This window comes from Patagioenas fasciata, chromosome 7 (genome assembly GCF_037038585.1).
Source record: "Patagioenas fasciata isolate bPatFas1 chromosome 7, bPatFas1.hap1, whole genome shotgun sequence".
In the NCBI taxonomy this organism is placed as follows: Eukaryota; Metazoa; Chordata; class Aves; order Columbiformes; family Columbidae; genus Patagioenas; species Patagioenas fasciata.
In genome coordinates, this window is record NC_092526.1 from 28,639,023 (window position 1) to 28,927,380 (window position 288,358).

At 37.7% G+C, this 288,358-nt stretch overlaps 1 long non-coding RNA gene across 1 annotated transcript; it reads right to left on the minus strand.

Annotated features, from left to right (window-relative positions):
• Nucleotides 1–28,794: 28,794 nt before the first annotated feature.
• LOC139828367 (uncharacterized) lies at nt 28,795–217,722 on the minus strand. The gene is made up of 3 exons (XR_011739882.1): nt 217,562–217,722; nt 214,644–214,758; nt 28,795–30,823 (listed from the first exon to the last, which is right to left on the minus strand). It is a non-coding gene; the product is annotated as an uncharacterized lncRNA (long non-coding RNA).
• Nucleotides 217,723–288,358: the final 70,636 nt, after the last annotated feature.

Consider the following 288,358-nt stretch of genomic DNA (forward strand, 5'->3'; position numbering starts at 1 on the left):
GCTCGTGAACGTGAAGCTGTCTTTCTTCTCCTCCTGCCACCGACGAAGCCCACAAGGTATGGCCAGAGAAATGAAAAGTGCTCCTTAGGTGACTTTGATTATAAACTGGTAAAGGGAGGAGAAAATTCTCTGAAATCTCAAAGACTTCAATTCAAATGCGCCTGCAGAAGCATCTTTTTATCTATCAAATGCTTCTGGAGTCCAATTAAGCAAAGTACAGAAAGGGATGGAATGGCCCTGAACTAACCTTTGCACAAGATAATGCTCGCACGCCAAGAGCGCAGAAAGCCATGTAAGTTATTTAAACCTATATTTTTTGTCCATTTGCTGTAACAGCTATCGCTGCATGCTGTGTATCAGTGGGCTGACTTGCCAGAGGATGAAGCCTGCTATTAGCCAACGAGTAACATTGTTTCACACCCCTCAGACCTTAAGCAAGGCTTAACTTTCGTTGTGAAATACGGATATATTGGCAACACATACATTTTGGAATATTACTGGAACATCTGGTACACTTCAAAAGTACAGATTCTTTACATTTTGCCACAATGCCAGGTCCTGTAATGAATATTCAGCATTAAGTGTAATTGCTTCGATTCATTGAGTCTGTCCCAGGCTTTAGATATCTGTACATTATTTATGTTTTAAGAACAATACGTACAGATTCTAACAGGTATTGATATACACTGAAGTCCTAAAGCATTGTCATTTCAGACAATCTTTCCAAAGCATCCACATCCTAAACAATGCCTATGCTGGGAAGGACCAAGTTTTAAGCCTGATGTACCCAAGTTCACCTCAATTACAGACAGAATAACTATCAAGTATTTCAGAATATGGAAAACTTGAACACTAAGATGCCTTGAAATTAGTTCAAAACAAACTGAAAATAAGAATTATTTAAAACTAGCAAAATATAATGCCTGGATATAATTCCTTGCGCTAACCGGAAGATTGCATTTACTGACTCTAGGAGGGCAAGTCCTTATGTGGCAGCTAGATTCAGTTTTACCACCAGCGAGCTCATATGGAAACGTCCCTAAAGTCAGACAGCAGTACAGTGAGCTGGTGGTGTTCATCCTCAAAACAACATCACGAGCACAGGCTGTTCAGGCCCTCTCAAATGTTGATTTCCTTTTATTATGAAAGCAAATATTAATACCATCACTCTGAAGAGATATTTAGGTACTTAGAGGTAGGATGAGACACATTTGAATTTTCAGCTCCACATGTTTGATTAAACTCCACAACCCAGGGAGGTATTTCCCTGTAATTTCTGACACAATCTGCTCTAAATACCTGAAAACACATTTGTGTGAAAATACCCACATTTATCATTCTGCGTTTCATTTAATTTTTCAATTGTATATTAAGGACAACAGTGATGTCCTTCATTGCGTGAGGCTTTTGGGCATAGCAGCAGGAAGATCAACAAGAAGGCTGCCAGAAATCCTAGCAGAGGACACAATACAATGATCTTTTAGACCAGAGTGCTGTGTACATTTTCATAATGACAGTATTTTACTTCTGCTGCTATGAAGTGCCTTAGATGGCAATCGCTGGTATCTCTCACCAGACTCTGTCCCACCGGGACATTTCCACCTTAGACAGTAAAGCACTTCAGAGTGAAACTTCATTTTAAAAAGAAGGAAAAAAAACACAAAACAAAATTTGTTTTGTTGAAAATAATATTTTCTCAAAATAAGAAACCAACATGAGTGCTCAGCACCTCACATGGGATTAGGACAGAAGGGTACTTTACCCATTTAATTGTTTACAACATTAAAAAAAATATAATCTATTAGTATTAAGGATTTATGGTTGTGTCCATCACAGTCAGTTTTACCAGGTAGTGTTTTTCTTTGTTTGACCAAGGAGAACCAACTATTGTAACAAGGATTGACCCTGTCAGCACTGCTCAAGGCAGCTAAACATAAGATGTTATCATTGGAAACAAATAGCTGGCCCTTTATTTTTATGGATGGTAGAAGCAGCTTGTTACCATGGCAATGTCGCATTTTCACATTTCAAGGCTACAGTTGAAAGGGGCAAGCAACCTCTAAACTTTACCAGTGATGCTTGTAGGACAAAAGAGAAAGCAAAAATATTGACCTTTTTGTTAAAAAAAAAAAAAAAAAAGCCATTTTGGGGCAAAAATCCTTAGGGTATCATGTGCATGGTTACACTGTTGTGTCACCTCACTCTTATAAGCATACAACTTGGTGTTGATTAGACAGAAATTTTAGTGCTGCTCACGTCATCTGTCTTCATTATCCACAATGTTAAGTGGACATGGGTGAGAAAATTAACATTCTTTTTTTATAATGAATTAATTAGCAGAGGTTTTTACATTTATTTACATACAGATATTTAAAAGCTTCCCTCTGGGAGAAAGGGAAACATTCCCTAGACTGGAATAGCATTTTAGGATGTAAAAAGCAGTATGCATGCATATGGAACATGCACATGAGAAATCCTCATCAGCTTCACAGTCATTTAAGCATCAGGTGAAGCATCCTCCTCTTTAGGAAGGCTCATTTGCCCAATTACAAGAAAGGCCGGAATAAAATGAGGGAAGCATTGCCAAGAATACCAAGGTAGAATACTTCTAGCAAGACCGCTGCTCCAAGTCAGTGTGATGCATTTTGCCAAAAGGATCCTCACCAACTTTCATTGTCTGCTAAACACAAACAGAAATTGGAAGAAAATAGAAAGGTGGACACCTAGGAACATAGACTCATACCTCCTTGTATAGAAAATGTGGAGTAATATCAGTAATTCAACATCATCTCATGAGCAATGTGGTTGAGACTGTTGTTCATGACAAGCAGGCTCAGTCTGTCTGAAATGGAGAAAAATCAGTCTTTTAATTTAGTTTTGTTTTGCAGTATGTGAGCTGGGCAATGGACACTGATGGAAGGGAAAAGCAAGGATGATACAAGGAGAAGTTTTCTCACTATCATCTAGGAATGAGCTTATGCCACAAAGCCTTTTTTCTTCAATATTTCAAAATTTACTAATACTTCAGCCATTTTCCTTGCTCTTACTACATTTCTAGCTAGGATGACATCTTGTGGCATTTACTCCCATAGCTTAGTGCATATATTATGAGAGAAGCATTCCCATCCAACCTTCAGGTGCCACTTTTCTGTTTAACCAAAGGTTCAAAAAAAAACCAACAAAAATTCCTCAGGTAGCTTTTCTCCTTGGTTCCTCTCTTGACACTATATTCAACAGAAACAAAAACCTTCCTGATACAAAAAGTTCTCTTTTTAAAGAAAGCTGGTCCAAGGCAAATAGGACAGCTTGAAATGTTGGCCATGAAACCCTCTTGCATAGTGAATTACCCATCTGCAGGCTTGGAACAGAAACAATGCAGACCTCATATTTGGACTGACATTACCATTTGATGCTCTTCCCAACAAACCATTCATAAAATTCATGGCCACAGCTGATCCCTGTTACTCTGTTCCTTTTCGCACATTTGTCTTGGAAAGTCTGTTCCGCATCTTCGCGAAGCTGTTGGCAGAAGTGCAACGTTTGACCTAGAGCAAGATGAAGGCCCTACGCTCCTGCCCACAGCTATCGTGCAGCAGTGGTCAAATAGTCGATTATACAATTGTTGACAGCACGTTTGATGATTTTCCATTTCTCTTTCATCTCCAAAACGTGCATCCTCAGAAAACAGCCAGCTCTGTAGGTTCGCAATTCGTTCTCATCCTTTTGCAGGACGTGGGAGCTGTGCCACCGCTTTCAGTGAGAACAGAGATGGACCCTGGATGAACCAAAGCTGCCACATTTCTGTGGACTCTAATTTCCAGCTATTCCCTCATTACTTGCCCCCTTGTCCACTCCTACTCCCCCTGATTTTCCTTCCTAGAGACATGGTAAGTGAGCCTTTGACAAAAGGCTAATAATAACAAGGTTGGTCTCATTGATATGTTAAACAAGAGATTGGTTCTTTTTTTGAGGGAAAACATCCAATTAATGGCTGTTTCTCTTCACCACTGAGTAAACAGAAGCTCATGCTTCTCTGTGATATGCTTCTATTCAAAATAGGGTAGGATAGGGAAAATGTAGGAGGATGTTTAAATGTCTTCAGCAAAGGACAACCCAGGTCTCAACTCAGGTTCTAGATGCGTCTCAGCATGCCCATGACATGAGAAAATACCCTGATGGGTGCCCAGGGTACTGAAGTAGTACTCGCCAAACTAATCTTTCTGATGACTCTAGACAGAATATTTTAGTACAGCGACACATTATGTTCCTGTACCCACATCTATTTAATCTAGTTGCTCTTGGGACTGTCACAAATTGATCTTGACTGAAAAGAACTACAAGACCAGAAGTCACATTTGATAATCCATAGCATTCATGTATGGTAGCAGCTGTAATGTCACTAAAGAGTATCACTTGCCTCTCCACTGCTTTCACTCGCTGCATTAGAAAACAGCTTATTTTAAAATATCACACTTTGCCCAACAACTAATCTGAAGCAAAAGAAGGTACCATTGAAATCAAGAAATTTAATTTCTCAACTTTCCTCCGAGCCTAAAATAAATGTATTGTATGATGGACATGGAAGGATAAGTGGGAGATGAGAAGAATGTGTTGGTAGCATTGTTTGATCCACTTTTGAAAAGACAGTTTTGCTACATGTCTGCTGTAGAGAGACGGAGATAAAGGATATTCTCATAAATAAAGTGCTGGAGGCTATTCCATTGTCCTCCTACACAGTACACCTGCTTTTTATCACATGTCCCATCAGATAGTTCTCATGGCTTAGCCTGTTTTACATTTCCATATGTCTTCAGAATACTTTCCTACTACTTAAAAAACAAACAACAGACATAACAAAGCCATCAAGAGTTTTTCTATTTGCTATGTTTTATACATGACAAAAAGAAAAAAATAAAATGCTCAGACCCTTTTTCTTCCACTCAGAGAGCAGCACATTAATTGAGTTTGCCTTTATATCTGCAGAAGAGCGTTTCCATGATGAAAATTCAGATGTCAGGGAGAATTCACTGCTGTATTAGGAAATGAAACATCTGTTAGGGAAGGCTTTGGCAAGGACCTGTGTTCTGTAATTGAAATGCCCAACCTCTAGTGGGTATCTACTCAATAAACATCCTCAGTGCTGGTGAAATTGTTACAGACAGATGTGTCTTAGCTAGTGAGGCCAGCAGCAAGCCTTGCTTCTCTGCATAGAAAAAGAGCTGGCCCTCATACGTTAGTTCACAGGATGAGAACAATGAGGGAGAGACAAGCAAAGACAGCTGTATTTATTCAGAAAGAATGGATGAACCTCATATTCCCCTCCTGAAAACTATTTTCAGGAGGTGTTCATCCCCAATGTGGATATTGGCTTAGCAGCTAGATCAACATCTGGTTTGCAGTTGTGCACAGCTGCTTGAGCTTTATAGAAATCATCTAATGATCAAGATTATAGCATCTTTTTGTTGCAAATATAATTCTCAAATCTAAAATTTTTTTTTTTTCCTCAAAACCCTCTAAAACTACTCCTGCATTTACACAGTCCTAAAATTACATTCAGCCCTTTGAAGGCAACCATGAAGCTGATGTGGGCCCTGGTGAAAATGAGTTTGACATCCCTCCTGTAAAACATTGGTCCATAACTTCTACATTTGATGTTATCATGGAGAAGTTTCCTCTAATTCAGGTAGCTAACTACACTAATTCTGGCTTCCTTGAAATATTTGCACAAACTTTTTTTCTTTTCTATATTATACTTTGTTATTTCAAATAAAAAAAAATTATACCTATCCTATTCTTCCTTTTACAGTAAATGCAGTGTCATGCCAAATAAAGTCTTATTTAAGAATGAACTAGAGTTAGTTATTTGTGCGGAAAACTAAAATCTGCGAAATACTGAATCTCTCATGCAGCAGCAAACACACACAAACTTCAGTACGTTAGAAGGGAAGCTAGCTGTGTTATCCCCAAGAGTAAAAAAGGTGGGCAGCATGGGAATGGCAAAAATAATCCAGTGAGGTAAGAGACAAAAAACTACAAAACTGCTCCACATACAGAAAGGTTTGCACTTGCACGCTGGATGCACCAGAGTTCAGAGATCTGATTCGTGAACACCTGGGGCTAATTCTAACAGTAACATCGCAAATTTAAGGTAAGAAAACGCAAAAATCATGTAGCTATTTCCACACTTGGAAATCTTTCTGTGGTCATTTGCTTGAATGAAATAGAATAAATGTTAACTGACATCAGGAGACTAGTTCTGAGCAAAACTCACCTGTGAAAGGAAACAACACCAGCAGAGCAAGTTATTTTCCATATATATTTTAAAAAGGGAGAGGAACAAAAAAGGGAAAGTCACTTTACATACAAATTCAGTTTTACCATCCTACTTAAAAAGCCCAACAGCAGAATTGGATCATACTTTGTCATCACTGACACTTCAATATCCCTTTATTTATCTGTAATCTCTTTCCCAATTGTGTTCGTTGTGCACAGACAGACAAGAAGAGAAACTTGCTACTACATTGTCAGTATTTAAAGATCTGATTCTAAAGATCTGCTTCCCTTACAAGTGAAGAAGGTTTTTGAGTGCAAGCTACAAGATACATATCAGATTAGAGACCCTATTTGTCACTTTGACACAAAAGTTGTTTCTCAGTGGTTTAATGCTCCTAATACCACCTTCTGCTCAGTTATTTTTTTATATTCACTCAATTATTTAGCTTTACTACTTAACGTGCATTTAATCACATATCACTTTACTATTAGCAATATTACTACAATAAGAATGCTTTGAGTTTCTATGGCACTGTTAACTCCAGAATGTTTTGAAAAACGAATTAACACTCCATGTGAGTCAGATTTGCTGACAAAGCAACTAAACCACAAAGGGCTGAAAAAGAAAAGGAAGAAGATCTGATTTTCTTGATGTGAGCACTGCAATCACGACAGGATTATTCCCACTTCAGGTACGTTATCTTGTCCTGCAGTGCCTGTGAATGCTTTTAATTTACTATCACATTCATGTTGAGGGCAAGGAGGTTTTGCCTTACAATAGAAGAAAAAAAGCACAGAAATACCTTTAACTGATGTTGTTTCACATGCAACTTCACTAGCAGTTCACACGATTTTTTAGATGTTAGATTTTAATAGCCATAGATATCCCTCTGATTTCACTTAAAGGAAGATATGCGAAGTGACCCTGTTAAGCACTTGCCCATCAGGAAGCTGTGACAAGGCAAGTGCCCCTCTACAGCCTAAACCAGAGCTAAGTTCTAAGTCTTAAACTCCTCCTGCTTTGCAAAATCCTTTTACAACCCAGGGCAGGGATTCAAATTCAGGAAGACAGAGAAGCAGCACATTAATGCGTGTTATCAGATACTTTAAAACAGTGTATTTTAGAGCACAAATAAAGGCAGTGAACTGAGGGAGCACACAGACCTTTCACATGTCCAAATAAATTAGACCTTGACTTTCTAACACAGAAGGTGATGTTTGAAGAACTTAGGGATGACAACGTGAGACCACAGAGACTTTAAAATTCAGACCAACTATTTCCTGGCCTTCAGAAATTCTTCGCTTAATGACAGTCTTGGTCTTCTGGTTATTTTGCAGTTAATAATCTTAGTTTTAACTAGTTAGCAGTAGGAAACGGGACTACTCTTCTTTTAACTCTGTGGTATCCACAAAGCTCCATAACTTGAGACTTACAAAATTACATTTGTCTCTGTTCTTTGCCTTTAAGTAAAATAAGCCCTGCAACAATCTATAAATATATTCTTGCTTTTGTGGTGTTCCAACTGACCATTTAAATAACCTTATATAAATGTATAGCTGCATGCATAGCAATTATTTTAATATATAGACACACACTGGGGGAGAACAGGTATAAAGAGATGATTACAATAAGAGGTGTGCTTGGAGGCGAGAACTGTGGGATCTAGACAACATGAATATAAAATTTAAGCATAGGGATAATAGAAAAAATATCAAGACCTACAGAGACATCTTTGTAAATGTCAGTGAACAATCTGACCTTTCGGTATTATCTATCATACATTCACCTGTCTCTGTTTGGGACTGGTATCTCCAATGTCATTTTGCATTGCCTTGCAAATCCTGCAACATCTGCTCAGAAATACTGCACTGGGACGATCCAAGAAATAAGGCAGACAACATCACAGACCACAGGGACAAGAGTCTCTCTTTAAGTGTCCCGAATCCTAAAGACTTCTGTCCTTCTGCATCCAAGATATTGTCTAAGTATTAACCGCAACTGTTTTTCAAGCCTGTGACCGTGGAGTTCCACATACTTTGGATGCAGGCAGAAAAGAACAACTACTCACCATGGTACCTGCAAACTTCAATTTTCTTCACCTGGATACATTGCCTGAACTGACTTTTTTTTTTTTTTTTTTTTTTTTTTTTTTTTGGGTGGGAGGTAAGGAAAGGCTGCTCTCAGCTACTCATCAAAAAAGAAAGAAAAAAATATCACCCCTCTCTTTCTCCCATTTAGATTTAATTTTTCTGAACTGGAGTACACCATGAGAGAAAATGATGGACCGATGGTGATTGTGGGGCAAACATGGGCACCGAATCCTGCCTCTGGTCTCTATCCCTGCACCCATTAAAGCTGCAATCTACAGAAACCAGTGAAGTCCATCATGGAAAGGGCTGCTACATGAGCCTGGCAGCCTGGTCTTTGCTCTTCACCTGATAACTAAAGGAAGGGGATGTGGGAAGAAGACAAAAGGTGGAGAGAAGTTAATGTCATTTTTTGCTTTGGCACTGGAGTTTTATAGTGATTTACTGGATTGTAGGATAAAGCACCAACTGGTGGATGTTTCATAAAGTGGATTTTTTTTTTTTTTTTAATCAGGAGGTTTTTTTAAAGACATATAATTCCAACTCCCCTCCTTTTTAATGGAGGGGAAATAAATATATGACCTTCTGGTACTGATGACTAGAATAGCACATGTGAATACACTGATGATTATCCCAGGTTCCTGCCTAAACAGGAGGCTAATGTTTCCAGAGAAACCCAGTCCAGTTCTCTCAGAGGTGTAAAAACACATTATTTTTGTTTACTGTTTAAAGGAGCAGAGAAAGGTATAAAGGAGAGAGAAGCTGCTAAAGATATAATCAGCTGAAGCTAATCTTGCCTTCGATGTGCGAGTTGCTTAATCAGTGCTCTAAGTGCTTTGTTATTGATGCTGAAGGTGTACTGCTGGTGGAAACTGCTAAATCAGGGTCTTAAGGAACCTACAAGATCTTAATTCCGATTCAGCAATGCATTTAGGTAGGCACTTCGCCAATAAGCCCCCAAAACAAACCTTGTGGAATAGAGACAAAGTGTGGAAGCAGATGTGCGATGCAGCAGAAATATGGCTATCATGCTAACCAGATCTAACAGGGTTGTTTCCCCAGTTCTTGACAAATCACGACTTGGTTTAGAACAAAAACCTTCCTCTGCATACATTAATAGTATCAATACACTGATAATTCACTGATACGTTATATGGAACCAAATATCTACTGCAAGAAACACCCATTTGAGGTATTATTTTAGCATATGTTTGTTTTTCCAGGTGTGTGTTCATTTCGCAAAACAACATTGCAATACTGAAAAGCCCAATAATAGTTGTATTTCCTTCATTTTAAGAAACTCCAGGCTTTTCTTTCTGAAAATAGCTTTAAAAGAAAATGGACAGAAAACCTCTGTAAAAACACAAATGTTCAAAGAGCAGCAGACACAGTAAATGAAGAGGGATAGCAGCCATGGATAGATATCATCCTTTGGCTCATACGGTCTGCTTGGCATCTGTAGCCCTTTCTCCTTTCTGGTTTCCACTAACTTCTTTGCAAAGTTTAGTTTCTTTGCTCACATTTCACTCTCACCACAGTCTGAATATTTTTTACCTGCATTACTAAAAGGTTAAAAAAAATCCCCAACCAAACAAAAAAAATGCCCACCCAAAAAAACCAAAACCAATCAAAAAATCCCCCCCAAACATGCACCCCACAATTCCACTTCATTCAAATGCTCTGAAAATAATAGATCTGAACACTACATATTTTCAGGAATCAGGCTGTCAGAAGAAAGTGAGGAGGGAAATGATGAAACATGTCAACTAATGTACTACCAAATAATAGTTTTGATCAGCTCTGGTCACTGTTATCTTCTTAAGAGCACCATATTTTGACTGATAACTTCTCCTGTTTCCTGCAACAATCTGCAATCAATAGATTACCTGAGAGCAGATGCTCCTGGGATGCTCTGGTCAATACACACATGGAAGGACAGTTTTTTTCTGAGATAAATGTGGAAATCCTGCTGTCTGCACCCACCTGTGTACCTATTTTTTATTCAGAGCTGTTAGGTCTGGGTATTTGGGGAGGGCTATTTATGACACAGAGACACCAATCTTTCTGCATCACCCAGAAAGACCCAACATGGGCTTGGCTTATACCATTTGGAGATAAGCAAACAATTCAGAGAAACTGAAGTGCATTCAAATATATTTAGATTATTTTCCTACTTGTAAAAGCATGAGGGATGCATTCGGTCTTCGAAATTATTTGTGTTATGAAAAGAAATCCCACTCTCCACAGGGATGAAGATGTTCGCTCTCTGTTCATTTTGCACCCTCAATACCAACATTTGGATTAAAAACTATTAGTCATCATCTATCACCATTTTCATTACTTTATGGAAAAGCAATGATAGGTTATGATAAATATTTGAAATCACAAGTACTACAGGCCAGATCCTTCTCTGCTTTTACAACTACCTTCCTCTAAGACTCTGTTAAGAGATCTCCTGTTCTCTTGTGTGGCATGTTTCCATCATGGCTTTGCACAGGCTTGTCTGAGGGACTAAGGATATTTGATTAAATTTCTCCATTAAGTAACAGTTAATTTTTTTTTTTTTTTTCCAAGCAGCTACGTGAGTTTTCCTCTTGGTTCAGACCACATCTCCTCTGTTCCTATGTGTGCAGATCATTTTTGTTACCAATTGCCAGAAGATGTGGTTCTACATCCTCCCAAATGACACAGAAGTGGTTTTGTAAAGAGTTTTCTAAGATTATTAATGGAAACACAGAAGAAGCCACAATAAGTAATTTTGGGGATTTAATCCTGTGTTCTAGCTAAAACATGAATGGCTCAGGAAAGCAGACATGGAAGAGATGATTGTTGCCCATATGCAGTGACCTTACAGCTTTTAAAATCAATAAGTTTAGCCACTGTCACTCTCCTCAGCCCACCCAAGCCAAGGCACATAGCTATTTAGTTTGCACCGACAACCTCCACCATCGCACACTTTGTTCTACGCCACTTCTGGAGCTCCAAAGAGGAAGACAGTGCTCAGGCTCCAGCTCCTGATGGATGTTTCCTACTGGTAATTTGTCAAGTAAAATGAGCAAATTCTTGCTTCCTTGTACCAGCCTGAGGCCACTATCCCTCCCCCCACCCTGGAGATGTCCTCCAGCAGAGCGCGCATCACTGGGTGTTTTGCATGGATCACTGCACCTGCTTTCCTGACCCCCTCCCATTTCTCCCCTCTGCCCCTCCCTTCCCTGCACTGCAAGGCAGAGGAAAGCATCTGCCTTGGGGACAGCTTGGGTACCAACAGAAGCCCCATTCTTGTCTTTCTGGCAAGGAAATTGGGTTTAGGTGCTTCCCTAACACATCATGCATGGGCAGCAGGACGGGGGGAAGGGACACAAGAAGCCAGCAGTTTCTGTCAAGATGTGCCATTTGGGTGCCTGGCTCATCCTAGTCTCAACATAAAGTAAAAACAATTTATCACTAACACAATTTATTTCCTATTTGCATTTTGGGATCTTAAAATAGAGCAGATAAATCACAATGCATGATGGCCCTAGTGATTTCTACTCCCTAATTACACTGATAACTCACTTGATTAGTGCTATGCTTTGTGTAACAGGACTAGCTGGAACACAGAGCATCTTTATTTAGTTCAGAAGGACTCTGGATATGATTACAAGTGCATAAATGTACATTAGTGCACATTAATGCAGCAACTAATCTAGACTGTGGACAGAAACAATATGTATTGTATTTTTCCACCCTGTATGTTTCTGTTTGAAAATTCCTGCCACAACAAGTGCCTCTGAGGTACTTACTTTAATTTTCCTGTTGCAATTTGTAATTACCTTAGATTGATATGTCTGTTTTTCTAAATAAATTGCTTCACTGGCAAAAATATGCCCTCTTTGTAAGTAGATTATATTTGCTGACACACAGCACACTTAACTTCTTCCTCATTGGGAAAGGAACATTTGAACTCCTTGCGGTGAAGGTTTTTTTTTCGTTTGTTTTGTTTTTAAATACATCAAGCATGTTTTCTGTCCAGAAACAGAGCTTCCCTGTAAGTGATGTGGATGGTTCTGACACCTACCTTCTTATTAAGGATATTTGCATTTTAGCGACTTCCACTGGTATCCCTGCATCACTGAGGAGTAGCTTTTGTACACAAAAACTGGCACTCCAGGAAAGAGATGGTTTATATCCGCTTTCTAAAGATACATTTGTTGTGGTTTCTGTTACGACATATGTGCTAACTGCTCACCATGACAAATATTTCCTTTATAATATAAGAAATACAATAATTCAGATTTCCAATGCAATGCTGAAGTCCTTAAGTACCAGGAAATGGAGAAGTTGTTAAGCCCTTTGGTCTGTGATGCCTCCTGGCCCCTCCACAACCCCATAACCAAACAACAATCCAAAGGGCACCTGCCACTGCTCTTCATCGTGATCCTTTCAAGAGAGATGGGAATTAATCCATCAACTTAGGACCTTATTTTGAAAGATAGGCTGATTTCAGTCACTTGCTTCACTTTGTCAGGAGCAGATGCTCTTCCAAATGTAAAGTCTTTGGAAGACATGCCCTGTTCCCCAGGTTCCTTTAACCACTATCTGGTTTTGATAGAAGAGTCACTAGTTGTTTTAAAGCTATTTATTTAAAGACCCTGGAAGTGCTTTCATGTTTGTTCAACTGTACAGAAAGCTCTTGGCTATGCTACCCTGACATGCAGTTACTGAGAGATACCGTTGTGATCCTCTTCAATAGAGTTTTCTACACAAAGATACACGGGTTCAACAATCAGGCAAAAAAGACTGTAAAAAAGAAATACAAATCCCAAGAAAATTACAATATGTACTTAATAGTTTGCTGCCTATACAAAGCACACTGACAAGTTTTTTCTTCCTTTCTCGCTACAGAAGCAATGCACTTACTTTCCTAACACTGACACACAAGCACACACTTAGAAAAACACTCACATTCTCCTTAATTTGGTTTTGGTGAGACACAGTGTGCTACAACTTCTCCGATACATTCTGCTTGTCTCTTGCTAATCAGATTTAATTACAGGCAGCCAAATGGATAATGTCCAGATTTGAGGCATTGCAATTTCCTCTTCTGCTGGGTATTTGACCATGTCAATCTGCAGCCTTCTTGACACTCAGCTGAGTAGTTTCACGAAGGTAAATACCAATACCAAATTACTAGAAGGATGACAAAGACTGTTATTCATGGAAATAACTGAATTGTCTTTAAAACCATGTACCTGGTTATATTGACACTTTGGAGGCTGCAATAGAATCATTTAGGTTGGAAGAGACCCTCAAGGTCATCAAGTCCAACCATAACCTAAGTCTAGCACTAAACCACGTTCCCTAAGAACCTCATCTCTGTGTCTTTTAAACGCCTCCAGGGACAGTGATTCAACCACTTCCCTGGGCAGCCTGTTCCAATGCCTGACAACCCTTTCTGGGAATAAATTTTCATGCTTCAGCATGCTAAGACCAAGATGGAAAAATAAATACTTGGCTTTTGTTTAACTGTAACTAGATAAAAATGTCTCACCTTCTGCCTTCAGAACCGTGTAGTTAGATTAGAGACTATGAAATTGCATAGCTGTTCTGATGGGATGCTACTCTGCAGTATCTATCATTTAGCTTTCAATTTCTTTCCAAGAGTTATGGGTCAATGGCTAGAGTCAAGTATAACCACTTCCTTGTGCTTACAGTAATTACTAACTCCCACTTTATCACAGTGCCTTTCATCTGAAGTATCCCAAAGCATTTTACAAATTCAGCAGCACATGTATGTTGGACCTGATCCAAAGCGCATTAGGGTCAATGAAGTTAATATGCAATGTATTATATGCATGTAAACACTGGAATAAATTGCTTACAATTGCATAATTACAGTTGAGGGCATCCAAACAGCCTTAACTCTGCCCCGCAGTGATGGAAACAATAAATAAAAGAACAATTGGATGAGTCTTCCAAAAGAAGCTGCATTTTTTGCAGTTAATCCAAACTAAGACTGTATCAAAACAATTTAATTGTAATTAATGCGTACTGTTCATAAAGGACTGGGTTTAGGTTAGTGAATGCCTTAGCTGAACATTCCCATTCTTGAGATTTTTACACTTGAACTATCAGCCTGAATTTCCAAGATTGAATACAGTTTATCTGATAAACTTTGAAATAAATTATTAGGGTAGAAGAGATGACAAATACTAGTTCTATTTTAACACCATACTTATCTAACTAGTGATCAAAACAAGCCTATACGCATCAGTATGCCCTCTTGACACTTTTCAGAGCACTGAAAAATGTATATTGCTCCAGGAAGTCCTTAAATTGCAGATTACAGGCAAGAAGGATCATCCTCTGCCTCACATCTTTTTTAATGCTTTTTCCTTAAGTATCCTCAAGTGGCTACTGTTAGAAATAAGACAGAAGTTGGCTGGACATTTCACCTGACCTCATGCAACAACAGTACTTTTAATCACACTCTTTAGAACATAGGCTTTGGGATTTATACCAAGACTTTTAAAGTGTTCAAGCTGGCAAACCTACAGACCCATTTCAGTCATCATCTATGACTTCATATACCCTAACAAAGGCCTAAACTGAAAAACTAAACATTAAGTTACCTTTTTTCTACTCTAGATTGGGGCTGATACTTTAAATGTGGACACCAGTATTCTAAAGTTGCAATAAAAAGCAGTTTTAATTTTGTCATCATGACAGGTTGAAGTCCATCATTATGAACACATATGCTGGTTTGATTTTGGGTCCCCTTCTCTCAACAACATTGTTGGACATTTGCTGGGTAAAAAAGCAACCAAGTATTTTCCCATGCGGGCTTCTGTTTTCCTCAGCACTAGATTGAGAAGAACTGAAGAAAAAGCTGGGAAATAAATGAAGTTTAACAACCAAAGCGCTTGCTTAAATCTGGGGTGGAAGACAAGGGGACAACACTTTAGAACAGCGTGGGTGTTATGATCAGTGTGGGTATCATCTCCCACAGTCAGTATCTGCTCCTAACGTCCTTCCACTAGAACAATGTGGTTCCCATCTTCCTTCCTGGTGATTCTCACAGTGTCCCTCAATTTCCAAGGCAGCAGACTATCCAGCAGAGACACTCAGAACAGGTATAAAACAAAACAAGCAAATGTCATTTCCTCTACTGGAAGGAGTTTGGCTCCGGAAAAGCTTTCCTTCTGCCTGGGACCAGGCTCCCGAGGGACAGCACATTTTTTCTGCCAACTGAAGCACAAACCCATGCTATCTACTGCAGTGTATTTTTTGCGATAACTAGACTTGAAGCATCTACTTACTGCACAGTGACAGCTACGTTTAGCAGTAGCAACTGTCAGCCATTCAGATATCTGTTCCGAAGACATAAAGCATTATATTGTTACAGAACAACGTATTATGACTTTTCAGACAAAATAAATGTTATAGATTCATAGAATCATTTTGGTTGGAAAAGACCTTTAAGATCATTATATCCAACTGTTAACTTTACACTGCCAAGTCCACCTCTAAACCATGTCCCTAAGAACCTCATCTACAGGTCTTTTAAACCCCTCCAGGGATGATGACTCCACCACTGCCCTGGGCAGCCTGTTCCAATGCCTGACAACCCTTCCCAGGAAGAAACTGTTCACAATATACCATCTAAACCTTCCCTGGTGCAACTTCAGGCTGTTTCCTCTTGTCCTGTTGCTTGTTACTTGGGAGAAGAGTCCAACATCCTCCATGCTACAACCTCCTTTCAGGTAGTTGTAGATAGCTATAAGGTCTCCCCTCAGCCTCCTGTTCTCCAGGCTGAACCACCCAGCTGCTCCCCATCATACTTGTGCTCCAAACCCTTCACCAGCTCCATTGCCCTGAAGTGTCAGAGTTTTTCAGTTTTGAATTAAAACTGTTTTCACAACAAACCCACTAACAACACCACTTTCGGTGTCAAAGCAGAAAGCTTAGATGAAACCCTTCCAGTTCAGGTTTTCAATAATATCCTGCATTGCTTTAATAGCTTTATGTTGTCCCATCACTTCTTTACTTTTATAAACTAATAAGCTCGGCCAGCTCAATAGAGAGGATGAAAAGACTCCCTTAACTTCAAACACTACAGAAATTCATATAAACTGTGTGAGGGTGAAAGGGAGAAGAGAAATCTTTTTACCATGAAGACAGTTCAGCAGAGGAACGAGGACCCACACAGGCTGTGCTGTCTGCACACTTGAAAAATTTTCAACATCCGACTGGTTAATGCCCCGAGTAGCCTTGTCTCACAACCACCACTGCTTGGAGGAGGCTGGAGTAGAGGAGAGGTCCCTTTGAACCTGAATTATCCCACTATCCTGTGAACGTAATTAGCTAACATAAACGTTAAACCAAACAACTTCAAAGTTAATATTGGATTATCAAAGTATTTGATAACAAATGCATTTGAGTTGGAAAATTCCCCCTCTGCTTTTCAAGCACAGAAGGCCAAAGACCTGACTGAAACAGTCAACAGTGATGGTACAAGCTCACGTTTTACCACAGTATTACTGCAACTTAGATGCTCACAATATAATTAAAAATCTTTGTAATGCAGATATTAATGAACTACACAACAAGTTAAATAGTTCCTTGCTAAATTTAAAGACTTAGAGTTGTACAGCTACTACCAGAGATACAGTTGACATTAGCAAACCGGATGTTGAGTCCTGAAGGGATCAGGTTTGATGTAATTCAATAACAAAGCACATATAGTGAGAAAAACTTGTGGAAGCGCAGAGGGCACAAAAATTGTTTTAGTAGTAAGATGAAAAGGTGAGTAAGTAAACTGGTGACAGTTCAGTGACCTGGTAAACTGGCAGAAAGCCAAGACTATGCATTTAATCCAGCCATAATGGAAAAAGACACTGGTTGTATCTATAAAATCAGAAAATCTTGGAAAGTCAGAGTATATAAGGATCAGAGTAAAGTTGTTCAAGAGGAGCTGTTAGTTAACATTAAGTTAGCAGAGCTAATGTCATTCTGAGTTGCATACCAAGGGAAATACATTTCTAAATATTGCATCCCAGTTCAGGAACCCATATTTTTAGTAATATGGAAAGTCATAAAAGCCAGTGGCAAAAAAAAGAGATGTGACTGATATTCTAATTACATTACCCAGCCTATTCAATTAATCCAATGTAAATTTTAGAGATAAAATTATAGTGAGTTTACGTTTGCTGTTCCCAAAAGCCACAAAAAAAGAGTTCTTAAAGCAAAACACAGAGCCACGTCCTTCCAGAGATCAGCTAAACAGATTCAGTTCCTGGGAACCATGTTACAAAAAAACATCCAAGTCCCTAGAATGCTCCAAAACCGAACAAAAACCCTGTCATTTTACATTGATGCTCATTCAAATATAATTTTCTAAGAGGCAACTGGTGTAATTCCTAAACATACCGAAAGTGTTTAGGACTCACGACAGTGGTGTACTCACTACTACATGAACCAGCAAGTCTTATATTTAAAACAACAAATATATTACCAGTCTTCCACTGGCTGTCAAGCTCTGCTCTACCTTCCTCCCGCTAGCCTCTACTGTCACCTATTCATGATGCTAAATATCCAAAAACCTCGGAAGCTCTAACCTTGAGTTAACACTGTCACTGTTACTGCAATGGGGCTGCAGACATACAGCACACAGGATGAAAGCGTCAGGGCAAGCGTCTAATTCCTTTTGCCAAAGGCAGAAAAAATTTGGATTGCTTTGAATACTTGGCATTGTGAGCATGCACAAACATGAAAGAGAATAATTAAGATGAACGTTGGCCTGTTAGGTCTTTTTTTAAATGGTGCTAGTCATGAAGGGGAAAAAAAAAGAACCTTAGAAGAAAAAAAATTATTAGAAATGCTAAATCTGGCATTTGGCTTAAAACCCATCTGAGTCACAGTCTAGTGGGAAATACAGACACTCGATCTCTGTCCTTTCTTTTTCCAGTGAACTAAATGTTTTAATATCCCATGTCACCCTTCCTGTCATGCCACTTTTATGCAGTTTTGCTTTTTCTACTCCAGTTATGTCATTATTCCAATTTTAAATCATACTATCATCCCTATCAGAAAACAAACAAACAAACAAACAAAAAAACAAAACAAAACAAAACTATATTTACCGAGTGACTTGTCTTTTGTAAAGGGATTTTGAAAAGATTTGTTTACACCTACCTTCTTTGCTCCATTGTAGCTTAACACAGCTAAGGAGCATGCCTCCTATTTTGTTTCCTATTTTCAATTAATTGAAGCAGCCAGGTGTAAAAAAAGCTTTAGAAAGTGACTGATCTGCAGAATATGTGCTCCATAACAAAAGAAACTTGGTGTGCGTTTGTTTTGTTTGGGCTTGCTTTGTTTGTTTTTGTTTGTTTGTTTTGAGGTTTTGTTGTTTTAAGATGGAGCTGCTCTTTGCCAGTAATGGTCATTACAAACTTTTCAAAACAATACTTTTCTTCTCTGTTTAAATTAAGGAAAATATTAGTAAAAGATACCATACAAGTTATATATCAGGGAGAGCACATAGTACAACACAATTTCTCTTCCAGTTTAGCCAAGATTAGAGTTGAAAAGATATATTTGTCCAAATTCACCTTATTTATTTTTTTTCCAGAAAAAGAACTTCCAGGCCACTGTTAACAATCAAAACCCTGCGGTGCATCCTTTCCTTTTCAGTGGCACTATTGACAACAAAATTAAATATAAACCTAACTTTTTTGCTAAATGGCTACTACCAGAAATCTCCGCAGAACTGGGGTGGAGGAAAATGATGATGACACAATGTATGGACGGGACACATGACAGCATGTTATTTTAGTATTGCGGGAGAAGGAGAGCACCTCCTTGCTAACAGCTGAGCCGAAACAACCCATCCACAAGGACACTGCTTGTTTGCAAGAGACTGCACAGGTTGTTCTACGGAATCATAAAATAGTTTGGGTTTGAACGGACCTCCAGAGCTCATCCAGTGCCACCCCTGCCATGAGCAGGGACATCTTCACCCAGACCAGGTTGCTCAGAACCCCATTCAGCCTGGCCTGTCTCCAGGGATGGAGCATCCACCACCTCTCTGGGCAACCTGGGACAGGGTCTCACCACCCTCACCTATAGAGTTTACTTCTCTCACTTATATAGGAACTGAAAGCTCAATATCTGCATAATGAACCAAATAAGAAAACACTACAGGAAAAAGCCCATCCTAGTTACTTATAAGGAGTAAAATTTTACTGGTACTTGAGACACGTGGTACCAGTCCCCCTTTGCGGGCAGTGGCACGACCCAGCCTTGCCTGTCCTGGCATGCTGGAGGACGGAGATTCATCTTCTGTTCTCTCAGGTATAACACAGGCTGAGCAGTTCAGCAGGTGCTTTTTTGTTCACATTAAAGGCTTGCAAATGGTACTGCTAATTGAATTACAAATTAACTCATTATCAGATACAGTAAGTAATTTCTTTAAATTAAGTGGAGTTTAATTAGAATAGCTGGGAAGAATAACTGAAGCAAAATGGTCCCACCCCCCTCATCAACACCTAAACCTATTAAATTATTCTAATCTGACAGAAATTGATTTGGGATTATCAGGTGCCTTTGTCAAACTAGCACCAAAGTCTTCAAAACCTCAGTGATGCTCCTAATATTAAAACTTAGATATCCAATATCTACAATACTAGAGAATATTCTTAAAAATAGGAAGTTATTTAGCTATTTAGCTATATTTCTTGAATGAATGGGTTTGATCATGCATTTAAGTACTCTGGAAGGTTGAACTTGTTTGTTGTTTCAGCAGATTAAAAATCCCAATAGTAAACTTCCGCTATTATCCTTTGAAACTTTATTATTTATGAAATTCTTATGAGTATCGGAGTGACATTCCCTGATAGCTAATAATTACACTGAGGTTTCTTCAGGTTATACAAATAACAATCATGGTCACCAGTGTGTCTGGAGCAATCAAGGTTATCCATCATACTACAATATTGTGTCTATCTGTAGAACAGAATGAGACAAAAATGCTAAAAACAAAAAACCAAAACAAAACCCCAAACAGCAACAACAACACAACAAAACAAAAAATACAAAAAATCCAAAACCAACCAAATGAAAAAAACAAACAAGTTTTGGGAACAAAGATTTAAATACAGCAATTTTAAAAATCTGTTCCTAAAGGAAGGGAAAAATGGTCAAGCATTATAAATCATTATTAGCAACTGTAACATTAAGGACAAAGACAGTTTAGAAATAATCCATCAACTGATCAAGAATTTTCTTTCTCCTCCCATATGTATAAACAATGCCATGTGAAATTACCCAAAGTATTTTCACTGCTGAAAAATAGTGCATTAAAGTCTCTTCATGTCAGTCACAATAAAACATATCATGATAAATTATATTTTAATTGGAGACTATTAGAAGGAAATTAATTTCATCCACAACCTTCTGTGATAAAGAGAGACACAGGATGCTAGTACAGGCTTGGAAAAAACTCTAACATTCCCGAAAAAAACTGTGATTCAGAACTCCATCTTTTTAGTCCCAGGAAGAGGGTAGGCCTAAGAAATATGTTACAAGTGTGCAAAATTAACACCTCAGCATATCACCTCTCTGGCAACGATCACTAGCCCAAAGGCCTGGGAAGGACAAGGGGCTTGTAACAGGCAGCTCCAATTTCTGTTCAGCAACTGATGCACAGCTGGCAACTAAATTTATGATGGACACGGTCAAAAGCTTATTGGAAGAATGCCATTTAGAGACATTGTGGGTAGATACATTTGTATGTGGATGCCTGAGATGGGAAAGTGAAAGATCCAGATTTTATACACCAAAGCAGATCACGACAGATGAAAAAGTAGTGTGGAGAGAAAAAAAAAAAATCTACTTTAAACTGCCTACTTGAAAAAAAATCTGTTCATTTTCTGAAGTTTTTTTCTTTCAATGTTTATATGTAGATGTAACATTCATGTCTTAGCAGAGTTAAAAGAAAAATTAAAAAAATCCTAGAAAGCACACCTGTGCCAAGAGCTGAATGAAGGCCAGTGGAAGGCTAAATACATCCCTCTCTTGTCTTTAAAAGTTGAAATGGAGAAAGGTGGAAACAAACCAATGCTGGAAGATTTGGCATTTTACACTAAGAAACAGAGGGAGCATGGGTCAAATTATTTATGCGGTGACTCCTGCCCCAACCCACAAAAAACAACCGGACGACCATAATGGCCTTTGAAGAGATCCTGCTGAGCAAAGACAGGTGTTTTAGACATTGATGACAGTTTGTTTTAGAAGTGAACAATGCCATAATTCTATTGAACTTTAGGTTTTGGTCTCCTAAACTCAGGCTCTCAATGGACGCGAAGTTCCAGACGCTGTGCCCCTGTGAGGACTTTCGCACATGTGGCCCCATTTATAAAGTCAGAACTACCTATAGGAAGAGCTGAGCACCCGTTTGGAGAAACTACAGGGAAAGGAAGACAGTTTAGGATTTTTATATCCTCCCGTGTGTCATGCCAGGTTATACCTACTTCATGGAATAACTAATTCAAAAGACACCCAGAAACTGAAAACCATTTAAACCAAATCTTAAGCAGTCATCACAGAGGAAGAAATTTGACTGAAGAGTTGTGACAAATGAAGAAAAGCTTGTTTCTTTCCTTTTTCTCTTAATGCAAATTAAAATGGTATGGAAACCTGACAACTGCCGTGGCTGTATGGACACGGCCATGTCTTGGCAAATCCTCTGTGGCCTCCTTATTGTTATGGCTCTGGAGACATTTGAGGAAGACGTCATTACTCTGACAAACCTGCTTGTTCCCATCCACATCTAAAATGGACGTGTGTTACAATGAAGAACAGAAGGAGAAAATAGATATATCAGAGTCAGAAAGCTGGAGCCCTCACTTCTGGAAAGAACAACAAAGGGAATCAGAAGAGAGCTAAAAATGCTACCTGTAAAGCAATTAAAATTCTCTATCAGTGGTACCATATTAGAAAGCAGACCATTTCCACAGCCATTAAAAGAGGTAACATAAATTAACCAAATGACACACTAAAGAGCTTAAATTTAAAATCTGCTAATCCCTTTAGACTCAGCCTCTAACTATTTTGCAAGAGGAACTGCAGCTCCTTTTGACAGAAACAGTAAATCATCCCCTTTAGCAGCATATCTTACCGCATATAGGCATGTCAGGAACTAAACCTGTCTTGGTCAGTTCAGGACAGTGTTTTAGAGCAGCTTATGATCGTATTTTAGGAGAACTTTTTCCTCATTTAAAAATTCCATCAGTTTTCAAGTTCAATCCAGAGATAAATTTGGCACTTAGAGATATTAGAGGCTTTTTCAATAGATGTTCTGGACATTGTACTGCCTTTCATGTTATTCTAGAGGCTAGTTAAGCTCATTGTTTGAAGTCCAAAAGCTTTTGGAAATTGATGTCTAGGGCTAAGCTTAAATCTTTAAACACTTTTCAAAAGGAAGATTCATTCTGAGAGCCAAACAGCCTTAGCAGTCAGCCTTTTCAACAAGACCTATTTGCAAAGATGGATCTAAAATAAATTACTTTATCTGCCTGTACCAATGAAAGCCATATACAGAAATAAATTCTTAATACATCAATCTGTTGTATTCACAGAAAGTAGCAGTTTCTAATTTGTCTGTACAGCAGCAAGTGAAGCAAAAATCTTAAATTCTTTATCTTGGGGGAGGGAGGGGTAAAAGAAAGAAACTGTCCATGTAAAATACTGAACTCATTTATTTGGACAGTAGATGAGGCAACACTGATACATGTATTGATTTGCTGCTGTACTAATTAACATACTGCTTTCAGTCTTAGAGTTTTCATCAAAAGATTGACCTGTTTAAGACAGTCTTTGGAAAGTCACTTCTCAGAGATGCCACCTTGAAATGGAGGAAAAGCACTATCATTTCTGGTCCTAATCGCTAGTGAGCAAGCCAATTTTATGAAGACTCTTATCCATGTTCTCTGACACTCAGAGTTATGTACAACAATGTAAAAAACTAAAACAAGTTGGATACTTGCTTCTACATACCAAAAATATAATGAAACAGGTTACTAGGCATGGAAAATAATCCTCATTATAAACATGGGGACATCAGATCTGTGTCCTTCATTGGCCATCTCACTCCTCCTATGATTCATCCTTGTGCAACTAGCAAGTTAACAAACAATTCCTTAGCAAGTATTAGAGAGGAAATAAAAAAAAATGGGGTCCCAGAAATTAAGAACACATTTGCATTAAATTCTACCATGCTTAACAAGAAGGTAGCTCATTCGTTTTTCTGAGAGATCTGCTCACTCATAGCCACAACGAACAAATGGAACTCAAACAAAAGGAAGGGAAATGATGTTCTTCGTGTCCTATGGCCTCTCCATGTCTCCTGACATCAAGGAGGCTGTGTTTATTAATATTAGCTTATTTTTTATGACCTTTAGACAAATAGCATCTCAGAAGACAAGAGATAAGTGATTACAGTCCGCATGAGCCCAAAGTCCAGTTTGTTTTCTTAACACGTGGCTTTGCTCAGCAATTACTTAGAAAATTAACTTTTATTCAGAATACCAGCACAGAACCCTGACCTTTGCTCCTTGCTACATGCAGATAATTAGCCCATGAAAACAGTACTTTGGCAACATGAAAGGAAGAAAACAAGATGACTATTAATCTACTCCCTGGAAGGCAGAACACACCATCTCAGTTTATAGCCATAAAAAAAGCTTCTGATACTGTTGCCCTGTTGTCAGCATTAAGTCACAATAGAGGTCTTGCCCTTACAAATGCCTCTATAGAAGCAGGGCTCAGGGCCCAGGGAAAACTTGGAGGACGAGGACAAAGAGCTGTTTTTCCCCTTCCCCCAAGTTTCAAAGGAATAAAGAGGGAAACAAGGATAATAAACACAACAGGCCCTGAGGAACCTGTTGCCCCTAAAGTGATATGAAGCTCAAATACACAGAGGGATTTCCAAATTAGACATCTGCTGAAAACAAATATATCAGAGCTCTTAAACCAGACCCTCTATTTTGTATGTCTCTCTTTTGTATGTTTACTTCAGAGGACCCTATAGAAACCACTTCAGAGCCATGTGTTAAGCTGCACACATTTTAAATTCTAGATAAACATTTTCCACCGAAGTGTGAAGCTGCTATTCACACCCAATACAGTTCAAATTAACTGTGTAAGCTTTTTTCCCTGATGCATTTTAACCATATCCTCAGTATATTAACATTAAAATGAAAACCTTTTGTTACATGCCGAGAAGCCCATTTGTAATTAATTACTTCTCAGTGTTTTTATGCTGGTCTTTCTACGTACGGTTTTACAGTTCCAAGAAATAAAATACACCTTCTTTAATTAAAAAAAAAATATGTATGAAAAGCCTTTTCACTAAAAGTAGCAATACATTGATGTTGTGACAAGATGGACTATAATGGGGTTTAATAAAGTTGCAAGCTCAAGTAGAACAAACACACAAAGATGTTATAAGAAGGAAATTAGGAAAAAAGTGTGTGGTAGGAAAAGAAAAGCACGGGGATGAAACAAAATAATTGCTGCCACACATTGGGATTCTACAGTAACCTGAAATACAGCAACCACGTGAGATCTTATCATCAAATGATCAGTACACTTGTCTTCCATTTAAGCATAGCTACAATGTAATTAAAAAAAAAAATTGCAAGTTTTATATGGAAATAATTCAAGTAATCCACTTGTCCCTCCTCCTGCTAGATTCAGTAGTATTTTCAAGGGAGTGAACTAGAGGGAGATGGAACTACTTTAATAACCATCAAGACTTCTTAAAAAATAAACAGTGCAACTGGTAGAATTTTTTCTGTCCATTTTCCACCAGATTTTACTTTCCAGATAGTAGATGGCAAAGCAGCGGCAAAAATCTCCAGACACTTGAGCATGACAGAGGCTGGTGCAGCCTCTGAATACACTGGTTTATGATGAGAGGTCTGCTGGTACAAGTGGCAGCTCTGGAGCCATGTACATGAAGGTCTCAGTGTCTGCAAAGGAGAAGCTCTGCTTGGTCTACCAAACCTTTAGTGAACGGGTTCAAGTTTGTACCCTGAGATAGACTTAGTTTTACTCACCTCCCCTTTGCATTAACTGTAATCCACAAAATAGGGAACTGTGTCCAGAAGACCAGTTACCACAACCTTTGCAGATGCGCAGATGACCAATTGTCCTCCAGGGAGCAAATCTTCTCAGACTTGTTTGCCTCCATGACACGTATTTCACACTAGAACCCACCAGAATTTTTAGGTAAAGTAGTTCTTCCCCTGCCCCACTGGAGAAATTTTGGTGTTCACCATGTCTATCTACACAATACTCAGCAAACACAACAGCCCTGGTCTGTGAAGATGCTCCACATTCTGCAATACAAAAACTTCCTTTTGTTTGAGGATCAAGGACCGACTCCATGCTACAGCCTCTCCAAAACAGGGAAAGATTCTCAACTTTACCTATGGAAGCTCCTAAGAACACAAGCAGCTGTCTCATTTAAAAGGATTTCCTTTCCTGGCTGGAAGCACAGTTGTTTTTCAGGATATGACTAGGTGAAGACATCAACCACCTGTTTATCTGTCTACCAGACCTATTCCTCAAGTGTAAACGTACTTGTGACCACGACAAAAAGTTCATTTTCCCCTTGTAAGTCCTGTTTGTTTTTCAGCACCAACACAACAGCAGGAAAACCAGATTTGAGATTTCTTTTCTAACAAGGGGAACTGGTTGCTAAGCTGTATTTTGTCACACCTGCACAACTTCCCTGCAAAGGCAGGTGGAAACAGAAGCTGTAATTTGCCCTGCTGTTGCTGATGCATGGGAAGGTGAAAAACCCAGCTGGAGCTACAGCCCCAGTTGAATGCATAAGGATTCCAGGTAGAAAAATAAAAACATCTTTTAACTAACAAATGGCATGTATTTAATCTGAACAGTCACTGTGGCACAATAAATACTGAACCCCAGAAAAAAGAGATTTTTGGGTTTGCTTTTGTTTTTTTTAGAATTAATTTTCAGAGGAGAGCTGCAATTTCTGTAATGAGCATGCATTAAACCCTCAATAAAAAGTTAATTAATAGAATGAGTTTTTTTTTTTTTTTAAACTCAAAATAAGTATTTTGCTGCTGAAAAATCCAGTATGTACAGTAAACATGGTTTAGCAAGAAAGGTCTGTTAAGGGGCTCTATTGGTATAGGTAACGGAGTTCTGTTGGCATAAAACTTAAAACAAATTCAGGTACTCTATGCAGAGATATACAATAAGAAAAAAAAGCATTACATGAAACATCACAAGATCATAAAAAAGCAGAACACATATGCAGAAATAGCACAAAACCCACAAGAACAAGAAAAGGTCAGATGTTTGCTATTAAAACGGATAACTAGAGTGTATTTGCTTCCTCATCTCACATCTCAGCAAGTTTTGGTAGAAGCAGAGTACCAGACAATTTCTTTTCTATCAGTAATTCGAAAGAAAAAAGTTCATAAGGAGCAGGTTTCCTTTTTCTGCTCACACAGATTAAGGAAGAGATTTTGAAACGACATTCAAACACCCGTATATTGGTAGTTTCCAAATTTTTAACTCATCAAAAAGTCATGACAGTGCCCTGAAACAGGAGACAATAAATAAGGATATCAGAGAGGTGACAAAGTACTGAAGAAGGCTCGAAGGAAAACATGTGGTGTGACATAGACACAACCTATATGGAAGGAAACATACAGACCAAAAGAGTCTGTTAGTCACAAGCAGAGAAACATTAGAGGAGGAAGAAATCAAAGAAAAGGGACCACTTTTATCATTAAGTGAGGAGCAATACAGAATAAATCTTAAAAATGAACAACGACAAAAAAATCCTAACCTTTACAGGGCAATCAGTGCTTGTGCTTTGCATCACAAGTAACAGGATTCTTGAAAATAAGGTAGCTTCAATGTTTATGACAGCATCTTTATCAATTCTTCATTCCTGGGGAAAAAAAATCTGTTGGGAACAAAATCTTATTCCCCAAACTATTTTTTTTTAATGACCACAGATCACCAGAAGAAACAAGATAAGCCAACAGCCTACAAACACCATAAACTAAGAGCATGGAAAGACATTTATCTTTATAGCAAACAGAAAACACAACACCCTCACCTCACCTGTAGCTCATGCAGGCCGATTGACTAAAATACCCAAGCCAGACACTGTACAAATAACCAAACACTGACCTGCTACCTGAGACCATATGCTATGCTCAAAAGCTCACATCAAACAGGACCTTCAAAAGAAGATCCAATCATTCCACCCTGACAGAACTCATTCCTTACACCAGAAGCACCATCTTCACCAAAAGCCTATCACACAGGCAGCACAAGATCTTCACTTGCTCCTCTTCCCATTGTCTAAATGTGTGATGCTGCAAACACAGGTGAGCACAAGCAGCAGGACCTCAGCTCAGTCCAGGAGAGGAGACACACTCCCCAGTAAAACAGAAATATCAGTAACTTATTTCAGCCATTTCATAAAGCAAAAAGTTTCTTAGCTGTCCACAGGTGGAGAAGAAGGAGCTCTTCTTTGCTCTTGTCCGCTGTTGTCTTCTTGCACTAAGGAGCAACCAAGCCTTCCAGCTGGGAGGGGCCACCCAGCCCACCTGGACCTCATTTAGAGTCTATCTGGTGCTCATTAGCCCACGGCAGCTAATTACAGCTTTGACGATTGCACAAAGTCAATGGCAAGGGGATGGCAGTATTGGTAACTCAGTTCTGAAAGAAAACTGCTGGCAAAAACTTCAGTGCTCATTTCAGGGTGGGAGAGTGTGGCAGAATGCAAACCCCCCCTCTCTCCCACCCCCCTCCTTCAGTATGGAGGGAGTAGGCACATCTCCCTCTCTCTGCTACTTGAGGCTAACAGTTTCTGTTTTTTGGCTCAGAGCACCCTGGCCAGGGCCATTAGGAGAATCACAGAATCACAGAATTGGCTAGGTTGGCAAAGACCTCAGAGATCATCAAGTCAACCCTTGGTCCAACTTCAGCCCATTTACTAGATCATGGCACTAAGAGCCATGTCCAATCTCAGTTTAAAAACCTCCAGGGACGGTGAGTCCACCACCTCCCTAGGCAGGCCATTCCAATGCCTGATCACTCTTTCCGTAAAGAACTTCTTCCTAATATCCAGCCTAAACTTCCCCTGGCAGAGTTTAAGCCCATGTCCCCTTGTCCTATTGCTGACTGCCTGGGAGAAGAGACCAGTTCCCACCTGACTATAACTTCCCTTCAGGTAGTTATAGAGAGCAATGAGGTCACCTCTAAGCCTCCAAGGTGCCAGTGAGCCGCTGGGCACCTGTGACCAGTGTGGGGGATGTTTGGAGGCTTCCGGGGCACCCCACACACGGTGTGGGGATGCAGAGAAGCTTCTAGAATGCCTACAGTCAGGTCTGATCAGCCAGTATAAAAACGGGACTTTCTTGTCGAGACTGGGCCCATTGTCGCTGGTCTCTTGGAGCTGCGAGCTGAAGATGCTGCTGCCGAGAGCCCCCCTTCCCAGGATGGAGACTCCGCTTGCCTTGCCGCCACGGGTGTGAGTAAAACTTCTCGCAAGATTACGAGTATATTTATGCTTTCCGTGCACCTATGCACGTGTAACTTCCCGTGCTTAATACAAGCACGTATAACTTTATTTCCTCGCACAATCGCGAGTGTATTTTCCTCCATATAAGCACGTGTAGTATTCCGTGCATATTTGCACGTCTAAGTAAATTAACCCTCACAGGATTGTGAGTGTATTATAAATTTACCCTCACACAATCGCGAGCATACACTTTTTGTACTCACTATGAGTACCTATATCTCTTTAAGAATAATCCCGCACCGTGTTCAGGCAAGTGTACACTCCTCTGGGACTCGGGGGAGGTTCCGGCATTGTTTTGGGTGAAGCCACGTGCATGCACTCTGTGGACCTCCTGTTGTACCAGTTGCTGCCCCTTAATAATTTTCCTCAACTGATACCCGAACCTATATTTAAGTCACTTTTGGAGTGCTAAAACCCTGTTTCTCACCAGTTTCATAAAAGTTGGTTTGGACCCTGTTGTCCTTTAAACTAGCCTCGCGGTGCCTCCGTGACAGAGAGGGAAATAATTCTCTCTTTATTTAGCTGTTTTCCTTCCCCTCACTCTTGCTTCTTTCTTTATGGTTCTCCCGTTCTAACTTCCTTCACCTCTTCACCTGCCATTTTTTTTTTTTTTTCCATCGAGCATTCATATAGCCTCAATTTCCTGAAAAGGATAAAACTTAAATGAAAACCTGAAGGTGTATTTTTGACCTTGCTGAAAAATGTACAGTTTATTCTGATAAATTAAAACCCATATGCAGGAACTGTTGATGTTCCACCAGGGAGTATTTTTGCAGTTGCCTTTCACAAAACAGTCACTGAAATAAGTGTCTGCTTAGGAGCTGATGGGAAATTCTTCTTGTTAGTGTGACTTTGCCTATTCAGTGGTTTGCTATCCTCACCTGTTAGAAGAGCATGTACCATAGTGGTGGTATTTTATGAGGTTTGTGGGAGCCTTTGAATGGGGCTTCTTCAGATACATGTTTATTTGAGGTTTCGAATATGTTTAGGTCCTAAAAGAAACATCCTTTCAAACAATATCTTATGCAAATGTTCACATAAAATCATAAGTAAAATAAATTCAAATTCAAAAAATATCTTGTGCTTTGATATTTCTGCATGCTGTTGCTTTTTAAATGCAGGCTTTTTGACTACTCTGCAGAGGAGCTGCCTGCAGCTGATGCGTCACTGAAGTCTTCTTTTGAATACTGGAGTAACAGGAAATTCTGAGGCTGATTTTCAAACAGGCCTACTCAGTCCACAGCCTGGGTGCACAAGAAGCCTTCCCACCAGCATCTTCCCCTCTCCTGATCTCAGCAGTGGGTGTAATTAATTCTCATGTCCTCTCACACATCTTCTTTCTCATTACCAAGATTGTGATTATACTGGAGAGCTTCTTTTCTGGTCTATTAAATGCACATTACATGACAAAAAGGCCTTGAGCATCCCAAATTGTCAGTCCAGCACATTTCAGCTCCCGCTGACACCAGTGGGAGCCTCCTGTATGAAGGAAGCTGAATATCTGGGCAAGGATCTGTGGTGTGGATATGAGGACAATATTGCTTTGAGTCACTGCTAGCATGCAAGCCAGTAGAGAAACATTTTTCTTCGATCTGTTCTTTAGCACCCTGAAGATGAAGCATCTTTACTTTCTCTTCAAGAAACTCACCGTGTGCTGCGCTGGAGAAAAAAAAGTCAGGAATAATTAAAGAAGACATCTGCTGTCCAAACTTCTGACAGAAGCATCTTTGATAAATAATTCATCTTAAAAATCTTGAGAGGTATGAATGAGCTGGCAAACGAGGTGCTCCTCTTCAGCACACAGGTCTTCCTGGGTGACCTCCTGCGGCACCAGCAGCTTATAATATCCTGGAGAAGACACAGAGAGAAAATAGTTGTAACAAATTTGTCAATGGAGCTGTCAAGTTCAGGTGTGTGCTATAATCAGGTACTCGCACACTTCACAGCAGACACTATTATGCAATTCATGAAGTATCAGATAGCTTCCCACAATGAATTCAGGGAAGAAAAAGGGAGAATATCAGACTCAATTCACCAAGCACAACCGAAAAGCAATGTAAGATGTTAATAAGAGTTTGCACTGTGTGTGGCCTTCATGCAGAATTGTGGTGACAAATATCCATGCAGTTACAAACTACATTACACTGCTCAGACCTCGAGGACCATCCTGCCAATTTTCTGTCTATCATTTATTTTTAGATCTGGTGGTGTATATGCTTTGAGTGCTCTTAGCAAAGGTCACATCCAGTGAAGTTTCAGCCACCAAACCATTTTCCACCCTTGGTTTTGAATAGTTTGATTTTAAATATTTTGTTATACTTCTTTTCAGAGGATGTGTCCCTGAGAGGCAGGAGGAGGTCAGGGAGCTGAGTCTTCCAGCAATGTAATTCTTTGGTGTTCTCCAGTATTTACTCTTACACACACCAACTGAAAAATCTGCAGTAAAAAATTTTGCTCTTTTTAACCTGACATCATTCTTCCTGGATCTCTTGTGATTTCTATGCTAGGGATGCCTTGACAAATATCTAAACAAAGACTTTATCCCATCTCACAGTTAACAAGTAACAATGAACGTGCTTAAGCATGAAAAATCATACAGCTAAAATTTTAACGGAACCAATTTTTGTAAATCAGAGCTCTTAACTGTAGAGCAGTTCTGGATCAAATACATGCACGTGAAATACATAATTATATACATATTTACTGCTTTGGACTAGATTAGTCTAGATGAAAATTCATTATAAGAGAGGATGGAAAAGGTACATTGCTGAGGGTACTTGAGATAATCTCAAGTAAAAAAAGTAATTAAAAGAGATGTTGTTCTGCGATGGGCAATGCATTAATGTGGAAGGGAAAAGTGCTCGGTGCTGAAGTGGTGGGGCACTCATGTGGTTTGAATTCGATAAATGCAAAACAGTGGCCGGACAGTTCATCAGGAAAGGTGAGATAGATATTCAGAGAGACATTAGTATGGCCCGCAGCAAGCTACTCCTTTCCTGTACTTTGAGACCCTGAAAAATATTTTTTACAAGTTTTTCTTTCTGTGTGTATGTGGTTTTTTTTTTTTTTAATGTGTTATATGGGTCAGTTATATTAAACTTTGGACATTTTCCAATCTGCTTGCCCACCACAATTTACTTAACATAAATACTGGTTTTTTTTTGTCTGAGTTAACCAGAGATTATCCGACAGACTCTTAAAATGGCAAGCCGACTCTGCCAAAGGAAAGGTCCGCACAGACCATGCCGGATTGTCATCACTTTACTGAGCGGGAAATATTTTTATAACTGATTTTACCTTCCTTCCACTTCTGACAAAAGAAAAATCATGAGTTGAATCATGTTTACCTGAATCCATCCTACAGAAGCAGGAGGAAAGGCGCATGAGATTGCTCACAACCAGATTTGATAGGACCCGTTTTGGATGTTCAAACTGACTTAAAAAAAGGAAGAAAAGAAAAAGAACCCACCCCAAACCTACTCAGTTCTACACAAAAGGTGTTATTGTACATATGAATGTGTCAAAGTAAAGACCCTAAGGGATTTTTTTTTTTTTTTAAACGTGGAAATAGGTGGCACTTAATGGAGACTTTACATTTATATAAATCTTCTTTTGACGGCATGTAGTGCACCTTATCCTTAAAAGTCTAAACACAACTATGCATTTTGATAGAAGACCACAATCCAGTTTCAATTTGCTTTTATTTATTGGCTGACCTGGCCCTAGTCGCATTGCACAAAGATGGGACCCTGCTGTGCCCTCTGCTAAATAGGCAGGTGATTACACACAGTCAATGATCAAAATTAACGTTAAGGAAAAGTTCAAGGCTATTAACAAAGAGGTCAAAAACAATAAGCCTTTTATTGAACACCTTCTAATATTTTGCAGCTTATTTTTTGAATGAGACCAGCTAACCAAACTTATCAGGGAAATATAAAACTCATAATGGGTACCATTTAAATCTTGTCATTTTGCTAACACTTGTCCTTTGAAGAAAAAGATGGCTAAATTTGATTACATAAAATACAAGCAAACTCAGACTTTTGTTTATAAGTTAATCCATAAAAGACCTGAATAAAGAATTTAAAATAACCTTTTAAAGAATGACGTGTCACAGCTTTCCACAAAAATAACTTCTGCAATTTGTGTTCTCCAAACACTGAATCTGTGATTCAGACAGGAAGAAGTCTAATTTTTATGGGCATCTACATCTAGAAATAACAATTTTGAAAAGAAGCAGAAAACTTATTTTCTCCAAATAAATTAAATGAGGAAAGTCCACTTCTCTTATGACCATGATGAGACTGCTTTTATGGAGTTTTATATAATTTTCATGTTTAGTGAAAGAGGATATTCTAAATTAAAACACAATTATTTTCCCAAGAAACATACCCTTCTGCCCTTAGAAGAATGTCCCATAAACTGAAGAGCTGAATGTGGTAGACATCATTGAGCAAATAATTGCTTCCTCCAGAGAATGTCGTATTATGTCTCCTATACAATGCAATACCATTTATTTCATAATGCATTTTCACAGAAATACCTCGCTATTCACAGAAGTTATATAATACTGAAGCATCCTATTGTGGAGTGCTTCAATGAGAAGGAAGCGGTGTAAATGCAAAGGAAAAATTGAGCTAAAAAGGTTTGTGCATTAGTATTGAGGGTACTGGTGTCAAGCAGGGAGTTAGCAGTGAAGAGAAACTTGCCTGTTGTAGACAGCATGAGAAATCTCAACTTTCCTAAAAAATCGTGAAGGCAGAGGGGAGGCAGAGATGTGCAGAGCCGGGTGAGGTGAGGAGAAGAACCACTGCATAGATTGGAAATGGAAGAGGACACAATGCTGGACTGATGGAAGGCTGTAATTAGGACACTAAAAATGGTACAGGGAGACAGCAGAGCACTGTGTAGGATGTGAAAAGTCTTGAAGATGAGGAGTTTGCTTCATAACTAGCAAAATTCAGAATGCAAATAAACGGGTGAGCCTTACAGGACCATGGCGCTTGGGCCTGGTGTGTAGTACTGTTGCTAAAGACTTTACAGTCATGAAGTCCTGTGAGAAAATGCAAGTCTGCCGGAGCCTCCTTTGCAGGCTGGTGGATGCTCACTGAACCCCTGGGCATTGGGAGCACAGAAAGTTCCAAAAATATTTATTTCCATAAGCACCTGGCAATGGTAATTGCAAAGATGCTTCTAGTTCCTGGAGAAAACCAATTTGGGATTCAGGGTGAATATACCTTCCCCTCCCCACCCCACCCCAAACTGAAACAAAAAGCTTTCTGCAAAACCAAAGCTCTGACTTTAGTCTGAACTGCAGAAGCAGAGGCGGTGTTGGGGTTCAGAATCAATTGCAGGAACTAAAGCACAGAATAATGCATTAGCAACTGGGAGGAGCAGGATGTGCAGTTTTATGTCTGACTTTGAACCACGGGACACCCACTGATTCTCCAAAAATGTTCTAAAGACAAATGAACTGTAATAGTACATCAGGCCATGATTGCGTGTTGATGCCATTCCCTGAAGTGATGTGATGACACTGTGGTAGGACCATTAACCCGTCTGTCACTTTCCGCATTTGTCTCAATCAAACTGACAAAAAGATCCTGTAAATGTGACTGTGAGCAACGCAAACCCCATGTTACGGACCTGACATCTAAAAAGGCAGTTGGCATTGAAAAGTGGGACTGACGTGACATAGACATATGTTTGAAAGCAGGACTCTCGCTAGAGGACATTTAAATAAAAGATTTGTCAGTCCTCTCAAGCAATTTGAGATTATTGCTAAGACATCTCAGAGATCACTGTGATTTTTTGACAATCGGCTTGCTCATATTATACAGAACATCACACCAAGCATCAGAAAAAAGTTACACTAAGGTCTCATCTTTCTAAAATAGAGTTATCAGCAGGCATATCTGAAAATACTGCCACTGCACTGACATTTCTAGAAATACTGTTCAGGACTATTACGAACAATGTTTTGGTAATACTATTGCCCACATTTCAGCCAAAATTTCTCTTTCCATTAACTGAAATTCTGGTGGACTGACTGTAAGATTTGGTTGAATATGGTTGTACAGATCAGAACCATCCTTCTCTTTCATATTTATTTATAAACGATAAAAGTCTAATTTCTATATATGTTGTCTCTTTTCTTTAAGATATGATACATCTTTACCATATAACTCAATCTCCAAAGGTACAACAGCTGCTATTATAACATTATCTTCTTTTCATATCTAAATAAAGATATTAATGTCCAATTCTTATGTACAGATTATTGTAGCCCAAGGAAATGATAATTACATTTCCCTCTGCAAATTTTTCTTCTTCTTTCCTTCCTTTTTATTCCTAAGTCATTGAAATACACATGGAATGCAAATTTTTGCTGCCTTTTTAACAGATTTTGGTCTGTTGAAGTGTCATCCATCTTGCAATGTAAATAATAAATAATTACAGATCAGCTTCTGAAAGTGAAGAAAAATAGACAACATTTTCTGGAGCTCAGAAAAAAATCTGCAAAATGTCTGCTAGGACACTGATATTTAGAACCAGTATGTAGAAGTAAACAGTAATAAGAACTAGTATTTAGAAGAGCTGAAGACCAGTGACAGATTTAAGACTGAAAAGAAAATATCATATTGCAATGTCTCTAATAAGCATTGCTCTGCTTTCCGAACATTGTATCACTGATAAAAAGATTAGAGCTGTTAAATTCTAGAATATTTCAGGATAAAAAAAGCCTGCAGCTGTTCCAGAAATACCAACTAGATGCTCAAAATGGAAACTAGAAGTCACAGGCTCCACAAAGATATTAGTTTAGTGACACATTTTGCGCCCAGGCTCTGTCTAATGACCCTCAGGGTCCCACAGCTACCTCACTTCCTGAGGAGAAACAAACAACAAAAAACCACACCCCAAACTAGTATCCATTTTCTTATCACACGTACTGAGTCTGCTTATTATTCCAGAGCCAGCTGGAGCCAGTGGAAGGACACGAACAGGAGAAACCTCCCTCCAGAACTGCCACCAGCCATGGGCCTTCACCAGGGCCCTTGGGGTTGTGCTCTCCAAAGTGCCACCAGAGCAGAAAAAACAAATTGAGGAGAGCTTCTGAAAGATCGCCTGTTATTTCTACTTTTTCTTTTGTTAAAAAAAAAAAAAAAAAAAAGTTTTTACCTCCCCCTACTTGTCTAACAAATAATATGTTCCATCTGCCAAGTCCTCTTTTTTTTTTTTTTTAATGCCTCAATCATCCAGGGATAAAGGAACGACAACTGTATTTATTTTATTTCCCTAAGTGTAATCTCTCTCTACAGCAGATGTGACAATTTACTGCCAAAGTAAGTTCATCACGCAATTAGCGGTGTGAAAGGAAAGCCTATTGTGTGCCATAATGGTTTTTCTCACCATTAGCAGTTAATAATTACTGACACCCGGCTTCAGGGCGGGCTGAGCCCCTCCTGCCCAGGCCCAGGCGCTGCATCCCCGTTTCTTTCCAGCATCAACTGTTCTGCGAACACCAGGGACAAGGGCAGGAGAAGATGTTTCAGAACGAATCCCCATTAAGCCACTGTTGTTTTTTTTTTTTATTATTTTTTTTTTTTTTAATATTTTATTTCTCCCAGCCCCACAGAGCCCCGTTTTCCCGGGTGGGGTGTCTGGATGGGCATCAATCCCCTGAAGGCCCATCAGATATAGGCAGTGATATGTTGGCTGAGCCATTGCTTTATGGTTACAGTAATAACTTCCCTATAAACTTTTATCACATTTTCTAATACCATTTAATAAATATTACTAGCACAATACTAAGCTCAACTTTTTATATAAAACCGCATAAAGTAATAATAAAGATTGTCAAAACTGGACCTTTAAACTACACCACATACTTTCATACCAAATCACATTCTAGTCACTGACCCTGCCTTGTTTTTTTGGAGCTATCAGCATTTCTCATGACAGGTACACTGGGTCCCCGGTGAACAGCTGTCTCTGCTACCATTTCTAACTGTTCTGACTTTAAAAAAAAAAAAAATCTATTTTGATGATGTTTATTTTTTTGAAATGGGAATGAGGGTTGTTTATTTGCTGAGAAATCGCAGAGATTGTTATTTTTCTGGTAGAACTCTTAATAAAACAAAGAACTAAAATAAATCCAACAGAACTCCCAAAAGAGTCAATACATCAGAAATTTATGAAGAGCCAACTAAGAGTATAAAGTTAATGAGCATGTATTGAGGCCTGTTAAACCACCATGTACATGCTTCTCCTCTGGGAGTAAGGCAACTTTCAAACTACATTAACCTAAGAGTGCTTTACCCCAAACAACTCTAGTTTAAAGGCTTTTATTTATGCCCATTGACTTGAGCTGTTTGCATTCACCCGCTCCTCTCTAGGCAAGCCCTGAAGTTGGTCTGCCTCTGCTGCCCTATCAACTTCCATCCAAAGTAGAAATCTTGTTTTTCCAGCCAGAGGGTCACAGTTTTCCCTAAGCCCTAATCAATCACTTATCGCCAGCTCACTCTGCCTGTCATTCACAGCTTGCAATAGGGGACGGGGCAGTCACTCTGGGGAGTGCCCCCATAACGAGGTCCCTCTTCTGTATTCTGCTGTGAAACGGGCTCTCTCCATTCGCTATCGTGAGAAATAAGACACATGATTTTGATATCTAATTCACATGCACAAAGTGGGTGTGCAAAAAGCACATCCCGCCTCTCAGGACATACTGGGGAACTGAATAAAAAAGAAAGCAATAGTGGATTGTTTGATGAGATGGGTTGAGTGACCTGGTTGATGTTGCACGATAGCAGATAAGAACTCTGTATGACTTGGTTTAGAGATGAGTAATATTTATTCAGGATGCACTATTTATATAATGTGAAACTGTTTCTGTAGTTAGATCAGGAGATGGAAGATAGTTTTTTTTAATGCTTGAAAATATACGGGCAGTGTAAACTAGTTGTTGGATACAAAGCGATCTGAATTCACAACAAACAGCTTGTCACAACCATGTAGCTGTCAAATCTCCATTTTGCACCTATCCTAGTCGGATGCATAATTTCCAGACCATGTTTAGCTACATTATGGTCATATATGAACCTCTTTGCTGGTTCTCCTGCCACCTTCCCACACCACTTTGCTCTTTCAGTGCCTTCCCTCCTCTCTGGACTCGCAGCCTCTCTGACTATGTGTCACCTTCTCTTGGAAGTGTTGTTGCAGAGCTCAGTCCTGTCTCTTTCCACTCACACCCTTCCATGAACCTGCAGGTTGACCAAGCACATCTGGGGGGTTTATTTAGCCCTTATACCTCCACCTGGTCCCTGCTGAGGCCCTGAGTTGCCTCACCAGCTGGGAAGAGGCAGCACACAAGCATTGTGGTCCAGATGTGCACAGGCATTTATGCACATCCCAGACCTAAGTCCTCCCTACCAGCAGGGGGGATTAATGCAGCTTAAATCTCCCTTTGAGAACATCTTCTGGACTGCCAAGAGAGATTGCGGTTCATACGAGCTGCTGTATTTGCTGTTGTAATGACAGGATTGTGTGATATCACATGCGACTTATCATTTTCCTCTGATCAAGATAACCATTGTGGCGAGTGGATGTGAGAAAAGAGCCTCCCAAATTCAGCACCCCTTTATTGCAATGCCCAATCTTCTTTTGTGCGCAAACAGGGATTGCAGCTGGTGAGAAGGGAACAGTTAATCCCCTTACTTTGTAGCGGCTCACACCAAATCCACTTTTTTGCCCTATATCACTTCCCATAAGAAGCTACACATAGTTGTCTTCACCAGGTGTCCCTTTGGTCCCTGTGCTTTGCCAAGCTGGGAATATGCCATGTTCACAAAACGGGCTGGAAGACATGGAGCAGGACTGAAGAATAACATTTCGTCATGAAGATTCATTCATCATAGGCTATTTAGGATTTGAAATTAGCAGCAGCTATTCCTCAAAAGATAGATGGCAGAGCTGCAGGAAACAGGATGAAAAGAAATTTGAGAGGTCATCTAATCTACCCCATCTCCAAAGGACCATCTGTGGCACATTTGTCTGACCTGTTCTCAAAAGCCTTCGAAGACAAAGTGCCTGAGACCTAGTTTTTAGAGCAATAATCCCTGGGACATGGAAACATGTCCAGTTTCTTTCATTGGGCAGCCGTGTCCAGCTCCCACCTGTCTTTTCCATGTGCTGCAAAGCAGGATCTGATGGTTTGGGAAACTTGGCTGCTACATTTCTCAACACTGGGCTTTATGAAGTAGTTTCAGCAAAGAATCCCCCTTCAGAGCAAATCCCCTCACACACACAAGCCCTCAGAAGGTTTTTTTTTCCTGGCTCACAAGAGATTCGCTGCTGAGCCTGGAGCGTATTGCATTGTGTGGGAGGATTTCGCCCCATTCTACACTTCCTCATAATTTCTCTGACAGTTTCAATACATCAAATTAGGGATTTCTAGCCAAGCTAGAGGGAAGAAAAAGTGCTAATTTACACTTTTCAGTACAAGGAGTTGTTGGCCAAGAGTTATGTATAAATATCATCTTAAAATATATATATTTTGTAGGTTGTCCCTCACACTAAACCACTAATACCTGTGCAAGGAGCCCTCCAGACCTTTTCCAGCCACTACACACTGTGTTATTATCTGCATATCTCATTCATTCAGGTATTTAAAAACAAAGCTGCAGACACTTTCCACTGATTTTTCTATAAAAGCAAATTTCTGTGTAATGTTTTCAGCCTTCTCACTTTGCAGCACATCAGCTGATGATCAGGTTGCGTTTTGCTACCCTGAACACTAAACCTAATTGTCACTTGGAAAGAAATTCTGTAACACGTTGGGTTTCTCATCAAACTGAATTAGATCATACATGGTGGTTTGTTTCGTTTTAAATGATACTGATTAATAAGAATTCACAATCTGATACCACATCACTTGGCAATAGCAAAGAGTTGCTACATTCTTCTGAAAATGGACTTTAACAGAAGTGAGAAACAGAAGCATTTTTCCCCTTCATTGCTCTGCTTCATTTTTTTCTTTAATTATATATTGATATATATAACAGGCTGCTCAGTACTCTTCACTTTTAAAGAAACAGAATTACTCTCCTTGCAGACTCCCTGATATTAATTGTTTATAATGCATCTATCTAAACGAAACACAGTGATATTTCAGCAAACATTTCATATTACTTCTAGTAGTAAGTGCTCTCAGAAGTTTGTATGAGCTGTTCCCTCACGGCTGAAATAAGCCCACTTCATACTTCTCAATACTGTACTGCCTTGGGACTTGGTGCAGTAGACATACATTTTAAAGTTAAATAAGATTATTTTTTTTATGTAATTGAAGCAAATTTGCTTTGTAATTAATTTCATTTTCAGTTGTCTTTTTTTTTTTTTTTTTTTGGTGTCAATCCAGAATGCTACTTAACTTATATTTACATTTGGAAGCTGAAGTATTAAAGAGCATTACAATACAGTGTGTTTATTTTCTAAGAAAACTAAATTCTTATAATTCATTGGTAATTATGTAAAATGTTTTGTAAGCAATTCCTCTTCTCTCACTTGAGAGGAGTTCCCTGTCTCCTGCATTTTTATCTGTTGACGAAAAGATAATTCATTAATATAGAAATAATATCCATAAACAAGGAACAGATATGTCTCTATCTCTTCTGATTGTGAGTGCTAAATATCATATGAATTCTGTAATATTAAAAGAACAGAATATGTGATGGCTACATTATGCATGAACCTGGTGTAGTTTGCTCCTTCAGACTTTGTCAGCTTACTTGTGCTTTTTCATTCCTTTTACAGCAGAGATCAGAGAGCAAAAGATTCCCTTGGCAGGGGAGCTAAATTGGATAATAATATATTAAGGGTAATAGGAAGAGGGAAGAGAAGAGCGAGGGTTTCACTCAACAGCCTTCAAAGATCGTTAGTGGAAAGTTAACACTGAAATAGCAGTGAGTTCCCATTTCTACAAATTCCAGTTTGCTTCCCCAGTTTTATTTTTTAAGTGCAGCAAACAAGAGAAGAAAATCTCTGGTGTCAATGAATTTATTTCCCTGCCAGGTTCGAATTATTCCCAAGAAAATACTTACTACTATAATATTTTGTTACCTTCAAATGTTCCAAGAAAAGTTTCACTTGAAATAGCAAAAATCCTATTCTGAACAGATGAAATGGAGCCTTTTAATATTTACATCTTCCCCAGTTGTTCCTTCCCTACATCAGGGACAGGATGCGAGATAAACTGCTACCGGTTCCTTTGCTTTTCAGCTCAGGAAAGCATTCTTATTCAGAGCAGCACTTAAGTAAATGATTAAGTGCTTTCTTGAATCAGAACCAAAATTGTCACTCTCTAGGGGACATCTATTTGGCTAGATATATAAACTCTACCTTTTTTTTTTTTCTTCCTTCAGTTCTTCCCGTTTGGTGGTGCTTTGTTTGTTTGTATTGTTTTTGTTGGGTTTTTTGGTTGTTGTTTGTTTTTTTTCCTGTTGCTCCCCTCTGAGATGTCTCAATCTTTTTATTGCCAACTGTCTGGTGAACACATTCCCAGAACCAAATGAATTATGGTCACCACTCTTATATCCACCCACTTCATTTAGAAAGTTGGAGCTATTTTATTTTGCACTTTTATCTGTCTCATTACAAGAACAGTACGGTATGAAGCAGGATCAGGTCTCTCAGCGGTCACCGCTGATGTCAGTGCAGCTCATGCTCCCTCAGACAAACCACCATGACAAGGAGAACACCACCAGAGTGCCCGAAATGTCACCCAGGTGCTCTCGTGAGTGGCGACAGAGACTTCAGAGCCTTTGGTGTGAGAATAAGGAGAATAATAAAGAGGATTTCCTTAGCAGAGTGGCAAAACATCCACCAACTCTCCCTCTCATCACATACATTAACATTATATTCACAGAACCCATTCATTTCTACTGCACAGCTTACACCAAGGGTAGACTTGGACTCTGTGCCTCTAATCCACCACTGGATTCTGTTCTTCTCCACAATTCCAAGCATCCATTTTGGATTTGAGTTAAGATCCTGTGGGCAACAACACCTCTGTTGCACACTCTTTTATTTTTATAAGAACTGAATAAACTTTTTTACCGGAGTGGGTCCTACCACAACCGCCATCTCATAATTTTGTTTTCTAATAATGTTTTACTAATTGGTTTGCAAGGCAACAAAGTGATCTCAGAGGCAGCTTAAAATTAGTGTGAGAAGGTGAAACAGATCTTCGGTCTTATGACTCACCACCTTATAATTATTTAAAAAATCTTGACTTGATCTATGTATTGATATGCAATGCTAAACTTGTGAAAAACATAAAATTTTAGGAGGATGATTTCACATTATATTATTGCTTAATGAAATGACAGAAGCTTCAAATTCAATTAGATAGCTTCCTGCTTTTAGCCAAAAATCAAGTCAGTAAGAGGAACAGCATGACCTTGAAACATCACTTATTGATGCATTGCATCCTCTAAAACTATACAAATTAAACTAATTAGAATATCTTTTCTCCTTAAGGATATGTTGAGATTTGGACAGCTGAAGCAAAGATAACTTCTTTGAGCCTTTTTCTTGGGCATTTAGAGCTCTGGAATTCTGACTTCCAGCATTCAGATAACCTTTCCCAAGCGTGTTCCTCAGCAGGAGTGAGAATCTCAAAAATGTCTAGTATTCAAAAGATACAGTTTACAAAGATACAGCATTAGATCCTTGAAAGAAGGAAATCACCAGGACACTTAACAATTTGGAAAACCCGTCTCAAGCAGGGTATACAACAGATTAACTGTTCATTTTCAACGTGGAACCAGGCTCCACATATGTCATTACCTGCTCTGTTTTTCTGACTGCAGCATTAGAAAGAACAGTGTAATTATAGTACATATATATCTTCAATACCATGGATTATTCACCAGCCTCCAACACACAGCTTCTACAAACAGTATATAGAAATTGTTAAGGATTATATATAAAGATACTAATTACTAACTATGCCTGCTGAGGTCGTATGACAAAACCCCAGTTGCAATCACTCATAAAGGTTTTAGAAAAGGTTTCACCATCCATTATTAGTAGAAGCTGGGTAATTAAACAAAAGCATTAATCCTTGCTGAGAAAAGGAGATGAGGATTCTGCGCTGACTTCCCCACCGAGTGAAAGGTTTGCAGCTCAAACCCGAAGTCATCTATGCAGCAGCAAACCGAAGTCAGTCATGACACAGCACACGAGAATAACCCCAACTACCACTTCAGAAATAATGCCTTTGAAATGAGAAGCGGACACTTCAAATCAATTTGGCCTGTATGAGTAAGTGTCTTTTCAGATAGTAATAGGGTGTCTAGACTCTCATTTCAGCTATGGAAGTTCTGGAGCACGGTGAGTCTGTAAATCTATGTAGTACGCATGCAGACCGCATTCAAAGTTTGATGGACAAAAAAAACCCAAACCAAAACAAAAAAACCGAGACTGAATTGTGTATATTCTTGTTTCAAAAAAAGCCAAAGCATGTATCTGCTATGCATTTCTGCATAGCTAGGGACAGCTTATCATCATATAGCCAATAATAAGCTGGTATGCTCACTGTAATGCATTTAAATGCCTATCCAATAAAAAGCTTCATAGTAGTTTTACGGAGGAACTCAACATTTTTAGTCATGCTTCTGGTTACTTTAAAAATCAGGGAGCATTTCCTCATCAGCTTTGGTGTTCAGACCCTGAACATGTCACCACAGCATGTACCGCGCGTGGACTGGTGTCACGGCTTACGCTGGAAACTTGAGGTGATTACACGTTATGTGAAGAGGGCAAAAGACCAAAAAGTCTGGGTTTGTGTAGGGTCTGAGCCTCCACCTCACCTCCTGCTGTGCTGACACCTCCACCCAAACAAGCCTCCCATGGACTGAAATGGTTGTCTAGACCCTGGGCTCCACAGACCTCCAGCATCTGGAGGTCCCTCTAGCACCCAAAGGCCATGGTGGATATCATAGCTGCAAGTGTGGCCAGCTGGAATAACTCTTTCAAACCAGCAGCAATGTTGTGAGAGGAGCTCATCAGGCAGTGCTGGATCTGAAATGTGAGCAGGAGATTGATAATGTGGTACCATGCACTGTCCCAGCCCTGCCTTGAGGCTGCACAAGGGGAACTTAAGCCTAAGTTCAGCCTGGAGCTGGCTGACACAAAGAACTCAGGAGATGAAGGAGTCCTGACCCTTGTTTCTGCTTGTGTCAGAAACTTCTAAAGAAGTTTGTTACCTGGTAGGAGCTCTCAGCTGCAGCATCACTGAGAGGCTGCCGAGCCTGGTGAACCCTACAGAGCATCATCTGCTCCTGCTGGGCCATGTAGGGTCTAGTGATACTGTAACAGGGCAACTCAGAACCACTGAAACAGACCATGTGTTCCTCAGAGCAATGTTAAAAGGATCAGGAGCACTGGTGGTGGTCTCCTCTACCCTCCCAGTCAAGCCAGTTGGTGCAGTAGATTCTCCAGAGGGAAGCGACAACCATCCAGAGGGACCTGGACAGGCTTGAGGAGCAGGCCTGTGCAAACCTCCTGAAGTTCAGCAAGGCCAAATGCAAGGTCCTGCATTGGAGAAAATCCCCAATATCAGTAAAGATTGTGGGATGAAAAGATTGACACCTTTCGTTTAAATCATAATAAAGAGTGATAAGATCTACCTTTAGTAGGGGCTGCCTAATAAATTACTTGCATGTCACTGAAAAAAAATGCAGCATGAAAGTAAAGAGAGTGGGTCAGAGTAGGATCCATTCATAATGAATAAGAACGGTAAGATTTCCAGTGTTTCTGACTGGAAGCTTTGTCAAAACAGTGATACGCAATTCCTAAGTACAATGATGATACAAAATAGTGTAATAAATTGTATTAGACAAAAAAGTCAGGGTGTTCTGGTTTTAAAATCCAATTTAGGCGAGAGAGTGAGAAAACTGATCTTTCATCTTGAACAACTTGGGGAAAATAAAGTGGATTTTAATTAGGAAAGAAGTATGACGAAATTAAAGCTAAAGAAAGAACAATGCTTTAACAATATGAGCTGAAGAGTGTTCTTTAAAAAAAAAGTTTTTCCACTCTTTTTTTTTTTTTTTTTAATTTATTTGTACATTGACTTAAGGAGCCCACAGTTATTATATAAGAAAGCCATTAAGAGCGTTCACAGTGACAGGCTGCTAAAGGAGGGTGGCAGCCAGACAGACATGCTGGTTTGTGTGTGCACAAATGCATGCCCAGAAAATCACAAATTCACGTAGAGCAAACCTCAGCCTCTTTCCCCAACAGCATTTCTGCTAACACTAGTGCCTTGATCACATAAAAGAAAAAAACCCAGAGAGCAGAAACATTTCTGGCTAGAAAGAAGGAAGACTCCTTGTTGAGATACAGTTCCTCTAATTCTGTGTCACTTCTTCCCCTACCACAAAAATTGTGGACCACAGGTATTGTATACCTGACCATCAGACCTCCTCTTTTTCAGTTTGAATGCTTTCATTAGCCACAAAAGCAGGTTCTCCAATGTCTTAATTCACAAATACTTTAACAAGCCAGGCATAAGGAGAAAGGGAAGGCAGGGGGGACATCGTCTTGGGCTTACCAGGCTGAGACTGTGCAGCCTACTCACTCATCCTTTCCCAATGCTGTGCTCCTCTCTACCTGATAAACTTCGTGGAGGAGATAAGGAAACCAGAGAAATAAATCTCTCCAAAGAGAAGCTGAGCACATCATCTCCAGCAGGTACCAATTCGTGGGTACTCAGACTCTAAACCTAAATATTTGCGGATTTACAAAGCCAGGGGACAAGCTCCTGTTGCATTAAACAGTGTGTCCTGCTCTTTCTCACCATACTCTCTCCAGACGGTATTGATTCAGACAACACCTAATTAGTGCTGACTCTGATTAAATATGGTCTCAAAAAAACCCTTGTGTTTTTCATCTCATGACACAAAGGCAAACTGAAGACTCTCGTGCTTTGTCTTGTAGCAACATAAAAATAGAAAAAAAAATCTGCAAATATTTATGGAAGCTTCATGGTTCTGTGAGAAACAAGCACGAACCTGAAGTAAAGTCCTTACTCATTTGGGCATCTGATACTGTGGAGAGTAGTTTTCAGAAATATATATTAGCTCAGAATTGATTGATTTAGGTTGTTTTAGAGAAAGGTCCTTAAAGCAAGGACTATTTACCCTTAACGCTCCAGAACTGCTTAGTCAAACAACCAAATGGAAGCAAAAGTCACATTTACATTCACATCTACAACTAAAAATATGGAATTACAGCTTCTAACATGTTTTGATTTCTTTAAAACAAAATCAAAGCACACACCAAAAAAACCCATACCAGAGCTAGAAGCGCCTTTTGTCCTGCTTGCATGGATGGAAGCTCCGCACTTAAGCATTTGTTGACTTCAATATTTTACCATGAATGCCTATTGACAAGTAATAGGCATTCTTCTGAGGGCCCAGTCCTATGATCTGCTTTTCTGTTGCCACACTGACAGCATTATATGCATTCTTTAGGGTTTTTTTGTTTTTTTTTTTTTTTTTTTTTTCTGCTAAAATGCAAAGACTTCATGAAACAGGGCTCCCCTGAACACAGCAGTCACTGTCACTTGTAATGTTCTTGCCTGGATGATTTCTGCTATTGAACACAAATGCTGGCCAGAAGAAAAACCTTCCACAAAAATGAAGAACAGCCTCAAAAATGACACCCTCTAGCAGGAATGACAAGTACTCAGCACAGCATCCTGACCTGCTAAGCTGCTGGTGCCACAAGCTCAGCTAGCAGCCTTGCCCACAGTAGCAGCACCAGCATATTTTTGTAGTCAATATTTTATTGTTTTCCCAGTTGAAGCGTATAAATGGTTTTCTGCTTTCTCCCCATTACAAGTCAGCTGGTTTTAATTTGCGCAGTTCTGATTTCCTGTCAGTGATTTGTCATCACAGCTTCAGGATACTTGAGAAACATTAATGAAACACAAAAATGTGCTAATTGGTGAAAATAATAAGCACACTACTTAGAAGGAAGGGAATACATTTATGCTGGTAGCGATGCAGACACCAGTCATCCGTTTAACTTCTTGGTCAAACATTCAGGAAGAGGCTTCACTGCAAACTTGCACAATGTATAGGGTTTATAAGGTACGGCTCAGGGACATTGGTGTACTGAACACAGCCAAAAAACCTGTTGGTTTTGAAGCTTTGCTGAGCCAGCAAATTCTGCTTAAAAGAGGCCTATAAAAAAGATGGGGGACAGACTTTTTAGCAGGGCCTGTTGCGGCATGACAAGAGGAGATGGTTTTAAGCTGAAAGAGTGGAGATTCAGACTGGACATGAGGAAGAAATGTTTTACATTGAGAATGGTGAGATTCTGGCCCAGGTTGCCCAGAGAGGTGGTGGATGCCCCATCCCTGGAGACATCCCAGGCCAGGCTGGACGGGGCTCTGAGCAACCTGGTCTGAGTGAAGATGTCCCTGCTCATGGCAGGGGTGGCACTGGATGAGCTTGGAAGGTTCATTCAACCCAAACTATTTTGTGATGCTACAATCTTTAGTGTATCTCACCACTAGTGCTGCCTTTCCAGTAAAAAAAAACCCTGCACTTATTATGTTCCAGCTGAAAAATATAGCTGGGATTGACTTTAGCTTATACATGGCCCATGAATGAGGTGCAAGTGTTTGCCATGCATGCCCATGACATCAAGAACAACACAAGTTCCAGTATCCTACGTCAGAGTTGATGCTATGAAAGGGAGAACGTTTCAGTAGCTCTGCACGGTGAAGCACCGTTCTTGCTTAAATGCAGCTTAATGTTAAAATAATTGGAGCAGAGAAAGGAAAGGGCTGTAACTGCTACCCAGACAGGCAAGCAGATGGAAAAGGACAGAGCCTCTGTGAGGTCATACAGAGCAGGTAGATGCTTTTTTATAGACTCCTGTTTTCAGGAGAAAAAATATATTTTGCAATATGAATTATGGAATATCCTCTATTTACCATAAAGGAGGACTGGAACCCCTTATCTGCTCTATTAAGTTTCATAGAGGCACCTGTGGCTGGGGTTTTAGATAGGAAATTATTCTTTCAAGCTTCTGTATTCCTCAAGAGATGTCTTAAAAGAAAGGCCTCTGAGTCCCAGGGCTACAGGTCTGATATGTCCACACACATCCATGGCTAGAAGCCAAGCTATTCTAAATAGTAGGTCTACATACCTGAGCCAAAGTCTTTTAAAATTGGACCTCCAAATTGATCGACAACCTCAAGTATACAAACTAATTCCTTATTAGTGTTACTATCAGTACAGCGCTCATAACTTGAGCAGAACAACCTCTACTGCCAGTAGTTGAAATTTTTATCATTTTGAGGCCAGAAGGAACCAATATGTAGGTCTAGTCTTACCTCTTCTGTAACAGAGCTGGCTGAATTTTCCCCAGGAATCCCTCCACCAGGAATGAAAGAAATACAGCAGAATTTGTTTCAGTGCAGCTTGAAAAACTCCTTCAGGAAAACTAAAGCATCCCAGTCCTAGTGATCAATCCAAATCCTGCTCAGATGTCAACTGCTTTCACACAGACCAATCTTTTTCCTGAAAGCCAGTACAGAACCTTGAAATGCGGCAGAACTTGCTAATATAACAAGCATGCATGATGACCAAAGGCAGAATATAGCTACTGGATCACTGGATTTCTCTAACACATATTGATGCAACACATCAATAGGTTATTTTGCACTTTTCCTAATAAAATATTTAGTGTACAAGCAATACAGAAAAAAAAAATAAACTGGACAATAAACTGAGTTGCCAAGAGAAAAGAAAAATACAGGACATGTGCTATATAATTGGCTGCATGTACGTTGTTGCTGTTCCCAGCAATGGAGTTCCACTACCTGCACACAGCAATCCTCCCTCCTCCAGTAATTTAGAACCAAGAGCTTGCTTTATCAATAAATGTTTTATTCATAAGGCCTCCATAACCAAATACTATGGAGAAAATTAAGATGGCAAGACCACAAAACAGCACCTAATCCACTGAGGTCCAAGCTCTGCATATAGAAGCAGGAGGTTGTTTCATAGAGAGAACCTTAATGAGCTTAATCAGACAATGAACTTAAACTTTCTGTCTGCTTCTTCTGTCTTGCCCTGTTGATTCATGCTTTTTGAACGGGTGGATCCACCCTCTCTTCTCTCATCCTATTTCTGAAGGAGCTTCCCAGTATTTCTGCTTCACTGGCAGTTATTCATCTTCCTCAAAACCTCTTCTCCTACATCTCTTCGTTTCCTTCAATCCTACTAATACCCCACCAAAAATATTCTGAATTGTGTGATCATATTTTGCTAAATTTGTATCATTTCAAAAATGCCTTGTAGGAATTATATACATGAAAGTTACCTTTTAAACAAAATACACTTATGGAACATCGCCCTATACTGATTTTTCCTTTTATTTCCTAAGAAAAGTGGTATTGGCGAAAGAAGCAGCCTTTTTTCCATTCCTAATGTGGGTGGTAGAGCTGAAAGAAAATGAGAACTTGACAAATCTGGAAGAAAAAACTTGTTTGTCATCCTGAATGAACACACATGCTACCAGCAGTTATTTTTACCTAGCCCATCATTTTATAGTTAGGAGAGGCTAACGAAATCAACTGAGAATTCTGAGTCTTTTGGGGAGACAGTGGCTGCGTACTATAATGTTCCAATGTGCTGCACCCTACATAACTGACCGTATAATGCAAATTATGCTCTCTTCTATGGCTCTGGCAGAGATAGAAAACCAAGACCTCAAAGCCAACAGAGCATCCCACACCACACACACAGAGTCAGGTCAGGGAGCGTGGCGTTCACACATGGCTTCCTTCTATATCTTTAAAAGTGTCCTAAAAACTCGTGCTGGGTGCTAGCTCTGAAATACTTTGAGGAACCGTTTCTGGGAATACTGTTGTTTCAGTAAATAGCATGAATTGGGCACTGTTATTACCTAAGCCACAGGAAATGGTCCCTTTGCAAAGCTCGGAGCTTAAGCTGGTGCAACTACTTTACACAAAAAAAAGTACTTCTAAGGCTAGGGGTTGCTTACTGAAATGTTTCAAGTCACTGTTTTTATTGTAATGAAGGGTCTCTGTATCAGGGTCCACACACCCATAAACAATAAAGTTATTTTGATACACTGCGCTCTTCAGCTGATGCCAAACATTTGCAGACTACAGATCTAAATTTGACCCACCAGAAAAAAAACAGGAGAGATCAACGTTTTGATTCATACAACTATAGTGACCAGTGGCTAGCACAGCAAGGCAAGTTCGGCAGTGATAAGGATAAAAAGTAGATAAAAAGTAATTCTTCTCTCTTCTCTATCTGCCTGGAGGGAATGAAGACACCTACTTTTGCAGCTCCGATGCTGAAATCCTTTTTGCTTTCATGTGGTTACTGTGAATGTTCTCTGGAGTATTAAATGAGAGGAAAGCATTATGGTTTTTAACTTTGATGCCCCATTAAGATGAATATGTACCTAATGAGCTGAGAAATTACCATCACTGCTTTTTTTGTCCTGCTGCACAAGACTAGCTAATCAGGATGGGGGCATGCTCTTTGTGTTCTTAACCCAACAGCAATGAAAGCTCCAAGATCATACTCAAACATACGTTTAATGCAGCAACAATAAAGGCAATAATAGCTGCTGCTATGAAAAAAAGGACTAAAAGGGCATTTCTTCTTTATTTATTTATTTATTTATTTATTTAAAGAGCTGCAGTAAGTATCCCTTGTAGTTCAGATGGAGTTTGGCATAAAACTTAATGGATAATATTTATAAGCCAGCTGTCCCCATCAAAACTGTCAGCATGTAAATGTCTTAAGACAATCAGCAACAAAAATAAGCATCACCACTGATACCACTGATTATTATGGAGAAAAAAAAAAACAAAAAAAAGACAGTTTTACTTTAATAGCAACAACTGAACTCTATCAAAGCCTTTTAATGCGGTAACTTAATCCCACTGGAATTTGAAGTATGTCCTTGTTTCTCAGGTCAGGTTCCCTAAGAACGAAGCTGCATCTAGTGACACAACATGAGAAGCTAAAGCCAATTATATTCCAGCATTATTGACTAATATTCCCTATCTGTCAAATGGAGTGTAACAAGCCTTATTCATACTGCAATATGCGAGCATGGATATGAAGCTCCATTTCCCCTAAGGGAAATCTTGTAACAAACAGTTGACAGAGCAACACACAATTTTGAAAGTAACAAATTAAAAATCTAATAAATATGATGCAGATAAAGAACATGGGAATTTAGGAGTTTTTTTAATGCCTAAAACAAAATGCAAGTTTGCTTTCCTTTCAGAGATCTCTTAAGGGAAAGGTACTGTAGTATTTCAGTAGTGAAGAGAGCACCACTATGCTGATACCTTGCAGAAGTTCATGTCCTGGGAGGTTTCAGTCCCCTGTTAGCCCCACAAATATTTTATCAGTAAAATCTATTCACATGGTGAAATGCTTGTGGGTCCAAGCCCAGTAACAGCTCTGATGTCCTTGCACAGATGCAAAGCAGCAGTTAGACAGATGCTGAGGAGTTGTAACTCTGGTAGCTACAACGGTACAGGCGTTCTTAACCAAACCTATAGAATGGTTACGCTATGTTCTTGTAAATGAATCCATAGGGAAGTACACACATCCCAACAGAGAGATGTCAGACAGATGTTCCCTCTTCTGCAAACATCCATGTCCCCCCCAGCTCCTGTATTTCAGTCAAGATGTTGCTCTTATCATGTACCGCATTTAGCCTGTGGCAGAGGTGACATCAGAAAAAGCTTCCTAAAATTTCCCTTTAAAAAAAAAAAAAAAAAAAATCTCAGAAGAGCTAATAGCCTTATGGGGAAAATAACAGTAGGAATGATTCATCTCTGTGTTTTTTGATGCCTTTTTTTATTTTCTTCAAAAAAGACGCACTCCAACATTTTGCAGGAGCATTTTCCCTTTGATAAAAATATCACTGCAAAATGTGGTTAAATAATTATATTTTTATCTAGGACTGGGCCACTGAGTCTTCTCTTTCACTCACAGTTATGTTAGCCCTATGATTGTTCTTCAAATTTTGGCCAGCCCCAGTAAGAAACTCAGGTTACAGGACCACCCCACTGCATACATAGTCAATCACAGTACTATAGCAGCAAATAAAAGGAATCCTACAGGAGAATCTGAACAGAGGAAAGTGATTTCTAGAAAGAAAGTATCACACAGAAGGAAGAGGAGAGGAGGAAACAGCATTTTCAGGGTTGTATTTAAACTGTGATTCCCGCTTTGAAGGTGACACCTGGCAAAATCTCACTTTCACACAAGGAATTTGCATCCTGCGTGCACTAAGTCACGTCAGCTGCCTTCACAGGAAAAACTAGGCATGATTATTGCTTAATTATAATGAGATCTGCACAGCCAGAGATCAGCAATAATCATAGAATCACTTTGGTTGCAAAAGACCCTTAAGATCATAGAGTCCAACCATAACCTAGATCTAGCACTATACCATGTCCCTGATGCATCAAAAATGCTAGTTAAGGATTAAAGGGTTATGAATGATTATAAAGGAAAAATAAATTTAAAAAGATAAATAGGAGCATTGGAGATAGCTAAAACATTTACTGAATTTTTGCAGTTGTCTCATCTCTTCTTTTTCTCAATTAATGGAAAAATAGAAAAAAGGGAGAAAACAATGGAAAAAGGAAAGAGAATTCAAAGCTTGAGATTCTACAGTATGTATTAAAAAGCAGTAAGTTTCAAGTGAAAAAAGGCAGAACTTTTACAAAAGTTCATCTCTCCTCCAAGATCACATTATTTGAACTATATCATTTCAGCAAGCATATATTTAAGTTCCAGCATGTGTAGCTGCTGAGGAACGTGCCACAATCACATCCATAATCTGTCTCATGAAGTTATTAGAGTTTTGCTACAGGTGACAGAGGAAAAAAGAGCAAACCTCCATTTTATCCCAATTTACTGGACTACTGGAGAAGGAGAGCAGGAAAAGGGGCACATAATACAGAAAATGAGAAAATAACTGGGAATCTCGAGATAAGTAGTTATAGAGACCATGTCAACCATTTCCAAAACCTTTATTCAAAGTAACTCTACGCTGTACAAATCAAGATTTACTAAAGTCATTCAAGAATGTGAAAGAGGAAATAATAAGCTTTGAAGAAAATGGAATTATTTTATGTTGCCAGTGATACGAATTAGGAAGGCTAGTCTGTTACTATGGGTTTAAGAAAACTTTGTAGTAGTCAGCATTGGGAAATTCAGCAAACTCAATTTAATAAACAGGATAATTTTAATATCCTGCTATGACACGGTGAGTCAGAAGGCATATATTCTATACACCACTTTATAAGGGACATTAGATCAAAAATGCTGCTGCCTGCGCCCGTGTTAATGTGTGATGATGCTGCCAAGTACCTTTGTGAGAGAAGCCTTCGACAGCCAGCAGCACTCTTCTCTCCCCAATGGCTTCCTACAAATCATCTCCTGCACCAGAAGAGTAGAAGCTAAAAAAAATGAACACGTCGGTAATTTCTTTTCGACAGTGATTTGACACCCAGCTGACGGAAGGAGCTAACTGTGTAACCCGGACACCCTAAGTTCTGCTAAAAGAGCTTCTCTCAAAACCCGTGGGGTTATGGATTCCTGCTAACAGCAGCAATAGGATGGATGATAAAATTATGGCAGTGTAGAAATGCTCTCTCAATTAATTTCCCATCATGTTAAGGCCATTATCATTGGATGTCATCTAGTCAAATGGAAAAGAAAAAAACAAACCCAGAAGCCTCCAATACCTTGGAAAGTTTCACTCACTTAGCACATGATATAATTACAGGGTAGAGCAGGCCAGCCTCTTGAAATAGTTTACATTCAAATAAAGCTTTAATGGTATTGATTTAAAGCACTGTCAGGCAGATTTGCTTCAAAAGCATAAGCATGGATGGAAGAAAAAAAGAAACAAGTAGATGGCCCAGAAGGAAAGAGGGCAGTGATTCATCTCCTCGCCCCCCAAAAAAAAGGTTAACTCAAGACTTCTAGATGTCAACAAGAGCTGTTTTTGATCACTTTTCAACACAAAGCTCACAGATCATTGTTTTACAGATCTTTATATTACATCATCTTGTGTAATACAGCTGTTTCTCCAAAGAAGATGCTTCTAACTACAGATTTTCTCAGCTGTTATTTGCAGTTTTTCTGCGGGAAGATGAGAAGCATGGATGGGAAGCAACATAAAGTCTACAGGAGGGCTCTCATATATACACATCAATATAGATACACACTTACAAACATGTGTGAGAGTACGTATGCATTTATGTATGCATATATATTGAAATATATACAAATGCACAGCCGTATATAGTAATTAAATGGAACCTATTCTTATTTTAGCAAAATTCTGACTATCAGAGAGGTTTCACTCTCTTTGCTTCTCAAGCTTGCTGTCTGCTCAGTTTTGTCACCACCTTCCCAACACAAACGCTCCCGTGCATCAGCACAGAGCGAAGATCTTGGCAGCGATGAGTGCGTGTGGTGCAGGGACAGTGCTGGGGGGACAACTGAGGCATGCACAGAAGAAGAGATCACTGGTGTGTGGAAGATACCTTCTGGGTATTGATCGGAAGACATGATTTCCCCTACTATAATTAAGGTACAAAACATACGATTAAGAATGAAAACTCAGCCTAAGAGAAAACATGTGCCAGGAAGAACTGAGTAGAAGAACATTTACAGTAAGACAGGCAGCAGGAAAGTGATGAGCAACAGCCAGCTGGAAGGTTTTAAAACTTTCTTTAACACTGCCAAAGAAAAATCTACATCCATGAACAAGGAAAAGAACAGAATCCTCTGGGTTGTATTTTTGTCTTCTCTGGTTTTGAAAATGTATGGGATATATCTAGGAGGCATTTATATTTATGATGCAATTGCAACAGTCTTCTGGATATGCACATGCAACTGCTCATTGATGCACAAAGCATCCAAGGCAATTCTTATTATAAAGGTCAAAATTCCTCTTAGCTGTAAGAGAAACTGGTATGATCCTCAACCTTCAGGGGAAAACTTAAAGGCTGACAGACATTAAAATATATCACAGGGTGCCTCAGACTATGGTCCCATCACTTGGTTTCAGCTGAATAACATCAAGAGACAACTGCCTCTAGCTATTCATCATCACCCCAGCAGAGCTTACAGCCTACCAGGCTTGTTACTGCTCCCCTTCCATTTCCACACTGTCACAACAATCTAGATGGCATTAATTCTTGAAACAGAAGTTTTTACTAACCCGAAGTACTGTTAGGCAAACAGCTGAAACAGGGCAGGACACAGCTTGGTGATATTCTGAGCATGAGAACGTCTTCTAACGTGGTTTAGAAAACATTAACAAAGACGACTGAACTCTAATTCCAGATTTCATAGCTCTGAATAGAAGCAGGTGGCCAAATGAAAGAATGCCCTTTGGTAATGATTTCTACTCCAAACAAATCACAAATCAAATTCTACATAAAATTGCAAAATAGCTACATTTTTGAACTGGATTTACTTTTTTTTTTTTTTTTTTTTTTTTTACATCAAGCATTACAAGAAACAGCTCTAAGTGCAGCTGGTGTCTCAAGAAACTTCAGGTGGAGAAATGTATTGCTCTGTTTGTACAGATCATCAAGTAGCTTTCAAAACAGGACAAAATACCCGATCTTTTGGAAACATGTCAGCTTGCTTGGGCAGCAGTTGTTGCTGTTAGGGACAGCTCAGCAACACAGGAGATTATTTGCTCTTTCAAGTCCATTTCCACTACCCAAAACGAAGCAAAGTCCCCCAAGTAACTTGACTGACACCCCAAGACTCAGGTCCCTTTGCCCAGCATGGTCATGCCCTGACACTGTCACTGCAGTTGCCTCATTCCACACTCTTTCCCCACCTGAAGGGATTACACAACAGCAGGAAAACAGATATCAACCTTATTCCTTGGGCAGCTTCTTCATTTCAGCTGCCAGCATCTCTAGCAGCGCTGCATTAAGGAGTATCTGTTCTCACTTAAATGGGCTGTTTTACACAGCAAAATGGAGAAATGGAGACTTTATGTCTACATCAGGGGCATCTTCAGCTTTGAAAGCTGTGTAAGTCTTTTAAGCATCTCTGGATGTTAGCCATGTGAAACTGTAACTTCCACCTAGGGCATTTTAATAGTTTCATTTTTAAAAATATAACCTGTAACAGAAAAAGCACCTTTCTTCCTTAAATGAAAGCTATAAGAGCAAAGGCATTCAGGTATAAATGCAACTAGGAATAGTAGGGGTGGAGAATGCCACATTTCCACCCTCAAATCCCCCTCTAGGCTTCATGTCATGCAGAAAGTGAAATGTCATGCAGAAGAACAGTGAAATTTTCACAACAATAGTGGATCTTTACTATGTTTCTTGCCATAGCAATTGATGTTTAATTCCAGTGTTTTGAGAGTTAGCTTACTGAAAAATGCCTACAGCTGCTCTGCATCTACTGCAGTTCAATATCTAGCTAGTTTGGAAATTGACTATGTAGTTAGTTATCTACTTTTTAATCCTAATTAAAAAACACATGCTACTGAACTCACCTCCCTACAAATGACTTATATGTCCCTTTGTTTTGTGAGGCAATTTCAACCACCTCCAGTAGCCTCCATTTTGACTTATATTCTTCCTCTGACTATATAAATTCTGTGAAGGAAAGGATGGCACTGATTTTTCAACTTGAGAGGACTTTGGCTAGAGACAAAGCTGCAATTCAGGTGCTGAAAACTCAGAATGTAACAGAGTCAGAATTTGGTGTCCAAGCCAATGTGCATAACATTATTTAAAGTTAGCCTTCACTGAGTGGTCAGCAATAGCCAAAACAGACAAAACAAGCAAAATAAGAATCAGAATTTAACATTTATTACAGGGGAGATTCTAGTCTACTGACTCCCCACTGTGGACCTGGCAGGTTTGTTCCAACCTTATGAGACAGGTGAGGTACAGAATTATACAAATTGCTTATAGGGTTTGACAAGTCCATTACACCTTTGGTGTCTTTAACCTTCTACTAGTTTATTGTACTGAACTTCTGTCAAAGCAAATATTCCAGAATAATTGCCTGATAATGTTTGCCTGCTGTGGTAATGCTACAGAGGAGACAGTATTCTACTATTTCTCCATCTTGCAGATGACAGTATTTTGTTCAGCTGTAAACAGGAGATGGAGGAGAAAAAATCAGTGAAAGCTGATGCTGACATTTACCCCAAACTAAACCGAGCAAATTTTTTTTAATGATTAATAGCTAAAATCACTTTTAATCTGCAAATTTTCAATTATTGCTTGCTTCTGTATTACAGTCCTAATGGGGAATGGAAACAACAAGTACAAAACAACAGGAGACACTGCCTGTATTTCTGCTTTCACTAGGGACAGAGATTTCTGGAATTTTCCAGTGGCCACTTCCCAATCCTACTTTCTCAGCTTTTTGGAGAAAAGAGGTCCGCACTGCTCTCAGACAGGCCCAATAAGCAATAGCATGTTTATAGGCTCCCTTGATTGCCAAAAGAAACTCAGCAAGAGCCTCAAGCTCACACAGGTATGTGGAAGCAAAAAAGCAACTGAGAACAGTGTTGCCAATTCCTTGTTGCTCCCCACAGAGCTCCCCATAGACAAAAGAAGTGTTTCATTTGTGGAACAGCTGTATTCAATTGCTGCATCTTGCCTTTCACCCTGAGTCCAGATTTGGGTTGTTCCCATCAGCTTGGATGACAATGCTGCCATAAACACAATACGGATATGATAAATACAAAGTCCTGAGTAAGAAAAGAGTAGCAGTAGCTGGTGTGGTTGCAAAGAGCTGCTAGAAAGTGGATCTATGGGAGGGCTGCTTTAAAAGCAAGAGGCATTGGCAGACAGTTATAAAGGGAACTGTCTGCTGCTGCCAATGAATCCCTAATCACCTCAGGTCACTGCCGTGTACTGCAAATTGCTTGTTAAGTTAAAAAGGAGAAAGAACTACTCACTCTCTACAACTGCCTAATTTCTTTAATTAGCAGTAGGCTAACCTGAAGATGCCAAACCTGGGTGCCCCACACACCGAACTTGAGTCCTCATGCTATCTTAAACTATTTTTTCGCTCTAACATCCTGAATAATCAAGTAGGATGAAGTCCAATATGGCTGGACTCAATGATCATGAGGGTCTCTTCCAACCAAAATGATTTTATGATTCTACCCATAAGCCTGCAAACATGCCTTGAATAACATCATAATATATACAACGTACAAAGAATATGAAATATTCTATGTCATGTAAGCATTCATCGTTTAAATACTTAAAATACTAAAAGGTGATGATCATTTCATAGAAAAAAAAAATCAATAAAAATTGGTACCAAATCAAGTATCTTATTTGAAGAACTGCAATAAAATTAAAAAGAGGTGATGGAATATTGCACCCCTAGGTAACTGTCAGCATCTTGGTCAACTGTTTTGTACTGATATTGTCATTCTTGACCAAAGATCTCAAAGGCCTTGGTGCAACAGTTAATCACAGAAACACAGGACTGGGAAGACCAGCATTATATTTTAAGGCAGGGAAGTACTAACGTCCTTGGTATACGAAAGGTAACATTGCACAATAAAGGAAGAGTGAAAATTTAAAACAAACAATCACCACCACCAAACCAAACAAAAACACACACACAGAATATGTAAAAAACCCAAACACCCCCAAAACCAAAAAAACAACCAAAGAAATCTCTAAACCATTCCTCTTCAAACTATGCATATTACATCTAATATACATCACGATGGAATATGTCTTTTTTTACGTTATCTGAACGTGCAGTGGCACTTTCATATCTCTCAGACTGTGCTGCTGCTGAATTCAACTTCGTACATAAAAATCAGAGCCAAAGGCGAACTTCTGTACCTGCCAGTCCTGGGTCTCAAAAACCTTAAATAATCTACCTGATGATGCCAAAGAGCTGTATGGTAAAAAGATTAAATGCAGCAACAAAATATGAAAAAAACATCAGTATTGAATCTTGAAATGCTTCAAGTTACCATAAATCTCCCCAGTTTCTGATTAACAGCCCGGAATCCCCTTCCATGGCTCCAGAGGAAGGGGAGTGGATGTATCAATCTATTATCCATCTGTTTTTGTATTATATTATGCAATACAACACTTATTTTATCCAGGAAGATTCATCACCATTGATGCCATAATAATCACAGCTTAAATTGTATACCAATGAATTTCTACTGCTAGTCTGAACTCAATCTGGTAACTAGAGTCAAATCAGATTTCTTTATCGAAATCTAATCAGGAAATTTCTAATTCTTTCCTAAACAAAACCAGCTTTGTTATAAATTAATAATGAACCTAACCAGTTAGAATACAAATAACCAGTTAAAAATATATATTTATGTCATGCAACTGTGCATGATAAATACAAATAGAGTTTATACTCTGCAAACAAATACACTTCTATATAATAACTATGTGGCTGTGACGATGTGACTGTAAACTTAGTCCTGTTTACACAGGTATAGAATCAGGCCTTGTGCCTGCCATGAGTCCATTTACAAGGATGTAAAAGAATTATAATTGTGCCCATGGTTACACCTTAAGGAGCAGCTAGAGTTCGAATGAGAATGAGCCTAACTCAAACTTTGAGATTTGTTAGACTGTATAAAAGACTCCAACAATCTCTTTGTTATATGGGAACAAGGGGGAAGACATTTTACAGCACCTCAGAGCATTTTTCCACTCCCAGAGGGAGAAGTTTCTGCAATTGTGACGTCCTTCTCTGTTTTAAAGACAAACCTTTGAAGAAGCGACTTCCAGCGGCACACATTTCAGGACTAGAAAGTCCCAGACTTGTGTGCCTTTCATTCATTTGTGGATAAAGACTGTCTGCCTTCGGTTTCTGAAAGGAACCATGGACTGACAACACAGGACTGAACTCTAATCTTTTAAACAGTTTACTTTAAAGAAAAGGCACATGCGTATTTAGAAGAATATTTGTGCCACAACCAGCTTCCACTGCTACAGGAACATATCTGTTCACGTTCAAATCACGCATAATTGGCAGCTTTTGACCATTTTTTTCCAAGAAAAATCCCCCTACTACACACATGGGCTAGGGAGAAAACATCCCATCTGCTGACTGGCTCTGCAGGCATCTGGTGAATATTGTCTTTTCCTGTGCTTAATTAGCTGTAGAAGCTGGCATAGCCAGCAGGATGAAAAATAACGTTAGGGCTCAAAGAAATCCTCCTGTTCTTCTCTTTCAATCACTTTCAATGTAGGCAGCACTACCATACGTGTCCTGCAGCAGTTTTATTATCTAGCTGGAGTATTCTATGTAGAAGTTCAGTGTGGCAAAAGAAGGACAAAATATGTTACTTAATTCAGATGTACAAATACCGTAAAACATCAACGTATCAAGCCTGCACAGAATATCAAGCTCTTTCCAATCAGTTTGAGGTTTCAATAATTTAATCTTTCTCGCTTCAGCGCTGTCGGCACTGATGAGGGCATCAACACTACATTCTTCGAATGGGATTCCTCGTTGGATTGATCTTCCAGGTTAATCTCAAGCAGGCCCGTTGTTGCACTTTACCTTTGAGAAAGAACACGTAGAACTTGAATCCCAAGAGATGAACTTGTTTTCCTGGAGTTTGGTCTCAATAATGGGTGCACACTAAGAGGTGGTCAGAAGTCCTGTGTGCAATTTTGAATTTGGGAGCAGCAGGTGCAACTTCCCGCTGAAATAAGTGGTCTAACGTCAAAAGAAAGAGTATTTTCATGACTCAGAAATAAACTTTCTTCCTTGGTCCACTAAAACCTGGTTTTGGCTGTTGTAAAATCGAGCACAAAAAACAGTTGCTGCAAGTTTTTATCAGGTTTTTATGCTGTGAAACTGGATAATGCTATCAGGTGGGATCTCAGGGTAGGGAAAAAGTGTTTCAAAGCTTTGTTAGTTGAAAAATACATGATCATGTCACTGATGTTGTGATAAAATTTAGATATTCTAAAGATACTTTTCAGATTCTGGGAAACACTCAATGGTCTGGAGACAGGCCAGTGAAATAAAGTGATTTAATCAATAAGTAGTCAGAAAACATCTCAGTGTGGTATTAACAGAGAAGCTTCCAGCATCAGTTACGTCCCTGATTACCAGTGAGCCAGAAAAACCCAGATATCAGGCTGTTTTAGTAGGACTACACACCTCCACTGCCATCTGCCATTCGAATTCTCGGTGAAGACCTAATGCATAGTACGTGTCTATACTTCATACTTGCAAATATCCCGTTACTTAAAGTGATATTTATATCCATGTCTATATTTGCACTGGCATTAATGAGAGATTAAAAAAAAAAATACTGCCAAAATACTGTTTCTTTCTCTCTCTCCCCCGAGCCTAGCCAGCACATAAACATGCTACAAGTCAACCACCACAATGTATTATATTAACTCTGGGGTTCCTCAGAAGATAAGATGCTTCCACTGGAATATGCCCCAGTGTCTGTCCTGGGCCACACAGAGGTCAACAAGATCACTGTTCTCAAAGCATTTCATCTGCTCCCTCCTATGTTGTGTGGACAAAAATCACTGTATAAACTGTGTGAGAGTGAGGGAAGAAGACACAAGAGATTTTTGCTCTATATTTCTGCTTTGTAGTAACATTCCATTCTAAAATGCACAAAAGTTAGCATCATGAATTATTATTTACTGTCCTGATATTTGACTTCCTCCTAGATCACTAAATTAACATTAATAATGTATACACGTGCAGGTGATGTTTTGCCCAAAATGGCACTACTGGCACTATCCTGATGCTTTTGTCTATAAATATGTGTATTTGCAGTACAGTAATTCCATCACTATGTAAAATTATGTCATATTGGGAACAAATAATCTGGATCAGCAGAATCTTCATTTGTTTCGCTGCACTTGTGGATAGAGGGACTTTCTCCCAAGGTAACAATAGTTCAGCGAACAGTCTATTCAAGTCAGAGATATAAATTCATTTTTTCTCTGAGATGGACCAAAGGCTTGAACCTGCTCCTCCATTAACCTACTAAGTGCTCCAGGAACAAGGTTACCCTAAGTGGGTCTGTTTCTGAGCAACATTAGCTTTAACTACAGCTAAAAATAAATATTGTAAATATAATAAAATATTGAATTGTCAAAACCATCCTATTGGTTGCTTTAGAGGAACCATTTCCCATCCCCTTCTCTTTTTTTCAGGCAATGGCAGGATGCCACCACCAAGTTAACTGCACAGCCACATTTCAGTTTTGCTAGTGATAAATGAATTAAGAAAATAATCTTACAGATAAAACAAACTCATAGCTAATACATCTCACCCATAGGTTATATCCAGCGGATATTAATACATTAAGTATTAAAAGGTACTTCCTCTACCTGCAGACCTCACTTGGCCTATCACAGGTCAAATTGTTACTTCTGATTACAACTTCAACTGTAACCTGAAAAAACTAGTGTTGTATTTTCCATGCAGGGTATGGTGCGATTACTTGCCTTCAGTCTACTTTTTTTAATAAGGTAACTATTAAGGACGTAATTACAGTAATTAGAGAGGTTATTTGATGTCTCTCTGTTACAGGGGTTGTTGAGTCTAGACTTTTCTAGCTGAAAGAAAACATTCACTGCTTCCATACAACATACAAAGATCCATGTTCTGGTCAACTTTTTTTTAAATCTATGCACAGCCTGTGTCTGGTTTATAATCTCTCAATTCCTATTAGTCATCTGGGCCCGAACAAGTATTCTGCAGTGTTTTAACATCAAATACAAGACAAAACTGACAACAGGACGGTCAGAACATATTGTTCTTTCCAGAAACTGTCTTATCACACTTGATTTTTTAGTATCACAACAGGGGAATATCATGTTTGCTTGATACAGGGATCATACAAATTGCTACTGAATGTCACAGTTGCAGCTATCTAGAACAACATCACCCAATGTGAGAATGTGTTGTGTTTAGAGAAACATAGCAAATTCCCAAGAATGAAAGAAAAGTGGATGTTAATACTACTCATGAAACATTTAACAGCAAACATAGATACTGATACATGTGGAGGCTGCTCAAATACCATTCCCCTTTTCAGACACACTTCTCAAAAAACAGAACAATTCAACAAAGCATTTAGGCCAAGCTTAAGCTTTCCAAGTGAGGGGTTTGATTACATCCACCTGCAGCAAAGCGCAAGGTTGTGCCAGTGGTGCCCTACCCACTACCATCCTTCCCCTGCCCCACCTGGGGGGACAAAAACTGCTGTTAATCTTAGAGATGAGAGGAAAAGAGCTTTGCAGCAACAGGGTCTTCCAAGATGTTTTAGTGAGAAGGATGCAGTGGAGTATTTAGTATGAAGCTAAGAGACATCAAATAAGCTGGAAGTCCTCCCACATCTCCTAAAAGGACAATAAGCTTTTCTCTCTTGGAGCTTTCTGGCCACTATTAAGATTGCCATCACCGCCGGGTTGCTCCGTTCCTTTGCCCGGTGTCCCACTGCTGCCCAGAAGGTAGATAAAGTCTTAACTGTTGCTCTCTGCAAAAACTCAGTTTGGGAAAATTAATGCCAGTAGCAGGACCACAGGTTTGCTGAGAAGCATCAACATTAATCTAATGAGGTTTCCTGAGAGTTCCCCTTCTAAACAAGTAGTTCTAGACATGTGCCAGGATGTAGACAAGGACTTGTAAATTATTTCCGTCCCTCCCTCCTTAACTGGTCTGTTTAGCTGGTAAATACTATAGCACTGATGATATGACATGGGTTTTTTGTCAGTAGTATTCATAAAACTTTTCAGATTTCAAGCGCATTTCACTTGTAGTCTTCAGGGCTGGAAGCTTGATGTTAAAAATACAAAACCAGAGCAATTTCTGAGGGATTTGCAACAGGGGCTTCTCAGCTCAGCCATTCTGTCTTCCAGGTCAGCCTTTGCCTGGGGCTCTTTTTCACATCTGCCTTTCCAAAGCACGTTTTGACCAGTGCTGTCAGGCTCTCCCTCCTCATCTCATCACAGGGTAACCCAAGGAAAGAATTGCCTTTGTCCAACCTCTCTCCACACCACACGAACACTCAAACCCAGCACACTGAGTTATATCTGCTCAACCACTCTTAATTTATTTTGTAACACAGTGCAAGAAGGATGCATCAACTCTTCTGTTTTCATCAGAAACCTTACAGTCATCTTCGCTCTCTGGAACAGCTTAACTCTCTTGAAGTATTTCTCCTCCCTACACAATCACCCTGTGGTGAGGGGAAAGAAATAGGATATTATAGAGGCTGATCTGTTGCCAGCCCTTATAGGTGAGTATCTTTTCTTCCTCAGAACCTGCCTCTTCAGATCTGCCCTTTTCCAGAGTTTGAAACCACTGAGATGAGCTATGCACGTTTAACCTCAATAAAATTAAGGGCCTCTCTTCTGCCGCAGACAATATTTTCAGTTAAAAAGATACAGAAAAATACATGCTATCAGGGAAAGATTTAATCAAAGTGGAAAAATATAAATTACTTTCTATTTTAGAAGATGGTTCTTGAAAGCTGTCGAATCTAAATTGGTTTTACTTGGCTTTTGACCTTTGCTGCAACAAAGCACCTGCATTGAGAGACCAGTATCTTGTGTACAAGTTAACATGCACCTTCCAAGCACTTCACAATCAACTCTTTGGATCTTCAAGGAAAGGAACAGGCACAAGATACAGAATTACAACACCATGAAGAAAACCCAAACCAGAATTAATGTCTTAGATCTGACAGACTTAATTTAAGGCTAAAAAGAGACTATTCTGTGCTAAGTATTTCTGTACAGCGTAAGAGATTTTTTTCCCCCAGAGAGCTAGGGAAGCTGTTGCGATTGTGCTCTAGAAAACCCAATATGCATAGTGGAAGAAGTCCCCACACTTCATCTAAGTTGCATTATGTTTGATGCCAAGCAATTCCAAACACTCACCACAACTCAAATTGAGTCATGGTAAGGTAGAAAAAAGCACACACACGCACACACAGACAGTGTTTTAATTTTGAGGCTATAAGAGAGACTGTGCTCAGAATATTACGTATTCTGTAGTTTCAATAATTGAGAACATAACATCATTTACACAGGGTGATTTCAGTCTACGTTTGATTAATGATAGAAGATGGATATAAATATAGGTATTTTAATTAAAACCTTTGGCTAGACCTTTAGAAGCAGGCCTCTGACCTCTTTACAGCTGTGAAAATGGTAAATTCAACACATATATATGCGTAGATGTCTATACACATAAATTTTTATATCTATGGCCTAGGTATCGAAGTTCCTAATCTCCTTATACTCGCATGGAAATAAAATATCTTAGAATACTTCAGGTTTCACAGATTTGTCCAAATTCTGATACATTTACTGGGGAAAAAAATGAAATACTCAGAAAAAATAACTCATTTTACTACAGTAACTACAGATGCAGAGAGTCAGATCCTCTAAGCATAAATCAGCATAACTCTATTGAAGATGGTGCTAATGGAAATAGTGATTTATACCAGCTGACGTTCTACCCCATTTCATTTAGAACTGTTTGTGAGGATTTTTAGTGCCATACTCTGTACAGGTTTATTTGCTCAAGCATTCCTACTAATTTTAATTGAACCGGTTCCGTAAAATCAGCAGCCTGTCTCCTTGCTGTATGACTTATGATATAATGACTGTATCATAATGACTTATAATTCCGCAAATATCAAATAACCAAATAAACACTGATTAATAGGAACAGAAGCATCTGTTTAATTTTGGAGCAAGGTATTTGATAGCATATATTACCTGTAGTTTGTAGCTTATATGATAGCACTTCTGTTTATATAAACTTCTGTTAATGTCTAAGAGAGTAATTGGAGTGATTTAGGAAAGCGACTTTAAAAATACAAACATCCACAATTTCTCTTCATTCCTACGTGTTTTCTTCTGAAATGATTCATACCTCCTTTTCTAAACCCATTTAGCTTATCCACATTTCTATAGCAGCGTTGAGTTCTCACAGCTACTTTGCTTCTGAAGCTTTATATTCTTATTTCAGAAAAAGGCTCATTAGCCACACTGAAATAAGAACTTCCTACTCAGAGAGAGACTGTTTCCCAACAGCATCCACAGTTGCTGAGTGATAGTTTAAATCATCTTTTAAATACATACCACTCTTGTTTCTCAGTTGCTTTCTAATTTTAATTGCATTATGCATTTATATTCTTGGGATGTTAGCCTTGAATTGTATGCATGGACCAAAGTAGGAGCACATAGCGAATGCTTATGTTTTTTAGACTTTGACATGGTTAATAAGAAATTAGAATTTAGTTATCAGCTTCAAGCAGCATAGAACTGGCACACTTTCCCTCAAATACCTCCCCAACCCCACTATTCCCACACAAACATCTGAAATTCTTCACACATTTGGTAGAGTTACCTGCTGAATCAGAGAACCCCAGCAGAGCAGCTGACCCGGCTCAGGTTTGTCATATGCAGTTTGGATGGTCAGCACGATTTCACTCAAGATCACAAAATCTGTTGCTCCTCTGAAATTCAGAAGCCTGTTTTCAAGAGGAAGACTTGGCCCTGTTACCAAGGTCTGAGTTTCCAGTGCTTTTTCTCTAAGTTTGGATGCAAACCTTCATCAATGGAAACAGCAAACTTAAACTCCTAAGGGAACTTGATTTTTAAAAATACATTGTTGCAATCACAGCATGCAAGGTTACACAACAGCGCAGTGCTCCGCGGAGCTTAGACCAGACAAAAACCTTCTTCACAATGATCTACAACCAATCTCAGATATTTTCTTCACTATCGTGGCTAGATTTCCTTAATGCTCTTTTCCACATTTACTCCATGTACAAAGCACAACTCTCATTTTGTGTACTGAATACTGAAAATTATTACTCTATTATAAAGTGGGAGGGTCTGAACTGACTACTGAAGCTGATGGAAAGTGTTTTAAGCGCATTATATTTTATCATGTTAATGTCTTGATTACCTCCTGGAATTGCAATTTTAAGTGAGTACATTAGGAGTAAGTGGAGATTTTTAATAAGAAAATATGCTTACAGCTAGAGAGTCACGAAAGATGGCTTCAGCTATTCAGAAAATTAAGATATGTCTCAAAAGTTACAACAAATTTATAAACCCAAACTGACACCTAAATACTATTATTATTTCTTCAACATAACAATACAACAGACTGACTGAAACTCATATGAGCTAAACTAATAGAAGACAGACGTATTTATACACACATGGGGACTTACTTTCAAAATCAATTTTTAAAAGAGTCCCCAAAAGACTTTTCTCCAGTTCATGACTGCTAACCTCAATCTCTTTTCCTTTCTATTAGATCTGGAGTGAGACCAAATGAAACACCCCATTCAATCACTGTTCCCTCTTTTGGGGACCACTCGGATCTACACACCACACTGGCTGCAGCCATGACCCTCAATAGCAGTATATTCTCTCTGTTAAATTCTTATTTCTGGCCTTCCTTGGCAGTCCTTTGGAGACTGAGTTTCTCAAGCAGCTGCTCTTATTGGCTCAGGAGTTGGAATGATAACACCTCATTCCCTCGGAGAGAAAATACATAGTAAAAATTCTAAGACAAACTACAAAATTGTTGTATGTGACATGCTGAATTTCTTTTCACGTCATTTTAACTCTGCTGATATTCTTGAATTATTCTCTTGATGTGTATTAGCAAAAAACAAGACTGTCCACTTACATAATTGGATGATTAATTAATAAGATAGACCAATATTCTGAATTAGGAAGGTGTCCAAATCTGGAGTTGACCTTTTTGGTGACCTGAGCAAGGTCATTCCATTGCTGTCATCTCTTTCCTCCTCCTGCTTTTGTCTGTCTGTCAGCACATGCTGTAAAGTGTTTGTGATAAGGGCTGTCTTCAACCATGCATTTATACAGTGCCTGTCATGCTAGTGTTTCTGCTTTACTTGACATTACAAAAAAAATTGCAAGACTCAAAAAAGTAGAGAAAAGGTACAAAGCTGACCTTTTTGTTGCCTCATCTAGCTTGTGTACAGTACCCTAGACTACACTGCTGTGACTCGCTCATGTGCACAAGCCTTACAATAAAATACCCCAATTTCATACATGCACAAGCCACAGGTTCAAAAACGGCATATTGATCAGGCGGCATTGTAAATGTAATATGACCGAGTGCAGATCAATATACTGCTGCACCTGCTACTACAATGCAGAGTACAGTCAAATCATTAATTTTTGTCTCTTAATAACTGCAGGAGCTTAATTTTATCATTTTAAAGGTGAAGTGTCCAATCTCCAAAGGTTTTGAGCAGACATTTACACCCATCATGAAGGAGCATATTTTACCACATGAGGAAGGCTAGGCTCAGCTCCTGCCCTAACACCTTCCATCCAAGACATGTAGCCCAGATTAATTTCTTCTCAGCATAGTTGCAGACATGATGACACAGGAATGGGATACAGTGCAAAGAGACCAAACCTTGCTCCGAACTGTTCCCTGCTCTTTCTCTGAACATCTCCTCCTGATTTCATCCTCGCCTTCCAAACTTGAGAAAACACAATTCAACTGGATGGGACTCAATGAACTGCATTTCATCTCTTGAGAGCAACAATTCAAACTGAACAAAACCACTTTATGAAATGGAGGAAACAAAAAGCAAAATAGAATCATAACCAAGATAACAAACAAACAAAAAAACCCATACATCACCAACAAAAAAATAATCAAGTATTTCAGTAACACCTACGAAATTTTTTCTGAAGCACAACTGCTAGAACAAGTTTATTCCCCCCCCATGCTGTTACCTCCCTTAAATCTAAGAATATCAAGACCAAGAGTTCACAATCAACTTTCTGACCACCAAGGTCTTATACAGGCTGGATATGAACCCAACTGCATGGGCTGCCAGTGATTCATTCAAAGATCCATGAGCACAGAAACAATAATCTGTAAATATCCTCTCCAATGCAGAAGTCACTGCTTTTATTTAGTTAAAAGTGGCCTCAAGTAATTGTCTTTCCTGTTTTCCTAAACATTCATTTCTGGTGTTTGAACTTCATTTCCAATGTTCTAACTTCAGTAATTGCTGCTTTAATCTTTTGCAGCTTCACATGTTCTTGGTAATGGAGAATAATAAATGTAAATGTAACATTTAGGCCATCAGTAATTTATCCTGGGAGAGCAGTTCAAAGGGAGCATCAGCTTGAAACTATTGGTTCGTTTGTGAAGTTTGAGGCAGGAGACCCAACTGTCATCTGACTTCAAGGAGCCTTTGTACAGGACTAATTATAAAACAAAGCCACTGGACTGGTACTGATTAGTTATTTACATTTTTGGTGAAGTTATCTGCAGTTCTTTTTGATCTCTAATGAGAGGTGACCTCTAAAGCAGGGGTTTGCCTCATTTTCCAGAAGAGCAGCTCAGGAATCATTCAATCACTCATTTAAAATAAATACCAGGGTGATCTTAACACTCCCTAGGGTTGATTCTGAGGTAACAAGAGAAGAAAAACATCTGATTAAGTTCACAAAGCTGGGTCTCCCAGTGACTAAGGGCTTTCTTTAAATATGTCACACAGATGGAAAATGTTTTCTAGTAATATCTGCAGCAAGTCATGACACCCTCTTTTAAATCCTTCATAATTTTTGACACAGAATTAACAGCTGGTTTTAAAGTAAAATATAACCCATGGGGAACGGGAGGAGAGGATGAATCCTGACTCTTCCCTTTCTGACATTCTCAGACCACGAGAGGAAAGGTTCCATTTTAGTCATTTAAATGCTAATATAATTTCATGACCACCTGTCACTCTATAAAATATTTTCCATTGCCTTAATCACATTCTGCTTTTCTCAGCAGAAAATTAGCTGATGCTAAAATACCAAAAGGTTATTAGGAAAGTTTTATTTTCTATGTATAGATCATTTGGTATATACGAGTGATCTACTTAGGGCAATATCTTGATCAAATGCTGATGTATGCAGCAGTCACTTTCAGATACTAGAGAAAACAGTCTGATGTGTTAAAATATTTGCAATAAAAGTGTATCTCTCTCTCTCTCTCTCTAAATTCCAATACTTTCAGTAGAAAATGCCAGGTCCATGAGCTAGAACAACAGTCCTTCAGTCACAGGGTGTAAGATGACTCTGACGCCGCCTTAGCGAAGCTTCTACAGAAATGATGAAACATTCCTATATTTTGGGAAAATGACATACACAAACTGTTTTATCAACCTAATTCTTCTGATTACAAGCACAGTGCATTTTTGGTTGTTTTGATTAGACTCTCTTTCCAAGCAGTTAAGCAGAAAAAAAAAAAAAAAAAAAAAGGAACCTTTACCTGAATTATCTTAGAAGATAACATATAGTTCTTAGTAGTGTAGAAAAACAATGATAAGTATTGCTCTTATTCTGAGCAAAAATAAGGATAAATGCAACCTTAGAATTACAAGCAGAAATTTAGTCATATTCTTCCACTGAGCTCAGCAGTTGGACAGGCCAAATATAATAAAATGCATTAAATAAATGCTGTTAAGTTTATTTTAGAATTGGGACTAACCATATAACGATAACATGGTTAACTTCAATCCGTTGATACATATTAGATGTTACTTTCCTAGTGTATACTAAAACCAAAGTAATATTTAACCTCATATATTAGAATAATCTCAGACGACGTTCTTTCCTGGTAAGACTGAAAAATATAGTTTTAGGATGCTTATCCTCTTCAAATATTCTTCATATAAACATCAGATGAAAATGAGTTTTCTGTTTTCCAGATATATTTTTCTGCAGACATAAGTAACATTAACCAATCCCTGACAGCAGAGCTCCCCGAATTCCTTCTAACTCTACCACTAACCTTAAATGAAGAGCACAGCTGGAGCAGCTATGGCTGCAGCTGCTACAGGCAACATCCTAGCTCGGACTTTGACCTGTAACAAATTGATGATGTGACCTTATTACTCATGCAACAAATTCTAGTGCCTTTTAATTTCAAACCTACTTCATTATGTTTGAGTCAATTATCAATTTCTCACATAAATTTTCAAAAAAAGGCTTTCAGAAGGACTGGATTTTTTTCTAAGCCCATACTCGATTGCTTAGATGCAAATTGTTCACAGATATTCCTGATCAGCCCTGCAGTTTTAACTATAACTGGGTTTTATAAATACACTAAAAATGGCTTGTAAGCTTTCTTTAGAGCTTTTTCTTTATAGTGCAGAGGAACCATGAGCCCACTGTGCTAAAAAATAAGGTAATTTTCCAGGCTCCCTTGGACTTCCATTACCATTGATATGACTCCATTACTATTAGAATAAATCTGAATTTTCCAGTGGGAACTGCCCTATCAAAGCATTGCTAACCAGCTATAACAAAAAATCCTGACTATTCAAGTCAAGCAACTTGGGGGTTTCTTTTGTTGTTTTGTTTTTCCTTTTTTTGACACATTTCAAGTCTTCGATTGCAATAAAATTATTAGAAAAAGTTCATGGTTCAAACTTTTCAAGCAAAAGTGGACTGTGTTCTCAAATAAAGCTGCATGATCCTTGGAACAGAAGCCACACTGGTTTTGGAATTAATATTTGTTTTGAAGACAATCTGACAGCATTTTGACAATCCCTTTAACATGTTTTAGTTTATCATTCTACAATCTCAAAACAAAACGTAAGAAACTCCTGAGTGCTGCAGAATCTTGCCCTTACAGTTTTAGCGAATATTGCAGACAGTTTTATCAGTGTCTTTCACACTACTGGGAAAATAAAAGGCTCATAGTATCTTTTTCATCCATTGTAAACACAACATAAGTTAGGTTTCCTGTGTATATGAGAACTTTGAGATCCTTTGTCAAAGATTCCACACATGTAAGATGTTGTTATACTGTACTTGTAAAACAACAAATTTTCTCAAGTGAGAAGTGTTTTCACTATGTGTAACATCTCAGTATTGAGACGTTCATTCTACTCTGTTATGTACCATTGCCATAGTGCTTCCCATGCTTAGAAATAAAGTGGTACCAACAGAACATGCACATAAATCACTAAGTCATCACAGAGGTAGATATTAAAAATTCAAGTTGTGCCACAGCAATAGAATAGTTATCTCCTATTTATAAAATGCTGGTGCTGCTCTTCTCCCCTGTGTGACTGCTGCAGTGTAACCCCTGGCAATTCTGGACTATAACTGTAATTGTAAATTTTCAGCAATTTCTACAGTATAAATTGAACAGGGTATTATCATGCAGACCACACACACTCATGCTTATATATGTGATGGTGTTGTACATAAAGTATTCATCTCAGAGTTTGATGGCTGCAATATGAAGAAGAACTCTTTTATTCTCTTTGTGCATTATATAGGGGAAAAGAACAAAACCTATTTTATAATAATCTAAAATAACTTTCCCTTCCCTGAAAAAGAAGCTACAGGATGTACTCCAGCTTTTAAGGCTGGGAGCCAGTGCTTGATTGCACCAAGGTGGCTGTCATCTCCCTTTTTAGAGGTATCAAACAGAAAACCCACACCAAAAGAAGCTCAAACTGAATATCTGGAGGTAAACTGTAGCATGATTTCTCCCATATCAAAATGGCAATCTGAGGACAGTACAGTTTTAGCATTTGCATACTAACCAGATGTTAGTATTCATTATTTGGGGAAATTAAAGCAATGTTATTCCAGGAGACCGGGAGACAGTGATCTGAGATGATGAAGAAGATGGAATCAAGGTTCAAAGTGAGGTAGATTCTACCACGACTTAGGGTTAGTTTTACTGAACTATATTTTCCAAGCTAAACCTTTCGTTGAACCTGTGCTGGGAGGTCCAACAGACTCCTAATTGAAGCTGTGAGAAATATTTCCTGATTTGGCAATCAAAATATAATTATTTAAAACAGAGCTCAAAGTTTGAATGATAATGAAAAATAAAGAAGAAAGAAATGAGTATTTGTTTCACATAATCTCCAATGAGGGTTCACATTTTGCTTCCTCAGTGGAGACAGTCGTATCTTTTAATTGATTTGACCGAACATCAGATTTTAATTGATTTGACCGAACATCAGAGAAGTAGCCAAAACTGGAATTTGAGAGCAGAGACTACTCTAAAATACAGAAAATTCCCCAAATCAGCTAAAACAATTGAAGATCAAAGGTCCAACTAGCACAACCTACTGTCTACAACAATATCCAAAAGCAGATACCAAGGGGTAATAAAAAAAAAAAAAAAGCTCACAATACCACCTTTCCTGCAGCATACAAAGATTTTTGGTTCAGGAGCTTCCTTGGTTGAATACAGTTTCTAGGTATTGAGTAATTCTCAAGGGATTTACCTTCCCTGAATCGTTTCTAAACTATGCACACTTCCAGCACTCCTGGGTAACCTTTTGCAGTGGCTTCCTAAACTCAGATGCTTTTTGCAGGAAGAATCATCTTCAGTTGTTCTGAGCTCATATCCCCATTCCCCAGGTTCACCAATGGCTTCATTTCTGTATTGAAAGCGGAAACTGTCCTATCCTGCTTCTCCAAATGGGCTACCATTCTAGAAACTTCTCTCACTTCCCCAGTTGTTTCTTTCCCAGACTGAAAAAAAAGTCTAATCAAGTCATTCTTTAGAAGGCAGCCATACAACCTCATACAACTGATTCACACTTCTGAATGTGCAAAGTGAGAGTAGAGGACAGTTTGCCTATTCTAAATTCCTCAGAAAAACTAGTTTGAGTCATTATACCCTAAGCTGCTTAACTACTGTGAGGCACCCACTTAACAAGCTATCCTTTTACGTGATTCAAAGCACACAGTTCTAATACTTACTGAAACCACAAAGAGAGTGACTCCTACGTAACTCTCAAAACCACAAATATACCATTTGCAATAGCAGAAACGATTTGCAAACTATCCTTGTTTGCTGTATTACCATGTTATGACAAATATCTTTGCTGTTAGATTGCAGAACGCATTTCTGCATTCCACAGAGCTGAGTATTTCTGCACAAAGATCATCAGCCAACAGAGCACCAACATCAGCATGTTCACATGTTTTTGACTCCTGCTCTCACAGGATGTGCCCTCCAACAGGGTAATATTGGCAATATAACACCCAACTCTCGCTTTTGCCTCTGTCCACAATCCCATTGGAACTTCGAACAGTGGAACTGGGCTCTGATCCGCTGTTAGGACCAGCAAAAAGGGGGAAATAAAAACATCAGAACCATGGGTTTTCACTCAAAAGCACTGCTAGAAGGTACACTTGTCCTGTCTTTGTCTACTGCCCTTCTGAGTGATGCGAGCCAATATTGGGGCCTTTGGAACAAATCTATATGTTGACTGTAAGTATTCCAGGTGATGACGTAATTTTCCTTAGCTTCCTAATTTCTTGTTCTGAACTCATAAAAGCTGCCACAAGCAGCTATGTATTCTAAAAAATAGCTTCCACTGGAGGATACCTTGGATTCATTAAAGTATCTGTACAGGACGCTATTAATGCATCACTTTCCTCACATGTGGAATCCCACAATTCCAGCTGTTAACTAAGTCACTATATTCTCAATGTAAGCTACCTTAGCATAACTGACTCCTACTCTTAGCGTGCAAAGAAAGATCAGAGGACAGATTGCCTACTCTAAATTCCTTTGAAAAACTAATTCAAATCATAATATCCTAGACTGCTTCTCTCCTGCGAGGCACTCGCTTAACAATCTATTCTTTTACATAAGTCAAAGAGCAATTCAATTTTAAAATCACAGACCTTGAAATTTTACAACTAGCCCAATTATCATTTTAAAAACTCATGATTTAACCATTAAAGTATACCTAATTAGAAATGTCACATGTGCCTAATTTATATAAATGCTTCTTAAATTACAACAAGATGGGTTAGTTTTCAAGATATAATTATACCTAAAATATAACTTAAAAATTTCAAATACTGAACTTCATCCCTTTAACTGTCCCTTCCTGGGTTGAAGTACCAATTGGCCATACTCTTTTGTCCACCAATGACAGGGTTGAAGTGCAATATCTTGTGATTAATAAGAGATTAAAAGCAAAATGTGTGTAACATGGGAATGAGAAAATATATGCTCTGAAGCATATCCATCCTAAAGGACAAACACTGCCTATCACCATATTCAATGACATTGTCAATATTGTTTTTAATACAAAACAAGGAGGTAAAGAAATATAATTTCAAAGAGACACTGAGGGTAGATCCACAGAAATCTCGGAACATTATGTTTTTATTTGACAGTAAAAGAAGCTGCCTGGCTTTTCTCTGCATTAAGATGACTCAACTGACTACATTGATAGCTTCAGTTTTGTAGGTATTGTTGAATGCTAAAACATATTCAATCATTTTGCTGCCTTCAGAATAACACTTATTACAGATAACATTGGAAAACATTTAATATTTTCATGAACAAAAATGTTAAGATGCCTTCACAATTACTGAGTAATAAAATACCATTTCTTCTGCTTTGGGTGATGATTTTCTTCTTTCATGTAATGAGCTGTCATGATTTTCTTTATTGCTTCTTTTTTACTGAGCAGGAAGTTGCAATCTAGTAGGTACCTAGGCTAGCTTGTCCCCAGAGCAGTATTTGATATGCAAAATATATCTTATTAGCTTTCAATTTGCCACTAGCTTAGTTAGGAGATGCAGCTAAAATTCCTCAGCAGCAGGTAATGCTTCTGCATTATAAAATAGTGTTGTAAGCGATGTGTGAAGAAAAAACATGATGCAAATCCAGCTTCATCAGGTTTTAACCAATTTGCAGTTTGTACCGTTCAGGAAAGGCAGTAGAAATTTACCCCCAACTCAGACACTAAACTGAAAAAGCAAGGAGAGGTTATTATCAGTACATTTAACCTGTGCCAAGGGGTGGAGTGGGAGTCAGTAAGGGGGTGAGTTTATGGTGCATTGTTCCTTTATTCTTTGACAGTAATCAAGAAGGAGAAGGCAAGGATGGCTACTAAAACAATGGTTGAGGCAACAACATAGAGATTCAGAAACTGAGGCATGTTCACTACCTCCCTGAATATGCTACAGGAGCTATTTACCTGCACAACATCTAGTAAAATTCTTGGGAAGGAAAATCAGAGGGAGGGTCAAAGATGCAATTTGAGAAACTGGGGCAAAAAAAGAAGAGATCTTCCAGGGGGTGAACAAGTTTGTAGTACTGCAGAAAAATAAGGGGAAATGAAGCTCAGTACTTAAAAACTCAAAAAGTGCATTTCTTCTGTAAGGTGTAGGCTCATCAATTAGAAGTTGCAGTATAGAGATAAGCATTTCTATTTAGTAAATTACACATAAACACGATGGCTCTCAAAACTGACAAATTGACTCCTGAAATTACTCTGTCAACATTTATGTGATGGACATAGAGGAGTATTCATGCTGCTGTCCTGGACACAAGTTTCTTCTGGAGTTGTGTGTGCAGTTATTGTCACCCTAGACCAGATCAATTCAAATTGGGAAAAATACAGAATGGTCTCCAAGACAAAAAGTGAATGAAGAAGCTGTTTTATGAGAATGGACTAAAAGAGCTTTTCACATTTAGCCAAGCAGAAAGCTGAAAAGGCCACAGTTGCACTTTCTGAATGAATCAAGGGGGTAAACCCAAGGGAACAGGAGGAGTTATCACATCTAAAAAGACAGTGGTAGCGGGGGAACAAATTATTAAAACAGAGCACAAAGAATATGAAGTCAGAAATTAGTGTTAAAGAGCCACCACCAAAGTACAGTTTTGAAAGGGAATATGTTGGCAAAGTTACAGTGGCGGGGGTTCACTGATACAGGAAATAATTTCTGGTTCTAGTTCTTAGAACTTTAAAGGGGGAGATAATAGTTCAGCTGAATTCTTGAGAAATTTCTTGAAAGCATGAATAGATTTTTGCAGGCACCAACAGTCCAGTAATATCCAGAAGATAACAGATTTCGATAATCACATGTTTATCTACCCTCAAAACTAGCAAAATACCACTAAAAGCAACACCAAAAACATCTTTGGGTGTAATCAAGCTCTTGGTCCCACAACCACTGTGGTGTGGATTTCCATGCAGACCCAGTGATGCTGCTTGTTTTTGCAGAATAGAACACCGGATCCGCCCATGCCCGAAGTAACTTGATGCCATCAGTGTCCCACCACCAACATTTCATCAGTTGTCTTGAGGTCAGTGACTATTCCTAGCACACAAAATACTTCCCCAGTCTTTGAGATTATACACAACACACCGACTGGTCAAAGAAATACCTGTTCTGTGTGGCCTAATATATATGCAGGTATATAACCTGCTTTTTGTTTAAATGATGACACAATAAGCAATGATGGTACAATGAAATAATGCCAAATGCTCCATAAAGTCAATAGGCTTGAAAATGGAAAAAAATATTACTGGAGTGAATGACTCTAAGGCATAGTAAATACATTGTTTTTATTAGTTGTTTACAGTTGTGGCAATAACACAAGTGCGCTATAATGTTATATATGTTTATTCGCTGCATGGAAGACGTATCGCCACAAGCTATTTGCAGCTGACAGTCCAAGCAAAACAACATTTGTCATGTGAAATCGCATGTAAAGGGGCTCATCCTCATTAAGTATGCAACAAGGCATGACAACTCAATAAAATATAGGGATGCTCTCAGCAAATGTCAGATTTGTCTGTCTCCTGACTGATTATGATCTGTACTCTTACATGCTCATGCACCTGCACTGGATGTTTTTTTTTATGGTGGCACTGTAAGACTCGTGTTTTGCAGATGATTTGGCTCAGCAGGATAAGACAAGAAGATAAGAAGTACGGTAGTAAGAAGGACCATTGGCTGACCCTATTTTATTTATTCTTCACCACACTACGGGAGAGACATTTACTCCAAAGTACTGTGAATGCATCAGTTATACACAGAAACTCAGAAAACTATAACTAAACAACATGCATCTTTCCACTAACACAACACTATGCTACTTAAGAGGTGCTTTTTAACTTACTTTATAATCTCTAGATGGAGGTGAAGAGTGAATGATTTGTGTGAATTGATTCATTAAGTCAGTGCTAGAACCAGAAGGAAAAGAAGGCAAACCTAATTAATAAGTCACAATTACAATCTCTACACACCAGAAACATAAAAGAAACCTTTAACAGTGTGTGAAGACAGAGGATCTAAATTCTACGCTTGCTACAGTGGGAATACTCTGATAGCCCCATCCTAAAAGAAGGATTCACATATTTGGAGTACTGGACAAAAGTTTTCAAGAAAATATTGATGAAGAATATACAGGTTTTGTTTAGACTGTTGATTTCAGGTAATTCTTCTCTTCAGTCACACAACTGGTTACTGCGATTTAGAATAACTTATGGGTATTTGCAATACCATTGCAGGTCCTACTCTGTTTTCACGTGGGTATCACAACTTCAAGGCATCTTGGGGGACAGACTCAGGGAAAGTAGTTCACACAGATATGGTCTTGGTCCTAAGGAATCCCTATCACATCTGCTCTGAGATTTCCAGATAAAAAGAGAGATGAACTCTGGCCAGATTAACTTTTTACACATGCGTTTCTATTTTTCTGACAGAAATTTCAATTAAAACTAATTTATGACTAAGTAAATTGGGGTTTTCTTTTTTAAACTATTCTATTTTCATTGAACTATCCTGCCTTGCATAAGCAGCACATGTAGCTCACTGTTACTTATAACTTACACCGTTTAACCTTTCATAAGCTCCCTAAGTACCTAGGATACCAAACAGCTAGAAGTCGGGGCTTTGCTATAAAAGTCTGACACCTGGTATTTTGGTGACTACTGTCAAATATTGCTACCCACTGAAAATTTGGCAAAGGACAACAGGTAGTTGGCAATCTTGCCTTTACTTATGAGTTAAGCCACATGCTTGGCCTTGTGGCCATGAAATTGATAACAGCCATTCCTTCATGTTTAGAGTTCCTGTATAACTCCAAGAAGCAAAAAGTTGCACTACAATGGATGTCCTCTCAGGGAGAAATGGTCCCGAGTAATTTTCAGAAACATATAAGCCTGCAGTGTTCAACTCTCTAGACAACAAAGGAGAAAAAAAATACTGAATAATGAGTTCAATGATACAGCATAGCTCTCTTGATCTCAGGGTCTCTATTCATTGGATAAGAATAACAAGAACCAATTTAACAGCAAAAATCCCACTTCACAGTAGTAGGGGAAGAGACTTGGAGAAGCAGGGGAAATATCTTGTTAGAACCTATTGTACCAGATGTATTCTAAAAGCTAATCCTGAAGAGTGTCCAAAAAGAGAGATGTGACAACAAAGGCCTGATTCTAAAATTCAGATGAACAACCTTCACTGTATAAAACAGTCAATATAGATTTGGAGTGATAAAACATTAGTTTTAAAGAATACTTACCAATTTTTGGTCCCTGAATAACCAGTGGAATAATCTTTAAAATAATCACTTTATACAAGTCATTTAGAATGTAAGCTTTGGCTAGAAAACTTTAATTCATTAAGATTTCCAAAGCTTACCAAGATTTTTTTTTTTTGTACTTAAATACTCTTGTGAGATTGAGGTAGCACTCTCACGCCTGGCTGTTAATTATTTTTATTGTGTGTCATACACTTTAAAACCTTTGGATGGTTGGACTCAAGGTACTTTCCAACCTAAACAATTCTACGATTTTCTGGTTCACTTTTCTTTGTAAGGAGATACAGTTGTTAGAACATATTTTTCTACCTCACTGCAATTTTCTTTTAATTATTAACACCGGGAACTCCATGTAATACCCTAGCATTTATTATTTTTCTTTTTGGTATGGAAATTAAATTGTATATGAGATCATGTAAATGCAAATTTTCGAAATAACAGGACTACAATGACTACGCAGAAAGTTGCATTTAGTTAATTATGTAACTGGGAGTATCTTACTGATTTAGAGGTACATTGAAAAGTGTTTCTATACATGTGCTTTTTCCATGGCACAGTGTAATTACCAGTAGCAATAAAAAAACAGGGTTTCTAGCGCTTAGAGAACCTGACAGAGACAACTTGTTAGTCAAAAGTATATTCTCTCCCAATTATTGACATTCACTACAAGTCCAACTGTGAAGATTTCTTCTTTGTACTTTACAGGGATTAAACCTGCCTAGAGTTGCAGCCAGAGTAACACCCCGAAGTGACAAATAACAATTTCTTTCATCAGTAGGCTGGGCACTGATTTTTGTGTGAGGGAACATAAAAATTAGAGTGGTACAGACTGACCTTTCAAAACTGGGTGCTTTTTGCTGGGCTGAGGATAAAACTGCTTTGGAGTCAGTAACAGAGAAATGAGGGAAATGGACGTTTTCCTTTAGTCCAGCATCTTTAACTTTGCAGGATTTTCCGTAAAAGCCAAGACAATGCTTTCTTCTTACCTTAGCAAGGATATAACATCTTTAAGGGCTTAAAATAGATGTTAAATAACAAAATTCTCTAGAAAATTAGACAGGTCAGTAATCAGTCTGTGTTACTCTGTTCAAGCACAGAACAGAGTATGAAGGATACATCTGAATCACACGATTTTTGATGAAATGATTTAATATTCTTCATTTTTATTGTAATATCTTTCAATTAAAGTGGTATATTTCCACAAGGAATTAGAATTATGATATTTGGCTTGTGATCTTAATTTGTAACTCCTTTTTCTGCTTTTCATATTAGCTGACATACTGATGAGTATTACGCATATAAAATTGCATGACATGGATCCTACCATGCCATTACTTTGGCGGAACAGAACTGGTGCCAGCCCTATTACAGCCAGAAGTAAGAAGAAATGGCTTTCACATTTAATTCATAAAACTGGTGTGACAAGCACCTATTTAACCAAGTAGGGTGGCTGCCTGCGGTGTAAAAGCTTTTAAAATAGATAAGCTAAATGTGTCATATTGTATATAGACTGGTGTATAGCTAAAATTGTCTACGATATAGAATTTGCAAAATGCTATACTCCACTGCATCAGAAAATTTGAAAGACCCTTGTAGCTAACACTTAAAATTTGAGCAAATGCTGATATAAGTTCTCCTAACCCTAAGAGCTCAAAAGGCACTGCTGTTCTCAACTCTTCCTGCAGTAAGGACATGGCTTCGCTTTGCCAACACAATAAGAGAAATATAGGTTTAAAAGGCTCTTGTCTTCTGCTATGTCAAGCTGCTCATTTTTGTCTCTATCAAGAAGCTGAGATAATCTGTGATAATTTGATTATTTGTGGTCTTCACTGCAACCACAAGGTGTGAAATGACCATTTTTTGTTTTGTGTTTTTTTTTTTTTTAAAAAAAAGGAAACCTTCAAACAACCTTTTGGTTGTTAACTTTTACCTGCATACATCTGCCATTTCACTAGCTGTCAAATAATTAGGTGCACACACCACTGCCCTGCAATCTCTGCAGAGTTTTAATCTGAATCACTAAGATGCCTGTCCTTCACGCAAAAGACAATCTGAAAGAACATTTTAGTAAGGAGAATTGTCTGATAACACACTAGCTGCCTTCTCTCCTGCTTTTACATCAGCTAATAACTTGCTTAGTCAACAGTCCTTCCCACTATGTTAGCTCCCTGTTTCCACAGTAATTAATGGAGAAGAAGAGAGTAGCAGTTAAGCAAACACCTGTTTGGTAACAGTACATTTATTGGATACTAGTAAAAGATTAGCAACATTCACAGCAATATCTGCACACTCATAACATCTCTCAGAGCAGACAGCTGGGGCTAGAAAGGGAAGACATGAAGCCTCTGTCATCCAACTTTAGCTTTGACCTTGATCACACATGAATAAATTGAAGCTCAGTTTTCAATGCTTTGATTCTTTGGTGGAATCTGCTACTAAAAGATTTGCAATACATAGATAAACTCAACCCACAACAACATAGATGCATTAGATATTAAAATATGAAAATGCTAACTTCTGCATCTTTAAAACTGTGGATTAAATTACTTGATATAGTGGACGAATGTTTTTGGAGAAATCATCGTCCTATTTTCTGAATATCTCTGAACAGTCCGCATTGCAAAATATTAATATACCTGTAGTACACTAACTCCCACTGATAGTTTAGAAAGATGTTGTGATCAATAAAACCTGAAGACATTTTTTAAGACTACACAGTGAGTGTTGATGTTCCCAGGTGTGCCAGGAACAAGTACCAAATCAAGACAGTTAAAGTTCACTGTTTTGTCTTGAGTTAGTGAAAAAGACAACTTCTAATACAGAAAATACAGGTGACTGGAAAGGTAAAGTGTTAATTTCCATCTTTTCTCCATGAATAGGTATAGCTTGTGGAATATTAATGACTGGTGAACTTTTAGTGCTATCCAAGCAGAAACCATGAGGAGACAATAACACCCCAATATTTTGTTCATCTCCTGTAGACCATGTCAGTAGGAGAGGAGGAGGAAAGGAAAACAGGTTACGCAGAATCCAGAAACAGCTTTACATCTAACAGTCAATAATATTGCTGGGGATGCCTAGCAATGCTTAGAAAGGAGAGAAAAAGAAAAAGAAACCCGCAGCTTAGAGGTCGTCATCTAACATGGTTCAAAGGAAATAATACCAAGCTTACTGAAATCTTCCAACACAGGGACACAGTCTCATGGGATAGTGAAGTCTACTGAAAAAAAAAACAAACCAAACCAAAACAAAAACAAAACCAAACCAAAACCAAAAACAATAGAACAGAGAGGGGTGGAGATGAGGAAAACCTAAACTCCATAGGGAGCTGATCAGGGGAATGAAAGAGAATAACAAAATCACAGGCTGTTGCACATTGCTGAGGGATCAGAGATAAAGAAGAAAAAAATGTGCAAAGTGTTCAGTGAGATGCAGAGTGAGAGTCAAGGAAGCAGAGAAATACAGGTGTGAAAGAGGTACCATGAGTTTGTGTGTAAACTGAGGAAAAAAGAAAAGAAAGACCCCCCAAAGGATTAAGGACTGAGACGGTGTTGTTATTGACACAATGAGCAGCAGGCAAGGAGATCTAGTTGGAAGTCTTCAGCATACAGAATAAATTCTTCCATGAATAGTCCCCGAATTGAAGACTATTGCTGTATTCCAATATGTACACACTCTCCTTCATGTAACAGTGCAATTTAATTATCCTTCTTTCAGCATATATTCTATATCTAACTTATGCCTGCCATAGCCTAGAGATCTAAAGACATTTTAATTCCCAGATGGACGCAGTAGGGCAACAGGTTTTTTGTGTCCTGTTCTCCTGTGTGGTCACACCAATGGGAGTTGGAGACCAAGAAACATAACTGCACACTCAGTGCTGTAGAACTCTTAAGAGGCACCAATACGTGTGGTAAACACCTCAGATTGAAAAAAAAATAAAATACAGTTCCCTCCTATAAGAGTTTGGCCTTATGCTTCTATAAGGATAGACAGAAAATTTTTCAACACTGTTTTCTGCCTATAGAATGAAACTACTTTGCTTTCTATCTAAATATTTGTGCATGTGATTGGTGTCTGGTTTCTGATGACATTTTTGTGTTTTCAACAGGAAGGTTAAATGTCCAGCTGTAATGCTACAACGTGTAACATCATTGAGCTGGACGTGCTGTCATAATTCTGGGCAGACTGAAATTTATGAGGCTGCAAATAAGGAACATTTTAACTGCACACCAGTCATTTGCTTACTCAGCAGATAGTTGTGATCTCACAGAAAAAGAGCCGTTACATGCAAAAAACCACATACTCTGTGCTGGATTTGTAAACAAAACAGTTTGAGATCTACAGATGATATTAACCATTCTCAAATATCAAAACTAAAGGAAATTTTTAAAAACCCAAGCGATCAAAGAGTTAAAACAAATTGTGACAGTTCTCTTTTATAAGAGCAGGACAAGCACATTTTTGCAAAAGACCATGTGAGACTCGGTTCACACCACTTGTTTACTAGAGATCAGTCTCAGCAAACTAGAGGAGGCATGAACCTTTTTCCTTCATCAGAACTTTTCTCTATCGGTCAATCTATCAGTTATAGTAAAGAGCCATCAAAATTATAGTGGCTAAAACTCATGTTTCTCATTAATTGAGATCCTGAACTACAGTTGGTGTGAGAAGTGGGACAGACACACCAAGTTAGAAGTAAAGGTGAATGGAGAAGTCCAAGAAATATAAACTCTCCAGAAACACTGAAAGAAATTCAAACAAAGATTTTATACAGAGTCAAATAGAGTTCCTCAAATAAAAGAGGAGACGCCCTCCTTGCCTCCCAGTTTATTTTAATATTGCAATTTAGGCGCACTGACTTTCCTTTGAGCACTCTATGTTTAAAAACATGAGGAAGATCAATCCAGTTATCAGTGAAAACTGAATTATGGGTTACCAGTTGCATAAATTTGTAGTACATTACACTCCTAAATAGAACAGATCCTCTGGATGTTATCTAGTGCACATGAAAAAGGAAGAACAAGGAGATTTAATAGATTTGATTATGCTGAAGCAAACATGTCATTTTAAACCATTTGTTGAATTGCTCATCCAAGGCCAGATGGGAAAGGGGATCAAAGATTCATAACTGAAAAAGATCACTAAACAGCTTAAACTTAGTGCAAGCTATTAAAATGTGAATTAAAACACCCAGAATGAAACTGGACCAGATTGTAAATTTTGAAAACTAAACAACAGAATGTAACATTAGTCTGGGTTACCAAAGAACAGAAACATAGGGTTGCACAGATGAGGGGTAAAAAAAAAAACAAACACAAAACCACACTGGTGAGAAATCTGTATAATGAAACCAGACTGAATTTGGGGCAAGACTAATAGAAAGAAATGAAGACCTAAGAAGTGTCCTGTCTTTGGACACTTGCTGTTGCAAAACAGTTTTGCAAAAGCCTACAAGACCAGCAGAACATTTTAAAAATAAAGAGATATATGCCTGTTCTGCACAGTGAAAAGGACTTTTCCCCACCAGCTCTGAAGCCTACCGGCATATTTCTGCTCCCTGTTCTTCACAGTTTCCAAACCTTTGGTCATGCTGCAGATGCATTCTAGTCTCTTTTCCCCCAACGCAATCTAGAAAAGCCTCTCCTGGCTGAGCTTTGCCTTTGCTGAGAACAACCGAGCTCTCCCTCCAGAAGGGCTGCCAACCCAGAAGCAGGCAAACAGTTGGCGGCCTTCTCAGCTCTGCACTCACATATTTTAAGAAATATAACAGACTGTAACACACAGCAAAGAGTGAACTAATAGGACATGTGCACCATCCACTAAAAAAAGCAAAAAAGGAAGAACAAAATTCCTGGTGAGTTAATATCTGTTGTAAAAATTATGATATTGACTTCTGATCTGCGTACAAAACCAGAACTGAGAATAAGAATTATGACTAGTGTCTGATACTGTGCTTTAAAATACAGCTGAAGGAACTTCAGCTTGAAGACCCCACCAAATAATGCAAATTTATTCTTGTATACTAGAAAACAAGTTTAATTTTAGTTCACAATAACAGCTCCAATGTCTATTATTACAACTTTATTGGAGAATAAAGTTGCTGAATATTTTATTTCAGATATAAAAATCTCTGTTCGCAAGATATAACATACCAGTGGAGATAAAGGCAGATACCATACTCTAATTTGACTGTCAAAAAGGTAAAATATGAGCAGGAGAGAATGATTTTAAAGGTTATTTAAGTCCAGAGTATTCACAGCTTCAGCCTATGGCAAAACAATTGTTAGAAATGGTTGAAAAATGCTTTTAGAGACTTGAAGAATCAATGTCGGATCTCTGTGTGATGTGATTATGAAGGAAGGCACTGTCCTCACAACTAGAGTTGTCAGATGTGAAATCTTGTTTAATAGTAAGTTTAGAATTTGTACTCAAGAATTGGGTGTTTTATTCAACTACGAAACCAGTGAGGCAAACACAGTCTTGAAAATTCCATACATGCAGTACAAAAAAATCAAAACACATATATATCTTGATACACAAACCTTGCAGCCACATGACAATTTGTACACAAGCAACTGCAGAAAAAGGAGTGAAACAGCTATGTTACCACAGCAGTGCCATTCAGACAATTACTAATCAAAGATATGTCTTCAAAAATTAGGAGACATTTTTTTTTCCACTTTTGTGAAATAAAAACCTATGAAATATTCTGAATTGCAAGATGCAAAACAGACCGCTGAAAAGCAAGTACACTGGAAAATATCAAGGGAATGGAGCAATGCAGGACTAACTTGAAAACCCTGACAGCTTTTGATATGGATGTGTATTGTCAGGGGGTTGATTTTTAATTTTTTTTTCCCCTCACGAGAAAGAGAGAATTACAGGCCTTGGAATACAAGGAAGAAATAGAAATATCTATATTTTTCATATAAGTAGAACTTCCAAATGCTCAAGGAGCCTCAATAACTGCTTCTGTTTAGTAGCTAACCTTTTGAGTCCCTCAGTCTGATTGTCCTCTGTTCTTGACCACAAATAAGTAATTTAATTCAGTCTAAGTGTCTTGGTTGATTTGTAGGTGTGATTTCTATGTACTTGGATTTATGTTTCAGGTAGATGTTTGTGGGTTGCCATACCTAACGGTAAGTAACACTCTGGAAGAGAGATAAAGCTCTTGAACCAGGGTTTGCACTGAGCTGTAGCAAAAGAGATCAGGAGGAGGTAGGTCTGGGATTTGCATCCTTCTGCGATTTATCTGTAGCTATCTGCTGTTAAATGGCAGTTCTTATGGTCACGGCTTTCTACAAAAATAACTATGTCTGAACAAGAGTTCATTCTAAATTAAAGGACAATAAGCTAGCTGAAAATGTTTCTTCCTTATTTCTCAGATTTTGGAATTACCTATGCAGTGTGCATTACCAATGAAGCTTATTTCTTGTGCTCTTCTTCCTTAGTGGAGATATAATTTGTAGACAATATGCAATAATGGGGTTTCAAAGATTTTAAAACTTATTTTAATGTTTCTCTTACATTTTCCTAAGTAAGCATGGTTTGGCTATGCGGTGTAGTAATACTTTTTTAATTGCTTCCTAATTTTTAGAAGATTTATAGTTCCTTTTTATTTCTTTGCTAGGACCTTTTCTTCTGTCTTTCTAATAGTTCATTGTTTCCAACTTTAGTCTTCCTGCTTCTTCTCTCCCCTTTTCTCCCTATATTATTTTTTAAATGTTGAAAATGAGGAGAACATTCAGTCAGGACTTAACATGAGACAAAACATCCCAGTCACTTGACCTGAACTCATCCAAAGCCTATTCATTTGCTCAAAATTGCCACAGGGCAGAGGAGAACCTTTTACATAAATGTAGGTCTTCTGAAATGGTTTCCTGCCATACTTAGCTTTACTCACTCAGTATTTTCTGTAAGACTCATAATGAAACCTTTTGAAATGTTTAAGATAATTTTAATTTCCCTAAGCAGGTAAAGCAAGTGTTTTAAGGAATGTTAGTCAAATCATACATCTGAAATTCTTATCATCAGAGCTTATTGATCCAATTAAATGACTCCTAATCAATATGTAAATTAAGAATACTTTCTTAAAGTAAGAGTAATTTTTGCCATATTTTCACATCTTTTGCAACCTATACATTCTGAACAAGATAGTAATCAACAATAGCATTATTCTTTATCAGAGAACCTTGAAATACAATATTTTCTCAATCTATCTCTAATAAGACCCAATCACCCATGGAGTCAGCCAGAACTGCACAGAATGCTACTTGTAATAGTTTACTGCAAGCTTAACTACTCATTCTAGATCCCAACACAGCTTGGAATATATTCCCAGTATCCATGTAACTGACCCGCAGGAGAAGCATGGCCTCTCTAGTTGTTTTATTTCAGAATTTTCCAACCATCACTTCCCAGCTTCCACTATTGTCATCATCACCGTGAGATACAGACCTTTTCAGAATAATCTGAACAACATCTATCTCCAATTCTTCTTCAGAACACCATGTATTAATTTCACATTTTAGCATCTTTTCAGTTTTTAAACAAAGTTTTCATTTAAAAATGTGTGTACTGTCTGGAAGTAAATTACAAGGGTAGAAGAGCATTTTCAAGATGACTGAAAATGAACCTCTCAAGCTGTTCCTTTCTGTACTTCCCAGCTAATTTTGCTGAAGAGGTGGTTAGGATAACTTACTTGAAAAACTTTTTTTTTTTTTTTTTAATTTCAATATAGTTCTCTGTGTGTCCATCATGTTGCACTCAGAGATCTTGGTGAAATTCAGAACTGCACTTACAAACACGACATCTGGTCATGTAACATGTAACAGACAGAATTGTCTATATGTTTACTTATATTTTTAGTAGTTGTTTTACAGTAGGTGCACATTGCACTCAAGCATACAGCAACAGTGCATGTAATTAAAAAAGGAAGTTTAGTTTTGGAGCACATGATCAGGATTCCTATGGGAGGAAACCAAACCAGAAGATGTGCTCCAGCACAAGAGACCAAGCTAGACATCTAACATCTTGGTAGCAGTGCCTCATTTGCTTGGAAATCCAAAGCAGGCTGAGTTTCCTAGTAATTTCCTGAGCCTTCTCTACTAAACCATTGTCTTCCCTTTTGAAAACAAGATTTTAACCTTCTGAGAGCACATCAACAGGCAGCTGCTCCCCAAGAAACACTGCATTTCCATCCAGCATTACTTAGGAGTTTTACTTGCATTTTTTGCAATGTTGTTGAACCTCAGGTGCAGAACAATGCTAGAACAATTTCAGTGTAGAAAACAGGACTAAAAGGGGAAATTTCATTTGCCTATAGCCATCATAAAGTACTATTTCTGCCGCAGTGCTGAAGCACTGTGGCTACAAAGGCAGCAGTAATCCCAAGGCACCATTCCACGACACCTTTGGAAAGCATTTGCTGAAATATCCCATCCCATCAAAGCCAAAATATTTCCATTTTCACAAATCTCTTCACAAAAGGTAATATGAATAAGACTTGCTTGACTTGCAGCAATCCAGGATGACACATGATGCCTTGGATCAGGCAAGGATTTCAACATCTCCCAGAGCTCAAGTCAGTATCTAAGACTCCAGGTCATAATCACACACACACACACTCTCATTTCTCTTGAGCACTGTTCTTCACACAGAAACACTGTCATCTTCAGCAGGCTCTAGAGAGAAGTCAGTTCCATCAAGTAGGGACTGACATCTCAGGAATACCCTAATTATAACAAGGTTTTGCATGTTATATTTAAGAGACATTTCGTATAATCATTTACTAGTTGAGACAATAAAGAGTCTAATTAATAGTTAAATGGCAAGATTTCTGCAATTTGTAATTCCCTAATTGCTATTTTGGATTTCTAACTGAACATCAAAATGTCATCATCTAGTGGCACCAAACACAGAACACTTAAAATGTCAGTGAGCAAAGAAAACGACTTAAAAAAAAAAGGGGTGGGGGTGTTCAGGAAGTACAGATCTGTGACTCAAAATGTACAATACCTGACAGCACAAATTGCATTATGCAGGAACAGCTCTTTTCAGCGTTGTATACTCAAAATTAGAGCCTGCAAACAGCCTATTTCAGAATCACAGTTCTCTGCTACCCCTACTGAGATGTCAGAGAGACTTGGGCTAAATTTGACGACAAGTGTTCCAGGTCCCGTCTGTCAGGTTCTCCTGTGCTTAATGAGCAGCACACTCTTTGATGAAAATACTGTGTAAACAATGAAGCAGCACGTCGAAGAGGTGTAAATGAACTTGTTTCCACAGTATTTTCAGTCATAGTGGGGTTTAAGACTCTTAAGTGAGGCCTGCAAAACCCTGCTGTGTCCTTAGAACATAATTGGCTCCTGAGAGCAACGGTGTATATTAGACACAGTAAAGCAATTTATGAAGGTCTTTCAATAAGCTTTCTATAAATGCAACTCATTCATTTTTACATGAAGCCTGTGGTTCCAGTGGGTGGGCTATAAGAAAGAGTTGCCTAAACCCTTGTGCATTTTGATTTCCTATATGTAACACCATGTCACTGTAGGTATGGTACTCAACTACTTTGGACAAAAGAATATACAAAGATCATAAAAAAATATTTTGTGCATGGACATAGAGTCACCTTCTAAATCTCCATTCCTAAAAATCACCACTCTGGTGGATTTCTGTGGTACACGTGTTTCCAAGCATCAGAGAAGGGAATCTAACAACTATTGGAAAGATTATATATTCGAGAATAATGACAGGTTGATCAACTGTTATAGTAGAGTGCACAGCAACATCCCTCTTGGCTTCAGTAACTTAAGGTATCTAATGAGTTACAGATTTCAAGTTATTTTGCAGCTTTACAGTGGCGGGGTTAGTCCCTGGCTTCCCAGATGAGGTTACAAACAACACAGAAAATAATAGCAATTTGTGATCCAGGCAATATTCATTCCTGTTTCCCCTCATTTTCCCAAAACACCCATGCATACCACCATAACATCAGACCTTCTCAGACAGCCCTATTTACATCAAGTGGCCTAATTTACATTGTTTACTAGGCTGAAGTTGGTTTTAATTGACACTACCATAGAACAAGCTTTTTTTTTTTTTTTTGTTACTATATCTACTTATATAATTCTAGGATAGGAATCACTGAATTTATTATCTGATATGCATAGTGTAGAACATGGTTTTAATGCTGAAGAGGTTCACCACACATTTTGATGAATTGTCCTCAAGATTATTGGGAATAGGTCAATGTACTGGCCAGATTGTTTTTAAAATAGTGTTCAGAAAGAAGCTATAGGAACAAAAAAATGCTTTGGGAAGAACAAAAAAAAAAGAAAGAGTAAATACCACAGATCTATTTCCAGCCAATGTCTTTAGTTAAATTAGCAGAACATTAACAGCAGAACCATGGATAAGTAGCAAAAAGATTAAGTTCTGGAATGACAGACCAGTTGATCAAAATTAACTGAAAAGAAAACAAAATTTTCTCAGGAAATAAACACATCATGAGACTGTGTTACCACTTCAAAGAATACAGATGTTTCTAGTGAGACAATTAGCACAGCTGTTTTCCTGTTCAAATCACTGTTCTTTTCTACAGCGATACGCATTGCAAATGGTCAGAAAGGAATCCCAGGGCATCTGCTCTGCAGCTATTTCTGCTTTGTTTCAGGCTCATCCATAAGCAGGAAATTCAGTCTCATCATAGTCCTTTTCTGTTTGAAAGGATTGGCTTTCACTGTGGGGAAAAATCTCTCTTGTTGAATAAGAACATCCATCATAGTTTAAACAGGATTTCAGGGATGACAGGTACCTTATTTAGATAAGGTGACACATTACTGCTTCCTTTTTCCTCCTTTTTCTCATACAGTAAGATCTATACGGAGAGTAAATTACTCTATCACACCAAGTAAGTATCAAAGTCAAGCTCCATTTTCTGAGTTTCCTATTCTACATCCCCTTGAATTCCTCATGTAGCTGTTTGAAGGACATCTGAAGTGGATTTCTGGTTCTACTGCTCTTAGCATCAAATATTTCTGTTGGCTACACTGAGTGATAAAGCTTACTGAAATCCTTTTTACTAGGAGAAGGTTACTGGCAGGAACTATTGCCACTGAACTGCTGTTATTGGTTGTTAAGAACAGGGACTTAAAAAAAGTGAAGTAGCTATAAATATCAGATATTTCAAATACTTTCTATGTGCCTTCCAGATTGTTTAAAACTGCTTTCTTTAAAACTGAAAAAGATCAATGCACTGAATAAAAATTAAGAAATTAATATTTCTTTGAAGCCATTATTGCCATATCAGAGCATGACAGCCCTTTCTCTGAGCACTGGGATGCAAGGGCCATGTGTGCCTTGACCATGGCATTTTGTTACAAAGTAGGTCAACCAGCTACTGGACTGCCCCCATCTCAAATCCAACACATATTTATAATTTTTCTATTTGAATAGCTATTTTGCAGATGAATGCCTAAACATGACACATTGCCCAGATATTTTTGCTGATTCCAGGAACACAAACTGTTAAATTGGGCCAGTTACATGGCATACATCGTTATGTATGGGAAAGCTGGCAATTAAATGGATCTTGGTGTAAAAGATGGCCTTGCCCAACAGGCTTTACAGACACTGTGTTTGAGATCCTCTGTGCAACTTCACCTCTATTTACTGTAATGGGTATTAGTGTGCAACTCGGTATGCTTGAAAATGTAAACAGGAAAAGCATAGTAACATTAGCTTCACTAAAAACGGACTCAGTATTATATGCATTCATCAAAATATGACGAGTTAAACTCACTGTCCCACTACTAAAAGTAAATTTATTACTCTATGTGAAGGGTGGATTGAAGCAGAAAGACATCTGTTCCATAAAGCTTTGATCAAAGAATCACTCCAGGTCTCTGAAGGTAATTTATGGAGTGGGGACAAGACTGAGAATCAAACACTACCTCAAACAAGGAAGTAGCTGTAGACCAAGCACACCTCTGTAAGTGCCATGCCAGCTTTGAGAAGTTCTACCACACTACTGTGAAGTCCCTATTAATGAAGTCCACAGCACCTTCTTATCTTCAGCAAGCATATATGAAAGTCTTCAGAGCTATGTGCTTTCCACAAAATTCTTCATAGATCCTGTAGGAGCAATTCCTTTCATCTGAGTACAATTTACTCAGAGGACAAGAATCAATTTTTATCAATACTCTGCAAATGGGTACATGGGCTGGAAAGGAAATAACACAGACACATGAAAGATCCAGGTAACCACAAGCTGGAGAAATATTCAGATGAAAAATAAAGGCATCACATCTCATTGGCAGGGCCTGAAATACAGAGGCAGGCAGATCTGAATGCACGTGCCATTATGTTTAAGGAGCAGATACTCATCATGTGCAGGGTAAAAAGTATATGGATCCAAAAAGCCAGGTTGACAGGGAGCACAAGTCAGCAAGTTTCAGAGAAGGGAAGATGAGCTAAGTCACAATTCAGCAACTGAATGAATCCTGACTTCTGATAAAGAATCTGATGGGCTGAGTGAGTCTGCAAGAGCTTAGGGAATGAGCAGAGGTCAGAATCTGTTTTGTTTGTTTTCTGACTGCCAGAATTTTTCTCATATGCCTGTTGTGACCATCCTGCATCCATGTAACCTGTAAGGATGAGTAGTAAGACTGAATATCGAAGGGACTGGGGATGAGGATACATTTGAAGTCATGTTTAAACAGAAGGAAAAGCAGCCAGGTATGAGTCACAGAATCACAGAATGTCAGGGATTGTAAGGAACGTTGAAAGATCATCCAGTCCAATCCCCCTGCCGAAGCAGGAACACCCAGATGAGGTTACACAGGAATGTGTCCAGGTGGGTTTTGAATGTCTCCAGAGTAGGAGACTCCACAACACCCCTGGGCAGCCTGTTCCAGTGCTCTGTTACCCTCACTGAGAAGAACTTTCTTCTTAAATTTAAGTGGAGCCTCTTGTGTTCCAGTTTGCACCCATTAACCCTTGTCCTGTCACTGGTTGTCACTGAGAAGAGCCTCGCTCCATCCTCCTGACACTCACCCTTTACATATTTATAAACATTAATAAGGTCACCCCTCAGTCTCCTCTTTTCCAAGCTAAAGAGCCCCAGCTCCCTCAACCTTTCCTCACACGGGAGATGCTCCACTCCCTTAATCGTCTTTGTTGCCCTACGCTGGACTCTCTCCAGCAGTTCCCTGTCCTTCTTGAACTGAGGAGCCCAGAACTGGACACAATATTCCATGTGTGGTCTCAGCAGGGCAGAGTAGAGAGGAAGGAGAACCTCTCTCGACCTACTGACCACCCCCCTTCTAATACACCCCAGGGTGCCATTGGCCTTCCTCTATATCTGTCACAAATATCTGCACATTTTTTTTTTCCTGCTCATATGGGCATCTCAGGCTTTACTAGACTGGGTCCTAAACCAACCTTGTGTGATTTAGTCTGTGTTTTCTGTACCTATAAAATTAATAACATATGGTATGTCAGGTGAAAACGACAATTACAGACTATGAGCAAGACTGGGAAAGATGACAGTCAGCAGCAAGGGGAACCAAAAGGGTTAAACTCTATAGAAAAGATGAGAAGAATATCAATGGATACAGAAGCCCAAATTTTTCTCAGGAAGCCTTTAGCACATCAATTATAGGTGACAATTACCACCCCTACTCAGTCAGCCAACCTACAGGAATTTCACAAGCTGCCCCCACCTGTGGCACAATAAAAGGATGAAAGAAATAACAGAACAAGCACTGAATTATTTTTGCACCTTGTTGCTGCTGGCCTTCCCTTGCACAGTTTATCATCAGTCCTAACAGAGAAACAGAGGCTGCTGGAAGAATCCTAATTCCAACAAATAATTTAAATTATTATTTTTTTTAAGAAAGTTATTTAACTCATGTTATACTCCCTCCTTCCTAGCTGGAAAGCTTTGAGGGCTGTCTTTAGGACAACTCTAAAATGAACTCTAAGATTTCTCTGTAAATGACCTTTCTATAAATCCAAATCAAGAGCTGAGAGAGTCAATAAATAGTTAAGGAGCCTGTTTTACAGGGCACCTTGTATTTTTTGTTCTCTGAAAATACTCACCAATAAAAGGTTTCAGTTGAGATTTTCAAAGCAGTGTGGGCAAATCCTCTGCACATCTCACATTAATTAACAGCAAGTGTGTGGGTAACTCCCTGTAGTACTTTGATAATGTCAGGCTGGTTGTTTTTTTTTCTATCCATTTAGCATATCCATGCAGAATCAGACCAGGGAAATGTGTATAGCGGTTGTAAACTGCACCTAAAATTAATGCAGTTTTGTTCTAACCTTATGAGCCTCTGTTCAGTTCCAACAGAGGGAATCTGATCAGTTGTGTTGGGCAGATCCAGAAATGTGAAATAAATGTAGTCCATCATCACGGAGATTTGAGCCTAGTCAAGTATCTCATCTAAATAATATTTTTCTGTTTAGAGGACTTGGGGGAAGGACAGGGGAATAAACCTTTCTGTTTACTCTTAGCTTTGGAAAAATCCACTGGGAAGGACTGCACAATTAACATATTAATGAAGGCTGGCCTCAGATGTGATGCCTGAAAGCAATTATGAGCAAATTAAGAATATAAATGCAAGATAAAATAAACTCATGGTTGTTTGGGACATAAGCTGTTCAGCACTGAAACAGAAATATATTTTTTCCCATGTCCTGGGGGAAGGAATCCCATCTTTCTGTGCTTGGAAAAGGCCGCATTTCTAATACTCGCCATATCGACTGCAAAAGACCGATAACACTGTGATAGTTATACTGGTTTGTTCAACTGTTCGCTGGCTGGGACAGAAGAATTTAGACAGCGAAAAGCTGGAAGTGTGAAAAGCCTGAAACTCTGTACTAAGGTAAAGTAGAAAAAATATGTAATTTTGATCACATTGATCTCTGTACATTAACATGATTGAATTGAATCTTCTGGTCATTGATTTTCTGTGTTTGTTTTTTTTTTTTTTTTGTGGATGCCAGTCACAAACATTAGTAACTATTTGCATTCAGTCTTAAATGCATTAACAGTGAGGAAACTGAAATTGGCCTTACAGAAAATAAAATAAAAGTGGGTATAAATGCTTCCAAGTACAAGAAACTCAAATTTTCTTTTCCTCATTAGCACCAAGTGAAGGCTGCAGATGAGCTGGCTAGAAAGCTGAGTTTCCATTCATGGCTGATTTTGTTTTACTCTTCTAAGTTACAGTCCAAATCAGCCCCAAAAACTAACATGAGCTAAATTCCCCAGGCCCCGCAACCACTTAGTGATATTGATGTTCCTGTCAGCTTTCATGACCAGAGCAAAGATGACAATTTCAGTGAGGAGCCATGGGAAATGCTGGCTCTCGGGCTCAGGCAGCTGAAGATTGACCCAAGTCTGAAGCCCTGGCAGGTCCCTCCATCCACGTCCCCCAGGACAACTCGGCTGGAATTCAGGCACTTGGCACCTGGACCAGGGACATCATGAATGAAACATTTGGGGCTCAACAAAATGGCTTTTTTATATGATTTTTTTTTTTTCCCCTGAATATATTCAGCCAGCTCAATTATCTAACAGGAAAACAAAAAAAAAAGCCAAATAACCAGAAAAACCTGGAGGCAGGGAGAGCTCATTTTTGAATGCTTAGACTTCTCTCCATCAACTTTCAACACACATGAATGAAGCCCATCAAACAATGCCACAGGAGCTACATTATTAGAAAACAAAAACAGTTGAAAGTTATTTCCTCACTGTGGAAAACCAAAATATGTTAGAATAAAATTAACTGGCTTAAATATTAACCAAATCGTTAATATTTCCCTGCCTACATGTAGAACATTTGCCTATTCTTATTGGTTTCTGTTGAATATGTCAAATAGCAAGTTAATGAAAGCCTTATTCCTTGATATCAACTTCTAGCTTGTTTGCCCAAAAATAAGACCTATTCCAAAAATAAGCCCTAGCATATTTTTTTCAGGATTTTTGAGGATGTGCAAAATATAAGCCATACTCCAAAAATAAGCCCTAGTTACAGTTCTTAAAAAAAAAAAAAAGGGTCAATTTAAGTACTGTCCAGGGAGCTATACATGTAAAAAAGTAATAAGTTTTGGAGCAAAAATTAATTTAGGACCCCATCTTATTTACGGGTAAACAGGGTAGAACACTCACCAAAAAGATGTGCCTCTAGATTTATGTTTTATTTATTTGTTTTAAACTCCTACAAGCTCACCTACTTTAAAGGCCAGGTAAATGTGGTATCTATTGTCCCTTAATCTATTTTGCCATGTCTAAAGCCACAAGCCCAGAAATTCCTTTCCTGAGCTTTGATCACCTCAGCGTTATTCCTCAAACGAGCCTTTGGAACATCATCAGACGTGACCATCTGTGGAACATGTTCCCAGCAGGATGCTCCTGGTCAGACCCACACCTGCTTGTTAACAAACAACCCTTCGTTGGCTCCAAATCTTATCTTATTACAGTCAACTGAAATCAACACTTTTAGCATCGATTTCTGCCAAGTGAAAGTCTGAGCTTTTCTTTGGCAGAATGTTCCTCCCTAAGATTTTCCACTGGAAGGAAAACCTTTTTTTCAAATACACCTGTTCTTGACACTAGCAAGTCAAATGTATTCTTGTCTATACAGGGTCACTAAAACATCTTTTTTTAACTTACTACATCTTCTTCTATCAGTGGAGATTTCAGCACTCCTCTTCCTGCAGCCATCCAGCCTGTGAATCAGAATTGCCAACAGGGTCTCTGCTCCCTACTGATTTGCTCAAAGATCTCAACAGCCATGAAAAAACCCGCCGATGATGAAGTCATTTTGTATGTAGCTGTAATACAACCTCCTACTGGATGGCTGCCGGGGTGCCTGACAGTGCAACATCAAGGAAGCCAAAGCATATATCTAACTTTGAGATCCATTTGCAGACAGCTCAGTCAAAAAATCTTATTACCTCTGGCAGATTGCAGAACGGTTTGATTCATTTGTTCAGAGTTAATGGCAAATACTGTGTGTATTGCTGTAATATAGAGAAAGGTACAGCTAGGCAGTAGAGAGAAAAGCTGAGTCTTTACTGGGCCAGCCATGGATTTCCAGAGGGAAATGGTCTCTCCTGAGAGAAGCATGGGAACACAGAGGAATGAGCCACACGACTTGCAGTGACACTGCAGAACGAGTTTTGCTCTGGGGAAAGTCAGAAACATGTCAAAGCCTTCCCAAGACACAATAGGAAGACACTTAGCACCCAGGAAACTGTGTCCTTCCCCACAGGGACTCAGATGCATGTGATAGAACTTGCATAACCTTGGCTGAAATGCTTAGGGCCACAAAAATGATCAGAAGGCTGGAACACCTCAGCTATGAGGACAGGCTGAGAGAGCTGGGTTGGTTCAACCTGAAGAAGACTCCGGAGAGACCTTATTGCAGCCTTTCCGTACATAAAAAGGGGCCTGTCAGAAAGATGGGGACAGGCTTTTTAGCAGGGCTTGTTGCGATAGGACAAGGGGTGATGGTTTTAAACTAAATGAGGGGAGATTCAGGCTGGACAGGAGGAAGAAATGTTTTACACTGAGGATGGTGAGACCCTGGCCCAGGCTGCCCAGAGAGGTGGTGAATGCCCCATCCCTGGAGACATCCCAGGCCAGGCTGGATGGGGCTCTGAGCAACCTGGTCTGGGTGAAGATGTCCCTGCTCATGGCAGGGGTGGCACTGGATGAGCTTGGAAGGTCCCTTCCACCTCAAACTATTCTATGATTCAAGGAACCAGCTGTTACGAAGTGGGCAGATATGAACCACCAAAAAAATCAGGTAAAGGTAGAATTTCAGACAGAGATTAAATTGTTGAGATGGGGATAAATCTCAGTTCAAGACAGAAAAACACTGATGTGAAAAGTATAAACTCCTGTAGAAAAAACAGTTGAAGGACAGCAATTTACAGATGCTAAAGATCAGCCCCTTGCAGACAACCACCATTTCTTGGCTAACAACCGCATCAAAGGTGGCAAGCAAATTAATACCTACCTACTAGCTGCCCACTGTGTGTAACAGCCAAAAATGCTTCTTTTTTTTTTTTTTAACTACTACATTGCTTACCTTTGCTCATGGTCAAAGTTGCCTAAAGTGATTCAAAGCCTTAGAAAGTTGCTTGACTAGAAAACAGGGCTAGAGGACTGACTAGCTATGACACAATCAGGAGAGAATGTGTTCATTTTTCAGATTTATTCAATCTGCAGAGCAAATTACCTGGATCTTCTCTATTTATTTGCCATCTTTTAGTTACGGTGTTCAATTTTAGATTTTTAGTTTTATCTGGAGGCATCTGATGTCTTCTGGTTTGTTCCCTTCAAGAAAAGGGAAGCACAATAATTTTACCTTGGGGCTCTGGCAACCTGAAGTTTCTGTTGCACAGCCACAAAGTATTAGACCCCCGCCCTACACCCCCTTTTTAAAAAAAATTAATTTAATTTTGTTTATTTTTGTGCATCATTATGAACACTTAATAATTCTTACAGATCTGTTGCTAATTAGTTTTGTAATCAACCAACAATAAAAGGAAGATACAGTACCTGGATCTGCTAGTATAGAATCCAACTGTCTCAAATCACGTGATTGACTTGCATGTGCACTGGCAGAAATTGTCATGTGAAATTCTGCACATTAGGAGAACAGGATTAGAGCTGTAAGTTTTTCACATTGAAAATGCTCCTACATGTCAAATACATCACTGGAATTGTGAAAGAAAACCAAGAATACATTTGCAGTAGTATATATAAAATATTTATATAAATTGAGCAGAAAAATGGAAATAACCTTAGCAAGCAGGAATAGTCAATGTCTCTATGCAAAGCTTTGTGTTCTCAGACTTTGGAGCTGTGAAAAGTCTGGTTTTCTATGAAATTTTCTGCAATCGTGAATTATAATTGGGCATTATGAGTTACTAGTATCAGCCAACACGGCTTTTATTCCCCTTTTTGCATTAGGTGGAAATGAACAATTGCATGATTTGTTAGCAATTTAAGAACAGTCGGTAAATAATTATGTCTCAGCAGCCTATTGATTGACTCTTTGGGGACATATAGAGAAGAGTTTAGGCCTGGCATCTGTCAGAATGAGCTTTCAACAGGATCAGTGGAAGGCAGTGCCAGCACCTCTATTTCAGAGAAAGCCAAGGGCACGTGACACAACACATCCCTCATGTTCCCTTGCTGTCACCTCCCTCGTGTCAACAATGTGTTCACACAGCAACACGGCCCAGGGAGAACGCACCGTACAACTGACTGTTATTGCAGAACTGCCCCTTAACTTGTTTGTTTTTTTTTCCATGGACAGTATATAAAACTATTTATTGGTTTTCTACCTTAGGCACCTTGGCTTCGTATGTGAAACTGATTTTTTAAAACCACTGCCTCAACCCCAGGTCATCTCATCCCTTCTGTAAGACTTTGTACAGGGATGCACACCTCATCTCCTGTGCAGACAAAGCTTATTTACAAAAAATAAGTCAGAAGAAAAGTTATGAAGAAAAAAAAATGCCTACAAAGGGCCCAAATTTTTCCTAGCACATACCTACAGGATATAGAAGTGCATTGCCATTGATGTAGTTTCAAGCAGCAGTAACTCTGGAGTAGTAGATTAGGACTTAGGGAAAAACTCTTTGCCTGTTGTAAAAAATATACCTATTTTATCAAGAAATGTAATATACTGTCAATCTCTCTTCTACAATTAGTTAAAAGCACTTGAAACACCACCATGCAGAAATCCTGGATGGCAAAATACAATGCCGTGGGTAGTCCTGCTCCTATCAAGTTTTAAGCAAACATCGTATTTGGGAAATCACATGTAGATATAAAGCACAGTCAGCCACAACAGTTGTCACAACAGCTGAGACATCCAAGGGAGGCTCCTAAAAAGAGCTCCTGGGACCATCAGACAGAGAAATTTTGGACTCAGAGTGCCTGAATATCCCCCAGCTTCCCGAAGAAATCTGTCCCCTCCACTATGCAGACAAACAAAGCATTTTAATGACATAGTCATCTACCTCTAGATATTGTCTTCCATTTGAAGTGCCAAATTACTGTAGTACACAAATACAAAATTAGGTAAACTAGTAAGCTTTAGTAGCATTAAACATAACTGTCAAAGAATCACCTAACTGATGCTATCATTTTCTTAACCCTGTGCATTCTTTCCCTAGCACAAATCATTGAGAGGGTAAACTATGTCAGAGGTGTTTGCAGTATCTTTTTTTTTAAAAAAGGAAGTGAAACGTATACTACAGTACTAGACCAAGCAAAAACCCAATTGATTTTGATATGACTTGTATTCAAAACTTCATATAAGGTTAGAGGTACCATCTATTATTTTAAATCCATATTTCAAAAGTCACAGAACACAAAATATATTCCAGTAAACCTGAGCATCCCATGTCTTCTTCAGGGTCATTATTAATTGAAAGGTTCATCACTCAAATTAAAAGAAAAGGTGAAGTACTTAGCTCCTTTAAGGTCAGTTCCAGATTGATTCTGAAGTCTCAGCTCAAGACAGGGAATTCACACACATTTATGTCTTTTTCATCTTAGTCTTTTACACAAAAAATTCCATTGATCTAAATATGATCTAGATGAAAACTATTTCATATTTATGTAAGTAATTGTAATTTGCAACTGGTAGCAATACCTTAAATGGAAAAGTAGAAAGAAAATGGAAAGGATTTTGATGAAAAAGGTGGTTGTGTGAATCACAGCCTTCATGAGAAAGCCAAGGAGATCCAGTGCTGTCCTTAGCTTCTTGCTACAAATGAGACAGCAGAAGATTGTAAGAAAATATGTCCCCAACCCTATCATCTGGGTTTCCTTGCAGTGGTGAAGAAAGCAAACCAGTGCCTTGGGGCATCATTTGTCATGAAATGTTATCCAAAGCAGCATTTCCTGCTTCAGGAGCATCCTCATACAGAGTAAAGGTCTTTAAAAGAATAAATAAAAACCACATTGAGTGGAATGTTTTGAGAAGAAAATTGAACAAAATGCAAAAAATCAGGTCTTGGTCACATTATTTAAAACCTCTTTGAAGCAACCTATAACACAAGCTTGATATTGCTGAAATTGCCAAAGCTAACAAATTGGAAGAGTTGCACAAAAGGACACTCCTGAGATGCAGTTGCTATTCCTTAAATAATTTCTTCCATTATTCCTTAAACTGTTCATGAAGGAGATACCAAATCGTAGCTTCTCAAATGCAGACACATGGGACATATGAGACAGAGTAACTACTCATCATAAAGATACACAAATACTGATAGCACTAATTTTCTGCCTCTTGCATTTGGAGTTGGGGACTTTCTGATTTTTGAAGATGTATTAAGATGTACAATGATAGGGGAAGGAAAAAGCAAAGTTCATTAGTTTACTGGAGCATTTGGTGAAAGGCACAGATGGAGAGGTGCCTCCTGTGATAGAGCGTGAACAACGCTCGGGAAAACAGTGAATTTCTGACAAAAACTCAATTGCCAGTGCCAAGTTCAGTCCTCCTCTATAGCATCCTTCAGAAACTGCAGGTTGCACCAAACTGCCCATCAATCTGAAAGTCATTCCAGATCAGGGTGAAAAGGCAGAAAATGTAATTAAACCACAAGTGACACACTCACTTTTGTTTTCAGTCACGGTCATCTCCAAGCACAAGAGAGATCGCTCTCACGTGGAAAGGCAATGACTTGGCTCTGACAGGTCTGCTTTATCTTTTTCCAAGGTAAAGCTTTTCATGGTGATTTCAGCTTTGAATGTGCGGATTGCTTTGAGAACAGCTTGTTTGAACTGAGTACACCAGAAAACCAGACTGAAAGTTACACCTTTTAATATTTGGGACAAAACAGGGGCTGTGTTCGAGATAGTGTAATTTTTAAAACATAAAGGAAATAGAGAAAATATACCCCACGTAACTATTTATATTGATGTATCAGGTTTATGCATATGTGTGCCAACAAATAAAAGTGCCACCTGAATTTGGGCACAGAATTCAATGAATACTGTACTGACAGTGAAAAAAAAATCAAAGTTGGATCAGAGGTCTAGATTTCACAGAAGACATTTTGCCACCTGGTTTCGCAACCCAGGGAAGAAAGCTTCTGATTGAACTGTCACGCAATGATGAACTCCAGTTCAAATCCAACAAGGCACAGCTTAGCAACTTTCTGTGGTGAAGGAATGAGCTCTGTCTGGTGTCTGACTGAATCCTTAAGCTCCACATTTCTCTTTGAGACTGGCTTTTCTATGCCCTATTCACAACTGAAAAGAAGTAAACCAGCCTTAACTCAAGCTTACCAATATGCCAACTGACAAAAAGCAACTGTGGAGCAAGCGCACGCCTCCTGCTAGCAGTAGGCTTTGATTTCCCCAGGTGCTACTTTAAATCATTGTTTTTCTCTTCATTTGAATTTTGTCAAGAATAAGCAAGGTGAACTTTGATGTCCGCTCACTGATATTGTACTAAAGAATGGGCAGGGAGCTCAAATAAATTAAGTAACTTAAAAAAGCAAACCATTATTGTAGCTCAGCAGCATAATGCAAGAGAGCAAGTCACTTATAGAATTTTGATTGTTTCTTATAATCTAAGCAACATGGAAAACATTAATAATAATGCCTGCTTTATTGTGTTTCCCTTTGATATATTGTCTTTGTACCTGCAACGTTTAAAAAGGATGTTATAAATTGAACAGTTTAGGCTTTCTGTAGCACTTATTTTAGTAGAGAACACAAAAACACAAGTCCGCTGAAGACAAAAGTGGAATGAAATGAGAGACAAGCTTTAAGAATGTAGAACAAAGCAAGAAAGTTTGGGAACTGCTCCTTTAGAAGATATTCCTTGTACTTTATAACTCACTTCAGCTTCTTCATCTCCCATTCAATACTAGAAGGCAAAAAGACACAATACCTCATTTTATCTTGCATTTCCAACTATGTATGGCTAAAAGCATTGGATTCTAATAATGCACATACACAAGGGATGTCAAAATAGCAAATTGTTTACATAATCAGCAACATGCAATTATGTCTGCAAAGAGGAAAGCACATGCCAAACTTGCCTGGAAAATTGCCTTAATTAAGGATACAAAGCAGGTATTTATGCTAACGAATGGGCAGGGAGCTGTGTAACTGGCTGTTTGCAAGTGCAGCTCCCATCCCACCAGCCTACATGCCATTTATGAAGCACAGAGCAAAGAAATGCAACCACGAGCTGCAGAACTCAATTCAGAGAGAGATCCTTGTTAGGAAGAACAATTGGGAACCATGTTAAGGTATCTTCCTTGAGGAAGCATTTTAGAACATTATGGAATAACCCTGTATACGATTATTAGGTGGTGTTAGCTGCAGTGAAGGATGTGCAGAGATAAGCAAAATGATCAATTCTTACTGCTTTTGCTGCACAGAGGTGTGAGAAGTTTCTGCCTCAGGCTTTCAAAGAAATTTCAGATCTGAAGACAGACAACACCCGGGATGAACAAATTGAACCCTGGATTTACTTTACGTTTATTGTCCATATTTTTCTGGCCAGGGTCTGTTTTAGAATTGGATAGCAGTGAATGGGCAAAAATAGAACAAAGAAAATAGAAAGGTTATTAATTGTTTGTCCTGAAGAAATGTCTGTCAGGTGTTGAAGAGGTAAGAAAGCCTGTTAAAAGTAGGTCTGCCAAAACTGAAGTAGAGTTCAGCACAGAACAGTGTAAGGAATATTTATCCCGGAAAAAAAAGAAAGAAAAGAGAGACAGGAAAGACCTAATTAAAAGTGAAGGTCTTGCAGTAAATAAATGATTAGACTTGCTTCAAAAGTGTGTAGAAACATTATTCCCTGAGAAGAATATTAAGTTACGGTATAGGAAAAATCCCTGGTAAAATTGGTGGAAAGAATTTTTTTTTAAATAGTAGCACTGAGTTCTTGCTATTTTATAAGCAGAGCATTAAAACACAGGCATGCCTAATCAGTTACATTAGCATCCCCATGGCTTTTAGGTGACATGCATTAGTTTGGATGCAAAAAATTCCAATAAAACAAAGTTTATTATTTTCATTTTAGGGATCTTTACTCTCTGTACAGTAAGAAAACTCCATCTCTTTCATTTCAGAAATAATTTTACATAAAGACTACAATCTCAATTCAGTATCATATTAAAACACATGAATAAATATGCTGCTGGGAAACAAAATTAAGCCACCACTTAAATATTGTCTAGAATTGCAATTTCCCCAGTCCACTAAGTTGACTTCAAAGCTTTGAACAAGCATTCATTCTGTAGGGTGCCCAACTAAAGTGAGTAGAAACCCTGAGTATTTTGATGTTCACTGTTCAGAAACCTTAAGAGTGACTTGAGAAAAGATGCAGTGAGAGGCTACAAAAATACAATTGAAAGAACACAGAGGAAAAAAAACCCAACAAAATAACACAGATGAATACCTAAGTTAACGTGTAGGCATCTTAAGAAAACAGTTGCAATTAGCTAAGGAAGAGAGAGCAGAGGAACCAAGTTTTTGTTCTATTTTTTTTAAGGTTTGTAATTATATGAAAAGTATAGTTGATATTTAATGAGTTGCAACCAGTTGCATTATTTTAATTAGTTTATGGTGATAAGACTGAATCTAAAGCAGACAGCTGTGAAGATTTGTTATTTTAATTAGCTAAGTAAGCAGACAGGAAAATCGAGAACAGTCCTGATCCACCACAGCAGACTCCGTTCAGCAGGGCCAGGAGGGAAAAGAACCTCAACACATCACAACTTCTGTACTAAAAAAGCAGGTTGCTGGCTGCTTTAGACAGGTAAAACACTCCAGATAAATAACATCCACTTCACAAGAGCAAAGCATTTTTGAGACACCAAAATAATATGCACAACAAAGAACTGCAAAGACCAGAGCTACCAGGCTTATTACAGCACAGTAACTACTTGAACACACTTACAACGTGTGTTATGTACAGATTTATAGCCCTACAGTATAATTATTTATTATAGCTTTAACTGATCTGTTTTGCGGCTTAGGGATAAAATAGGTATTGCTCAGTCAAAAAAGGTTAGGGTTTCTGAGGAATAAATAGGGTTACAGGTAAAAATAACTAGCTTTTACTTCAACACCTCTGAGTATTTCCACACCAGGCACATGGACAGACCAACTAATGAAACAGTTTTGTGTCAAAATTTTCTTAGGCAAAAATACAGTTATTGGTATCATTGGAAACTCAATTAAACATGAAAAAATATTTCCTTTACAATGTCCATCACCTTATCTCTCTTTTCAATAGTATCTGCTGGGAGAAAGACATCTGAATTTATCTTATCCTAAGCATTAACCTCAAAATTTGTTTCCGAGCAGCTGCTGCAGCGGCATTTACAGCTTCAGTGTGCCGATGATGGGCAGAGTGCCCTTCGCATGGGCAGAAGTCTGACCTCTCCCGGTAAACCCAGCTTTGCAATTTGTCCCTCTGTTTGAAAAGAACCAATTATTTCTAAATCGATTCATGTTCTCCACACATATTTTCAATCCTACTTAAAGGTAAGTTATTACTATACACAAATTACAACACAGATTTATGAGTTAATAGTTTACTTGTCTAGCTGGGGAATTTTCCTTTTAGTGCATTATAGATGAACCACAGACAAATTCAGTACTTTCTTGAATTAAGATCATCTAGCCAATCTAGTTCTGAATACATCAAGCAGTGCTGTTCTCTGTGGGGACAACTTAGAATAAAGTGTGCTTTGGTATAAGGAAGAATGTTGAGTACTAGGAGAGACTGAATAGAAATCTATAAAATATGTCAACACCATTAGCAGTACAGTTTGGATTGCTAATCTCCACTCTTTTGCAACAAACTTTTTTATTTTTTTCCTCTACCAAAAAGGTCGTTGGTCCTTCACATGTGTTAGGAAGGATCTCAATGTAAAAATGTTTAGATAAGAATCAACAAAGGCAGACACGAGTCATTCATATACAAGCCAAGGCACGATTAGCTAACTTTTAAGACTGACAGTGGCATACAGACACTCTCCTTCCTGTGAAGTGTTTGCAATGTGTAATTTTAGGTACACAGCTGCCCTGTTATGACATTATGCATCTTCTGTGTCCTTCATCTTCAGAGGTAAAGTAACTTCTGGTGTGGACATCTAATCTTAAATACTTTAATACAGCTGGTTCAAAGAGGTTAGGGGTCTAACCAAAGCCCACAGATGTCAGTGGGGCACACCAAGCAGGTTTTTCTCAGCCATCAGATTGGTAACAGACAACAAATGGGACACTAGTCTCTCACTACTCCACTAACAGTAAATATCAGTAGAAAAATGGAAGCTTAGAAAGTAATTTTTCCTTACCTTGGTATTTCTAAAGTTGACTATTAAAGTTCACGAAATAGAAAGAGCATATTTTCTCCTTAATAAAACACCTTCTGCAGCCTCTAGAGCTTGATGCCACTTCTGTGTCTGTCTTTCATTTTTGAATCTGAGCAGTGCTGGATCCACTTATTGTTGTTAATTGTCCTTCATTAGTTACCTTACAGTTTTGATTGGTTTGACTTTTTACCCTAATTGATTTGCTACTGTAATTGACTTTCTCCTCCACTGATTTGCCTTGTGTGTTTTATCATTTTAAAGTGTAGAAGAAACACAGAATGGAATTAAATTCCCAGTAATTGCTTATTACCATCTTGTTGTGCTTTCATTTCCCTCCCCTAAAACAACTACACATGGCTTCAAGTCTGTGCTGTACCATCTTTTTACCAGTATACATTATGCTTCTGAAATGTTATTGCTGCATGATTTTTCTCCTTTCCTTTTGCTTTTCAGTTCTGACATTTCCAGATCTTACTGTACCTCCTCCATCACTTTCCAGGAGTCCACCCCAAATTAATTAACACTCATAACTCCTTGCTCCATCTCTTCTACTTGGACCATTCTCACTATGGAAGCAACAAGGTTTTCACAGGGTACATAATAATCCACACAATAAAACAACAACAACAAAAAAGCCTGTTTACATCCTCTGCAGCACTAATAGACTGTGGACTCCCACAAAACAACAGAATTTGTCCAAGCACTTGGTGCAATATTTTGATAGGGTGGTGTGGAGTTACCTTTGATCTGTAACCACATACTTTCTGAAATGCTCAGACACAAATAGACTAAAGTCAAATCACATCAGCATGTTTCCCAGATTCCTATGAAAGGAGAGCAAGGGGAATTATTCAATGAGCTGTTCTTAGTCCCATTTCAGCCCCTTCTCTGGATTTTCCGTTAAAATATTTTGTCTCATCCCTGCAATATATCATTCTCTTCCATATTTCCTTGCACAACTGCGTTTCATCCCCCTTCACAGTTTTGTTGCCTCTTTAACACTTTCATTTTCTTTTCCTTCTTTTCCTTCTTTGTTTCCACCTCCAGTTCAGAAGTGTTTCTTTTTCCTGCCTTCTGACTGCTTAATCTGCTCTCTTGTTCTCAGATCTCTTAGTCTCTTCCCAACCACTTTCCTCTTCCTCACCCTTCCTTAGCTGATCTGAGCCTTTTATCTATACTTGTTATAAAACAATTAAATTTTCTTACCTTTTTTTTTTTTAACTAGATAATCTTGTTGCATCCCTCTCCTTTAATTTCCTTCTGTGACTACAGAATTGCTTTATTTTCTACAGAATCGCTTTATTTCCATGAGGTGTAGACTTTAAAACACCTGAAGATGCAGAGGTGTCCTGCTCACAAATCAACTTTAGGGCCTCCCTTCTTTAAGCTCCTCCTACTAAGCTGAATAACTGCTTGGAAAATGGTGCAAAATTTACATATACACTTATACATATTAATATAAAGATAACTAAAACCAAGCTGGGGACAGACACAGATATAGGTTATCTATGAACTGCATATGGAGAGACTGATGGAGCTCAGTATAAGTTAAATTGTGCATGGAGAGAAGGGAGCTCACAGTGAAGAGCTGAAGAAAATACTGATCCAGACTGGACCTGGTCAGAAACATCTCTCTCAAGTTATAAAAATTTCAGTTTCTAAAGAAAATAATCTATTCTGATCTGTGTTGGGACATTCCCAAACTTCTTCAAAAGCTTTTTTCTTTGGAATGGAAGAGTTGGTTTTACTCTTTAATGAACAGAGTTCAAAAGCTCTTCACCAGGGTAATTACTGATTTTACATACTCAGGAGAAATCACCCCTTTGCAGTAGAAGTTAATTTTCACTGTCCTGTTAATATGTGAATGACAACAAGCCTGAGTTGCAGGCAGTTGTTTCTTAGCGAAACTTATTAACTGAGGGAGTTCAACCCATAAGGCCTTCATAACATAATGCAGTTTATTGAAAATGGGACATCTACAAGGAAAGAACCTGAGGGAAATAGATCCTAAAATAAACAAGAAGTGACGATTAGCACATTAGGAATGCACACTGAGTTCCAGACTTCTTATCTATTTCAAAAACACATTTAAACCTAGTCTCCTGTTGTGGAGATGGCCTTCTTCAAGTATATCTCTTTCTAGAAATCTTGGGGCTGGTGAATTGTTCGTACAGTAGACTAAAAATGTTCCTATCTTCCAATTTAAAAACAAACAAAAACCTTGTGAATATTTCCTCCTTAGATTCTGGACTGGTCAAGTCCTAGTACCACTAATTTGATCTAGATCAGTCTGTGCTGCTTTAAGATCCCACAAAAGTATCCAAAAGTGTTCTTTCTTACACTAAGTACCAAATTCTCTTATTGGTTTGCAAAGACTATATTCAGTTCTCCTTACTGAATTTGACACCAGGTTGTAGTAAAAGTCAGTAAGCTTGGACAGCTAACTGAATTAATAAAAAATGAAATTCCATGAAACAGGAAGAATATAACAGAATTTTTTGATTAAATTGTATATAGTTATTTTATGACTAAGTCCACCAATAGTTAATTTTCCCAGTTTCTTAATTAAATTATATGTTTATAATTTTTTAGATAAGTTTTAGAATCTGCTTCTGGCATGCTATATTTTTAGAGTTTCATTACATTGTCCTGCTATATTACAGAACTGTATGTATTATTTGAAAAAACAAAAAAAGACATAATTTATGGAGTGCCTCAATTTTAATTGAATTTTTCCCCCCTTTTTCTTAATTAAAATGCTTGTTAATCAGTTTTCAAAACTAGAACCAAGACATTCTCATAGTATTCATTATGAAACATTTCACTGTATTTATACTCTGGAGTTATGAAAACAGCAAAACTGTAATAAGAAATATACTTCAGTTTGCAGTAAACTGATGCTTTCAGTTAGACGAAATTAAAGTTACTATACAAAAAGTGATAAAATAAAAAATTACTCTGAAGCACGTAGCACCCAGCATAACATATTTGCATCTTAAGCACACTGGAAACAGCATTCGTAGTGGCAGCATAGCAGGTACCTTTGTCGCAATTACGCTGCACAGAATCTGTATTTCCCATGGAAAATTGGGTTTTGGATACTCAACACTTAGTTTGCTTCACAACTAGTCTTCATTTGTTTCACAGTCATCATGGAATCAGGTAACAGTAGCGGGTAAGTCTTTTTAAATTCTTAAACTAGATAATTTTCTCATGAGAAACATGATTTGGGCTACTTTTTCTGCAGAGCCCAAGAATGTTTGCAGATTAATTTTTCATGAGATCTATCCAGGACACTACGGCACACGGTAGATTTTGCTGTAACATGACTAATACAAAGTTCTGTACTAAGCACTCGTTACATCACCGACACCGCGGTTTTCTTTGCTGGCTCATTTGGAACCTGACCCAGAGCGGGATCATTGCAACAGGGATTTCTTCCCATGAAGACTAAAGGACGTAAAATAACATCCTTGTATAGAGATATATATATATAGCCATATCTAGGCACAGATACAAGATCTTAACACTGGTAATCCCTTGTAAAGAGGCAGCAAGGAAAGGGCAGTTGTCTGTGTCTTGGCTTTCAACATTTTACTTGCAGAAACCACCATTAATTGCACAATATTGAGAACAGTATTCTGCAATGGCAGCTTACGACAGTGTCTGTCAAAAGCAAATAGCCAAGAGACTGAAAACCATTAGAGAAACAGCCTAATTAAGAAAAAAAAATTTAAAAAAAGGAAAAAAAAAAAAATCGGTGGAAGACCATACTAAAGGAGCACTATTTGTTTTGTTTAGAGCTCCACACAAAAGGCAGGAACAAAAAGCAGCAGGAGACATTTCTATATAAATCTCTCATTTCAGAATATAGTAAGTTCCCAAATTTCTCCCTCCAATAAACTACCAGTACTTAATTTTGACCCATGTGCATACTGTAAGTAGCTACTGACACTGTGCATGTACTATGGAGTCAGCAAGACTTTGGATCGAAAGAAATCATACTTATAACCTTTCATTTAAACCAAAGGTGTCATCAGTGCCAACCTCTCATGGCCCATCAAGGTTTTCACCTGACCTTGAACATAAAGAAGAATAAACCTTTGAAGAGCAAGTCCAACCTGGAAATGTATAAATCAGTAAATTTGTTACCTAAAGGCAGATAAATGCTTGGGAAATGCCTGACTAATTCTGGTAATATTTACGTTAGGTTATCAAAGTCACATTAATCCTGGGAGGTCATGAGCCTTCTGCCCCATCATTATATCATGATGATTATTATTCATCTGAACTGCAACCCAGCTCATACAATTGCTGTCACGCAAACTGTTAGATATAGAGGGAAAATCTTCTCCAGTGGGAAGTTCTGCTTCATAGCAATATAAAACACAGATATATTGCATTGCTTTGACCCAGATGGGCTTGCTTGCAAGCAAATACTTGACTTTGGGTTCATTTCTTTCTCAATCTCTAATTAAGGAATCCTTCCCTCATCTGCCCCATTACACTTCTTAAAGGAAGTTTCACATTTTGAAGCATTTTGGTTCTTTACTTGTCAGGGATGCTAGAGCAGTATTACATGACTGCTAAAAGTGAAAACTGAATATCTTTTATGCAGATTTTTTTCTACCTGAAGATAATGGCACCAGGCCTGCAGAGACAGCAATCAAACATATCGGGCATGCGATCAAGGCCACTTCACAACACTCATCCTCTCTCACAAATTTCACATTTCCACTCACCCTCTCAATCAATCTGTTGTTATTCTGTTTGCCTTATGTTCTAACTCAACATGTCATCACTGTTCAAAATACATCACTTCTACTCTGGCACACTACTTTTGCCTGTCAGCTGTCACAGAGAACTTGTGACCAATCAGTATTTTGCTTTTTCTGCTAGGGACTGCTTAAAACATCCTTCATTCACTTCCTGAGAGAAAAACTTTGTCTCGTGCCAAACTAAGTCACCACATCACAGTTAACTGGGTGTTCACATGCCATCTATGAGCCTGAATCAGAATTACAGAATATGGTTTGCCAGTGCTAACTGGTGAAAATCAGAGAAGTTTTGTAAGATGTTTACCGAAATTTCATATTATCTAAACACTACCCATATTGACACCCCGGAGTAAAAGAATTTGATAAAAACAGTGTGTTGGTTAACATCCACTGCACCAGTAGCCACCTATTCTGAAACATGAGAACAACAATTGGTGCAAGAAATTGGTAGAATATACTAGATGTGAAATATGTAAAATATATGTCATATATGAACAGAGAAATTGCCATCAGCCTTTATGTTTGGCTATAAAATCATGTAGAATAAAGGGACCCTCCAGAAACTGTCTAGTTTAACCTCTTGGTGAAAGCACGTCCGGTTAGAAGAGATTGCTCAGGGCCTTGTTTATCATATTATCACCAACCAGCAGTCTTCCAGTCTTGCCGGTGTACGCTCTTCTGCCTCAGTAAAGAAAAACTAAGGAATTATTCTGTTCAAATGTAGGGTCTTCTTATGAAGGTTTCAAAGCCCACACAGATGATGCACTGCAAAACTATTATCACAAACCACCTCGATATTAGGAATTCTTGGCACTGTCTCTCTTATACCCAGATTTATCTCCTGATATTATTAACATTTCATATCCTTGCAGAAGGATTGCCAGTGTTACCTTCCTGTAATTCTTTTGCTTACTTGAAAATACAGTCAGCTCTGTCAACCAAGAGCATAAGGGACTGGAACAGTGAGTAATGGCAGGTAATTCATAGACTACCAAGCTGGGTTTCAGCCAACTAAGAAGCTTCCACCTTACGGTCACTGGTCCAGGAAGCTTTATTTGCAGAGGCACAAAAGCACGACTTGGGGCACATCCAGGAAGGCTGGCATCAAATTGAGGCCAACGAGCCCTGTTGAACCTGGGTGAGCTCCATGGAGAGGCCAACTCTCCGTCTCTGCACCACGTTCCCCTCGCTCCTGTTCTGGGAAGGCAGCCCAGACCCACCTGAGCAGGCTCTGCACCATGCCAGGCTTGCTTGGGCAAGCACACAGCCGGCTTCTGGGCCTTGGTTCTATCTGAAAGTCACTTAACCGTATTTGTATCATGTCACACCTGCCAGACCCAGACTGAGTGGTGAGCCAATATAAAAACAATTCGTGTGGCTCTGTCCGTGGCACTGCTCAAACAAGAGGGATGATGTGTCTGCAGAAAACAGTGCTCTGTCTATAATGGTTCATTATACAGCATGTTGAGCTATAAAGCAATACTGAATTTGCAACTCTAAAAAAAAAAAAAACCTAAACATTCTTAGATTACATTACCTGATTACAAACACGACAGCAAAATTTATTCATTTGTCTGAAGTGGGGGTGCCACAAAACATAATATACTCTTCTCTAGTTTCATTAATATTTGTAAAAAGCACAGAAAGATGCTCTGATCTGTCCAAATTAACATCAGCAGTGTTTCCCCTTCTATGTTGATCAAGCACATCGAAACGAAGGCTTATAGTTGACCAACCAAAGGTAATCGATTTTTTTTTTTATTTGCCTATGTCCAATAACCTCGTTTCTTGGAATCAGTTCATCAGTGTGCTGAAAAACAAGCTCTGGTTTCAGGTATTGGAAAGCTTAAACCACTGCTGCTCAACCTTTTAAAGCTGGAAAAAAGCTAGAAATATAAGTATTCTGCATGAAGGGAAAGGAGATAGGAGTGACTGCCCAGCACAGAAGCAGAGACAAAGAGAATTCCATATCAACATTACAATCACTGGCTACAGTCAGAAATTAGTCTTATGTAGTTGTTGATTTTGTTACACTCCCACATCTTCATTAACTTGGCAGTTTTTAATTTGCTGTAGCTAAAACTTACGAGGTGCTTTTAAACATTGAAAAAGGTTAACTTTTAAATAATCAAAATATTAAAATATCTGGACAATTTACCACAGAGTGCAACTGTCACACAGTGGCAATACCTTTCAATACTTGCCTATCACTTTTTGGATAGTTTGCGCTCATCTACCACATACTACACCTGTATTCTAGCAAAGTTATTAACCAAGCCAACTGCTCCTCAGAAATGTCTGCTTTAGGGCATTCAGGTGTATCTGAAATAGAAATGAGATCAGATGATTTAAACAGCTGAAATAATGGCAAACCAGCTTTGCCAGAGAGATACACAAAGTTACAGGAACCCACAGCACTGCAACCTTTCTACATTATTGGCTGTTTCTTGTATAACATCCAAATGTTGTAAAAATGTCTGTAGCTATCACAAGAGAATCACTTTTAGAAGTAATTTTTGGTTTATGCAGGAAATTAGGCTAAGAGCACTGAAAGCCATGGACCAAACTCACCTTCAAAAACTTTGTCAATGATGGGTAGCAGCATACACAGCATCCATCTGTTCGCAGAATCACAGAATGTTAGGGATTGGAAGGGAACTCAAAAGATCATCCAGTCCAATCCCCCTGCCGGAGCAGGAACACCCAAATGAGGTTACACAGGAAGGTGTCCAGGCAGGTCTTGAATGTCTCCAGAGTAGGAGACTCCACAACCTCCCTGGGCAGCCTGTTCCAGTGTCTGTCACCCTCACTGACAAGAAGTTTCTTCTCAAGTTGAAGTGGAACCTCTTGTGTTCCAGTTTGTACCCATTACCCCTTGTCCTGCCATTGGTTGTCACCGAGAAGAGTCTGGCTCCATCCTCGTGACACTCACCCTTTATATATTTGTAAACATTAATAAGGTCACCCCTCAGTCTCCTCTTCTCCAAGCTAAAGAGACCCAGCTCCATCAGCCTTTCCCCACATGGGAGATGCCCCATTCCATCATCTTTGTTGCCCTGTGCTGGACTCTCTCTAGCAGTTCCCTGTCCTAGAAGGTCCAATTTGAGAGCTTCCCTTAGCTCAGGTGTAACAGGAATTTATGCACAATTCAGTTACCAAATTCCGGTGCCAATTATTTGCTTTTTGCGCATGCTGATTAGTTTCATGTCCATCATTCTTTGAACACAGCTATAAGCTGCATTATTTATATAGCCAATAAGGGCAGCCTCAAAGCTTAATTTTTCCAGGTTGTTATTTTTATGTCTCTAACAATTTCTAGCAAAAAATCTGTTTGATTTACATAAACTATGTGAACTTCTCTCTCTTAACTTACATAGGCTTTCCAGCTACTTTTCACTGATGAATTGCAAGGTTTCTCTAATTAGCAAGGAGCTAAGGTGCCTTCACGCGTCAGTCATGAACAACATGGAACTACTTTGCTATTGATAGTTATGGACTTCTGGGGATCCTCTTGCAGCAGGCTTAGTATGATACAGATGCAAAAGTTAAATTACGTATTGATGCTTTTTTTGTCATAGACTTTTTTACATAAATATAGATTCCAGAAAGCAACTAGTTAACCAACAGGATAGAATGGCACAGTATTCCAATTCGAAAGTGTTTATTATGAGCTGGTAATTTAAAAAATACCGGATAAAATTCAGCTACTTAATCAGTACTTAGTCTAAGCAACTTCATACCCAGCAGTGAAATACTCCAGTGAAACTGTACATGTTCTTACAGCGGGAACACTAAGATGTTCTGAATAACAGAGCATATTATCACATAGGATCTGATAAGTTTAAGTATCAGCAATTTTAACAGAATCCTTTAATTGCCCCAAATAAAAAATGTTCCTTTGTCAGAGGAGGATGAGAATGGTCAATAGCTCACAGTCTTATCTTCCTCTTGATCCCTTTGGTCTTTTTTGTTTAGATAAATTGGAAACCTAAAAATGACAATTACTCAGCACTTGTGGGATAAAAATATACGTGAATCTAGGCAATTCCAGCGGATTTCTTATACTTGAATAGAACCTTTGAATCAACAATTCTAAACACACTAGCATTTGCAAAGTTGTAGAGATTAATTCACATGGCTGTGAATTCATTTATTCCGTACTGATTTGACTATATTGATTATTCTGATTCCTTCTTAACTGGCTTAACTTCGGATGTCATTTTTAGGTTACGAGCTTACCATACACCTCTCATCTGATTAAATCACAACTATGAATCAATTCTCTGCCATGCAACTGAAATTTCAGATATGGCTTCACTTAACTTTATATGAGCTTGTTTAGCTTTTCCCATCACAGACAGTTTCAATGACTGTGTATTAATTCTACAGGCTTGTAAACGGGAAGAGTATTTTAATTTTACTGATTTTAATAGCGAGGCTCATGGGTAAATCTCACTCAGCATCGCATAAAGGATGCATTTGATAACTTACAAGATTTTTCCCATTTTCACAAGTTTCTCAGCTTCTTTTTGGAATGAAATCCCTGCAAACTGAGTCAAGTTTCTCATCCTTATGCTGTTTACATTATTTTCTTCCTCCAGCAGTAGAGGGCAGAAGGACTCACCTCCACAGTACTGGCTCCAGCCCTATAGTGGGACAAGCAGGGACAGCCAGGGAAGCTTTACTAGGCTGGGAGGGGGTGTCCATCACTAGGAAAAACATGGGCCTGCTAACAGCAAACAGTTTCTCTGACTTCTCTTCATGCCTGCCTGCCTACCCTAACACTGCTCCATTAATGGCTAATCACACACACGAAGTCATTAACGTCAGCACAAGCCGTCCTTTTGCGAGTAGAGGTAGAAGGTGCTAGTGAAGGGTCTAGAGATGAACCACGAACGTCTGTGGCACTCAGTCTCGGGCAGAGACCTTCTGCAAGAGCCCAGGCATTCTCACATCAGGACCACTTCACCAGCAGTTGGATCACTGTGCAAGTGAAACTTCACAAAACTGTGTTTGGTCAAAGAAATATACAGGCAATCTTGCCATCAATGAGTTTATAAACCGGTAGATACTTGATTAGACATGAATGGAAGAACAATGTAGTGGCTTCCGATAATGTTCATATTTACCCCCTTGAATTCTTGCTTTCTATTCCACCATTTTTGTTTCATACTACACAGGAAGAAGAAGAAACATATTTTTGGATGTAAACAATTAAAAAATATTTTTGACACAGAAAGGAACAGCCTTTGTAAAATAGTCCCACGGCTACAGAAAATAAGGACCCTGTTGTAAAAACAGATGCTATAGGCAAATAGTTTTGTAAGCTATGCTGTAGCTGCAGCTCCATCCAGGATAAATGTAAGTCTTCAGAAGCTCATACACATGGTATGAATTTTGGGGTTGTCATATACAGGGACAGGAGTTGGATTCAATGATCCTTATGGGTCCCTTCCAACTCAGGACATTCTACAATTATGATTCTATGAAATGTCTTAAAGACCAGCTCTCTCTTTTTCCAAAGTCCCAATCACAGGTTTTAAACATTTCTAATGTATATGAAATGTGAACGTTTTTTGTAAAACGTTTTGTTGAGTATTCAGTAAAGATGATGATGGCTATGCAAAGCAGCGCAGGATGAAGTGCTTTCATTTTTATGTAAAATTTCCATAAGCAGGAAACACTCATGTCTAAGTGATTAGTTACTACATAAGTGATACTTTTTCTTTACTTGAGAAAGAGAAATCAAACAGAAACTCAAGGTTAAACATTATACACCTGCATATATTGCTGTTCTTGACTGTGAATAATTCAGTCAAGTCTTCTCACCTCTCACTATATTCTCCATTTCTAGAGAATCTTGGAGGAGACTCTTCCTATGGTGATATCACAACACAATCTCAAAGGTACAAGCATTTTTTATACAATGCTCAATAAATAACATTGATCTTTTACAATTAAGGTCTACATTTGTTTCAAAGTAGCACTGAAACTTTATAGAGGAGGAAACAAGAGTCCATTGTCTTCTGTTAATAAAGACTCAGATTTTTCTTCTCTTTTATAACACAAGTCTTTCTATTTTGCTGTAACTCTCGGGTTTTATGTAGTTCCCTGCATACTCATTATGGAAATAAGTGCTTTAGTATTTGTTTTAAGAAGAGTACAAAAGCAGTTACAGAAAGGTAGAGATATATTACAAGATTTCTTACCTAGCCCATGTAATATTCAAAAATCACAAGTTTTAGTATCTCTACTGAACTTGATAAAACCCATCAACTTTGTTGTAGTGATTCCAGATTTTATCTTCTTCCGAAACATCATCACTTACAGCTTCTGTTCTTATAAATGTCTCTGTGCTGACAACCTGTGTACTGATCTAGACTGGACTGACAGCAGGAGAGGGTGTACACGTGTTGACAGAGGGGTTTGAGTGTCTGTAGCTTCTACATCTTCATACCAGCTACCTCAAATGCATTCACAGCCATCTCAGACATAATTGCAACACAATGTCATCATTTACTTGGAGTTTCTTTATAGGTACAGAGCTCTAGTCTGATCAATGCAGTGAAATATTTCAATAAACTTGCAATGCATACTTTTTTATTACTAATATTAAATCCAATTTACTATTTTCACAAGCTATCTGGTGCTGTAATTACATACACTGGGAATTTTTCTAAGTAGGGGTTACTGCTTTTTAAGAATATAGATTGTTAGTCAGAACACAAAATTCTGCTGTGATACTACAGAGCTACTGTATTTATTTTTTTGCTTTGGGAAAACTGTACAACTCCTAATGCTGCTGACTTCAGTACACTTGTTATCATGAAGTCATACATACATAATTCTTAAAAAAAACCTACTGTATCTTAAATGGTATGACTCTTCTCTGCAAACACACCTTTTTCTGTTTCCTTTATGACCTCAGTCTACCCTGACAGGTCTGAATTCAGTAGGTGTTGGTGGACTAGTTGGGATCAATGGCAGTTTTAATTTTTTTTAACAGGCAGGAACCTCCCCCCAGCATTGAAGACAACAGTGGAGGCACAGCATATTTATCAGGCTCTTGTTCATTCTTTCTGCCCCTGTCATGCAGAGCCAGGCTCAGTGCTGCATGTGACATGACAGGGAAGTGAGACTGATCCCGAGTTATATAAATTCTGGTAGGGACAGTCCCCACTGTCACCAACACCACCTTACCCTAACTCCAGGCTGCAACTTATGCCTTAGCACACCCCAAACTCCAAGGGTAAAGGCTACACAGGGAATAATTCTCATAGTTGTCCATTCTTTCCTTTGGCAAGCTCCTTCACCCCTGTTCCCACCAGGTGTCCTGGATTTCTCATTCTCAGAGTTCTAACCTTAATCTTGACTTTAAACCCAAGTTAAAAGCAAGTCCTAGGGCAAGAGCACAACCACATGGCCTAACTAACTAATGCCAAGGGAGTGAATTCCTCCAGGCACCCTCAAATCACTTTGCCCTCCCCCTTAAACAACACTTAGGACACAACTAAGCTATCAGCTTTCTCTTTCTTGGAACCATAACAGATACCAAGATATTTTTATGTGTAGGAGTTCTGGTGTGAAACCAAGCAGGTTTTGTGAGGCATTGGAACAGGCTGCCCAGGGCAGTGGTGGAGTCACCATCCATGGAGCGGTTTAAAAGGTGTTTAGACAAGGTTCTTAGGGACAGAGTTTAGTGCTAGAGTCGGATGTCCTCCACAATACGGTTTTGCTAACTCAGAGTAAATGGTGTCCTCGAGATAATGCTATTCATATTTGAGGTGCTGAGCTCTAGAGAAAAAATTAAATCTGTCAGTCTTCCTATTTTCACTAGACTATGTCTATATTCCACATGAAAAATAAACAGAGCTGGAAAAAAGGTGTCATATTACCACATATTTATGATTTGCAACAACCTCTTAATGAGTTGACTGTGTTTTCTCTTGTACTTGACAGCCTTACACTGTGCTACAGAGCATGTGAGTGTGTTTTTACCATTAGATAATCTTCAAGAGCTGCTTTTTGCTTAGTTTGTTGAAGGTAGTGCTTTGTACGCCTCTGCTGGGAATGCTGAGCTGGCTGCTGCATACAGAGCTAAGAGGTCTAGAGATTGGCTTCCTTCCTTTTAATTATCCTCTCACATGTAAAGGAGACTGTTTTATCTTGCAGAGCACAAGGGTCATATAAATAGTCTTTAGTACAGGAAAGAGCTAGACAGTTTCATGGTTATAATTTAGAATCTAGTTCCATTTCAGTTATTTAGTCTTGAAGCCAAATGAAGCAGAAAAATGTGATTTTTTTGTGACATTATGGCTTCCAAAAATATTGTTTTGATCTTATTCAAATTCTCCATCTTGATAAGCCAGAAATATTTTGTTGAGGCTAGCTTTTTTATAAAAGTGAAAATGAAACATGCCAGCAATTTCTCAAACACAATTTGAAGGAAATAAGGCCACATGTTTGTTTTTTTTTTTTTTGAAAGCTACCCTAACAAAAACTGAGCCACCAAAAAATTGAATTAAAAAATTAAAAGTTTTAATGTTCACCTAATGTTAGTATCTTCATTTATACACAAAATATCAGAGTATTTGAACATAATGATGATTTATCCTTCATTTTTTAGATTACGTTCACTTGATGAATTTCAGTATGTAGATATAATACAGACTTTAAGTCACTTAAGTGAGCATACTGTGACATTCTGATTAAAAGATTAGCACTGTGCCATCTCAGCAGAACACATTTTAAATGGATTATGGACTGACTACTGGACAGACATCAAAATGGGGTAAGTTACTATTCACAGAAATATGGGGATTTCTTAACCCACAGAACTGAAAAATTGAACAAGTTCTCATAGTCAAAGACCTACACACAATTCTTGTTGCTCTGCATTTTGCAACAGTGGGATTTGCAATGATACATGAATATATTGGCTTCTAGCTCTCATTAAAAACAGACAGGCAGATCTTAATACAAGACACAATCTCCATGAAACACCAGGACGATGATTCTGGTTTAACAGGCACCTCTGGGGTTATTTACAAGTGAGGGACAACATCACCACCTTATGAAAACCATCATTACAAGAGAATAAATTATCTGAGCTGCATTAACTTCTAGGCAGCAACATTTACTGCATCTATGGGCTGAGAGGTCCAGAAATGATTCCCAACTTGGTTCCACTATAACTTCGAACAGCAGGGAGACCCTGAGCACAACCACAGCTGTGTCAGATGTTCCCATGTGCCCCGCTGGCAAATGGAGGTGAAAATATGTCTGAAGAGTCACAAGTCAATTAACCCTCTGGAGGGATAGGGTTACAAGACAGATGCTTTTAAAGAGTTGATGCACAGGTGCCAGCAAAAACTTTGACACACCATCATACTGGTGGTGTCTCACAATGCAGTAGTACTGTCCCAGCCAACAGAAACCACCAGAGATCTTAAAGCCTCCCCTCATGAGTTTTGAGAGGGCTGGGAAAAGAAACCTTAGTGTAGTCATACTTACGAACGTCAGTTTGTTAAGGGCTTGCCTTAAAGCAGACTCAAAGAGGAGGGTTAGGAGAGAGATGAAGCAGCAGTCATTGCTACCCTGCTTTCCCCAAAATAAGACCTACCCTGAAAATAAGCTCTAGCTTGATTTTTCAGGATGCTCAAAATATAAACCCTAGTTACAGTTAATAAAAAAGTCAATATAAATAGTGTCCAGGCAGTTGGGCATGTAAAAATGTAAAATTAACTGGCAATAGAATACAGCAGGACAGAGGTGAGAGACGTAACAGAATGTGATGACATGACTATATCTGAATAAATGTTGATTTTTTTGTTCAAGAATGTAGATTATTGTTCATGGAAAAATAAGACATCCCCTGAAAATAAGCCCTGATGTGACTTTTGGAACAAAAATTATTATAAGACCACGTCGTTTTTTTTTTTTTTTTTTTTTTTTGGGAAATGGGGGACAAATGTAGATCTACTTCTGTCACTTCTACATACATGTACCATCAGGTTAATAAACATGCAATAAAACAACATGACAATTCATCTTGGGAAATTCCCACCTTTGGTACTATTTTTATTTTCCATCATTACTCTTGCTGTTTCTGTAGCACAAAGTCACTTTCTAAGAACACCTCTGCAAAACCATCATGATTCTTTGGCTTCTAAATCCTCCCAACCAAGTCTGATTTATCTCAGCACTACTTATCAAACCTCAGACATAAATGACATGAGGAATTACAGAATTTACAACTGCTGTTGGCTAGGAAAAAAAAATCCACAACAAAAACAAAACATCCACAGGATTCACTTCTTAGGTTACAATAGCTCATGAAGGCAAAATTATTAGAACAAATCTCACACAAAATAACAAAATATTTAGTCTGTTGTCTCACAGTGCAAAGTGACCTATGTTTGATCATGCAGTTGTCTAATGAATCAATCAAAATCAACCTTTCAGTCCAGGCAGTGGAGAGCACAATAAACAAAATTGCAAACCAAACTGTTCTATTGATTTTTGTTAATCTAATCAGTCCCATCTTAGCACCAACCTCTCATTAGATCCTTACCCCCCCCAACTCCAATGACAACTGAGGCTGTTGCTGTATTGATAGTATTCTCATTAAACCTCTTAGCATATCTGGAAATTCAAGGGCTGGGATAAGGCACCTGCTTCAGTTAACAAGTATTTCCTTCCATGTAAACTGAAAACTAGCTCTTTATTACATCAGAAAAATAGCGGTCACATTACTCATAACAAGGCAGAAGTGCAAAAAGAAAGGCAATAGATGGATGATTTAATAACCATTATGAACCTTGATTTTTTAAGTGTGCAGGCAGCTGCACTACCCCTTGAGTAATGCTCTCATCCACAAGAAATTTAGGCAATTTGACATATTTTCTTCTTCTCACCCAAAAGGAAAACCCCTTGGCCTTGGTTTACCTTCTGGAGGATCTTTTCTCATTGTTATCAGGACTGTAAAGACATTCACTTCCTTGTTTAGTTACCTAATATTTGGTGATGTGTGAACTCCCATATGTCATTCAGTACAAAGGGTCAAGAGGAAAATCAGAGCATCCTCCAAGAACAAACCTGAAGGAAAGTTTTCAGGTAAAAAGAGTTTTAAATTTTAAGAAACCAAACAGACCAACGAAAAAACCCCACAAACAAACAACCACACAACAACAAAATTGCACTGTACTACAACAAAGAAGGTGAGTTCCACAATCCATACAAGTTCTGGCTGCCTTGCATGAAAAATCTATTCTAACCATTTGGTTTTGCATGTTATGAGCTGCATACACAATTAAAGCTTAAGATTTTTTATCATAGAAAATGAGTGGCCAGATTTTTACCAGCAATATAAAAATAATGTGACATTTGTTTTAGAATGCTAGTAAAAAATTTGTGATCAAATGCAAGGTGTTTTATGGAAGCTTCCTTTATCATTATCTATCCTTTTCAGTCAAAACAGAGCTAATATTGGACATCTGGGAGAAAGGGTCCTTTTGCAGGCTTTGCTTCATGAGCAGAACGTGGCAAATAACAGAGAATATTTTAAGTTTTTCCCCTTTGTGGTCAGAAATAAAAAGTGTAATAAAAATGTTAAAAAGGGCTAATGAGTCCCAAGCAGCAAGATGTTCATCTTTCAAAGACATTTATGGACTGCAATTATCTAATTACTGTTAATAGGCTGAGCGGGATGAGGCAGTATTGTGGGTGTAGGAGGGCATGGCATCGTGCTGCACATTTGGTACTTATCTTGACACTACTGGGTATAATAATTCACTGCTGGCTCCCAAATATCGACAATTTACCTGCAAAGTTTTTGGCAGAGTTTGCAGTTTTTGTCTGTGGTATAAAAACTATTGCTGATTGTTCATGCTCTATGTGTGCTAAACCGGGAAGGTTTACTGGATTCCTCTCATACTGATGAAATGTAGATGAATCCATAGAATTTGTGGTTTTACTAGCTTTTCTACACAGTTAGACATCTCTCTAAAAGAACAGCACACTACGATCTTGAAGTAACAACAGCTTCACAGCAACTAGTTTTTGCATCCTGAATCCCAGGCACATAGCAAAAGGCTACCTCTAATGTCATTAGCCAAAACAGACCATCCAATCCCATCCTCAAGGCCTAATCATTACAAAAAATAGGAATTTTGGCACTTGGTGGTGCCACTTGATGTCTTTGTAAACAAAAACCCGAGTATGTCTAGGACAGTGCTGAACAAAAGTCATCTCCACCTCCACAGTAAGGATGATGGCACTTCTGTGCCTCAAGGATTAATCCCTTTAAAAGCAGTTTAATGGGGATGAGATGATCAGAAAAGGATCAGTTATGCACAATAACACTGTCTTTGATACTCACTTTTGTGCCAGTACACTTTGTACAGTTCTGACTATTAAAATCTGATCCAAGCCCCATTCAATATGAAGAGCAAAATTGTGCGCTTAGCTAATTTTCACTCTGACCTGGCAGAACTTGAAATAAGTGACTGTATAATGCAGAGGACTGCGGAGTCAGGCTTTTGTTCCCCAGAAGTGAAACACCAGGTAGTAACTCACAATGCTAGACAACCAGAATACATGAATAATATCTCAGTCTTTGGTCAAATGCTTTCCTTCTCTGAGAAAACTGGACATAAAGATTTTCAAATTTTTGGTGCATAAGAAAACAAATGGAGGCAGCACTATCTGGCACACATCATTACCTGGTCACCTGCACGAGCAAGGCAAAAACTGAGCCTAATCGCCTGCCTTTGTCTTCTAAAACACAGTCCAGGCTCCTGAACACATTATCTACCACCCAGAAATCAATGTTTCATTAAACAGACACTTCTGTCTGTTAAGACCTGCTGCTCCGACAGGTATGTTGTGACAGTGTAAACCACACAGTGAAATCTCTGGCACTAGAAGATTAAGACATGCAAGAGTTTGAAGAAAAGACCATATCAGTTGAATCAGGGATGGATAAACACACCATTGCTGCCTGCCCCTTGCAGCCCAAATAATTGAGGTGCTAAAGCATTGGCTATGAGATGTTGGCTATACTGGATAACGTGCATTGGCTTCCTCAAAACCAGGTACATCCGGTCAATTAGCAAAATGCTGTCAAGGGTGAATCAAGGCCCTTTTTGTAAGAAGATAGCAAGGTGTCCTTCAGCACAGGGAACTCAATAAGGTGCAGGTGACCTTGAAGTAGTAAGAAGGGTAATCTGAATACAGAAAAAAAAAATACTGCTATCCACATAGATCTCACATGGTAGTTGTGAGAATAGCCAATGCTTTTAATTCTGTTTAATTTCCCCAAACTGGGATGAAGTAACATTTGGAAGATCATTTCCATATAACTACAAAAAAAAAAACCAACCCAACAACCTTAAAATGTGTGTTTGTCAGCTTAATTTGTGATCAAAAAGTTTTTTTCATTTACAAAGAAAGCTGTCATAGTAGCCAAGTTCTTAGCAAATGGATTGGTTTTTAAGTGATAGGAAAAATGTAATGAAGTTGGTTAAGGTACAAGCTTACAGAACAAGGAGAGTAATAAAGATTGAGATCAGGAGAGGCATTTTTTTTGTCTTGAATTACTCTAGAGCAAGATGCTTGTAATGAGACAGAAGAGGCCTCTTGAACTTTGAAAATACAGATCTTTGTTGAAAATGTATGAAAATGATTGGCCATTAAGTTGTCTCCTTACCATGGTCTACTAGAGCTCAAAATAGATGCATAATACTAGAACACATAACTATTTCCTTCACTTTCTATGTACTAGATTTATATTTCTGCTCATTTCTGCCTCTGAAAGCTTCCAGAGCCAAGACACTGTTAGAACATCTTCTCAAATACTGAGATTGCAAGATTAATTCAAGACTAAAGTCTTATTTTGTACTAAAAAATGTAGCAGAGAGAAAAGCCATGTGACAGCATAAAAATCTGTGTCAACCATTAGTAGTGTATTTTGGACATTTTGCTTTATATCATCCTTGCTCTAACAATATCACTATTACTGCACTATTTCATGCCATATTACCCAAACAAAATGCTACACCCAAAATAGTAGCTCTCATATTTTGTTCTGTAACTTTTTTTTTTTCCCAAAAAGTTCTGTTAAGGCTGGCTATGCTTCCTGGGAAAGAGAAATTCCCATAGGCAACTGAAACAGAGACAGCTAAACAAGCTGTTATGAGTCTCAGCAGTGCTTATCACAACTTCAAAATGCACAGACATTCAAACTGTCCACACACTTTGGGGTTGACTAAACAATTTGGAGTTTTCCATAACCAGTAGAAGCCATTTTAATACCTGTAACAGCACCAAGCCAGAAGAAAAATACATTTACTGAGGCACAGCCTCTTTTAGTGAAGAATCGGAATAGCAAGTGACTTTTTTTCTCAGCAACAATATAAAAATAAAACCTCCACTGTTATTTAGACACAAGAACAACTGTAAAAGCAGTCTAGGTAACACTTAAATTAATGTTCCTGACTTTCACTATCAGTCTGGCACCATACTAACCCAGTGTTCTATACTGAAGAGCACAACATGCAATTGAAAGCACTACAGAGCCAAACTATTGTACTTTGTTTATGTCTTCTAAAAGGCCTAGCCTGAATTTTTCAACAAATTGGACACTAGTTCTCATTCTCTGCACCAATCCAAACAAATCTGTGAGAACTTCATGCTTTCTACTCCATTATTTTTTTCTATCTAAATGTTTACAACAGATTTATCACAATAGTTTCTAAGTATCTATGACTAATTTTGTAGCCAGCACTATAGGATGATCAACAACACATTCTCTTAATTTTAAATCTGATTATCCAGCAAGAATAATTTTCTCCTTAAATGTTACCCACAAAGAAATTTAAAAGTAGGAATTAATATGGTCTTGAATTAATTTCCATCACCAACCAGATGGCCTAATTACTGGCACTGAAAGAGCCAAGAAGGAAGAGTCCTTGTACCAGATTCAAAAGACTATAGCATATAGCATCCCTTATTTATTTTTTAAGTCTTAGTGGAACCCAGAGTATCAAATTATGTAGAGAAAGTTCACTTAAAATTACAATATTTTTTCTTCTCTCTCCCAAACTACAATTTCATTTAATCAAAAATTCATTTTCAAAATTAGCTGCTTTTTCCAGTGCAAGTTTTAAGTAGACTACTAATGAAAAAAGGTAATGTAATGTAAACATCACTCCAGTGCTCTTTTCTTTTTGTGATCCACAATGTTATGCAGATGCTTATGAACTTCACATCTTGATATCCTGTGAAGCCTGCAGGTATTCTTCATATTTTATAGATCTGAAGAGTCAACTTACATGGTGGGTTTTTGTTGTTATTTTGTTTGGTTTTCCTTTATTTGTTGTAAAATTAAATAAGCTTTTAAATTTAAAAAAAGTTTGATTTTTAAGTGAGAAATAAGGATTTCTGATGTATTTGCTCACAGCCTTCCGTGCTCTGTGTAGCCTAGTCAAATCCGTAACTGAACCTTCCAGTTAAAACCAAAATTGATGCACAATCTTTCATGAGTAGCACTGCAAGACTTCAGTTTATGTAAAAGTACAATATTAAAAATGTAAATTAAAAATATTACCTGCAATGTGATCTTTTTCACCTAATGGCTTTAAAAATCAACAGTATTTGTTTTAATATCTTTGATTTTCCAGCATGTTAAAGCACAGCAGCACAAAAGTATTCTGACTGGTTTTACTAATTTACAACAGCACTGCCTGAATTTCAGTGAATAGACTAATCCAGATTAGAATAAGGTCACCTCCTCTACCTTTTCTTCTTACTTCTTAATAATTTTGCTCTTTCTGACTGACCAAATCTTACCAAGAGTATGTGGGATGGTGACTGGCTGCTCAATGGCTGAAATAATGTAACTGCTCTGACCAGAGTTGTCGTTTTCCCTCTGTAAAGCAAAAACACTTTCTGTCTCAGCTTGTGGATCTTTACTTCTGGATAATATCCCTCAGTGTACTGGGAGGTTTGATTAACATGTGAAGCTTTTTGAGATTCTTTACCAAAGGCAGCAGTGCAGAGTAGTGTTTTCCAAATTGCATTGCAGGTGGAAGCTCATAAGATTTGCTATAAAGCTCCTTTGATCATCAAAAGCAACAGTTCCCACTGGCTTTAGTCGATTTTCTTGTAGCCCTGAATGAGCACAATCCCATTTATTAACATCCATTGTTAATGGCATAATCATTTTTCTCTCTGGCTAGTGATTTTCTCTGATTCTTTTCTGATATGCCCTATAGTAGGAACATTTTTGCAGAGATAAAATACATTACCTTCCCAAATAAAAACATTAAAAGGACGTACTCATTTATGACCATAACTTGTGAGCAAATGTTTCATAATTCGGAGGTCATTTGCATTTGGATTAATCTCCAAAAGCTCAGTTGAACCTTCCTGCACTCACAAAGCTGCACACAGTTTTCCTATTCTGAAACAGTCTATGGTTCTATACGTTTCACTTCGTGGTTTATCCTATTCAGAGGTAGCAGATATTACTTAAATTTTCCAAAGTGAAGAAGCTCTGAGTGTTTCAGGGATCTATACAATTATATTCAACACAGTTAAATGTTTCCCCTCAAGTATCCCCAGAGGCAGTGAGCTAAAAGCATCGCCGACACTCAGCAGCTTTCTATTTCTCAGGACCAACATTGTGTTACTCAGACTAACTATTGATTCAACTACTGAGAGTAAGGACGGTAATGTAGATAAAAAAAAATCACCTGAACTACTGGGTGCAAAGTGTAGTGACCAGCAGCACAAATTCCAGCTGGAGGGTAGTCACTGGTGTTGTGTCCCAGGAGATGATATCGAAGCCAAATTAACATCTCCACTAATGATACGGAGGATAGGATAGCATGTACTCTCAGAAGATTTGCAGAAACATAATTTAGAGACGTTCTTAATACAGTGGATGATTGAGGTGCTATTCAGAGGGACCTCAACAGAAATTGGCAGGCAAGAATGTCATGAAGTTCAAAAGGAAATGCAAATCCCTGCATCTGGGAAGGAATAACCCTGTGCAGCAGTACAGGCTGGAAACTAATCATCTTGAAAACAGCTTTGTAGAAAAAGACCTGGAGGTCCTGGTGGTCAGCAAGCCAATGATGAGCCAGTGATACATCCCTGTCACAAAGAAGGTCAAAAGCAGCCTGGTCTGCGTTGCAGAGCATTACCAACAGGTCAAGGGTGGTGATTGCTCCCCTCTGCCTTCGTGAGACACATCTGGAGTGCTGTGTCCCATGCTGAGCTTCCCAGTTCAGATTGGATATTAGGAAAAAATTCTTCCCAGAAAGGGTTGTGAAGCAGTGGAACAGGCTGCCCAGTCATCATCCCTGAAAGGGTTATGAAGTGTTTAGACAAGGTTTTTAGAGATATGGTTTAGTGCTAGAGTTAGATTATGGTTGGAGTCGATGATCTTGATGGTCTTTTCCAACCGAAGTGATTCTATGAGAGAGACATGGATATGTGCTGCAGTGAGCCCAGCAAAGCGCCACAAAGATGAAGGAATCTGAGCATCTGACATATGAAGGGTGGCCAAGAAAGCCAAGACTGATCAGCCTGGAGAAGATATGGCTCAGTGGAGAGCTCAATAATGTGTATAAAAACATAAGAGAGTAAATACAACAGAACCAGACTCTTCTCAGTGGTATCCAATGACAGAAAAAGCAGCAACTGGCACACGTAAAAATACAAGATGTTCCATTCAAACAATAAGAAAAAAAACTACTTCCCATAAGTGTGGTGGAGTAATGGTGCAGTTTATCCATAGAGGTGCTGGAGTCCACATACTGGGGACATTCAAAACCCAACCGGACAAAGTTCTGAGGTCTAGCTGACCATGCTTGAACTAGGGGCTGATCCAGATCATCTCCAGGGGTCCCTGCACATCTCAAACATTCTGTGAATCTGGGACACAATTTGTTTTGGTTTGCATCACATGATATTAACAAACACAGTAGTTCCTTTTGTTGGAACACGTTTATTTTAAAAGCTTGAGATTAAAGCTACCTATATTTTAATCTCTAAATCATAGATTTCTTTGCAAAATACAAGAAACTAAAGATTAGAAGGTCTCTGCAGTAAAGCATATGGACATGCACACAGACATTAGAGTTTTTGCTACTAAATTTTACTGTGAAATGGCACTGCCTGGTTAAAGGCAAAACGAATTTACTATATCTGAATGCTAAAGAATAAGGAAAATAAAAAAGAAAAAAACCCAACAAACAATAAGAAAGCCAAGCGTGTTTTCTTCTCCCTTCACTTTGTGTTCTTTTCCCATAAAAATGTTAATCCGTGCACTCATTTTGTGTTCATAATTCCATCCCTCTCTCTCCTCTAGTTTTTTATCTGTTTTCTTTCCTGAAAAATCTTCTTTAGGACCTACCTAGGCTGACGGGTGAGAAGCAAATCAGCAAACTTTCTCTCTGAGCTCTGGTATTCACTTTAGTTAATTGAAATCTTTCAGCTCTAATGAATCCACTTTCATGTCTCAAACTAGCTAGGAGAAAGCCACAAAAGCATCTTTGTACAATAGAAAGAGCTAAATGTTAGGTCTGACAGGATTTGAAATGAACTTTTCTTTTAAAAAAAGAAAAAGCCTGTAAAGAAGTTTAAAGTAGCCTCCAAGTATCAATGTGTCATGTTACTTAGTATGGCATGAGTGCTTACTATTACTTCACATGAATACATGGCCTTGGAGAGACGGAATAATTCATTTATTGTGCTGGGGAGTGGCAGCTAAACCTCAGGCTCCCAGTGGCAATAGATAGATTTTCACCACAGTAATATTCTTCTGTCACAGACAAAGGCAGCTTTCTACTTTATTGCAAGATTCTCTGTATTTGTAGTAATTTCTATGAACATCTACGTACAAATTTCCAAAGGTTCTCATAGAACTTCATCCTTGGTGCATCGGCATTTTAAGCAGAACACCTTCTAAGCTGGATATGGCTGCTCTGGTCTGTCTCCAGATGGAGCTCTGCAAGTTGAGGATATCCACAATAAAAAGAGGTAGAAAATTGCCATGGTAAAATTCAAACTTACACTTCCTTACTTCCAATTCCTACCTGACCAAAATTTTCTGGGGAAGAGAATGGAACCTTTGCTCAAATAAAAATAAATAATTTTTTAAAAAGTTGTGCTCTTCTGCCAAATTAATGACAGTGAACATTGGTCAAGTGGACAGAAACTTAGGATAGTAACAACAGTTTAACTATAGTTAACTATAGTTAACATTGTTAATTAAATACCTTTCCTCAGCTGTGGCAAACAGCGTTATTTACTTTTTTCCCCACTAAATACTGTTACTGTGAACAGTCTGGTACTTAGACTTCTGCATATAAGATCTTTTCAAACTGTGACTTTCTTCTTATCACTTTGCTACCAACTATTAAAATTCTGGGCTGCCACAATATCTTGAAGTTTCTGTCCCAGGGTTCCTATGATTGTATAAGTCTTAGGTTTCTCTTTAGAATTAGAAATTTAGTTGCATAGAAAAGTTTGAGAAATTACCTTTAAAAAAAAATCTCAAAGGACAATTACAAAAATGTGTCATAAAGGAATTTCTGTAAAATCAGCATTTTTAAGCAAGTCTCAGCATTTATAATGTCTGGCTTCAACAATATTGCTTAGCTGTACAGTGTAAGAAAATTGTGTTTTTCTAGAAGCAGCTCAATAGTTCACGTTTCAACACACATTTTAATTATTAACTAACATGGTTTGGGAACATAGGTCACGTAAGTTTGTCATTTTACTTTTAACAAAACCAACATATACAAGGTGCTAAGATACCTAATATAAAAATAAAGGCTTAGCCCTACAAAGTAATTATTTCACCAAGTTTTTGCCTGAAGCAGCAAAAATCTGTTTCTTTCCTTGTGTTACTATTGCATGTGTCTACCCACCCTCCTTTAAAGAATGCAAGATTCCCTTCTTATCTACACTATCAGTTTACAGAATATGAAGAAAGTGGACAACTTTAGACTTGGGTGATGTCACGGATGAGGTCACAGCCAAGCCAGGTTAGCTCACTACAGCTCTCCCTGGAGTGCTGTGTTTCTATCAGCACTGATTCAAAAGACAAAAGAAGGGAGGGGAAAAGAATTAACATTCTTCTGTTAATTAGAAAAAAAAAAATAGTCATTTGCCAGTTCTCCACTATAAACAAAATAAATGCACTTGCCACTGAACTTTGCAGACCTGTAAATTATTAATAATTTGAACCTATGGCTCACAGTGCCACTAGAGCTGATTATAACGAATTTTAAGAAAGTCAAATATCATTGTTTCCATGTAGAGAAAGAGAAGCACCAGCAGAAGTTAAGCAACTTGCCCATGCAATAGGATGTTATAAACAGAGGTCAGAATAATGTGGCTTATAAATGTTTGGGAAAAAAAAGGCACTTCACACTACAACTTTTCTGGAGGCATTAATTATCCTCAACTCGTTAGTAAGACTTTTTCTTGTTTCATGCCATTAACATTTTCAAATGGCTACAGCAAGCTTCAAGAAATGCAGTAGTAGTAACCAGCAAAATAATCTCCAGTTTAAGCTGATTTATTTCCCAGACTAACATCTCCTACTATAGGACATAGAGCAGAGCAATAGTGATTTCTGTTCATAACAAACGTTTCAGTGATTTCTTTATAAAGGGATGTTTTGATACCTGTCCCCCCACCTCTGGTTTTCCCTTCTCTATTTTTAACTCAGTATCCGTAGACCACACGGTAACTTTTATGAGAGAAAAAACAAAACAAAAAACCCCAGGATATTATTGAAATTGATGGAAGAGATGTACGTGTGAAGGGAGAACACCATCTACAATAAGATGTTTTAAGCAATAATTTTGTAAAAATTTACTTTTTCCTATGACAACTACAACTCCATACTTTGGGCAGAAGTTTGTCCTCATCAGACAGTAGTAAACACAAAGATTTATTTTTTTTTTAAGAAGCAAAATTTTACAGATTAAGCTCACTAAGAGGAAAAACTGTATTTGTAACTTGCACTTGAGTAACATCAAGTGGCCTTTTAATACACATTTGCTCAGAAAAGACTGTTTTAAAAGTAAATGTTCCACAACATGCAAGGATGCACTTTGAAAGCTAATGTACACGTATTCATGGCAAAACCTTGGATGACTACATGCCATAAGCAACTCCTAATGATACATAGAGCTTTTTCCTTTTAGATTACTGGTCAAATCAGGTGACTGCCAGAACATGTATAAGGATTACCAAAGATTTTGGGGTTTTTCCCGTACTGGAGAAACGAGTAACAGTTTTCTGACACCGCTAATAGCATTTTAGTTCACTTTCTGCAATCTTTATGAATGCAGAATGTCAACCAGCTTGCTGAATGAAGGGTTCTGGTTTCTGAAGCTTTCCAGTACTATGTAAGAAAAAAATTGCCAAAAACTTAAAAAAAAATTCCTGGTCTTGTGTGTGCCTGTCTTTAGGAAGTGTAATGTAAGCTGGAGCAATGCAAGAGTTCAGGCTCTTACTAGCATTACGCCGATCAGATTCAAATCAAATTTTCTGTAGAACTGCATACCTAAAAATAAAAAAGCCAATGCAAATTAAAGATACCCTATGAAAAGGAGATACTCATTTCATTAGCAGATAGCCATAAACATGAGCTACATTTACAGCTAAAGGTGTATTTCATTTTAACAGCTATAATAAGTTAAAAATATAAATATCAGCATTTTATAAGAAAGCTCATAAGAAAGCTCATAAGAAAGCATTGCCTCTGAACATCCCATCTCTTGCTCTACCTGCCACAACATTCATTGAGCTTCAAACAAAATAGCATTTCTGTCTACAGAAGGGGCCTCTTATCAAGGTCCTACTTATCATAGCATGTTTGTACGAGGTCTGCAGTCAGAAGTACAGTGGCAAGTCACTGATTTCTACTAGTGTTTCCTTTTTCATTTGTTTGTTTAAGCATACAACTCAAAATTGAGTTCTTCCCTGTCCTATACCATGCCCTAGGCAGATGAGGTCCATCTGTCAGACTCAAAGACACCTGCAATCTGCAAGTATATTTGAGCCCAAAAGAGGTCAAGGCTCAGGAGCAGAGAACTTCTCACAAAGGGAATGTGGCTCTGTGTTTGCAGACCGAGTTGAGGAAAAGTTCTCGTGTCAAAGATTTGTGCTGCAGCCCTGGTGGGAAATAAGCCAAACTAACGAGGAGAAATATTGAAAGATATTCCATTCTCCAGGCTCTCTTGTACATCCAGTTTTCTCTGTTTCAGCCTATTAGTCTTTATTCGGTGTCTCCTGCAGCGGCCTTTGTCAGCACATGAATAATTAATGTTAATAGTCTCATCAGCGTCAGGGCATAGTGCAAGACTCATTGAGTAAATGTTGGTTGGGCTTGGCCTGCCTCATGATGAAGTCTTTTCTTTCACATATGAGATCCCAGAGAAGAAAAGCTGTGCTCTGCTTCTTCGATGTTCCTTGAACATATAAATCTAATAACTGCAAGAATTATGTGTAGTATCTTGTGGTATATAAATGTGGGCAGATTCTCTATTAAATATGAATATTCAGTGAATACCTAACACTGACTGAATGCAATAGTTGGTTTTATTTTAATTTACCCTCTTTAAACCCGTCCATAAGATTTTTGTTGCTGTTGTTATAACAACACATGGTGTCATAATATTGTGGTTATGTTACGCTGGCCAGTGGTTACTTCATCAATTTTAAATAGCAAAACCAGTGGAACTGTTTGGATCATTAAGTATTTTGACACATTCCCCAAACTGGCTTATCCACTGAAGATGCGAGCACCGAACAGATGAGTTAGGAGAACCATAAATCCATTATGGTCGACTACTACTGATAATACTAATATACTAATAAAGCTCTCAGTTTTGTAATCTGTTCTTGAATTCATAATAGAAAACTAGAGTTTCAATGGATTTTCTCCTTTCAGTTGTGACTGTAAATGAGGAACAAAGTAATCACCAAACCCTACTTTTGATAAACAGATGAGTAAGTTAGGTTGCAAGAGGTCAATACTGCTAGTAAAAGATGAGTGAGATGAACCTGGTTTCACAGCAAGATTTCCTCTGAAGTGAAAACACAATTATAGTTAACTGTGACACCCAAAGTTCTGTCTAGGATGCCCCATTTGTGAAAATGTAACAAATTGTTACATATTAAGTTGACTAAAATACTATATTATTCCAAAAATTGTAGATTACACCTGTCTATCTTATTAGAAAAATCTAAAAGATGACAAAGTGAACAGTTAGGAGTTTCACTGACTCTGACATACATAAAGTAACCCCCCAAAAAATAAATCTCTACTTAGACCTGTCAAGAATTACACATGCCAAGAAACAGCAAATCCACACTTGACCACAAACAAATTGCCAAGCCTCTAGAATTTGAAAATGGAAGTCAATTAAAAAACAAGAAGTTTCAGAAGACATGAAGCAAATGTAATAATCATATATTTGTGAAATACACTTAATGTAATACTATTGTGTCCTCATCATTTCGTTTAGCATAAGCATAACATGACCTCTACGTATCACAAACCCATTAAAAATTCTTGAAAAAAATTGTTTGCTTTAAAAGGAATCTGTACTATTGGTGAAGCTTTTCAAGCACAGGTACATTCTTCACTGTTGAGCAGAACAAAAAAACCTCTAAAGTAGATTTGAAACTGGTCTAAACTCAGAGCAAAATACCAAACCAATCTAACCAGATGGCTATCAACTGTAGTAAAAAAAGCAAATTCAGCAAAACCGGAGGAAATAGTGCATTAGCACATTTTTTGCATTAAAATGGAACCTGCCTTGCAACACCACACAAACAGACCAAGTGTGCAATTCAAGCTGCTCCTCGTCAGGTTCTCTGTTTTAACTTTTACAGTGTGGTACGATTCAGTTATGAACAATCTGCTGTTCAACTTCACAACTATTTCACTGGTTTGAAATGCTTCTTTTCTCCAACCCACTGCATAAGTAAAAACGGCCCATTACGCAACACTCCATACATCTTGGTGACTTGTCTGTTATGCTTTGATTGGGTAAATGTGAATTGGCTTAAAGGAAAAAAAATTAAGAGGCAGACCAGGAAATATATTGAAATTCACTCTGCCTGCTTAGTATATAATAAATGATAAAAGCATTAGCTTTAAGAAGATAATTAGTTGCACAGTCCACAACAGTGAATATTTACGAGGGATACTTAAAAGAATTTCTTGGAGTGAGGGAAAATAATAAATTTTAATGAAGACAAGTGTGATATTTGGGGTGATACAATTAAAAGCCAACATATAGCGTGTTTAGCAAATTAAAAACCTACTAGATTTGATGTATAAAATACACACTTGTTTTAGCAGAATTTTGTCATTTTGAAAACTATGCATCCACATCTACTTTTAATTAAAAGTCTAAATGTGTTTTTATTAAGTTGAACAAGGACCTATGGCATCAAAAATGTAGATGTTAAAAATAGGAAACAATTTATGATATAGTCTAAATGAACAGCAGTTTAGAAATAAACTCAAGCCTTATTCAGATATCCAGAAACAAACAAACAAACAAAAATCCCACACAATCTAATGATCCCATTAAACAGAAGGCAACATAAAAAGTTCGAACAAAGGAATTTCCAAATTGATGGCCAGCAGGTTGTTGTTTGTTGTGGACTGGGCCATGAAGATGAAGTGGGTAATATTAGAACAGAGAACGTTGAAACAGCCCCAGTCCTATATCATCCTTTCTGGTTTTCCATGGCAGCCAAGTGCACCATACAATAAAGCCTTTAAAATACCCGATGGTTTTCACAGCCCACCACAGCCCAAAGCAGCTTAGCAATCAAACTTTATTTCCGTTCCATTTCCCCACAATACAAAGCAAGAGCCAGGCTGTCAGAGTTTCCCTGTTAGAAGGGAATTTTCCTATGAAATCCCATCTATTTAGATAAACAGAAAAAGTGACATAGTGGCACAAAGAGAAGAAAAACTACGTTAATTGGGTATATGGAAAAATCTCCAATCTGAGTGAGAACTGGAAGACTTTATCTCAGTTCAAGTGCCAAAATATATTGTAGAGTATTCAAACACAACATGCTGACTAGTCCAGGAAGGTCTAGTAGGAAGAAAGTAGGAAGTAGGAAGAAAGAACAGAGGAGGCAGTAGCACAGTTAAACCCATTCAGAGGAGACAGATAACAGGAACAGCAACAGGAAGGTATAATAAAAAGAAAAATATTGTAGCATCCTAATCACTAAAGGTGTAAATCTCTTGCCTGCACCCTGTTAGAATACTTCCAGAATTCTAGCACAAACTTCTGCAACACTGGCATAAACATTGCTGTTTCCCCCCTACATTCATCTGCTACTTTGGACGTGCTGCCTTATTTCTGTAAATCCCCCTGTACATGCTCCAGTCTCACCGATATATGGTCATTTCAAGTAAAATCTCTAGTCTCACTCAGTTTAACAAGGTTATCATAGTCTTAAAATCCCGTGTAATAGTTTTGCATAGAAGGGAAAGCAGTTCCAAGTCAGGCATGCAGTGGCAGAAGCAGTTTACCTGAAACCATAGGATTTTTCCATAAGAGAAGTAAATAAATAAGTCAAGCAATGCTGATACAAGAATTCCTCCTTTCTGTAATATAAGCAAAATGCTTCAAACTCCATGTAACAGCACTGCTGCTGTGACTTATACATGGTGATATTTTTCATAAACTACCCATTGTGTCTGCATGGATGATGCTAAACCCTGTATGCTATTTTTTTGGAAAGCAGATTGCATTTAACCTACCAGATTAACAACACTTATAAATAAGTAGAAATCTAAAATTTAGGGTTAACAGAAGACCAGCTGGTATCCTACTGTGAAGTTGAAGGTGCAGCATGTACTGACAGAGACTGGTGATAGGTTGCTGAATCATTTTTCATTTACTTTATGGATGCTTTCAAGCCTGGGGAGCTTGCAAGCTATGATGCAGCTATCTCTGTCCGAGTGTTATCTCACCCTCATAACAGTAATCAGTAATTAAAGTTTAATATGCAGCATCGCTACTATCTGCAACTCTCAAGGGGCCACTAAAAGGAAATTAGCAAAGAATGATGCAAGTTTGCTAGAAGGATTTGATAGCCAACTCTAATTTCATCAGCTTTGATCGGGAAATTGAAAAGGCACCTCTGGGGGCACTAGCCATGTGTTTTCTGAAAGTTTCTCATTTAATTAAACAAGGCACATGGCAGATTTTGAATCTACCCAATGGAAAGCCCTGCAATTGCCACGGATTTGTCCTGCAGAAGCTGCCTGCTGCATTCGGATAACCCAAACTTCCCAGCACGTGACACTGTCGCACAAAGCTGAGCGGAAGAAGAGCAGACTGACAACTGAAATTATATGCTGATGAGATGCCAAGAGAAGATTGCTTCTAATGCTATGCCAGGCCAGTCACTGAACAAGTTAAAGCCCTTTTAGATGAAAAAAAAAGAATTAGGTTGTAGCACCTTGGGTTTTTTGTGCACTTTTTTTTTTTTTTTAAGATTATTTTAAAGGTTCAAGTGTTTTGAAAGGCTGTGGTCTTACAGAAAGCTCCTAAGTTTCAAGAATACTTTACCAGCTCTTTGAGTTCTCACCAAGCTCAAGCGATGCCAGTTTCTTACCTGTCTTATTTACCCCTTGTACTGCTATTTCTCTTGATGCAAACCAAGCAATACCAGCAAATTAGCTCTGTACCCTGCTAAGGCCTCCTCTTCCCATGTTTTCTAGTTCTATCATTTTGCAGTGTACTGTCCAAAGGGAATATTTCTACATCCTGGGTAGAGAACATTTACTATTCACAGGACATTTTCTGATCTGGCTAGCAAGAGCAGAAAAAGGCTTGTTTAGCCTGTTTTACACTTCCTTTTCTTCTAGCTCAGCCTCTGTTACTGATGACTCTCTACTGCGCATGACTGAAAGTGGCTATTTTAGTAGCAAAATTTCTCTACATGCAATTTAAAAATCAGCCTTTTTCCATGACATGAAATGGATGCGCCATAGGGTCCTTAGGTTGGAATCTATTTCATAGACTGTTCTTTTCTACAAATAAAAGCTTTAGATTTCTAGATTCCTGTTCCCTGCTACTCTCAGGAAAGAATGAAATCCAGTTCTATTGCAGTCATATTCTTTTCAAACATTTAACAGTACTTGGAATACAGAGGAAGAAACTGAAATAATAATAATAAAAAAAAAGTAGCACAAATTAAAGACAAAGAACTGATTCCTAAAGTCCAACAATTCAGCAAACGTTTCTCTATCCTGCAGCAGGTTCTGGAAAATAAACATTACTGTTGGAGGCCAGATTACCCTGTTTCCCCCAAAATAAGACCTATCCTGAAAACAAGCCCTAGCATGATTTTTCAGAATTCTTGAGAATACTCAAAATATAAGCCCTACTCCAAAAATAAGCCCTAGTTATAGTTATTTTAAAAAGTCAATTTAAAAAGTGTCCAGGCAGCTATACAAGTAGAAAAGGCATCTTTTGGAGTAAAAATTCACAGAATCACAGAATGTTAGGAAATGGAAGGGACCTCAAAAGATCATCTAGTCCAATCCCCCCGCCGGAGCAGGAACACCTAGATGAAGTTACACAGGAAGTTGTCCAGGCGGGTTTGAATGTCTCCAGAGTAGGAAACTCCACAATCTCCCTGGGAAGGCTGTTCCCTGTCCTTCTGGAACTGAGGGGCCCAGAACTGGAAACAATATTCCAGATGTTGTCTTACCAGGGCAGAGTAGAGAGGAAGGAGAACCTCTCTTGACCTACTAATCACCCCCCTTCTAATACACCCCAGGATGCCATTTGCTTTCCTGGCCACAAGGGCACAGAGCTGGCTCATGGTCATCCTGTTGTCTACCAGGACCCCCAGGTCCCTTTCCCCTACACTGCTCTCTAACAGGTCATTCCCCAACTTATACTGGAACTTGGGGTTGTTCCTGCCCAGATGCAAGACTCTACACTTTCCCATTAAATTTTCCCCTGCCCAACTCTCCAGCCTGTCCAGGTCTTGCTGGATGGCAGCACAGCCTTCTGACATGTCAGCCACTCCTCCCAGCTTGGTGTCATCAGCAAACTTGCTGATAGTACACCCTATTCCCTCATCCAAATCATTGATGGATATATTGAATAATACTCGTCCCAGTACTGACCCCTGAGGCACTCCACTAGATACAGACCTCCAACTGGACTCCACCCCATTGACCACGACTCTCTGGCTTCTTTTCTTCAACCAGTTTGCAGTCCACCTCACTACCCGGTCATCCAGACCTCACACTCTCAGTTTAGCTGTAAGGATGCTGTGGGAGACTGTGTCAAATACCTTACTCAAGTCAAGGTAGACTACGTCCACTGCCCTGCCATCATCCATCCATCCATCTTGTTATGTCCTCATAAAAGTCAATGAGGTTGGTCAAGCACAACTTCCCCTTGGTGAAGCCATGTTGACCACCTCTAATGACCCTCTTATCCCTGATATGCCTTGAGATGGCACCAAGGATAAGTCGTTCCATCAGTTTCCCAGGGATGGAGGTGAGGCTGACTGGTCTATAGTTACCCGGGTCCTCCTTCTTGCTCTTTTTGAAGACTGAAATGACATTTGCTTTCCTCCAGTCCTCAGGCACTTTTCCCATTTCCCAAGTTTTAGCAAAGTTGATGGAGAGTGATCCAGCAATGACCTCAGCCAACTGAAATTAATATAGGACCCTGTCTAATTTTCAGGAAAACAGGGTAGCAGCTAAAGGATTACCTGGTTTGGAAAGGAGTTTGTACTTGTGATGCTGCCCCTTGGCTATGAAAATCCAGTTGCTGGTTTTGTATCAAAACTTCCCTCTCTCAAGCAGTTTGAAGAAGGAAGTTTCAGGTGTCAGCTGCTAATCTAAGCAAATCAATGTCATTTTGATTAGTGCTCTGTGAATTTGAGGAAAAATTGCCAGGTTAGCAAATTCACTTTTCTCTTGGAAGTTCCCATATGTACAAGCTTATGTAAGCTTAACTGAAGTCAACAAATTGCAGCTTCTTTTTTAAAAGAATTTAAACAGCTTTTATTGGAGTCCAATTAATGAATATAGTCACCAGGGTAAGTTTTCCTAAAAATCAATGGAAGGCAGAGGGCCTTATGCCATTCTTTGTTTATAGTGAGGAAAAGCAAACAACAGTCCAGAGAGAAAGCCTCATTTTTCTTTGGCACATACAGATTCTAATGAATATAGCAGTTTTAATTCTAATGGGGTCACTAATTTTCATTTAAAAAAGGTTTATGCCGACATCTATAATCTTAAGTGTCCAAGAGAAGTAGTGGTAGAAGGATAAATTTATTTATTTTTAAGATAAATAAGTAAATAAAGATAAATGCCTGCTGTTTTACTTTTCTTTGTTCTGGTAAATGCTTCACCTTTTCAAATGTATTCTGACTTTAATACAGTTTGATTTGAAGGAGAGGAGAGGAAAGATTAATGTCAGATTTTTCCACTGGCTGAGGAAAGGGGGATTTTTAATTTTTTTTCGTTTTTTTTTTTTTTTTTTTTTTTTAAATATATATATATATATGTTTGTGTGTGTGTGAACACCTGTATATTGAATCAGTAAACCTCATCTGCTCCTGCTGCTTGCTGAAGGAGCGGACCTTGCGCAGTCTGTACCCAGCTGCAGGATTGTTCACAGGACTTGAGGAATCTCCTCAACATCCTCAAAGCACCAGGAGCCATGACTGGGAGCGATAAATAATAAACACATCAAGTATTCCAACAGACAAGCTCAGCCTCTCTTCAGGCCTTTGTGTCTCTTTCTTCTGCCCTAGTGTCATTTTATTAATTTTTACTAGATGTCCTCCACTTTAGTCCCATGATTTAACTCTGCAGTACAGAGCATGGTCCAAAGTAGTCATTTATTTCTATGGCTAGGGGAAAAACCTCAAGAGATTCAATTTTTTTTTTTTTTTTCTTGGTCCTTCACTTGAATAGGAATGTGTTTAGGACACTTAGTTATAATTTCAAATTTTCCACCTTCCCTCATATTTACTTCTAACCTGACTCAATCAATGTGACATAAATAAGAAAACAAAACTCCCCCATCTGTGCCCCAGAGCAAGCAAGAGCAACAATGGGTATGCTCAAGCAAGAGAAACCTGGAAGGTCCTGACTCTCCTTAAATACAAAGCATAATGTTAATGGCATAGAATACTCTTATTGGTCAGTCTGCCTGTCAGTCAAGCTCTGCCCCCTTCCTCACTGCCTCACACCTGTGGGCAGAGCACTCAGAACGTTCTTGGCTCTCAATTCAGAGCAATTAAAAACATTGACTCTGTGCTGGGGTGTTCTCTCTTGTTCTCAAACTAAGCCCAATTAATGAGCATGTTAGCTATGAAAAAGAAAGGCCTCTAACTGCATGACGAAAACCCATTTTCAGTCAAACCAGCACAGTACCTGACAATCTGATCATCTTCAGATATGTGAGCTGCCTGCAGCAGTTGGGATGTTTCATCACTTTCCATCTAAAATTTTTTTATTCCCTCAAACTAAAGTTCACTAGTTTCCATTTTGCTCCCCCACCATTATAAACACAATATTTTGAAACAGCTAATGCATCAGAATTTATTTCTGCTGTGCCGTTGCTTTACATAAATACTTTAAAAATATTAGCCTACAAAATAACTCTTGTCATTGTTCTTTCTAAGAATGCAGCTAGTCATTACAGATTTATTTACACTGTGAACCTTCAAACTAGTGTAATTATCTCGTTCCTCAGATTTGTATCGGGGCACCACTAAAGGCATTAAGAGGTTAGTAGAACTTGCAATAATAGGTGGTCTTTTCCACTATTTCTTTCCCCCCTTTCCGGTGAGACTTACATTGTCACTTAATAATATTACAGTGTGTGTGGGGGGTAATTTTCTTATTACCCACTTCAAGGACAGTTTTATGAAGGTGAAAAACTCCATATCCCAAAGAGTTCACTAAGGGTGCAGACACACTATTTAAACAGTAACATAATAATTATGCCAAGCTTGCTATTTCATATTTTTACTTAATGTTTGTTGATATAAGCTAGAAAAGACTAGTGTAAAGCTGTTTTGTGAAGAGCAAAATGACCCTTTGTGTTCAGAGCTGATGAGTAACAACTTATACTGTAAGAACTGTGATGCACAAACTTGTCTTCATGTTAATTTGATAGGCAATACAGAGGAGCCGTACCACTGTCACGCACTGAACAAATAATCTTAATGCTTAGTTATTAATAGTGTTCAAAATAGAACCTTTAAAATTTGTTCTGAAATTTTTTTCAAGCAAAGCTGACATTATAACATAATATTAAGCCACTTGAAACTACCAAAACATACAGCATTTTAAAATGTTTTTCTTCTATTTAAGACTGAGCAAAAATGGAATCTCATTTATTGGGAAGCTTTGTCTCATTTTTAGATTCTCACCTCATGTCTACAAGAAACTTTTCACATGTCCACTATCAGCCAAACACACACACACACAAACAAGTTCTCTCTTGCTTACAGTGTTTCCTTGCATGAGATGTGATGTCAAAATAATCTGGTCCCTTTATGACAAAGCAGAGCCATCAGCAAGCTGGATCATACAAAAGAACCTGACCCACTGGCATTAATATTGTGCTGTCAATGGAGAAGTCTAAAGCACCACATTATTATGCTACATTATGCTACAGGGTCTAATGACTTTGCCCTGCAAAGACAAGCAACCCCTTCAAGAAAAGCAACTACCACTGTTGCTACAGGAGACTGGTTAACTTCAGTACAGAGCCCAAAGTCAAGATCATCGATTAATAAAATAAAAATATTGTTCTCAAAGAGAGGAAAAGCCTTTTTTGCACATAACTAGTGAAATAAAGCCTTCGCAAACCTCCTGCTGTCAGGCACCATTTTGCAGAGATTTGCAACATGTGAGGCATTGGCATTGCAAGGACCTGGCAGAACATCTGACAATGAGCAACCATACTGTGGGTGTCAGGAGCGATGTCACACGTCAGCAAAACAGCATCCACCAGCTGGAGGCCCACAAATGCCAATTTTAATTATAAACTTTATTTTCAAATAGAGTTCACAGTTTATATGGGATGCACTTCATGCCATCAGAGCATTTGAGCACTGCATTGAACAAACTGATGGCGTGTCACGTTCTTAAAAACAAAGAGCTGTAAACATAACATGATATGTTCTATTCATTCAAAAGAACAAAAATATTTTCACAGTTTGATCAAGGATTGTTGCATGCGTTACCCAGACATACAAGGAAATACCTACTGATTCCTTCTGCACACACAGTTGATATCCTCTGTTCTGCCTTTCCCTTTAAACTCATGATTACTGCCCTTCATACTTTTAGCTCCTACAAAATCAATGCTCTTAGTTCTATGAATTTAAGTACACATATATTCACCTGAAGCTTGATTTAAGTGTTTATTTGAGGCTTCCTCAGAGAGGTTTTTCCTCAGTTTCACACACCTTGATTCTATCATGCTCATGCCATAACTCAGGAGGCAGAGGATATACATGAAAGGAATTAGCCAGTCAGTTTGTGAGCTCACCCATGCTTTCGCATTTTAATTTGGCAGGAGTGAACATTTCACCGCTGCTCTAGACTTAATCCGTCTTTCTTCTCTTTTATAACCATCCCTCTTCTTCCAAACCATTGCTGTAGTGCATTTAACTATGGCCCCTATTCTAAACTTACTATATTAGACTTAGGAATGCATTAAAAATGTTGATTCCTTCATACAATTATGTGGGGTCTGAGAGTCTTATGTGCTTATATATATGTGTGTGTATATATGTATATACATATATATATAAAACTATATATACATTCTTTTGAAGAATCTTCGTAACAAACTAATGAGAAGTTAGAAACACTAAGCAAGAGGTTAGATTGCATTATTTTCCTGGTGTACTCCAATTAATATTTATCCATCAGAAAACATCTGTCAAGTGTGTTATCATAAATTATATCAATTCATCCTTGCTACCGTAAGCTAATACGAAATTGCATGTATAGCAGGCTATGGGTAAGGACTCTCCAGACACAAGCTACTTAGTAACACTTTTAGAAATTAGAATCTAATATAAAAATATATACTTAACATGTAGCACATTTTTTCCATAAACTGGAAAATGATGCAGTATTGTTCACCTACAGTGAACAGATCTCATGTGTTAATTAACCACTTCTTACACTGTCCATTCAGATTAATGGAGAAAATTCCACTGGAGATGAAAACTGGCTGACTATGAAATAAAGCATCTGAGTGACAGACCCGTAATCTGCATTTAAAAAAAATGGAGGAGCTATGAATGAAAGGACAGACATATCAGATATGTGCTGTCAAAAATCTCTTCTAGAACTTGCTTCACTTAATTCCTTTATAACACACTGACAGGAATGATGTATCATTTAGTACTTTAAAAGATTCTTCAGTAAGGCAGAAAAGTGATGAACAGTTCTTTTGACCCTGGCACTCAGAATAATTATGATTATCTGCACTATTTAGCCTGAAAGGAATCGGACACTATTCATGGTCTGTTAGTTCAGCTATGATGTTTGATAATCTATATGCACAAGTCATTGAAGGTCACTCAACCTTAGAGCACTTCAAACACACTCAGTTAGCCTTTACTGAATAGTAAAGTGCAAGTACCCCATTTCTATTGCTATGGCACTATTGAAAGGCTGGAACTGCTGAAGGATGAAAATAATTTCGGTTTATGTCTGCTATGTAGAAAGATTTGAATAAACCCCGTTGTTTGGTTGGCCTGTAAATATGAAATACCTGCTAGGGTGTTAAGAGGAGTGAAGACTAAGCAGAAGGAAAGTGAAGAAAATTAAATTGACTCTGTGGAGCTGTTTCAACTGTTTGAAACTGTTACCAGAATCTTCACATCTAACTGCACACAGGAGGGGAAACAAAACACACACTAAACCACACACCACAACCTGTATAGACATTCTCTAGCTACGGCTTTGCCTCAGTTGACTAACAAGGGTAACCACATTAGTTCTGTATAAGTGTTTCCTAAATATCAAATTGAAAACTAGCATCTGAGTTGCATGATGAAAGTATTTTTAGAAAACTGAACTCACATTAGGAATTTACAAGCATCTTGAAATTATAAGAGATATTGTTAAAAGAAGGTATCATACAAGAAACAGACCACCAAACCACTAGCTTATGTTTTAATGTAAACACATTTAAAAAATACAATGGACCATCTCTGTAGACCTATGGAAATTTGACCGGACATGTACCTGAAAGAGAGGCAGCTGCAGCATCATCATAGAAAGAAGGACAGAGACACCAAAATAACTGTTTTTCAGTTAAAAAGGGCTCCTTGATTGACCTGTGCCCACTGAAAAGCACAATACATTTTTTGGCCACTTTGGGGAGCAGATCCACTGATCTTTCAGAAATGATGCCTGGATTTCACTGTTACATATCTACAGAAAGCATCAGACTGAGCGGTCACAAGGGTATCTGTTCAAGACCAATATTCACACTCCAGATCTGAAAAAAATTCAGAATAAAAGATAACAGACTACAGCTAATTCTCCAGTGCTACAGCGACACAGCCTTCTAACTTTTCCAGAAATCTATATTCTCACACTGATACAGAATTAGCATTAGAGAGCAGAGACTCAGTACTCAGTATTGATTCCAGTCATCTCTATGAATCGAGCCTGTTTGTAACAGTACGAAACTTGTAAATGTATGATCTCTTTACATTATAATCTTTTAAGACTGTCACTGAAATGCATTTTCTTTGCTATTGTATAGTCTGCTTGTATTTGGAAAAAGAAATCAGGGTAGGAAAGATGCAGACTGTGTCTGTGTGAGATATACCTAAGTCCCTAGGTACTTTTCTTTTTGAAGGTGTGGTTTCTTATTTGGAAACCATCTTTATTACTTGCACAACTGCCAACTTCCAGCATTTCTCATCCTTTATTCTGGCTGACTCAATGCCGAGATGAGAGCAAATCCCTTAGTATTCTGCATGTATCATCTCTAACAGCTTTTCTTACTGAGTTTTAACTACTGAAGCCATTGTGGAAGATGCATGAAAAGTCATGTAGCTCTCAAATAGCCCTTATCTAGTGGCACAACCAGACTTTCAGCACAACCTCATTCTGAGTAAGTTGGAAGTGACACTAAGAACAGTCTGAAGGTGTTTTTGCTTCTCTCCAAACTTTAAAATAGAGTAGTAGTTTAATAACTTTTTGTTAGGTGTCCCTCCCCCACCATCCCCTGTATGTTAAGTTCATAAAAAACCTCAGTCTTAGGGTGCAATAGAGTTGATTTTTGTTTGTTGTTTGTTTGGTGGTTGTTTTTTTTTTTCCTTTTATTTTCCTAATCTTATCTACATCCTCAATGTTTTCTGCAAAATTATTTATTTCTTATAAATAACCAAATTAAACACATGCATAGTTCTGCTGAAGTTTTATGCTGGTAAGATGGTGTATTTAAATCAGAGGTTAAAAAAATCAATACACAATTATTTTTTGTACATTTATGTTATTCAGTTTTTCTTTGTATTTCTCTATTAATCCTGAATTTATTTTCTTTAGGCAATAGATATAATGCCATGATTGGCTTTTGTATCCGAAATACTTTAAAAAGTATCACATATTTTAACATATTATGAGGAAATCCATATCCAGGTAGCAGATCAAAGCTGCATATTTCATTTTTATAACCAAATAAAATGCCACATTCCTTAGTTTAGCACAAATAAATCACGCAGTGGTTGAGAAAGTTATAAAGAGCTGTCAGACAACAATGTGGGTATTTTTTGTTGTTCTATTTAGAGTGGTACATTCCATGTTCTATCAATTATCTGTGATCACCGAGAAAAATACTAATACCTCAGCATTTATCCCATTCTTATTAATGAAAACCCTTTCACTGAGCTCAAGATCAGTAGCACAGCCCGCTTTGAAAACTCAAGCCTGGATATGGACTCGTGACAACAACTTTCCAGGAAATGACCGAAGAACAGTGTTGGAAAAAAGAGGTAATGCAGATCCATATAACTTGTCTTTTCATCACGCAAGCCAGTATTTTTTTTTCTTCATGGTACAAAATGTCAGCAAATACTCTCCAGGAACTGGTCTCTGCTTCTCACTACTGGTCCAAAATGAAGCTTCCTAGGATTTTGGGAATGACTCACAGATATATTGAGTTTTCTTAAAGTATTACTATTGTTGATTTTCTTGCTTTTAAAGTGTTTCTCACCTGGCACAGAAAATTGACTGTACCACCCCAAGTTTCATCACTGTGAATTAAAAATATAAGCTGTGATGAATAGTGCTCAAAGAATTTTTTCCCAAACAGAAGAAAAAGTCATGACAAAAGAAGATAGCTTTGATTTGTTTATACACATTCTGCAGTATTTATCTGAAGCTTGATGCTGTTTTTCCCTCCTCATTCTTGTTCATTGGTAGCCTTCTTCAGTTACCCTCTCTCTTAACACCAAGGAATAAGTAAAAATTCAGATATTAAAACAAAAAAAATGTACCTCAGCGCAAAGAGGACTATTCTGCTATCCTTTTGCTGTTCTATATTCTGAATCAGTTTGAGATCTTAAGCAAGGTTGCTTTCTCACACTTATTTTCCACTCACATTATAAAAAAGGAATGTGGCTTTCAAATTCTTCCTGTTTACCAAGCAACACTGACAGATTTTAGATGTGTAGACAGAAATTGTTAGTTCTCACAGGTCCCAGAAGCCCCTTTTGTGGTACCAGAAAACAGAGGGTGATGACAGCAAGTTTACTCTGAGCATCTTTTTTTTTTTTTCTCAACTACCCTTGAATGGTGAGTGAAAGGTCCAGAAGGTAAGAAACCACAGAAAATAGTGCAATCTTAATCATAAGATGGAACAGGAGACAGTTTCGCTTAAACACAGCATTATTTGAGTAGCAAACTCTTAATGCAAAGCTATTAACCCTGCAATTTCCCTAATGCTTTGTTTTCTAAACAACCTTCATCTTGAGCATCACCAAACAAATTCAGTTGTTGAGAAGGAACCAAGTGAGAGTGATTAGGAAGACAAATAAAATGAACTAAGAGGAGAAAACCAACAACAACTACACAAAAAACCACACACACAAAGCACCACACACAACAGAAATACAGAAAGAGAGTCAATAACAATGAAAACAGAGTTGTTGACAGTAGAGACAAAAACTGAACCTAAAATGATGAAGGGAAATTCACCTCAGAGGAGTAAAACTACAGATACAATGAAAAGCGAGTTCAGATTTCTGTGAAGAACTTGATTTATGATCAGTTTAGTAGCACCATGGACAACAAACTGACTGGACAGAAGACAGACATCAACTTTAGTTACAATTTTCAGGCCATTCAATCATTCTTCCTATAAGTCATACATCCTATAAAAAAGTATGATCTTTAAAGTTGTAGAATATGCTTTTTTTTTTTTTTTCTTGTTACTGCGATGCTTTAAGTAAAGAGGACTTGTTAAGTAACAAACATTATAATTCAAGGGGAAACCTTCCCAGCTTCCTATGTAATCAATCATAATTCTAACACACATGACCCTTGCAAAGCAAAATGAACCAACACTGTCCTTTAGGAATGACAAAACTCCTGAACTCCTGGAGAAAAAACAAGCAAACAAAAAAACCAACCAAACAAAAAACAACAACAAAAAAAGCACAGCCTTTGATATACTTGCTGTTTCACCCACCTAAGAGCAAATCTCGATTTATTTCTAACACACTGCCAATTTCCTTGTCAGATGTTACTAGCCATTAATATCTTAGCTTATCTGAAGGACTTTGTCATTCAATTGCTCCTCACAATACTTCACTTATTACTGGAACTAATAATAACTTTTTTGAAAGTATTTGGCAGTTATTTGTGACTTTTGAGTATATATGATTTTTGACTAAGCAGCCAGAATGCAACAAAGTTGAATTTAGACTGTCAAGCGGTTGCATGTTCACCATCACATTTTATAGGAAGCAAACTAGAAGCCTGATTATCAAGACTTATTCTACAATCTGCTACCTGTCTTGCATTCAGACAACTTGGACAACTTTTTAGCCAATATTAGTACCAAATAGACTGAACTAGAACAGAAAATAAATAGCATAACAACAAATCCTATATATGTTCGAGGTTCATAATAGAGAATCTTGGTTTCCTTCTTCTCCTTGACTACCAAAGCTATTAGGAAAATTCAAAATCTTGATCTAACCTGCAGCAATTGCTTTCCCATCAAAGACAGACAGCTCGGTAGGAACAAGCTGGACCATTTCACTGTCAGAGCTGTTTTATACCCTGGCACATCTTCAATTATTCTCTTAAACTCAAGACAGGATGACCAATGGTTTTAAGAGAAAGACACTTTCAGCTGGCTTTTGTGGCTAACAAAAGGCTGTTTCTGCACACGGTATCACAGGAAAATTGTTTTGCCTTTTGCCTTACAGAAGTGGTAGCAACAAAAATTGCATGGTTATTGCTTGCAGCACAGACATGCTCAGCCTTCACTTTGCTGAGAGGCTTGCAGGTACCAGGAGAACTGTGATCTTGTTTTTGCCGGCGGGGGGAAGGCGGCTGCCACGCCACATGGCACTTGGAACTGCTACTGCACACAAGACACTTGCATTCTGTGACTGTTTGTTGTGTGCATTTTTTCTTTGTTTTAATTCCCCTCCTGCAGTATAAATGGCACAGGCACCTTGCAACCATAAACCAGCCACCTATTTACTGATACAGAGTCCTTGAGAGCATGTCACAATGCCATAGGAGCAGGAAGTTGCCTTTGTTTTAATACCAGTAAACAAATACCAGTAACTGCCCAAAGAGAAGCATGTTCTGGGTATTCCTTAAGGAATATTTTCAGTACAACTAACAGGCAGATTCACTAAGTATGTGTGCTGGCTTGACTGAAAATGGGTTAATTTTCTCCGTGCAGTTAGAATCCTTTCTTTTTCGTAGCTAGCACGCTCATTATTTAGACTTAGTTTGAGAACAAGCAGATAACACCCTGGGACAGAGTTAATGTTTACAATTTCTCTGGTCTGAGAGCCAAGGACACTCTGAGTGCTCTGCCCACAGGTGTGAGGCAGCGAGGAAGGAGGGCAGAGACAGGGCAGATCTTGACTGACAGCCAGACTGATCAATAAGAGTATTGCATCCCATTAGCATCAAGCTAATTATTTAAGGAGACTTGGGAGCAAAGGGATCTTCCAGTTGTGCTCTTCCGTTTTCTCTTGCTTGTTCTTGCTATCAAACAGCGAGAGTTCAGTCAGGACATTTAGCTCAGTCTTTTGCCATCCTGTAAAGGCTTCTGGGCTTTTCTACCTTTATCCTCTGTGAGGAATTGCATTGAGTATCTTTTATTTCTATTTTTTATATAAATATATATGTATTTACTAGTAATATATTAGTATTTTGTTATTTTATTAAACTGTGTTTATCTCAATCCAAGTTTCTCCCTTCCCTTTTTGGTTTTCTCCCCTATTGGAGGGGCAGGAGGCGGGTAAATGGCTATCGTGGTTGTATTGCTAGATCAGGTTAAACCACGACAGCATGGAAATAAGGAGGCTTCTTTCAATGCTTCTATCATCATAATTTTAATTCGAGCTATATTAGTGCTTTTAAATTCTTGCAGATAGCTTATGGAAACTCCTACCTGCATTCGCTGATAGTAACTCAACACTTACAAGACAGAAAGGTTCAGTGAACTAGGAAATTAAGAATCTGTAATACTAGATATGACAAGAGTTCCCTAAATGGTGTTAATTCCTGCAAACTTATTACCCTTACACTCCTCTCACCTGAGAAACAGGGAAGAAAAAAAGCACCCTACCTGATCTTCCTCTTAACAGGAATCACGCATCACCCAGCTTTTATAATGAGCTACATCTGGCACCCCCAGCACATCCACCTCCTGCCTGCTCTTGATGGAGAATACCCTTATTCATTTCCAGGTCCATGAAGTCCTTTCTTTCCAACCATGATGTGAAAACTCTTTCCAGCCAAATAAACCCTCAGTTTTGCCAACTGTATAGAAATATCAAGAAAAATGCATTTTTCACACTAAAAGGATTCCTTTCTCATCTTTTCAGAAGTCATCCACCTGCTGTAAATGCAGTTTCAGTCATTGGTGACACATGAGGAATCTCACCAACCAATACATTTAAATCATTTACCATCTATAGGGCAATTGCTGTTTTCAGGGTAAGAGAAATGAACTAGCTCAATATTATTGAAAACCTCCCAGATGGGGAGAATCAAGTAGCTCATTGAGATCACACATCAATAACAACTTAATGATCGTCATTATCTTCACTGGAGTCTTCAGTATATCGTATAGGTTTTGTTTTTCACATGCGTGTGTCACACATTTTAGACATTAGAAGAAAAAAAAAATAACATGTTTTTCAAAAAAGCAGGATAACTTGCTATCTGAACAACTCTGCCCCAAACCTGTCAAGACTTTTTCAATACAATTGTGCCAAGAGAGACACAAGTCAGATAAGCCACCACAAATTTCTGTTCATAGAGTCAAGTCAGTCAGTCCTTAAAATATTCATAGTTTCAGGCCCTTACTAACTGCTTTGTAACTTAGGAAATTTAGGCACTTCTTTTCACCGACAGCTGACACAGCGGACAAGCAAGGAGCACACGGCTTGTTCAATGGCAGCCCGTCAGCCGTGCTATTTTCTCTGGGGACGGCAGCACAGATCTGTAATTTTTTAAACCCCCTGACAGCTATAGAAGGTCTATACTTCCCTTGCTTCCTCTGGCAGAAAGAATAAGACCTTTAAGAGTGGACAAAAGCTTGAAAAAAAAAAAATTCTGTATCCTTCTAGGTTGATTAATCAATACTTAATTATTTAGAAGCTCTAAATGGCTATCTTTGGCTGGCACGCGTACAAAACATGTTATCATCTGTCAATAAAGGCCAGCAAACCAGATTGCAAGCATGTATTAGGGCATTGCTGTGTGGGAAAAGAGGTGCCTCCATTTGCTGCACTTCCCCATTTCATCAAAGGTGTTTATGTCACACTTAATGAGATAAGGGACAGCGGAGGCCTCGACAGCAGGTCTTAGAGACAGTACCGTCTGATAACTGCAGCAAACTGGGAATAAATATTGCTTTGCAGAAACATTTTTTAAAGCCCTAATAAAGTAATTGTAGGCCTTAGTAGAAATTGGTTAATTGGATCATCCACATTTTGTTCCAGGAGTAAGATGTGTATTCCTATGATTAATTCATTAGAGTGTCCTTTTACTGAATATAATTTGATAGTTCTGAATAGAGGCATCACATTGCTGGATGGCTATTGCAGAAATTATGTACTAAAGCATTTCAACCTTTCTGCCTTGTTAAAGTTAACTCAAATTATCCGTTCCTTGGGATGTAACATAGATGTTGCTGGTGCAGCTTGTGGCCAGTGCAGACATTGTTCCTTGGGGCTCTGAACAAGGGCAGTGGCTGTCGATCTATAGCAGTTTTCTGAGGTGGTGGGAGTACCTGGCATATCTAAAATGGTGTGACAAGTTTTTCCAGCTCCCTTTATATTTTCTCAAGCAGTGGATGAGCTTGCTTTCCTCTCAATTTCTTCTACCTGAAAGGCTTACAGAAAGTGACACTAGCCTCCATCTACTCAGCAGCTACTAAAGAACACAACTGCTTCACAAGCCCAGGCAAAATTCCAGTTGAGACATTCCAGCAGTGTTTTTTTTTCATGGATGCTTTTGCACTCATTTGGTTCCAGCTGGATAGCAACTGCTCTTCCACTCTGAGTCTCCCTCTTCTGCTAGTGAATCCATCTACAGGCTTTTTGGAATATGGTGTCGTATATGTATTTGTATTCCTAGCAGAATTGTCATCAGTAAACACTGCTAAAGTGGCCACATATGAGGAATTAGCTGTTTACCAGGTGTGTGAGTGCCTACAGACACGATTCACACAGGTGAGAAACAATGAAATTACCTTTCACAGAGGGGAAGAAAGTAGCTTTACTGTCCACCTCAAACAAGATTATGATACCCTTTCCTGAAAGCAGTCTCAGAATACTGTCTTCTTATATCTTCTGATATCTTCTCTAGATCAAAAATACTAAATATAAGCTATAATGCAATATTTCTCAAAGGCCATTGCTGAAATTTATTATTTACCGTAGCAGGCGCTGTATTAGCACAAAGCTAGAAACCTTCTTTGCCTTGAGAAAACCTGTTGCTAGACTGAGCTGTTGGGAACTTAACAAATACAGATGTAAGGATAAAGCAAACGTCAAGACTTCTTTCATCAGGGCTCTTCTAACTCCGACTCTCTCACCTGTTCCAAAGAATCCATAAAACTTTAACTCCATAAAGTAGTAAGAAGGTAGGGTTAACTTCATTTATTAATCATTAAGTCAAATTATAAGGATATATCTATTTACTTTTCTACATATCTTTAGAGCTGAAGTGTTCTGAACAAATAAAAGTGTTCTTTTACAGACTTGAGTTGAAGAGGAAAACTTTCCATTGCTCTCAAAGTTTATCTGCTTGTTAAAATAAGCTCTAATAATTAAATGCATACACATGCTTGAATGATAAATTTTAGTAGTAAATGCACTGGGACTTACTATGACCTTATCAAGTGGGGTTAGCCAGTCATTAATTCAGATAACGCAATTTATTATCATAATCTTTTGCTTATACTATTGTTGGGCATAGCATTTATCCTAATTTACATATGCAGATTGATATGCAACCATTTCATTAATTTTAATGATTTTCTTAATCCCGTCAAGATTAACATTTTGTCTTAAAGTTCTATACAACATATTTGCAACTTAGTGTGTTATTCTAATACTAGTATGGCTGAATTACAATGAACAAAGTACATCAATTCAAATGTACTAGTTAAAGCGGAGAAACTACAGCAATAAGTCAAATGCACAATTATCTTTTTTCACATATAGATACTTGTATTTGTTGAGAAGTTTACAGCTCCTGGAGAGATTGCAGGCATATTTAAGGTAGGCATTTTGGGAACAATCTTTGACCACCAGCCATCACCACTGCCAGCTCTAACAAATACTTAGCATTTTTAACATCACCAACAAGTTTTTAAGTTTCCTATTTTTGAATAAGATACACAGTGGTAGAACGAAGCATTCATTAATAATTAAAAACAGATGACTCTCAGAAAGCAGACACTTGAAACCGTTTACTAAATGCAGATTAGGAAAAGATCTATCACATTAATTCACATGCAATGTTCAACCAAATAATCTTCATTCTAATATTTGCATTAATTCAGCCTAATGCCATTTCATTTTATATATACTCTGTGCACAGAGACACATACAGCATTTGAATGCAGGGCAAGTAGCTACACTTCATTCACAAAACTAAGAATTAATGTATAGCAAGCAGACTTTCTAACTGCTGCAAGGCAAACTCAGATTATGTTAATTTGCTACAAATGCTGAACAGATATTAGGTAGGAATTTCAGTAATCAAAAATCTGAACAGATAGCTATATAATCAATACAAAAGCCAAATTCACCTTACTGTTATAGCAGAAAGGAAGCTTGATTTTTAAGATTACTGGCAGAAGAGAACTAAAAAACTTTCAGCAAGATTTCTATAGATGTTTCCTTTTATTATTTTACTTAAGAAAATAAAAGTTTCTGACTATATTGTTTGGTTTCGTACATTGCCATAGATTTGAATAAGCGATCGGAATCACCCATTTCATTACGCATTTATATATTGGTGTAACTGAGTTCAAGATTTGATCCATTTAAGTGTATGCAAGAGGAAATATATCAAGCATCAAAATGCATCAGGCATCCTAATTAGGACATGAGGATTTACCAGTGATGAGTAGGTTCTCATCAGACAAATAAATATACATTATGTTCCTAGTTCGTAGGAAACCTGTCTGGAGATGCTTAATAGATTTTGGCCTGTATGTTTTATTCATAACTTCTTTAAAGCTGATGTGATTTTCCAAAGGGAAAAAGTGAAACTAAGTTTGAGTAATTACTACATTACTCTGACCTTCTGCTATTATTATTAGCCAGCTGTGATAATAGTGAGGACTCGAACTTCACTCATGCCTCCCCTGAGTTCAGAGGACTCCTCCTGATCCCCTTGTTTCTTCTCAGACCATTTTTCAAACTCATCAGCTCTTCCTATCAAGGTTTCACCAGAGTTTTGGTCAGCGGGGGAACAGAGGATGTGCAGATCATTTTGATGTGGACACAAGTACCACTGCCTGCAACTCTCACCTGAATGGATTTTTGTTAGACTTCATTTTCAGTTTTACTACTTATATCAGCCATGTGTGTTCTTCATTCTGAGTTGGCACTACCCCTGAAACACATTTATTTTTTAATTAAACCACCTGCTGATACTGTGTCCACTTGAAAGACACTCTGAGTAGACTGATAGGTTGTAAGATTCAGGGGAATGCATAACCTGGAGGTTACGTTCTCAATATATTTTCAATGTATGTTTACATTATTGTATAAGACCAAAAAGAACTGAGAACAGCAGTGTGGTACTGCAGAACACCTATACTTTGGAGGTATAGGACTGTGCACAAGTTTATCCCAAAACCTCTATTGAAAAAAGTTGTCTTGTGACATCTGGAAGGAACTTTCAACAACACTGGTATTATTTTAACAGTGTTTCTTTCTTGGTACGTTGTCTAACAGAAAACATTTGAGGGAGAGTGCACACACACACACTTATATCTATCTATATGGCTTTCATAGGGAAGAACTTAATTCCACAGAAGTGAATCTTGCACCAAATTATATTTATTTTTGAGCTAAGCTATGGCTTTCTTCATTCTCTTCCGTGTTCATTTTTATGACCACCGAATACTACTCCAAAGACTTCTCAGTACTTGTATGTCTAGTACAACCCCCCGTTGTAGGAGAGATGAGTAAAAAAATACTTCCATCATTTGCACAACAACAATGCTTTCTATTTAACTTTGCCTTCTGCAAAACCATGTTGAGAGAAACCATGTTCAGAGGTGGTGGTGCCAAACAGGTTGATTTATCACAATGTCTGGTCTCTACTGGGTGTCCCTCCCCATTTCTGCGCTCTGCCCTGCAGTATCCCGGAGGTTGAAAAGGTTTACCACTCCAGTCGTACCAGTACAAGCATGCTGATCTGGGACAGCCCCAGCACACGCAAATAAACCTCCTATTAGCCCCACCAATGGTAAGGGCAGTGCATCGGCATCTGTGACACCACAGCAGTGTCTACAGTGCAGACACATGAGCAATTAGCTCTTCTTCTGCAGAAGCCAATACAAGTCTTTGCTTGTTAGCACCAATTTCATCTCGGCTGTGTCAAAACCAGTTGGCTCAATGATGGACTCCAAACAGCACAGACCCCCGGCCACTGCCAAAGCAATCCTCAGCATCCGTATTATCAGCATTGATTCTGTACTCACAGTAGCTCAACTACCAATTTACATCGGATAATGAGGTTTTCTTTGCATATAAATGGCATCGAAACCCTTTCCATTGAACCTAGAAATACAGCATGTAGCACACAAAATGGATTTAAAAAGGTTGACAGACATTTTTTGATCCAAGCACATGCAAAATCCTCCTGATTAGCATCTGTTAGCATAAGAGCCAAAAAAAGAAAATTGAGAACACCTAGATATAGTTCAAACCCCTCCATAGGACATGATGCCATACTGAAAGAGAATGAAAAGGACACATTTTCTACAGCAGAGTATTGATCTTTTCAATGTGAACTGCAAGCTTTAATTAAAATTTCAGATACTATTATCATGCCACACAACTAAAAAGAAAAAGCACTACTCAAGCTTAGAGAAGATAGAAGTTTTATAGTTTGTTCCTCTGTTTTAAGTAGGAGGAGGGAAATATCTTACAAGTGGAAGAAAAATTCCAACCACTTTCATGTTAAGATGGTTCTTACAATATCCCCCCCATCCCGCCCCCTCAATTAATATTTCTTCCACAACATCCAGTTTGCTAAATTTCTCAGCTTTATGCCAGGTTGACTACAAAGACTTCAGCTTTTTCTTTCATTCCCTTGGTCTGAGACCTCTGCAAATGCTTTTTTTCTTCTGGATACTCAGAAGCTTATGTTTTATTTTATGGATTTGTTATGTATTTTCCCTTTACAGCAATGTTTCTTTTCCACTGTTTAGAATGGGAAAAAAACCCAAGCAAACCAAAACTGATTTTTCCTCTCCTGGGCTGCTTTTTTAGCATTGGAAGGTCTTCTGTATCTCCTCACATATTCTAGTAGGTAACAGTCTGATAGCAATGACTCAGTTTTAGTGTCAGGCCCCGACTCTGTCATTAGCAGTTCAGAAATGCTTACGTGCCTTTTTTAATTACTTCCAACACGTTTCATTTGTTTCTCAATATACTTGGAACTTAAATGTCTCAAGTTGACCACATAACATGGTTAGTGGAGGTACGGCTGATGAATTAATAAGCATAACTGGAGCCATACAATGCAATTTATGATAGTTTGAGTAATACTTCTGTTGGCACTTAGATATTTAAATGATTGCATGATCCAAAAGCAATTTGAAAAGGGAAAACATGTTGACAACACATTGCAGATGAGTTATTTGTAACAATTGTTTCATTACAATTGCAGCATCTTCAAACAGATGAAGTGAGAATATGGCTAGTGAGTGAATTTCATATCTAATTCTTAGAGCTGGACTTCACAGATAAGCTGCCAGCAATTTTGAAAAAATCTTTAAAGACCTTAAAAGATTTGCTATTTCTTTAAAAATTCCCCCTTAAAACCAGAAACAAGAGTTTAATATTTTCTTTTGATCTGCATAGATTTTCATTTTAACTCAAATGGGCCCCTTTCAACTTTGAAGGATATGCGAGTGCATGTATGTGTACAGAACATATAAAATATATATTAGCTTGTCTGCAGGCTTCAAAAAGTTCTTTAATTTGCTGCTGAGGGGATTGCCTTTAGTAGGTTGAGAAGAGTGGCAACGTGACAGCTTGCACATTTGGGCTCTGAAATGATGATGTAGAGAGGGAAATAAATGGACATGGGGTCAAGCTGCCGAAGCCAGGAATTCTTCAGTCCTTGGTCTAAGGGAAGATCAAGCACAGGGAACCAGACTCAGCAACCTGCATGCTTCGTTCTTCACTAAGGTTAATTCGGGTATACAATTGGATGACTGTAATCTACTTGCGCCTGCTTCTTTACTCAAAACCTACAATTTTATTAAGAAATTATTTCAGTTTTAAGCTTGAGTTGCTAAACGTTATCATTTTACGTTACTGGTTGTTGCAAAACCACAGAAAAATGAAACACAGGTCTCTGAAAGTTTTGTATTGTGAAGGTCATACATTCAACATTAGTAATTATGATTCACTTTGGGATGAAACTGCATTATTTTAATGTTGCTAACTTTTTTTTTTCCTTCTGTAAAGCACAAAGATTTACTCAACTATTTCACTGGCTGTTAATGATAGCTGTTATTTCAATAAGAAATAATGTACTTATGTAATCTATCTAATGTGTACTGGAGACACTAAGTAAATCATTATCTGATGTACAGGACCATTATCACTGTGTGCTGTAACAATCAGAGTTAATGAGGCTTTCCTCTTGCTTCCTCTCTTCACTGACACCAGCAATGCTCTTTTGTTTACCAAGTTTCTCTATGCTGTGTGTTGAAATTACAAATCCATCCTCTTCCCACAATTTATCATTTATATCAGTTGCTGAAAAGTAAAGAAAGGACATTTCTGTTCTTAAGGTACAAGGAGCATCTAGGATAATCTGGGTTTAAATGTATTTTCTGCACAGGTTTAGGCATTTCCTTGCCCATTCTGCATGGCACACTTCGAGGTTGCAGTGTTGACAAACACAAACATGCAAAATAGGAAGGTCCCAGAGATGAACCAGGATCTTCTCTGTCTACCTAAGGTCCCACCTATCTCAGATCTTGCTCTAAGTATGATATTGTCTTTATAGATTCATCTTTCATTAAAACATTCTGAAAGGAGGGCTTCACTATTTTCTCCAGTGCAATAATTGAGTGATTATTTTTCTTCACTCTTACAGAAACTGCATAATTTCAGAAACTTAGTTATAAGAATGGTTAGGTGAACCACTTCTGGATTTTAGTCACGTGGCCTTGGACCTCAAGAGCTTCATGTTCAAGCAAGCTCAATATCTCAAAGCAACACTTAATTGAGACATTATCATTATGATCACGTCACAGCTTTAAATCAGTGCCAGCTGGACCAAGATGAGGCCTCACAGGTCCCCTTTTGAGCTCCATGAACTGAGTGAATTGCAGTTTGCAGTGAAATCCTAATAAGCAAAAGTGGCTTTATATTTCACAAGAAAAACAAGTTACAGTTCTAGTCATAAGGTGAACTTTCAAGAAAGTAACCATGACAGGATGCAATCTGAAATGCAAATACAAAGCTTGTCATCTTCCAAAATTAAATATCAAGAATGACCTAAAATTTACAGTGTACCTTGAAAGTCATTATGCTTATTGTTACATTAAAATTAGAGATTTGAGTGTCAGAGAATGGGATTTTCACAAAAAATGTGAATAGTTTATCTAGAGAAATAATATACTGAATACCTCCCCTACCGAAAATGAGACTAGTCAGAGTTATACTCTGTGCAGAGAACCAGTTTTTGTCATAGAATGTTGTCAACTTATACAAATGTCATCAACCAAACTTGTTCCCAATTAAGTATATAAAATTATCTGTATTTTTCACTTTTTAACAAATAGCAAAAGATCTAATACTCTAGGTGGCAAAAAATGGAGATGGAAAACACACATGCACAGTTATTAGAATGTTTGCTTACTTAATTACATATGATACCAAGCAGGGGGATTCCCAAGTGAACTGGACGAAAAACGTCAAAAGAAAGAAAAAAGCTGTAACTCAATAGAGGTAAGTGACATGCGCTGCTCTAAGGAGACAGGAATAACCACCTACAAAAACAAGTGCTTGAAAATAATTGACCAGGTACTGTAGAAAAGGATCCAGACGATATGTCAAACTGAACAGGAGCTAAGAAAGTCAGCACTGGGAAAAGGGCAAGTAGTCTATGTTTAACCTGCAAGATGCATTAAGAGACTGAGTCCTCATGTAGATTATTATATCCAGTCTTGGATACTGTATTTTCAAACAACTGAAGAAAATCCAGAGGTGAGTTCTCCAATCACTGTCACTACTCCTCATATCTCAGAAAAATATGGAAGTACTTGACTGTTTAACTTAGTTCTCTCTTCCATTTTCATTTATTCACTCTGTCTCTGCAGAAACTTTAGTATAGTTTGAAGACAGCAATCTATTCTCTGTTTCCACAACAAATAGGACTGGTAACAATTCAGTTGCAGCAGATGATTCCTAACATCAAGTTGAACCTTAAGTACAAGAGGAGTGAACCACTGCCTGAGGAGACAGCCTGAAAGGCTCCCTGGAAAGGCTGGGCTTCCATCAGGAGATATTATTAAAAAGCAACTTAGGCAAATATCTGATGGATTTGACAAATTCGTAATTAAATCTCATAAGGCAACTTGATAGCTAAAGATCTGTAAAATGTTAGAGATCTTTCATAGGAACAGTGGGAAACAGGTAAAAAAGAAAAGCAACTATAGCACCAAAACAAGTTGGGAGCAGCTTGTGGCTGTGACTGGGGGCTCTGGAAACTTTGCTCTTGAAGAAAAACACGTCAGAAGTGACTAAAGCTTCAATTTCTAAAGCTGCCTCTTGTTAGAACAGAAGATGTTGAACAAAACAAGGCAAACTCATGTGCATGTGACACAAAGCATCATCACAAACATTCCATATGCCTGCTATGGCCTCCCAGAGTACATTCCGATTTAATTCCAGCCTCATTTTTAACGCAACAGATGCTAGTGGCTTTGTGTTGCAGGAAAACCTAAAATGTCTTGTCCTCCCACACTAAGCCATAAATCTCTCTCACAAAATACAGCTCCTGTCTAAGGCATCCAAACAAAGAGTTAACAGTGGTGGCATGGTGTTGGTTTCTGTTGGGTTTATTTTCTTTGTTTAAAGACCAAATCTCTCCTTTCTGGTCAGCTTTGGACCTCCATGCCTTGACTATATGCTTTAACAAAGATTCAATCTTGGCATCTATTAAACAATGCAGCACTAGTTCATTTGAATACTGTGACTACTGCCTGGACAGGCAGTAAGTTAAGAACGTGAGGATTTCTTCTGTGACCCTCAGTACAATGCCAAGTTCTGTCAGCAACCTGTTAAATATATGTAATTTGGATAAATCACATAGGTGATTCAATCTGTACTACACTGACTTACATAAACAGGATTTCCAGCTTTTAGTATTCCTGTAGATCAGTTGAAGCATTTAGTGCTAATAATACTGAATAAATTGAGTTAATATATGAAAGTATGAATTCTCTGGCCAAGTCGAAAAAAACAAACAAACCAACAAAAAAACTAAACAAACACTTACTAAGGAATAAATTTATGGTTCAGAAAAACAAATAGTTTTAATTTTCTCAGTTCTGAGTCAGAAGTTTAGATTGAGTATAATCTCAGTCTTGTATAAAGGTATGCTTAGTATAAAGGGAGATATTTTTGCTCTGATGCTACAAGGCAAGCCAGCAAAGGTATTTGCAACAAGTATTTTTGCTCAAGAGCTGTCAAAGAAATAAGCTCTAATAGAGCAATTCTAAACCATGTTTAGAATTGCACAGAAATCTTTCCCCCCACCATGTGGAGAAACACAAGACTGTCAGGGAGGGCAAGAGTTAAGGTTAGTAGGTTAAACAAATGCACAAAGCAATGTGCTAGAGGGTTTCATGGCCTTTCTTCACCACACCAGGGATAAAGAAGGTGTGGAACTGTTTCTGAAATTACTTTGGCTCGGCAGCCTGTCCGTTACTTCTCCTCTGGGTAATCTTGAAGCTTTGCCAGGATGTTATGTTCTTTGATGCAGATCATTTGTCATGATGAATAGTATTATGTAAAATTTGTATTTTTCCCTTCTGTCTTTTGATTCGGAATATGAGAGATCATAATGTGGATTTAATGTTATAAAGCCCCAGTAATTTAAATCTTTAAATTATCTGAACAATTGAGAGCTTCCTATTTATAAGCATCAAAAACATCCTTTCCGATACACTACGTTCATACAACTCCTGCTCGATCTGCTTTACAAATACAATTTAAAAAAAACCAAAACCCACAACTTTTTTTTTTCCACAGCAAGGAAAAAACAATAAATATTTCCGCTCAACAACTAAAAAATGACTAAACACAAATCTTAAAGTGTTTTAATCTTGATTTCACAGTCCTTCTTCAGTGTTAGTGTCTGACACCAGTTGCAACATACTGAACTCTGAATATTTCCCTCTTCTTGCCCATTCTCCATCTCTCAAGCTCACACCTACATACATCTACAACATTGAGTACCAGAGTGCCATTCCTTGCCTATTTTTTTTTGTTTGTATATACCCAGGCAGGCTGATTAACAGCACAGAATACAATCGCACTGTCATTTACCACTTAGACTGATCAAACCACAATCACTACCCCCAGCCCTCAAATGATAACTACACACAGTACTACATAGTGTAAGCAACAATCTGAGGCTGAGAATGATCGTGCCGCTCTGGCAGGGAGGCACAGGGCTCTTGATCTCCAAGTTCCCTTTGTTCCCTCGGACTCGGTACAAAAGTTAGTTACACATCTATTGATAAAGTGTCTCACCTTGCCAGAAGGGTCCTTTTCCATTAATATTACATCGAGTATCAGAATAAATGCAGAATAAAGGTAATTCTGTGGTTAAGAGCATGATACTTTGATCCCCACTTCTCTGAAAACAACAGCAAAAGGCACCTATAGCAAGAACAAGGTAAGAATCACATGACAGATCTTCAGAGAAAGCCAAAGTGCTTTGAAAAAGATCAGTTACTACAAAAGAGCAGTGCGCTGCTGTCAATCTCCTACCTTTCCTTATAGTGAAAAATGAAATAGAAATAGCCTTTTTCAGTGGATGGGAATACTCCCAGATTAAGGGGAAAGTTTGCAGAGAAGTCTAAGGCCAATTCTGCTGACTTCCATTAGCAGTGCAATGTCATACATTCAGCTTTGCAAGGCAGGGATAAATAACCACCACAACCCCATCACTTCCAGATGCCACTGCTGCTTCTTTAGTCAGCTCTAATCGGAAACCATCTCTTAAATATCCAAAATGTTTAACAATCCAAGATAAAAGAAGCCCTTTGACAGCCATTTAAAGGGAAGACTATTTTAACACAAACAGTAGAAAAGAGTAGAAAAATCAAGTGTTTTGTCATTTCCTTACACTGGTCAAAAAGAGCATGTGAAAATAACAGAAGCCTGAGAAAGAAAAAGGCCATTGAACCACTACTGCCCAAGAATAGAGATGTCTCATTTCTACTAATGTCAACACAGAAAGGCCTAAAGTCTCCCAGGCTTTGCAATGTCACCAGTGTTATTACCTAGTTGTTGGATATTATCAGTATGCTAAAGGTACATATTCTTCTAGATGGCTTTACACTGATCTTGCAGAATAAGTCAAACGAAGCATGAATAACATGTGAATTTATACGATCACAAAAAGTGCTTATAACTACTTCTTTCCCTTGATACCTTCATAAAAAGATATTTCATTAAAGGACACTGAAGATACTTTTCCAACTCACGTGCTGGAATGCAGAGGGCACAGGCATATCCATTACTATGCATCCACCAGTTTTGTACAATTTATACTGCTTGTTCATCTCCACCTGAATGCCTTTTTTCAGTCATCTTTATATAACAACAATGAGCTTGTGTGCTGGGCACGACAAACTAAGCACGGCTGGTTTGTTCAGAGTGCCAAAGACTGCTTGAGATCGATAGTGAGAACTAATTTTGATTTTAACCTCCTTGCCCTATTCAGAATTAGTTCAAAATCTCTGCAATTCTGGAAAGAATATTCAGACTGAGGAAAAAGTGAATGCTAAATTTTATAACAATAACACATACTATGAAATAAGTGTATTTTTTCTCTTCAACTATATCGAGGTAATTTAAAACCCTTGGTGAGTGGCTTAATAGACAAGAGCACTCTAGCTTCAAAGGGATTTTAATGGGAGGGTAACCACAAGAATAAAATCAATTAATGAATACTATAAATAGATTAGTGAAAACTCAGCTCTTTTTCTTTCCAAACATCCTCCTATCACACCACCCATGGAACTACTTCCAGAATAATATGATAAAACAGCCCACATAAAAAAAATCAAATTCTGCTAACCATTTTGAGTTCTCAGCACTGAATTTTCTGGAAAGTTTACGCAAGTTTATACTTACAGAAAATGGAATGTTGCAACTATGCAAACAACACATTCAGCTGAAAATATAGAGAACACCAACATATTGAAGTATTTTGGCTGCATTTGAAGTGTTGAAAAGGAGACGCCTTGAAAGGCAAGCTTTTTAGAAAACATGATCTGACCTGCTGAGATGAGCTGTTTATAAGCTTTGTCAAGCTACAACCTCTAATAACACTAAATGCTTTGGAAAACCTTGGCCATAAGATGTCAGTTGCAATAAACCTCAAATGAAAAAAGAATTTTGTACTTCCTATCATTTACCACCACACCTGCCCCAGGTGAGGCCATGCTATTTTTCACTTCAAGTACTAATGACCACACATGTGCCTCTTGTATCTTTGGGAGTGGTAAAACCAGAGGAAATATTTGATGGATACTTGATGGAAATAAGAGAATATATTTATTCCTTTTCTTCAACTTCCTAAGAATGAAAGAAATATCAAGAGATATACACTGTTGACATAGATCATGCTGCAAAGAATCAGGTTGGGAATTGGTATGGAAAAATGCCAGATCAATAACCAGTAACTGGGTATTGTATCCACACAAAAGATATTCCAGGGTCTTTCCATCATAATAATGCATGGCTGAAAGATAGATCTGACCTCCCTTTACTGATGCGGTTGTAATTATACCGTGTCATCTGAAAAACAGCCAAAGGTCTTCCTTGGAGTACTTAACCAATGATCCACAGCTGTGTTTCCCTTTGACAGTCTGTCAAGTATGTTGGAGAAACCTGCAGCCATCCTCAACATCCTGAGGGCTGAAATGTGAAAACAGAACATAACATAAGGAACAAGAATAGTGTTGAGAGTGTGTATACAGCCAAGTATATAAGACATGAAACTGCCAAAATTTTACTTTCTGTTGAGGCCACTAGATTCACACAAACAGAAAACTCCCATGCATAAAAAGTATGTTTGGTGGAATTCAATAAAATCACAATTGTTACAAAACTGTACAGTGCAAGGACATAGTAAAAGCAGGAGATAAATACCTCTTTCTGCATGCTGTGTTTAGGTAGGGATTTACTTTTCTAGCACCTATGTGATAAATCTGTAACCATGGAAATAGCTTATGAATGTTTTTTCTTAGAGGTTCTCTGATTGTGTGTCACAGTTACTTCATTTGTAGCCTGTTAAGAGCATAAATTAAGTTGTCCAACTATTCCATGTTTGTTCTTTTAATTACTTCTGTACTGCTGCATCCTCAGTGATGCAATTTGTGCATTGTAATATTGCAGGGAGTCATGCCATGCAGAACCATTCGCAGTGGAAGTTCAATAAAGACTGCCATGGAACAGATTTATTCAGTATTGTTGCGAAGAGTGGAAGACCTAATACAGATTTTGCTGATATTTACCAGGTCAAGCTAAGGTTTGGAAAAGCCAGTTCTAGAATTGGACAACTTTCTTCAATGTCTCTACCAGACAAATATATTCATACATTGAGGATTTATAGCACTAGTAATGAATAATTAATAATTTATCAATTTGACCAATACAATTGTTCCATAAGAGATATGATGGTGAATTAGAAATTATTTATCTACTGGGGCAGGGGAGAGTGAGATTAAAGGAAAGAGAGATCTCCGAAGAGGAGACAGGTCCTCAGAGAGCACATGAGATCTAAAAGCAAGACAACTAAATTCTGGTTAGAGTTCACAAAGACAAGAGCAAGCAAGAGTTCACACTCACTGCTCCACAGGAAGACTCATTACATCCTGAAATATGTTTTCAAAATAAGAGACAAGATTCCTTTGAGGTGCTTCTCCAGCTCCATTTCTTGTAGAAAAGATGTTGATGACACCGTGAACATTCCCACCTGCAATGAATTCTTTGCAGTGAATACATCAGAGGAGCTAGAACAATTTGAAGCAAGCATACAAGAAATACTAGACAAAATGGGACGGTTAAACACCCATAATTCAAGCTCAAGTTGAGGAAATAAGTCCAGACAAAGAATCAGTTTGAAAGGCTCTTGTGAATCAAACTAATACCAAGTTCTAAGAAATAAATATCTGGATTTTTAAAGTCATATCAAAGCATAAAGCAACAGCTTTAGTGAGCTAAGCCTTTTGGAAAGCAACACCAATCTCAGTCTGTGCTTGGTCTTCCTCAGTCATACAGTTCAAGAGAAAGATAATTAGCAAAACGTTCATTGGTTACAGCACATGTTCAAGTGAACCAGCATTGATGCAGTTGCGCGTATACTTATTTCATTTGTTTTCTTTAGAGCAGTTAAAGACTACTCAACACACGACTGTATCTATTTGTCTCTACATATTTTACAGTCAAACAACAATGAAAAGAAGAAATCTTGCAACAACTGAGGAGATGAATAATTTGAATGAATTAAGATTGAAATCTGAGTTACAGTTTCATCACGCTATTTGGTTAAATTGCTGCAGGAAAACACAGATTTGCTCCTTCAGTGTTTGCAGAACTACCCTTGACTTGCAAAGGATGTAAATAAATGCCCAGTCAGAGTGTGAAAAATCACAGAAAGATGTAAAGGTATTATTTTAGTAATGTGAATAGTCCTACAAAAGCTGTAACCACGTCTTTGCAGTTAATCATGCAGCTAAGTACTTTTCCCAGCTCATACCCTAAACAAGTAGCTTAGACAGTGCAGAATTAACACTTTCACTAGGACACGACAACACATTCTCAGAGTTAAGACATTCCAGGCGCACACGTTTTCATCTGCCAAGGGTACATGTTTGTACCTGCCACAGATTTGTGTTTAAAGTGGTTGGGCATGTATGTATCTGCTATTCTGATTTTAAAAAGTCTAGATGTGTCAGTACCTATGAGACGTTAATAAAATATTCAACCCCCATTATTTATATGGATTTGCAACTCCTCATTAAAACATTAATTGATCATGAGTTAACTCATAATAACTACTTACATATTTTTATGAAGTGTAATATACATAAATATGTGCATACAGACATCAAAATATATGCAGAGGGAGGGGGAGCAAGATAAAAATATTGAAATGATCAGTGTAGTGCAAATACACAGACATAATACAGGAAAAAACCCCTAACCCCTTGTTGTGTTAGCAGCTGCAACGCTTGAAGGTGTGGTGGTGTTTGTGTGTGTGGGTGTTGTTTCTTTTGATGTGGAGGTTTTGTTTGTTTGCTGTTTGGTTTTGTGGTGTGGGGTTGCTTCTTTTTTTTAATTTTTTTTTTTCTGCTTTGTGATTTTTTTCTTTTTATTTCACATTGTGGTTTTGCAGGGTTTTTTGCTTTGTGTTTTTTCCTTTATTTTTTTCTTTGTGGTGTTGGGTTTTTTTTACTATTATTTTTTACATTTTTTTTCCCCTTCCCTTTTCCTTTTTTTTCTCCTTTTCCCACACCAATCTCCCACATGGGTCTGATTGGCCCCCCCACCTGATGGCAAGCTGCCATGCCACTCCAGTGAAAACATTTATCTGAAGGCTGGTTGAACCACGTGTGCACTCCTCGCGTATCATTATTGCAATTACATCAACACCTGTGCCACAAACTTCATCTAAACCCACCATGAAATCTGCGTTCAGAGGACTGGAGCATCTTCTGTTTCTCGCCTGGGGCGTGCAAGCCAAGTGGTTATTTTACAGTCTCTTAAAGGTACTTATTTAGAGCAAAGATTAGTATTACACTGTAGAAAAGGCTAATAAACATGGCACACCTGGACTCTTTATTTAGCTGCATTTTGCTGAGTGCAGGAAACAGTTTTTACTATGTGCCAGTGAAATAATTGTAAGAACGAATCTGGCTCTGAAACTGAGAATCATCCATAGTGCAGCCAAGAACAGTGCCAGCCTGGGACAGGTGTACAGTAAATGAGCAGGTGAAAAATAAATGCAATTGTGAGAAGCTCAAGGGTGCTTATCACAAAGAATGCATGTGTCTCTTGTGTTCGTTCAGTTTTCACTGTCTGTTTTTATAGGGATTAAGTTTGTGCTGGAAGACACCCCAGGAAAATGGCAGATCACACAAAGGCAAGCTGGGAGCCCTCCCCAGGTTTTCAAATTAATGCCCATTTTTGTGGCAGAACTGTTTCTTCCTTCTCAATCTTAGGTAGTTCATTAGATTTCTCATTAAAAGTAATTCTAAAAATAAAATTTAAAAGAGTAAAAATTGTCTCCTTGACCCAGTGAAACAACATATTTAGTGAAATAGTGTTAAAATAAAGATGCTGCTTGTGCAGATCTTGCTCTCAAATAAGACCTGGGCCAGTAAGAGAGAATCCAAGCCTGGAAAGACTCAGAGCCTTCAGGGTTTAACTTGCACTATAGTACCGTGTTCCCACAGCTAAGAAAAGATGGGAATGTGTGTACGATAGGAAAAATCTGTGATATTGTTTCTCCAAAGCTGCAGTATTACATCGATAATAGAGGATTTGCTTAGTGCAAAATACACAGTAATCTCAGTTTTATAGCTCCTGTGCTTACATTGGGGTTCTGACTTGCAGTCAGCGTTTTTAGCTAAGTAACACTTCAGAGAGGAAAAAAAAAATACAACAAAACCTAAAAAAGCCACCAGCCAAAGCAAAACAAACAAAAGCAAAGAAGCACCAGCAAGTGAAATCAGGGAAATACATAGCATCACAGATGAAAGGAACAGCTACATTTCAAGTTCTTTGAACATCCAGGATTCTCCGAAAGGGCAGAGTTGAATATCAAATATTTAATGAAATTGTCAAAATAAGATATATATATTTTTTTGTCGTCATTCAGGGAAGCCAAACAGTGAACACAACAATGCAGCTAGACACTGTAAATGCTTTCAAGCCAGGTATAAAGAATGTGTGTCTGTAAAAGCTGAGGGAGAGCTGTACAAGTGAGATAGAAACACAACCTGCATCAAAAACCACACACCAAGGTCAGAGCACCTGTTTTTCTAAGTACCAGTTTCTCACTTCACTGAAGTCAGGTGTGAAACATGCTTTAATTCCTGTACTTTCCACTATCACAAACACAAACCTTAAATGCATAAGTTGCCATATTTTTTCTTTTATTCACCAAATCCTAGATGAGAGAATCATAGTTCACTTTGAAAACTATCCCTTGCAGATTAATTATAGAAACTTTTTTTATTTTTACTGTAGATTTGTCTCAAGCAAAGATGAACCATACATTCAAGTGTAACCACCTTAATAGCAATTATATATGTAAGTTGAATGTTCATAGCACTTAAGAAAATTTCTCTAATTAAAAACATGCCTTTCTGCTATGTTAGATGTAGCAACTCAGTCATCTGAATTCCAGCTGCTTGGGAGGAATAAACATCCTGCAAATTTTTTCCTCTTTCATGTACTACAATGCCTGGCCCAAAGTCCTTTATTTTAAGTCCAGAACACACCCATTCTGTAAAGGAACCTGCTACAACAGGGAGAAAAATAACCTTTCCCCACATTCATTTATCTCTTGGCCTTTCAGAAGATGGCAAGTGAGTTCCAGATCAAGATAAATAAGTATGAATGTCTGAAACCCTAGAAATGGGGCTTTATATTAAACAGGTTCCATATAGGATTGAGAAGCAGTGGTCCTGCAGGCACTACGGCCAAGAAGCCACCAGCTCAACACAGCTCATCTCAAGTTGGCTGTCACTTGGTAAAAGCAGGACCCTCCAAATAAAAATAGTATTAAAGCTAAAATATTTACTGACTTTGAGTTTCAGGGATGTTTAATTGTCCTTTAAAAAAAAAAATGCTACCAGTTATTCTCCTTGAATAAACTTATTCTTTGTATGTGTGTTTAGATACAAGTAATGAAGGAAATGAATGCTGCTAGTTTACAGAGGAAAAAAAAAAAAAAGACACCTTCTGGTTAAAAAACCTTTTGCAAACTTTTGACATGTAAAGTAGAGATTGACTTAAAGCTCACAGATCAATAACAATGTTCCCAGGGATCGCTACAGAATATCAGGCTCTTAGAAACTCTCAGTTCCTTGGTAGAGCTTGAGAACTCCCAAAAATTTATGCTTTTCCCTTATTTATAAATTCTGGGGGTACCAACGTCATTCCTGTTATTGAAATTCCCCTTTTTTTTTTTTTTTTTAAGCTGCTATTTTCTGTTACAAGCTTAAAGCAGAATATTTGTTCTGAAAAGCAGAACAAGCAAGTAAGAGAACTGCCTTTTTTCCTGAAGTCTTAGAGTCAAAAGTAAGATATTTGGAAACTACAGCAGTAAGTACATGATCCTAGACCAGTTAGTTATCATTGGCAACATATCATTATTATGTAAACTAAAATGCCATAGGTGTCTTATAAATAATGATTTCTATGGGAATTATTCCTGTTGGCACACATGCTACATTTGAGATATTAAATCAACTGAGGTAGACTGCAGAAAGATCATACACTCATGCAATAAAAAACAGTTTTATTTCATTTTGTTCCCTCTCTTCCTTTCTTGCAGATTTGGAAATAAGTAAAGGGTTGAGAAGATGGACAAAAGAAATAGGAGCTAAGTCATCCAGATGTGAATACTTAATATTTGGGTAAGTACTTGTGTGGTGCCATTTAAACAGGCTCCCAGTGGTTTCTCATGACAAGCAGGTAGTATTTGAGCCTTAACAAACTAACTTAAAAGCCAGTTGCACTGTACTGTTCACTAGTGTTAGAATCTATAGCAAAAAAGTGACACATTTAAGCTGAAATCTAATGTTCTTTTGTCTATTTTTTCACCTTTTTAAGAAACATCTGCCAAATTCGAAATCAGTATATTTAGACTAGTAAATGAGGGCTGACTCCTTGCAGCTGCTTTTTTGTATGTGTGTAGAAAGGATCAGCAAGTACAGATCTCACTTGGAGACCTGCTTGCTTTAAGTTTCCATTAATGAAAGTATTGTTCTTCAAAAACATTTTACAGGGGTTCCTCATAAGCAGTTTTTTAAAATGTCATTTTGTTATCCATACAAATGCAAGTCAAATAAAATCACTCCACAGCTGCTGGGTTTCTAGCTTTGTTAATTATATTTGTTCACGGTTTTCCTTGGTATTTTAAAGTGGAAGCAGAAACAAAAGCAAACAAAAAAAATCCAACCCAACAAACACAATGCATGTCTTGATGAAACCTCCTGAGTGCTTTAATATAATCCAAGGCAATTTTCTCTAAGAAACAAAATGAATGAAATTTGCTTATGGACCCTAAGCTTCACAAACCCTTCAACTACAACAAGAGAAATAGGTGGCTAGAAGCCAATCGTCAGCCAAATGTGTTAGATGTGTTCCATTTATTATTAATGTGACAACATTCTATATAGCAGCAACAGTGCAGGCAAGTAAGAGGTTGCCATGGAGATAAGTTACTCAAGATGCAGCTAAAAATACTCCCTTCTTCCCTTACTGTAATAAATATTGCATTATATGAAGGCTAACAATGATGATATCAAACGCCATCTCAAAAAAATCTCCAGCTGTGAGCATTATGGCTATCTAATGGATTGCCTGCCAGCCACACTGCATTTGTTGTCTGCATACATGCGACTACTTTTCTTTTTCCCCCCTTATTGCATGGTTAAATGTTAGAATACAGCTGTTGACATTATTAGGAAAAAATATTGCTCCCTACTCCAGGTAGATTTCTTACAGAACTGTGACTTGAGGGGATTACAGTCATGTACTGCAAGGAGATGCAACTTAAACTGGAAAACAAACACGTCTTTTGAACAAGATCACAGGGGGTTATCAGGCCTCGTATCCCAGGACTGTGGTTATATGTTTCTTCTTTTTGCTGCACCCTGGGTACCTCACTTTTACTGAAGACCCTAAAACTACCAACTAATCAGAGACAAGTTGTTCAGTCTTTCTGGAAGGACTCCTCCTCAGCTTTGGCTTTCACGTACTTTTGGATATGCCCAGACAGCACCAGACTTTTCATACATGGGAGGCAGAAAAAGCTACATTGCAGCATTCCTTGTTCTCAACAGAAAATCATTAAAAGCCCAAAGCTTCCATTTTTTGTTTTTATTCTCCCCCCCTCACTAAGCCTTTTCAAAGATTGATATCAAGTGAATCTTGATCAACTAATTAAGCTGAGATAAAGATTAAAATATTTAATACCAGAGTAAAACATTATTAAGATATTTGTTCATGTCATAGCTATTCTTCTTTCTCTGGTTATGGTCTTTAAAGATGGCATTGGCATTTGTTTCTTAATTTATCATTGAATCGAACAAAGGAATTTTACAGAATCACAGATTATACAGATGGGATCAGCCATCTAAGCCGTGTCCTTGTTAAAGTCTGCTACTGAGTAGTAGATTGTTGACTGAGCTGTTTTCAGCCACAAATTCACCTTCACTGATGTAACAATATAGCTTCTTGCCAATACACATAACTATATATAAACTTCCCACATTTCAACTGAATTAAAATCTTTCTTGCTTAGGTTGAACATCCATCAGTAACATTTTTTTTTTTTCCAGCAGAATAATAAGCTCCAGCTTAAAAAATAATATTTACACTTGCAAAACCAAAGAATTGCTCCTAGAGAAACAGAAGGCAGGGTGCAAGTTTTAATTTTGTCATTTCTCAAAGTGTGAAATTAATTCTATTGTTAATAGGCAGAATGTGGGAAAGGCAACCAGTGAATTTAAGAAACTTGAGTAACATTACACAAGGCTTCTCTCTGTGTGTCCCAGGTCCCCAAACTCTGCAGGTCAGCACCATTTCCCCCACCATATGACTTTGCTCAGGGTGGTAACCTCGTCCTAACAACATGCACAACTGCTTCCTTCAGCAACATTCTCTTAATCTATCATTTTTCCTCTTTTTCTGTGTGCACTCTTTTCTTGTCCACGACAGCACAGAAATATCTAATGCTTACACCCCAAGCACACTCAGCTGCTGGCTGAGTAAACCCAGGAGCGAGTCTCTCCTGAACAGCAGGTGAGCACACAGTTGAAGAAATGCCTGGGTACTTTCTCGAAAGAAAAATCATTTTTCTTCAAAACATGCCTCCCTATGATTCTGAAGTCCCACTTCTCCCACATACCTAAAAAAAACTTACTTTGTTTTAAAGGGTCACCTGAACTGAACCCCACAGAGTTTCTGAGACCAGGCTTGTTTGTTGTCTATGAAGGACTTAAGACACATTTGGCACTGTATTAATGGTATCACTACTTCCATTAATGGATCATAATTTGACTCAGATATGCACCTGCAGCTCTAGAAACCCTCCATTTATCTCTGTATAAATGTATACAGCTGGACATTGTATACAGACACACAAAACCACAGACCATGTTCTATATATCTTTGAATAAATGGTTCTAGCTTCATGATTCGTCCTGTAGAGAAGGGGCATCAAACTAATTTTCACTGGGGGCCACATCAGCCTTTAGGACTGTGTAAATACAACTACTCCTACATTTATACAGTCCTAAAATTACTTTGGGCCCTTTGAAGGCAACTGTGAGGCTGATGTGGCCCCCAGTGTAAAGCAGAGAGCTATTTCTATTTCTTTCTAGAAGCACGTTGTTTGTTCTTTGGGAAGGGACTTTTTGTTTGGCTTTTAAATTTTTCCACTGTTATGTACCTTGTGCTAGATGTTATCCTGCTTTTTCTAGGCACCACAGCTCTCCTGTGAGCCCCAGCTTTGCTCTGAAGGCTCAGCTCCAGGCAGCTCCTGCTCCACATATGTTGCCACGCACAGTGACCTTGGATGATACCTCTGCTGGACAAGCCTCCAGAGGCTTGTGTTATTTCTGAAGCAAGGCTTCCTGACAGGTGTTATACTACACAGCACAGACACCTGCTCATAACAGACACTTCGCTTGGAAAAAGCATTGTCTTGGTTTCCACATCTATTACATAGAGTTAAAAAACCAAAAAACAAACCCAAAATCACTTTTAACCATGACCTGATTGCATTTGCTCCCACCAAACCTTTCTCATCTTTCAACTGATTTTTGGCAAACCTTGTAGTTTATACAAGCCATTTACAATAGCATAGGTGGTAATGTTACGACAAAGTATGTTTTTTTTTCAAACAGACAAACCAACCAACCAAATATCAGATGCATAGAAACTCTGGAGAATGGCATTTTTAGAGAAGGGTTGACTCACACAGGACAATGACTACACTGCATGTATAGACTTTAAATAAGAACACCTCAGTGGTTGAAGATATACAGCTATAAGAGAAGCAGCTCTCAGAACGACAATATTTATGTCTGTATACTGGAGACACTGTCATAAAAGAACATTGAGAGTGTACCATCTCTTCAAAAGAGAAAAATAACCAGTAATAAAAAGCATTTGGTTGTTGTTGGTGGGGTTTTTTGTTGCTGTTTTTTGTTTTTTCAATAGTTGGGGTCAGGGGGCGTAATAGAGAGAAATACTACCAAGATTCAAAAGCCAAAAATTGAAGTAATAAAAAGTCAGGTTGAAGAATTAGACAGTTTTGCAACAAAGAGAAAAATTAATCATTTCAACACACTTCTAAGTAAAATGGTAGATTATATCTCTTGAAGACTGGATGCATTTCAGGAAGAAATGCTTTGGCTAACCGCAAGTTATGTCTTAAAGGCAAGTTACAGAGATGTAAGAAGATTTAATGACTCTCCTCATACAGGTACTGGATTAAATTTAATGATCCCTTCCAAATTTAAACGCAAACTGTGAAGTATCTTTCATATAGTTCATATGGATTATGGTAACACATCCATTTTCACCTGGAACCTTTCTGCCTGTATTCTAAAGCAAAAAAAAAAAACCTGTTATGCAGCAGCAATATTGCTCACATATAGCAAAATTTTAAACATGGTTTACTTCATGTCACGTGTGAACTCAATTGATGGTACAGAGTCCACACTATAGAATATTAATGTATTTCTTAAATATGTGCTAAAGAGTTTAAAACCATTTCCACAGCCCCCTGAGAGTAGTTTCCTTCATGAGCAGAAGGGTTGAGCTTAGATGCTTTTGCTAATAAATATTTACACTTGTAAAACTGAAATATTTCTTTCCTGTTCTTTCTTCAAACTTGAAGTTCTGGATTAGACCTTCCCCATCATATCTGTATTATGCCAAGGATGCTTTTCTACGTATTTTCACTCACAGAAGATAAGGAGTTCACTTATCTTAGAGCTAGAGTGTCCTAATTAGTTGTTAACTCACATGGTTCTGCTTCAGAGGTCACACATAAGCCAAATACACAGAAACAATTAAAAAAAAAAATTTAGTTCATTGTAGGGCTGAGTGGATAGTGGCATCATGTGTGTGGAAATGGCATACACTGACAGAACCTGTACCTTGTATACCTATGGATTGATAAATTTTGGTCTTAGCTTAGTTTCTCTCCCTTCCATATTTGAATATTTTCTACAAACATCCACTACAACTTGGGTAATTAATCAACAAATGTCATTTTCCATTAAAGCATATTTAATCATCACAAAAATTAGGAACAACTAACAACCAAACACAGCATAATTACTTTTAATGTAAATGTGCTAATTTAAATTGTGGAATACTTCTTTAAGTGTGTGTTAATTGGGGTCTGCTCATGAAGGCAAGTTCCTAATTGAGCTGGCATGTGTCAGATAGACTAGTCCAATTGAAAGACAGACAATATTTGCAGTGTAACACTGACTTTAAAAGTTAACATTTTAATGAAAAAACCTGCTATCAGGCTCATGCCAGTTCAATTAGTCACTCCTTCCAATGAGCAGACCCCAATTAACACACTTTTTAAAAAAGAAATATCCCAGTGTTCAATTAAAACATGGAAGCATAGATGATTACACAGGTCTATTTTGATAATTAGTCTTACTTGATCTGTCTCAAATGTGGTGTTTCTGAATTGCTGTATCGTCAAAACTTATGAATTATTTTTGAAGCAAATGGTTTTTATCTGTATTAAGCAGCCACTGTCTGCATATCACTACCAAAATAGTCCAAAAATCCAACAGTGACAAGTTCACATTTGCTTCTTGTTTTAATAATAGCAGAAGCTGATAGTACATGTATTACGATAAGATGTAGAGACCAAGTAAACAGGCCTTCTGTTGTGTGTAATTTTTTGTACAATTCTATGACAAATATGAGTAAATAAAAGCAAACAAGGGTTGATTCAAAGCCCGAGATCAATGAGAGTCTCTCTTGACTTCAGTGGGTGTTGGATTAGGTTCCCATGTTCTACTTGAGAAGAGGAATAATTACAGTACACCAGGCACGGGGAGCTAGCAACTTGGTAAATATTGATTTGGCACAGTAACTGCTATAATATTGATTTTAAACACAACTTGAATATAGATTTATCAACCATTCTGTAGCTCTGTGTCAATGTGAAATAACGATAGCCTTTGATGCTTCAGTAAAGAAACAACTAAGAGCTAAGAAAGAGTCATGATCATTGCAAATGTTCGCTCAGAAGTATCATGATAAATCTCCTTGGGAGATCTTGCCACCTAACCGAGCTACTGAAAGGATCGGTAAATTGTTTCTAATTAGCCAAGGGTGAGGGCAATCAATAGTCACACAGATTTTGGGATTTTTCCCTGTACTTAGAATTGCAACATAAAACACAATGGCTTTCTGTGGAAGCAATTGATCTTACCTACTACTAAGTTATTAATAAAACAATGCTTCTTACCATTGATCCCTTTGAATCGATACTATGCTTTTTGCTTCATAGTATCAAACAGGCAATTCTGAACTCGCAAGTATAGATGGAGTGAAGGCAGAGGTGCCATCACTAAAACGAGCGATGTGCAATTACAGTGCCCCTGCAGTCCACTACCTGTAATCCCGGCTTCAGCACAAGTCTTTCATTTCATGGTTGAACTAAACTTCTGTTATTACTACTTGTCAAAAGTAGTTATCACTATGATTCCCTGAGGAGACATTCTCACTGATCTAAAATGTCTTTAGAGAGTGTGACATAATCATCCAGTTTGAAAAAGAACATACAAATCTATTTGCTTTAGGATATTACATGCTTGGTAACTTGTCACTGCTACATCTAATGGCATTAACCAAAATAGTGTGCAGGTGTACTTGTCACCAAGAATTTCTATTAAGCTAAAACCTAAACAAAAACATAATCATGCTTTGGAAAAGTAATTTGGGTACGGTTAAACCATAATTGCTGCCAGAACAGTTAGGTAGATATCCGTATCCAAAGTATAGGGGTTTCTTCTGAAACCATCTCAGCATTTTTTTTTTTTCCTACTTGCAATTATTCTCAGGAGGGGAGGTGGGAGGGGAGGCAAAGAGGGGGAAGAAAAACCTAATGGCATATGGTATTTGACACACATATTTACTTTTTCTGAGACTGTTGCTGTGAAAGTACCACCCACATTCCTAGTATTCAGAAATAGTGTCAAATGCAAAATGAAAAACAAGTTTGTTCACTGAAATGTTTTCGGTTCAAAGGAGGGGCTGCCCTTCCTGTTGGAAATCCATAATTCCTGAGGCTTGAACAAGGTGTGTGACTGCAATGCGACCAGAGGATTTGCTAAAGGACCCCAGAAGCCTTGCTGTACAATGGCTTCCCTTATGCAAAGGGCTTAGGGGTGGCACGAGGTGGGACCTGCCTTCGGTGAGGGATGTGGCTGCGGGACTGAGGTCAAGATTTGATCTGGTAGGTCAGAACCAGCATCCAATAGGTCAGAGCAAAGGAGGCCATGGCTGTCTTTTAAATTCATCATTATTTTTTCTTCGGATGGTGTCTGTCTGCTCCCTCTGGCATCGACAGTAACATTTCTTCAAGCAGTGGACATGTTTTTTCAGTTTGTGCCTTTTTTCATAAACTTAGAACAGAAGAGATATGAGGTATGTCACCCCTTTTGATGTCAGGGGAGGTGCACGTCAGTGCAGAATTTGCCTCACTTTTTCTAATCTTTTCAAGTATGCATAGCTCCTCTGAAACATCCCTGTGGAAACTTGGCAAGAAAAAAAAAAACACAACACAAAAGAGACAGGGAGAAGGAATGAGAGAAAACTTGCCTTTCAGGAGGTGCTTTGCACTCTGGATGCATCTCAGAATCCATCACTTTACTAATTTACGTGACACTGCCCTCTCTTCTTCTGCTGGATATTGCTACAGTTATATCTGCCCCCACTTTTTTTTAAAGCTATTTATTAATATTTTTTCCTGTTGATTGTGGCTCATTCACTATGCATTGTCACTAAGTTGTTGTGCTCTCTCGAAGTTTTTGTCTTCTGACAGCAAAATAATTTTTGTATTTTGTTCAGAATGTCCTCTCTTTTGAGTTTGACTGCAAATCACCGGAAATCTCACATTTAAATTCAGAAATTCAAACCATCACAATAAACTTCACATTGAAAGACTTAGCGTGGACATACGATAAATATTTAAAGCTGGAAATAAATAACATATAAAATTGAAACCAAATATTTTTGTTTTGATCAAGTACTCAAAATCCAAAATATATTACACTAAATTTTAAAATTAGGGAATTTTTTCAGTGGACTGAGTATTTCAACTTCTGCTTCAAATGCGGGGAAAACAAAAAATGAACAAACCCCCCCCCCCCCCCCCATTAAAATACTAATACTTCTTATGTTTCAAATTCTGCTCAAATCTATTTATCTCCTGAGACAGTAGCAAAATAATTTAATGTACTTTCAGAAAAATCTGAGGCCTATTTGAGTTAGTAACTCTTGATACATATTTTGATTGACTTCCTTGTTTAGCTTATCAAACAGAAAAATAGCATTTTCTGCTATTAAAGCATCTTCAATGTAAACTTTAGTTTCAGGCTGAGAATGAATATACAACTTAAAGATTCTACATCACATATAGGAGCTAAGAATGCAAAATAAAGGCAGCTTGGGACTGCCCATATCACGGAGGCAGCCGAAAAGTCAATTTTAGGTGGACAAGTTCCAAAACAGACTTTACTCTAGCCACAAAAGTATAGCAAATAAACCCACTAGAAACAGGGTTTCTACAACTATTCAGCATTCCGACAACATAAAATGCAGATTTGGGTATCAGTTGAAGAGACTGTTGGGTATGACAACATAAGAATAATGAGGATCCACAACATGCACATGTTCACTCACAAGAAGCAAAACCAGAGGCCTCTTACTCCAGGGTGCCCACAAGAAATAATCACTTACCTGGGTTAGGTGAGGGCTCACACCTGCCTGGTTATGCAAGGACTCACTCAAGAATATATTTAGTAAATAACCACTCATCCAAATGAGAAGACCACTCAAAGGGCATTTTTGGTGGGGACCCCATTTTACAGTCTGTTTAGATCTGGCTGTGGGCATTACAAAATAATGCAGAAGCTTCACAGCTGCTCTGGGTACCTCCTTTGTTACCGACCCCATCAATTGACTCAGAATCCTGTCAAGGATCCTGCCTATTGGCTGAGGGTGCCAGCCCTCCTGCCCCACGGACTGGTGGAGGTGAAGTCATCCTGTTCCAGGGCAGGAGAGGATGTGACAGCACCTTGGTACCACCATGGATGTGTATGTGGGGACAGGCACAATGGGGCACAAAAGGTGCTAAGGAGCCATCAACTGCCCCAATGAAGGCTCCAGATCTCAAGGGCATGTGCAACTGCCACAGCCCTAGTCAAACAAGAACAAAAAGATTTGTTAATAACTTATGAGATTTTACTTTTTTTTTTAAGAGGGACGGAGCAGGGGGGGAATGGGGGTGGGAAAGGAGATCCCTGTGAACCAGCTGAATAAGCAAAAAGCAAAGAGCATAATATAGCAATAGCAGAACTCAACAGTCACAGTTTCTGAGAAAAGAGAAAAAAGCGAGTCAGCAGGGAAAGGAAAACATGTTCCAACTTTGATGTGTTGGTGTCTCTCAGGCTCCTCGCCTGAGGTCAGGGCATCCCAAGGGCCCCCCATACAAACACACTCATAAGACTATTAGAACAACCTTCAGTTAAGCCACACAACTGCCTCCCTTTCCGCATATTTTATATTAAGTCTCACAATAATCAGTACACAACTGTCATGTTTTTGCAATGTTGTTCCCAGGAAAATTGAGGTCTATTTGTATTGAACTAGATTTGTTAAGTGTTGAAGCTCAAGACAGTTCCTCAGCTATAGGAGCAAACTCAAGCCAAATGGTGGTGTCGGATAAATAGGTTATATAAAGGACTATTTGCCCTGCATACAGCTGCAATTATTTCCACTCAAGATATACGCTTGGATATACCATGTATGGATGTATACACTATGTTTTACAGAGAACTTCTAGAACTTTTCCAGGTACAGCGAGAAAACTAATTTTTTCAAACACAAATACAGGCAGAGAAATTGGCACATGCCCAAGAATGATTGCCTTATAATGTAGAATATATGCTCACTGTATATAATGAGTAACTTTATTTTCTCCTTAATCTCCCATATCACAGAAACCCCAAATTATCCAGAACAACTCACTTCATCTTTGCATTCTTCAACTTTTAAACTCCTTAAGTCCCCGGCTCAGGAATTACATACTCTCTTCATATAATGTACATCACAGGAAAAGCAGAATAATTCCATAAACAGTGACTCATTCTCACAGTTTCTCCCTGGTTGACAAAACACCACAAAGGATTGTTCCCAACTTTATGTGTAACTCCTTCTCCTCAAGCTGGTACCTTTCTGAGAAAAAAAAAACAAACTGGTCAGCAGCGTGCAAAGAAAAGGTGCTCCCAGCCCACCACATCACATGAGATGGCCAACACCTGAGATGGCCCCTCTGCCCTCACCCCCACAGGTGTGGTTCTTCTTTTACATCAGAAATTAGTGAGCCTTTCTGTTTCAGGTTATCTTTGCTGTGGTGGCTTTTGCAGGAAGGACCTATGTGTCATTTGCAGAGTGGGTTGTTCAGGACACACAGCAAATTCATGTGCTTTGGCTGGGGAAGGTGAGGTCAACCACTGCTGTCCTGCAGGCACCCAGTTGCTCATATTTGCATGTAGAAGTGAGCAGTTACACAACCTTCTTTACTTTCTCCTCCAGAAAGAGTAAATTGAGAATCGAGGGAGAGCTGTGCTCCATGGTCAGTACTGTCTTTTTCACACTAAGGACAAACAAGTACATCCAGAACTTTAACAGAAAATTAAGAGAACTTCCAGACCAAGCCGGGACATCCCAGGAGACAGAAAACCCTCCGTGTCCCAACTCTGTCTTTGATGGTTTGCAAAAAAGCCACCTTGTTAGCACAGGCAGGTCTGATGCTGTGTGCCTAGACCTTCACCTCTGTCAAAAAGAAAGGAGCCTAAGCCATGACCCCATCCCAATGTGCTTTCAGGCTGTGGCTCCTCTGCTGTCACAACAGATTGGGCTGTGACAGGTTGGTCAGGAAAACCAGAGGTGTTTTACATTTTCTGCTAGACTTGCAGTCTTTTTACTAGGCAGAGGTTTGGGACAGTTTTTCCACTGGTATTTTTATTATGTTTTAGGAGAAAAACAGGTCCGAGGTTGACACTCTGCATTACAGTTTCAGTACTATGCACATAAATTTAACTACTTAATTCCACTGAGCGTTGGGTAAGTGGGACAGATAACACCAGTATATTGCACGGAACATTTATCACTAACTACAGTATACAAATCCCTTTGCCATTTAGACTTACATATTTTAGAGCATTTACAATCATGCTGAATTATGCTGGAATTCCCAGTTCAAAGGACTTCATGAATGTGTTGCTTGAATGCTGTCAAACCAGTTTTTTTGTTCATTCAGACTTTCAGGGGAACTGAGTTCCTATGAGGCTACATATGCATTGCTGGATCCCAAACACTGTCGGGATGTCTGGATTTCACTGAAGAGTTGGTGGAATTAAAAAGCAGGTTAAGTGGGATCTGATTAAAAGCTACAAATAAAAAACTGATGACATTTTTTAAAAGGCAAACCACTGCACCGTAACTATCAGTAAATGTTGATTTCTTACTAGCATATAACTGATAAGGATTTTCATTAGTTCTTTTATTATTAGGAAAGGTCAATGAGATTTTTTTTTAAACTATCCAAGTGGTCGGTAGCCTCCAGCCTGGCCCAGGCCCCTGGGGAGGGGGCTCATGGGACCCACTGAGTCTGGTGCAGGGTCGGGAGTGGGGGGTAGAAATCAGGTCTCGCTTTTGCGTGATCTCGTCTGTTCGAGCAAATCAGCTGAGGAAAGAGCCCCGCTTTTATCTTTCAGAGGTAGAAATGGACTTGTTGGCACACAGCCATTCTCCCCTCAAAAATCTCACACCGTGTTTTCACATTTTAGGCCGGTCTCTCTCTAGGCTGGAAAAAGAAAAGCAAACTCAGAAAAACTCCCAACTCTCACAAAATAAGCCTTTCCCTCAAAACCTGAAAGGACCTCGATCGGAGTGGACACACCTGTCCTGCAAGTCCATTGCTTCTACTTACTTGTTTGGTGGTGTGATTTTTTGGATATGCAAAATCTCCTATGAAAATCCTGCCTCTGATCTTCACAGTTTCTTTTCTGTATCTTGAACCCTAAAGGTTTAAGAGTAATATCTCTGGAAGTCAGATACTATTAGATATATTTAAAACTCTTCCTTCTCCTCTTTAAAAAGAGGAAAAAAAATCAATTAAAAACTATGTCTTCTCACTCTGACTTCAGCAGTACTATAAAATTGTTATTATCGTGGATGTCACAGAAATAAAGGAGGTGGTCAGGAGATATTTCTGATGCAGTAAAAACGTCCAGGGAGCACGTCTAATGACATGACCAGGATTTTTTAGGCCCTTAATACAGGTATTATTAATGCAAGTCTGCTGCCATGCCTATGCAAATAGGCCCTGAACATTAGACAAAATTTCTAGTCATGCTGCTGGGGAAGTCCAGGTGGAGGATGTGCGGCTGTCTGAAGCCTGAAGAGACTTCCTTAATGGAGTCCAACAAGATTAGCTGCCTTTACCCACTACATGACTCTGTAAAAAAAGCAAATAAATCACTAGCAGTCTCCTAATAGACTTAGCTCTTTCCTGTTCTGAATGAATATTTTTCGGATTAAGCTCTACAACAGCTAGCTCTGATATTGCCACAGTGGCTTTTTTCTTTTCAGTGCTGTTTGAAAGATTTACATGTTTTTGAAGATGCTGCCTCTTGTCCCACACTAAGTGTAAAAGGCATTCTGCTGGTAAGCTTGCAGCACACTTACTGGAACTGTCTTTACTTGATCATGTTCTCCAGCTGGATCTCTGGAGTTGAAAGGGGATGTGGAGTTCTTTCCCTTCCTGTAACACAATACATCCTCCAGGCCTCTGTGTTAATGGATTTATTATATACTGTGTGATATATGACTTGGTCATGTCTAGTGATGCAACCTGATTCTGACCAGACTGGTTGCATCAACGGACTGAGTAGGAACAATGCTCAATGGTTACGATTATGGACCATTTCTCTGCGAATAGTATTTACATTTTCTATTGTGATTTTGGGTATAATTGTTTGTAAAGGGTTATTTTTGCCTTCTTTTTCTGTATAAACTCAACTTTGAGTACATTGTAAGATGCTGGGACTGAAAGCTTCCTTGTACATCTGAAGCAGTCTAAGAATTACAGGTGTCAATTTCTGCTTCTTTTGTTATCACCCCTTTGTCCTCAGAGTAAGTCATGTTCAACTCTCCTTATGCTTCTCTTATCTCAGTCATGTTTTTCCCAGTCCTCTTCTCTACTCCAGGTACTCTACAAGGAGAGAAACCTCTTGGTAGCTGTGAAATTGGGTAAAGCAAGAATCACAATTCTTGAAATGCATGAAATCGTCAAACTCACTGTTCGGCAAGGCTGGGGAGCAGAGCACAAGCAGAAGTTACACCAGCCATTGCTGCAGGCAGCGTATGATTTGCTGAGCACATCCTCACATTGCTGTAGTTGAACCAGTCAGTGTGGCACTGCTGTCCCCCGAGCTCTGCAAACACCGTCCCTTCCATGTTACTACTCCAGGCACCGCTCAATCTGTGCACTGAAAACCCTGCCTTGAATGATGCTGGCTTTTTAGCTCAATGCTCTGTAACTGCGTGTGGTCCATGCTTTTGGTAGTGATCAATGATTGAAACAAATCAGTGTGCCTTCTGGAATGGAAAGTGTCTAAATAATCCAATTAAGAGGGAGAAAAAAATTGATCAGTGTTTAGATGGTTGAAGTGGAGCTTCCAGACTTAGGTGTGAGTGAGAAAGCTGTTGCAAAGGACCTGAGCTGAAGCTATGGAACAGGTGTGTATCGTGCCCAGGCAAGCAGACCAGGACCCTTTTTTAAATAAAAAAGAGAAAAAGCCCCCAACAACCAAAGGAACCCATAGGATAGAAAGACAGAATCACAGAATCATTTGGATTGGAAGAGACCCTCAGGATCCTCAAGGCCAGCTGTTAACCTCACGCTGGCACTAAACCATGTCCCTAAGAATCTCATCTATGCATTCATCTAGGCTGGATCTGATAAGCTTCTGTTTTCCAGTAGTTGTGGCTGACCCAAATTACTTGCACCTTTTTTGCAAATTTGATGCTACATGGCATTTCTCCCCCGCAGGTGGTGTAACTGAAATGCTAGTTCCTCTTCCCGTGTTGGATTCACACAAGACACAAGAGTCTCTCTGCTATGACAGGTCTCAGTCCACCTCTTTTTTGAAGGTGTGTAGCCCTACAGCCAAGGATCTCTTCCTTTCCTGCAGTGCAGCCTGTATACTGTGATCCAAATTACTTTGTAGTCCGTCACAAATTAACTGAAAGCAAGGATGACTGTTTCATGAGAGCAATTTACTTTCAAAGGCCCTGTTCTGCAGTGGGGTTTGGCCATCAGACATACCCTGTTCATTCCCACTTAACCTAACATCCCCTCAATCTTTGTTTTTGTAGCAGACACTGGGAATTTCAGAGGGTTTATTAACTAGTGCTTTGAAAGACCCTTCTTTGATATTTTGTAGGCAAGGAACATATTTTTTTACTCATGGGTATCCTTTTGCATGTATCTTTTTATTACACGAGAGTGGTAAAATGCTAAAGTAATAAAAATCAAAGCTTTTGATTATGACATATGTTAATCTTTTCCTTGTAGGAGCTATGGACCTTTATCAATGCAAGTCTGAGAACAGTAAGATAGAAAAGTACAGACCAAAATTGGCCCCAGTTTTCTTCTAAGAGTTTTTGGGGGTGGGTGGTGCAGGCCCTAGCAAGTTGCTGTTTTGGATGTTCATCCAAAAAAAACCCTATTAAATAAAAATGACTGCTATTTTGGATAGGAATAACACTGCAATTGGCAATGAATGACCAACTTCAGGAGTTTTATGCCACACTCAGCTGAATCAGTGCAGATGTTCTCAATTTTATTATTTCACTTTTTTTACAGAAAGAAGTCCTTGGAAGGTAAAAAACTTAATACAAAACACACAGAAGTTAATACTGGAAAAGCACCAGGCCCAGATGGATTTGTCACTGACTTTTGTTTTAATAAATAATATTCTACATTCAGAATTCAGTATTGCTTACGTGCAAAGTAGCTTGAGACACATTTCGCTCTTCAGAGGAAACTGTTGTTTCAACCACTCCCAAACCTAAAAAAGACCCATTCTAACTTCCTCTGTCAAAATAATGTCAAAATATTGTTAGCTAAAGCCTTTTCAAAATTGGATTTATAACACCCTATCTGAATCCATGTCTATGCGTTTGAGTTACTCTATTTCCAGATAAGGATCTAACAATTCTTTAAAAAGTCTGATGGACACATCCCTTCCTAATGGAATGCTCAAGTGGTCTTGTTTTGATTATCCCCTGCAATGTTCAATCCCTAGCAAGCAGGCTTGTTTTTCGATCACTGAACCTCTACAAGAAGCCACCAATGGAGAAAGATGGATTTGGGGAGGAGGCTACATTTAGAATTACCTGCTATTGCCCCTTCTCCCCAGAATGGTTCTTCCCACACCTCCCCTTAGCTTCTGGATATGCAACCTATTAATTTGTTAACTTCCTTAAGAGTACCATCTAGAGTAGATACTCAGCAATACACAATTAAAACTCCTGCCAAACTTGCAAAACAACATCTCAGTCACAGTTACTAATATTTTCATTCTCTCCTAAACATTATGTGAATTATAGCATACTCAACAGAAAAACAATATAGCAGCTATACAATTCTAGAAGATACGTCTGGATATGGAAATTCTAAGCATAGACTTTAGGGACAAGAAACAGTTATTTGTCCTGAACACATCTTAAAGGTAAGCAGAAATAAAAATTCCTGTAAGTTTCTTTAATTAGCCTGAACTTTTCATTTAATAAAACAAGAATAAAATATTCGGGAGTGTTATTCTTAAAGCACCCACGTATATAAAGTGCCTGTAACTATTCCTTCAAATTTCCTAAAAGGACAAATGAATTTGTAAAAAACTAACATAAATAAAACTAAATCTCAAAGACTGTGGGACTCAGTTTGCCAAATGAGACAGTAATTCAGAGGGAGCAATGGGGAAAGAAGATTTCAGAAGCTCAGAAATTGTGCTTGATCATTTAACGAAAAACAACCACAAATGAAACTCTTATCACTGGAAAGGGTGGGGCATAGAGTTTCAAATAATTACTGCCATATAACTCATTAAACCCTTTGTAAATTTTGGGGCAATTGTAACATGTTGTTATTGTGAAATATACTGTTTTGAAATTGGGTCCATTTTTCTGAAGCATGCCGTCATTTTCTTGGCATATGAACCATTTGCTCACATCTCTTTCTGTTGGAGGAATTTCCACTTTGGAATTCTCTCCAGTCCTTCTTGTGAAACATGTTCACTTTTAAAACCTACTGTAAATCTCATTTATTTGGAGGCAGAATTAGCAGAGGAGGGTTAAGTTTTAGACAGTGAAGTGACATTTCTTGTTCAGGATGGGATTAGCAGTTTGGAGGGGTTTGGAAGTACCACCTTATGAATGTGATTTTTGCTGCTTTTTCATTTGTTGTTTTTTAAATTATGGAGTGCTTGGGATCTTGCATGAATCTCTTATTTCATATTTGATCACAGAAACTGACCTATATAAAACACCATATTATTACAACAGCTGTTTCTTTTTTTTTTCCCAAAGCAATGAAATTTTCTTTCTGTCTTCTCAGCAGTATCTATACAGTGTAATGCAAAAGATATTTTATTGGGTGATAATATTTTGATTCAATTTCATGTAACAATTTTAGATGAAAATCTAAGCACATCCTCACAATTTTGTATAGTTAACATCTTTTGTGTGGAAGGGTTATATGACAACTTTTATCTTACAGATTGGTTTTAAGCATTATAGTACTTGGTGAAAGAACAGGGAAAATTATTTGTACATGCATAGAATATTAAAGGTGTTTAGCAGTCTGAACATTCCCCATAATACGCTCACTCAAATTCAAGTGTTTTAAAAATCTGCCTATAGAACAACAGATTTTATATCAACTCTCCATAATGATGGTGTTAGAGTTGTGCTAAGGAGAAAAGAAATCTTAATATGCTTTGTTTGCAGTATTCTTAGGAAGCAATTAATGTTAATAGTCATGCAGGCTGAAAGTTGGAACATTATAAATTCCATTCTGAGCTCCAGATTGCAAAGGCAAATTTTGCACTGATTTATACTTCCAAAAGTTATATTTCTTGAAACTGAGATATCCAAAGTAGTTGGTTTAAATATGATCAATATGATCCAATATAATCAGCACAGATTTATGCCCTCCACTTGGAAATACCTGTTGGTAAAAAGTGAGAGGCTTCCTGGGAAAAAGCAGGAGGAGGGATATGGTAATGGATCCAGCATGTGGTGTAGCTCCTGGGTTGTTCTCAGCTGTGCAGGGAAACATTAGTCAAACAAGGGAGAGGTCCAGAAGGGATTTTTGCACCCCTTTAACAAATATTTAGAAGTAAGCCTGCTGTATGAAAATCTCTCATGACAACAACATCCTTTCATGAGGATAAAATTATTAGCAAAGACAAGAAAAGTGTGTACTTCAGAAGATTAAACAATAGGGAAGGAAAACAAAAACCTTTTAGAAAGTTTCAGTTTTGCTTATATGCTTTAGGCAAGGACATTTGCTGCCCTACAGCCTCAGAAGTCAAGTATTTCTATTTTTTTCTGCAAAATTATCAGTCATTCTGCATTCCCTTGTGCCAAGTTGTTATTTTCTGCAATTGCCTTCAACCCATCAAAAAAATCTTATTGTTAGAGCTGCATGAGAAGATCAAATTGCATTTAAAAGGTGAGGAATAGCAACACTGTTTGGCAAGATGGAATGATTTCTAAGCCAAAAGGTGAGATCATGCCTGCATGAGTTTGCAATGGAGAGATTAGTTTTAAAGCTCTAAAAAGGGATTTCAGAAATTTCTTTTCAAAGTGGCACAAAAACTGCATTTAAGACTTATTTTACATCTTCATTATATCACTTGGACATTTAAAGGAAGCCTAGATGAAATTCTGAGAAGATGCTTGCACTTCCAGTGAATAACAGCAGGAATCAGTCCAAGAACAAACATCTAAATCATGATGTGGCAGCAGGGAGATACTTTGGTGTCCCAGGCATGTGCTGGGAGCTCTGGCACATTCCCCTCTTCCCTGTCCTTATTTCTATCACAACACAGATGCCCATGCACAAAAAATTACTGCCTGTGAGCAGTAAACGGGGAGGAGGAGTCACAACGCCGACTACTCACAGATATGCAGATTGAGAGGTCTGGTTATCCAGGGGTGCTGCCTTTCTCCCCAAGCCCTTGTTTACATCACACTGCTGTGGTGAGAACCTCCCATTTGGCTCCCAAACCTACATGCAGTATTGTATTTGTAGACTTTTAATTTCAATAATTTTTCCACTATTGTAGAGAGCATATTCCACACAAGCAATTGGAGCTAAGACAATGTAAACCCCCCTACAGCATGTATGTTACTTTTCTGTTTAATGGCAGTTTTGTGAAGGCAAATCCATAGTAAGATCTCCATATTTGTCTCCAGTGTCTCCATCACATCAAATCCTTGTGTCTTGTGTACTTTTGTACAACACAGAAAACGTGGATTTAAACTCATGAACTCATCATGATGACCTCATGTTGATGACTTTCAAAAAGTCGCTTTCCTACACTGTCCCTTACTGAAATGACACTGATCTTTTTTGTGAAGTGACTTGAGATCTATTAATTAATATTATGCACATGGACTGACTCACCAATCTTAGCAGCAGCATGAGAACTGTTGTAGGCAAGAGGGACTTTGTCCAAGAATAAGACAAACAGGAAAATAAAACTTTCAGGAAAGTAGTTTCTGAAGCTTTCTAGAAAACGGAATGTCATGAGTCTTCTAAAGAATTATTCCATCTTTCTTCTTAGTGAAACAAAGTCATGAATTTTCTCAAACCACTTCATTTAGAAGTGGTTTATCACTATTTTATAACTATCCACACTTAGAATTAACAACACACATAGACTCTTAAGTAGACACTAGCATATGAGTTATGGAAATGAAAGCATTCCTTCAGAGAACAACCGAAAATCCATGCTACTAGATTTTACTTTTCAAACGTTGTTCTGTGCAGAAATCTCAAAATAAACCTTTTACTACTACATTTTTGATATTTTCAAACTGAAAAAAAAAAAAAAAGCTGAAAAAGGTCCTTATCTGCTTCAATGGAAACATTATGAAAATCAAATTGAATGATGAAAACAAAAATGCTTCTGTCTTGGCATTCTTTCTAATAACAATGTAAATTGGTTAATCTTCAAGGTGAAAGTATTATTCCTGAGGTTTTTCATCTAGTATGTTCAGGAAGAAAAAAGTAAAACCTGAAACCTAAGATTCAATATTTTTTGCATAAAAGCAAGAAGTAATAGTGATGAAACTGTGCTGCCTGGAAGATATGAAAAGAAATGAGAATATTTTTCACTAGAAAATGTTTATTTCAGCAATGATGAAGCATTTTGAGAAACTGATATCCATAATCAGGCAGAAAAAAAAAAAGAAGTGTTGAAGGTTCACCTGGCTTGATTCAGGGAACTCAACGCACAACACAGAGAATTAATTATCAATGCTGCTGATCGTTTTCCTCTCTTGCACATATATATAAGGTAGTTTAGCTGAGTACTGTGCAAGGAAATATGTCTCCTTCTAAAAAAGGAAACTTAAAAATATTTATTTTTATTTAATAACGCAGATATATGGAGCACCACAGAGACAAAAAAGTTGATGAGTACTTTCAAATGTTCGTGGTATATTGATTAGTACTATTTGAGAGGACAACAATAACAGGCAACAATCATCTCCATTACTGTTGAAAATCTAAGGTGAAGGTCAATTATAGTAATTTCCTCTCAGTACAGAAGTAATGAGCTTCAATAAAAGCAGTTTAGGAGTAATAATTGATTTACAAATTATACTTTTTCAGACATAGACTTAATAATAAACAGTTAGAATTAAAGTTTTTTAAGTATTTTTTCAGAAATTCAAGGAATTTGTCATCATTCTTTATAACTGATGTGCCCCCTTCACAATTCAAGGATGTTAATTTAGAGAGAATTCCGTATGTCATCTTTTACCAACTACCTAAGCATTACTGATATAAGCCTGTTTTCTCCTCAGCCACAACTGCTGCGGTTTGCATATGAAGTAATATTTTTGTAAGATTAGATTTTATTGGTGATTGTCAGCATTATTCCATCACAAATGAGAATAAAGAGATAAAACACATTTTTAAAAAGTAATACGTTGTATTTCATTGGATTCATATCAAAATTAAATTTTACTTCAAACAATATGTGTTCTGTTCAGAATAAACATCAAAAGTTTATTTCATCTCAGTCAGTTAGTTGAATACTCAGAATATTTGGGGAGCAGGAAATTGCAGGTTTTTAAATTTTTAATTTAAAACAAAATTACTGGATTTATTGCCCAATAGAAATATTGCAGCAAGCTAATAAATACAGTATTGTGTTTCTGCTAAATACTGAAGACTGTATTTTGTTCCTCTGGTAATTTAATATATAAAATGGAAAAAATATTGTGTTATGCTATCAAGTAGAAAATTTCAGTGGAAAATAATACCATTTCCGTTGAAATCAATAAGACATTTTCCAGCACTACTAACGTGGCCAGCATTTCGCCTACTGAAACATGGGAACAGGCTAACAGATTCCTCAGAGTTGCTCTACTTTCTGAACGAGAAGTCCAGTCAAACCATTTTCTTATTCAATATCTGCCTGCTTAAACTTATTTTATGCCTATTCCTCATTCAGATTTCATTCCCAAGGGTTTATTCTGGTTTTAAGGTCCATAGTCAAAAGGCATGGATACGTGTTGTGAAATTCTGGTGCTTGAAACTGGCTGTGGACCCAGTCTTCTGAATACATCATGGATGTATAAAGAGTTTTCAGCCCGATTCAGAGTAAATAACAGTGTCAGAAAGAATGAGGAGGAATCAACTACAGTGGACATAAAGTCTAGAAATAGCTTCAGCTTATTCATTACGTTTTCACATCACATCTCAAACCAGTAATACTTCCATCTAGCTCTGGTCAGGGCAGCATTTTTTCACATTCTTGATGGAATCTGGTTTATTACAGCACTTGACCTCTCTTCCTTCTCGGGAGATGCTTAATTCTTGGTATAATGATAGAAATGCTTAGCCACTTGGGACACACAAAACTGACTTCTATTACAAAATGCAATTGATAAAATGAGAACCCTGGTTAAATGGGAATTTCGAGGGGGCAGAGAGGTGGGCAGGTGGAGTTTGGATATGGTAAAGCTATTGAAGAAATGTTAGCAACAACATGCCCTAGAAAAATCCTGACAGATTGAAAGATCATATGCTGATTAATTGTGATCTTTTATGAACGTATTCAGATGTGTGCTCCTGCTGCAAAATCACTACAAAATACATTTAAGCAGCATGTTTTATATGCCATTCTGAATGATTTTCTAAATTAGGGCATATTTTTCCAGTTTCCTAAGATGGTATTTAATTATGTGAAATGTTTCCCATTTATTTACTAAAAGCTCATAACTGCAGTGGGATGGTGGGATTTGGTACTGCTCCCAGTCCGGCAGTTCATTCAACTCTCTCAGCACCAGATTCTGCTTGCTGCTTACACGGGGGTGTGATGGATGCTGGAGATATGAGCAGGGAAAGGAGAGCCTCCCAGTCAAAACCACTTTGTACGAGTTAAGGAGCCCAGTCATGGGAAGAAAGCACTTAATTCTGCTCCCCGAACACTCACACAAATTACTATACAATGCACAACAATGTGGGAATAGCTCCTGTTCCTCTACAGCTGATATGACTTTAGATACAGTTTACACTATGTTTATATCTCACTTTTCCGGTTACGGGTTGTCCAAAGGGTGCCAAGTGGGTAAATAATCTTCCACACATACCACTGGCAACCCTACAGCTGCTTGTGTCCTGCCATCAGGTTTTAGATTTGGAGCCACTGTAAACATCCTAGTAAAATATTCCTTTCCCTTGCAAGAAAATAATACTTGCAATTTGGAAATAAATTGAAATGTCTGCTCACTTAATTTGTGCTTGCTTGCATTTGTTGCTGTACAGTTACACTGGAAGATCAATTTCACCTTTATTTTTAGTGATTTTCTGACTAGTTCCTGGACAACTTACATGCACAGAGTGGATCAAGAGAATGTTTACACCACTGTAGTAAGCTGACAGAACACATACAAATTACTGACATTTTAATAGAAGTATTAGTTTGCAAAATAGACAGGAAAAAGGGAGAAAGAGCTGCCCTTAACAAGAATTTGCCCCAACATGATTATCCATTATTCAAATGAATTAAAAATGAATAATCATATTATTATGATCCTTTGATCCATTATGACCTCACCCATCCTTCATGTGGCCATCTCGCCGAAGCTTGAGACAAGAGAGCTTGTCTCCCTCTATGTGCTGCAAACATTAATATTTATACACAAAATAGTTCAAAACATGGTGTGTCTAAGGGCTAGGTATATAAAATACTTAGATAAGGCAAGGCTTGACACTGCCTCCTATGATAAAGATACAAGAAAATGAAGTCATTTACCACATATATACATATATACATATATATATATTACTTGCTTACTGTCAGTCTTCATTGAGCTTCCTATGACTTCATTAAACTTTCCTCTTCATAAAGAGTACTTTTACTTGTGGGATTAAAGGAGAACTATCTCCTCTATATTACATCCTTACAGCTTAAAGTTGTCCTTATTGTCTCTTTAAATATATTTGGCCTCTGATAACTGAGATGCACGTACATTGGTCCACATTCTGACCTCTCCAACATCCATGCAGAACCCAATGCAATGTGGGTTTAGCACTTGTGTCCCGGCTGCAGTGGGCTCACCTCTGGGTTCTGCTACAAGAAACCTGCACCCCTGAGAGATTTGCTCCCACCAAGGGATTCAAAGCTACTCTGGAGCCTTTGGACATAATTAGTGCCTTGAAATTTGGATTTGCAAACTTTTACTACAGGAAAATATTGACTTTAATTGTTCCTGCCGTGTCTAGCTGAAGAATTATTATCTCTTTTTCCTCCTGTTGGCCATTTGCTTTAGCTGAATATGGTGAAGATTATTATTAAAGCAGCAAGATGTTCAACAGGGAAGGATAGGCAATACAGCATTAAAATTTACTTTTGCTCATAAACAGCGTGCAAATAGCAGGTTCACTTGGTAAAGACAGAAGACGTGTGGGTTTGAAAAAAAAGATATAAGACAGTATGAAGAAGCCTTTCTTGTAGCTGCCTATCTTGTAGCCAAGCTCAAAACTGTATGAGGAAAGGAAGGTAAGAAAGGTAGTGAGCTTGAGAGTTATTATTTTCAATACAGTACAAGAGAAAGCTACAAGTGATATTTAGAGCACATAAAATTATTCTCAACTCTGTAAGCCAGAGACTGAATCCATAGGATGAACCGTTTGGACTTTAAAAAACCAAACATGTAAGATAGAAACATAATTTCCTTTCACATAAATGAAAAAAACATGTCATTGGAAATGTCCTTGTTATGCTCAACGAAAACCCTTTCCACAGTCTCTCATCCTAAATAAACTGAGTATTATTACTATTATTACTGAAGAATTACTCAAAAAAATAAAAATCAAAACATATGCTTAAATCTGTAAGACATATATATTGCAGACTCCTGTTATCTTTATTTTCCATGAATGTTATATATGCTGTTTGTTATTTCATTTTTTGAGTTAATTAGCTGACTAAATCTCTCCATGCTTTGGTCAGACAATTTGAATTAGTAAAGAACTGAAGTTACCCAAAGGGAACCATATGAAACTAATGCAACCTTGCTGACTGCAATATAGATGAATTTTAGCCATACACATAAAAAGTGGATATTTCAAAGTGAAGGGAAAACTTCATATAGATGTTTCTTTCTTTTTACTATTTTGTGAGTATTCTGCATAAAGTGCTGCATGTAGTAAATAATCAATGCCTGTTTATCATTTAGCTTACCCATCACGATCTAGGTTCTCAATAAGAGTAACAGAAAGGAAGAAAATTTTCTGAACACATTGCATCTAAGCCCAACTACCTCTGCAGTTTGTGGTGTATAGTTCCCCACAGCAGGGAAGCCTGGACCACAAAGGAGAACCCAAAACACAGCTCCTGTTAGACAACTTGCAGGAATTCAGTGAATAGGCTGAATTTCCCCAAGTTTTAAAAGAGCTTCTCAAAAGTGAGAAGTGTTAATAAAGGAGCACAAAACATTTTAGACTTGTTGGCTATCCTGACTCCCTTGTTTCTATAAACCTCAAGATTTTGATTCCAGTGTTGTGGGTCGTTTGAATTGTTTCCTAGTTACAGTGTAGACAACCAGAAGAGAAAATCACCATGTACTATACCAGTTAATAATTCAATTTGGGTCAAAGTCAGAAACTTCAAAAAGTGTTTGCATGGCTTTGTACCATAAAACCCCGTTATAAGGGCTCTCAGGTCACCCACATGCTTTTAAAAATCCCTTGGGTGAAATCTTAGGAAATCTGCTATTGACTGCAATGTGAACAGGATTCTACACGTTGTTTTATGGTGTCTGTTTTATCTTTTCTGTTTTCATCCACAACTTGACTGAAAAATGTCAATATCCCCCCATTCTGACAGCTTCTTACTGACACTTCCACTGAGTATAAATCTTTGTGAGTCCAAATGCCTAAACTGCCAAATGGAGAAAAACAGGAAAAAAGCTTTTATCCAATTGGAAAAAAATAGCTGGTTTTATTCAATATCTGAAGACCACTGCAGGTCAGAGGATTCTTCTTTGTTTTGCTTTACCTCATTTTACAATTACATGGTTTCAGATAGAAGATACAGATTGCTTTGCCAGATGTGAAGAAAGACAAAATACATCTTTGGAGACAATAACCTCATTGTATTATTTCAATTGAAATAATAAAAGTACATCTTACCTAAGACAAACAGATGGAGCTGATACATTCCAAAGTTTACATGAAAGACTTTGGAATATCTATGTGCTCAGACTTAAAGACCGATGATATAGTATTAAAGATAAAATTGAATCAGGACTGATCTCAAAATTTCATCCAAGTTCACTTACACCTGTTTGTACTCATAGGCCTCTTCTGGTTTCTCATATATCTCTCAGAAATAGGCATTGAATGTGAAGCTTTTAGAATACAACCATCTGGTACCTTCAGCTGACATAGTACAGTCGTAAGGAACAAGACATAAATGGCTGGTGAAAAAGAGAGATTTAACTTGAACACCTGATTACCTTGCTAGAAAAACTCCTGGGGTTAAAGATCAGAGGCTATGGGGAAGACCTCTGCTTCTCTTCAGCATTAGGACAGGAGTGGGTTATTTTTGTTAAAATATGTCTTCTCATTAAAGTTCAGGAAAGCAGCAGGACAAGAGAAGACATACTTCAGAAATAAAGTTGTTGACCTTGGACTTTCTCATTATTTTAAGAGCTCAAGAAATGTCTGAGACTTGAAGGTAACATCTTCATTTATTCTTCCTTCAGCAAAGAAAGATAAAAGCACATGCATTTATGAATATTTGGATGAGATAATTTTATTTGTAACTTAGCTGCAGTTCCCTAAGAAGGCAAATATATTGATTCACTTCCTAGTCAGAACAGCTCAGACTGGCATATAATTTTCAATGTATAACTGGTTGGATAAAGTGGTCTTCCTGTGAAATAAAAAAAAAAAAACAGGGAGACACATTTTTGGTCCAGAAATAAACAACTCGGCAACAACAAGACTTCTTCCAGAGGATGCAGGAGCTCTTTACTGGAAGGAGCAGGATTTATCAGCATTTGCAAGACAGTGTGCAAGCTTCCATGCTTCTGACTGAGGTAAGTTAACAGTAACATCCATGATTATGACAGTCTGTTTTAGAGGAATAGTAAAATGTGGTCTGTCAGCCATTTCTTTTAACTTCCAACAGCCAAGAAAGAAAATTCATCATTCTCAGAGTGAAGTCATGAAAGATGATTAGACATAAAACTGACTCAGAACCACTGTCTCAGAACCCAGATCAACTTAACGCCACTCCACTTGTATTTTTAGCCAGGAGAATCAGATAATTTTTTAAATCATGCCTAGGAATTTGTGGCCTAATAACAGGATGACTTGCAGGTTTATACTAACAATTTACAGAGATCCAGTGAAGAAACAAAGTTTCTTCCAGGAAATGTAATAAAAGACAGATTCTGAGGACTTCAAGGCCATATTTTCTCATGCATAGCACCCTGCATAGTTTCCTCTGACAACCCCAACTTTCTTAAAAATCCCACTTCATGAAATGCCTCCTCAGACAACACCCATCCTTAGACAACTCACATGCTCAGGTGACCTGATCAAAATCAGAAGCAAGTGCAAGTCAGAGGCAGAGGTGATTTTGGAAGAGAGGAAAAAGCTCATTGTTGGAATCAGAATAGAGTTTTTGAGGGAAAGAAGCTTTAGAAAAATAATTACTAAAGGTAGGGCACTCCTGATGGGGAGGCTCTTTTGTAAACTCTTTTTTGCTTGTTTGCACATGTTTATAGCCCACATGGCTGCTCTCCCTCCATCTCTCAGACTCAGGAAAAAAGAAAAAAAACCCCTGCTTTTGTTCATGTTCACATTCTTGTTTATAGAAGGAAGTATTCAGCTGGGTCACACATTTAGAGCCCAGAAGCAGAAATGTTTAAAGTCTGCAGCTCTCTAGCACAGAGGCTTTTCATTTCAATTTGTTTGGAGTTTATTTTTGCTTTTAAATTAAAAATAAATAAATAAATAAATAAATAAATAAATAAATAAATAAATAAATAAATAAAGATAGATAGATAGATATATATATATAAAAAACACCACAGCCTGCTAATCCAGAAACTGTTGTATGACTTGCTGTGTGTCTGGAAGCCACAAACATGTTTGAGGTCATAAATCCTCTGTGAGTAGGAGCTCTGATTCTCGTTAGTGTCACCTTGCTAGCACTGAGGCTCTGAAAACATGGTACAATGTCGCAACATGTAAGAAAAAATTTAGACCCCGAATCTAAAGCCAAATCTCATTTCCTGCAGCAGTTTGAACTGAAATCCCAACAAGTACAACTGATACAGGTGCTGACAATAACCATAGCTGCAGCAAGCTGCTCATTCAAGCTCCTGACACAAATAAACAGACCCCACTGGGTTTCATGAAAATCATTGTCTTGTCCCTCTATTTGCTCATTAGGCTCACACTCAACTTACTTTTTCTTGGTGTCACTTCACAAAATATCACCTCTCTCCATGATACTGCAAATGCTGTTGATCTCACTCCTGTATCAAACGCTGCTGCTTGTCTTGAAAGCAGATTTGGGAGCTTGGAAGAACAGGCTCAGAAGGGTGTGTCTACGTAAATTCTTCATGTTCCCTCAGCTGGATCCGGTGCTGCTGCAGACCAGGCACTGCTGACTGCAAGGACAGTGATTTCCATTTACCTCTCCTTTGCTGATGCTTTTGGCAAGGTTTAGTGCAACAGCAAAATGATAAAATTCCTGCCCCTAAAGATAATGTAACAGCACATGAAGCAAAATGTGAAGTGAGACACTTCCTCTGTTTATCACTGAGGATATGAAATAACTGAGCATAACAGCAAGTTCTCTTGATTTGTATGGCAGGAATGCTGCAAAATTTGGACCTAAATTTCCTGTGTCTGTGTGAGGAAATGTGTTTGTGAACATGCCGAAATTTGGTCTGAGACCAATCCCCCGAGCTTTCTCCAGAGTACACTGAAATCAATGGACATGGAAACAATCCTGTTGCACTCACTGAACTTTGGATCACATTTTTATGATCCACATTCTCTCCACTATTCCTACCCCTACTAAATAAAAATTATTCCTGTTCCAGGACATGCTTCAAACCCCATTAAAAACTGCAGATTTAACTTAATTGAACCATTCTGAGAGCATTAAAGTGTCTACCTTTGCCCGAACCACCCTCCCCACGTAGGTACCACACTTTTTACCATGCAAAGTGCTTTGCAAGAGCCGTAACAGCAGATGATGACTCGGAGACCCTGATCATCATCAAGATAAAACTGGTGAATAATGCACGAGTATTCCATGTACTCATGTATATGTTTGGTGGATATCTCAATTCAAGCTACAGTTTTGGCCAAAAGACTATGTCCATTCTTTTTTTTCATTATTAAACCAGAGATTAAAAGATATGTATAAATAAATACTGTAGTAGATAAAGCCTACAGATACAGAGAATACTGTAGCAAATAAACTCCTTCTATACTTTATACGACAAGAATTTGCAACCAATATTCAATCTGATATTCCAAATAACAGGTATCTGAACTGTCTTTAGATACTCTATACTTATGATACTTTAAAACTACAAGACATACTGCAGTAATGTGTTTAATTTGATGCACATGTTCATTGATCTGTTCCATGGCAGCAGTGCACTTACTGAATGGTAAATGAATAAAACCCAAAATCACAGCTTTTCTTTCTTTTGGTGTTCTCAGATACATTTCAATGGGATTTTCTTGACCTTCATATGTTTAATTGGTTTCATATATTGTTGTTTACGCACATACATAGTGTAATTTACAATTTTTAAATCAACTTTAGCTTACATATTAACGTATGTAAAAAAGAAATAATTACATAAAAGGAGAGCCACAAGTAACTTGTTCTCTGTTAATATTTTTACCCTTACCCTGCCACATATCCCTACCTTAGCAAGGAACTTCATGGCTGTATTTATGCATACACACATGCAATCATCCTTATAGAGATTTGTAGGCAAGCAGACATGGGAATTCATATCTCCCAGATTAGAAACAAATATAGTTTCTTATAATTAAGGCCTATCACCATGTAGACTTCTCTGCGCTTTTCAGGTATAGCTACAGCAATCCAAAGTTCCTGTTCTCCCTGGTTTGTGCTAACAACATTTTAGTGTTTGGTCTTAGTCTAGATTAAGTATGTTTTTGTTTCTGTCTATTCAGAATATTTTTTTCTAAATACATAGGATCTTCCTGTTTTTCTGTCTGATCTTTTCTGTTTACTCCCCCACATACTTGTTCCACTCACAAAATTTGTTCTTACTTGAGCCTTTTGCAGGTAAATGAGTTACATCCCTAGCACAGAATGTTTTGTATTTCAGAAAAAGGGGAGGAAAAAAAACCCACACCACAGTGTTGTGTTGTTGCAAGCCAGCTTAATAGATTTACTGAGAAGGACAAGACAGTCCATCTTGAAGGCTATAATGCTATTTCACTTTGACATCTGTTCTAAGGTAATGGTATCTATCATTAACAATGTCATTAGCGACCACTTTCAGTCCATCGTTCTCTGTGTCTAAGCTGGCTATAAAGATCTCATTTTAGACACTCAGCTCTGCGTATATGCCCTTTCATGACATGGTACGCTGGGAAAACATGCTTTATGATTGACCATACTATAATCATTGATTTTCATTTAAAAATATAGCATGAGGGATTTCAAATGAGAAGGCAAGCTAAAAAATGACTGTTCATTGTTACAATACTTATCGTCTTCTAATTAAGCTACAGTAGCCAAGCATTAGATGTACAAAACATAAAATCAAAGGGAAGAGCTGAAAAAATGTAAGCCATTTTAAGTGAAACTCTGTGTTCAACCTTGTATGCTAACTGTTTTTAAAAAGGTGCAAGGTATATTCACAAAAAATGACAATCCTGTGTTAAGCACAAAGACCAAATATGCAACATCAGATCTAAATTTTCACCCTGATTTTGAACGTTGCCCTATGTGAAAGGATTAATCTTGTATTACTTAATAACCTACTTCTGTTGCATTATCTATGAGAATATCTCTAATAAGCTCTTAGAATATTACCAAGGCGCCTGTCCTCAGAGGTACTTAAAGTAGAATCATGAAAAACAATGCTGCCCATCATTTCACTCCCACCTGGAAACTTTTAGACTGGCCTAATTGAAGATGCTGGAATTAAACCAACACCTCTTAACACTGCAGAGTCAAATCCTGCACCGTGTCCTCCCTTTGCAAGCCCCCAAGGCAATGGAGTCTTGCCTGGGTGACATTACCAAAGGGGTGGCTTAAGCTGCCCGATTTCACGCAAATCGTTCAAGCTGCAGCCCAGACTCCACAGATTTGAAGGAAATTCGGCCCATCTTCTCGGTGCCCTTGCTCTTGTCAGGGTAAAACCCCACTCTTCCCATTCATTTCATTAGCATAATCTTGTGAAATGGTTTCAAAACCATTTGTAAGAAGCTTGTTCTTGTTTTTCCTTTCTCCTGCTGGAAAACTCTAAGGTGGTCCGCCAAATTTGAAAGAGAAGATGAATGAGATACATGATGTGAAATCATTGCAAGCAAATGAGGTACCCACCAGAACACTTTACACTAAGTGCAGATAACATAGAGCCAAAATGAACATTTTGTATATTTATATTTTGACAGAGAAAGTTTGAAAAGGTAACAAAGGCTAATTTAAAAAAAAAAAAAAGGAGGATGACATACAAGTCAGATTATTTTCCATAGACAGTTGGAAATTTTAGAGCATACTTACTCAAAACAGGAATGGAACTATATATTTTTAAACTAATAAAAAAATGTCAGCAAGTGTGGTGATATTTGTATGTCTGCATAGAATAACGTCCCTGATATTCTAGACTCAAGGTGTTTTCATAGAACATAAAAGCCATGAGGATGAACTCCAGGTCGCAGGAGTATGAGTTTTCCTTGTAGTTTCAATGGGAGTCGATTTTAGTCTGACAATATGAATTTAAAATTATGAAACTACAGAATTGCTGAGACAAATCCAGACATTTATACAGGTAGATACTTGGCCTGTTAGCCAGTAAAGTTGTAATTTTGCTACATCTCTAAGCTCATATGTACGTCCATTCTGCTATGGGCCTAAACTGGGGTTTATAAAAAGCTTAATGGATCTCTGCATTAGCTTCATTGCACTTTGGACAAGGTACATCAGAAAGGAAACCTGAATGATCAACAGAATTTGAACAAAGATTAAAACACTCCTCACTCTCCGGAGACAAAAATTCTGCTACACATTGCCTGTATGCAGTCAAAAGATCTGGGCTTATCTCAAGCAGATTAACCTCTCATATCTTCAATTTCTGATACTTGATGGTTGAAACCAGTTTGTGTGTATACGCAAAGTGGGTCTTTTGTTTCCTTGCATTAATGTTATTGCCAAAATTTGAAAGAAATGATGGAAAAGGAAGCATTTCAGAAATTATTCATGAAAAATACTATAAATCATCCAATAACCTTTTTGCTATTTTTGTTACTCTTCCTTCCAAATTTTAATTCATTCTGCACCATCAGTTTGTTGATATCAGTTCCTCATACAACAGCAGAGCACAAACTTACAGATGGGAGGTAAAGGAAGTGAAGAAATTAATTATCTGCTGCAGTTTGCAGGTGCTCAGCTTAGAACCACCACTGAGTTACTTCTGATGAATAAATGGGCCAAACAGCATTGACCAGATGGCTATCCAGAGGTTTTAGATACATCTAGCTGTATATTTGCTTTACACTAAACACAGCAAAAACACAACAGGGGCTTTAAATTCTACATAATTTTTTTTTACCAGAACACAAAATTACAACAGAATTTTTAAACAGAAAAAAGAGTGAGATAAATTAAGTTTAAAGCCCATGTTGAAGTAAACTCTTTCCTCTGATGAGGATTACAAGGTATGTCCTTGATACTTGTTTTGTGATTAATTATCTTGTATTTGACTTCTTGGATTGCAACAAGCTCTACAAAATCCCCTCTGTGCCTCCAAGAAAGATTTTCTTCTTTCTGTCACCTCTAAGGCCAGCTAAGTGCTCGTACCTTTTTTTTCCTCAATGGTCTTCTTGCCACATCTCTCTGTTTTCCTGCTTCTTCCTGCAAGCTTCACAAGCACCTTGAGACGTAGCTGGCATCATGAGCAAACAATAGATGTACACAACAGAGATGTCCCAGGTGTTAATATCACTCTTTCAGTGTGCAACTCTATGCAAAGATTTAACTGTACAGATTTTGAAAATGGAGACTATCACATACTTAATTCAACAGCAATGTAATTGGAGAGGGAAAGTTGAAAAATTCCATTGAAATGGATTGGAACAGTTGAAAAGAACGGAAAGACAGAAAGTAGAGCTGCTTGTTCCAGACCTTTCATAAAGGATGGCTCACAGCTATTAAAATAATAAAGTTTATTCCAGCCCCTTTACCAAGCCTGTGAAGAGCTTATTTTTAAGAAATTCAAAAGAGAGGGATGGGTGGAATATCCTGATATTTTGCCCACCAACTAAAACTAATTTCTGACATCTGATGCTTCTTTAATTAAAAATGTAGGACCTACATACCTAAAGAACCACACAGTAAGGCAGTCACATTAGTAAGCAAAGGTGTGTACGTGTATGTGTAGAATTCTGTGCCCTCCTACAGACACATTAACCTAAACCTGACAGCATTTTTCTTGCTATAGTTTTGACCCATTTCGGAGTAAGACTTAATCACAAGAAGAACAAGAAACTTCCAGCTGAATATTTTCAAAGTTTGGATAGACAAGGTAACACTGTTGAGATGTTCAGTTACTTATTCAAACTTTTTGTTGGTTACCCAAGTTTTCCCTCTGAACCAGGACTGATTGCATACTTCAAAATGGTGTTTGCAAACATTCTCCTGCATTCTGAGCAGCTGCTCTATTCATTCATGTTTTTGCTGCGTTTTATTTACTATTCATGAACATCTGGACTATTAAGATTGTTTGCATAAATGGTTGAAGAATTGCTGTTCTCTATATTAATACCTGTGTAGCCCTCATAAAGAGCTGAGCATTCACAGAAAAAGAGAATTTTTAAGCATTTATAGTTATAATTTATTAAATCTTTTACGTTTCCAATCAGGAAGCAAAAATAACAGCGCATGATTTGAATGTCTAAGCACGCCTCATAAAGGAAATAGTTAATGAAAGGTTCATGGATATCGTGTAGGCTAAAATTTATTAGCATAAGCTTTTCATCAAAGACTTCCTAACAACAAACCAACCATTCTGAAAAACAGCAGAAAAAGGGTTAAATCTTTGGATTGTTTATTCATGGAAAATACATTTCATATTTCTGTAATGATCAAATTTTGAGGTCTGCCTACTTCTAGCTAACTGTGAACTTACTTTGGTGTCTTTGAAGTACTGCAAACTTCCCTCTGGGATTTATTTGTGTTTGTTGCCAGGGCTCATATGCTGATGGGTGCCAGATGACAGACTCCTCCGCGTTTCGGTAGGTACTTTGAGAATAAGATGGCTTTTACTACTTCCTTTTCTTTTCTACCCGACTCATCATTTTCCACCCCGACTTTAAGCAGCTGTCACATGTTCCTCCCAGCTTTGTAAGCAATAAAGAGGAATGTGGGCGAGTTTACAAGATTTGAACACTCAGAACTTTCAGGTTCTTCTACCTAACATCTTCTGTTTTCTTGGGTTTTTCAAATGATCTTTCTGTACTTTTTCTTCCATTTTTCCCCATTGTAGAGTGAAAGCACACAAAAACTAGGTCTTCTGTATTGTTTTTTGAAATCTGAGACATTTAAATTGAAACTGTGCTTAATATATAGAGGAAACTCCTGCTGTAACTAGCTATGTGTTACCTATGCTTAATGAATAAAAATGAAGAATAGCATTAAGAATAGCATGCCCATAAACCTCAGGATTTAACCTCACCTTCCTCCAGCTGAAGCAACTGTCTGTATCAATGAGCTACAGTCAATATTCTTTTCTGACAAAACAATATTAACATTTTTAATTAGTATTTTAAAAATAATGTTTTAAAAAAATCTTCTTCAGAACACACAACTTGCAAAAGACAGAAAGAGAGACAGAAAAAGCCGTCTCTCCTCCTAGAAAAGGGCTGAAACACCCAGCGCTGCAGGGAAATCACCCCCCAGAAAAGCAATAACCAGGCTGAGCTTTGAGTCCCTAAGCCAAATTCATCAGAACCTGCACACTCATTTCTAACATGATGAGACACCCTAGTAAAAATGATTCAGCAACTGAAAAAGCCATGAAATTTATCATGTGGGCCCCATGGCAAAACGTCTGGTCACACTAGCCATCCATGTTTACACACAGTCTGTGTTAATCCATGGAAAATGAGGGTTGTGGCGCCTCTGTTGAGTTTTTCTGGACTTAAATATTTAGTCAAGTTATTGCAAGAGCCATTTCCAGCATAGTGCTGTGCTGAGAGTTGTGCTGGGCTGCCCAGAGGCATGGTGACTGGGTACTTTAATGTGCAGCAAGAACTTGCATATGAAATTAGATGTACAAGATTTTCTTGCATTATTGTGTGCAGTTTTTTGGCATCAGGCATTTCCATTCCTCTTGGGAGGGTCATACTGTCAGAAGAGGCCCTCTAGCACAGTTCCGGTTGGGAAACAGAGAAAAAATAATGTGAAATTTAAAATTACTAAATTTACACTGTATGAAAAAATACGTAGCTCTATCTAAATGTGTTCTTTATTCAGCTCCAGTTTGTTCGGCAATATGGAACATAATTTAAAATAATTATTTTCTAACACTTTCAAAAACATAATTGACATAGAAGCACGAAACATCCAAGCCTTGCAGATAATAATGACAGTAATAACTAAAATATTAAAGAAATGCTTTGTGTGTTTTTATACTTTATACATTAATCTCAGTTTGGTAAACTGTAGGATTTTTATTTAGAAAACATTGAGATTCTCAAGGCATTTTAAAGCAATTATTTGACATATCCTCTGATGGCAAATTCTAACGTTTTCTGCTAGGTTATATTTCTAGTATATCTGGTTATTGTATTTTAGAACCTACTGTGCCTTAATACATATACTGATAGTTAGTGTAGACAAATTATATCCACAAATTCAGATAAGCTTAAATCCAAACTGCCTACACTTATTACTTGGTTCTGGAAGAGAATGTGGCTTAACAGGAGTTAGGTGTTATATCACACAGTATTCTCCTGGACAAGATGTCCAGCACACAGCTGGATAAACACACAGGGCAGTGGGTGAGCAACTGACTGACAGGCCGGGCTCAAAGGGTTCTAGTAAACGGGGCTATGTCGGGCTGGTGACCAGTCACCAGTGGGGTTCTGCAGGGATCCATCTTAGGGCCAGCACTCTTCAATGACTTGGACTTGGACTCAGGACTTGAGGGATTGCTCAGCAAGTTTGCTGATGACACAAAACTGGGGGGAGCTGTCGACACTCTCGAGGGTGGAGAGACCCTGCAGATGTACCTGGACAAATTGGACAACTGGGCAATCACCAACTGCATGAAGTTCAACATGAGCAAGTGCCATATTTTGCACCTGGGACACGGCAACCCTGGCTGTACATATAGACTTCAGGACGAGATGCTGGAAAGCAGTTCTGTGGAGAGGGATCTGGGGTTTCTGGTCATTGGCAAGCTGAACGTGAGCCAACAGTGTCCCTGGCAGGCAAGAAGGCAACCATGTCCTGGGTGCATCCAGCACAGCATGGCCAGCCAGGCAGGGAGGGGATTGTCCCACTCTGCTCTGCACTGGTGCGACCTCACCTGGAGCACTGTGTGCAGGTCTGGGTGCCACAGGATAAAAAAAGATATAAAGCTGCTGGAGAGTGTCCAGAAGAGGGCTATGGAGTTGGTGAAGGGTTTGGAGAGGGAGCCGTATGAGCAGTGGCTAAAGTCACTTGGTTTGTTCAGCCTGAAGAAGAGGAGATCTCATCGCAGTCTACATTTTCCTACAAGGGGAGGAGGAGGGGCAGACACCAAACTCTTCTCTCTAGTGACCAATGATAGAACCAGAGGGAATGGCAGGAAGCTGTGCCGAGGAGGTTTAGGTTGGACATTAGGAAAAGATTCTTCACCCAGAGGGTGCTGGAGCACTGAACAGGCTCCCCAGGGAGGTGTCACAGCCCCAAGCCTGACAGCGTTCAAGAAGAGACTGGACAACACCCTCAGACACGTGGTGTGAACTGTGGGGCTGTCATATGCAGGGACAGGAGCTGGACTCCATGATCCTTGTGGGTCCCTCCCAACTGAGGACATTCTCTGAGTCTATGATCCTAATGTCCAACAGTGAGCAATGTGGTATCAAATAATATAACTCTACATATCATTCTGTATGATTTGTCACATGACCTGAAGTACTGGATGGATGAATTGAAATTAATTCCCAGATGTGATGAAGACACCTAAAAAATATGTATTTTTTTAATGCTGGTAAAGCACTCATGATGACAGCTTTCTCATATTTCACTTGTAGACTCCTTGCGCTTAAATATAGTAATCTCATACTGAATTTTTCAAATGCTTCCAGCAAGATATTTACTCTTGTTATCCAATTCATTTTAATTTGGTACTATGAAATGTGAAATAGGCCAAAGAGATAGAAACAACCAATATTTTTATTTTCGATTAATAAGGATTAGCATTTTTGTAATTGTGAGGGTTTTTAATGTTATTTTTAGCTATCATACCTTGGGAGATAAAGTTAAATGTTGACATTTAGCTATTCTGCTGTCTACTCACAGCTAATGAAATTGCTAATCAAACCTGCTTCTAAACACACATCATTAATATTTATAATGCTAAGAAGTTCAAGAAAGAACTACTGTTTGGAAAAATCAGAATACCTCTAATGTACTATCCTAGCATAAGAAAGAGTAATAGACTGCATAGTTAAGGATATTATCTAGAAAGAAAACAAGACAATGACCAAACTCCTATTGAACTCATTATGAGCAGGAAAAAGTCCTTTAATCTTTCTATGTCATAAGGATATTCCTCATTAAAGGGCAATATTCCTGGGCTTGTACTCTGGTTTTATGCAGCCTCTACTCGAGCAAATGCCTATTAAAGCCACTAAGGTCGGATCCCTTCAGGTACATCCAGCTCCTACACAGTTTAATTTCTGAAGCAGCGGTAAAAAGATGCTGTCATTCTATCCGAGTGACTTATTTGGCCATTGGAATCTTTGCAACTGCATTGCATTATGTGTGATTTTTTGCAACAGCAACTACTGGGAGAAATTGTCTCTGAGATTTTGCATATACAAGTGTTTTATTCTAGTCCCTAATTTTTTATGTTGTCTCAACTAACAGTAAAAGCTGAACAATGACAATGAAACAATGACCAGCATTATTTAAAGCCTCTTCTCAATATAACTATAAATTTTTCTCTTAAAGCCACTTACTTCCTTGATAATTAGTTTCAGATAATGTATTGTTGTTCGTGCTTATACAAAGCAGGCATGGAATTATGGATGGTAGAGATAAGAAGAAATGCCAAATTTATCTAATCCAGACCTTCTAATCCTTTAACACATAATTATTTATTGAATTTAAGTTTCTAGATATTATTTTTATTAGAAATATAGGTAAGAGCTTAAAATGTTTCTCTTCGCAGTGTTTTTCCGTGACATAGTCATTCACTGCAGTAGTTTTTTTCCTGATATAATTCTAGATTATACTTTTCTTGATTTCATTCTATCATTCCTCACTTTTCACATAGGTGTATCCCTAAATATTTTTTTTCTTGATGATATCTAACTGGCACTTTTCAAATATTGTAGAAAGATAGCTTCAGTAGAAATGAAACATACTGAAGAACATGTTAATTCTATACAGTTTTCAGAGAAAAAATGTCATGATCTGCATCAGTCTCTTTTCAGGCAATACTGGCTTGAGAAATCTAAAGTGGGTTTATTAGAGCTAAGAATTCCCATATGGGTGACCTGCGGATTCACTTCTTTTATTAGGTGTAGGCAAGAAAACAGTGCTTAACGGAGTACATGTGAATAATGAAGCTGGGAAAACGTGGTATTTTACTTGAATATCAACTGTTGTATCCTCAAGCATATTCGTATTTTTAACATACTTAAAGTGCATATTTTAGAGGAAAAATGAATGTATGGTATGAATAGGACACAGGAAGAATGTAAACTTTGCAAATAATTATTCAAATACGAAATTACAAAAATATTTTTCTCAGCGGGATTTTGTTATATAAAGTTCAGCACACACCCAGCATTCCTCTCTACCATGCAACAAATGCTTTTACTTAATAAAACTTGACTTTGGCAAGGATCACTTGACTAATTTGTTCTTCAGCATCCCTGGCTTGAAATCAGAAGAAGACTAATGATGTAGTCAGGAGATACTTCTCGGTTTGTACAGGTTTACCCAAGGCATTGGACATCTGTTTATGAGAGATCATGCTGAGAAAATGCCTATGTAGTGTCATCTTTCATCTTAACAAGTTGTGGAAATAACAATTAACATCCTTGATTTATGGATTTTTTTTCTCAGATTTTTGTGTAGTTTGTCAGCTATTATTTTCTTTATTATCCAGAATGGATATTGTTCACTATTAATTATCTTCATTTTTGTGCTTTGAATTTGTACCTTATTCTGACTGGTATGACAGTGTTGTTGTACAGCTAACAAGAAACACAGAAAGGTCTTGTAACAGCTGAATGAAAATGGAAAATATTTTCATACAGAGTTTTGCTAAAAAAGAATTTTGAAAAAAAATCTGTAAAATTTTACGCTTTCTGAAATTGGCTTAATGAACCCTTAGGTCAAACATTTTGTGTTTAGGTTTTTTTTATTTGTACATTTAATATACCAACAACCATGCCAGTAGTCATCATTATTCTGATGATGATGAATAGTTCTGTATGTATTTATAATATGAGTTGTTCTTTTTTTGGCAAGAGGTATGTTTCAGCCCATTTATTTCTACTGTGTGCTTCCCTCAAAAATCCCTGTGAATAATCACTGCCAGTGGTTTGTAAGAGTGGGCATCAATACATTGTTATTTCTGTTGTTTGAAATAATAGTTTCTTTAGAAACTACTGATTTCTTATATAAATGTTTTAGTCATAAACCAAACATCTGCTGATAATTAAACCACAGCTACAATCCAAATTAGTTTATGATCATTGATATGAAGAAACTTTTATGACAATGAACGATCAAAGTAGTAGGCCTAAGAGTAAAGGATTACTTTAAAATAAATCTTTATTTCTTCATTGTTATGATCATTATCCTAATCCTAACACTAGACTTCTTGTGCTATTTGCCACTTCTTCATTTCTGTTATCTCTCTCTAGGTGAAACCTTAATATTTAATTTAAGTGGTTACTGGGAAAGAGCAGTACGTCCACTGTTATCCCCCAAATCTCCCTGACCCAGCATAGGCATCCTAAATAGAAAATATCCCAGCCATAAAAGTTTACTGGATGCTGGGAGGAGAATTGACTTTTCAGTAACATTTGAAAAGACATAATTTGTTTTGATGAGCTTTAATAACATGAGCAGAAGTTTGTAGTAGAAAATGCTTTGTATGCAATGGTGTACACTGAGGATTAGACTCTGCAGAAGTGGTTCAGTTTAATGATTTAAACAGAAAACCCACTAAGATACTGCCAGTTCTATATACTACATTTTAAGTGCTGAGATTTATTATTATTGATCTTTGGTGTTAGCGAAAAAGAACAACTTTCTCTTTTCTCCCAGGTATCTTTGTTTAAAAAAAGGAAATGGATAATACAACTGAGAACTCTTGCATATGGTGATCGTGGAAGAGACTGGCAGGATTAGGTCTGGAAGTTCCAAGTGGAAGGATGTTGGGACAAAGCTGCCCACACCGGAATGAAAGGGAAAACTCACACCAGTTGTACTAGATCAGGATTTCACACTGAATTCTCCTGTCTTAAGCTACCTTTTTTTTCGGTCATTGGTCTTTATTTAAATCAGGAGAATAGGATAACTTAAAAACACTTGCAAGAAGAGAAAAAACATTCCTAAGAGTAGTCTATCTGTGCATCCCACTTCCATTAATATAGATATTTTAAATTTCCCACAAGAAAACGCACTTTGGGCCTTTTCAGCTGATATGTAGTGTGATTTGCACATGGTTCTGCTGATTCATTCTTTTGAAATGCATGATTTTAAAATACCTAACTCCCATTCCATCTGAGTGTATTTTTGTTTTTCTGTTGCTAGGTATTAAAATGCATTAATTACAGTCTGGTAGATTACAAAAATTGCTATACTTCATTATACAATAATACTTATGATTTCACTGAAAGTAACAGGATATAACAGAATATGTTTAAAACTATGTGACTGAAAATGACAAGGAGGAAGAATAAAATTAATTTATATTCACACAGGTAAGTGTTTATGATGCACTTACGGGTAAAAAGAAATATAGATAGACTATAGTTAGCTTTTCAATAATCAAGAGATGATCTTTCTTGGTACTATAGACACACATGTGTACTGTAATATGCGTACACCTCTCCACCTTAGTGGAGCAAAAGAAGACAGAAAACAAAAAGCTCTTTAAATGCTTCAAGCACAAGCACCTTGGCACCTTGAAGTCATATGCCTATTTCTTTCTCACGTCCAAAGAACCACAGAGTGAAACTGAAAACCTGAATTTTGGCAGTGAACATGAGAACACAATAACAGCCTGCAGCCTATAACTGTGTTAGTCCATACTTTTGTATCTGCACGTAAATATTCTAGCAGCTATGTCAACAGCTTAGTTTTCCTTCCCTCCTGAAGAATGTTAACCAAACTGTTCTAAATATTTTAAAACCAAAGATGATGGATTGCAAATCATATAAAACATGGCACAGCTCAACTGTCTCATCTTTCGTTAGTTTTTTTTTTTATTCTCATCGCACGGTTTACCTGTTTTACCTACAGAACTGCACTGCACCAAACCAATTCTGTGATCTTAGAGAAAGACCCCATTAAATATGTTTTACTTTTCTATAACTTTAAAATTTCATACCAATAGCTTTCACCATGAAGAACACTGGTTGTGCTTGTTTCTCTGGAAATCTTTCTAAGAAACTAAATACAGGCTTCAATATCAAAATTACTACATATGATTCAATGCACATAGGTATTACCCTTGATCTTATATTCATACATGCATATTTGCAGAAGTGATAGATGTTGTATACCAAAATAAATAACACAGAGGAAACATTAAAGGCATGGATGAAAAATAATGTATTAATATTTCAGCATAAAATAATAGGAAAAAAATACAAATTCACCAAATATTTTCTTCTTATAACTGCACTCCACATTCAAAGTCACAGATATGTCACGCAATGATAGGTATGGCAAGTGGATTGTTTGCCAGCTTTAGAAAAAAGGAGGACCTTATCTCTGAGAAACCAGACGGTACAAAAAAATCTCACCACTATCACAAGAAACTTTCAGATTTAAATGGTAGATAACATAAAACAATAAACTCTCCAAAATATTAATTTAGTGTGCTTTTCAAGCATAAATGTAGCATGCAAGTCAGAGAAACAGAGCACAAGATGATCTTGTTCCAGAAGCTGCGTCTTTGAAAGTCACGTATTCAAACATGTAGCTCAGAATTGCTAAATGCCTGAAGTAAATACATTATTCTATACTTGTTTTAGGCTTTTAACTTATTGTTAAATTACGGGGTTTCATTAAGTCTTTTAATTTCTTAGAAAAGAAAATCATCTCTGATTGCAAATCATGTTATTTGCTAACTTAATTTCTTAACCACAACTACATAGATTGTATTAGCCCTGCAAAAATGACTGTAGCAGAAAACAGCAATAATCCTGCTGTATGAAGGTAAAACAGAAGTCAACAGGACAGTGGGAGTTGCTCAGACTCCTGGAATTGCCAGGGATTTTAAAGAGAAGAAAGGCCAATAGTCAGTGGCCAAAAATCCCTCTGCTTCTGTGCTGTTCATGTGTTAGCGCCAAATAGTCAACCCCTCATAGCCACATGTAATTGCCAACAGATTTTTTTCCCTGTATTGCAGATAGGCCTGAACGTAACATGCATCTGACTCATCTGTAACAATCCACTGTAAATCACTCTCAATCTTTGGCCTTGTAGAGCTAAAAGATTCTTATGCTGTCAACAGGAATATGGCCAGCAACACAATAACTAAATTTATCTGTTTTATCCATCATCTATTCCTGGAAAATATAAGCAAAACTGCATGGGTTTTGCTTACACTAAGTAATTTCTCTGCTGCTCCAAGACTTTCCAGCTCTGGCGTGGGAGCGCTTTATCTTCTTTCGCATTTCAAAATTAGCTCTCATGTGCTAAGGCAGTTTCTCTTTACTTATCCCTATAGAGATCATGTCCTCCAGCTTTAACTGAAACTACCCATCTCGCAATTTTTACTACCAACTATCCAACTGTCAACTACCTACTCAATGTCATTCGGATCTGGTAATGCTGTGTATATAGATCTATCAATTTATAAAGTTGTTACATATATGTAAGAATGCTACCATGGACCCCACTACTGGTGTCACTGGGATTTGGAAAGACTCAGCCTTACTGAGAGTGATTGCAGAATTAATAGATCATTTATTGTCTATGCACAGTTTTTTTCTATTCTCATTTAACCCCACTTTTTTTTTTTTCCTCGAAGTATATCTCATATTCAGACATAGGAGTTTTATAGCCAAGTCCCAGTTTTAGTATAAAAATGTTGCTATTTGCAGAAGCTGTTGAAATGATTTTTTTCAGTGCTCTGTTCAATTTATGAAACCACTCACATCTCCCAGATTTTGGCTACAGAGGAATGTTAGAACCCAAGGGGTTCATGATTCCTTTCTTCCCTCCTATCTCTGCAGACAGAGGATTGCATTTTCAGACACGACCGTAATGTGTGTAATATTTTCCCACATCCTTTCCTACAACCCCAGCGATTATTTTTATTGTCTGTTTCACGGTTCTTCACTTTGGCCAGTCTCCAGTAAACTCTAAAATGATCTCCTGATGTTTATATTTTAATCTTCAGACTTGCTTTGATTTCCCTCTTATTTTTCTGCTCTCTCTTACAGTTAGGATGATGTTCCTACAAGCTAATCTCCTGTTACAACCCTCTTTGGATTGGCATTCGGCTGTAAGACACCGAATATTCCCTGGCACTTAAGCTAGAACATTATCACAATTAGCTTAAACTTGCTGAATAACAGTCAACAGCATGGGTACAGCATATATTGCACTAGAGATGCTGACTCTGGGTCTATGAGAACATGTGCAGGATCTAACAGTGAGAAGTCAGAAAAATAACTGTATTTACCTTGCCATGAGGAACTCGCAGGAAAGGGCATTTTGGGGGTAGATCAATGACATGATAGAGGTTTAGATCTTGCTTGCTACAGCAGTGGCTTTGACTTCTCTGCTCCCCTGCCAGCCTGTACAGGAGAGAGGTAATTGATGACAGCCTGTTACCAAGAGCAGGTTATAACATTCCTGTTGTCCGTCCACACAGGCAATCTCATTTTCTCCTGTGTCTAGGAACCAGTTCATCTCAAACACTTGCATTCACCGGTTAGTTTTGCACGTGAGCTCTTTGGACATAGCGTTGTTCAATATTCCTAGCATGTCAATGTCAAGGAAAAAAGGTATTATTAGTAGTATTATTACTATTACAGTATCGACTGTACATTTTTGGCAGTGCAGGAAAATTATCTTAATAGTCCCCATTCTTTAGTTTATTTCTAAGCAATTTCCTGATGATATTGTAAGTCTAAACCAGATACAAGTTTAGGATATGAACAATATATTAGCTTTTGTCCTATAACCGTGCATGACTGAGATCTAGTAATATGTATACATTAGCCAGCTATTCTATGATTTAGTTGGGCTTGGTTTTCCTCCATTTCTTTTAGGGATGCCAATACCCTTATAGTTCTTATTGCTTTTTAAAAATCTGTTCTATAATTACCTTTTCAATTTTTCTTCTATTTAATTCATGCAATGTTGCCACCTTCTTGAAGTTTCTCTTCGCAATTATTTTTACTCTCTTCATCACACTAATAATGCTGTCACATCTCTAGGACAGACTGAAGTATAGGTTGTAAAGAACTGGTTTTGAAAGAAGAGTTTGTGCTTGTATATTTGTTTGTTTGTGGGTAATCTTGTCTAAAACACTCAGAAGGCATTCCTTATTTTGAAATGTTTACAAAATAGATCAGCTCAATATATATATACCTACAGGCTGCTTGAATTTCTCAAGACAGTCAAAGGAAGAGATCTTTGCTGAGTAAAAATTTTATAGACCGTATTAAGAAAGTTAGGGAGTGATTTACCTGAGTCTGGACATTTGAAAGACACCTGTTTCAGCATCTCTAAGGTGTCAGTATAAATATGCAAAATATATACATTTCATATAGTGTCGACACAGCAAGGAGATAAACGAGTGAGTAGTGGCTGACCTACACCACCTCATTCATTTACCATGAAGATCACTTTGGATAGTCCTAGGTAAATGTGCGTGAGGGCCATTAATTGAGCTTAAAGACTCAATAACTAATAGTTAAGGAACTGAATACGCAGCAGCAGACAAAAGAATCCCTTTATAGATCTATTATAAACCAAGGATTATGCTTTTTTACTTAAGATCAACATATATATTGCAATATACTATTTACATTGCAGCTTTACTGGAGACTTACTGTCTCTTTTATTTGTCTTAGTTTGTCATTGGAATTAGAAAACACTCTGGTCACTCCTTCGGCAATCCAATGTTTATATCCCCCTAAATAGTAACTGTGAACTTTTTATTCATACAGAGAGAAGCAAGAGAAGTATTACATAAATTGTATTAAATTATATACTAACTAAACTAACTAATAAGCTAACACAAGATTAGCAATTGCAGGACGCTGTGTATCTGTGAATGCGTATTTAAATGTTAGAAAGTTAAAGAAACAAATTTAAATTAAATCCTGGCTTGCAACAGAATTTGGGTTGGCTCTCTATTTTATTTATTTGCACAACTGATTCTTTTCCCCCTTACAGATCTTGATCTATTGCACGGGGAGCTGGGGGAGAAGAGCCTGTAGAGAAATAGCAGCTTTATATTGTAATACAATGTTTTAAAGAGCTGACCTATATGTAAACCTCAGTTTCACAAATAGCCCTTTCTAAGCATTTCCAGGTGCTGTCTGGAAACAGTTAGCTCAGGCTGAACCTGATATTTAGGTAAGTATCACATGTTTAATTTACTTGTACACATGGTAACTCCTAGCCATTTCACCTTTGACAAGCTAGGCCACCCCTGTGCATTTCATGCGTATGCACAAGCAAAGGGGACTGAGTAAAATATCCTTCACTGCTGCCTCCATCCCTGGAAGCTGATGGAAGTACCAGGCTTAATTCTGGTGTCATCTGAAGCTTGACACAAAGCCCAGAGGTTTCTCCCAGGTCACTGTCTCCTGCATAATACACAGCACTCGCTGTTCACATGCCTGCTCCATAGAAACACAACCAGGTGCGTTTGCTCCCTCTCTCCCTACTCCCCCAAAATCCTTCAGAGAAGGATAAATGACAACAAGAAGAACTAACTGAACGTGCTGACTAAAAACTTCAGGGACTTATAGAAAACCCTGGCTTTGTTATTAATGATAGTGTCAAGAAATCAATGAAGATTGCATGTTTCTCCTGATAATTTCCCAGACTACATTCCTCACTGGCAGCTTTCTGTGTTACTTAATACAATTGGTCTGCACTTGGGTACCGTGCCAACAAAAAATAGTGGAACACCTCAACACGACATGAGAGCATATTAACTCATGCATTATGCTCTGCCATAGACTACAGGGGTTCAAGAAGCAGTATCCATCTTTAGGCTACTGCTTGCCACATATGCATATAAGCACACCCCTGAAAGCGATCCAAGCCTTTTTTTTTTTTTTTTTTTTTTTTTAGTGGATGGATGAGCTGCCAATAAATTGGAGGAGGACAAAGTTTGACTTTCTCATTTCCTTCCCACATGCACATACTTTAGATCTAAAAAGGAAACCAGAAATAACAAGGTATTTGTCGACTGGCTTTATGTAATTAATACAGGGAAATTCCCAGACAATGTAATTGCTGTAATGAGAAATTTCAGAACAGGATTACATGTTGACACTGGTTCTTGAGTTCAGCACTTTGTGATAGTACTGCCCACCAACAGAACATTTGACATAAATGGTTAGTCTATTAACTCACCCTCGGAGGAAAGTGCCTTCCAGTTCCCATCCTGCTTGTCAAGAGGCATTTGCAAACCTTACAATGCGCTTAATGAATTCTCTAGTGCTTGCACATTCAATTTCCATCCTTTCTTTTTAATCTTTAGTGATTTTAGCAGCAATGTCCTGGGAACCATTTTGGTATAAAAACTCTAATAAGGAAAAAAAGCAGGGTGACATTTAATTAACCAAATTAATTAGTGCTAAATGGTGAAAGAGCATTCTCTAGCCATTTATGAGACAACAGCTGAGAATGGAGGAATGCTGAGGATGACAGCTGGATATTGTGCTCAATTAAAAATTAAAACACAGTCTGAGAATATGAGAAAAAAATATAGTTTCTACAGTAAAATTTTGCATGACCTTAAGCTTCTATGATCCTAATATAATAATGCTGATTTTCAACATTTTTTTTAGGTACCACCTTGACAATTTTCCACTGGAGATAAGATAGCCTATATTGAAAATTGAAGACTACTAATAATAGTCTTGCTTTTCTTTTGTGGCCCTTTAGAATGTATTTGCAGGGACTCCCTCCCCAAGGATTTTGTAGAACGGAGCTTGATCTTCTAATCATGGATATGAATATGAAGTTTAATGAAAGTAAGAGCTAAAAATAATTAGTTACATGCACCATTTCCACTAATTTGATATTGTATAGCTCTCACTTTAGTTTTATGAACCAACTGAAAAGATGTTCTTAAATGGTAAAAAAGCAGCAAGTGTGCTTTATGGTACAGATTTGTTATTATTTCTATCTCACTTCTGTTTACTGCTCTTCACTCTCTATGACATAAAATCAGGGAATAAATCCCCCAGTTTAATCTTAGCCTATGATTTTTTTTTTTTTTAAATTTCTTATAGCTCTGATGTTTAGTACTAAACAAGCTAAAGTCAACATATTGTAAATTGTGATAAAACTGCAGTCAAACAATTACTTGTTTGTAGGAAGCAACGATAAATGATCCTAGCATATATACTGAGCTCTTCAAAGTGCTACAAAAAGGAGTAGATGTAGTCCCTGCTCATGCCAAATTGTTTGCTCATGTATTCCAGAAACTAGACATAGCAGGTTATCCGTTTGTCTTGAGCTTTGCCTTTTTTTCTATAATCAAGATGATTTTTTTTAAAAGATAATCTAATTATTTCCAATTTTATGAAGTTCTGTTCTATAAAAGGTCTTTGTTAAAAAATAGTGTTCTAATTGAAGTGTAAAAGAATATCAAAGATATTCTTTACAGAAAGGACACACGGTAGATTGTCTAAACAAAAATCCAGTGTCTTAGTAGTATGCAAAAGTATTTACAGAAGGATCAGTGAATTTATAAAACAAGGAAAAAACACAGTGAGCTTGGGATTTGGGGATTTAGGTAGAAACATTAAATATATATGCAATATTCCCAAGGGTGAGCTCTCACATGTTGATGATGTGTCTTCCACAAGACAAATATAAAATCAGTTATGAAGTATTCAAGTAAATGGAGAGTAAAACACAAAAAGGAAAATACATGTAATTTATGATCCAGCTGCCATGTAAAAATTATTGTCCAGAGTAAGAGAAAGGTAATCTGAAGATTCTGAGCCAGACAGTTTAAATCACATCATGCTTGTTTTCTTAAAATTTCATGCCATGATTTTTTTTTTTTTTCTTTAATGCAAAAGATAGAAGTATCTTCAGGACTTATATTTATTTGGTGACTAAAATGTTGCACTCGACCTTGCAAAACAGCTATGAACCTGCAAAACTACATATTTTTAGTGCAGTTAAATTCATAGAGTAAGAACAATTGTATTGTTTGCAGGATAGCCTCTACATCTACTTTCTGACACTTATATAGAAGAGGTTTCTATAACTTTCATTGTCCTCAGTGGGAAGTATTCCAAACTGTGAAAATAATTTAAAAAGACAATAAAATGATATTATAAATGTAGATACGCTTTATGTTTATACTGGTTTTACAATTCTGAGTTGTTCAAATCCTTGAAGTGCATTCAAAGTAAAGATCTAACAACTAGTGAAATAAGTGGGGGTTCCACTGCCCTCAGGACTGGGGCATAAAATTCAGAACTCAGGAACAGTTCATTTGATTTGCCTACACATCAATAATCTATTTTAATGTTAACAGTACACTACGCAGATTGCTTCACACTTTTCAAATACATTCTGTTCTTATACTGAGGCATGATGCAAAAGCATTTTTCTAGCATAAAGAAAATGTTAGTAGATTATTACTTTTTGAATCACAGTGTTGTTCTTACACTTTCTCTTATGAAGACTTCTTCAAAAAAGAGATGCAAACTTTTCTTAGTTACTGCCCTTTTATTATTAAATGCATGCTGGAAGATTCATTAATGCATATTTGAGAAATGTTAATAATGTATTTTCAATAGTTCTTTTATCCTTAAAGAAATGTTTTCTAATTAATTCAGCCACTGTATATTCTCTCCTAAGTGCTATAAAGATAATTTAAGATTTACTGTGTTTTCAAAGGCACAACAGTACTGCTGCTTAGAAAAAAAACACAACCTGTGTAGCTTTTCATAAAGTCAAATGTTGGGATGCCTGGACATGGGGAGGTGGAGAGCCCATTTATCTCATAAACTCATAAAAACCTTAATGAAAATATTTTGCCTGAGAAACACTGAAATTTAAAGTTACCAAAATCATACATGCAACCTGCAGCCCTTGCCTGCCAGCTGGTAACCCACTGTCCTGGCAACCGCCGATTCAAAGTGACGGGTAACTCAGCTTCCCTACTGCCCACCAGAGACCTGAGAGGGAAAAATGTGACCGTGTTTCTGCTAATCTGACCAGAAGAGTATGGTTATGTTTTATTTCTGCTGCTCACTGTTGGCCAGCAAGAAAACTAAGAAAAATAATGTATCATCTTTTACTTCCTGAGGTTTCTCATGCTGGTGGTTGTCTAATAGGCATTAATGAACTCAAGGAGCTGGAAGCAGCCCCAGATTTTCAGTAGTTTGGCCAGTGGGTCCAACAGGAACCTGGGAATCCTCATACACCTGCCTCTGCAGCCTGTTTTCTGCCTTAGGAAGCTGTTGAGATCTTTGGAAGACAATCCAATCAATTTTTGTGAAAATTCTCGTCATAGCTCACTAGAACATTTTGAAATCAAACTGAGTCTTTGCAATAGTGAGAGTTTCACAAATAGGCAAATGTCTGACCAGACCTAGAACATATGGAATACACTCCATAACATGACCAGTTGATTCTAATAGTGACTTTTAAAAATACATTGTTTAAAATGTTCTATTTGTAACATATTGTTTCAAATAGTATTTAAATAAATTATTTTAAAACTGTTGACATTTCAGAACTGTGCTTCAGTTAAACATCCACTGAATCCTATTTCACTTTTGTCCAAACTTACAGTCTAACTAAGCAGCAATGACTTTGATCATCATGAAGTCAATTCAATGAAACCCATTTCCCACAGTAAATCATTCAAAATTAATGAAATAACAAACTCTTGTGTTTGTGTTTTTTTTTTTTTTTCAAACGTGAGAAACAGATTATTTTGTGGGATACTTTCTGTGAGTGTAAGATCCTGACACATATGTATTCTGAAACTTAATGATAATAATTAATTGGTGTCCATTACTCTAAAGTCTGACTCCTTTTTTAACGACTCCTAAGTCAGCCATTTCTCATTCAGAGTTTTTAAAGCTCAAAGTATTAACCTGATTCTTCTGAATTACCAAGCAGTAAGTAACTGAATCCCCATTTAAAAACTGTGTCTCTCGGCACCCATCAAAGCGTTCCAAATCGCTTTGATGATGTCATCTCTGTAGCCCACACCTTATCAGGTTTTCAGTGGGCATAAAGTCCAACACCAAAAGGTATTAGCCCACTGCTACTTTTTTAACCAGTTAATTACAGTGGCTTAAGGCTACCTCTGGGTTCTTTTGTCAAAGCTAAATTTAGCAAAATTTGGGATGCGAATATATTCTACTTTTGTTCTGTTTATCTGACTACGTCTGACTGCTCCCTTAGAGACTTATCTGAGAAGCTTTCCATCCTTCTCTTTGCCTTTGATCAAAGGCTGTCAGAATTTACTTCATTTACATTTCAGACCCACTGATTAAAACCATGTCCTTTGGGTTATGAAGCATTGTTGGGATGACAGAACTAAGACAAACTGCTCTAACTTCCTCACTGCATTGTATCACCTCAAGATTTTTATCACCCCACTATTATGCCTTTCCTGTATCTGCACACCTGTTCAAGGAAAGGAGCTTTCTTGCTGCAGAAGTACCAGTAATCTCTGGTTTTTAGGACAATAAATTACTTTTGGTCCTACAGATAGCATTACTATCAGAAGTATTCTTAGTGTAAAGATACCCTGCTGACTGCTGGGAGCATAATACTTTTTCAAATGTTTTTCTGCATGTACAGTAACACGTCTTTTTGTGGAAGCCTATGAACAGCATGCAACACCTGTAGCAGTTTTAATTTAGAACGGATCAGCACTCTGCAGCTGATGGATATGAAGCCATTCAGTCAGAATAAAATCAGTAATGAGAACACTTCTTTGCTTGTTCTCACAGCACATTCTTTGTTTTATGTTGTTAGCAATGAGCAAGGTTCATGACATGACATTTCATCAACTAAATCTGTGTCCCTTGATAACCGCTTAAAATCCTGGGCTTTCACCAGAATTCTCTTTCCCTGCGAAGGGCTCAGTTAAGCTCTTATTAAACTCACACGATGTCACAGTCCACTGACAGAATAAAGCCCTGAAGCCTGATTTGGCTTTGTTCTTTCCCTTCCTCTGGCTTCTCGAACAAGTGTCTTGCACTAAGAGCCTCACACTTTCACTGGCTTTGACAACTGATACGCTGGCATGATAGGCACAAAGATGGGAAAAATACCTAAGCACAGTCTCTTCAATTGGACAGGCAAGTGCTTGACTAGCATTTAATGGAACTGCAAAAAAGAAAATAAAAAAATAAAAAAGTTAGCTTTTGCTACCATTACCTACAGTGCTATGCATTGTAACTTAGCTCTTGAGACTTTTCAGAAGCCACTCAGGCACTCAATTCCTTTGTTTTCCTTCTCCCTCTGCATTAAGTTTAAGGTTATTGTAGCCAGAAAAATTACCCGCTTCTTTTATGCCTACTGTAAAAATCTGCTCGAGGGTAAAAGTTTACTAACAGGAATGAGACGCAGATCTCTCCAACACTATTATATCCTACATTTTCCTGTGTTTTTTTTTCTTTTAATTGGTGAATTTTATACCTTCGAGATTTTTCTATCTTTCTGCTCATAGTCATTCTTGATAGTCATGATGAAATTTTAAATTGGTTTATTTTACGTATGGACAGTGAATACTGAAACTGCCTCTTGCATTAAGAAAATAATAATCTTTTCACTCACATGTCAGGACACAGCGTGACTGGTTGTCAGATTTCTGTTGGTTTTTCAAGATTTTAAAATGCTTTCACCTGCTAACCAATGTTTATAAAAGTCATCAGTGTCCTCCTCAGTGTACACTGCAGATGCAGATATAAGAAACGGAATATGAGTTTCCAGTTTGTTTTTCTTGCTGCTTACATAAAAGGGAAAATGTTTTTACTACTTTTTTTTTTTTTTGAAGGGCAAGGGGGAAAGAGTTCCCTATTTAGGAATGATTCAAGGACTACCTCCTTTCATTCCTCCTTTACTTGGAATTTTTGTGTTTCTGCATTACATACAGACAAAACTACTATGTAAATAAATATAGAGCATTTATAATAACTATGGATAAACCATTACGGTGTAATATTTTCATTATGATTTATAAAATTACAAGTAGAACAATGATATATATTCATGTGACACTATGTTGTTAAAGTGTGTCTGTAACAGGGTATGCACAATTATGTAACTAACCAGTTACATCAGTAGCATCATCTTGTACTTAAAAGGACCAGGGTTTTGCTAACAATGAATAAAAATGAGGAATGTAAAGAATTATATAATTTTTGCACTGCAAGTTCTAAGCAGGTTAGCTTGCCTTAAATTTATTGAGCAGTAGAGAAGAATGCGCTATCGTTGAACACAATCTAGCCACATGATATTAACAGTATGTTTCAGAAGTTAAACCAAAGTTTGGCTTTCAAGGATGACGAAAGTTTCTCTCCCAGTTTCAGAGGTAAAGACTGTAATTCTATTCGGAGGCTACCATATGTATGTTTTGGGCCCCAGAAATCTACAGGCCTTTTATTTGGGGGGATATTTCATAGCTCTTGCTCCTTCCATTGCACTCTAATACCTGGAGTATTTCCTTCTAATGCACAGAGATATTTACTTTATTCTGGTAACTGTAAGAAATGGGAAAAGGGGACTGTCCATAAAACCATAAGTACATGTATATGAATACTATTGATACCAGCTCATTCTTCCTTCACAGGGAGGGGAATTACGTGAAAAAAATATTTAGGAATAAGGTATAATTGTAGTTCATTGCACACCTTTTTTTTTTTTACAGATCAGGTGTATATGTCATGTATGAGAGGCAGGGTATGTGGCTACATGACTGCACATTTTGATCAATAGACAGTCAGCTATTATTAATTTTTCCATTATTTTTTATCTAAATGAAGCAGATAAATGACCAGTGGAAGATGTTTACAGTATAGAACAGCACACAGAAGTTGACTATAGCACAGAGGTGAAAAGATATATTCACTCTAATATACAGATTAGGCCATTAAATAGGCAAAATAAGTATTTACCCACTAGAAGCTAGCATTCTGTCTCACTGTATACAAATCAAAAGTAAAATGATGTCACTACTGGAGTGCAGCCAATTAATTTCATTCAGCACATTCTCACAGTTTCATTGACCAATCAAAATTAAAATGATGCTTAATTGCCAAAAACGCACAGTGACATCAACATGTGAAAATTATGTTTCTCACTTTCTCTTCAAACCCTTCTTCATTTTTTTTTCTATCATATTGAAAAGGAATTTAGTTAAAATGAAATCCTTGGAAAAAGCAATGCCATGAGATTTATCAGTTGAAAAGGGTGAGGGTCCCGTAAGACTAAAGAAATCGCCTTTTTTGCCTACTTCCATCACGCTGAGAACAAATTCTTAGTGTTTTTAAATGTTATAGGTTTTGTTTGCTTTAAAATAGCTGCTAGAAACAGGTAATGTGTGCCAGTTCAAGAAGCAGCAAGTGAACCAAAAATCCCTGGGCAGTGCAGACATTCAAAAACATGAGTAATAAATCCCAGTCACATCAGCTTTGCCAAACAGAAGGAACGGTTTCTAGAGCGTAAATATATTTTGACAGTCTTTTTTTTGTTTGTTTCAATTTTTCAGAAAATTATCTACTTTTTGGTATCGTAACTAAAAACGTAGTTTCTTTTAGATTGTTAAAACGTGCTTGAGTATCACTACAACTCAAGCAGATACCAGAATATACCAAAGCGCTTCCAAGACTTCCAAGTGCCCACCTTATAATTTTCTCCCAGGAAGCCATAACCTACAACAGACAGCAGAGACAATTTGAGAAAAGAACAGTATTCCTGCTACACTACTGTTCTCAGCATTATTCCTTCCATTTGAGGGACCAGGATAGAAGTTTTATGTACTCGTGCATCCTAGATGTGCAAACTAAATTTCTTTTGGGTGAAGGTGACACTGTACTGAACTGATAATGGGCAGGAGAAGGACAAATGCCATTTGCCTCTCTGGACTAACACAAATAAAAAGGGTTTCTCCCTCTGATGAGGTCTCCCTGGCAATAGTTAAACAAATCCTTCCCTCATCAAATGGAGCAAATAGAGAACAGGGACGCCTACATGTGCAGTTATGTGATGGAAAAGGATCAGTTCTCAGTAATTAACAGGTAGCAAGCTGGTGACCTTAAGTCTTGGGAACAAGGAGAGACATTTGAGGAATCTCTATGGAACTGCATCTATCATCTACTTACTGAGCTTAGTTCCTGATTAGACTGAGGGCTTTTGGCATCCCCAACTATAAATTACACAGCAAGAACCTTGTACCTATACATGCAACACGATATGTGCCTCAGAAACTACATGGGGAAACAAAACTGTGGCTTGCAAGACTGACATTGTTTCATGTATAGTTGGAATGCAAAAAATGACTTCTCTTGGGGTTTCATTGATTTGCTACGAAGTCCTTCCAGCCAAGAAGTTCACAAAATACTTTTAATGGCAACTTCATAAAATTATTTTTGATAGCAATATTTGAAAACATAGGCCATCTCTTATTTTGGAAAAAAAAAATAGTCATGTACCGTACCTATGTGTAAATATGCTTGGTTACATGATTTAATTTTCCTAGTAATATTTTCTTCAGTCTGATTTCTTCAAGAAGAAACATCCTACCTATAATTGAGCTGTAATGATGAAAGGACATGTCCACATAATTATACTCTGATGTACAAACATAAATTTTAAAAAAATACAATTCTTACTGCAAGCAGGTAACAACATAAATGAAAGCAATTGGGTATAAAAATGAAGAGTAAATAAAAATAATCCAGTAAACGTAGATACAAGAACCAGAAAGAATCATATTGCCTGTGATTATGTTATAGACTACTTTTCATCACAATGTTTTAAAAAAATCACTCAGTTACAGAATTTTCTCAAATTTTCATTTTGTTTATAATGCACACTATTAGACTGGATGCTTGGCTTTTCCTTCGCACGCTGCCTCAGCTCTCAGCAAAGTTCGCTCCAAGAATAAAGTGGGGGACTCTTATATTTGTTAGCAGGTTTTTAATAGTGATTTTTGTCTGTGAGGTTAGCTGAAATTGAAATCAAAGGAAATTTGGAAAGAATTGGTTTGTTCAGTCTTGAAAGGAAAAATGAAGTACTAGTCATACACATAAAAGGTTACTCTGGCAAAGCTAGCTATAAATTGCCTTCTATATCCATTGGGCAATACGATGAAAGTGATGTGCATAAAATGCAGCAATGGGGGTTTAAGCTAGACGTTATAAGAAACTCTTCAGTGAGAGTATAAAGAAAGAATCAAATTGGCTGAGAAAGTGGAAGAATCCAGAGTTTCAAGGGCAGCATCAGCCAAGAAATACCCCGGAACAGAAGATATGGTCCTTTTCAGCCTTATTCTCCATTTCACAGTCTTCCTGATATGAAAATACTTTAAAAAAAATATTTGTAATGTTCAATGTGTTAGAAAACGATGAAATATTCTAATTTAAAAAAAATTCAAAATAATCAGATAAAAGAACCCTAATCAAGGTTTCACTGAAGGTTTTTAGTGTGGATGAACCCTCCTTTTTCACACAAACGGATCTGAGACCAAGTTAACTGCTCATTAATTCTTTCCCAGACAGTTTCTAAAAATCTGTATCACAAGTTTCCTTGGTAACAGCAGCCAGCACAATATTCCATGACACCTAACCATTAAACTGCACAAAAGCACGAATTCTGAACGTCTGTGTCCATCCAGGAAGATGAGGGAAGGCCAGAGGCAAACGCCTTCACCAACATGTCCATGATCCTGCACCAAACACACATCAAATGCAGCTGATGGGGACGGTGACAGCCTCCTGTGACACGCAGGATATGTGCACAGCAGCTGTAGGTTCACCTAATATTTACTATGGCCTTTTCTCCCTGCAAAGCTCCAGCTACAAGCTTGTAGGAAGCTGTGGAAGTCAGAGCTCCAGGCAAACACATCTGCAACCTCTGAAATCAACTGTTTGCCCCAACTGACAAAGCTTTTGCTGCCCTACAAACACTTAATCCAGTCAATATTTATCAGGAAAAAGAAAAATGCTTTTATTAAATTTTAATTTTACACTTAATAGTTTCGTAATTGTTATTTTTGATTAAGAAAGAGCCGAAATATTTCAATCATTAGCAGCTGCATTGTGCTAAATGCCATACAAAGATATCCGAGAACAGACACAGTCTAAATCTACTCAGTTCAATCCCACACCTGATTCCTTATTTACTTCAGTCAGTCACAATGAGAATTGACTTATTTGTAACTCAACCAAACCATTGTAACACTGGTGTTCATGACCTAAGAGTAGAGACAACACCTGGAAGAAGATGGAAATCTCTTACCTAAAAGTGAAGGAGGTCGGTACATACCATATCAGATATCAACTCCTCTAGCATACCATTTGAAAAAGGTCATGTTAAAGGCTGTGTAAAACTAAAGTTTTGCCAGTTTTCCCACAGCACTGTCAATTCTCAGATATATCTGTTTCTCCAAGACTCTTTTAATAAAGCAGAAAATCCTGGGATGTGAAGAGTGGTGTTTCCTTGGTTTGATTTTTTTCTACCCTGCTGATTTCAACAGCAACATGCACGTCATTCCAATGCTGAAGCACAACGCTTGATGTGAATTTAAGAAAGATTAAAAGGAATCTTCCTGATCTCCAATTATTTATATTTAAATATACACTTGACACACTGTATTAACAGGAAAAAGAACTGGGATTGTCAACAGTTGAAAAATCTGATCATCAGAAAAAAGCACTCCCTGTTTCTTTTATTCATTTTCCATGGACACAATCAGACTTCAAAGAGCAAATATGAACAGATGCTGGATTTTATCTTTTTTTCTCAGATTCTTTTCTCAGATATGGCTTCTTTTATATTCAAGTTTGCACAATGAATAGCAATTTTTATTCATTACTGTCTCCGTTGCTGTGGCCCATACTATTCTTTAACTTTGAAATTATGTTACCTTCTTTTCAATGCCATTCCTAACCATGGAGACAGAATGTGTCAAACTGATTTATGCCTGGACGCTTACCTTAAGAGTGAATTATTTTCCCAAGCATGTGTGCCAATATAATGTGCAATCTTTTAAAACGTGGAAGCAAAAATTAAATTGATTGAAATTTTTCTAGGGTGTAAGTAACGTAGGTTTCCTGTCCACACATACACCCTAAACATGATCCTTCACTGAGTTCCTCAAAGATGAGAGGGTACTGAAGAAATGCAAAAGCCAATTATTTTTTGAGCATATGCTGATCGCATCTCAGTAAATTTCACCAGTTTTTCAAATAATTCATGCAAACTCTGCTAACACAGAGACAAACATTACCCAAAGTACAGCAGTAATCCTGTACAAAAATAAGTTTACTCACTGTGCTTGATTGACATGAGATACATGGAGAGGAATCATTGATGAGAAATTAAAACAATCTTAGGAGAAAAGAAATAAGAAAGACTAGAGACAGAATGTGTTCCCTGAAAAGGGAAATTAGGAGCGGATGTAGGGAAAAGTGACCATTGCCCGAAAATGCCTCTCTCATTACATCTGTGGGAGGTGCTGGAGTTGAAGGCAAAGGAGGATCATTGTGCTCATGAGAAACAGAGGAAAAAACAATATCTCAGCTTCCCTTGTGAGCAGGAAGGGATGGTTGGGTCCACCAAGATCCCAGACTTATCTCTCTCTGCTTCCCCTGAAGAAAACCAATCATTTAGTCACACGTATCAGTCTTCTTGCCCTTCCTTTGCATCTTCAGGCTTCACCTGCAGCTACCCAGAAAATGACAGAATGCTACAGGATATAAGGATAAGGTTATATATATAAGGATATAAGCTGTGACCCTCCGAAATAATTAGTTTTAAAAGGGTTTTTGAAATGGTGGTGGGTAGGTGAGAGACTCAGAAGGTGATGGTGGCTGTCAGATCTGACAGGACAGAGGGACTGCTCTAATGTTTGCAGGTGTGGAAAAGAGGTACTTCTATTTAAGCAATCATGTATGGTGGCCTTTCTGATGCTTTCAAAATTAATGAACTTTTACTGCAGCTGGCAGGAGACAACTCCCTGCATACTCTGAAAATGGCAGATCTGCAGTTTTCAGAAGAAGCAATGTCCTTGACATTGAATTATCCTGAAGTTGTTCAAACTGTGAGAAGGCCCAGGAGGAATGAAAACTCAGGTAGCTGACAAAACTGTCTAAAATTTTTTCTCGTGAAGAATCAGGAGGTGGGCGCATGGCAACTGTCAAACCTCATATTTTTTTTGCTACAACAGCAAAATAGAACAAATTTGGTAAGATCTCAAGCAAAGATTGACCTTCCATAGTGTCAGGAAGATCTGTAAGAAGTGGGATTTATTGTCTGCTCCTGTTCATCTCATCATGAGGGTCTTTAGGAAGTCTACGAATGCTAGAAAATTTCTCCCTTTTTGGTTACACATACATTGGCTAATATCAGGATTTGTTTTCAATAAACATTTAAACAGATAGATGAAACAGGTTGTTAAACTAGGTAGATGAAACACAGACTAAATTCTGTGGTTATGATTTTACAAAAGAAGTTTAATGTATGATCTTCCATACTTACTGATGGGAAGTATGCAATGATTGGATGGGAAAAACAAAACAGATTATATACTTGGATAACTGGGAGAATTGCAACTCACAGTGATACAGAAGGATCAACAAACTGATAAAAAACCAACATCACTTTGATTTTAAATACTTATGGAAGTGCTTGAAAGGGAACCCTTGAGCCGGCTGGAAAGCATGGGACTGAGAGGATTAGAAAGCACAAGGCAGTACTGTTGTTCACCACGAGAGAGAGGTGCTGTTTTCCCAATGCAGCCTGTCAGAGCTTTTCAGGAGAGGTGAAATGGTGTGTCCAACACAGAATGATAGCATTAGTTAAGAAACCACAAAAAATAAATTGAAAAGAAACTATGTAAGAGACTGGGAGTTTGTGGCACTGTAAGGAAGCCAGTTTCAGTACTATCTCCAACACAGATAAAAATAGTAAATAAGGAATGAGACATAACATTTTAACTGGTAGACTTCATCCTTAGGAAGACAACAAGAGATTTTCTAGGCTATTTCTTTGCCCCCTTGGATAAATTAATGAAATCATGGAGTCTATACATGTTAATAATTTTGTTAGAGTACACTTATAATTTCGTCTATGTAACATTTTATCTATTCAATATTTATATGAAACAGGTAGGTAGGTGATTTCATTATTCTGAATTTATAAACCTGCTACTTGGAGTTTAAGCTACATTTTAGTGTTTCTTAGGTTTATCTTTGTGTCTCAAAAAAATTTGAGTGGACAGACAACTGAGAGACTGGTAACATATGCATGAGTTTTTATGAATCTGAATGTGTTAAGTTTGATGATGCCTCCACTTCCATCATTAGCATTTGTGCTTTCTAGACCTAAATTAAGTTCCCAACTATGCTGTGATGGTTCACAATGCAACACCACACCTTTTCATACTATTTGTTCCCATCTACTAATCCATTTTCCATAAAACTTCCTAGAATCCCAAAGCTCAAGTATTGTTCAGATGCATTCTTCCTGCCTTCCAGCTGGTAGTGCCACTATTACTATTTATATTAAAGTACACCAAGCATATAGAGGTTCTGACCTGCTATTTTCTCCTTTTGTAACTCACATTTGCTGTCTCACGCACTTACTCTAGCCAATAAAACTGCAATGCTCTTCACCATTGAAATTCTACCATGTTTGAACCATCTTCTCTTTCCCCCAGTGAAGAATGTTCTAATTAAAAATGTCTAAATTAAAGTTTCTTGATTCTTGTCTTTGTTTGGGCACAATTAAGTAATATCTGAAGTAAATATTGACTTTTATTTAGACCAGTAAAAACTTTCTAAAAATCTCTTTTGTGGCATACTCTCTCAGTATGTATATAGTAAGAGGGCACCTATAGACAATTTTGTATTAAGTGACTACAGGCGCAGTGGTTAACAACTGATATTCCTACTTATTACGGATATACCGGATGAATATTACCCTTCCTTTCACTTTGTTATTAATGGCCTTATTAGGAATGCAAATCAATGTCCACTATGTAAAATGGAAAACACAAAAATCAATGCATGTTCTGTTGTGTATGGTTTAGATTCAGATTTTTTTCAAAGTGTCACAGGTTCAAACCAAACCTTGAATACTGAATTAACTTTAAATGCTTGATTTACTTATAATGTATGGTTCTCCTGCAGGTTTTTTTAATATTAATATATGGCTTTAAAAATACAAACCAGAAAAAGAGTTCTTTTGTACAATAGGCTCATAGATACTTTTCATAAATACAAGGTAAACCATCCAAAACTAAAGTCAAAGCAAATTAAGGGTTAGGTTGGAAAAAAGCATTATAATGCTGGGATTCAATTTATTATTCCAGTAAAAAAGTTATACAGCCCACATCCCAAATTCAAAGTTATTTTGTTTTCCCCACTTATACATCACGATCAAAGTCACTGTTCTGTCCAGTGACATGCTTTCAATAACTATGCTTTTGTTTCTTACATATGGTTCCCAAGACCTTTGCAGATGCAAGTGATACAACGTGCATCCTTTCCATCGTCTTTGATACATTTTTTACCTCTAGAGCCACAAGGGATTAGAACCCTTTTTTAAATGATCCACAATCAAAGAGGTAGTGATGATGAAATATAATATTTCACCTCTTCGACTGAACTAATAGTCAAGTTGCAGAGCTCATATCCTCCTCCAGAATGCACCAGTTTATTACTTTAATCATTGAAAAACAGCCTACCTCAAATTTTGTAGCAGTTTCATCCCATTTGACCAGCAAACCACTGAGGAATAATTTAAAACAGTCACTGATTTGAATCTTTACCAAGTAAAATATTTTAATTTCAAGCAAGTTTTGCATAACTTATCGTCAGTTTGTTTTCCTTTTCATTTTCTGTGATTCTTACTCATGGCTGGGACTAGGGAAAGAGGTGCCAAAATATTGCACATTTTCTTATAAGGTCTACTGAAAATATTATGAAGTCTATAAGCTTTTGTACAATATTTATACAAAGCATTTCAATACTGTTTTTACCAAGTACCAGAATGACTGACGTTTTCACACAATAGAGCTAACCCCCCCCAAAGTGGATCAAATCAGAACAATCTAATTAGTTACTCTTAGTCTATTGAAAGTAATATTGGAACAGACATTACTCTGTGAGATCTCTCACTGAGAATAACTTCTGGATTGCAATAGAAACATGCATTTCATTTTCTTAGCATTCTTTGAGACAATTATATTTTTCATATTTTATCAGTTTCCCCTTCTTTCATTTTGTCAAATAAATGTCCTTGGATTTTTTAATAACCACAAGGGCTTTGCTGAAAATTGACTGCTATACAAATAGTATATAAATCTATAAATACAAGCATCTCTGTTTTGCATGTATGCGTGTATTTTGCTCTTAAATAGTATGGAAAGTTCTTAAGGCTAAATAATGCCTAACCCATGAGTTAAACATTGGCAACTGGAATAGACTGTGGTGTGGAAGAATAAGTATCATATCTTTCATCTTTTTATCTTATTTTCCTACTGCTAGTGTAGATGGAGTGAAAGAGAGAATAAAAACAAGGAACATACTAAAAGAGAAAAAGGGAAGAAATTATTAAATCTCTGCAGTTTACCCTAGCATACTGTGCAATCATTTATGAGAGTAAAATCACAAAGGAAGTCTAAGCCAGACCTATAGAGTATTTCCTATGTATGCAATGTATCCACTGCTTTAGCCATAACAATATCATTTAATAACATATAAAATATGGGCTTTAAACTATGTCTTTCTGAATATAAATATTCATTCTCTTTGCACCTATGTTAATAAAGTCATCAGTATTACCAGTCAAAAGAGGTAACTCACTGGTAGATCTTGGTGGATATTTTATGAAGATCTGAATAAAGGATCAATCACCAAATCCAGTAGGAAAGAAATTTCATAACTGCTCTTTACTGAATAGTTAAACAAAAGTAAGGCTAATATTTAAACGTGACAAGGACAGAATGATAGCAACCTTCACATGAGCATGGAAGCTGCTTTCTCACACTTGGGAATTGACAGCAGCTGTTTCTTTGGATTTTTTTTTTTTTAGTTTGAGATGACAGCTGGATTGCATTTTCCTCCTTTTTTATTCCATTCCTCCCTTCTTGTATCGTTTTTCATTTCCCTTTTGCTTATTTTTCTCACAGTTGAGTGTGTAGTGATACAATAGCTACTTCACATTTGTTTTTCAGCTGTGGAAAAAGTGTTGTACATTACTGTTTATTTTGCTTGAATAATCTGTATTTAACAGTCTCATAGTCAACAAAAGTGCATGAATATATACTGAGTTCCTTCCTGTTCCATGGAGATCAGAGAAAATTCCCCTGGAAGCCATACTGTATTTAGGAATCGACAGGATTTCCAAAAGCTTCTTCTTAGCTGAGCTCCATTCACTTCAGTAGAGTCATTCCTGACTCCCAACTGCAGGAGGAAAATTATTCCACTTGCCTAAAACCTCAGTTCCTAAAAATTAGCATTCAGGTTATATGTATAAGCTGTTGAACGTACTGCAACACAACCCCTTTATTTCAAGGACTATAAAGCTTATGAAATACAGACATTCACCAGCTATGAAGCAAAGGCTCATAAAAATGCCATGAAATGTGTAATTATCCACTAGGATGAGTCTTCAAACTATGCTTGGAATGAACTGAACTGGGGGATTTAGCTGAAAACCAAGTCTTCACAGATCGCATTGAGAGCAGACAAAAATGAAAAGATACACAAAATTCAGAATCAGCAGAGCTCTCTGCATTTAATAAAGTAACCAAACACACTCAAATAATTCCATGCAACTGCCTATGAAAAAAGTGGTTATCTTGAAACTTTCTACTAGCTGAGTGCCAATGACTCCATAAACGATGGATTTAATTAAGGAAAATTACCCCTACCAAACATCTGATAATGGATACTTGTCACTCCATAATTTCCTCCCAAAAGCTAATTAAAAATATTGTTTGGAGGATGTGAATGCATCACACAATGAACGGTAAGATTATTTTCTTTTGTGTCAGAAAGTAGATTTATTATCATCGTATTGTCAAAAAGTAGAACTTACTTGCTAAACTTTATTCTTTTAATACCACTAGGAGATCTAGTCTTAGCATTTTTTTATTACTATTCAATTACAGATTTGACAAAAATAGTGAAATGCAATTTTTATGATTCTGAACTCCTAACACAATTTCTGTCTTGCTTCTCCTCCACTCATTTAAATGTTCTCCCTCTGTCCTGTTAACTGAATAAATCCCAAGACCTGATTGTCCAGAAATTTGTCTTCTTTCATCTACTCTGTATAGACCTTTCTGTCAGAATCTGTCTTCACACTATTACCTATTTCTAGATTTCTCATGGAAATAAGGACTAGAGAAACTTCTCTGACATCACATTATTCTGTTAACATTTCCCTTTATATCGCACACCTAGAAAATCTTTGGTTCAACTGGAAGCAGTGTATTAATGTCTCACAGAATTTTTTACATAAAGTTTTAATGTTCTCTTCATAGTTTCAAAGCTGTTCCTGAAGCCTCATCTAATTAGAGGCATATAAATACAACTGATAAAAGCTCTATAATGCAACTCTGATCGCATCCAACTGATAAAAATGAATAGACTTGTCAGTCTTTAACAAACTATGAGATTTCTGTAGCTGAGTAGCAGCTTTTGGATGCCCTGTTTTCTCTTACTATAGCAATGAATAACTCAGAACACCTGTATAAAGCATGAAGTTCAGTTACTTCTGAGTGTAGCATAGTGAAATGTCATGTAGGAAACACCAGCTGGCTAGACAAGGTAAACTTTACTCCCTCACTAATGGCTTACCTGAGTTGTCCCATCAGAAAATATAATAGTAACAGTCCAAAGAGTGTATGGTCTAGTGTACCATGGCAATTTTTCTATGCACAATTTTCTTTGAGCAATATAGATACCTTATAAACAAATATGGAATTCTGTATCCATCAAAATCCTTGTACAGCTTGATTTCTAATGTGTAAGACTCTTCATGTGTAGAAATTAATTTTAATTAGACTGTTCTTATAAATATTCCCACCTGCATATTATAGCAGAGCCTCGCAACTATAGAAATGATGTACTAATGTAATTGTTTAATGCAGCCAAATGCTAGCCTTATTGTCTTACCTCCACATTTTTATCTTATTACCAGCAAGCACTGCCAGCTGTCAAAGAAATATGGTTTTGATAGTACAGAAAATAATAGGGTGAGAGAAAGCGACTGATCTAAAATCCACTCAAATCACAAAACACAAATTTACAGATTTAATATAAACCAGACAAAACAGGAACTCAAATGCATACTCAATACTGCATATAACTCTTACTACTAACACCTGACACTGAATTTGATTTTACAAGACACATAAAAACCCCAACAGTTGTCTTTTTTGGGGGGAACACAAACACAACTGCATATGTATTAGGGAGAGCCAATCTCAGCCTAAGTGCACTCCCCACAAAAGAAAGTCCCTGCATCTCCTGGATTAAAGGCCACCACAGATGCAAAATAAGATAACCCAGCACATCATGTCACTCCAATTCCTGTCCAATGGAGTATAATCTGATTTGCAGTATTTTAAACTACATCCTGATTGGATTACTAATGAAGGCTGGCAATTCTAAGGAGTTTACCAATTGCTGACAGTTTCTGTGAAGCAGCTGGGCAACTACTTTTAAATTGAGAAAGACTGTAAAATATATCTACAGCTAAATGCCTTTCTACAAAGATGGGCCAGATGGTCCCATAGAAATTGGAAAATGAAGGAAGCATTAATGAATCACCCAAGAAACCAGAAATCCTTTAGTGGGTGGTTCAAGTCCATTAAAAAGAAAAATCACCCAAAACCCAATACCACCCAACTCTTCCCAAAGTGCTGGTTTGCTTACTGCAGTTTAAATGCACTTATAGGCATATTGTATTTCTAAATAATCACAGTGAAGCACAATTTTATAGTATATGAAGCCTTCTGTTGTCTTGTTAATAGCATATTCCATTACCAGATGAGATTTTAAGCTGAAGTTTTTTAAAGTATACTACAAAAAGTCTGAACTAGAACCTCTTTACATTTAGCATCTGCATAGGAATCCTTAGTGGCAGGGAAGTTTGGAAGGAAGAGAGAGACTCAAGTCCAGAAACATTTCTAGAAAGAGTTCTGGATTCAGTGGAAGCACTTTCTGAAGATAACAAATATTTCTGAGTTTCCACTGAGATAACAACAAAACAAGGCTCAAAAGCCCTGTTAAACCAAATGTCAGAGCAAGAAGTCTCTTGTGATTTCCTAGTCCATACAACTCAAGAACACATGTTTACTTTCTTAAAGGATCTTATTCTCCAGGACATTTTGCAGGGAGTAATCCTAACAGCAAAGGGAAATCTCAGTAATTTCTGCGCAACTAATCATGGTTTGTTATTAATTTCTCCATTCTTAAATTTTTTCCAACCTTTTGTTTTTTCTTTCCCTCCAGGGAAAGACAAAATTTCTTGGTCAATTCCTGAAACTATCAATAAGCTTGAAAAAAGCAGTATTACTATTCTATTGAATAAAAATTGTACAGCTTTTAGCACAAGCTAATGAAATGAGACATTAGCCTTGATAACACACTATTACTGAAGCTCATGATGTCTTCTTAAGGGTTAATGACCAATGCTGCTATTATATTTGGTAAAAATCAAACACAATTTCTGTACTTGCAATTACAGGACTAAAGAATATCGGTTATAAAGTCATAATTGGAGGTGATATGTTATTTAAATGACAGGATTTTTCACCTGCTTGGGACACAGACTGAGTTTGAACTTGAACTCTGAAAGGCAAGTTCATCTATTGCTTTACATGAAAGGGAAAATATGTTGGAGTTGTGCCAGTTTGTGATCTATTTGCCATCTCCACCAGTTTGGAAAACACATGCTTTGTTCTAACTCTTACAGCCCACCTGAAACCAAAATAGTCCAATACTAATTTTAAATAACCACAAACTCACTGTTCGACGATGTTGCTTCCACTGGTAGCTGTTTGCTGCCAAATGAAAATATAATTTTTTAAATGTGTGTTAGATCAATGAGTTAATTGTAGGAAGAGAGTAAGATCTGAAGACTGCATTAGCTTCATGATCTGTATTCCAATTATAGATACATGTTTTGGAATGTGTACTGCATAATCTTAGTAGACCATACCTGTTTCACTGTTTTTAGTATATTTATATTTTGATATGTAATTTAATATTTTCTTGCAGAGTCCATTGTGCCCTTTGAATTTTACCTTCACTATAACTCTATCATTTATTAAATACATTTTTTCTTCAATAGTGCTTAAGAAATTCATATTAATCTCTAAAAAACCAGAATATTGTTACAGATGAAGAAATAGAAAAAACATAGTAGCTAAGTTTCTTTAGGAACTGAGTTGATGAATAACTTTTCAGACACTGTTAAAGTGAAAAATGGAAGCCTGCTAACGATGGAAAGATTTTATTTTTTTTTCAGGATTTATAGGAACCACATGATGGATCCCTCAGAAGGTGGAGATTGCAAAAATTCATCTTGATCGATAAGGTGAGCTTAATCTTTAGTCAATATTCTACTTGCATTGATTCCATCTGTATTACAGAAAACCAATGTTCACACTCCATATTTTGAACATATTTCTGAATTGACTTAGCCTTGGAATATTTTCAAGATTATTTTTATTATATTCAATTTTTTCTCCAAGTTGTTTATGTTTTTCTTTCTCTTGAGTTGCCAGCCATCATCTCAAGAGTTTAGATTTGCTACTTGAAATATGCAGCATGTGAAATGTGAAAACAGGACATGTCATATTGCATCCTAATTAGAAATTGTGAATACTGGAGAAAAACAACCTATGCATTATCATTTATTTGAATTTTGAAATTAACTTAGACTGACTGTACCCTTTGTGCTCCCTTTCCATTAATATTCCAGCACATTAATTGACTAGCAGGTATAAGTGCTTAAACAGCTAAGTTTACTGAACATTGCTGAGGCTTACACAAAGCAAAAATTAAAACTGAAGATGACAGAATCTGAATTTTTTTCTTGGTCTTGAGTCTGTATCACCATGGTACAGCCTTTTTATCCTGCAGGTGACACCCACGGTGCCAGTAAGTGATATCTCACCCCAAGGTCAGACCAAACAGCTGCCAGGGCTGGGGCAGCACAATTTATTTTGAAGTCTTTGGGGCTGTAATTTCTGTCACCTCAGGGAATCTCAGAAGGCACAGAGCAACTCTGTCTCTATGTTTTAAGTCAGGAGGTAACTTATCAGACTACAAATGAAACTGAACTGGGAACTCTTCCCTGTAGCCATTCAGTAAATGAGGATATGTTTGTGACATCAAGGAACAGGATTTTTCAGCACTTCTGAAATTCTTGTTCATAACAGTGAGGCAAGGGGACTGTTTGGTGCCTTGGTCATCAGGAGGCTAAAGATGTTTATATGACTTTTATTGAATCAGGAGGACAAAGTCCCCCAGAACTCCATGGAACCTGCAGTTTTTTTCTACTGATGAGGGAAAGGATTGGTCTGAAGAGGGTCTGGATTTTAACTTTGGGGTAAGGGTAACTTAAAGCCTGACAGCTCACCTGAGGGGAAGCCTGTAAGCCAGTGGATCACAAGAAGCCAAACTTTGCCTGGGTTAGTATTGTTTTTCTTTTCTCAGCTTTCTCCCAGCCTTTTAAACTAGCACTTAGTTTCTAGTGCTGTATATTCTGTTTTGCAAAAGTCATAAGGTAAGCAGAATACTCCCACCTTAAAATGCAGAATGAACACAGCTTCCATTTAGGTCAAGAGGAGCTTTACCTCTGTGACTTCAAAATTGCATCTGATAAAATTCTAACTTGTTTGGTGTTGTTTTTTTAATTCTTGTTTTCATCTTTTAATTAGGAATGCAACAAACACGTCATTAGTTGATGTAGATATATATAAAGGTATATAATTCAAATTAGTATGGCATACTTCTGAGAGCGAATGACAAGTATAGTCATTCAGGTTTCAATTAAACTATATTTATTACCTGTAATTAGTCTACTTCATCATTGGTGGATGCATTAAAAATGCCCTTTATTTGAAAGCAAGTTTTATTCACTGAAATTCAAAGGGAATTGAGCAGCAAACAGTATCTAGTGTGATTTGTCTCATAATTAATACACTTATTCATTGTGAAATACAGCTATATTGTTCATTATTTTTAACTAAAGCATAAATACACTGAATTGTAAAGTCATTGGGCTATTACCCAGAATAAAATATTTCTAGCAGATAGGAGTGACATTTAGTTTTGGCAGTATAAGCACATGCCATGAAAAAATAAAGAAAACAATATTTGAACAAAATTGAACACTTATTTGAGAGCAGAAAATCATAAATACATTCAATACCCAACAAGCCCCAAACTAATCTTACTGCGCTTAGGTAGAGGGTATGGATGCATAAAGAAAACTCATCAAAACAAGATGCTTTCAGGCACAGTGAAATGTTGCCTCTTGTCTTAACCCAGTGCTTGGCCTCCTTTCCCGGTGGAATTTTTGTTTTGTAATACGAGAGCAAAACACTTCTGAGCTTATGTTCTTACTGCTTTGTTTATTGTTGCTTTGCCCCCTTCCCCCTCCTTTTATTTTTTAATGGCAATATCTTTCCCAGAGTTTTAAATATCTGAAAATCTAGCAGCTATCACTCTCTAGCAAAAATTCCTAACAAATTCCTGTTACCTTCAATTTTTTCTGCATACACAGGGTAATGTCATTTTATGCAAAGAACTCCTCCAGTAACTTTAGAGCTTGAAAAAAGTGCATTTAAAAAACATTAAGAAGAAAGTAGGAGGTGCCATTCTGTATCACATTTAAAAGAATGAGGAAGGGAAAATGTGGAACTAGGATTAAATTCTGCATTAGCAGCTGAATGTTGTGAGTTGCATTTATCAGAGGCTGAGACAGGAATTTGGACTTTCCTTCACTTTGAATTACAGAGCACACGTGCCTTCCCTCTTTCTTGCACAATTTATCACAAAGCCACCAAAAAAAGTTTAAAAAAATGACTAAAAAATAATAAATTGCGGTATGAAACATATACATTGCCTAGACAGTACAACATTTATCAATATTGCCGGTTATAAGATTTACAAAAGCAACACTCTTGCATCCAGCACTGTCATAAGGTTGTCACTCGTGGAATAAAGCAGAATACACAATGGCGTAGAATTCTTGCCGCAACCTTTCTCAGACACTTTCCTGTACTTTTTGAAATGGCAAGATTACTCAATCTGCAACTTCAAATCTTTTGAGAAGAAGGAATCACGACTGACTTCCCCATTTTCAGACTGATTAAAAATTAACATGCTTCTCATGCATTCCATAGTCACTACAACATTATTTGAATAACTGACCTCACCTGGCTTCAAGCACAGATAAAAAGTTGCAGGTCTCCAAGCAACTGAGTTCCTTAGTTAGTGCCTATAAATAAAAAAAATATGTAAATCCTCAGGGCTAGGCAGTTTCCAGAATAAACAATGTTACATTAAGTTGTTTGCATTTACATAAGGTTGTCATTTATATTTTATCCAGTCTATTGGACTGGAAATTCTTGCAATTGCTAGGTCACTTATTGACCAAGGTGATAAGGCAGCACTCAACAGAGGTGACCCTAAAAATGACCTCTGACCCCAACTCTTCTCAGCAGAAAGGACTGAGGCTTCACTGCTCTGCCTTGTCACCTACTGACACAGACAGGCTAAAGGGGAAAGTTATTGCCACCAATTGTCCTGCAGCAGTGCCACAAAAGAGGACTCTGACAAGGAGAAAAAATGGTGAAAAATCTGCAAGTCTGGGTGAATTTTTGACTAAAATGAGTAATATCAGTCTTCTGTATCTGTGCATTAGTACCTGCGCAAGGCAGGATCAGCAGGACAAAATGCATCATCCCTCTACATTGGCAGCAATCAGCCACGCTACTTCACTCTGCCCACTGCCAACACAGGTATTTTTAATCTGCAATTTATTTCTGTCTGTCAAAGGTGAAAAGCATTAAGCAATTAATTATTTGAAGTGATTTAAGAGACAGATGGAAGCCAGGGAGACTTCAAAAAGTAGCCGATAATTATTAATTCATGTGGTATTCATTAGTGTGTCATTAATGATGCTGCTCTCATTTGATATTTGATATAGAATGCGATACTATTGGAATTTCTCTGTAATTTAACGACTGCTTAAGAATATTTACTGAAGTTTGAGACTAGTACTGATGATCCTAAGCTAACATTTAACACTTCATGCGACGTCAGGAGTATTCCGCACCACTCTTACTCAGCACATATGGAGAAATCCAATCTCCAGCTGTGACCTGACAAATTGTCTACCTCCCCAGTCCAACAGTACTATCAAATGCTATATCACTAACTAAAGAGTTTGTTTATAAAAAACTTAAGATCAGGGAACACCCTTCTGTTCCAGTCCATGAAACTTGTGGATGCTGACATCTAACATGCCAACAAATTCTCTGGGCAAGCAAAGGGTGATCCCAAGAGGATCCTTCGTTGCAGATGTCTACAATAAAGGTACTATCAGCTTACTTCACTATACACTGTCAGCACTAACTCTGCATCTCAGGCTTTTGTGAGATTTTTATGCATCCTTTACATGTTGGAGCCATTTTAACAATTCGCTTCATCACAGTCTCACAGGCATATATTTACTGTATAAAGTACATTCCCCTTCCCACCAATATATTCTGTTTAATAGAGCTAGAGCTCATATACTCACTAATAGAAAGAAGATTTTTCAATCTAAAGAGAATATACAGTACAATTCCTCATGGACACTTAAGGATTAAAAAAATTCATCTCTATTTTAAAGTGCAAGAGCTCTGAAGGTAATTTCCTGCTCTTGGATCTGATCCTGTGAAATGCACTGTATCAAAACATAAGTATCACTTGAGAGCTCTCAGTGCCCTCCAGAAAGAGGTTATTATTAATTCCTCTAAACAGGTAACTCTGCAAGCAGCACCCAAGTGATGTCTAAGGCGAGTAGCTGTTGCCCACAAAGCTTGCCTGTCTACAGCGCTTCTCGGACCACTTGACTCTCTAGCTGACCTTTTAGACATCTCCATCTTTACACAAAGGCTCTATGGTTGGGCTACACAAGGCTGGAATTATAAATCCTCAGTTCCTCAGGTTAGCTTCACAGGAGAGTATTAGCCGCTGATAAACACACTATTGTGGTTCTTCTGTCATAGACTAGGCTCAGCAGTGCCCCTAAAGAGAGATTATCAGGTCAAAAGATGGATAAAGAGCTCCTATGTGATGAAAGCACACACATTGTGTGTGTAGTTCAAAATCTGAAATGTACACATACTTCATTTTCCCTGGAAAGGTGACAAAAATCGAATAAAAAACACCATCTAAGAGACAAACGCTGCATCAGACCAGGATCATTTGAAAATAATGAGCCTCTTAATTTTCAAATACTCCAAATAAGCCCAAAAGTGCTCCCCTAATGTCACTCAGACCTATCCTTGCCGAAGAAATCACGAAGGTGTCTGCATACATCTACCACGTATCCCCTCTGAAGTGAAAAGGTCTCTTGCAGAGTGTCTCTGCATATCCCAGTTGATCATGGAGAACAGAAACATCCAAGTTCAGAAGGAGACCCATTCCTGTTGTATTTTTAGCTCATAAAAAACCTGATGTTCCTGGCAATCACGCAAGTCTATTACCTGACAATTTAAAATATTTAGGCAAATGGAAAAGGTTCCATTAAATATCTGTCTTTACATCATTACCATACTGAACAGGAGCTAGGTTAAATACTTTGTAAGATACCAATGAACATATGAACACCACCACATTTCGTCTGGAATACAATAGTGAAATGACATGATGAACCAAAGCTGTGACAAGAAGTATTTCAGGTCCCAAGTGGAGTTTCTGATTTGGGAGTATTATTAGAAGGAGACCTGCCAAGTACATACAGAAGTCTGGGTACTTGCGGAAAGCTCACATTCAAATCAGGATGAGCAAAAAAGATTTATGGAAGTAAAATAAACAATCTCAATTTTGAAACTATTGTATCTTTTCGGATACAAGTGTCTTCCAGCTAAAAACCTGCTGGATGAACTTGAAAATCTTAATATCAAACATATTTTTCTTCTTCATGTTCCAAATAGTTTCAGAGATAAAGTATTTTTTCCATCTCCAATCATGAAATAAAATATTTAACAGCAATATGATACTGAATGTATAAAAATCATTGGTACTTTTCTTATACAAACTTATTTTCAGTGCCATTCTCATAGATGACATATCAGTATCAATGGAGGATTTGATACTTCTCCCGAAGGTCTTGCTATTGAATTTTAAGTAGGACACAACCAAGCAGTGGGGGGAAGAAAGCAGTGAAATGGGAGCAGAAATAGAAGATAGGCAGCAACTGTAATAGAGATAAGAATAGATGGTCACAGGCTAACACTGTGCATAATTTAATGGCTTTCTTGAAACAATGAATTCCTTTTGGGGCAGATCAAGTATCTGCATAATAACTTTCTGTGATGTTGGAAGTGACAAGCACCTTAAAATATGTATGGAATATTAGAAGAATGAAGAAAAAGTGAAAAAAAATGCAAGACTGCTTGGTATGCCCCAGTAGTTTTTCTTTTATTTCAGGCAGACTGTATCTGACTGAATTCTTATCGTCTGAAGGCAAAAGGAATGGTCCCACCTTGACCACATTTCACTTTTAGTACCACTAGAGCTAGGTAGCCTAAATCTTAAGGCTTCACAAACATTTCAGATTGTACATATTACCTGTGGTACAGTTCATAAAGCACAGAAATCACTGGCAGTGTGCTAAAGTATTTCAGATTTTTTCCATGACACAAATATGGTGTACTACTTAACCAAGATTAAGGACAGAACATGTAGTTAAGAGTTCACTGATCAGGCTTCCTGTTCCAAAAGCCTGCCTTACTTACCTAAACTTTATTTTTCCTTGAAATGGTTAATATTTGATAGCTTCCTCCAATGAATAAATCACTAGACTCTAGTTATAAAATGGTATGGTACAAAATGTAACTCTCAAGGCAGATGAGCAGCTACAATATTCTGTCCAGCAGATTATAAGGCTTTAAAAGATAAGGTGTCAATCAAATCTGGATCAGTCTTTCAGGCATAGTTCAAGTCATGTCTATTCCCCTTATATTCCTTCTTAAATTGCATTGCATGGACTGCACAACGCAAGGGCATGCGGTTTGGCAAGTCTTCAAAAAACGGCATGGTTAGCACTCTGGGAGCAGGCAAAGGAAACTTTTTAGGCCTTAAGGTAAAGCCAAAATTGTTAAGTGAGACCTAAGTTTGATGAAAGACACAAGACTATGTCTATATGTGGTTTTGGATAAGAGAGAGTCACATGCTTCAAAACAAACACATGTTTCAGGACTACAGAACAGAGGCCTTCAGTAATTCCACATTTATGCTCTCTCCACACAAACTGGCACTGCTTTTGAATTCACCTCCTACTCCTCTGTGTCACACAGTACCATTCAGGGTCATGGTTCGGTCTTTCATCCTCGTTACTTTTCTGGGATATCTTTTTGAAATGCATATATAGCCCCAAAGCATATTAATGTGATATAAAGCTGCCTGTAGTAACTACAGACCACCTAGCCATCCTATTTCATTCCCAGAGCAGTAAGATGGAAGGAAGCCCAACTTGTACCACAGGTTAATAGGTTGGAAATTTAGAGAAAATAAAAAGCTTGTAGTTTTATTGGCTCGAAGTATCTTTCCAGGGGTATTTCTGGCACTTTAAGTACTCTAAGTTCATTATTATTTAGTATTGTATCACAATTAGCATGGGGAGAGTGCTCAACAGGTACCTGCACAGAGAGGTACTTGGGATTTTGTATCACTAAATGAAGTCTATTTAATAGGAACTAAAATATGATCTCTTGTAGCATACCGAGCATACTAAAATAGTCTTTACTGCGATTACATCTGGTCACCTTCAGTTTTAACACTGCGTTAACAAGACAAGCAGTGATCTAAAGTCCAATTAGATGCCAAGTTATTCAACTCATTAAGTTTGAATGAAGGAGCACACTGTTCTCCTACAAAGAGACTGCAGCAGAGTTCTTGTAAAGTTGGTGAATAGCTCTTAAGCATTGGCAGAAATGTCTGGAAATTCAAAATCATAACTTAGAGCTTTTGAAAACATCTGAAGGAACAAAATAAGCAGAAGTGTGTTGTACAAGTACATATGCAAATTCCACCTAAAGCATTTCTGCTTAACAGCTGAAACTGTTAATTAGGAGACAAATGTTTACCCTCAGAAGTGGATTCCCTCTCCTGCAACCAGGCAAGTCACGCTTTAATGTGAAAGCACATGGGGGATTATTCTGTGAACTTCATGCACTGAGTATTCTTTTCAACCCCCACCATGGCCTCACTTTGCCCTTACAGTGCAATATATTTCTTTGCTCAAATTCAGGATTAAGAATATGATTTCTCACCAGCATAATAACAAATAAGTCCATGGTGAAGTTTCACTAGAGTGCAGATGTAAAACCAAAAGCTGTCTTTTTCTTTGAGCCCCTATAGCATTTGTCTTTATCTTCCCTTTGCATACAGCAATCATGTTGTCAATGGGTACATTATTGCAAAGCAGATGGGTAATAGAACTGTTCACAGTATCTCTCTGGCAACTTCATATTTGCTTTTGGGAAAGGAAGTTCTTTTAACCTGCCACTTCTAGCTTGGGAGGAAAGCTCTTTCTCAGTTTCAAGTTTTCAGGATCATATTCAACACCTGGAGTTTTTCAGTTCCCAGTATTCCTGCGGAATTATGAGTGGGAAGAATGTTAGTAGTGTAGTTTCATCTGAAAAAAATGGACCTTGCTGTGTTGATGGATGAATTTTAAACTTTTAACTTTCAGCTCTGATTTTATATTGCCTAAGAGGGAATACTGGTTTGGAGATAATACAAATCTTCCTGCTCTTAGTCTTTTAGGTTCCCATCATTCATACTCATAGCCTTTCTGTATGATGTAGCATTTCAGTCTTAGGAAGAAATACTAAAGGAAAATGCTTTCCCCCCCTGCTTCCTTTTTTTAACAAATACCTTGATAAGAAAAAACAAATCAAGTAACAAGTGATAGGATGAGAGGAAATGGCCTCAAACTGCACCAGGGGAGGTTAGGACTGAATATGAGGAAAAATTTCTTCACCAAAAGGGTTGCCAAGGACTGGAACAGGCTGCCCAGAGAAGCAGTGCAGTCGCCATCCCTGGAAGGGTTTGAAAGATGTGTAGATGTGACACTTAGGAACATGTTTTAGCGGTGACTTGGTAGTGTTAAGTTCACAGTTGGCCTTGATGATCTCAAGAGTCTTTTCTTAAATTATTCTATGATCAAATTTTACCAGGATCTCTTTAATTTTCTGAGATTTTTTTTCCCCTGCATGTTCTGGAGACTCCCTTCCTTTTTTGAAGCAGCCATCGGGCTCCTTGTCTCAGCTTGTGGGCAACGGTGAGCCCAGGAGGTGAGTCAGCAAACACTGAGGAGAGGGTGACATGAGACATCAGGTATATGGAAGGAAACAGATCCCAAACACCAGCAATGAGAAAAGGCCTCTTGACAAAACCATTGATGCCTTTAAGGAGAGAGAAGAAATATCTTTTCAGTTTTGAGGCTAGGAGGAAAGGAAGAAGGGAATGACATCTAGGGAGACACTAGAAAGTAAGCAGACCCAGGGAACTGCTTGGACAACCCGTCAGGAAGATAAGACTAGCACCAAAATGAGTTTGCTTGCCATCACATTTATAAAGTCTCATGACAAATGTTAGTGAAGTCCCAACTTTGCTGTAATGTTCTGGGCTGTGTGGTCTCGCAAACAGTTTAAATGTTTTGAGGTTTAATTACAAGACACATATTTATAAAACAAGTAGGATAAAGATGTGTTTCCCATCGACAGAATGACTAGGAATTTCCATGAAAATGTTTTTGTTTTAGTGTAAGTCTTCTGTTTAGCAGTTCTTACCGACACTAAAAGTGTGTGCTATAAATAGGTCTGCATAACATACTAGAAATTTCACCAGCTCTGGAGCATCCTTTCAGCACTTTCTGTAATGATATATTTCTATGTGTTCTAAAGAATAAATATCTACTGCTTACCTGAATAGTATTCAGTGTTTAATGTACTATGGACAAATCCTTAGTCATTACAACTGACATATTCTCAACCATGAAAATGGAGTGATGATAATTTACAACAGCTTAAGATGAGACAATGAATTTTAGATTTATGCCTACATTTTAGGTGTACATAATATAAGTAGTTTTACATTCAATTATGAATACCTTCTGTATGCAGGACTCTCAAAATATACAGGAAGCTTTGGAATGGGATGGACACTTAAAGAACAATTTTATTTGAGATTTACTGATTGAGAATCTGGCTGTTATTTGCCTGGCTATTCATATAGAACTTGAAGGGAATGTGAGTTTGCTTTTGGAGAGCTGAAACGTCTCTGCAAATACTTCCCCTAAAAAGGACCTGTTTAATTTTGAAAGAAAAGTAATTTCACTTTTTTTTCATTACCAACACCTGTATATGCAGGTTAGGGATATTCATAAAGTACAAAGTCACCGTCCTGATCTTCCCTAGACAAGGAAAATGAGAACAGATGGGTGTCACCCTCTTGAACAGATGTTCACAGCAACTTGCTGTTGTGTGAGCCTTAAGGTGCAGACAGACCAGCTCCACTTGCAGATCATGTAAGACAGTCAAAGTTACTGCCGTCGTTTTGAGATCTTCACATCTTTAGTAATTTCTCTAAGCAGTCATTCCTCATAAAATCAAGTAACTCCTTGTTTTCAAAGCACTCCCGGCTACCTCAGAGTAAAATTTTCCAATTTTAACCCTATTTTGTGCTACCTTATGCAGTTTATTTCCTGGAAGCCCACTCAAGACAACTGGCAGGCTTGCTGGGTAGGCTTCTGGGGAATATGAGAATTTTCACTGACGTGTACCAAGAATTCTTAAGTTCAAAGAGGCAATATAATTTCCTCTGCTAATACTGCATCTACATGTACTAACAGGATATTTTACAGGACACAAACAGATGAATGGGTCAGGCAGGTTTAGGCTAATGAAAAACAAATTGTTCTAGTAAGTGACCTGTCTTTGCCTGAAGGGTTTAAGTCTCTGATAATAAATTCAGACTTTCAATGGTGCTCATGATTCTGTGCAAGAGGCTTTTTTGCCATTTACAGTAAATTTAACATTTTTTTTTAGTTTGATTACATTGTTCAAAAGTTAATCCCTTACTAACTACTGTCTGGAATAATTGAATGTTTATTAGATGAATCTCTGCTTTACTCCATCATTATGAAAGCTGTTTATTTATATTTGACCCTTTTGCAGGCAGAAAACCTTGTAAAGCCAGGCAACCATTGACAAATAGCAAATATAAAATAAATATTCACGGTTGCCTTATCACATTAATTCCTTAACAGTGATGATATTTCTTATTGTTCTAGTGGATCATCTAGTTGGTTATTGACATGGGATTTATCCCTTACTTATGTATTATGAACTTCTCACTACTCTAGAAAATGCTTTCACTGAAAACCAATGGGACTGCCTGGGACAGAAAGGATCTGAAGATTGTGGAAAAACCCAAAAAAGATATTTCAAACAGTTTGAAAGATTATGTGAAACAGAAGAATATAGAAGTCCCACAACTCTTCAGGGCAATTTTACTGCTTTTCCTTGGCAGGGACAAGAGGAGGGTCTTCATTCCTGACAGGCGCATTTCAAAATATTTTTTTTACGAAGAGGAAGGGCAGGTAGAGTTGCCTGGAGCACACTAATCAGACAAGCTTCAGATGGTGTCCCTATGTCTGAGCCTCCAGTCATTTTGCAATTTGCATCCCTTTGACTTTCCACGGCTGTGAACTGCAGTTTCAGCTGGGGGGTCTCCAAGTACACAGGTACCTGAGGCAGCAGGGACTTCCACAGTCCCTGGACTGGGAAATTTGGAGGGAACTGTAATTTGGTTGCACTATCTCTTTTGGTCTTTTGTGGTCCGATGTGACAATCATTTAGAAGACAACACAGTATCATCAGGATTTCCTTCTATTCAAACACAGTACATCCTACTCCTCATGCCAGGTAAAGTCTGCAGAACAATATAACTGAAACATCCACTATGGTTTCTATTTCCTGACTTCAAGTAGAAAAAAACACTTCTCCTAAAGGTTTTATATTCTCAGTTTACAGTAATTTGCAGCTTAGTTATTCATGCTAGGCGAGACTGAATTATTTACCTTTTTCCATAGTTTCTCTTCATTTTTTTTTTTAATAGTCTCACCTGAAATAATTAGAAAATAGCAGAGGAACATTGTAAAAACAGTATTTAAAATTAAGTGAATTGAATTTATGCCTTGTTCTAGAATAGTACGTATTACTGTAACATGCAATTATTTTGTGAAAAAAATCTAAACTCCCCCCAGGTTACAGACTGATTTCATAGTTGTTTTGTAAGCTATTGCTCTGCTTCCTGGGGTATCTCTCAGGCTCTGTTCAGCACGGAATCCATTATATACTACACACTCGGATAGATGAAAGGTATTATGGCAAGCTTAACTTTCCTTCTATTTAGTGAATAATGATTTATAATTATTCCTTTTATGATGTTGAAGTTAGCTGGGCATATGCCTACCAACCCTTTTCCTTTTGTTCCTGAAGGTGTTGCTTTTTAACAGCAGTTGTTCTAGATGTCTCTCAGATGGTAGATTTAAATGAGAGCTCTGAGCACACTGTTGCTAGTCACAGCTCTCATCTAGAGCTTTTCTTATGTGATTTAAAGCCTGTAGTAACCTATTTATTGCCTGAGTTAAAGCAAAATCATCAAGACAAAGAGACAAGTCACAAGTTGCTTTCGCTTATAGCATGTGATCTCTATTCCTTACTGGGGAAGTCAAATGAGAACTAACACAGAACAAAGAAATCTAAATGTGACGGACATTTAGAAAGAAACTAAAAAGATATAGCCATAGAAATTGCATATTACCTTCATTTATGTTTACCATGACTGAGTCACTTCACTGTTTTAGAGACAGATCCCCAGCAGATGTGAAGCAGCATAGCTCTTTATCACCAAAACATCACCAGGTTGATTGCAAGTGATGGAAAAGAAAAGGTAAATGAACACAAACAGATATGCAGATACAGGCAGAACCTTGGTGAGTATTAGCAAAGGCAAAAGCTCTAGGTAATGAGTCCTCCCTTATCTTTATTTTTCCTTATTTTACCTCTTTCCCACCTTCTGTGAATTATAGTCAGATTTCTCTCTGAAGTATTTCATCTCTCTATTGTCAGCAGAAATTTCTGCAATTGTCAAGAGCCTAGTTACTCCTCTCTTCCTTCTGTTCCTGTTGGTGTTTTTCAAAGTGTGTCTCCATGCGTCTGCGTTTCTGCTGGATGTAAGCACTTTGTTGTCCCTGCAGTAGAAATGTTTTACCATACTTAACGTGTCTTAGGCTTATGAAGAAAGAAACTATTTTATCTCTTTTCTCTCATTAACAATGAGTGGAGAAAGATGAACAGAACCACTATAGATGGGCAAGATTATATTTCCAGAAAACTGCTGATATAATTAGGCAGAGATTTGGTACATGTGAAGGACTACTAGAAAAAACAACTTTGTACCGTTTTCTGCTACTAACACCACCCAAAGCCAAAATTATTTATTTGGGGAATAAAGGTCACAAATTGATCAAGGAAAAGCGGAGTTAAACTGTAAAATCAGGAGTATTAGTTCTTGCTCTGGAATCCTGACTCTAGAGTGAGTTCAGTTGATTCTTCCTGTTAAACTATTTCAAAGACGAGAAGATATTTAAGAAACCCATAGAACCCTTCATGAGAGGCAGAACTCTAAAATAATGCTGAAATTTCAAGGTATTTGAGAACATACCCCACATCATGGCAAGAATGGAAATACAGAGTGACGAAAAGGTAGGAAAAATATTCCTCTATAGAAAACCCCTGTCATTCAAGGATTTGACATTACTCTACAAAGGAGGAAAGTACCATCACTTTACTTTTTGAAAAATAAGGTAGAGAGTTGAACAACTTCCTCTCTTCCCATGACCCAGTCTTGCAGGAGAGCTTTACAGTGTGAAAGGCAGAGCCTGATGCTGGAGCTACTGCATTTCCATGCCTCTATAAGGTGAGGGTGATATAATAGTGTGTGAGGAGTAAAAACCCTGGTGACTTTGATTGTATGTGACTGCTCTACTGTGCATTTCCCTTAAAACGCTAGTTGTCTATTTTGACGGTGCTTTCTTATTTTGAACTAAGGATAGCAATAGCTTTAGATTCCAATGCTTTGCCTTGGTCTGTGAACAAATAAATTGTACTGCACTTAGCACATTGAAAATTCATAGAATTTATGAAGGCACAGGCTTAAGGCATACTTCCCATTACTCACTGCATATTTATACAAGTTTTCTCAGCCTGGTTACAGCCGTTGGCTGCACTCAGGTCAACAGCATCACGTAATAATGTTGAACCGTATTAACTGCATAAATAAGAGACTTGAAGAATGGGTCAGCAGTGTGAAGCTAAGGGCAAAATTATCCTGAGATCTTCACTGTGCATCTACATTTCTATGCTCCAGCTTCCTAATGCACTCAGTAAAACCAGAGGTGCTGCACTGGTATGACACAAGTAACAAACAAGTCTACCTTGATAGCGTATTACACACTCTGATTAATTTTTTCCCTTCCAAAGAGAACAGAAACAGCATTATCATTTTTTTCTCATAAACACTGAATTTCAACTCTTGGTTTTTTGCTCTAAATCCATTCTTCTGTGCTGACAGTATTGTAAACATTATTGTGAGTGAGATACTCCAGGCAGCCTAGAATGACACGAAATAACAGCTCTGAATCTATAACGGAGTTATAGCTGTTCTAAGATAAATGTCCAACTATTTTTATTCATCTCACCAAGACTGTTGTTTTAGAAGTGGGGCCCTATTAAGGCTCTTGAGGCCCCTCTAAGTGAAGCCCTTTAAACCCATCTTTTTCACTAGTCAGAAAACTTCTGATTTCCTAGGTGAACGTGGCACATCTCTGTCTTTTTCGTTGCCTAGTGGTGTCAAGAAAGAAATAATAATTGATAAGATTAACTCAAATATTGTGTGCACAGTCAGCATGAGAATTTCTATACAAATATTTCGTAATACAAAACATTATGGAGAGGATAGAAAAGAATTGCTCCTAAAATCAGATACTGAGATTAACTCCATTATTCTGACTCGGGTGAGATAAACTGACTCCATTAACTTCACCTCAAAGCCTTCTTCAAAAGACAAGTTGTTTCTTCTTGTTAAAAAAATCTGTGGCATGACTAGAAATTGGAAGAGAATTTTCAATGCATGTCTGACTTTGATTACAACTAGTACTTTGATTACAGAAGCAAAATTTTTACTCTAAGGTAATCCACAGGAATGGTAAGCAATGCTTTTGTGGTCCCTATCCTGATCATCTGCCACCATTTTAATACTAAAAGGATGTTGCTTGGGTATAAAATACAGGGAAAACAGTCCCAGTTCTCTCTCTCATTCTTCTTTGTCAATGTTTAGCCTCCCTGAAACTAAATCTAGTGTGTCAGTGAATTACATAGCCGAGATCCTTTCCTTGATCTTGCTCTCTGGAGACTGAGCAACACGTCCTTATGTTTTTCCCCAAATACTACTTCAGCGGGGTGAGCATGAGCTTCGGAATCACTCAGCTGAGAGAGGTTGACTCACGCGTCCCAGGAGACACCCTCAGAAAGAATAAGAGACACAGATGTTTTCCATCTTCAGTGACTTGCGAAGTGTTAGCTTAACGCTCTCCTATTCACAGGCTGCAAACTGCAACGCTTCCTTCCCTCCTTGTGTTCTGGGGAGGAATTTGAGCCTGCAGATCCAGCAGCCTGTTAGTTTGCATTACTGTATTTTAACTCTGACCTGGCTCCACAGGCTTTGCACTGAGCTCCTGGCATGTGCCAGATTCTTCATACACGATGAATGGGGTGAGCAAAGAGACATGCTGGGCTCTGTCAAAGCCACACATGTCAGTTGTGTCTGCCAGACAAGAAGTGGATGTGAAGTTTCATTTAGTAATGACAAGATCTTACTCTTGTATTAAGGGAAGAAAGAACAAAGTACACAAGCAATTCCCTTTCCTTAGGGGGTGAAGGTCATTAACAGCTATTTTCTGAATTTCAAATAAGGCTGTTTATGTTCACCCTCTGGCTAGTAACATTCTGCAGTTTTCCTCAGCCCTTCATCACTAGACATATTCCAAAGCTTTTATGAATGAGGGGATGCACTCACACCTAGGAAGGTAAGGTATCATGGGCAAGGTGGAAGGTAACACAGTTCATGCCAAATTGAATTAAAGTAGAACCCCGAAAACGTATTTTATCTTTATAGCTGAGTATAATCTGCTGAAGCAAGGGATAGCCTTATAACATGTATTAATGTGCTAATCTGCTATTAAAATAACATCTACAGTCTGTTCAGAAATGATGATCTCCTGCTTGTATTAGAATAAGTATCTGCTGAACATATAAAACATATGTTTAACAATGGGATACAAAAGGCTTTTGATTTTCAAAATGCATAAACAGGACTCAACATGGTTTATACTTTCACAGGCATAATTTTGTACTTGAATGGTTAAAATGGCATTATTTAGCCACCCATTTCTCTAATTTGTTCTCATAGACAAATACATGTCTAAATCTTATAAATCTTTCAATGGTCAATATTAAATTAGAGCCCTTTGAAAAATATTGTCCAAACCCACATTTTACTAACAGTAATTTAGTAATTCACAAAGCTATACACATTCAAACCACTAACTCATTTAATAGATCAAGTGTAAATAATGTTCCTGTGTCTTGAGCAGGACTTTACGTATGAGACTGGAGACACACTTGAAAAGGTCAGAATGTAACTCATATAACAGCACTGCTACTTTTGGGAGGGCAGAATATTTCCGCTCTTCCCAAGTGAAAAGGTGCTTCCAAGAAAAGCAAAACTTTATTTTTTTTAATTTTTCTGGTCTGGAATAAAGTCCTGAAACAATGTCATATCACAATTTCCCACTGACTTATGTGTCCTGTTAGGATGCATCCTGGTTAGATATTCGGTGACCGAGAAGTAGTTTCATAGCAATTCACCGGGTTTCAGGAGAGTAGAGACTAAAGGGAAACCAAAGTGGGAAAAAAAAATGCTTGTGCTCTGCTGGTCATCAGCTCCATAAAGAGGTGACACTGGGTAAAAATAAGAGAGCTGAATGTGTGGCAGCTTTTGAAAGGAGAAGCAGAAGCAAGAACTTCACAATTCCTTGCTGTACCTCATGGCATTCATCATTTGACCCACCAGGAATATGATTTCTGTGATTGCTAAGGGTAAGAAGATTAGGAAAGGTTTGCTAAGTTAAGAAGATACTTTTGGACTGAACTCTCTAAATACTTCCACATCCATGAATTATTTGTTTATCACAATGAAAAAAATTAGATTTTTGTAGGTACTTTTGCAGAATTCAGAGGATTAGCTGCCAAAGTAAATACTGAATATAGAAAAAATAATTTCCTTTATGGTTTCTTGAAAAGTCTGGGTACTGTGGGTTTATTGAGGTCACAGCAGTTTTTTGATAAAGCCAAGATATATTATGAGGCTCAACTAGGTCTTGTTATTGTGTTATGGGCTTAGCTAATAACTACCAGAATGTTCCTCAGTTCTGGAGAAGAGAAAAACCTGGGTAGAGACTTTTGGGTATACAACTCAAAATTACAGCTCACAGGAACCAAAATCAGACAAGAGGAGCGTGTGGGAAAGAGTGCACAAAATTCAGGCAGACTAGTCAGTGGTGTAACAGGAAAATTAGAGACCAGTGAAATATATACCTGTATTTATCTGCACAGGGTAATAGTAACTTACAATGACACAGAAATATAAAATTAAGTTAGACAAGGTTTATTTATTCATAAAGTTTGATTATTTCTAAACAATCTGAAGTTATCTTGCCTTTTTTTTTTTTTTGTGCAGCCTATTTATAAGGTTACTCAAATGCATGACAGTTTTCAGATTTGGACCTTGATTTAGACTCAGAGGCAGCCAAGAGACTTGAAAACGTCTGGGTGGAGAGAAGAAAGATGCATCTTCTCTGGAAAATGAAAAATGTCTGACTGCACTGAGTTTTGAAAAATGCTTTAGTTTCATGCAGTTCTCATTCTCTGCCAACACCTCCTGGCCAAGCCTTCACCCCCCAACACCCCCCAACAACTGAAACACACAATTAAAAAAAGCCCTGTCTGGTGAAGCAGCTATTTTGAAGATTGGACTTGTGCTGCTTGGGGATGCCAATACCATCTAGTAGTGACAATTTTGCCTGGAACTTAGGTACTGGGCCTCCAATTTGTCTGAGAGATGTTGATTTCCTGAGCTCAGCAAACCCTGAATCACGCAGAGTTTCAACAAAGATTTTTAAAAATTACCTCTTAATTACTGTAGTGATGCTAAGAATAGAGCAGAGTGGCAAAATATCATTGCTAATGAAAAATCATTGAACTAGCAAGACAGATAGATGCTTTTTATTCACCAACTTGAGATGCCAGAAGATTCCCTGATCTAGCCATTTGGGAATTAAAATCATCCCAAGCAAAATTAAAGTGTTTGTCTACCCTAACCTATAAAAGGTTTATCCACAACGCCAGTTATCATCTAATGAGAAAGGATATCTGCCAAAGAGAACACTAGCCTATTTTTCTCCCATATCTTTGTAAAGATGATCATCACAAGTACTTGGAACAAATACAAATAATCAGCCTCCTATTATTACAATTGTTTGTATAAAAGGGCTGCAGTTTAAGACTCACAATATAAATCAACAGTCTATTTATGCTGTTGGCTATCAGGTGTACAATTACGCACATTTATTCCCTTGAGTGATTGACCTTAGCCTTAAGTGGATGCCCTCTCCATCATGTTTACTTTGCTATTCTTTCCCATCCTCTAAAGAAAATAACAGATCTATAAATCAGTGACATTAAAACAGTTTCGGAAAGATGCCAGGTTGCTTTTCAGCCTTTCTGCTCCTGAGCCTGTCCAGTTAGCAGAACTGCTGGGTGATGCCTCAAGGGCCATTGCATTTTACTCCAGTTTGTCATTGTTGTGACACACTTTTTGAATGTGAAGGATGGGTGATTTTTAGGATAACCTGGACCATGTCGCAAATGCAGTTTCTACAACAGGTGTCGTCATAGGCCTACTGTGATTATCTGAAACAAAAGAACTTTGGGATACACAGATGGGTCAGCTTCAATACAGCTAAGGTGGCAGGAAAATTGTTTTAGAAGATTAATCCTCTCAATCTACACAATCATATATAGGCTTAAATAAGACACTATGTAGATACATCAGTGCTTATGTAGGCACACAGAGAGAATAGGCAGGACTTACAAGGCTCATAAGTAGGTAATGGCAGACAGCCTAATCACAGAAATGTTAAAGAAATAACAAAAATATTTTAAAATATTATTTTATATAGCAGTTGAGAGGTAGCATACCACATAAGATTTAAGATAGCAAAGCTTTTCCTGTAATTAAAAGTAAGAAAAAGCAAATCCTTTGTCAAGTTCCATTATCGTAATAGTTGGGCCAATGCCACATTCAGGACAACTGATGTTTGACCCGTTCAGCCTGACAGCTGACTTTGAACACAGCCATAGCTACTAGTTTGCCAGAATCAAGTGCTCAAAGTTCTCGATAACAACACTGAAAAACTGAACCTTCTGACATTTTCAGGGATATGATACACCCTACTGAGGATGATGGAGCCTCAACAAGGAGGTTACTTGTTCTTTGCATTCTCAAAACTTCCCTCTCTTCCTCAGTGTCAAGCAAGGTCTCATTCTGGGTGACAAATTGACTGCAAGCCATATTACAACCTTATAAATGTGAAAGACAGGAGTTTGGGCAAGTAGGAAAGAATTCAAGCTGTTTCTTTAACATAGCTTTCATGTAACAAATCGAAACTAAACTACCATCTGAATAACTCTATTTACCTCTTTTATATAATATTTATGTAAGCCTTTATTTATGATGGCAGTTTGAGAATGCTTTTTTCTCATATTATCTACCCACCTGCCAGCTTATTTTGCAAACTCCCTGTTTCTTCCAGTAGTAAAACGCTAACTTTTTTTGTTTTATTTAATCTGTTGAATTACCCTCTTCAGGAAAGCCACATAAGTAAGAATAAAGCAGAAGAATGTAGCATATTCAGCAGAGGTGAGATGAACATATCCAGGTTGAAACAATTCACTTCACAGCCTTTGAAAAAAAAAAAAAAATCTGCCCTACAAGCTGGTGAAACCTGACCTTAAACAGCTGATCTTAGCCTAAGAAATGCAAAAAAAGCGAAGCAGATAAAAAGAAAAAGAGAAAAATAAAAGTCCACATTTTTTTCAAGATCTCATTTCCCCTTTTGTAGGCCTAAGCCCCCAAATGCAACAGGTCTGCATATTTTCCAGCCTGTCAAAAGATACCTTTCCTAAATCAAAGACTTATTTCCTACTCAGAGCAGTTCTTGCTAAGTACCTACACTAAAAGAGCCAAGTTAATTTGTACAATTCACTTTCTTGGATGAGGCTCTTTCTGTTCTTTTCTTGCAGCTATTTTGCTGCTTTGAGGATACTACGATAGTAAGAGCATCTGTCAAATGAAGTCATGACATTAGAGAGTGTTTTACAGGTAATTTCTTCACGAATATGTAGAGAGACACTGCTGAAACTAAATGTTACAACCATTATGTATTGAGATTCAGTCAAAACCAAAACAAACAAACAAATGTAAACCTACCACACTACAAAATCAAATGCAACATTTGGGAGTCAAGTCCAAAACTGTAAACCCTGATGGACTGGCTGTAAAGGGAACCACCCCTCATCTTCAGTGTTCAGTACTGAAGACAGCTATCTGCACATCATTCTGCACCTGAGGACGTGTAGAAGCTCCTCAATCCTGAAAGGCCATGGAGAAGCTCAGCTCCGCCTCAGGTTTCCCCCCAGACAATCTGAAGATTGACCTCAAGGCTAAACCCTCCTCAGGGTCAGATCTCTGGGAATATTCTTGTGCAAAGTTCCTGTATGAAAGTTTACCAAGCCTATTTTACAGAAAAAATAAACTTGCTTGGTTTTGATGTCTCTGGGGAGACAAATAGAAATTGTTGCTCTCATTTTGTACTAACAGGGCATCTCGTAAGGTACCTGTGGGATGTACATGTAATGATTTTATGGCATCAAGCCACACAGATTGTCCTTAGTTGCCTTGCAACTCCCTCTGAATGTCTATTTTTATGTTATCTTCTATATATTACATGTATTTTTATTTATAGTACATATATTCTTATTTTCTTTTTCCTTAATCTATATAAAGATCTGATAAGCCAGTAACTTCATCAATAGCTACAGTGACCTTACCTAGTATCTGATTTGCTGGCTGCTGTGATTTCAGTGCTGCCATGTCAATCTTCCCATTATGTATGTAGGCTTAACTTTAGTTTCTATGTAATTTTCCTAAGCTGAAGAACATTTTGTGAACTCCTTCAAATAGTTCTTCTAATTATAATCTTCTCAAGTCACTCCTTTTGGTTTGCATCACTTCCCAGTTTAATACATTCAAATGTTTTGATTATTAAAAGTCTTGTCCTTCAGAAAGTCAGATGAGTTTGGTAATGTTTATTTTACAAAGTGTTGCCAAATCCCAAGGGTTGGAGCTTGATTTGTTCAAGGGACAAGGTAATGATGTTGAAAATGATTCCATTGTGCCAGCTAAGTATTACCCTTATTAATCAATCTTCAAAGCATGCTAGGAATGTTAAAATCTGCTAATACTTATTCTTTAATTAACATTACTGAATTCATACATCGTCTTCAAACCAAAAAAAAAATTCAGCTTCTCTAATGTTGCTGGACTTTTGCTATTTGCAAAAACTCAGCTAAAAATTATATTTGCAAAAGCACATATTACATCATCAATATAATATTATTAACATTTTCAAAACCAGAAGACTGATACATGCCCGCTGTGCATGCCTTGTTTGATCTAACCATTTCCACTGACATCTGTGGTCATTAGGTAAGTCTCTAGCCATATTGTAGATATGCAATCAGCAAAAATTAGCACAATTAGTATCCTCCAAAGAGGGGAGACCAATGCTCTGTGCAGAAATGCTGTACCTGCTATCATCCCCCACCGGGGTCCTTCACCCATGGCACGCTTTGGGCTACCTTTCGATTTTCCTAAACTCACTGGTTCCATAAACCAGCAGTCTTGGTCTGATAAACTCTCAGATTCTTTAAGTATGTGACTAAGAGCAGTATCTCTGACAAAAGACTTCTGCACACTGCCTGGAAGATGTAAATTGCTCCAAGCCATTAAAGATTCTAAATTTCCCAAACAAATTATCACCACATTTTCATAATATCAAAAGTGAAGACCTTTTCTACCTCTTTGTCAGAAATAAATAGATCATTTCAACTGAACTAAAAAAAAAATTTAAAAAAATGTCCTCAAATAGACATCTGAAATATAAAATTTCAGTACAAGTGATTAATATTTGGCAAAATAATTAGCAAGTGAATCATCATCTTATCATCAGGTGTGTCAGGCAGCCTTAATAGTGACTTGTCAAAACAACATTAGAAAAAAAAAAGTGAAAAATGAGATCATATTTAAGTTATTCAGAGACGATATATTACAGAATCATTACAGTCATCTTAGGAGCAGGTGCTAGCAACTCAATGAATTCAATATTCAGTTAAAATAAAAGATCATATATGGAAAGAATCATTCTCTGTGGCTTATGATATCCACAAAAGGACAAATACTTTAATCAAACACACAAAAGAAAAAAGAAATCATTTTTTTAAGCAAATTAGTTTAAAATAACACTTCAAGATATCTTAAAACTCCTTTCCACACTTTTGGTATCATACCCAGATACAACGAAAATCGAATATTATGAATGTGCTCCTGTCCATCTCTCCTGAGGCTGATAAAAGTTTCTGTTAATGCCTTGTGACTCCCAGAAAACTACATCCTGGTTACTAGGAAGGAAAGTAGGCTAAAACTCCTGCTTTACAGATAATTTAGGGACCTGTGGAATAACAGACTTAAATGTTTCCTGAAAAATCCTTTAGTCTAAAAAATGTGATAATGCCCTAACACCAAAGCTGATCACAGGTAATTTTTTGTGGAACTTGGCTCTAGTAGAGGTGAGTTCAATATTGGAATGAAAGTGGAAGGCATCTTTTTAAAAAGGTCAGTCTGGAATTAACACTCTTCCTTCTGTACATGTGCATAGCTGTGAATAAGATTACTATGCAGTTATATGATTGCACCTACACATGAGAGATCTCATCATCCAAGAGACAATAATTGCACCCACAGGTATATGGAGCTGTAATTTTACAGCCAAATTGTGGCCTGCCTAAAATTCAGCCCTGGTGTAAGTGCAGCAGAGGCAGCTGCCTGCCCTGCTGTGTTAATATTCCTCACCAAAAATGTTTTGTCAAAAAATAAATTATCGTGATGTAAGAATGACTGAAATCTTCGAGCAGCATCCTGGGGAGGCTGTGCGATGAGGTGCTGCATTTCAAGTAATTCCTGCATGAACATGTCATCTGTTGTAGACAATCAGGAACCTGTTGTTAATCCTACCAGCAGTGCACTTACTTCCATGGTTAATGGCTAATGGCTTCAAAGTAGAGCAGCTTCTACAGCTCCAGGGAGATTATTTCATATTATATTGATATACCTTAAAAGGGACTAGTTCCCCTGAAAGATGGGTGTATTAAATAGAACTCTGTGTTTTCATACATGTAAAGGCCTGGGAAACACTTACAAAAGCCTGCCATCTGCTAATACAAACCCTTTGCAAACAAACTCTATCACTGGGTTTCCCTTTCTCTTCTTAAAGTGACAACTTCTGCCAGCCAAAATAAACAAAAGTACATGTATGAATATATAAATACATATTAATACTCAAAATACACAATTGAAGTGGATTCAATGGGTGTTTGGCTTTTTCTACTATTTTCACGTTGGTTTAGGCCAATTATTGAAATATATATATCCATTCAGAAGGATGTTTATTGTCATTTCCTGGTCTTCCACCTGTCAAACAGGTGGTTGTTCCAGGGAAGGAGTAATGTTTGCCGTGTCTGTAGTGCCATTCAGGACTTAACGGTACGAATGAAATAGCATTTCTGAGTCAAAACTGAGACTGATGGTACTTTTTTGTCTCTAGGCTCTAAAACATACCTTTCAGGAGAAAAAAGTCAGTTCACATGAAATGCAGTAAAGTAATCACTGATTTGGAAAACAGCCACTTGAAATGTCTCTGCTGCTGCCCACTGGCTGAGTCATTTGAGGTGGGCGATCCAATGTAATTTTGAAAACACGTATTATGTTGTGGGATCCCTGTGAACATTTTTTATTTTCCTCGTTTTATGAAATTAGGACACAGTTCAGGGACAGAATGTCTCATCTGGGGTAGGAGAGAGAAAAGAAAGAGAGCAAAACCCATGAATCTTGTAAGGAAGATATGTAACAAGAAATACTGGCATTTGCAAAAGAAAGTATCCCTTTATAAAATAACATAATAATGGTTATTATAAGCTACTATGGAAGAAGCAATATTTCCTGAAACAAAAGGATGAGACATACTTCCATACCTCTGGCCACACTGAAGAAGAAGAAGCTATGAAAGCTGATTGTGAAAGTTATGGGGAAACTAGTAGCAGTACCTGTTCATTCTGATGTGATTTTTAAAAGGAATTTGAAGTGTAGTGAAGATACATCTCTCTCTGCCTTCTATCTGCCTGAGTGCTTGTATGCATATGCTTATACACTTTTTATAATCAGTATGTTTCAGACTTTAAAGGAAAAAGCAAGATCTGATTGAAAATATTTCATTAATATTGTTTTCAGTATGAAACTACTGAATTGCATAAATATCCAATCCTGCAGGTAACAAAAAAAAAAAAAAAAAAATTTTGGCTGGCTTCAATGAATTTTTATCTTTATTTAGAAATTCTGCACAGTTTTCCGCTGACAGGCTTTGGGTTGCACTTCTTTTGGCCGCAAACAACATCAATATATCAAAGATCAACTATAAAAATACAAGAACATTGGTCTTGCAAAACAGTTTTGGACATATTATAATTTTATTTCCCTGCACATCTGGTAGCTTTGATCAAAATGTTGCCTCTATGTTAGCATTGTCTGTATGCATCGAATTGTAGAGAATAAACCTTTGCCTTGCCTATTGGGACAGGAAATATGGGGGAAATACAGATGTGTGTAAGGCAGCAAATTTGTAATACACTTCAAGAATATACTATCTACACCCACCTGTCTGACATAAAAACACAAACAGGAGTAAGAGAAACAATGGAAAAACGAAAGAACACAAAACAGGAATCATCCTTACATAAAGCAAAACATTTCTATTAAGAAGAAAATTATGATGGAGAGTTCTAGAGCCAATGTAGAACCAAGACACATTTCAGAATACTATGCTACAATGAGTATCAGCAAAATAGAAAGCTGCGTCTTTATTGATGGACTGCGTTCCTTCCTTTTAGAAATGGTTGCAAAATAAAAAGAAAAAATGCTATTTCTCTATTAGATTTAACACAGTTATCTCTATCAGATAGACATTTCCCTTAAATTTTCTCTGTTCTCCTTCTATTTGTCTTCCTCAGCTGTCCTCTGTAAACCATCCATACCTAGTAGGTGATCATTTGCTCAAGCTTTTCAAAAAAAAAAAAAAAAATAGAAAAAAGTTTTGTGCCAGAAAAACTCTTCTGTAAACATGTAATGATGGAATTTATTTTGTAAAGATTTTATTTTTGTCCTTGGCATTACGATCCAGGTTAACTTAGCCCTGCCATTTTAAGGGAAAAACAAATCTATGAGCCTTTAGTAAGATGCAGAGATAATGACTGATATTTTTATTACTGTATTTCATCCTTGTGAGACTTCAGATATACCTCAGCCTTTCTGAATGGTAGATGATAGAAATTCAGAAAACATACATAATAACTCTGTTATTCTTAACAAATAATGCAATTCACCACCTGCTTCTGAAAACAAAACACCAAACTGAAAATAAAAAACACTGTCTGAGATACATGCTGGATAGTATCCAAGGAAACTATATCAAATTATTTCTGTAAGGGAAGAGAGTCATGCATTAAGGGTCTTGTTTCCTTCATCATGCAGCACTGTTACCCATGTAACAGCAGATATACAGTTAAAAGACAATAAAAATATGTTTCCCAAGTCTTTAAAATTGGGCTGGGATGGTCATTAGTAGAGGTGTCAACTGTATCAAAAAACATTGAGACATTGAATATTTCTTATATTGTGCATTTCAAAGTAGACTGATCAGGGGTCTCAGAAAAAAATTTTAAAAATTGAATTGTTTTAGTATACTCTTTACAACGTGAGAATTTAAGGCAAGAGATCACACAAATGGTGAAGCTGTCACAGCTGGGGGCTCTCACTGTACAGACATTAGATGATTTCAAGGTAGAAAAGATGTGTCTTTCATTTGAAGGGCTTTTCTTTTTTTTTTAACGTGTTATGTTTGATGAAGTTACATAATACTTGAAAAAAAATCTAAAGTTCTAAAGCTAATCAGTTTTATATGAATGATGCATTTTATCACATTGTCAATCTGCAAATATATTGTAATTGTCAAAGTGACATTGTTGAACCTGCCTTGTGACACCATAACTTTGGCTTTTGCATATGCTGCTGTCGATTCAGGAGTGAGGCAACTGAGTTGATCTGGCTTTTATAAACTTCCTTAGACCCCACAATTTACTGTTACTCAGCAGCCAGTCCTGTAGGAAGCAATATTCCAGTGACTAAACCCATTTATCTATGAACCTTCCCCTGACAGACCTCATAATTTATATCCATAAGATGTCCTTCAAAACGGATAAAGATTGATGATTGAACAAGAACTGTACTTCAATAGTCAATGCATTACAAGTTGTTTGTTTTGGTTTTTTTTTTAGTCAAATCCAGACTCTGATGTCAATCAGGTAAATCTAAAACTCCCTTAGCACAAACACTGCTGGGACACAGAACTATGACTACCGAGGCAAGGCTGGAGTTAGGCTGACACTGGAGGCTCAAGTGGTCCATATGCTGCATATCCTCATGTATAACTAAATAATTCACCATCTGTTCTGCAGAATGATCCTTTGTTTTCTTGAACTGAATTGTGACTTTCACTAGATTTTAAGATGTGGCTTTCTAGCTACCAGTTTGAGCTTGGCAAATGGTAAAATCAATGTGCTTTTCTCAAATGAGTGTAATTTGGGGCAAATATGCTCCTAGTATACTAAAAGGAAGTTCAGTTTTGTCAGTAGATGGTTTTGGAGGAGTTAATTTTGCATAATTAATTTGGAACTAAGGTCATTACCTAGTAGTTAAGAAACAGTAAGTGTGAATTCAATTTCCCATTGCTTTCCAATCAATTTCTATTTCCATTCCCAGTTCTTTGTTGTGTTTAACAAATGGCATTTCTACCAATATCTGTCCTCTAGCTAGATCTGCAGAATTATCAACAAGTAATCCTTCTCACATCCTGAAAGATTTATCATAATTAACACTAAAAGGTGTTTCTACATAGTATCTAGTTATTTCCAGAGCCTGAATCATTGGAATACTTCAACAATCCTTAATTTATTCCAAAAATTCAATATACAGAGAGTGATTCAGAGTGAATTATTTTAAAAATACATTCTCTCTACTGAGTATATGGAAACACTGTGGAGCTTCCTTTCCTATTTTAGGTCCTTACAAGTGCAGTATTGCAAGTAATTCTCATTATTTCCAGTTTGCCACAAAGATGAAACCATTTTGCTTAGTTGCATAAAGACCATGTAAGCAGAATATAATAATTAATTGATATGTGCGTGATGTTCCTCCTCCAAATTCCTAATTTTTTTTGTAGTGGGTATATACAATGTTGTGCTCAGGAATGTTGGTAAAAAAGGATTGTTAAAGATGTTAAATCATCAGCCTGAAGTGCTTAGGCTCATTTATAACTCGCCGTCTGAAGTAATACGAATCTAACTTTGCATCCATGAACATGAAAACTAGACTGTAGCCTATAAAAATGACGATAATAGTGGACTGTTTCTTATTCTTGATGGTGTTTGTTGTCTTGCTTGAATTTTTTTGTACGTAATCTCTGGTAACAGCATTATGAAGAACACCTTTTTCCAAGGTTGCTGAAAACATGTAACTTTTTGTTTTAGAATGGTATTCACAACAGTTTAGCCTGTCTTCAGGCTGAGTTTTGAAAAATGCTGGTTTTGGAGCTATTCTGGAATGTTCACCTAACTGTGCAGGAGCTGCAAACCCACCTGATCACAATATCACCAAGAAACACAAAGAATTATTTCTGCACTTACTTCAATGATCCCTGTAACTTCTAGGTACTGCGAATTTCAGATGCTTTTAGGAGACTGCGAATGCGCAAAATCAAAGCAAAAATGCAGAGGTGCATGTGTTTCGTTCTTCACTATCTTGTCTTGATCTTCCTTTCTAATTTAAAAATGTTAGTTATATGTGAAAACAGCTCAGAGCAGAGTTTGCAGCCCAGGTATGACTGTAGGGCCCTGCAGTATGGAGGGTGATTATCAACTCTTCATTCCTCAGTACAAATGTTTTGCATCTCACAGATCTCGAGTTTGTAAAGTTTCAGAGTGGCTCAAGTCCCTGTCTCTATCTACAGTTTGATCAGATGAATAAAAAGATAATGTACCATTGAGCACGATTCATTGAAGCTGCTCTCTGTATGTATACTCTGGTATTGTAGCACTCCACCAGGTAAGCAATTAAAAAGAGGCTAAGAATGTCATTTTATGTATGCACCAAAGTAGGTATTGACAAACACCTACAATGCACAATATCTTCCTGTTTGGTGCATCGGCTGACATCTAAACAGGTCTGGGAAAGTGGAGAATTGGTGAATGTACTGGTTTCAAGACAAACCGTCCCACATGAAGCGAAGCTTAACTGAGATGCGCTCACTTCCATGGTCATCTACCGAGGAGCAAATTGAATGTTAATGGAACTGATTATAGTGTATGCCTCACTTAAAAAATGGGGACAGGTCTCAGTTGGGAGAATTTAATTAAAGCAGTCTTCCAGCAAGATAATGATATACCTTTACTCCACTGGACTTTGCTGGTCCTTAAACTTCAGTTAATAATAGCACAATAATCAAAGATTTCTACATTTTTTGCCAACTATAATAGCAACTTGGTGAACATGAAAAGTATCTGAAAACTTTTCTGAATACTGATGCTCTCAGAACCTAAAATGAAATTGACTGTTAGATTGATTCCTCATCTTCTTGAAAACGAACTACAATACCACCACTAGTACGCTAACAGCTTACTCTTATGGTGCTTTCAGGTCTGATTTTTTTTCCTTTTCTTGTTTTTTTTTTTTTTTTTTTTTTTTTTTGTGTCAAAGGATGCAAGTGTCGTTATTGCGGTTATACCAATGGAAAAACAGTCACATGAAAGTGAAGAGAGAAGGGAGACCGATCTTTAACAGGGACAGATATACTGGGTTTCTTCCATTCTTATTCAATATTCTAAGCAGTATATTGCTTATCCATGAATTTTGGATGTGCAAACTGATATGGTCTGACATAAAGGTGGGACTTAAAGCATGTGTGATTTATTTACATGTAAAATATTAGATTTGCTTACTTTCTCACTTAGTAGAAGAGGACGTTATCCACCTATTAAAATTTCACTAGGTTTTTTAAAAACTTTTAAAAAAAGGTAAAATTATGTCTGTATGTACATGGACACAATAATAAGTAGCACAATTTTTGTGCATCAGATACCTTATGGAATCGATTCCTAAATCATGAAGATGGTTTGGGGAAGACATAACTACTCCAGTTTCCACAGAGATATATCTGATCTAATTTCACAGATGTGAAATCAGAAATACGTCTTAAGAGAATAAATTTCATAATGCCCTTGTGCACAAGGTAGTTATTGTCAGAATTATCTCGTATACCAGAGGAAGAGCAGTAATGAGAGAGGGCTTTAAGACTTCCTTTTATCACACATGAAGATACACAAATTAAGATGGGCTGGATCTCTAATAAATAAAGGCTTGCTAGAGGCAACCAAATTTCAACCATCCGTACAATCACGAGCATTTCATTTAAACCAAAAAAACAACATCTAAGCTCTGAGGGGAAGAGATTGCTTTTCTCTATGGCTGTGCTGCGGACTGTAATGATAATACAGATAAAATAACTTTTTTTTAAAAAATATAGTCATTAATTACAATTTGAGGGAGAAAATCCTGCCATGTGTCAGTCTTGCCATCTCTCCAGATTTCCTGGATTCACATTCTTCTGCTGTTTTCTTTTAATGGCATTCTCATCAGTAACAACTATCGCAGACCTCACCCTGTGGAACTACACCTCCTTCAACATTTTATGGATGTGAGTGATAACAAACGTCTTTTGGGCATAACCAAGAGCCACCACATATTTGGGAGGAGAAAGTAAAAAATAAGACAGGTTAGATTACTGCATTAACATGAAACTGTCTGCAAAAGCATAGAAATAACAGTAGGGTGTGGACTCAACTTGGTGCACCCTGCAGTCAGCAGCCTGTCTTTTCAATCAGATGCCATGTCTGCATCAGAAAATGGTATTGAACTTATGTTCAGATATTTTATGTGTCACAATGCAATGTTTCTTTTGAAACACACAATTTCCATATTAAAAAGGAAAAAAGTCTTCCCTCCTTTTTGGAAAGTATATTATAAAATCTTATTTGACATGCATTGTTCTATAAGCTAGCAATGACTGCTGCTTAAATTACCTAAGAAAATATCAAAAAGAAGTGTGCAATACCTGTTAGCCTTACATAAATAGTATTTTTGTTCTTACTGACATATGAAGGCACTGAAGGAAAAAATGATTTATTTTCTAAATGTTCTCAGTTTTCTCTTCTTCCTACCATAATGAACCATAGCACATACTTTCACTAATCGGAGGCACAGCCTGTTTCTTAACAAAACTGTTAGGTTTGGAAACCGTTATCCTTGTTTTTCTATGCTGAGTTATAAAAATCTAGCTGTCACTGATCTAGGAATATGTCACAGATAAGTCAAAATAAGTTTAACATGTTTCAAGACACCTCAGGAGACTACAGGTTTTTTATCACAAATCACAGCACATACAAAAGGCTGGAAATATGGGAAAATGTCATTCTTGTTATCTGCTTTTTAACATATTTTATTTTATACTTACATATTTTTTCCTTTTTTACTCCAAGTTGACATTATGGCATTCAGGACTTTTCAAGCATCAGGATGAAACACCAGTAGATTCACTGCTACTTTGAACCATGTCTTTTTGTAATAATAATCTTTAGACTAGCATCTGCAATTTAATGGGCATTGCCACTCAGGAACACAAAGGATGAATTTATATGCGTAACATCCTGAGTTTTGCAGGTAGATTTCTAAATTCTGTGCTTTACACCTTTCACTGATTAGGTAGAATTTTCTTCCCTATTAATTGTACCTCCAAATTGTAGGCAAAAATCAGAGATGAGTGTGACCTTGCAACAGGAGACTTGAAATGGGCCGTACGCATTCTAAGTGGAACCTGTTAACAATTTTGTGAGGGCAAGCAATCATCATCAACACTTTGCCTGGGGACTGACTTAATAGGTATGATATTAACATTAAAACAGACAAACTGTAAGAACATTGTAAAAAATTATGTGGCGAAAGCCTAAGCAGTGCTCATGAATATATGTACCTTGTACTAAATTAAATCAATACAAATTAAACAAAAAAAACCCCTTATAAAATATGAAGTAACAGTTAAAATAGCTTGCAAAACTCATTTTTACTGGCGGTAAGTAAAATGTAGCTGTCCATCAAGCAAATAACTTCTTCAACCCTTTTACTCAGTAAAGAATAGATTATATATTTCCTGAGGAGATTTTTCTCTCAAGTCAAAAATAGAGGAATGCAAGTTTGGGATTCACTATTTTGGGACACTTCGAAGCAGAGAGAGTTTCATGAAAGGCAAAAGAGATATTAAAATCTTGTAAAAGCATACTAGGTTAGGACAGTGAAAAAACTCAGAGTTGGTTAGGACCATACAGTTGCTGGGGGCTCGTAAAACCAATTTTGTTCTTGAAGATGAAATAGGAATATAAATATTCTTATTCTTTCCACATAGTGACCCTCATTGGTGTTCTTTTACTGTGGTCATTTTTCATACCCATCTCAGTCTTTGACACATATAGGACCTCAGTACTTCATAAACACAAATCTATTTATCTTTACAACATCAGTTGTACTGCAAATCAGTTTTTATTTACAAATGAGGTACAGTTTGATTAACTCTGATGCCTATGAGTCAGTCCTTTTGATTTTGATAATTTTCCCAATGCTTTCACAGCTATCTCAGTCTCTGCCACCGAGACATACGCTGCCCATAGATCAACAATAATAACCCAGCACACTTTTACAACTTCTTCGTACCTTCCTTACTCCAAAGAAAGTTATTCCATGTTGTACCCAGCCTATCCCAACCCAGTTAGCGATACAATAAAGCAGGTCTCCTTCTGCAGGCTTTGAAACCTAAGTGACCAACCAGCAAATATTGTGAAGAATCACAGAATAATTCAGGTGGTAAGAGGCCCCTGGAGGAAATTCAGCTCAGCCCCTCAGTTAAAATAAGGCGGACAGAACAGCCACAATACCAAAGGCAGAAAACAAACAAGAAAACAAATCCTGCAAGGCATGATAGATGAGTTTAAACCTATAGAGAAAAGCCATACGCCTCCTGCACTTTATATATCCAGTTAAATGTAAGCGTCCGTGTATTGCTCTTTACCCCAAGAAATGTGAAAGGAGATGCAATGAGACTACTTAGGAGCCATAAATTTGCCTACCTTTGCAGTATGTTTTCTCTCTTGACAGACGGTATTACCCATTTGTTGCTATGCAATCTGCAACCTCATGGCTTCTGCTCACAGAGGGCCAGCGATACCCGAAATCCTATTGCTTTTTCTTGTCCCTAAGCATTCTATTAAGGGAAAACAGCCATCTTCAGCCATCTTTTACCATCCCACCTTCGCAAAAGTCTCACAGAAGTGGAACGCAGCCCGGCTGGTCACAGTGGATGGTTTCACAGGAACATCCCTTCCCCTTGAAGCCCACTCGCCACAGCCGTCCCTCCTCACTCGGAGCAAACTGGCCTTCTTAAAAATCACTCCAACTGTTTTTAAGTATGTCATAATAATAGTAACAATAACACAGAAAAAAAATCTCCACTCCACAGAAGTCTGAAGACTTTTTAAAAAACCTTTTGAGGTGACTAATACACTAGGTTCACTACCCACAGAGAGAGTCTTTGCTCGGAAATTACAGCTGAATTAAGCATACCCATTTTAGAAGCAATTAAAAAAAAAAAATCAGAAATCCTACCAGAAGTAGCTCACAGGTTGCACCTTGCAAGCTCTTTCTCCTCACAGAGCGGGTTAGACTAAGGCAACACCAGCACAACTTGTTGTTTTTCCACCGAGCACCATAACCACACTGCTGAGGTCAATATTGGCCTTCTAATTGCTACCAAGAAGTAGGTAACCATATCTTTTTCCTAGTCTATATTGTTAAGAAAACACAGAACAAACAATGGGATCCTTCAAATGGAAAATCTTATGTTACTTACAATTGCCTGGATTTACCAAAAGTTTTCTTCTTACCCTACATATTTTATTCCATTCTCCAACATTATTCTTTTCCTTATTATTTCAATTATGTTCAGATATTTCTCAGAGAAGTATGAGCTTTATTGCATTACTGCATAAAAGTAATAAAAGCTTTAATGTATTACCTGTTCTGGAAAAATCACAGTTGGTATAAAATTGGCATTATTAGGTACATGACAAGGTAAGTTATTTCTTCTTCCTTATTTTCTTAGTTTACTTTTTATAAATTACCTATCCATCTACAGATTCCAGATGTTTAAGAATGATAAATTCCTTGTAATATACTGATCCAATAATCTCTAATGTAGTTTATTTTAATTAAAAAATATGTATAAAATCTAAGCAGAGCGACAATCTGCTCAAATCCAGATGAGTTAGCACTACCTAAATCCTTTATTCAGGTTTCTTATATCTCAAGAATGAGAAGAAAACCTCTATAAGAGCAGAATGAGTTAAGGCAGTCAGGAAAGAGCATTATTCTGCTTTCATTGTTGACTTCAGCAGTTTATGTTAAATTAACAATTCTATTTCAAGATAGTATTTGCCTGTGTGAAAGAAAAAGAAACCATTTTCTTTCATTATTTGTTTCACAAATGCTATTAATAAAGAAAAAGAGCTAACCTTTTGAAAAAACATAGCTGTGTCCATTAGACCCGAGCATTACATCTGAATGTCTGTCAAGCCACTGGTAACTGGGTCTATCTGTATGTAAAGATTCATATCTTATATATTTATAACTATATTTACTTGCTAAGTAAAAAAATCTAACAAAAAACATGAATGTATAATATGATTTAAAGTAATGCAAAGAAATAAGCTTATACATTTATTGTATTATTTATACTTATTTTTATATATATATATATAGATATAGATATATATAGATGTATTTCTAAGTATATTCTTCCCAATCTGAATCAGAACTGTTATGTTCCAATCCAATACAAGTAAAATAGAGGGGGTGAAAGAAATTCAGAAATTTGAAGATGTCACACATAGTACCCTCCAATTAAATTTATACAAATATATTATGAATTCCATTGAACATATAGAATATTTCTGACTTGATTTTAGGATTGATTAACTAAAATCAATAGTCAAAGTCAGCTCAGCAATTCATTGTAGGGTTATATGACATATTTGATCTTTTAATAGTTCTCAATATTTTTATTTTATTTTTTTTTCCCCCAGATCTATTGTTGCAGTCACTCTGCACCTGAAATTCCCACTGAAGCAACTGGGATTTTTGCTGGAACTGGAGCCACAACCAGATGTTTAAGGTTGGTTTGGTTTCCATCTCCTTTCCTTCTACTAATGGTTGCAATTCTGTTAAAACCTAGTCAATAGAGCTCATCAAACATCTCCATATTGCACCAGAGCCTTGGTCTCCTAAAACCAGCATCCCCTGACGCTTGCATTGGGCAGGTCACCTTGCTGACACAGCTCAGACACAACCACCAGGCAAACTCTTATCTGCTACACACCAGAGAAATGTGCTGTAGGAGGACACAGGTCCTTCCCTGAATCCATGTCTATATACTGTAAAATTAAAGCAGATAAGCTAAACCTGTTTATATGCTCCAAAGAGTCCCTGAAGTGCTGAGGGCTGAGAGATTTCAATATAGAAGCATTACCATTTCTCTCTGAATTATTTGAGAATTAACCTCTCTGGTGCTGCTACATTTTTAACCCTTTTATAATGCACTGGAGGGATAGTAGAGTTGGTCTGCAGTGCTGTTAAGGCCATTATTATCATGGTTATCTATATTTAGCTCCTATCAAAACCAAAAAGCCATGAAAGGGTTTTTAATTAGGTTGGAAATCTATTAGAAATTCCAAGTAAATGCTTGATTAGGCATTGTCTTTCTTTATTACTCACAAAGACCAATATTCTGTCTGGAGCACTTTAGTCCCAGGAGGAATGTTCCCACAACTCTTGCTTCTATAAAGCACATGACACATATTGGAAAGTATTGTTCAGGATAAAATTAAATACTAGGGCTGTAAAAAGGTTTTAGCTCTTGCTAATGAGTACACTCATTTTTTCGCAGTGACAGCAGACTAAGACTAGTGTGTTTAAATAACTTTAAAACATCCATAATTTTTATAGACTTTGAATAGCCAAGACATCAGCAGGCACAAAAAAGTGAATATTCAGAGGATAACTTGCAGGCTGTTCTTTTACAAGTCATTTGTCACAAGCTTATTTTCAAGGTTGTGTCATTGATTAAAACTTAGAAGACATGTTTTAACTAGTTATGGGGCTACAGGTAGGTACAGGAGAGCCAAGCTGTCCCATTACAGATCAACAGGGGCCTTTTGTTGACTTTGTAGAGCTGAGATTAAATTCTAATGCCCCTGTTAACAGTTATCTTGAGCTTCCTTAATCCTTTGTAAACATATGCACATATTCTAAATATCTGTTTACCTGCATCATCAGCACATAAACATTTACCTACCTGTTTCCTTTCTTTTCCACTTAGTCAGACTAAATTTGAGAAAATTGTTTCCTGAAGGAATGCAAGTACAGGAAATAAAAATAAACATTTTTGTAATACATCTCTGAAAGCGGATAAGTTTATGCTGAATACTTTATGTTGTTTTGTTGCAATCATTCTCCCTTAATCACTGCATATATTTGTAGAAAAAAAAATTTAACTACTTGGAAAAAAAAACCCTTTTTGTTTCAGAATAATTAAGAACTGAGACATTTTCAAAGTCTGTGTAAAACTTTGAATCAAATGAAACCTTTCCCATTTGATAATAGTCCCAGTAACAGTCTCAGCATATCTGACGATAATTATTGACTAGGAAGGGGGTAGTTGTTGAGATTGGATGTACCCAAGATGCTGCTGCTAATAAGGTAAAAGGATTTTTACTGAATTCTTAACTACGAGACTGCATGATACAAAACAGTAAAGAACTGGAAGCTGGTTCTCTGATTTTTTCTGACTCCACCCTGAGGGAGGAAGAAAATTATTTTTTCTTACAAGAATAATGGGAAAAGAAGATTAGTATCTCTGTTCTGAGAGTCCTCAAGGAAGATTCTCCCTTCACACAGGACATCTTCATAAATGAACAAAGCACACAGAGATCTGGATAAAGACAGCATGAGACTCTCTCCCCCTCCACTTCCATCAGTCAGCAAACTAATGAAGTTAAAAACTACATTTCCAAGTGCCTTTCCTTCTCCTTTGGCCTTTTTTCAGATGGGTATCTCCACTGATGGATCTACAAGGGCTGCCTTTAGCTAAGAAAGTCCTGATGGTTTCTGCTAAAGGCAAAGTGTATGGGAGAATAAAAGTTCCAGCATTTCAGAGCGGGAATGTGGGAAAACATCTGGGGTCTTCTGAAGAAACCAGTGATTGGAGAACTGGGAATGCCTCTGAGCATTGACCTACCAGGGCAAATCCAACCCTCACCTTTGTCTGAAAACATGTAAAGAGATTCTCCCTGATGGTATTTCTTTCCCCTGCAGCCTTGATACCTAAGCTTCTGTTCAGAACACAAATTATTAGGTCTAGACACTTATAAAGACCTAGTTTCTTCTTAAGTGTCTTGAATAGAAATAAAAGATGAGCAGCTTCATATTTTCTAAAACGGTGTTACCCTTGCTGGAAGCCACCAAAATGCAATTTGTTTTACACCTGCTGGAACAGCTGAACATTTGGAGGCTCTCTGATTGCTGGGAAGCTCTGGAAATTACATGTCCGTATTGGACAGTCACTCTCAAAGGCACAATAGCATCATTTCTACCTGCATTACCTTGGGTTGTGGCAGTTCTTGTAGCACCAAAGATATCCAGTGAGTGAAACTAATGCTGTACTGAAGGATTCTGATTCCTAATGCTGTGCAAGTAGCTGGGATGCCAGGAGAGCCTGAAGGCACGATTTCTATTTGGTCAGCTGTAATGAATTATGTGTAGGTATCTATACATTTCTCACAGAGAGTTCAAGAAGGTGTTCAAATGGCATCTAATATTCTGTACTCTCAAAATAAAATCCAAATATCCCCATATATCCGTAGCACAGAGTTACACCATTTCAAAGAAACGACATATTTGTTTCTTTTTAAAAAAATAAATTGCAAATGGAACCTCTCTAAAGATTCATAACTTAAAGGCAGTGATGCAGCAAAAGAGACAGTGTTCAAATTTATAGCAGATGTTTCACCGTTAATTAATGACGCTATGAAAGATATCCTAGAACAGCATAATGTGATATTTATTTACCCTTTCCTTTCATAAAAAATTGTATACACAATTTCCAAGTCTTTGTGACATATGAAGACTTTAGACTGCTAAGATTAGGGTTTTCAATCAAAAAATCCCCCAAAACTCCTATGAACAGTGACACACAGATCACATTCCGTTTATAATAATCATCTCCCCTCCCGAACACTGCTTGTGTTTTATTATGTAAATAACACCTGAGTAAAAGATTTTCAAACCTTGTTCTGCACAAAGGAAATTAACACTTGGCAAAATCACAAAAAAAAGAGTGATTCTCCTATCCTACCTTGCATGGCCAAATGATTAAATGATACCACACTGGAGCCTAACTTCTTGCCTAAAAACACTTCCCATAGAGGCTATTACAGCAATTCTAGCCAGCAAGTAGCAAAGTGGCAACTAATCCTTGTTCTTTTGGATACATATAACCCTCAAAACACATATAACTTGAACTTTATGGATCTTTTTTCTTCCCCAAGAGCCCTCAAAATCACAAATCAGTCTCTCAAACTGAATAAATTACCATGATATCATTGTGAGCTAGAACTGTAAGCGCAAGAAATTAAATTGAAATTTTGCAAGTAAATCCTTAAAGTTAATTGTACTCATTTTCCAGGAACTTTGTAGTGATGTGTTTTTTTTTTTTTTTTTTTCTTTTTTCCCATGGGGGTTCAAACAAAGCAAACAAAACCAAAAGCAGTAACTTCCAAGTAATTACCTCCCAGGTGGTACATCTCAGATGCTATCCCACTTGACAGGAATTGATTGCCCAAATTCTTGGTCACAAATAAGAAGAAATTAAATGAGACAAGGCAGAATCTGATCACCTTTGATAATAAAATCAGATATGCTGCGTAGACAAAGTTTCTCTTAATAAATGGAAAATGCATGGCCTTCTTCATCCTTAGGATGAAATGTAATTAAATTTAAGAGAATAGGTGTTCTAATACACTTTTTCTTGGCTGGCCAATGCAGAACTCAGGATCATATGTGCCCAGGTACTGTGACCACATGGGGCTTTCCATTTGCAGGAACGTCTGCTAAACTCAGAAGGTTTTCAGCAAAAAATGGCAAAATGTATTTAATTTCACCACCTTTGGAATAATAGTAAATTAACAATTTCTAGTATCCTGCCACTGATTATTCACACTGGTTTGCAGTGGTGAAAACTAGCTTAATGGTTGCCTTTGCTATTCCCAGTACTGATGTGAAAATTCAGTTAAAAAAAAAATAGCAAATATCAATTTAAAAAAGTATATATGCAAGGTAATTGTTATTGTTTTTTTAATTTTTTTACAATAAACACACAATTTGTTTCCATTTTTTTTTTTTCCACTCAAATTAAACAAACTATATATATTTATATATAATGAAGGCATGACTAGGTGGGAATGAAAAGAGGAAATGTGTAAATGCTCCATGATGGTTCCATAAACTTCATTTTATATTAGTGATGTAAATATTATTCTTTAAATGAAAATTTAATTTAAATAATGACTGCTTAGAAAAACTCAGGAAAAATAAAATGCTTTGGTTTTGGATGATGATGGGAGACTAGAATGTCAGCTTAATCCAGCCAAGAACATTATATATGCTCTATTCATTTCATTAAACCATATATTTTCAAATATTTTTCAGTTATTTTCAAGACAAAAAGACAAAAGTAGTATTTTCAGGGCACTGAGGTTGCTGTGCTAGGTAAAACAAATCAAACTGGATTCTCCCATCCTTCTGAAGATGAATGTACAAAAGCATGCTGCTAAGATGAAGAAACACAGCTAGAGACAAATTAATAATAAAGCTTTTTTCCTAATAGGCTGCACTGAGACTTCAGGTTGTACATACTCATCATACCCAGTAACACGTAGCAAATCTGTCACTCTATTTCACACTTGTGACAAATTCTTGCTCACAACACTATCTGCAAAGAGGAGAGAAGGGAACATGATCTCAGGTCTTGAGCATGGAGATAAAACTTCGGATTTCTACTGTGACAGATTTCAGGCATTTAGAAGGAACAAAGTTCTTATGGAGGCAACTTTATAAGCATAATGACCAGATCATCACTGAGCATTTCTGAAGAGTACAAAGAGAAAGGACAGCACATATATAGGTTGATTGAAAAAAAAGGAAAACACACAAAAAAAAAACCAACAAGGCACACACAAAACCAAACCAAACACCCACAAAACCCAAACAAATACTCAAAGGTTTATGCACAACTTCTATAAAAAATGTGCCATATTTGGCAAGCACGTTACTGTAATCAAAAGCAAGGACTAATTTTAATTCACCTTCCCCCTACTGGTAATGGTTCCTACTTTTTCTGTGATTCTTTCCTCCACTTTGTAAGGTGAAATGTCGCTGTCTGCACAATTGGTCTAGAACAGCTAGAGAGGATGAGAATGTCATACAGAGTCCTGAAATAAGCTTTCAATCCAAGTTGTCATAAGTAACATACTACATCTGTTCTTAGTTTGTCTTTATTTTATTATGTGAAGATTCTCCAGTCATCACAGCATTTGGAAAACTAACAATTATTTAAAATGTGATATGTTAAAATTCTTAATATAACTGTAGATACAAGACCTCACAGGGAATAATATTAGATGCGTGTTAATAATTAACGAAATAGAGACCAAGGAAATGATTTGAGTATAGAAACAGATTCTTGAGTAGTTCATAAATCATAACAGCTGCTGTGGAAAACCTGCAAGGCCTGGCACACTGTGTTGAGTGCAAAGCAACATTTAGCAATTGCCCTAATTTGACGCTTCCCAACTGTAAAATACAGCCTTTGACTTGGTGGATACAAAGAATGACCTTCAAAGCTGTTTAGAAGCCACTATCTGAAGGCAGGAATGGTGACTTGGATCTCGGGGTGCGGTTTTGTGTTTTTTTTTTTTTGGTTGGCACTCCCTCAGTCTAATGTTTACTGACTGACACTCCACTACAGCACATTAACATAGATTCTGGCACCAATATCTCAGCTTGCTAATTTTGAGAAATGTGCTGCTTTAAAAATTGCTGGAATTACAATGAAATCTGCAATGAAATGACAAAGTCTATGAGGAACTGAGTGGCTGGCTATTTTAATTATTGTGTTTTCCCAGAGTGTCCCTGAAAATGTATTAGTTGTCATGCACGTAGAGAGATATGTTACTGGTAGATGCCAGTCAAAAATTTACATCATTGATCTTGGATTTTATTGATCAATACAGTTTCTCTTTGTTGTGTGCTTCAAGTAATTCTCTCTGTCAAGCTATGTTTTTGGAGCTCTTATAATTGGCAGAGAATATGCCTTGGGAAAAGAGAGGGACAAATGGTAAAAATATACACACACATATACATTTACACACATAAGAGTGATTCACACTGCCTACATTTGTCAAGATCAAACATCTTCTTGAAAACATGCCTGATTGAAAACAGAGCATCGATCCACATTCTCTAAACTATGCTATATGCTACAGTGAAGTTGATACCAGCTTAAAATCCAAGAAGAAAACAACATTACCTACTGAGTTAAGCATTTGCAGTTCATAACTTTGAATCTAGAAACACCGCTCCACATAAGCAGAGGGAAATATGTTTTGTAACCCACAGAAATTTATGAAATAGTTAACAAGAATCAAGAAGTCCCTGTGCCCATTATCTAAAACCCAAACAAATCCTGAGCCATTAATTTTTAAAGTCTGAAAAAGATCAATTGCCTTTTCTACAAAACAATATTTTTCATGTGTAAACTCTTAACCTCACAACCTTCCCAACAAGCACCTTGGGGAGCCCTCAGGTAGCAGGGTTCAGCACCTGTTCTCACAGCATTGCTAACCTTGCAAAAAATACTCTACATCCTGCAACGAAGGTAACTTCTAGTTCTAATAAAGCTAAGGTTCAAATACTTGCAAATTTTATACATATGATCTGCAAACTAGGTTTGCATCTTTGGCCAGGATGGATTTAATTTGCATAAATGACAGAAGGTGACTCAACATTAGGACATGAGGATTTATTGCACTGCACCCACTACCAAACATTTCAATTCTCTTGTATTTATTTGGCTCCACCTCTGGTTTAGGAGCTCTCCAATCTCTCTTTGCAAAGAGAAGCAAGAAGGCAAAGCCAATGTCTTCATACCCTCTTGCTGCAGAAAGATGTAACTTGCTTGAGAACTGTGGCTCTACTTATGCCCACATCCCACAGGCTCTTGGAGGCTACACCCTTCAATACACATGGTTCTCTCCTGCACCAGCCTATGCTTTAAACCCAGTTTTCTGAGAAATTGCTACATTTCCATGCTGTGAAAGCTCAACTTTGCTAGGTTTTTTCTTGGAGTTTGCTTCAATTCTGCAGATTCAAATCTTGCAAATTCAAGTAGATTAGGAATCTCACCTATTACTAGCACCTCTTAGAAAGCAATTATAAATATCTGTGTTTTAATACCTCTTTAATATGTCAAATGTGCTGTCACTTCATGCAAAGATGTGCAAGATGTTTTCCTAATGCTAAATCTGACTCACCCTCTCCTGATAAGTAGGCACCACAGTGAGTATTCGTGATAGGCATATGCTACATACACACTCCCCACAGAGATTTCAGCCCCCTTTCAATATGTTGAAAAGGACAGCTCATCCTTTCCTCTCCCCACCTCCTTCGATGTTAAATTTGCAGTTCTCTCACAAAATAAGGGGAAAATTTAGAAATTTTCAATTTTGGGCAAAGACCAAGTTCCCATGTCATGTTAGAATTGCGCTCAAATTTAGAAATCAAACAGTCTAAGGGGTGGCATTCTCTTTTATGAATAGTTTACTGTTTCAGAAGACACAATTTTTTTTTTATGTATGTAATCCATTCAAAACAAAAGCAAAACAGCAATAAATTTCTGATCAACAGGTCAGTGATGCTTATAACAAGGGCACACAATTGTCTTTTTTCTGCTTGCTTTCCACCTAATTTCGTCTTAAAAATACGCCCTTGTATTGCTTAGTAGATTTAACTTCACATTAATGTGTTAAACGTGTTTTGGCTCTTAAGCAATTTAATCTCATCTTTGATGCTTTTACCTAGTCAGTTGTGATTTATAAAGGTCTATGTGAGAGTGGAATCAAATCTGAAGAACGTGAGCAAGACGTGAATTTTGCTGCATATGCCAATGATCAGCAAGAAGTCAGGCGCACACATCTGACAAAACAAACAATGTATTACCAGAATATAAGCAAAAGTCCATATTTTTCTTCCTATTTCCTGTCAACCGCACCTTGGGAAAAAAGCGATGACTGTCACTTTCACTGATGCAACAGAAAGACAGTTTGACATATCTTTCTTTAGTCCTTATTTTTTCTGAGGCTGTTACTTGGGTGCAGCTTATTTCTTGTTCTAGAAAACAACTTCTGATTTCAGACAGGCCATTTTGTTTATAAAATGCCTCTTAATAAAGAAAAAAGCTTTAGTGAAGCTGTTGACACTGTTTAACAGTAATGCCTGCACACAACTTCGGAGAGGTGTTCTCCTTTTTAATTTCCATCACACTGATTATTTGAATAGTTGGTGATATTAACGTGGTGCTGATTCAGAACACTGGGCATATGATACAAGGTTAGGATACAAGCCTAGCCTCTAGGATAGAGATACAAAGTCAAATGAAAATGATAGTCACCAAAAAACTACTACTATCCCTTTCTTAATTAAGTCACAAATCTCTATCTTCTCACCTGTACTTTTAAAATACTAATTTTCTCGTCTGTTGACAGCTTCATGATGAAGTGGCTGGAGTTTTCTGAGATCAGCATCAGAAATCCTCCATGTTATGTGAACCATAGCAGAGGGTCTGGCCTCACTGTTGGTTACATCGGGGCTCTTTGGGTTGACAGAGAATGACTCTGCTCCCCAAGGCAGCCAGCATCAAGTTAATGTAAGTAACATCTCCAAAAGAGATGTTCAATTAACTTTACTGATAAGAAGCCCCAAGTGCAGGATGTGGAAATTACTTAGAAGAATTTACGATTACAGCATGTGGGCCACCTGTTGGGATAACAGTTTAGGATTCCTGATTTTCCTGTTCCCCAAAAGTGAAGCCATGACCAATTACTAACTTGATTAGCTTGCAACTTTATTAGCCACTGGTTGCAAATTCTGAAAGGGAAGACTCTCAACTGCCAAGCTAGACAGCTGAGCAAGATCAATACAAAAATGAAGTGTTTCCCTGGACCTAGACACACAGTGGATATATCTAGGGATAAGAATTCACCTGAGGAAGATAAGGATGAAAAGGCAGAGGTACCATGACAAAAGATGACAACTAGCCACCAAACAGTGATACCGCATCTGAAAAATATTTACTGATTTAAAACACATTCCCCAGAACTGATGTTAGGATTCAAGATAGCTCTGAATGATAAAATCGATGAATAAATGATAAAACGTTTCTAATTTGTGGCAGTGATCTGAAATAATAACCAAAAGATAGCTATTTTAGTCTGAGTTTTGCTTATGTCATTAAAATTTAAACCTGATTAAACTGAGCCAGTCTGGTTTTATAACCTGTCAGTATGACAAAGGGACTTTGACACATTTGTCTTCCAACACATTATGGGGATTTACATTTTGCACCTTACAATTATATCTGTATTAAAATGTCTGAGCACACTGAATATGAAAAGAATGGTTCATAATAATGACATTAAAAGCAATAAAGAGTTAAGGAGACTGGGAAGGAGACAAGGCAGAAAAGTAAAGGAGGCTTTGTATAAAGCAGAGTAGAAGAGAAAGAAATCTCTCTTCATTCTCGCCTCTTTGTTATTAGTCTAAATAAAAAAGATGTAAATGGAAGGGCTTTCTGCCTAAAGAATCAATACTCAAATAAAAAAGCCACCTAGAAATACTTTTCAATCCCCTAATCTCATTTTGCACTAAACACAGTCCATCCTGTGGTAGACGTACAAGTTTGAATTCCATATATGTCCATAATTTCTTCTGCGAGTTTGGCTTTCTTATGGGACTTTGATCTTTAAGTCAATAGAGAAAATAGAGGTGAATAGGCATTTTTTTTCTCCTTTGTAAATGCTTTTGTCTTATTAAGATATTTTCCACTAAAAAAAAAGCGGGTGGGGGAGGGAAGATAAAATATTGGGAGAACATAATTACCCGAATTTAAATAGAAATTATAAGCTCAATGGAAACAGGTGAAAGTTAATAACTCTGGCCTTTTATTATTTATTTCAGTCATTATGTTGTTGAGGGTTTTTTTTTACTTCAGTTAACTATTGGACAAAATGTTGTTGTTAACATCAGAATACTACATCTCTAAAATTAATCCTCCCATTTTGGGGAAATCAGTCAAAACCAATAGAACTGCAGCAACTTATAACAGTTGTAAATCTGTCCATCTGATCTTCAACCTCAGCAAACAACTAAAATACTATCAGATTTTGCTTATTAACATGTGTAGTACTATTAAATCTTTGAAATTTGGCTTTGTCCTTTCCCTGTAAGATACAACATAAATGTTTGCAGTTCTTTGTGTTTACCTCAAGCTTTCTCCTAGATCAACTGCATGTTTATTAAAAAACAAACACAAAGTCAAGATAGTCAGCAGTTAAATAAAATTGTAATTATTTCTTAATAATATTTACATGGCATCTAAAACCTGAAGTTAAGGTTTTATGATTTGCCTTTTTATAAATTCAGTATTGTGGTCAGGAGAGCACAGAGCCAGGGCACTCTCAAAGATGAAACATCTTTCATAAAACACAACAAAATGACGGGAGCTATAAATAAGAAAATAAAGCTATAGTCTGCACTTAAAAATCTTGCTGCTTGCAGTGCATCATTCTGTTCCTAAGAGTCTGTTGCTGGGCTAGAATTTCTAAAATTAACATTGCAATAGCCTACATAGGCACCAAAATGCACACAAGAAAACATCGCTGAACTGGTTATTCTGAGTGCTAACATATGTTTGTTATTTGCCCAACGTGTTTCTGTCCCTTGAAAATATTTATCCAGATAAAATTTTAAATTGGCTCTTTGAACAGTCAATGTGCAAATGCTAAGACAGAAGTGTGTAGATTTTAGTGAAAATGGAATATTGATGAGTTTTAGCAGTTTCCTAGTATTTATAGTATTTTTATGCTTGCTAGGGTCAGCATCACTTAAAAAATTAAAACAGATTAATGCATGTGCATCCAATAATAATATTAGGAGCACAAGCTTAGTTAATTTATAATGCTATGACTTTAGAAATGAAAAAAATAAAATCCCAGTTTAACATAAAAGATAAATTAAAAATATATTGTTGATACGTGCTATATGTACAAAGCCTCTGTGTTTTATGGGTTCCCTCACTGCATTCTGGTGCACAAGAACAGCTTCCACTAAATGTTACCTCTCTGTATTGCAATTCTAGTCCCACGTGAGCCTATAAGAAGGGCCAGGTTTGATGCCTGGCAGGTTAGGAAAGTATAAGTAGGTTCCATTAAAAATAAACTGTGGAATAAAAGAGAATATGACCAAGAAATAGGGCAACGGCCACTCACAGCACAGCAAGCGGCAGCAAGATCCATAGCCCTCTATGGTACCTCTTGTTCGAAGCCTTTCATGGAGCTTTCTCCAGTAACACCTCATCACTCCATGCCCAACACCTGAGGAACACCAGGAATTTTAATGAGCATAGCTAAAAATTCTTGGGCATGACAAAACCAGACACCAGCCTGATGTCTGCCAGTTCTGACCTGTACAGCAGGTTCTGGAAAACAGATCGTGCTCCGTCGTTACAAGGGAAAAGATCAAACTGGCTGGGTACAAAGTGGCACTGAACTTTCATTTTGATGGGAGTCCACCCAGGGATCTGGACTGTTCTTCTTTCCTGTGAAGTCCGCTTGCACTCCTCTCAAATAACAACTGAACCAGCAGATACGGAAATACTTGGCTGAGGTATTCCTGTGGCTATAAACTACTTCCTCTGGCATCTTTTTGTACCAGCTTTTAAACATGAGATTAGATCCGCAGTACAGTATCTGAGAATGCACACATTTGTGTTTCATAAACAAAGGAGCCAATTAAGCCAGATTTCACTTGTTCTATGCTGCATACGCACACAGAAATAAAAGAATACTTTTTGCCTGGTTACTTGAGCACTTCCAGACTCCTGTACATAATGAAGAATACTAAAAAAAAAAAAAAATAGAACAGCTAACACACTCACTTGGTTTTGAAAAAAAGAAAGCTTATGTATTTCCTATACATAACTTGCAGTAAAAATGCATTTACTATGAAGGGAGTTTACATCCCTGGAAAGACGCACTATGTGAAAGAATCAACAATTATTAGCGTATCTTAAACACATTTGTCAACTTACTATAGAACTGAGCACCCATAGGACAAAGTAATTACCCATAGTTCTCATTTCTAGTAGAGACAGATTTATATCAGAAGTACCCAGTTATGACTAGGTCATACTTCCATCACTTTTTCATCTCCATGCTCTCATTTTTATATTCAAGTGCCATACCTTAACTGGGATTATTTTTCTTTCATGGAGATGTCTGGGATGACTATTGTTCTAATATTAAAAGGGAGATGTAACCACAACTGCACAGTATAACTCATCTGAGTTACATCTGGTAGAATCCAGCCATAACGTGGGACATGGACTCTAATACAAAGACCAGTTGGGCTCACTCACCATCTTCTGCATTCCAGAAGATTTTAAAGAATAAGAACACCTTAGGAAAAAAGGTGAATGTAAAAGCAGAGGGTAAATCAGATTCTATATATTTCAACCTATGTACAAAAATAGAGTAGCTTCTAAGTTACAATCGTAATGGGCAGTTCTGTTTCTGAATACTGGGATGCATTAGGACATCTTAGCTTATTCAATACCTGAGATTCTGCTCTTTTAGAGATTACATTTTAATTATTGTGACCTTGCCAAAGCATAATACGTTTGTTTGTTGTTTGTTTGTTAAAAGCATTGAATAGAACATTAGATTGCAACTGTCCATCTCATGGCATCCCAGTAGCTATAAGAAACCCTGTATTAGTTCTGCACAATATCTTCTATCACAACCTCCTGGCTCGTCCTGGGCTATGACTGGTCTTACTCTGTCTTTTAACAAGTTAATCTCTTTACATGACTTTCAGTTCAGTATTTAGCAGCCTCTTCAATCAGGAGATGTTACAGCCTCCAGGAGAAGGAGGTAGCTTTTTCAGACCTATCTCTGGGTGCTTTCCAGAGCTCAGAGGCAGATATGCTCCGATGCTTGACACCACAGGGCTGTGTTCTGCTCCATTCAGTTGGCACACGTAATATCACAGTATCACAGTATCACAGTATGTTTGGGATTGGAAGGGACCTCAAAAGATCATCTAGTCCAATCCCCCTGCTGGAGCAGGAACGCCTAGGTGAGGTCGCACAGGAATGTGTCCAGGCGGGCTTTGAATGTCTCCAGGGAAGGAGACTCCACAACCTCACTGGGCAGCCTGTTCCAGTGCTCTGTCACCCTCACTGAGAAGAAGTTCTTTCTCAAATTTAAGTGGAACCTCTTGTGTTCCAGCTTGATCCCATTACCCCTTGTCCTATCACTGTTTGCCACTGAGAAGAGCCTGGTTCCATCCTCGTGGCACTCACCTTTTATATATTTATAAACATTAATAAGGTCACCCCTCAGTCTCCTCCAAACTAAAGAGACTGAGCTCCCTCAGCCTTTCTTCATAAGGGAGGTGCTCCACTCCCTTCATCATCTTTGTTGCCCTACACTGGACTCTCTCCACCAGTTCCCTGTCCTTGAACTGAGTGTATTCATATGTATTCATACTATTTCCAAAACCCCCACACTTCTCAAACTCCATTCACTGTTGAAAGAAATCAAATACACAATTTGCTAGCTACTTCATGGGCCTATTGACAAGGAAGATCTGCCTAGGAAGTCACAGAGAACGTTAGCATATGAGCACTAACGAATTAGTGTGCGTCTTCCCATTTCTCCAGAAACCCTACATGTTTAGTTGAAAAAGCATAAGCACTTACCCAGCTAATAGAAAAGGGCATAGTTGCTGGGAGATGAATTTTACGGAAGCCAAAAAAGGCATTATTATTATTAGGAAAATAGGCACTTATCCTCCCCACAGGAGTTCTGACTGTGGCTATGGTCCAGTTTATAAGCATCACACTGTGCATGATAAAAGTGTGTAAATGAAAGGATAGAAAACAGCTCTCAGGTTTTATTACTGCAAAATCAAGGATCATAAAGAGATCTCTCAAACTGGAATCTTCAAACTGGAAGGTTCTTTTTCCTCTATGGAGCTCTCTTATAAGCAATTTATATAAAACATCTTTTTTACATGGTATTTTGTGTAACCTATTTGATACGGAAGAACACAAGACTGCAGATCGTTTTTGTCCTTGTTGAACGCACAATAAGTGAATAATGCTATGATAACTTTGCAATTTCTTAGTATACAGATATTCACCAGTCTGAGACACCAAAGCTTTTACCTTTCTCATATTTATTCTCACACATAATATAGAAACACCCAGAGGCCCTCACTGGAACATAGAAACTGTATGTATACATAATAAAGCCCTGACCCTGAAAAACTCCCAGTCTAATAAAAACAGTTTAGATAAACACCATCAGCAGACAGATAATATCATGTTGCAGATGGGAGATATGACGGGTTGGAGCACAGAAGAAGCTGCACTGCCCAACAATTGAATAATTTGCTCTTTGGTCTGTGTCACTCCAGCTCTGGTCAAGCTGTCCCCCCAGAGAGCATCCCAGAACACCTGGGTACGTCAGATCATGGGCCTTCTGCTATTTCAGTTGGGCGTTGCTGGCAGGGACCTCCCTGGAGAGGGACAAATGATGACCTTGAGGGTCTTTTCCAACCAGAACGATTCTATAATAAATTGAAAGCCAGGGCTTTCCTTAGCCGGTCACCAGTTAACGCCATGGATGCTCCTGGAAGCCTGATGGACTTTTCTTGGGAGAAACTAAGACTTTGAAACACCTGGAGGAAGTGGTTACTCATAACTGCTGCCCCACTCCCTTTTTTAAGCAAGAGCTGACTGATTACAGTCCCTGCTCAGAATGCAGTGCCTGGGAACCAAACCCTCCCCTCCTCTGCCAAAAGGATTCAAGCACAGGTTTTCTGCACAAAAAAAACCCCCAGCTAACTCACAGATCATAGTTTGCAGCAGGAAAAGAAAGGAACAGATTTCCGTCAACCTGCTGAAGTGACTTCATTGTGCAGAAAACTTCTTGACCAGTGAAAGAGAGCACAAGGGCAAGTATAAATCTGTAATCCAAGGTTTAGTCTCCTGTCTGGGAGGATCTCATTTTTTATTCAGTGTCATTCAGTGACTGTTTCATGTGAAAAGCAAAGGCAGAAGTTGGGTGTCTGTGCTTCCAGTTTTGTCGCAGCTGTTCAACACAGTGCTTAAACCAGGCCACTGTAACACTGCTTTGAAAGTCGTCAGCTCAAACCCCTCAGGACCTGGCTGACTTGCACATGAAATATTTGCTAAGGTATTCAGGCAGGGGAAGGACTGAGCTCAAGCAGGTATATGCAGTGGAAAATATATTAAGTTCCCAAATCTGAGAAGCTGTATCAATATCAAGTACCTATAAAAGCCCTGACACTTCCCTTGTCAGGCAGTGTCTGAGTGGAAGTTTTCAGAGCTGCAATTCAGTGCCTTCTCCCAAGTGACATCCCAAAGGTCTCCCAATACAACCTTTAGCCTAAATCCTGCCTTTTCACTACTTGGAGCTACAAAATAAAT